This window comes from Pantherophis guttatus, chromosome 2, assembly GCF_059756535.1.
Source record: "Pantherophis guttatus breed Tessera chromosome 2, ASM5975653v1, whole genome shotgun sequence".
Classification (NCBI taxonomy): domain Eukaryota; kingdom Metazoa; phylum Chordata; class Lepidosauria; order Squamata; family Colubridae; genus Pantherophis; species Pantherophis guttatus.
This window is the reverse complement of record NC_142064.1, coordinates 120,939,149-121,196,494: the sequence shown is the minus strand read 5'-3', so window position 1 is coordinate 121,196,494 and position 257,346 is coordinate 120,939,149. Positions and strand designations below refer to the sequence as shown.

At 41.6% G+C, this 257,346-nt stretch overlaps 11 protein-coding genes, 1 long non-coding RNA gene and 1 other non-coding gene across 27 annotated transcripts; 6 read left to right on the top strand and 7 right to left on the bottom strand.

Moving 5' to 3' along the window:
- Nucleotides 1-17,731: 17,731 nt before the first annotated feature.
- TBC1D25 (TBC1 domain family member 25) lies at nucleotides 17,732-25,766 on the bottom strand. 2 transcript variants are annotated; one of them, XM_087886615.1, is made up of 7 exons: nucleotides 25,240-25,610; nucleotides 23,459-23,568; nucleotides 21,802-21,956; nucleotides 20,942-21,066; nucleotides 19,421-19,609; nucleotides 19,199-19,280; nucleotides 17,732-18,823 (listed from the first exon to the last, which is right to left on the bottom strand). In XM_087886615.1, exons 1-7 carry the CDS (start codon nucleotides 25,384-25,386, stop codon nucleotides 17,913-17,915), a joined length of 1,719 nt encoding a protein of 572 aa, XP_087742741.1. In that variant the 5' UTR covers nucleotides 25,387-25,610; the 3' UTR covers nucleotides 17,732-17,912. The 2 variants fall into 2 exon arrangements, with proteins under 2 accessions (XP_087742741.1, XP_087742740.1); XM_087886614.1 differs by having other exon boundaries at nucleotides 17,732-19,280; nucleotides 25,240-25,766.
- LOC148115292 (uncharacterized) lies at nucleotides 23,517-23,859 on the top strand. The gene is made up of 2 exons (XR_015732361.1): nucleotides 23,517-23,587; nucleotides 23,794-23,859. It is a non-coding gene; the product is annotated as an uncharacterized LOC148115292 (long non-coding RNA).
- Nucleotides 25,767-35,337: 9,571 nt separating the features above from the next.
- Nucleotides 35,338-42,106, bottom strand: LOC148115291 (3-beta-hydroxysteroid-Delta(8),Delta(7)-isomerase-like). Of its 3 annotated transcripts, XM_087886611.1 has the most exons (6): nucleotides 41,727-41,862; nucleotides 40,631-40,970; nucleotides 39,016-39,397; nucleotides 37,931-37,967; nucleotides 36,694-36,824; nucleotides 35,338-36,505 (listed from the first exon to the last, which is right to left on the bottom strand). In XM_087886611.1, the coding sequence occupies exons 3-6, from the start codon at nucleotides 39,326-39,328 to the stop codon at nucleotides 36,294-36,296; spliced, it is 693 nt and encodes a 230-aa protein (XP_087742737.1). In that variant the 5' UTR covers nucleotides 39,329-39,397; nucleotides 40,631-40,970; nucleotides 41,727-41,862; the 3' UTR covers nucleotides 35,338-36,293. The 3 variants fall into 3 exon arrangements, with proteins under 3 accessions (XP_087742737.1, XP_087742738.1, XP_087742736.1); XM_087886612.1 differs by lacking the exon at nucleotides 40,631-40,970 and having other exon boundaries at nucleotides 41,727-42,106; XM_087886610.1 differs by lacking the exon at nucleotides 41,727-41,862 and having other exon boundaries at nucleotides 40,590-40,685.
- Nucleotides 42,107-55,082: 12,976 nt separating this feature from the next.
- On the bottom strand, nucleotides 55,083-55,991 carry LOC148115290 (endogenous retrovirus group K member 9 Gag polyprotein-like; the record flags this gene model as incomplete). The annotated part of the gene is made up of 1 exon (XM_087886606.1): nucleotides 55,083-55,991. A coding segment is annotated over one exon (846 nt), but the record flags the coding sequence as incomplete, so codon positions are not given.
- A 16,515-nt stretch (nucleotides 55,992-72,506) lies between these two features.
- Nucleotides 72,507-79,459, bottom strand: LOC148115289 (3-beta-hydroxysteroid-Delta(8),Delta(7)-isomerase-like). Of its 3 annotated transcripts, none has more exons than XM_087886607.1 (5): nucleotides 79,321-79,459; nucleotides 76,749-77,125; nucleotides 75,598-75,634; nucleotides 73,857-73,987; nucleotides 72,507-73,668 (listed from the first exon to the last, which is right to left on the bottom strand). In XM_087886607.1, the coding sequence occupies exons 1-5, from the start codon at nucleotides 79,419-79,421 to the stop codon at nucleotides 73,457-73,459; spliced, it is 858 nt and encodes a 285-aa protein (XP_087742733.1). In that variant the 5' UTR covers nucleotides 79,422-79,459; the 3' UTR covers nucleotides 72,507-73,456. The 3 variants fall into 3 exon arrangements, with proteins under 3 accessions (XP_087742733.1, XP_087742734.1, XP_087742735.1); XM_087886608.1 differs by lacking the exon at nucleotides 79,321-79,459 and adding an exon at nucleotides 78,398-78,517; XM_087886609.1 differs by lacking the exon at nucleotides 79,321-79,459 and adding an exon at nucleotides 78,357-78,439.
- A 14,649-nt stretch (nucleotides 79,460-94,108) lies between these two features.
- Nucleotides 94,109-121,142, top strand: PORCN (porcupine O-acyltransferase). 4 transcript variants are annotated; one of them, XM_034434030.3, is made up of 15 exons: nucleotides 94,118-94,305; nucleotides 96,553-96,697; nucleotides 98,560-98,752; nucleotides 100,623-100,666; nucleotides 101,026-101,207; nucleotides 102,517-102,647; nucleotides 104,590-104,604; nucleotides 109,440-109,454; nucleotides 109,549-109,674; nucleotides 110,844-110,944; nucleotides 112,188-112,264; nucleotides 113,963-114,026; nucleotides 114,910-114,995; nucleotides 116,098-116,208; nucleotides 117,993-121,142. In XM_034434030.3, exons 2-15 carry the CDS (start codon nucleotides 96,562-96,564, stop codon nucleotides 118,092-118,094), a joined length of 1,383 nt encoding a protein of 460 aa, XP_034289921.2. In that variant the 5' UTR covers nucleotides 94,118-94,305; nucleotides 96,553-96,561; the 3' UTR covers nucleotides 118,095-121,142. The 4 variants fall into 4 exon arrangements, with proteins under 4 accessions (XP_087742739.1, XP_034289921.2, XP_034289922.2 ...); XM_034434028.3 differs by having other exon boundaries at nucleotides 94,285-94,412; XM_087886613.1 differs by lacking the exons at nucleotides 104,590-104,604; nucleotides 109,440-109,454 and having other exon boundaries at nucleotides 94,109-94,305.
- Nucleotides 121,143-122,389: 1,247 nt separating this feature from the next.
- LOC117675426 (organic solute transporter subunit alpha-like) lies at nucleotides 122,390-132,536 on the top strand. Its single transcript, XM_034434033.3, has 7 exons — nucleotides 122,390-122,645; nucleotides 122,977-123,128; nucleotides 124,053-124,126; nucleotides 127,721-127,876; nucleotides 127,977-128,088; nucleotides 129,220-129,472; nucleotides 131,992-132,536. The coding sequence occupies exons 1-7, from the start codon at nucleotides 122,501-122,503 to the stop codon at nucleotides 132,423-132,425; spliced, it is 1,326 nt and encodes a 441-aa protein (XP_034289924.2). The 5' UTR covers nucleotides 122,390-122,500; the 3' UTR covers nucleotides 132,426-132,536.
- Nucleotides 132,537-133,345: 809 nt separating this feature from the next.
- FTSJ1 (FtsJ RNA 2'-O-methyltransferase 1) lies at nucleotides 133,346-142,706 on the bottom strand. Its single transcript, XM_034434034.3, has 10 exons — nucleotides 142,374-142,706; nucleotides 140,622-140,691; nucleotides 140,425-140,527; nucleotides 140,208-140,286; nucleotides 140,030-140,082; nucleotides 139,741-139,794; nucleotides 138,182-138,284; nucleotides 136,109-136,192; nucleotides 135,234-135,337; nucleotides 133,346-134,838 (listed from the first exon to the last, which is right to left on the bottom strand). Exons 1-10 carry the CDS (start codon nucleotides 142,492-142,494, stop codon nucleotides 134,638-134,640), a joined length of 972 nt encoding a protein of 323 aa, XP_034289925.2. The 5' UTR covers nucleotides 142,495-142,706; the 3' UTR covers nucleotides 133,346-134,637.
- A 30-nt stretch (nucleotides 142,707-142,736) lies between these two features.
- On the top strand, nucleotides 142,737-156,956 carry GPKOW (G-patch domain and KOW motifs). Its single transcript, XM_034434035.3, has 11 exons — nucleotides 142,737-142,995; nucleotides 145,480-145,625; nucleotides 147,384-147,523; nucleotides 147,632-147,738; nucleotides 149,183-149,393; nucleotides 150,137-150,269; nucleotides 150,482-150,617; nucleotides 151,901-152,033; nucleotides 153,062-153,131; nucleotides 154,654-154,739; nucleotides 155,733-156,956. Exons 1-11 carry the CDS (start codon nucleotides 142,826-142,828, stop codon nucleotides 155,862-155,864), a joined length of 1,464 nt encoding a protein of 487 aa, XP_034289926.2. The 5' UTR covers nucleotides 142,737-142,825; the 3' UTR covers nucleotides 155,865-156,956.
- A 928-nt stretch (nucleotides 156,957-157,884) lies between these two features.
- Nucleotides 157,885-167,417, top strand: WDR45 (WD repeat domain 45). Its single transcript, XM_034434045.2, has 11 exons — nucleotides 157,885-158,156; nucleotides 158,913-159,037; nucleotides 159,767-159,841; nucleotides 159,948-160,052; nucleotides 160,242-160,347; nucleotides 161,303-161,397; nucleotides 161,548-161,627; nucleotides 163,975-164,183; nucleotides 166,094-166,195; nucleotides 166,298-166,443; nucleotides 166,702-167,417. Exons 2-11 carry the CDS (start codon nucleotides 158,989-158,991, stop codon nucleotides 166,809-166,811), a joined length of 1,077 nt encoding a protein of 358 aa, XP_034289936.1. The 5' UTR covers nucleotides 157,885-158,156; nucleotides 158,913-158,988; the 3' UTR covers nucleotides 166,812-167,417.
- Nucleotides 167,418-169,572: 2,155 nt separating this feature from the next.
- Nucleotides 169,573-180,149, top strand: PRAF2 (PRA1 domain family member 2). Its single transcript, XM_034434047.3, has 3 exons — nucleotides 169,573-169,842; nucleotides 175,005-175,222; nucleotides 176,025-180,149. The coding sequence occupies exons 1-3, from the start codon at nucleotides 169,664-169,666 to the stop codon at nucleotides 176,162-176,164; spliced, it is 537 nt and encodes a 178-aa protein (XP_034289938.2). The 5' UTR covers nucleotides 169,573-169,663; the 3' UTR covers nucleotides 176,165-180,149.
- On the bottom strand, nucleotides 175,287-223,661 carry CCDC120 (coiled-coil domain containing 120). Of its 7 annotated transcripts, none has more exons than XM_087886604.1 (11): nucleotides 223,067-223,186; nucleotides 217,509-217,598; nucleotides 190,425-190,546; nucleotides 190,189-190,322; nucleotides 189,225-189,338; nucleotides 188,527-188,749; nucleotides 187,135-187,191; nucleotides 185,636-185,834; nucleotides 184,601-184,705; nucleotides 183,024-183,722; nucleotides 175,287-175,399 (listed from the first exon to the last, which is right to left on the bottom strand). In XM_087886604.1, exons 3-11 carry the CDS (start codon nucleotides 190,471-190,473, stop codon nucleotides 175,351-175,353), a joined length of 1,629 nt encoding a protein of 542 aa, XP_087742730.1. In that variant the 5' UTR covers nucleotides 190,474-190,546; nucleotides 217,509-217,598; nucleotides 223,067-223,186; the 3' UTR covers nucleotides 175,287-175,350. The 7 variants fall into 7 exon arrangements, with proteins under 7 accessions (XP_087742730.1, XP_034289930.1, XP_087742728.1 ...); XM_034434039.3 differs by lacking the exon at nucleotides 175,287-175,399 and adding an exon at nucleotides 180,766-182,342 and having other exon boundaries at nucleotides 223,067-223,661; XM_087886602.1 differs by lacking the exon at nucleotides 175,287-175,399 and adding an exon at nucleotides 180,766-182,342 and having other exon boundaries at nucleotides 217,509-217,592; nucleotides 223,067-223,376.
- Nucleotides 223,662-229,710: 6,049 nt separating this feature from the next.
- On the bottom strand, nucleotides 229,711-229,785 carry TRNAR-CCU (transfer RNA arginine (anticodon CCU)). The gene has a single exon. It is a non-coding gene; the product is annotated as a tRNA-Arg (tRNA).
- Between the last annotated feature and the right edge of the window lie 27,561 nt (nucleotides 229,786-257,346).

Genomic DNA, 257,346 nt, shown 5'->3' with positions numbered 1-257,346 from the left:
ATAGGACTGGAATGCCTTCTTTTAATTTAATGAAGACGAAGCTTGTGGCTGAGGCTCACTGGGCCCACTTCCAACTGCCTGCAAAATGTTTATTGGAAACCAGTTAATTTCTCAGAACATTCCATATATCAGGAAACTTTTTAAAAAGGGGCTGGAGCAAGAGGGCATTGGGAGAGTCACAGCCGAGGTTAATGATCAGCACAATTTCTAAAACACTGTTACTCAACCTCAGTAATTTTAAGATGGGTGCATTTCAGTTTCCACAATTCCCTAGCCAGCAGGCCTACACATCTTAAAGTTCTTGAGAGTGAGAAACACTGGTCTAAAAAATGTGCATTAATAATGATGTGGAAGAAGAATCTCATATTGTTTATGAAGTTAATAGTATTTTCATGGCAAATCAGATTGATTATTCTCTTCCCAGGTAGGCTACTCATTATTTACAGCACAGTGGTACCTTGGTACTCATTATTTATTGGTTCTGGGAGGCATGATGAGTACCATAAAGGATGAATTTTTCCCATAAGGAATAATGTAGTGAGTCATAAGGCAGCTGAAGCTGACAAGCTCTAGCTTGTGCGTTGAGTACCAAACAAACAATGAGTACCGGGACAAAATTTTCATGTCAAAATGCGTTGAGCACCAAATTTGATGAGTTTCAAAGCAATTAAGTACCAATATACCACTGTAATTCCCACTTTCAAAACGCTACAAATTACCCCGTAGGAAACCCTACAATTTATATTGCTTCCTGAGCCAGCTCTACCATCCAGCAGCAGCAGGAAATTAGCATTACAGATAAGGAGTACTGGAAGGGAGGAGAAGCAGCATGGGCACTCTCTTTGCTGTTCCTCCTGGACTCTCCAACTATGTCTTTCTATTGGTGGACAACATTCTTCCCCACCTTTCCTAGACTTCCTCCTAGCCTCTGGTTATGCATTCCTTAGGACATGGCTCCATCCATGGCTCATGCTGGTCCAATTCCATCCATTTCTGCAGATGGCCTTGGAAGTAGAAGGATCTTGTCCTTTATTTCAGATAGCAGAAGATCTTGGGCTGATCCTGTTAGGACTAGAATTGTCAGATGTTCTGCTCAAAACAGACAATTTGGTACAATTGGTTTCTTTCTCTGCTGTTTATATTGTATGCAAAGCATGTAAACAAATTCACTACCATTGTGGCTGTATAAGGACCTGTTTATCGGCTCAGTTTTAGCCAAGTTTCGGAAGAAGCTTGCTCTTGAATTTCCATTTTCACCCAGGTACAGGCCTTTAAACCGGCTTGTGCTGACATTGGTAATAATTAGGCTGCCTTACTAATGAGGTATCAACAATTGGTTAAAACAACTTGGGATTCCAAAGGATGAAGGATTAATTCCAAAGGTACTTGAGGTGACCTCAGAAAGTTTTGGTCAGCTCTTTTCCTCCAATGCCACTTCCCCTCCAGGCTATACGGTCTTACACCCAACAGATCTGATGCCATGGAAAAGTTGTCAATTGCAGTCTCTGATTATGTGGTACAGTCAACCCTATCATGTCTTTGCAACAATGCTCAGGGAAGGATGCGCATGATAAAGCTGGGTGCTTCACGCAGTGATAGCTAGAACTATATGAATGCTATATTTCAAAATCTGTCACCAAAAACACCTGAATTTTGCAGAGGAGCGCATTATGCAATCATTGCTTCTATTGATTAACTACTTTGTATAATTTATCCTGCTTTTGACCTCATGGAAAGAACATTGTGTAATGCAAGGTAATAAAGCCTTGCCCCTCAGTAGCTGCATTGACTACATCACTACCCCACCTCCTTTTTTTTTTTTAAACTGACCTCTGAATAAACTGGCCTGGATGACTTGCTTTCAGGAAACTCTTTGCATCCCTTGTAGGAGAACTTTGTTCAAAGATTTTAATTAAAGATCTTGTTAAAAGATTTTAATTAACATGGGATTTGTATGTTGGTTTATTCAAAAGATTGAAAAACTTTCTTCAATAGCGCTCCTCTGGGGTAGCACTATTTCAGTTTTACTTTCCTCCAGTGGTGGGTTGCTCCCGGTTCTGTCTGGTTCTTTAGAACCGGTAGTAAAAGCAGCGGGAGGCTCCGCCCACCTGCCCAGACGTCATAATTGACGATCTGCGCATGCGCAGAAGCGTGTGCATGCGCGTGCTCCCGTTGCGAACTGGTAGTAAAGGTAAGTAGAACCCACCCCTGCTTTCCTCCCATATCTCTCCTACATTGCCTTTTATTACAGATAATCCTCAACTTGCAACTGTAATTGAGCCTGTAATTATGGTCATAAATCATGCCGTTTGTTAAATGAGTCACCGTGTGACCACACTCAATTTTACAGCTTTTTTCATGGCAGTCTTTAAGTGAATGTGGTGGTCGTTAAACAAACCAATTTTCTCCAATGGATTTTTTTTGTCGGAAATTGGCAAGAATCGCCAAAAACTGCAGTCATGTCAACAGCTACAAATGCAAGCCAACTGCCATCCAAAATACAAACACATGACACATAGCAAGTATGTGTTTTTGGGTCGCTGGAACTTCAAAATTTGGTTGTAAATAGCTCTGGGGAGGTCCATCTTAACTTCTAATGATCGCTAAGGGACCGGTCATTAAGCAAGGACTTCCAATATCTATCATGTCTGCTAACAGCTACCTGGGAAAGCTAGCATACAGAAGGTACGTTGCCTGATTGTCAAGAATTTTCCTACTAGTTCTCAGAGCAGCCTGACACACTCAGAAGAACCACAAACCATCTGAATAGTATTATCAGGGGCTGGCAAAATTTGTTCCCAGTTTCATGTGACCAGATTCAGTTTCAACTGAAGAAATGGCAAGAGAACTACTGAGGCACCAAAGTACCTGCAAGGGGCATTTCCCAGTCCTGACTGGTCACTTATTGATACTTCAAATAATCAAGGAGAAAAAAAAGGCTCAGGCTTAAGAGTGTTTACTCTCACATTTCCCACTTTTGTTAGGCTGCCCAACCGATCTACAGTCTTTCAGTGGTTTAGATGAACATTTGGACAAGTAGAGACCTGAGTACATTTTCAGATTTATTTCTTTGCATGTAATTCTCTCCTTCCCATTTCACTCCCTCTCAATTTCTCCCTTGGTTCTGTTGATTATAATGTATTTTGTTTGATGTTATACACTATATTTACTTTGGCACTCTTAGGGCTTTTTACGTTATACAGTAAATGCTGTCCTGCTCTTTCCGTCTTTCATTCAAGCAACACTTCTCCAATTATTGTTAACTTGATTTCTTGTTTATGTGATGCTTATTAAATTTGGCAGTCAGCTGGTAAAACTGTTAACTGTTACTAGTTTCCCTTCAAAGGGCAACCTCTTTGTCGCAGAAATAACTTCCCAACATTAATAAAACTTTTCAGACACAAGCCTATGCCCTTCCAGAAGCTACTGAACTGAACTACAATTCCCACCAGTCCTAGGAGTTGTAGCTTGGCAAATTTGGGGGAAGGCCTCAAGTTCCATCATCAATGCAAAGGATCAATATCCACAAACAATACTATGTTTTGCTTTGAGCTACCTAATGATGAATTTTATCCTGTTGGTTTCTATGGTCTATAATACTCTTGAATGCAAAAATGATTATAAGTATGTTGAACTTTGATATTGCCTGGAAATTATTATTCCCTAATCCTAGGGGTGTTGAGGGTGAGCTGTGATGATGCAAGGCATTTTCTACATGATCTGGGACACTCTGTTTATGATGCCTTTTCTATACTGAAGCCTCATTCTGTTTCTCTAGGCTCAAAACTCCTCTTTTGCCCCACCTGGCAGGCAGTTAAAATTTGGCAAACCAAGGCTCTGTTCTTGTTGCAGCTGTTGCCTACAGGGCCTTTCCCATGAAACAGAGTATGGAGATAAGAAAATCAGCCAACCACAGGCATGCTCTTATCCCGCAGGAGCTCCACTCCTACTTCCTCTCTTGCTGCTGCCACATATACAATCATTTCCTCACTTCAAATTCCAGGAGCTCCTGCCATCCACAGGAGATCTGGTCTCATTGTTCTGCTGAGGGCCTGACGGGACACAGGACCCTTTGGCTCTGCATGCATCAATGGCCTGATGCTGCTTTGTCTTTCTACACTGCCCTTACAGGAAATCCTGGTCTTGGAAGACACTATGAGGAGCTTCCTTGAACAGATTCAGTGCCCTAGGCCCAAGCGTGGTGTATGCAAGGCCATGGTCAAAATGGCATTAAACTTACTTACCAGAGGTTCCCCTTTGGCATATTGAAAGAGAAAAGAATTTCAGAATTGCTCTGAGCATAGGTAGAGTATATTTAATCCACTCGGCTAATGCAGACCACACTTACATCCTGCTCCAAAGCTTTCAGGCCAATAGAAGATCCAATACTTTTTCTTTGGCAAATGAACCACAAATTACATTCAAGATGATAATTTGAAAGAAGGAAACTGGCCAAGCACACAAATAAGACTTTGAGGTCTTCCACGCCCCCCTCCAAAATCATCCTAATTTACCAGCCACAGGTGAACTGGAAAAGTGAGGCAGTTTGCCGTACTTAACACACTTGAAAAGACCACCAGTCCTTTGAAAGGCTAACATTGATTTTAATTAGCCCAAGCTGGCTGGCCCAGCTCGCCTCACTTGCTCTCTTGGAATGATTAAACTTCCAGTTTTCTATGAATTGGAAAATTTCCAAGGAAAGCCTTTTAGAGCCAGAAGAGACACAGCAGCACGATTTCTTGACTGATCCTTTCTCAAACTTTGTTGAGTGCAGGTTCGGATCCACAAGTTTGGAGAATACAGTTCCTTATTGTGCCAATATTTGGAAAACCAAAGCTCGCTTCCCGAGCCACACAAATCCCCTGCACACCAAGCCATGATTTGTTTCATCAATATTTCTTGAATAAGTCACCATTGCTTTAGTACACTGAACATACAAAACCAACATTCTGCCCTTAGTAGATAGGTGCAAATCTATGCTTTATGAAAGCTCATAAAGCATAGGGGGTATATTCAAAAACAGTCTACAAACTGTTAGAATATCAAATCTGGGAATTCCAGGAACAACAGACCCATCTCAACACATCTGAAAATTGCCATGTTGAGGAAAACCAATATGCTTTGAGCTTTTCTTCCAAGCTCCTACAGTATGAAAGAGCAAGCCAATGTGGGAGAATCAATGCAGACACTCAGCTGCTATTGCCTGCAAGGCAGAAAAGATAGGAGGCCTCAAATAAGCAGCTCCCTTCTAAAGTGGGAAATGCTAAAGTTGACACTTGCCTCTGGAGTCCAGCCCTTCTCCTTTTTTGGGAGATGCCAGATGCTTGAGGACAAGGCCTGTGGCTGTTCATTGACGTGAGCAAAGAACTGCATATGGCACAGGCTTTGAGGCCCCCTCTTTTCCCTGGGATGACAATCATATAATCTTCTGTACAAGGATGTGGCCTAAAAGCTTTGTCTTTAAACTGAAGGGGGGGTGTGTGCTAAATTTAGGTGACGGTCTGGAGTCAGTTAAAGCTCAAAGAAAACTGAACAATGAGAGTTGGGTGCTGAAGGAGGCAGGCTTGATTTTCTATATCCCGTTCTTTAGAGAGAAATTAATAGTTTAGGAATGCTTATCCAATCCTTTCGCTGGACAAGTGCTATTTAAGGTGAGTCAGAGTTGGAGAAAACCCATTGGTTTTTTTTCCCCCAAAGAAAACTTCCTTTTTTTAAAGAGGAACTCTGAATTTATCTTTTTAAAGTCTATTATGTTTTTAAGCATAATAGACTTTGAAGGCTCCTAGTCTGAAAAAGTATCTCCCTTTGAGGAACTAGCAAACGGAGGGTTAGATATTGTAAGTTAATTTGAGGATCTTCATGCTCTGGAGAATTAAAGGAGAAATCTGAGGTTCCAGTTGTGAAAGATAAATGGGATGTCTCTGGACCTTGTTTTAATTTTATTTTAACCAGCTCATCCAGTTATCTTGAATATTAAAATGAAGAGCAACTACATGTTTATGGGCAGGAATCAGTAAGCTGCTTAGAGTCATCTTGGTTGAAACAGCATAGACATATTTTGCAAGCATTTGCAAATGAACCTGGCTATTTAGCTTGAAAACTATATATGTTTATGCTTACCTGAGAGAACATCCCATTGAACTTAATAGGGTTTCCTTTTCTTCTTAAATTGGCCTTTACTGAGAGGCAGGCAGGCAAAAGGAGAGGCCATTCTTGTACTATAATGGATTCCACTAACTTGTGATTGTACCAAATCTTCATCCCTAGAAATTACCAAAACTGAGGGCAAAGAGGGAGCTGTAAGCAGCATTCAGGTGCCCTGTCTCATGTATGTCATGAGGTTATTCAGAAAGAGCAATCATGCCAATTCAATTAAACTTACTTCCTGACCCATCCACAGTCATGTAGTTCCACTTAGAATGGTGGCTCAATGCCATTCAGCCAAGGGAAGATATCATTAGCTGAGGCATAAGGATCCTTGGATTTGGGGGCAAGGCCCTCTCTGGGCAGCTGGTTATCTTGCAAGACACAAGGCATGCAGATCTCCTGCCCCAGCTTCAGAGCTTCTTGTGTGCTCTGTGCTGCCTGAGACAGTCAAGCTCTTTGGGGCAATGCTAAAAGGGCAGGTTTACAAAACAAAAACACCACTGGCTTTGTGTCATGTGCTTTTATATTGAGCAGTACTGACAAACCTTTATTAACATTCAGGCCCAAGTGAACACTCACCTGGCAATCCTAACAACTCAACTATGTTCACAAGAAATAGATACAGCTGTAATGCAATATTGTGTGTAAATCACCCAAAGAAAGATTGGGTGGTATAGAAATGTAAGAAATAAATGCATGAATCTCCACATTTGTAACTAGTTTCCCTGAAATGTCAACACATGGTATCAGGAAAAGTTAATTGGTTGCTCTTTGGCCTATTCTACTCTTCAGGGATTTGGGGATTCTACTCTTCAGGTATCCTTGGGGATACCTATTGGCTTCCCATATACTGCTTGTCAGGGAGATACAAGCAGACACACAATTTATTTGCTTGCTGCCCTCTACACGGAATAAAACCAATTCCTGCCTTTGTACTTTCTGCTATTTGGATATGGAGGGAGTGTGCGATGACATCAAATCAGAAAATATTTGAATTAGATACAGGCAGGATCCTATTCTATCTCAAACACTAAAGTTTGTCCTCATTCTTCCAAGAATTCTTTTTAATTGCTAGGCATTCTTGACCATAACCTCTCTATACACAGCACTCAAAAAGTCAAGGATAGGGGAGATTAATTCTGCTTCTACTACTTCTTTGCAGCTTCTCTGTCCAGTGACACTTGGGATACTTTTAGCTTTGTTGAACCTCTTATACTGGTGTCTGGCAAATGTTCCATTTACCAAGTTGCAGCTGGGTCAGCTTTGTCTGCTTGAAACTTGACAACCAACAGCATGAAAACTAGAAATAAAAGGTAGGAAGGAGAACATTCATCCCGATAGCTTAAGGAATAAACAAGAAAAAAGAACCACGCAATAACCATTTGATTTATTGATGGAAAATTCAGTTCTGTAGCTTCTTGTGTTTAACTGTCCTTTGAATTCTTTGCTTGTTTGCTTTAAGTATTACAACATTAAGGTCAAAAATAGAAGAGTTCTATGCCCTCTTATATTTGGCAGTAGCGCTATTGGGATTTTTTCTCCAGTTTTAATGGTTGACTTCTGAAAAAGAGGGCACCAACCTTTCTGTTTAGAAATTTAATCTTCAATTAAAAGCCTTAATCTGTAGTATACACTCTGCTTCAAGTTACTGTATTTAGAAGTGACTTTCCACATGTTCTGTTTTCAATATGTTATATGATTAACACATGATATTCATCATGAAGTTGAACCCTGGTTCAGATTCTGACTTACTTTCTCCTTACAGTCAACATAAATAAGATTACAGAGTCAAGCTAAAAGTCAGAAATTCAAATTATTGTACAATACTTAAGACAATAGTGCCTTAATGTAAAAAGAGAAAGGAAGGTACAATTCCAAAGTCCTGTATGTAGCCTGCCTATATTTGCAATCTTAGATTATTATTTTCTTCTGAGAGTTTTGCTCCATCTTGTGTTGAGCCAGGAAACAACAAATAATCAGAGAATGAAGTGCTCTAAAATATTCCTGTTCAATCGATGGCCATTTGGAGTTGTAATGGCAATACAACTTTTGAATTTGTTTCTAATTTCTTTCAGAAAGTAAACAAAAAAAAAAAAAAATCAAACTGGAGGTAAATTAGTAAACCGTGCCAGGATCAGGGCTATATACTCTTTCTATTTGAATAATGAACCCAAACGGTGACATCAAGAGAGAGCGACTTTGGTGTAATGGATAAGTGCTGGATTAGAAATTGATGGACTGTGAATTCTAATCCTGCCTTAGATATGAAAGCCAGTGGAGAAACTTCGGGCCAGTCACTCTCTCTTAGCCCAAACAAGATTGTTTTTGTGGGGAAAATGAGAAGTGATGTCATTATCTATGCTCAGTTGAATCATGCAAAATAAAGGAGGGATGTAAATCAATAAATATCAAAATTGTATTTGGACTAATCTTGTAGAACTCTTTAAGCCTACCTTCTAACTCTAGCTATGAATTGCCACACCCAGAATTCCCAAATAATGCAATATGTCACCTGGAAGGAGACTTTGTATATGGACTTTCTGATGCTATTTGAAGTGGCCCCTTAATGGGAATGGATATTTGCTTCTAAAAGATCAGTAATAAATTGTAGTAATAACTAGTTTGTATATATAAACTCTATATTATAATAACCATAATTACATTTTTTTCCTTTGAATAACTCATAAAATCACTTCAAAATTCTGTACTAGAAGATTACAGGTATTGGATTTCCTTAGCTTTAAATTAATTTGGAGGGTTAACAATCCACCAAACCATAACAATGGAGGGGGGATTATTCCATCTTTAGTCTGCAGAACACCGATCCAGACAGTCTTTCCTTACTGTTGCAATACATTTTGCATTCAGATATACCAATAGCCTAGGGGTGGGTTGTACTTACCTTTACTACCAGTTCGCAGCGAGGCCATGCGCTAGTTCTATAGAACCGGTGTGAACTGGGGGCAACCCACCACTGCTATAGCCCCTTGATTATCTTGTGACTACAGATTTATATCCTCCTTTAAAATGAAGTTTTCCAGATCATTACTGGACTCGGAAGCATTAGTAGAAATCTTCCTGATAATTGCTGCAGCTCCAATTGCTTAACACACACTTTTATATGCTCTGACAAAAAGTCACACAGCATAAGAAGCAGTGAGAAACTGTTAATTCTGCATTATTTGTTATTGGGATACAAACTGATAATTCCTGTATCATTTAAGGATTTTGTCACTCAAAATTTGCTGTTCCACAAGAATAAAACTTGTCGGATCAGAGCAGCCTTTATGAAATTGTTGAGACAGAATCCAATGGTGCATTTATATTAACAAAAATAGTTTTCATGCATGATGTAGAAGAGGTGAATCTCTCTGCCTAGGGAACCTTTGAAAACAGACTGTTAGATTTATAGAGGGGGGAAAAATAGAGTTTTTGAAGATAGAGGTCCATAAGGCTGAATTTCACTCTTTCTCGATGTATTTTGACAAAAAGTTGAAAAATCTCAAGCAGAATATAAAACACTGTCACTTTCAAATATTCCAGTCTCAAAACAGGTCTTTTTTTTTTTTCTGTTTTGAGTTCCGTTTAAAAGAAGTTATTTTTAGTAACTTTGTTCAGAGATCAAAACACCACCTATATATGACAAAACAAATTGCATTACTTGCAATGGCTGCAAGGGAGATAGGAAAGCAGATGCTGACAGGGACAGATAGTATGGTTAATATGAGGGGGAATGAATTGAACTGAAAAATAAAACCTGGTCTTTAGTGCCACATAATGATCAGGTGGTTTGTTTTAGTTTGTAATCAGATTGCTTTCTTCCAAACTTTTTCTAGACTTAGCTACTACCAAGAAAGAATCAGAGATAAGCCTACCCTGCCAGCTTACCAGGTAAATGCTGTTTTTTAAAAATGATTTGTGAAAGTTCATGCAGATAAGGTAAATGGATTGTGTTGTGATTTTGTACACAAATAGCCAACTCTGGCTAATCCTCCCAAAACCTACATATAATCAAATCTAGTTAGTGCTTAAGTGAAAGACCATCAAGAAACTCAAGGATAGTAAGCTAGACTGGGAAGTTACAACAATATATCAACAGGAAGCAACAGCTAAATCACTTGACATCATTGCTAAGAAACTATTTTAATAGTCAAAAGTTGAGTTTTGAGTCTTTACCTTAAAGACCTGCACATGTAGGTGTAGTATTATGCTTTAAATACAAATGTTGCTAATGTGTTCAGGTAATGAAAATACATATTTGTATTTAACATTTGTAGAGATTTGATGTATATGTCTGTGTACACATATATAGTATGTTCTTTGTGCATGTACACATGCCCTTTGCATTCCTTGAGTGGAGTGGGTTTTTTTGTTGTTGTTTTTTGGAGAAGATATCCACAAATATTCTTCAGTCCTGGTGAGCTTCCAGACATCATTTTAAAATGCCCAAACTGCAAAACTGACATTGCTTTGGGATTCTTGGTAAACCAGATCTAATCTTTTTCTTCAGTGCTACAGTATGTGGAGTTTAATTTTTCATGACTGAACTCTCAGCCTCTGCAACTGTTTCCTTTGTCCTTCTGAGCTCCAGCATGTTTTGCTTCCCAACTGTGGCAATACTCTATATACAGTCCTCGACTTATGAACAGAAGTGAGGCCAAAATTTCTGTTGCTAACCAATTGTTAAGTGAGTTTTGCCTAATGTTATGACCTTTCTTGACAGTTATGTAAAGCGCTGCAATTGTTAAGTTAGTAACATGGTTGTTAAGTGAATCTGGCTTTTCCGTTGACTTTGCTTCTCAGAAGATTTAAAAAAATGATCACATGAGCCCGCTGCCCGTTGAACCAGTGCCAAGAGTCCAAACTTTGATTACATAATCATGGCGATGCTGCAACAGTTATGTGAAAACAGGTCATGTCACTTTTTTCAATGCCATTGCAACTTCAAATGGTCACTAAATGAATGGTTGTAAGTCAAGGACTACCTGTATGTTATTTCCATAGTTCTATAGTGCCATCAAGTTATATTCATTAACACCAAAATTAAAACCCAGGTTGAAGCATAAACTCATTTTTAACTTTTTGAGAACAAAAAAATGTTCAATTACTGTTCTTTCACAGATTTTTAATGTTTTTTTTTAAATCATCCACTGACAATTTTTTTTTCTGCAAGTTGTATGTCTGATATCAGTCAGCTTGATTACCATCCCATCTACCCTTCTTGTGATGATATTGTTAAATTTCTTCCAAATTGGTTTGCCATAATTTTCTCCTTGCAACTTTTTTAGTGCTAGCCTAAAATATTGTGGGCAACATTTTAAAGGTTTTGGGCACCATTTTCCTTCTTATCTATCCTGTACAGAGATATTTTCTATAGTGCTTTAAGCCAGAGTATATCATACTGCAGAACTGGGTTTGTCTTCAGTTTCTTAAAACTCCTTATGACAAATGTTCATCTGTCAACCAATCTCTTCGATTGGCAAAATCAATGAACTGGGTGCATCATAGGATTCTATTTTTAAGATTGAAGTATTCCCCATTAAAATATTAAGTATTTGTTTTGGCCATATTTTGCCTGTTAGCTACTCTTCTTTTCTCTTGAAGCCACTACATTAATGCAAGATAAGGATTCTGTGTCTCTCCTCCAGTTCTCAGCAACTTAATCAAGTCACTAAGCTGACATTAGAATCTGATAACACAGGAAATGTAAATTGCCTTAACAAAGAATAAAGCTGGGCTGGTTCACTCCTATAATTCACAAACCAAAGCAACAAGCAACAGGTTTTTTTTATTAAGTCTTTCAAACCTTTATCATATTTGTTTTAAGCAAGAGACAAAAGTGTCTTGAGGCCCAGAAGGAAAAATGGCCATCTGAATTTAATGATAATACATTAAGAGGAGATAAAATTGGAAAATAGTTACACAAGTACATGAGCCAAAAAAAAAGAGAAAAAGTTTATATGAGAAGGGTACTGTCAAGCATGCAACAGTATAAATGCCTTGTCCTGAGGAGAGGTGGAGTGAGGGCTGAAACACAAAATTAACTGTAAATATCATACAGCCTTTCTCTGGTCACTTCCTTTTTGGTTCCTTCTTCAGGCGTGCTGGTGATGACCAATCCCTGATCCACTGAATCTTAGAAACTATCCAGTGGAATGAACCTAAGTGACTAGGTTATCAAGAATATAGGTTAAAGGTTTTCATTTTCTCAGCCCATCAAAGCAACTTTAAACCTTAACATCACTAAAATCCAGAGCTATATGCAGCCAAAATATCTTGATGCCTGAGGCAGGAACTCCACATATCACCTTTCTATTCATTTATAGAGGATATTGGGAATGGTTCTGTGCAAACTTCAAACAAATGAAGTGAAGAGAAGAATTCCTTTTGTATTACCATTCATTTCACAGGTGCCTGCTTAGGGGAACTTCCCAAAACTTTAGATAGTGGGTCTCAATGGCATTGTCACAGACATGACACCTCTATCTGAGCTGGCCAGTTTATATACGGTACCTTTGGCTACACACTTTATTCGGCTCCCTTCTATCTTTTTACTGCAAATTTTAATTTTCAAAAGGGTTTTCTTCAGCTTTGAACAAGCTCACCATCTTTTTAAGACTCGGTGTGACACTACAAAGATACTAGACGAAATATGTAAGCACCAGGATTCTGGCACCACCGGTTCTTAGCTCATACAACCTTCCCTAAAGCCTTGGTGCTCTTCACAAGTCCCTGTTACAAATGTAAAGCATCACAACAAAAAAAGAAAAAAAACCTTGTATAAATAAATAGCACAAAAAAGAATACAATGGCAAGATAAAAATATATAAATATAAATATAAGACAGAATAACAAACTTTAATAAATTAGAAGACTTTCCTCAGGCATGGGAACAGAAATGGAGGAAGGAAATCTAACAGAATTTGGCCACCAGCTTTCAAGTACCGTAGGAGGCTCCAAAGATGGAGTATGCAAAATAGAGTTTATGTTATAGCATTTGTACACAGAGATTGGCTGATAAATGATATATCAGCTATAACATAGTTCTCAAAGTTATGGGGGGGGGAGAATTTGGACCCCTGTAATAAACCCCAAGCAAGACTCCCCTCTTGGTGTACATCTAGAAGCAGAAATAAGGCATACAGTAGCTTTCGTATTATCACCACTATTTCTGCTATTAAAGAATCATGGCAAAATCCTTATGCAAACCTCACAAAAACCAACGAAGAGCACAAAAGAATTTCTGTTCATTTCACTCAAACTACCAGGCTGTTTCACTGAATTTTAATAACTAGATCAGATCCATCTCCATGTGGTAGCTGCATGATAGTCAGAGTCTTTGCCTGAGAAACAAATAGGAGAATCTGAATGATAACTTTGTTGTTGGTGATAACAGTAGAGGGGGAAAAAACCCAGAGCAGCAGGCAGGGATTATAAGGCAAGGAAATTTCAGGGATATCTCAACAGTACAGAGAGGGTCTGTTAAGGTATCTTCTCCTCCTACTGATGTAACCATTTTTTTTTTTTTTGCAATATAGCATTAGTCAATTCCATTATTTGCTTCCGAGAACTAGTTTAATACACTAATGAAAGAAAGCAGCAATGAAAAATAAGCAAGTAGAATTATAGAGATTTGGAGAAGCAATACATTTTAAGCATAAACTTTGGATGGTCACTGAAGTCAAACTATTAATTAAAAGGAGCTGAAAATTATACAATTATGGCATTACTGCCAGTTGCATGGAGGTTTACTTGTTCTGTTCCTAATCTTTTATGGACATGAAGGATTTACATGCTTTTGAAATACATTAAAGATTTATTTAATCAAAATCAGTATGATGAATTCTCATTTAATAGACTCTCATTTAAAGCCTTTGGATGCAAGAGGCTACATTTCAGTTGGATATCTCTGTGAAATAAGAAACATGTCTGTTGCATCTGAAGTAATCTGAAGAAGGAACTTAAATTCAGGTTAGGTTTACTTATTTTACAGTGTTTGCCTCATAAAGAGATGAATCACAATTTAGTATGTAATTTATGATTTGATATGTCAGATAAAATGAACACCTCTACCTCCCAATCAGTCCAAATTTAAGGTTCAAAATAAGTGTACACATACAGCCTATTATTATGATTGAGTCTTACCTCTGTATTCAAACTTGGTGGCAGGTCCAAATTTAATCCTAAAGTAAGTTTTCTGAGCATAGGAAAAGGCACAGGCCGGGCCCATCCTGTCCTCATAAGGAGGGGGAAAAGGCTATCCAGATTGTATACCAGCTGTCCGGAAGTTAAACAAATAACCAAGAGAACCTGGCTGAGACACAGAGACTCCAATAGCACCATGGAGGAAGCAAATCACCAAGGGGGGTCTGTGATCCACCCTCCACAAGTCAGAATAAAATATGTTGCCTGCAATTTACTTACTGTTGAAAATCAGACTCTTAAAACTAATGCAGCCGATGTGGTTCCAATAGTAACTATTTTGTACTGACAGCCCTGTTAGAAATTTCAGCTGATTAGAAAGGGATAAGCTAAAAAGAAAAGGGGTTCCCACCTGAAAAAATGCCACAGCTTAAACCCAGCAATATTAGCCCTTTACCTACAAATCAAGAATCAAAAGGGAGGAGGTTGGCTTGGGCCAAATAAACTTAACTAAAATGCTTCAGAATTTGTGTTGATTAAAATATATGCCCAAACCGAATTAAAACAGAAAATTAACCTCACACATTGGAAGTCTATGCAATAGCTATTGTTGCTCCATGTCATCTTACTGCCTTCAGATCTTTTGAAAAAGTCCATGACTTTTGTCTACCTAAAAGTATTCTATTCAATATTCTACCCAATTCAGTATCACCAGCAGCATATGAAATGCTCACTGTTAGGGAAGCAGTAAAATGTACCCACCTTCACTAGTACTTTGAAATATGCAGATAAATATGGCTTGAGACTTCATATCTGGTCTCAAGTCAGCCTGGACCATCTAAGGACTAGCATAATGTTATCATATCACTTGACCGCTCTTATATTCTCAGATGTCATGTGAGAAGGTTAACATATGGCTTCAAATTCCAACCTCAACTAATTATAGTTTATTACATGCATGTTTTCATGTAAGCTCGTGGGTAACACAAAGGGCAAATCATGATGGAAATAGCAATTGATTCTTAGGCAGAAGTCTTTTTTAGAAGAAACAAAAATTTTCATGGAGAAGCATTGTTATAAACTAGATAGGAAGCTAGCTTAGGCAACATGGAGCACAGAAAGAATTGGGGATGGTCTTGATATTTTGGTATTCCCACAGCCTGTCTGGTTGCCCTACAACATCACTAGCTATTGTTACACGAGTTGGAATACCATCAGCATGCATCAGAATCCAGGGCAATTTACACCATGAGTTTTGAACTAGCAGCCTGAGTGGATCTGTGGTTTCAAGATAACTAAAATCACTACAAGAGAGATGTTTGGTTGAAAAAAGACATAGAACCCTACCTATAGAAAAATAGAATATAGTTTAAATGTGTAATGTGATGGTCCCAGATCAGACTATTACACAAAAGGGGAAAGTGTTGAAAAAAAAGTAGAAATGCTAATTGTAATCCATAATACCTGATTCACTTAGGACTTCCAAATGTTGTGTTCATAACTCATACTGTTCATTCAGGAAATAGCTGAGTAAATTAAGAATATGATTTCCTTAAAAGCAAGACATGCTGCTTTCTACATTGCGGGAGGATACACCTCATTAATATCAAAGATCTTAAGGCACCATTTACAGCCATGAGTTGGTAGTAGCACACTTTAACTATCAGTATGGGGAACTCAAATGCCCCTTTCTTGGCCTCTCCAAAAGGCTTGTAGTTTAAATCATTTGATTAAATATCATCATCCCTGCAATTACTCCAACTTCATAAATATCACCGATCCAAACAGGTAAAGAATACTCCACAACAGGGGTTGAAGTCTTCCAGATACTACAAAATCTCATTCACTCTAGCTAAGAAGGCTAATGAAAAGGGATTGTGAATGTGACAGGTTGCCTGTCCCTACTTTACAGACCTATTTCACCGTTGCTTCATAGGTTACCTTAAATTAAGTTCCAGCTCCTTCTAGTGGCCATTTAATTAAAATGGATTAGAAAAACCCTGCATGCCAGCTTTACCCAATCTATATACAAAGTCTGAGGCTAAGAGGAAAAAGCCAATAGCCATGTGCTTGTATATCCAATATTACTAAAGGAAGACATTTCCTTCTCCCTGTGTCTCAAAATAAAATATTAACAGATGCAGAAGATGCCTAACTTAAAAGAACTTAAAAGAAATATGGATTCAAACTGCCTGATGATGTTACAGGTAGAAAACTGACCTCAAGGAACACAGCTGGCTGATACCAAGAATTTTGCCTTTCTGCTCAACTGATTAAAGCAGAATGGGAAAAATTATTCTAGGCAGATGACTCTGAACCTAGAAAGAAAAGATGCAACCAACATAGCTCAGATTTGACCTCATTCAACACTGTCTTCAAACTTCAATCTCTTATCACCTCTCTCATTTAGTTTAACTGTAGACAACAGGCAAGAGCAAGAATCTATTTTTATTATAACCCTAAAATAGCCATTGGGGAGAGTCAAAGATTCAAAAATCTCTGGCAGGAAATCAAACTGCACATAGTATTATGTGTTCCCCCTTGGTGTCAGGTTAACAAATAATAGTAGAAATTACTTCTGTCTAGCTGCAAGATACAGAATTTCCTGCTACATATTTTAGAGCTATTATGACAATCTGACACTTTGAGCAAGCATCTGGATTTGAATAGGGCCAGCTAAATCACCTACAAATGGACCTCACCTATTCAGACATGGTTATATGTGCAGAGAATCAGTCTTGGATGATATGTTTTTGGGAAGACAACTAATCAAAAGGCACGTGCAAGTACAGCATAAAGTACTGCACACCTCAAATTTATTCTGTTAAGGGCACTTTGGCATCAGGTCTCCACTCTCTGCCCAACCTCTCGTTAAACCGTTGACTCTCCTTCAGATAATTGCCAGTTTTGAACACATCCAGTGTGTTTTGTTTTTGTTTTTACATGTTTATGGATATTAGGGTTTTTTTTTAAACAATCAAAAGCTACAAGTGGAACAGAAGCCCCAGAAAAAAATGAAGTGCTTTAAAAAAAAAAAAAACCTTGGGCCAAAAAACACTGAAATAAGCACATGAGGCATTTTTTAAAAAAGCTGAAGCATCTTTGTAGAACTTCTGATGAGCTCAAACTGCTGGAAAATAAAAAATATACCAGGATGGAACATTAAAAATGTTTTTGGCAAAGCTATGTGGAAGAAAAGATCCTGATTCTAGAAGGATCAGAAATCAATCTGGGTCTCTTAGCAACCAACATCTTAAGAAATGAAGTGGGCAGTAGACAGAGGGAGAAATATTTGGGAAGTATTGATTAGGGAGGGGAAATGGGAAGGACCTGGCTGCTCCAGGGTAAACTCTTCTTTGAAAGACTATTTAGCACTTGGAAGAGAATGGGGCACCAAAATGGATGGGATATTTGTCTAAAGAGTTCGTTAAAAACAGATACATTAGATACAGAAGGTGTATTGAGTGTGGCAATCCAATCTAGTTGCTCCAGACCATCTTCCAAGAGGATTGCTGAATGATTGAGCCTAAATTGGATTACTTCACTGACCACTCTTCCACATCGATGCTTGCACCATAATGACCGCAGGGAACCTGTCCCTACACATCAAGACGAAGGGGGAATCATGAAACCGCAGGAGATTCAGCTGCTGCCTCATCTCCCTCTTCAGAATCCCAAACTTCTGACTGTAAGTAGTTAGCAAACAGGGCCTTGGCACGGTGAAGGATCTTGTTAAGGTTGTGCCGGCGTACCAAACGATCAAAATGCATGGCTAGCTCATTATAGTCCATGTTGTTTTTGATTATATGGTCTCGATGCTCCAAAAGAATGGCAAGACATAAGAAGAGTACAAAGGGGTTGCCTTTGCCAAATTCTTGCGGAGGAGGGAGGCTGACTAGGGCAGGAGGAGTAGAAGAAGAAGTAGGTCCATGGGAGTTAGAAGAAGGGGTATTAACTACCGAGTCTCCCTTCTCTTCCTCTGATTGACTTTCCTCATTGCCATTAGTTGAGGAGGAGACAGAATCTCGAGAGGGTGGTGTCAAGGCCCGAAGAGATGGAGCAGAGAAGGATTTAGCCATGTTAGTTGTCTGAATCAATGGATCCTGCTCACTGGTGCAATCTTCCTTCTCATCCTCTGAGTGCTGAGATCTGAGTGATGGGTCATCCTCCAAATTGTCTTCATTATGAGTAATGTAATACTTGAATTCCCCAAAACTAGATTGCTTTACTAATACCTTCTCTTCAGCAACTGCCCCCTGGCACGGCCGATCCCCAGCTGCCTCAAAACTACAAGCTGGGCGTAGCATGTGTCTCCTTCGGATAGACTGGCTGCTGTCTCCGGGCCTGGCTGGAGGGCCCACTAATTCCACTTCCTTCTCTGGAGGATCAGGAGGAAAGGAACTCCATGTGATCTCCAGCATGCGCAAGGCATCCTCAAATGCAAACTCCCGTTTCAGCTCCAACAGCAGCCAACGATAGCAAAAGAAGAGGTCATCAGCACCCCGAGACAGGAGGTAGGAGTAGAAATCTGGATCTGAATGGCGGAGGAGAAGCTTGAGATGGGTAAATTTAACTGACATGACTTCACCATCTACCTGGAAGTTACCTTCCAGGCGTTTCATGATGCCACAGAAACAGATGAAGGCATGTGCTTCACTGTCCATTACAGCCAGGATGGGAGAAGCAATGTCACTCATACCCTGACAGTAGGATATCTGTGGGTGGGTCACAGCATAGGTGGTCAGCAGATCATGCAGGGCTGTCAGGTGAGGATTATCATCTGAACCAGCATAGTAGGGATGAGTGCGATCTGTTCGCAGAACATCCTTCAGCACATTACTACGGATGAAATCCAGGTCTTCAGGGTTGGTCCGTGCTTCCCATTCCCCCTTCAGTTGCTCATACTCACGTGTCTTCTGCTTCATGTAATCCATACGCTCCTGTCCAGTCAAGCCATCAGGATAGACATTTAGCAAATATCTCCAAACAACCTGCAGAGATAGGGTGGATTCAATTTTAAAAGAAACTTTCTTCATCAATAGGGACTAGCTGATGGATCAGCTACAGGAATAAATCTTTCCCCTATAACAAGGGGCGGACAACTACTACCAGCCCAAATGCCTGTTCTCACCTTGCGCAATGAAGGCTCAACTCCACCATGGAAGATTCGGAGGCGCAGTTCTGCTGGTCTTGTCAACTGGCCTTCATGATTCAAATACGTATGGAATTCTGAGTCACTCAAAGGAGGTTTGAAAGGTTTGACATCTTCCCCATAGGACCAGCTGAGTGCCTGCTGGACCTTTGACAATGTCCGTCCCACCTGACAAAAAGCAAAAAAGAAAGCTGAGGTCAACAACAACAACAGTTAATGACTTAAAACTGGAAGGAAAAAATCCCAAACCACACATCACAAATAGTTCCATATTTTACCATGCAAGATTTTAGGTTAACTATTCCTTAAAAATTGGAAGGTTGGGGGAGAGTAATTCGTGTCAGGTACAAGAAACCAGAAGCCACACAATGAGCTGATCAAAGTAGTATATTTGTTGCTCACTTCTAGACAGGAATCTTGCCAGACTAAAGCACAAACTGCATTAATTACTAGATAAATACTGCAATGTATTAGAATAAAGCTCAGTCTGATGGCTTCAGAATCAATTCTGAAAGACCCTCTGGAAAAGATAACTCCTTTACAATTCTCCAGAAGGCCACAACAGTGGGATCCATCCTCACTTTAGAGTAATGGAAAGGCTTATTCCATAGGACAAAGAATGCCACAAAGAATGCTGTTGTCAGACCTTCTCGCACTGCATCTCCTAGTAAATGGGGACCCTGGGCAGCCTTTCTCCGATCACATGAAGTGTTAATACCACTTTATAATGCCTTAGTAAGGCCACACTTGGAATACAGCATTCAGTTTTGGTCGCCACAATGTAAAAAAGATGTTGAGACTCTAGAAAAAGTGCAGAGAAGAGCAACAAAGATGATTAGGGCACTGGAGACTAAAACATATGAAGAATGATTTCAGGAACTGGGTATGTCTAGTCTTGTAAAAAGAAGGACTAGGGGAGACATAATAGCAGTGTTCCAATATCTCAAGGGCTGCCACAAAAAAGAGGGAGTCAAGCTATTCTCCAAAGCACCTGAAGGCAGGACAAGAAGCAATGGGTGAAAACTAATCAAGGAGAGAACTAAGGATAAATTTCCTGACAGTTAGAACAATTAATCAGTGAAACAACTTGCCTCCAGAAGTTGTGGGTGCTTCAACACTGGAAGTTTTTAAGACGATGTTGGATAACCATTTGTCTGAAGTGGTGTAGGGTTTGCTTCCTAAGCAGGGGGTTGGACTAGAAGACCCCCAAGGTCCCTTCCAACTCTGTTATTCTAAATTATAAATGAATGTTCAGGACAGGTTGGTAGATTTTACCAGAGAAAGGCAATCTTTTAGATATTCAGACCTCAAGCCATTAAGATCTTTAAAGAAAACAACCAGCATCTTGTGCATATAAATACTGTGCTTTCACAAGAGTATAACATAGCAATATTAAAACTGACTCATAAGAATGCAGGCCACTGCATTTGCATTATTAGATCTTGCAAATAACCGTCCAATGAAAATATAAGCTAGCAACTCCACTCCCCGAAGGCCCACCTGGGAAATGATGGACTGGGTGAAGGGCAGGGCTGCAGCCGCCAGAGACCTCTTCTCCACTAACAGCAGGTCGGTACTGATAACATCCTTAGGGCTGATAATATCCCAATCTTCTAGCAGGGGGCCTGAAAGAGTATGATATTGTGAGCACATTCCTCAAACCAGTTCTGCCAATCCTTCTCCCCACTCTGCATTTGCACTTTCATAGGGACAAAGATGTCTACCAAAAAGGATGCAAACTAGAGTGTATATATCTTGTTATTAGAAGAAAAGAATTTAAAACAAGATTAGTGCAACTACTATGATTTACTAAATCATGCATTCACGTACTTTGGTTCTTTTGAGAAAAATAATATAAGGAGAGCCTTTCAAGCTTATATTTCAGTCTAGTTGCATTCTAAGCCAGCAGAGTTTTCACCCAGAATTCTGAACTTATCTTTGGTGATTACATAATGTTCTAAGCCATATTAATTTTTGCATGCTTCAAGCTGGAAAGAGGTGCTGATAAAGTACACTGTACAAAAAGGGGCCTGGTAACAGATAGCTTTCGAGTGAGTCAAGCAACGGGTGGGATGTACCAAAACACACACGCACAGATTTACCTATTCAACCCTATTGCTGTTTCCCCATCCATGACTATGCCTAACAATGCTGTATCTGTCAACAATGCTGTGATTCATACCTTCTCTTCTACAACAGCTATCCCCACAAGAACAATATACCGTAAATAGAGAAGCTAAAGATAAGGAACTCTGTTGATGGAACATCCCCCCCTGCAGTAAAGTGTATAGAATGAGAACAAGATGTGAGGGAATAGAATCATTATTATTTGCTCTCTAGTTAATGACAAAATTACTCACTGTCTTCCAAGGGCTTGATGTCTATCTTTAGTTGTAAAAAAGGCTTAGAAGCTCCAGCAAAGGCCATCCCGAGATCCCAGTCTGACATCAATGACAAGTACATTTCTTGGTTTTGCTTATCTCGGCTTAAATAGCTGATGGTAAAATTCTTCTTCCTGATACAGGAAAAGGGTTTAGAGTTCTTTTCACTAAAGCTGAATATCTCTTTTGCAGCATGGCACATAGATATTTATGTAGAAAATAAGATGAGAAATCACACATGTACTAAACAATCTCCCATATGTGTATTGTGAAATAAGGTCTGGTGTTAAATGGGGTTTTGGGGCAAGTTCCAGCCAGACCAAATCCTCATTAGAAGATAATACAAGAGTAGACAACATTGCAAAGGTTGCAGGAGATTGTTCAAAAAAAGGAGACAGGGCTGATTTTTTCCCCAGCCAATTAAATGCAGTTTTTCTGAAGATAAATTATTGGGGAGAGGTAGCCTCTAGGACAGTGGTCCCCAACCTCTGTGGCTTGCTGGCCTGGCTAGAGGGGGGAAAGGGCCACATGAATGGCGGGGCAGCGCACATGCACACTGCTCAACTTTTGCAAGTTGAGGTACGCAATGCATTTGTGCATGTGCGTCGGCCCGCTGCTCGTGCAGGTTGAGCTGCGCATGCATGCCAGTCTGCCATTCGTACGGCCGAGTTCTGGGTAGGCCGCAGCTTGGTAATGAGCCATGGCCTGGGGGTTAGGGACTCCTGCTCTAGGAGGCAAACAATCACCATCCCATGATTAAAAATAATCAAAACCTGAAACATATTCATCACTCAGGAAGTTGACAAGAGATGCTAGTGAGTCATAAGGATGAAAATGAGTTGTTGAGAATGCCTCTCAGGATCATGAACACCACCAATAATTTTGAAAACCAAGACATTGCAATATTTGGTCAGTGTTTTGTTGAATTCCAGCTATGTCATTTGGGATCCTGGAAGCTACGATTGATTGTTGGGAGGGGTTCCATAGCTTTTGCAGGCTACCCAACTGATATAATTTTTTTTTTACAAAAAGGAACAGCACTGTTTTCCTTCACTATATTTACAATCACATGAGAAGTTAGCAATAAATTGCTGTCTAAAATAGGTATTTTTTGTTAAAATGAAACATACTGTCCCTATTTATTCAAGCATGCCAAAACATCTATCCTCTCATTTTCTTAGACCCCTCCATACAACATTAGCAGTCTCCCTCTTGGTATATGGCATTCTTTTTTAGCTTCATTGCTAATGTAACATATGATGTCACAATGAGGGAAAGGATGCAAAGTGTCTTTGCTCACAGTTCACGGTCCGAGTTCTCACTCTCCTTCCAATATCTCAAAACAAAAACCCCTAGCTTAAAGCCCCGTCAATGATGTGCTGCAAAATTTGCTTTCATTAATTGAAGCAATCACAATGGGAGCTGAAAGACAGGGCCATTTATTTCTATCCTCCCTCGGTGCACTTGCTTTCCAGAACTGACATGACATAAATGATAGAATTGTATTTGAATATTTCTATTCAATAGAAATGACAGCCATTTGTGTGAAGCAATAGAGGGTCTCCGTTTTGTGCAGGGAGTTGGACTAGAAGACCTCCAAGGTCCCTTCCAACCCTGTTATTCTATTGTAACTCACCCATTGAGGTCAAAAGCTCTGATGAGAATGTGCTGCAATACATCCAGTGAAGTGATCTGTGGGTCCACAGCAAAAGTCCGGAACTCAGGTTGCAAGAAGCCTTCACATTTCTGCAGAAATTGCACATAGGTAAGATTTAAAACACACTGCTATTAACTGGATAGTCTGCATAATCTGTACTGTACATAGTCTCAGCATTTCCTGGTAAAAACATATATTATTACTGTTTCATTATACAATGGAGATTATGACCACATTTGATTCAATCCCATATTTGTCAGGCAATCTCCATTAAGGAATATTGTTAATATTTAAATTCTTCTCTTTGCTTATAGGCATTCCTTCTGAAGAAAAAGAATCACTATGAGAAAGGAAAGGGAAAATAAATTACAAACAGCTTGGTATTGACTCTCCCTAATCAACTTTGAGTGATAAGTGAACAAAAATTTGTGTACATTTCCCAAATCAATAGATCTATGATTAACCACACCAGAGAAGAATTCTGGGAACTGACTCCAATATACTTAGAAGAAATGAAATAATGAAAGACTATTATAAATATTGAGGGTCAGGATCAATATATGTTCAAGTGTGCATAACTATTATTTAAGCTTCTGTTCTTCATATGTATTTAAAAGTGTTGCAAAAAAACAAATGAAGAACTAAACAGGACAAAATGGCTTTGGCTTGATATAACAAGAATTGCCATGTCTGAATGGAATCTAGAATATGGCTCAAATTATTATATTTACTGAAGCGTTGAATCAAAGACCTGATTCTGACATGAATCAGAACAATAGTGTCCAATTCAAAAACCAAGAGCTCAAATCCCACAAACTCAAAAGGACATATTTCTAAGGAAGGTTGTAGTTGCCAGTAAATATTTTTAAATACGTAGTTCCTTATAACATGTATGTTCCTTCTAACATGAAAGAGTCTACTGGAACGGACAGCTATATTAAATCTAATAAATCACAATAAAAAAATATCCTTATTTCTAAGTCAGAACGCCGGAATAAAAACTCTAATATTACATTAATTTATATTTAGAAAAGTTTAGGGTTGGTTAGAAAAATAGCGGATATTACTGAACTGGAAATGTAAATGTAGTCTTGATTCCAAGCTACAGTTAATACAAGCCAAAGCCTAGCACAGCATGATGTCTGAACAGTCAGTAATTTCAGCACATTTTATGAAACAATGAAAATTGGAGCCTATGGTTTCTGGAACAAAAGAGCAATGTCTCAGCCACCGGCAAGAAGATATACATTTTGCAAGGTTACCTTGGAAATAAACAGATTCCCATGCCAACTGAGGGGTGTGTGTGTGTGGCAATTTCACAGCCAACTTACTCCCTACAATTAAATCTCTCAGTGCAAGTGCTGCTGAAGAAGAATGTCGGAAACCGGCTCTGCTTTCCTCTGGTGTCCCACCCTTCAATTGTTTCTTACCCAATTTATTACCCACATTTCATCCTGCTGAAGGATTCAGCTCCAAGAATATTGTGGGTCACCCTTCCAAGCCCCAACCACCACCACCACCCCAATCCCATTTTCCAGACACCGTCCTAGTCTCAGCAACCTGGTGAGAGCCCCGTTTAGGGAAGGCTGCCCTGCCCTGTGACATCATTATGAGGCAAGATCCTTTGGCCCACTAGACCCAGCGGTCCACGGGGGAACACCTGGGACGCATCTCCCACCTGTGGCTTCTTCTCCCTTCCTCCCCAGCCAGTGAACCCCGCCGCCACACCTGGCCTCTTTCTTCGCCTCCAGGTCGCTCACCTTGACCCGCACACGAACCACTTCGTGTTCTTCATCTTCTTGGGGCTGCTGCAGCCGTGGTCCCGGTCCTGCTCCGGCCCCACCCCCTCCGGGAGTCGGCAGCGGGGATGCCTCTGCTGCTCCCCCCGGGGCCGCCACCGCTGCCATCCCGACCCCTCCACCTTCGCTCTGCCGCGGAGGCACCGCGCGCCGGGGCGCTAACGGCCCCCCCCCTCTCTCTCTCTACTCCGTCCCCGTTACGTCACCCACCCCGAGGGCGCCTCTCGTGCCGTCAGCCAGTCAGCTGGCGGGGGTTCTCGCGCAAGGGGAAGGGCGGGGGGTGGGTGGGAGAAAGCACCGCTGCCATCCCTTTGTGCCCGCCCACGACTTCCGCTTTCGCCGGCAATCCCGGCTTTTGCGCTGACTTCATCGACCCAATCTTAAAGGCGCAGAGCGGAAGCGCCGGATGGTGGGTCTATTCGTATAATTCAGAGGTCTTCAAACGTGGCAGCTTTAAGACTTGTGGACTTCAACTCCCAGAATTCTCCAGCCAGCTATGGGTGGGGGAACTATGGCCCCTTTATGACAGCATAGCTGGCTGGAGAATTCTGGGAGTTGAAGTCCACAAGTCTTAAAGCTGCCACCTTTGAAGACCTCTGATATAAATCAAAGCCTTTGGCTGCTGCTCGTGGGTTAAGCGGCAGGGCTTTGGAGGATCGAACAAGGGGCGGGGACAATGACGATCGGGATTCTTTTCAAACACACCCACAAACTTCCGACTCAGACGGAAATAAGCGGCTAAAACAACGAATAACACGCGCGCTGACAACCGCTTTAAATTCAGTGAAAATCGTTCTAAACCTGAACTGTAAAAATATGATTTCGGTAACAGAGTTGTCCAAAGTCTGGAATGCTCTGCCTGATTCGGTTGCTTCAGCTACACATTTTCAATTTCAGTCACAAATTGACTTCCGTGGAGCTTTGTTGCAATATTTTCTGGATCAGACTCAATGAAATATTTGAGAATTTATAGTTTAAATATAAATCCTTTTATTTACATAAGGCATTCTATATTCGCTGAATATTCTCAGATAGAAGCAGGGAATAGTGGAGGGCAGCCCCTTATATACACAATAGGCGGAGCTATATATACAAGTGATGAGTCATGAATATATTATAAGTCAAAGGAACAGTTAACCCCTGATGTTTCTTATATACATTATTTACACATTAGAGAATAAGGCATTTATATCTAACAAATCCCCCTCTAAATGCCGATTAGTCATACAACACCAATTACATTCAGGTTCAGGGCTATACAATACATGCAGTTTGGAAGTTAAATATTTATGTTGCTTAGAAGGTAGAGGTTTTGTCAGTATGTCAGCTATCTGTTCTGAGGTGTCACAGTGTACAGCTTTTATAAATCCATCGTGGGACAGTTGTCTCACATGTTTAAATTTTATGTCTATGTGTCTAGATCTCTGTCCAATAGCATCAGATCTAGAGATTTCAATAGCCGCTTTGTTGTCCTCATTCATAATAAAAGGTAAAGTAGGTTTCTTCCACACTTCTGAAATTAAGTCATTAAACCATACAAGGTTATTTGCAGCTTTGGATAAACAGATGTATTCTGCTTCAGTCGTTGAAGTGGCTACTAGTTCTTGTTTGCCGGTATACCAATAAATTGGACAGTCATTTAAAAAGAAGATATAGCCTGATGTACTTTTCCTGCAAGATGTGTCTCCTGCCCAATCCGCATCTGCATAACATATGAGTCTTGGTTCTTTGTTACTATTTGGTTCTAATACAAGACAAAAATCTATGGTGCCTTTTAGATATCTTAAAATTCTTTTGATAGCTTCCCAGTGATATATTGTTGGTTTACTGACATACCTGGATAACAAATTAAGTGGTAAGGCAATATCTGGCCTGGTCCAATTGGATATATAAAGAAGTGAACCTATGATTGATCTATAAAACGTGTTATCCTTGAATTCAGTGGATGGTTCATTAGTGTTTCTGAGAAAATCAGTTAGCATGGGAGTATCGCATGGTTTAGCATCCATCAAATTACATTTTTTCAAAAGTTCTAAAATCTTATCCTTTTGTGTAAGCTGAAATCCCTTTTTTGTTTTGCTAATTTGCACACCAAGATATTTGTTTACTTTACCCAATGATTTTAGTGAGAAGTGTTCATTTAACTTGTTTACAAACATTTCTCTTTTTTCTTTGTGTTTACCAATATATAAGATGTCATCTACGTAAATTAGTACAAATTCAATACAATCATTACCCCTTTTGATAAAGAAACAGTTATCAGCAGATGTGGCATTAAAATCCATAGTTTTGAGTACCTTTACTAAACAATCATACCATCTTTTACCGGATTGTTTTAATCCATATAAACTTTTGTTTAACAACCAAGTTTCATTTCTATTAGTATATTGACTGTGAGGGGCTCTTACATATATTTCCTTGTCCAATTTTGCGTGTAAGTACGCAGTCTGTATATCGTATTGAAATACATCAAGGTTGAATGCTGAGGCTACCACTAAAGCTGTTTTAACACTCTCTGTCCTTACAGTAGGGGAATAAGTGTCTGTATAATCCTCTGGATATTTTTGTGCGTAACCTTGAGCAACTAATCTAGCCTTGTATAATGAATTGCCTCCTTCTAAATTTTTAATTTTGTATATCCATCTGGTGCCTATAATAGTTTTGTCCTTAGGTGCAGTTGTGGGTGTAAATACATTTAATCCTTGCAAACTTTCCATTTCTTTTTTCATGGCAAGTTCCCATTTTTCTCTTTCTTCACGAGGAAGTTTTAATACTTCTTCGTATGTATTAGGAGTTGTTGGTTCACTATTTACATTCATTATATAATCTTTATATTTATTTGGCATTTTATTTCTGTTGTTTCTAATAATTCTTTCTGGTTTGCTATTGTTGTCATGCATATATCTTGCCTCCTTTTTAGTTAATGTATCAATCTTTATTTTGTGTTGGCTATTTGTCCATGTTTTTGTTTTGTTTTCATGTTTGTTGATATTATGTTTATTTACAATTCTTTCCTCATGGTGTTTTGTTTCTAGGTGTTTGTTTGGGAATATTTCATTAAGATGTAATTTAGACCAGTTGGCGTGTTCATGGAACACTGCTGATCTGGAAACTATAAATTTATTGTTACTATCAATGAACCTATATCCTTTTGTGCCAGTTTCATATCCCATGAATTTAAGTCTTCTGGACACATTTTCTCCCTTTCTCCTTAATTGTTTAGGTATGTGTACGTCTGCAGTGACTCCAAAAATATGCATATGTGTCAATTTTGGTTTTCTATTATACATCACTTCGTATGGTGTCTTATTTAGGATGCTGGACCAGGTCCTGTTTTGTGTATAATTTGAATAGTGTAGGGCTTCTGACCAAAAGTGTTTGCTTAAGCCAGCATCCTCTAATGTACATCTAATCATGGTTTGTAAAGTGGAATTCTTTCTTTCTGCAATTCCGTTCTGGAATGCAGAAAATGGACTGGAAGTGTAATGTAGCATTCCTCTATCTTTTAACCATTGAGAGAATTCTTTAGACATGAATTCACATCCTCTATCTGTCATGATTTGTTTTATTCTAATATTATGTTGTGTCTCTATGCGTTTATAAAATTCCTTAAATTTTTGAAAAGTCTCATCTTTATGTTTTAATGTATAAACAAAACCATAACGGCTATAATCATCCACTATAGTTAGAAAATAACGTTTTTTATATGTGATAGATGGAGTAAGTGGTCCTACTAAGTCCATGTGTACTAAATCAAAAATTTTGTTAGTTGTCCTAGCAGACCTTTTTGGTTTGGGACTAGTTTTCAGCTTTGTAGATTTACATACTGAGCATTCCAGATAGTTTTCACAATTTTTTATTTTGACACCTTCTGCGTGTTCAGTCATTTTCTGTACTACAGGAAAACTAGCATGTCCTAATTTTCTGTGTAAGACATGAGCACACTCATCATGAATAGGTTTTCCTATCTTTGGTTTCTTTATATCATATGTATCAGTATGATCATGAGTTATCCTACAATCATCATTGTCATTATTGCTGACATTTTCATCATCTGTTTCTATACATTCCTCAACATTTGAATCAATATTATGTAACCATTCTTCTTTTGTTATAAGATAAGGTAGACCTCCTTTAATCATTACAGTACCTATGTTGCACTTGTTTTTCTCTAGAATAGCTTCTCCCTTTGAGAAAGTAATATTAATGTCAGAGTCCCTACTTAGTTTTAAGGCACTTAATATGTTATGAGGTATTTCGGGTATTAACAATACCCCCTCTATTTTTCCTAAACCAGGCAAAGTCACATTTCCTTTGCCTAATACTTGAACCTTTTCTTGGTTAGCTACCTTTATTACAAATCTATCTTCTATGAAAGAAGATAATATATTTTTATTATTAGTGGTATGATTTGTGGCTCCAGAATCTATAAGCCAATTATTGTTTTCACCTTGTTGTGATTTTGTATTGTCATGTTTATTTAGTCCATTCAGTGAGCCAGATTTCCTATCTCTTGAATTTTCTCTGCCCCCTCTATTTTCTTTGTGACTTGGTGGACTTCTATATCTGTGTCTGTCTATAGAATGTTGTCTATAATTATGTCTGTTCGTGTATTCTGGTCTGTGCCTTTCTCTTGAGAATCTGGGGCAATCTCTTTTATTGTGTTCTCTGGACCCACAATTATGGCATCTATATGATTCATTATATTTTTCTTGGAAAGCTGCTTTCCTAAGGGGTCTATGCTCTGTGTGATTGCTAGAGCGACTTTTTCTTGAGTTATCCTCAGTTATCAATTTGTTGGATAGATTTTCTACTGATAAATATCCTAGGTTAATGGTATCTAAATGTAACATAAAATTGTCCCATGACGAATCAAGTGAATTGATAATGACACTTTTCATTGTTTGATCAGAAATTACTTCCCCCCTTAATTGTAGTTCAGCCCTTATTTTGTTTAAATATATTATGTGCTCACTTATAGAAACCCCTGGCTTTACTCTAGAAGAAAAGAAATCTTTAGACATCCTTGTTGTGGTGGCTACACTGTTGCTGTGAAACAAATTAAACATACATTGAATGATTTCAGAGACAGTCAGATTTGATTTGATGCTATAATACATTGCAGGAGATATGCTGGCTATTATTAGAAAAAAGGCTCTGTGGTGTAAATTATCTATTTTTAAAGCCCAAGGTCTTCTTGGGGGATTAGTAATAAAAAATAGTAAATTTTCTTTCATGAAAATAACCTGAAGCTGTTGATACCATTCTTGCAGGTTATTACCATCAACCCTTAATTTTGGGAAGTCACTGGGCAAGTTTCCTAAACTGTTTTGACCGTTACTCACAACCTGAGGCAGTCCGTGGTCTTGCAAATGCACAAAGTTGCAGAATGGTGTAGGGATGTCAGCTGCGAGTCTGTGTGGCTCTCTCAAGAATTCAAATCTTCCCGGGCTGTCTTCATGTCTTCGCGCATGCGCACTTCTCATTTCGTCTCTGACTTCATCGTAGAAGGTTCTCTCCATCGCCGTCTGCTCGCTTGGTTCTTCATCGGACGAGTCGGTTCTCGGTTCATTCTTTGGGGTCCTGGCGGTGGCGACCGTTCCCTTCCTTCTCTCTTGAACAACGTCGCTTGCTTCTGTTTTCGGTGTGGGGCGGAATCGGCAAGGCTCTCTGGGTTCGGGCGTTGCTGTTCTCGAGTTCGGAATGGTGGCAGGCTGTCCTCGAGGTGTTAGTTCGCTTGCTTGCTTCTCTGGCGATTCCTTAGATATTTTTAGTTTTGTCCCAAACGTAGCGTAGAGCGTTTTTATGGCAGATTTTACTTGTATATCGATTAAATCTTCTTCATTCTCTGTCTCTGATTCTTCGGATGTGTGTGATTTTTCTTTTTCATTTTTCACATCGTATAGAGCTTTTCGCGCCAGATATTTTGAATCTGGCTTCCTGATTGGCTCTGCTTCGTTCATCTTGGGAGTCAGTTGAAATGAAGATGGCAGCCATTCAAAATTTCGCGCGGGACCGCTGCTCTTCCTCTTCACTGTATTTTTGTCTGTAAGCTCATCACTTACTATTTTTGGATCTTTTGCCTTTTTAGTGGTGATGTGTTTTTCTTTCGCTGCTCCGTTGTTTCTTATTACATCTTGGAGTTTCACGATAAGATTTTCATCACTTTTTTGATTCTTCAAGAGCTTTAGTATTTCTGACCTGAGTTCGTTTTGTTCATCATCTTCATTTATTATTTCTTCATCTTCTGTAGTATGTTCTTCAGGTTCATTTGGGATTGCGTTTGTGGATTCATCTATTATTTCTGAATCTTCTTCCATCTCTCTGCTGTATGCTCTGGTGTTGGGTCTATCTCTTTTAGACATGTTTAAGTCCTTATTGAGTCAATCCAACCATCCTCTGCTACCAGATTGTTGCAATATTTTCTGGATCAGACTCAATGAAATATTTGAGAATTTATAGTTTAAATATAAATCCTTTTATTTACATAAGGCATTCTATATTCGCTGAATATTCTCAGATAGAAGCAGGGAATAGTGGAGGGCAGCCCCTTATATACACAATAGGCGGAGCTATATATACAAGTGATGAGTCATGAATATATTATAAGTCAAAGGAACAGTTAACCCCTGATGTTTCTTATATACATTATTTACACATTAGAGAATAAGGCATTTATATCTAACAAGCTTACATAAGAATAACAACTTTATTGTCATTGTGGCGTGCATTATTGTATTTTTATTCTTTTATTCTTGTTCTCATTTCTCTTTTGACAAATCCAAATAAATAAAAGAAAAGAAAGCCGAAGCCAGTGAAAGGGTAATCGAGTATTGCTGTCACAGAATACCCCAGCATCCCAAGAGAGAGGTCTTCCCTTTGACGTCATGGTCTTCCCCGGGTATGTTGCCATAATGTAACCCCCAGTTTGGGGTGGGGTGGGGGACGACGACACGGAAATTTGGGTCGTCCGATCTAGGTGGCAAACAATCAAATGGTCAGCCAAAAAAGTGCGGAAAACAAGATTATTTAGAGGAAATCCGGGTTTTGCAAACCAGGTCCGATACCAGCTGTATCGGGAGGGGGGGAAGAGAGGAGAGAAATGCCATTCAGACTTCTCGGAGGCATCTAATTTGCCCACTTGCTTAGGAGGCGTTAGCGATCTACGTGGACGCTAATCATGCACTGCTGTCGTTTTGTGCCGTTATCATCGCAAAATTCCGCGGCAGCGGCTGTCGACTGGATTGGACGGGGACGCGAATTGGCAGCCACGGATAAGAAAAGGCGACAATGCTGGAAGGTGTATTGTTAAGTTTGGGTTGTGACGTGTGGCGGAAGTGTAGAGCAGGGGACACCAACCTTGGCTCCTTTAAGCCTGGCTTAAAGTTGCCAAGGTTGGAGAGCATTGCACTAAACTAAAGAGAGACACTTCCTTTAAAGCAAGGATGATTCTTAAGGCAAACCAAGGGGGCGGGGGGGGGGGGAGAGAGAGTTTATGTTTTACAGGGCATCACAATCATATGATGATATTTATTAAGCTAAGCCTTTTTTTACCCCCGATGCGGTCCTCAGCCTAATTTTGGCATAGCAGCCATGGTACTGCATCCGTTTTTCCTATACAAGACTCCCTAACTCAGAGGTGGGAAACCATGGCCCCTTTAAGCCTGGAGGACTTCAACTCCCAGAATTCCTGAGCCAGCCATGCTGTCATAAAGGGGCCGTAGTTCCCCACCCCTGCCCTAACTGTCTGGTCAGATTGGATCAGAAAGAGTTTGCTTTTGAGAGGCCTTCTCCAGCCTGCTGCCCTCCAAGCCCTGGAAATCATGAATGGCTGTGAACTCTTGGAATTGAAGGGTCAACAAATCTAGATAGGGAAGAACGGTATACAGGTTGCTTACAGATAATAAACAACATGCCTGTCCTTCAAGTACAGTACATTTTATCACCCTACGCCCAAGAACATGGACCACCAAACCACAGTAGTACAAACTTGCAGAATTGTTTAAACAGTAACAAACTGTGTTTGAAGAAACGGAATGCCACATATTCAACAATCCTTCCCAACCATTTTCAATTAAGCATTTTTGCTACCACCCAAGAGTTTTGAAACTCTTTGTGGAATAGCAAAACAACACATTTTAATCATTTTAGTTGGAGGGATTTAGTAAGTCAAAATAAGATTGGCATGCGAAATCAAAAATATGAAAAAAGCATGGGCATGCACTCCAAGAACATTGACGTGTATGTACTTGTCAATCTTGGTTGCTTGGTTGTTTTTTTTTGGGGGGGGGGAAGAGGGAGGAACCTTCAGCAAGAGAATGAAATCCCTCACTTCATTGAACTCTTTTTTTAATGTTATATCAAGGGGCGGCAATTGCCAAAAGCCATTGCTAAATCAGAATTGGAGCCTGGTTCCTCCCTTTCCAGACCCTTCCAGTCTCTAGGCACTGGGTCAGCTCCAAAACAGCATCCCCTACTTAACCAGTATTGATGATACTGCATCATGTGCTGTAGAATGACCTTACCCAGCATTTTTATGTAGATGTTAAAGAGAAGAGGAAGAAATCTGAGGCATCACACTACAGTTATAAAACTTGTAAATTAGCACATGATTGGGATGGCTGATATGATTGCTGGCCAGGTGTCCCCTGGGAAGTATGCTTGTTGTATGGTATTCAGCCATACATAAAAATAAGTTTGGGCTCATTCTTTCCTTTTTCAAAAGGAGCAATTAATTTAGAAAGCATGAAACTTTTCCATAAAATACATTTTTTAATTATTATTGACCTTAGCACATTTTCAGCATTCTTTTTCAAAAGCAGAAGAAAATTATAAAAACCCAGGACTTTTACTTAAAGTTTGTTGCTTTGTACATGTATGTATGTATGTATGTATGTATGTGTGTATGTGTGTGTGTGTGTGTGTGTGTGTGTGTGTGTGTGTGTATATATATATATATATATATATATATATATATATATATATATATATTATTTTATTTTGAATTTGTATACCGCCCTTCTCCCTGAGGACTCAGGGCGGTGAACAGCCAAATAAAAACATCAAATACAAATATTAAAATACAGTTAAAAATATATATAAATTTGGCCCCATTAATTAAAACAATAAACAAAACAATTAAAAACACTTAAAAAGAATTATTAAGTGTAATATATATATTACATTTTCAGAAAGGAAATACCCTTCACCAGCTCTTGATTACTACAATAACTTCGACTCAGCCTATGTTACAGTCTCGGATTCTATAAATTGGTCTTCTAATACTTTCAGTTGCCTTCTGTTCCAACAAGCGTTAACACAAGATGACCCTGAAATATTATAGTCACTACAGCACAATGCAAACCCAAAATTTAGTAATTTAGAAAAAGACATTTCCTAATTAGTCTATTGTGCCCAATATAGCAATAGTAATAGCAATAGTGCTTATATGTACCGCTTCACAGTGCTTTACAGCAGTGGTCCCCAACCCCCGGTCCGCGGACCGGTGCCGGGCCGTGGAGTACCTGGCACCGGGCCGCCGGCCGCTGCAGCGCAAGGGCTCCTGGGCCGTGCGCAAAGGCTCCGCAAAGGCTCCTGGGCCGGCACCGGGCCGCCGGCCGCTGCAGCGCAAAGGATCCTGGGAAGAGAGCGGTCCGCGGCGATGAAAAGGTTGGTGACCGCTGCTTTACAGCCCTCTCTAAGTGGTTGACAGAGTCAGCATCTTGCCCCCAACAATCTGGGTCCTCATTTAACTGACCTTGGAAGGCTGAGTCAACCGTGAGCCAGTGAAATTCAAACTCCTGGAGTGAGCAGTAAGTTAGCCCTGCAATATTGCATTCTAACCACTGCGCCACCACAGCTCAATGCTTTTCTTCCACAAGAAAAAAAAATGAAAGTTCTTGAAGATGAAATTTTACAGTTAAAATCACCCCCTAGTATTCCAGTCTGATTACATTTTAAACAACTCAGAGGAAACAAAATATTCTACAGTATAGAATAATTTAGAGAGAAAATTTTCATCATGGTGTTCTTATTTTCTTTGAAGTCTCACGCAACCCATACAACATGGAGATTGTTTATTAAAATGTCGCATTTTAGTTTACAAATAAGAGAATTTAGAGCTGTACAGAGGGCACTCAAGGGAATGAAGCTTGGATACAGTGATAAACTTTGTTTAGAAAATAGCTGCCCTAAAGTAACAGATCTGTCTACTTATACACAAACCTTTAAGCTAGTTTTTTTTTCTAGACACAATGAATCCCAAAGCAGTTGAAAAAATAACTGGGTGATGATATCAAAGTATATTTTATTCTGCTTCCAAACTCTTAAGGACCTACTCCATCAGTTCCTTAGGAACAAAGCTCAGGTACGGAGGTCTGACAGCTTCCTCTTTGCTCTATCTCGAAGTATTTATGATTCTTGAGTGAAAGCTGTCGGGTACTATTTCCCAGTTTAAGCCATTCACTGACTATTCTACATGGGGACAACAACAACAAAAAGCTTCAAGGCAAGCAGCTGAATCACTTTATATGGACAGAAGCCAGTTGTGATCCCCTCTAATGCTACCTTATATTTGATCAGAGAATAAGAATGAATGAATGTTCCCTGCATAGCCTCTACAGTACTTCAGTTTTATGAATGCTAGATGTGGGGCTCTCCTTGCAGGCTTAAGTGATCACAGCTGCAGGTTATCAAGGGAAACAAAGCTATATGGTCTATAGCAGGGCTCAGTTCAATACTGACTAGTATTAGCTGTGTCACTTGATCCTAATGACATTTATTTAGAAATAAAACCTCCTGATCTAAAAAATACCCATCATGAAGATAAAACTGCAGTCTTAATTTTAAGGTCATAGTTTAAGAGCTATGAATCTTTAAAGAAAGGGAAGAGAATGACCATCATCAATGGTAGTGTTTGTCCATCAATTCAATATAACAAGTGAAAACAGGAGGAGTACAAAATCAACCTCTGAATGGCTGGAAGTACCGCCCAGTATGACCCCTTGTGCAAGACATCAATGTTTCTTGACCTTTGTAGCATCCATTAATCTCTGGCAAGCACTGAGGTGCTTCCAGGCATCCCAGATGAGAATAGAGGGAATAATAATCCACAGACCATTCAAGAAGACAAAGTAAAACCAGAAATAGATAGGGTGCCACATCTCACTATGGCGAAAGCCATCACGGTATGCAGTGTAGAAGTACAGAATGTCTCCATATAGTTGACCTATGGTTAGAGACAGACAACATGGCTGATTAGGAAGAAAAGATCAGAAATGGACAAGCCAAATAAGAAATGCAGCCAGGTGCATGGAACATTAATCAAGAATAAAAATATTAAATCAACTGCTTTTGAAAGATTGTACTAACATTTACATACCCTGATATACCTCCCTCCCTGCCTTGCATACCTACCTAGTGACACTACTAACTGTAGTATATATCGATGAGACTGGCGTGAAAGAAATGCGACTACAGTCCAAAGACTGAGGGGACCCCAAAAACAGGCAGTGATGGTTTCCACGCAAACTATTAAATTATCTGATCTGCAGGTACAAAATAAAATGAATGTTACCTTGAGGTCCCAAAACATCCCAATACTTTCAAACTGGAGCGGGAGAAAGAAGGATGATAGATAGATTGATTGATTGATAGATAGATAGATAGATAGATAGATAGATAGATAGATAGATAGATAGATAGATAACCATGTTTCCCTGAAAATAAGACCCCGTCCGAAATAAGTGCTTGGCCTTATTTTTGGGGAGGTCTTATTATTTTGGGCTGCATGGAGCAAGATGGGGCTCCTCTAGTCATCTTACCTGATTTCCAGGTCTGTCTCCCTAACCCTAACCAGAGGAAATGGCGGAGACCGGCTGTGCATGCATTTAAATATTTTCGGGAATAGATAGATAGATAGATAGATAGATAGATAGATAGATAGATAGATAGCCAATTTAGGAAAATACTTCATTTTATTATTTTAAACCATGAATAAAAGCCCACAAACTGTACTCTTGCTGAGCTAAACCAATTAAATGACATCCTGGTTTCTCTGATGCATGAAAATACACAAAGATAATAAACCCACTTAGGCAAAATTGCAGAATTTGATACAAGTGAGGAAGGTAAACTGCTGCAAGCTCTTTCTATTCATGCCCATTTTATTTTTCCAGGCCGAGTTACTATGGCTGAGGGGAAAAGAGAAAAAAATGAATGAAAAATAAAATGGTGAGAATGATAAAATGGCTCACCAACAACCAGATCTCCCACTGAGATGGGGGAACCCCACTGATAATACTCATCTCAAATGTTCATAAACGCGAGACTGGAAAATAAATTTCATTCCCCGATATGCTCTTTTAAGGCATGAATCAAATTCAATGTTTTTAAGGATCCTTAAAGAGAAATGCAGGAATTCTTTTACTTTTGTTGTACTTGGCCTATTAAAGAATTGCCTTGGCAACAGGAAATATATTAGAGAACTCATGCAAAAATGTTGAACATCTTGGCTGTATTTATGTGTGCATTATGTCAAGTCATCCTTTCCTTATCCCTGCACCCAAACCAGGTTCTTTGTTCAAATTGCTTAGTGCTGAATCTTTGCAGAAATATACAGACCTTTGCCTGTCATTTCAAAGTTAATACTTACGTGATATATCTGCTGTCACCTTTGGCATATTCCTTCCCTGGAAGAGATAAAATAAGGAGAAATGAATAGAAAAAGAAATAAATAGGAATGGTGGTAGGTTTATGAATTTCCCTGTATTTCTTAAATATTTCTTAAATATTAATTATAACAGGATTGTGCAGCACTATAGATACAAAGGCAAATAGATGCTTGGAACACCCAGAGGCGCAAAAATGACACCTGTCTCCAACTCCTTAAACCAAGTTTCCAATTACTTCCTATTCTAGAAGAAAGAACTTTCTAAATACATGAGGACTTTACTAGCATAAAACCATGCTTTTTGGTAATGCAAATACTTGATCTTAGGAAATACAACTATTAGGTAATGCAAATATTTGATCTTAGGCAACATATATTTTTACCTCTTGCAGTTTTGATGATACTGGCAAGAATCAAAAATTCTGTTAAATTCAAATATAGTTGTTGGATTTGAAGGAGGCGGCTTTAGCGTGGTGTTGTACATGTACCCCTTTCATTATGGCTTATTTGCAAATCATGGCAACACACATTATTGTGACTAATATAAAACATAAATTTTCGAGTCTCATTTCTGCTAGCCTTATTGTTACAATGTCAAAGCATAGTATTATAGCTGTATGCTTTTTACCTAGACTTTTATAGGGGTTAAGTGTTTTGATCCTGGGAACAGACTGGTTAAGATGCTGGCCTAAAAACCAGAAGACAGTGACTTTAGGCCTGTTAATCTTTCAGGCTGGACCACTTCACAGATGGTTCTTTTGTGGAAAAGAGAAGGATGGAGTATTTGATATGTTCATTGCCTTGTTGACACATATAGATGGAATTTTTTAAAAAAACTAATGATAATAATTGGAAATACAGCAAAGACCATCTATACAAGTGTCACTATCACACATTTGTGGTCTGAAGTCTGACTCAAGTACACAATAGAAGGATTGACCGCCTTGTGTCATTTGGCCCATTTGTGCCTCCTGCAGATCCTTCTGCTTTCCCCCATGTTAACCTTGTTGCATCAATTTTTTTTTTCCAAAATCAAGAGACAGAAACCAGATAGACACACATCTTACAGAGCTGTGAGAGAAAGGATTGATCCCCTGGAATTTCCATGTAGTGGAGACTAAACCAGCCTTCAATGACACCGTGAATAAAAACACAGATGGCAAACCAGCAAATGATCAAGGTGCGCCAAGTTCCAAAAGGGCCCCAGGTCTTGCTCCGCCAGCCTGCTACAAACCAATTCAATACCAAGAGAATTCCTGAAGTAGCAAATAGGAATGTCAAGATCTGCCATAAGGGTCGGTCATTTGGGACGTAACTTTGGAGTTCCAAATTCCGAGGCCAGTATGGGTGATGGACAATGGGTTTTGTTTCCAGAACCATAGTGGTTGAGAAAATGGGATCTGAGCCAATGAAAAAGGCAAGGGCTTCTTCTGGAAGAAAATGATCCACCTGCATTAAATACAGAGAAATAGTTAAAATACAACATATTGTGAGATTCTTTCGGCTTGACAGCCAACAAAATAGAAACAGAGTTTATCCCAAAATCTGAACATACACACAAATACACATGCATGCATACATATCTATATATCTATATCTATAGTGTCCCAAAAGTCATAGCGCTTTCTTAAGCTTTTAAAAGTATCTTTATACATTAGAAACTTGCCTGCTACTGGTTTTAAATCCATTTGCATTACACAGTACAGCTGCTCCTTTCACAGAAATCACTCCAATAGATGAGTTGATTTCAAAGGAGCAAAGATCCCTAGAAGGAGCATGATCCTTCAGGAAGCAAAAAAGGGACTCCAAGCAGAATCTTTTCTGAAGTGTAGAGTCCTACAAATGCCACAGTTCAGCTCAGAGGGAGAATTACCTACTTTCCACCTTCCAAACAACTTCAAAGCAATACCTCCCAATATTCAGGGCCATCCATTCACCCAAAGTGGATATTTTATGAGAGTCTTTGTAACTTTTTTTTTTTTTTAGCATTGAGAGCAACCTGCTTGTTAACAGACTTTCACAGGCAATTCACAGCAACATTATTCAGTCGCTGTTAGAAACCCAATAGTTTTTACTAAATAACTATATTTGTCACTTATCCTTTATCAGCTGATAATCATTTTTTTTCCAGAGTTATCTTTCAGTTCCAATTTGAGACAAGGAAAGAAAAGCCTTTTTCATGACTTTTTCTTTTAGGAAGAAAAAAGGTTACTAATTTGGCACACCCGATTTGGCAATCTTCTTATCCTGGCTTCTCCTGCAAGTTTAACATTTTTCCTCGACTAGCAAAGCAAACAAATGCTGTAATCCGTAGTAGAAGATTCTTGCCTCTGCTTTCTCCGTCCTGAGAAACTCAAACTGAAACCACCATTCTAAATGCGGGAAAGCGCCCTGAATCTGGGACTCAAACGCAAATCAGCAGGACGGTCTTAGCAGGACCTTGGGAAAAAAAATCCCTAACAAAATACGCGCTGTAATGAAGCACTTTGCAAATACACTCTATAAAAGATTTGTGCCTCTAAACACAACATTTATCCCATATAATCTTTGATCATAGGAGAAACAGTAGAAAAATCTATAAATCAGCCAGGAAATCTTAGCTGTTTTTCGAATAGCCAAAATTTCATCTGAAAAACCTTACCCAACGTATCTCGCAAAACTTCTGCACCAAACGCTTCTCACCTGTTTCCTAAATCCTCCCAATAAATCCCGCAGCACCCTTGGTATGGAAACAGAGAAGCCAGCCAATCAACGTTTGCTACGACAAAGGCGGGCTCTTATAGGAGTTTTTTGCTTTATCCGCGTAGCTAATAGGAACGTAAGTTCTGACATCATGTAGTAGCCTGCCAAACCGATTGGTGGAAGGTGGCTGAGGCGATGTGGGTTCATGCATAGTCTTCACCGCCTTCTCGCCCACCTACCCAAGGAACTCGGAGTTCGAGTAGACATGGCTTATTGAAGAACTAATATACAGTAATGTATATTGCATATTTTCTAAGCGTTTCCGATCAGCCTGTATTGCCTGCCAACAATAAGTGATGCACAGGAAAAGTCACTCCCTCTACATTATTTTAGCACATGGGGATGGGTTGGGGGGAGAGATTGCAGGCTAAGTGGGTTACAGAGGCTGGGAACAAATTCACCTTTAAAGGTGACAAATACAACCTTATAAAAAATAATTGCTTCCTCAAACACGGGGGGGGGGGGGGGGAAACAGTTTTGGAAGATATGATTCACTCTTCTCCTAGAAAAAGGAAAAGAAACTCAAAAAAATATTAAAAGAGCAGGAAAATTCTCTTAAAAGAAAATAAGCAGAAACTCAGGCAGAGTTTCAGCCTCCACCTTTGTCAATTAAGAAGCTGAAGCCACCCTATTTTCCACAACAAAGGAAGGACAAAATTACAGGGCCTGCAACTTCCAAACAGAAAAAAGCAAACACCCAAAAAGGAAAAGAAATCAAGCCAAAGTAATTAGAACTTTAAACACACGAGAAAAGGAGATATTCACTAAAACACAGTAATAGCAAACTGATTAATTATAGGAAACGAACAATACAAAGGGCTAGGAAAAACAGAGATTGGACTATAAAACAATTACTTGTTTGCCAGATCCAGGACGGAAGAACCCAATTAAAAAAAACAGGATTTAAACACCATAAAACAATCACACACAGAGATCAAAGGATTCACATGCCAAATCAAAATAATTTCAATAGACTTTAAAGGGTCACAAAGAAAATCAAAAGACTTTTTAGGATATAAAAAAGGGTTTTTCTTACAGTTCAAACAGGCTAGCCTCGGAACGCTGTGCTTGTATTTGTTTCTTGCCTGCTTTCCTATAAACAATAAACTAATTCTGCTCTCAAGCAGCTGACCTCCAATCATTTCGGAAATAATCTCCCAGCCGGGAGTTTTGAATTCAAGAAGGGAAAGCTCTGCCTTCCAACAATCCTTAAAGGGAAAGGCTTCTTTTTCTTCCAACAATAGAAAATAGATGATCAGAGTGCCTACAATGAGATCTTCTTGCTGTAGCTTCTGCAATCAATATGTTAAAGGTACACCTTACTGGCTATATGAATTGAGTTACAGAACAGCCCTGATTTTTCTCCAAGACCTCTCATAGCTCAATTCTCTTATAAACTTAATCCCAAATAATAGTGCAAGGTGTTGTACTTCCTCACTCTCACCTCGTTCCCCCCCCCCCAATCACATCAAAGAACCCAGCCATCTCTTACACAATTGTAATCCTTAGAGCCTAAGGGTTCAGGACTCAGAGAAGCAATTTAAAAAAGAAGAGAGGAAAATCTGCACCACTCAGATCTTTTTCAAGCACTTCTTCATATATGGTATTTTCAAGCAGAAATTACTTCTCTTATACTGGTTTTGTCAGTCATTTAGCAGTGTTTTTCAAATTTGGCAATTTGAAGCTGTGGGGTACAGTATTGGAGCTTCCACATCTCTAGAAAGAGCAAGAATGACAGGCAGGAGTAGACTGTGAAAATTTGGATCTAGCCCAATAACTCAAAGACAAATTCTAATCTTTTGCTCTTTATCTTTATTGTAGACCTAGGTGGATCCTAGGCCTAGTGGTACTGGAGGTCACTGACCTTGTACCTCTCTCTTTCAGGTATACATCTGGATCAACTGGAGTACCTCGTGGTTGGAGCTATTATACCCAGGAGGAGGGGCTAGGAGGTAAGGAGTGGTTACAGGAGTTATGGGATATGTGGTCAGTTAACCCCTGCAGAACCAGGTGGCCAGGGAGGTGGTACTGTTAGACATTTACCATGACAAAACCCTCTCTAAATGTCTAACTGGGCACCTGGTATAAATGATTACATACATACAGAAAATATACATGCATATGTACGGATTACATATAAACACACATTTTTGACATGAGGTACGCATGCTGTTTATGTGGTAGGGGTTTAGTGAGTATGTCTGCTGTTTGGTCCTCTATGTCACAGTGTACAGCCTTAATGAAACCTATCTCTGAGAACTGCCTGACATGTTTGCACTTGATGTCAATGTGCCTAGATCGTTGACCTACAGCATCGGCTCTTGAGATTTCTATTGCCGCTTTGTTGTCTTCGTGGATGACTATTGGGTATGAGGGTTCTGCCCAAATACTACAGAGCAGGTCATCGAACCACACCAGGTTTTTTGCGGCCTTGGATAGGCAAACGAATTCTGCTTCCGTGGTTGATGTGGCTACCAGTTTTTGTTTTCCAGTGTACCAATGGATGGGGCAATTGTTGAGTAGCAGCACATAGCCGGAGGTGCTTTTCCTGCTTTTTATGTCTCCGGCTCAATCAGCGTCAGCGTAGCAGGTTAGTTTTGGTTTCTCGGATATTTCTGGCTCAAGGCAGAGTTGGGCATCCGCGCTGAATTTTAGGTATCTAAGCAGTCTTTTGATGGCGTTCCAGTGTGATATGGTGGGTTTGCTTACGTGTCTGGACAGCAGGTTAACGGCTAAGGCGATGTCGGGCCTGGTCCAGTTGGATATATACAGCAGTGACCCTATTGTTGACCTGTACAATTTATTGTCAGTGAAGGGTTCAGATTCTTCATACATACATTCTCTTTGGGAATGGCTTTAACCCTGATCTTTGAACACTTACAGATTGAACACTCCCGATAGTTTTCGCAGTTCTTTACTTTGAGACCTTCGGTACATTCTGTCATCCTTTTTACAATGGGGAAACTTATGTGCCCCAGCCTCCTGTGAAGGAGGTGGGCGCAGTTATCATGCAATGGTTTCCCGATAGATACAGATTTATTGGCATTTTGTTTGCAATTCTCTGCCTCTTGCTGTACCCCCTCTGTTTCCGGACACTCATCTATCTCGTGGTTCATGTTGGTGTTAATGCTCCCTTCCTCCCTTGCGTTGGGTGTGAAGTAAGGTAGCCACTCATGCATGGTTACCTTTCCTATCTCTTTCCCTTGCTTGATCAAGTAAGCCTTCCCATTCTTAAACTTTATTTCTATGTTTGTGTCCTGTGTCAGTTTGGTGATGGCTAATACGTTGTGAGGTATCTCTGGTACGTACAGTACCCCCTCTAAATTTCCTATCTGTATAATGTGTGTGTTTCCCTTCCCTACTACTTTGACTTTGTTTTGGTTTGCTACCTTTATTTCTGAGTCTATTTCTGTGAGTGAGTCTAGTAGTTTTGGGTTGCAAGTTGTGTGGTTTGTGGCTCCTGAGTCCAGAAGCCACGTGTCCCTTTCTATCTTATGTTTACTGGCTGGGTCATCGTGTCTGATCCCGTACATAGAACCCAGGTTACTGTCCCTAGAGTTGTCCCTGCGTTCGTGGTGCTTCCTGGGGTTGGGGGACCACCCTCGCCCCCTTTCCTTTGGGTACCTGCGTTCAGGTGACCGCCCCCCTCTGCTATCGTTGTGTCTCCTATCCCTGTGGTTTCTAGGGCAGTCTCTCCTTAAGTGGTTCCTCGATCCACAAGAGTAACATTCTGGGGTGTCTCTGGCCCTATCCTGAAAATCAACCTTTTTTGTTGGCCTGGGATCCCTCCTGGACAGCTGGCGGTCCCTCCTCAGATTGTCCTCTGCAATAAGCTTATTGGTTAGTGTGCCTAGCGATAGGTATTGCAAGCTGAGGCTATCCAGTTGGGTTATGAAGTTGTCCCAACTGCTATCGAGAGTTTACAATTATGCTTATCATGCTCTCTTCAGTGATAATTTCCCCCCTCTGCATGAGCTCTGCCCTTGTTGCATTCAGTTTCAGTATGTGCTCACTCATGGGGACCCCTGTCTTGTGTTTAGTGGAATGAAACTCCCTAGATATTCTAGTGGTTGTGGCTCTGCTCTGGCTGTAAAACAGGCTACATAATTTTTGTACAACATCATATACAGTCAGGTTATCTTCAATAGATGGATATATGGCAGATGGAATAGAAGTTAACATGATACAAAATGCCCTGTGTTGAATGCAGTCAATTTCCAGTGACCAGGGCTTTTGGGGAGGTCTGTTGGCTAGGAACAGTGCATTCTCTCTCATGAGAGCAATTCTTAATTGCTCACTCCATTCTATAATATTACCCCCATCTAATTGTAATTTTGGCAAATTGGCATAATTTGCCCCAGAATTGTTAGGAAAGTTACTTACTGGGGGGAGCTGTCCATGGTCCATTGTGTGATTGAACTCACAATAAGGCTTTGGGATGTCTGTGGCCAGTCTGTACTTGCTTGGATCTATGTAACTTGCTTCTCTTGTTGCAGGCAGGCACTGGGCATGCGCGAGGCTCATTCCGCACCGGAGTCTGCCGGGTGAGGTTCCTGCTGCTGGAGCTCCCAGGCCTAGGCCTAGGCCTGTCGGTGGGAGGCTGGACTCACCCCCGGTGAGTCGGTAGGTTCCTCTGGAGGGCGGACACCACTGTGGAATGGCTGGATCCCCGGCGAAGAAGGGAAAAAGGTGAGTAGGCGACGCGGTCGTGAGTCGAGGACTTCTACCGGTCGGCGGCGCGGCAGCAGCGGAGGTCGTAGGTTGAGGATTCCCTGCGCCCAGCGGCTCAGCAGCGGCGGTGGTGGCGGGTCCTTCCTCGTGGTCATCGGTCCCCAGACGTGTGGGCTGGTCTGGCTGAGGTCGTGGCGCGGGTGAGTAGCCGGTTCTTCCTTTTGCTCTTAGGTTTCGCGCAGTCGGCGTCACGGGTGGCGAGTTCGAATCCTGCGGTCGAGCCTTCCTGCAGATGGTTGGTTTTTGGTGCCGGTTGTCGGTATGCGCGGTCACTCTGGGTGGCTGTGACTCGGTCGCTTGGTCGCTGTTGGTTGTCCTGGCCTTCTTGTGGCTTCCAGGATTTTTTCTTCGTTTTTTGAGTGCTGCGGGAGGCTCAAAGGCGGAGCCGAGGGCAGCGGTGATGGTCTCGATTGCCTTCTGCACTTCGAGATCGCTAGGCGATTTTTTCTTGGTGGTTGTAGTTTCTTGGTGGTTGCTTTCAGATCTAGATTCTTCGTGGTCGCTTTCTGTGTCCCCCTCGTCTGTTTCGGGGTTCGGGCATTTTCGCGCCAAGGGATTCAAATCCTGGCTTCCCATTGGCTGGTGCTCATCCCAAGATGGCCGCTGGGAAGAGGGCGCGAAAATGGGTTTGGCCAGCTCGAGGTCATCAGGCTGGGACGGCCTACCCTTTTCTGCTTGCTTTTCTTCCTCGATTGTCTTTGGGGCCTCGATCGCTGCTTCTTGCTGCTCCAAGAGGCTTTGAAGGACCGCGATGAGGTTTTCTTTGTCGCTGCTTGCCTCCATCAGTTTCAGGATGGAAAGTTTAAATTTATTCATTTTCTGTGTTTTTTCTTCTTCCAGGGTGGTGGTCCTTTTGGATGGCCCCTCTTCGTCTGATTGTGAGTCCAGGCTGGAGTCCTGCTCGCTCCCAGCTTCTGTCTCCTCCATGGTGGTGCCCTTGGATGCAAGCATCTCAGCCATCTTCTTGGTGAGTGCTCTGGTCTGTACTCTGTTTGCTTCTTCAGGGTAGATGCTGGGTTCAGTCATCATTTGGAGTTATAGGCAACCATCCTCTGCTACCATATTGTGAAAATTTGGATCTAGCCCAATAACTCAAAGACAAATTCTAATCTTTTGCTCTTTATCTTTATTGTAGACCTAGGTGGATCCTAGGCCTAGTGGTATTGGAGGTCACTGACCTTGTACCTCTCTCTTTCAGGTATACATCTGGATCAACTGGAGTACCTCGTATGATACAGCAGATTTAATCAGGTGCCTAATTTTTTTATTGTTTACTTTGCATGTGTAGGAAGAAATATCCTTCTGGGTTCAGTACCAAGTGGGGGAAAAAACACTGGAAACATGGAGATTGCTTGGAAGGATGGTTTAATGGTGGACAGGATCACATGGTTTGAGTTCCTGAACAGAAAAGGGGCGAGACGAGTGAGTCCCCGGGTTTTATGCTCTCTCTGGCTTTGAACTTCCTGGGACCCAGAAAGAGTATCCTGATTGGTTGTCAGACTACCAGGGGGTCGGGGTCTTAGCTAGCCTTGCTGGCTGATATAATCTTCCCAGGTGCCAAGTGGTGAGTTTCTGTTGCTAAATGGCTCCCATTGGGTTGCAGATGATGGTCCATTGACAAAGATTGAATTTCTGCCTCTGGCCCATTAACAAAAGGGTGGGGCAGGAAGGTAGGAGCTGCTTTCTCTTTAAAACATGCTTCTCCATTTCTCATCCAGAGAAACATAATATTCTGCCTTTTTAATATTTCCTAAAATATTTCATTCTTCTAAGAAAGGGGTGGGTGCTAACTTTCTACACATGTATACTTTAAGAGTAGAGACTTAGGAGAAAAAATACAATAACATGATAGTGTGTGGCAAATCAAGTTTATAACAGTGTTTCATGGCAACAATAAAAAATTGGTTTGTCACTTTGTTCTGAGTTGTTTGCTCAACTTCCCAGTTGCCTTAGCACTCTCTGAGAACCCTAATTTTAAATAAACACCATCATCATTAATATGACTGCACTATATCCTACAACATCCTGAATCTCCAAAGACCTATGCAAGGGTCCTCTTTGTAGACTTCAGCTCAGCATTCAGTACCATCATTCCAGATATTCTTCTAACTAAACTAAATCATCTAGCTGTACCTGACCACACTTGTAAAGGGATCATAAGCTTCCTAACAGACAGGAAGCAGCAGGTGAAGATAGGCAAAATCACATCAGATACCTGTACAATTAGCACAGGAGCCCCCCAGGGCTGTGTGCTCTCTCCACTTCTCTCTATACACCAAAAGTACTGTATGTCAAAAAAGTACTGAAGTTTGCAGATGATACAACAATGATTGGTCCCATTCGAAACAGCAATGAATCTGCATACAGACTGGAGGTTGAACAATTTAGCTTTGTGGTGCAACCAGAACAATCTTGAATTAAATACACTCAAAACTGTAGAAATGGTGGTAGATTTTAGGAGAAACCCTCCTATACTACCACCTCTTACAATACTAGACAACACAGTATCAACAGAATCCTTCATGTTTCTAGGTTCTATCATATCTCAAGACTTAAAATGGACACCTAACATCAAAAACATCATCAAAAAAGCACAACAAAGAATGTTCTTTCTGCGCCAACTCCAAAAGCTCAAACTGCCCAAAGAGCTGCTGATTCAGTTCTACAGAGGAATTATTGAGTCTGTCATCTGCACCTCTAACTGTCTGGTTTGGCTCTGCAACCTAACAAGACAGACACAGACTTCAGAGGATAATTAGAACTGCAGAGAAAACAATTGCTACCAACCTGCCTTCCATTGAGGACCTGTATACTGCATGAGCCAAAAAGAGGGCTGTGAAAGTATCTACAGACCCCTCACATCCTGGACATAAATTGTTTCAACTCCTACCCTCAAAATGACGCTATAGAGCACTGCACACCAGAACAACAAGACACAAGGACAGTTTTTTCCTGAATGCCATCACTCTGCTAATCAACAATTTTCTTTGTCTACACTGAGAGCATATGCACCAAAGAAAAATTCCTTGTGTGTCCAATCACACTTGGCCAATAAAGAATTCTATTCTATTCTATTCTATCATTATGAAGTCAGAATAGAACGTGAGATGTTTTAGACATATTTATTTATTAAATTTATTTTCTTCTTTCCTGCCATCTGGCATAGCAACTAAAACATATAAACCCACACATTAAAAAATTACAAGACAATCAAAATAATGAAAAATTTAAAAATTTAAAATCAATAGTATTAAAACCTACAGACAATTTAACTAACGATCTGTGAAAACAATGGGTTTTGTGATTTTCTAAAATACTGGAAAAATTGGAGCACAATGCCCCTCCCTGGAGTTTATTTCCTGCCAGTTGTAACAACCGGTTTGCCCAGAACCAAATATGTGAGCATGTGAGCCTTCCGTGCGTGCGTTCGGCATCGAACAACCGGTGATTATATAGGGCGTGACAGCGTTAGGGTGGGTGGGCGGCGCCAGCCCTGGTCGAAACTACTGGTTAGTGTTGCAATTCATCCTGGTGGGCTCCTCATGAATGGTCCAGATTAGAGAAGACACAAACGCAGGTGTTTCTCAGGATGATGGAGCAAAGAACAAAAGGCTGCCATCTCTTTTATTAGTTATCAAAATACAGCGTCATCAGAAGGCGTTATTATGGCTACACATCTCATATTACATACAAGAAATAGAAAAACATCCATATATTCTCCATATAAGTTTCACATTCTACCAATTACAGTAAATCACGTGAATTCTAGGAAAGCGATACTTAAGGTGAAAAACAAAACTTAACTCTGCTAATGTTATCATATTTGCTGCCAGTTGCTGCCAGCCGAGGGGCCCATCTTCTTCCCGTTATCAGATTACTTCAACCCTCAGGAATGTTCTACAAGGAGATGTCTCTACTATGCAGGCACAGCTTATGTTATGAACAATGTTATGAACAAAGAGTATGAATAGGGCCCTTCAGAGAGTATCCAGTTGAACCCGCATTCCCACATTTCCTCTGTTTTTGTTTTTTGCAACAGGACTCAGCTGTGTTGTTATTATGATGTTTTTGTTAACACTTGGCAAATATGTTTGTCATCATAGCAAATGAAGCATGAATACATTGGATACATACAAAAATAAGCAAAGCAATAATAAAGGTATACAAATGATTATACATGTTATATATGATTGTAGTTAGTTTCTTAAGTCATAGGGAGATTCTCTCCATTATTCCCCTGGTCCCATTACCACATATGACTCTGACTCAGAATCTGTAAGTTCTTCCATAGAGCGGGGACCAAGTTGATTAAGAAGATGTTCTGTCAAAGCTAGTTCCTTCTCAACTTGAATCTCTTTTACAGCTCTAATAGATAATTGTCTAAGGATTGGTATCACACATGGGATGAATGTTAAACCAGCTATTGCGCATATGAACAAAAATATCATTTGCTTAATCCAACCGGATCCAGGCACCCAAGAAAACCACATGTCAGAACTTTGTAACCTCTGACTTATCTTGGAAGCCCTATCCTGTAATTCCTGAGCACCTTCTCTGACCACACCTGACTTGTTCATGTAGAAACAACAATCTTCACCTAAAAATATACATGTTCCTCCCTTTTCTGCTGTCAGGAGGTCTAAGGCACGTCGGTTTTGTAACACCACAGCAGCCAAGGAGTCTATTTGATTTTGGACCTCAATCAAAGTGCCAGCTATTTGATTCAAACTTCCCTGCAACTCCTCTGATATCTGTTTAAATTGGATTACAGAGTGCGTGATGCCGGCTACTCCTGTTCCAACAGCTGTTCCCATCCCTAGAAGCACTAATAATGGGATGAGAATGGGGACCCTCTTCTGAACATGTCCCAAAAGGGGAACAGGGATAGAGTGCTCAGCACTGACAACACCCACTTTAGGAAAAAGGTGGGCTAATGTACACACTCCTGTCCAGTTTGCTGGCAAACACAGATATGCATTTGTTCCACACAAGAAAAACACTCCTTTTTCTTCCACACATATTCCGATGTGCATGGAGAAGGCATGGAGTTTACAGTTGTTTTCATTAGTCCAGACTCCCAAAGTGCCTGCTACAAACATTCCCGCTAAAGGTTGTAATGGGATTTCTAGTGATAGGTCCTTCTGTTTATCTCTGAGAATTGGTCCTTCAAAAATATATCGAGAAGTAGTATTTCCCGGTGGAAAAAGGATACACATACCTGCCTTGGACTTTAAATTGAACCAAATGGGAAATCCTGGAGGGTGAAATGGTCTTCGACAGCTTTCAAAGGACAGATTCCATCCACCCCACCTTTCTTTTCTAAAGTGTAGTTCTGGTGGAGCTAAGAAAGTAACCTTTTGTTGAAATTTGCGGTAAGCAGAGGGAAAAACTCCCTTAGTTAATTTTATGTCCACCAAATTTATTTTTGGGCCTAAATATATTGCTGAGTGACATTGTTCGTCTGTCAGGGATCCTACAGGCCTACCAAGTTTCTGATGTCTCTTTACACACAAAGAAGGTGTTCCTATGAGGTCTACACCTGTAGCAATTGGGCCTGTGATAGGAAGACGACTTTTTCCCAATCGTTTGAATGCTTCATAAAAATCTCCTTGTATTGGTGAGACGGGTTTTTTATCTCTACTATCCCTTTCAAGGAGAATTGTTGCCTTTGTTTTTACCCAGAGTTGTGATTTTACAGGAATAGCATGATAAGATGCAGGGTCAGCAGATAGGCATAGCCAGCATTTCTCACCTAAGGTAGGGTTGTACTGATTAACAAGATCTTGACTTAATTCCAGAATCCGTGAGATATAATCTCCTTTATGTAATTGTTGCAGAGGCCCATTGTCCTTATTCATTGCCCCCTCAATTGGAAACATCAATATGGGAACCTTAGGTGGTGAAGTAGACTTAGGTAGAAAGTAAGGACCTCGTGCATAGACAATGCGTTCTTGGCGGGAGCATACTTGACATGAAGTGTATGTATGTGGGGATTTGATGTTCCTTACATGGTCACTTGAGAGTCCCAAAGCCAACAATGTCCAAAGCCATAAACAAATCATAATCAATTATGGTGTAAAGGTCACTACGTCAGGGAGAGGGTCAGTGGTGCGTGTGGGTTGGGATATATCAGTAGCAAGAAAAATCCTAGGTCTACCACAAAAACGCTCCTTATATGCGTAAAACAAAATTACTAGCAAAATTAAAAAAACAAGTGTCCACAAGACCCATTCCCAAACTTCTACTAACATTAGTATGTGTAAGAAAGTGTTATATTAAAGCTAATAAAATGTATATGTACAATGTGAAGGTAGTTTCCTCCTGATGAATCTTCCGCTGTGCACAGGGGACTAGCTTCCGGTGTAGTCCTGCAAAGCTGATGGTCACCACCATGCGTTAAGAGTCTGTTGCCGTCTCAGCACCAGGGGTTTCTCCTTCTTTTTGTTGTAAATGAAATGGTCTTACGTGTCTTCCGGGGATCCAAATGATGTGATTGTTATGCTGGACAGCAGCGTATCCACGGCCCCAGGTAATAAGGTCAACGGGCCCTCTCCATGCAGGATCAGGTAGTTGGCGGAAATAAACCTTCGGTTTTGGGGTAGCTGATGGAGAAGCAGAAAAATGACGGGTTGCAGCCGACGTGGGAGGCTGTCCAGTCAGGTTAAGAAAGTTCAAAGTATATAAACAAAGATTGAGCTTGTTTTGCATGGATGGGAGGCCGAGGCATTTTTCCTCTTTTAATTTATCCAGGGCGTTTTTGAGGGTCTGATTAGATCTTTCTGCAATTGCCTGGCCTTGAGAATTGTAGGGCAAGCCAAATTTGTGTTTGATGGACCATTTGTTACAAAAGTCTGCAAAGGCAGTACTGGTGTATGCAGATCCATTGTCAGTTTTGAGTTCAATTGGGCGTCCCATCGATGCAAAGGTCCGAATACAATGATTTATTACATGTTTGGTTGCTTCTCCCCTTTGTGGAGATGCCATGATAAATCCTGAATAAGTGTCCACGGAAACATGCAAATATTTCCATGGGGCAAAGGATGGATACTGAGTTACATCCATTTGCCAAATTTCACAAGCTTTGAGTCCTCTAGGGTTTACACCCATAGGGATAGAATGAGCTTGTTGACTACAGGTAGGACATTGTTGTATGATGGCAGTCGCTTCGGCTGCCGTGAGACGAAATTGCTTCACTAATGCTTTTTTATTTTGATGAAAATAAGCATGGCTGTCCCATGGTGTGAGAGCAGAAACAGTAAAAGAAGAATGGAGAAGAAGTGTGCCAGAGGTGGCAGAGGACGCCGCAGCGTCAGCAGCATCATTCCCTTCCTGGAGGGGCCCAGGGAAGGGCTGATGGCTCCTTATGTGAGCCACATAGAAAGGGTGTCTTCGTGAATGTATTAATTATTATAAAGTGAGGAACAACGAGAGCAACGGCGGGTCGAGAGAGGGGGAAAGATAGGAGGCATAGATAGTTTTAACAATTTGAGTGACATAGAGGCTATCTAGGATAAGGTTGAAAGGAGAGTTTGAAAATGTGTGGAAGGCAAGAATAGAGGCAGCTAGTTCAGCGCGTTGTGCTGATGTTTGAGGGAGAGTAATCTTTTTTTGCCATTTTCCATTATGTTGCCATAGACAAGCTCCATATGTCTTACTGCCATCCGCAAACACAGTGGCAGCATTCAGTATGGGGCCAGATGCCAACGGGGAGTTCCAAACAAAAGGAATGGTTTTTAAAAGTGACAATCTGGGATTTGGGGGCGGGTGGCATGACATTTCTCCTGGCCAATCAGCGAGTGCAAATTGCAATTGATCACATGTAGAAAGCAGGGCTTCCCAGGTAGCAAGTGAGCAAGGGACATAAAGTGTTGAAGGCTCCACTCCGGCTAGGGCCTTGGTTCTAGCTCGGCATTTTTGAATTAAAATAGCGTATTGAGTTGGTTTTGCTGTAATGGTCGCTCGTGGAGTGTGAGCGAGGTGAACCCATTCAGCAATGATCAATTTGGATGTATTTTGAATGATTGCTGCCGTAGGGAGCTGGAGTGTATTGAAAAGAAGAAGAGCCAGGGGAACATTTGGTACCACCCTATCCACCCAGCGTTCTCGCAATGTATCATTAACCAATTGTACCGTCAATTGTTGTTCCTGGTTGAGAGATATTAGATCGGCCGGATGTTTTCCTTGCGTTAGTGCATTAAACAGAGGAGTCAGCTGCGCAGTGGTGAGGGCCAAGAACGGGCGTGCCCAGTTGATGGTCCTCAGGTACTGCTGCAGCTGTACCAGGGTTGGGGTTAGGGGTAAAGAAAGAAGCGGAAGTACAGGAGCAGCGCAAGAAGAAAGTAATTTATGACCTAGGTAAAGGAAAGGGGGAACAGTCTGAACTTTGTCGGGAGCTATTTGAAGCCCCCCTTTTTTTACTATGGATTCAAGCAGAGGCAAGGTGGTCTGGACGGTACCTGGAGGCCCCGGTGCGGCCACCAGGATATCATCCATATAGTGATAGATGGAAAAATGAGGAAGAGAGGAGCGATAGGGTTGCAAAACAACATCCACATAATGTTGACACATAGTAGGGCTATTAAGCATGCCCTGCGGAAGTACTTTCCATTGATAGCGGGCTGTAGGCTGAGCGTTGTTGAATTCCGGGACTGTGAAAGCAAATATTTGCCTATCTTGGGGATGTAATGGTATTGAAAAGAAGCAATCTTTTAAATCCACGATCATTAAATCCCAATCTTTTGGTATCAAATTTGGGTTTGGGAGGCCGCATTGGAGCGCCCCCATAGGTCAAAATATTTTATTTATGGCCCTAAGATCGTTTAGGAAGCGCCATTTGCCCGATTTCTTTTTGATCACAAAGACCGGTGTATTATAGGGGCTAAAAGAGGGCTCAATATGGTCCTTTTGCAGCTGTTCGTGAACCAAAAGTTGCAGCGCAGCGAGTTTTTCCTGCGTGAGTGGCCATTGGTCCACCCACACGGGAGTAGCAGAAGTAAGAGCAAGGCGGAGGGGAGCAGGTTCTTGAGACATTAGTGAAGGATAAGTTTAGCTTGAAACTGAGACATAAGATCCCTGCCCCAAAGGTTAACATGCAAAGCAAGAATTACAGGTTTTATGTAAGCAATGATAGAAGAATCGGGGAACTTTACTGGCAGCCACTCCTTACTAATCAGTGCAGATTGGACACCACCCACTCCTCGTACTGCAGGTGAGGATTCAATGGGCCAGTCTGAAGGCCATTCCTCGGCACGAATGACTGTGACGTCGGCCCCGGTATCTAAAATACCAGAAAAGGATTTATGGCGGATTGTAAAATCAGTGGACGGACGGGCTTGTTGTAAATCTTTTTCAATGGCCAGAATAGAGGATTGTGCTTCTGACACTGCTGGTATGGGAATCATAGTGGCTGCTAATTGTCCCTCAGGAATGTGCAGCGGAACATTTACAGAAAAGACCAAAGCGGAAGAAGAAAGGTCAGTGGAATCCCGAAGAAAAGGTGAAGCAAGTACGCCCTGAGAAATCAGATCCCTGTGAGGAAAGATGATGACAGGGGTTTGGGGCGGGATGTGTACCCGCCCTACGGGGCGTAAAGGCAGAAAATAAGCAGTAGCGGGGGATGGGGCGTCGATGGACTCACTGGCCACGAGATCCATTGAAGCAGGAAAAGCGGGAGGAAATGGGCTACTTTCAGCCTTTTGAGTGGGGCTGGCTGAATGCCCCGATTCTAGTTTCCCTGTCGGAGCGGATTTGAATGGCACTGATTTGCCCAATGAAATCCCTTTTTGCAACGAGGGCATACTGTTTTTGGTTTTGCATTCTGATTGCCAATTTTACTCTGCCGACCCCCTGGGGCTCGGCATTGTGCCCTAACATGACCAGGTTTACCACAATTGAAACAATTACCGGTTTGTTGAAGTGCTGCTGCTAAAGCATCCATTTGATAGGTCTGTGTCCCTACCACCCTGCATGCCTTTAAGAAGTCAGCAATAGTAACACCTGGTCGGTTTGCTATAGGTTGCAAAATATGGTGGCAGTCGGAATTTGCATTTTCAAAAGCCAATTTCATTAACAATTCAGCTTGTGCCTCAGGGTTGTCAATCTGACGGCTAATAGCCTTTTGCAAATCATCAATAAAGTCACTGTAAGCCTGATTCGGTCCTTGAATCACCTTGGAGAATGATTTTTTGGGACCCTCCATGGTGTCATCAACCTTTTTTATGGCCATCATTGCAGCCTGCGATATAATCTCACTGGCTTCCCTGGCTGTTTGAGCGTATTGTTGAGGTCCCTGGCCAGGTCCCCCCAACAAATGCCCGTTTACGACACCTTGCGGTAAACCCCTTCGGATTGATTTTTCAATTTCCTTTTCATATTCAGAATACCACACCGTGTATTGCGAAGGAGTAAGAATCATACCAAATAACAATTTCCAGTCTTCTAAGACCATTTGGTAGGTATTTGCCGTGGTTGCGAACAGTCCTTGGGTGTATGGTGAAGTAACACCATAAAGACTAGCCGCTTGTTTCAGGTCTTTTACAACTTTGGCATTGGGGTATGAACAAGAATCTGAGGTTCGTTAGGATTGGCTGGGTCAGGACCTAAGGCGACGGGATAACAATGAGCGGCTTCCTCTATTTCCAATTCGCCTCTCAATTGTGCCTCTCGTAATGCAGAGGCAACCGTGCCTATGTTTCTTTGACTTGGAATTGGAGGGTCAGATTGTATGAGGTTTTCAGGCGCTGTGGCAGCCGTATAAACCTCTGTTGAATTTGCCGTTTTGGCTGGTGGGGTCAATTTTTCGCCAGATTCATAAGGCGGCGGAGGATTTGGTCCTCCTTTCATGGCTTGTTCGTGAATTTGCAGACATTCCATGACTATCCGCCATGAGGATAATATCTTCGCAGGAGCCCGTGGCGTCTCATGAAGATATTTCCCCAGTTTTTTCAATGTGGAAGTTTTGATGGATCCCTTCTCTGGATAAGTGGGACAATTTTGGTAAATATATTTAAGAAGGGAGGTTAGGTCTGATTTTGAGGGAAGGAGAAGACTCTTCCCATTATTTTATAAACCAATAATTGAGGACTTGGCCAATTCCCTAAGTTCGTGGAGGTGTTTAACCTGGGGCTTAGAGAATTCTGCCCCCATACTCACGATTTATGGGAGGGTGCTTCGTTCGCAGACGACCGGCCCTGGTTTGCAGAGGCTTCTTTCTTCCAGCCGAATGAGTATGAGGGTGCCAAGAGACGTGCTCGATCAGCGAATCACGTCGGGGTCACCATATGTTGCATTCATCCTGGTGGGCTTCTCATGAGTAGTCCAGATTAGAGAAAGCACAAGGACAGGTGTTTCTCGTGATGAGAGAGCAAAGAACAAAAGGCTGCCATCTCTTTTATTAGTTATCAAAATACAGCGTCATCAGAAGGCGTTATTATGGCTACACATCTCATATTACATACAAGAAATAGAAAAACATCCATATATTCTCCATATAAGTTTCACATTCTACCAATTACAGTAAATCACGTGAATTCTAGGAAAGTGATACTTAAGGTGAAAAACAAAACTTAACTCTGCTAATGTTATCATATTTGCTGCCAGTTGCTGCCAGCCGAGGGGCCCATCTTCTTCCCATTATCAGATTACTTCAACCCTCAGGAATGTTCTACAAGGAGATGTCTCTACTATGCAGGCACAGCTTATGTTATGAACAATGTTATTGATCTGTCCCCGTCCCCACACACACACCACACAGCCAGCCGAGGGTTAAGGAAACACTTTGGAACGCACTCAGTTCTTATCTTCCTCTTGGCAGCGATAGACACACCGTCTGCCAAGGGACTTTATTTTCACAAACAGACAGATAAGATACGAACGTTCAAGAAAGTCCAAACAGGAAATAATATTCCTCCCAGCAGTTCCGGATGAGGCTTCAGTGACTATTCAAGGTTTACTTTTGTTCGTCACAAAAGATTCTTGACCACAACCCTCTATTATATAGTCTCTGGGGTGTGGTCTCTGGGGTGTGGTCCAGTGACTCAGTTCTAATCCCTAGCACGCCTCCCCAGCTGCTGCAAACGTTTATCACGTCTTCGGAGGCGTGCGTCCAGGAATGAGGTGTCATTATCACTCTGATTTGAAGCAGCTGTTTCTTCTCCCTCGGCCGGCACTTGAAACAATGCCAGAGGGGAGGGGCCTGGAGAGGGAGGCCTGGCTGACTCCTCTTCCTCATGCTCGGAGCTTTCTTCCTCCGATGGGACAGGCTCAGAGGGCGGGGCCACAACACTATCCCCCACCGCAGGGCCCTTCCCCCGGGTCTGACGGTCGGGATGGGGTCGGGACGGGAACTGTTCGTGGAAAGCCCGCACCAGGTCAGGGGCCTGAACGGCAGACGCATCCACCCAGGTGAAATCCTCGGGCCCGTACCCCTTCCAGGCAATGAGGTATTGGAAGCGCCCCTTCAGCCAACGGGAGTCCCGGATACTGTCCACCTCGTACGTCGAGGCATCGTCCTCGTCGGCTGCGGCTGGGGGGGCAGGCGTCGGCGGGCGGCGGAGATGGCTCGCGGGGGCCTCAGGGACCAGGAGGGACCGATGAAAAACAGGGTGGAGCCGCATGGAGCGGGGTAGAGTCAACCGGTAGGCCACCGGATTGATGACAGCCTCGATAGGGAAGGGACCGATAAAGCGTTGGGCCAGTTTCCTCACCGGCCGGTCCGTGGGGAGGTGTTTTGTGGACAACCACACCCGATCTCCTACTTCCAGCGGTGGCGTCGCCCGGCGGGCGCGATCGGCGAATCGTTTATAATCCTCTTTCGCCCGGATCAGCTGCCGCCGCACCAGTTGCTGCACCGCCTGCAGCTCCGAGAGGAAGTCCCGGGTCTCGGGAACAGGGGAGTCCATGATGGTCAACGGGAAAAGCCGTGGATGGTATCCGACGTTGGCATGGAACGGGGTCATCTGGGTGGAGGTGTGTTGGGAGTTATTAAAAGCGAACTCCGCTAGGGGAAGGTACTCGGCCCAGTTGTCCTGCTGCTGGTTGACAAAACAGCGGAGGTACTGCTCCAGTATGCCGATGACCTTCTCCGTGCCCCCGTCAGTCTCCGGATGGTGCGACGACGACAGGCACACCTGCACCTCCAGCGCGGCCATCAGGCTTTTCCAGAAGCGGGCCGTGAACTGGGCCCCGCGGTCCGAAACCACCCGGTCCGGCAGGCCGTGGAGGCGGAAGATCTGTTGCAAGAACAGGCGAGCCGTGGTGCGGGCCGAGGGCAGGCCGCGGCATGGGATGAAATGTGCCATCTTCGTGAGCGCATCCACCACCACGAGGACGGTCGTGTACGTAGCGGACAGGGGCAGGTCTGTCAGGAAGTCCATGGAGATGGCTCCCCACGGTCTCTCCGGTGTCGGCAGCGGCTGGAGGAGTCCGGGAGGGGGGCCGGACACGGCTTTGGCCTGTCGGCACGTCACACAGGACGTCACGTAGGCGTGCACGTCGTGCCGTACCCGAGGCCACCAAAAAGTCCGCGTCACCAAGTTCAAAGTCTTAAAGAAGCCGAAGTGCCCCGCCGCGGGGTTGTCATGGCACTGGTTCATGACGAGGGCTCGGAGCGGACTCGTGGGCACGTACAACCGACCCCGGTGTCTGAGCAAGCCCTCCTCCACGGTCCATGGGGACGCGGGGCCGACGTCCGCTCTCCGCTGCTGCGACCAATCGTCCCGTCGCTGCGCTTCCAGCACCTGAGCCCGCAGGTCCACCGGTTCCTGGACCGCGGCCAAGGAGTCCGCTGGCAGCACCGTCCGGGGGGGAAGGGAATCCTTGGGGCAAAAGTATTCCGGCTTACGGGATAGCGCATCCGCCCTCTGGTTGAGGTTGCTCGGAATGTATGTGACGTGGAAGTTGAACCGGGCGAAAAACAACGACCACCGGATCTGCCGCTGGTTCAACTTCCGTGCCGTGGTGAGGTACTCCAGGTTCCGATGGTCCGTCCGCACCTCCACCTGGTGTCGGGCCCCCTCGAGGTGATGTCGCCAAGCCTCGAACGCGGCCTTGATGGCCAGCAACTCCTTTTCCCAGATGGTGTAGTTGCGCTCGGAAGGGTTGAGTTTCCGGGAGTAGTATGCGCAGGGAAAAAGAGTGCCGCCATCCACCGGAGCCTGTAGCAGCACCGCCCCAATTGCCACGTTGGACGCGTCCATCTCCACCACGAACGGACGGTGTGGATTGGGGTGCCTCAGGACTGGCTCTGTGAGGAAGGCCTGCTTGAGGACCTCGAAGGCCTGCTGCTGCGGGGGCCCCCACTGGAACGGGACCTTCTTCCGAAGGAGCTGGGTCAACGGCAAGGTCAGGGTGGCGAAGCCCGGGATGAAGGTCCGATAGTAGTTGGCAAATCCCAACAGACGCTGGACGTCCTTCACCCGACGCGGGGGTTCCCAACTGCGCAAGGCCTCCACCTTGCGCGGGTCCATTGCGATGCCCTCGGGGGTGATGATGTGCCCGAGGAACTCTATGGAAGTCTGGAAGAAGTAGCATTTCTCCAACTTCGCATAGAGCTGGTGCTCCCGCAGGCGCTGCAGGACCTGGCGGACATGCTGGAGGTGACTTTCCGGGGTCCGGGAATAGATCAAAATGTCATCCAAGTAGATCACCACGAACCGATCCAGCATGTCCCGGAACACATCGTTCATCAAATGCTGGAAGACCGCGGGGGCGTTGGTCAACCCGAACGGCATGACGGTATACTCGAAGTGTCCATACCGAGTGCCGAACGCTGTCTTCCACTCGTCCCCCTCTCTCACGCGCACCAGGTTGTAGGCCCCTCGGAGATCAAGCTTAGTGAAGATCGAGGCCTCCCGCAACCTCTCCATCAGCTCCGGGATCAGCGGCAGGGGGTAGCGATTTCGCACTGTGATGGCATTCAAGCGCCGGTAGTCGCAACACAGGCGCAAGTCCCCCGTCTTCTTTTTAACGAAGAGGACCGGGGCCGAGAGCGGGGAGGTCGAAGGCCGGATGAACCCACGGGCCAGGTTCTTTTCCAGAAAGTCCCGTAAGGCGGCCAGCTCGGGCTCCGACATGGAGTACAGGCGTCCCGAGGGCAGGGGCGCGTTGGGCATTAGGTCCACCGCACAGTCGTAGGGTCGGTGCGGGGGCAAGCGGTCCGCCTCCTTCTCGCTGAACACGTCAGCGAAGGGCGTCAGCTCCGGAGGCAAGGAGACGTTTGGGGCAGAGACGTCCTGGCCGGCGCAGGTGTGGCGAAGGTGGTCGACACACTGCAGGCTCGGGAACGAGATGGCGTTTCTTGACCACGCCACCTGAGGGTCGTGCGCCCGAAGCCAGGCCATCCCCAGGACCAAGGGAAAGTGCAGATCCGCCGTTACGTAAAACTGGATCGCCTCCTCGTGGTTCCCGATGGCGAGGCGCAAGGGCTGGGTAGCGGTTTTGATGGGCCCCGCCACGAGTTCCCGCCCATCTATAGTTTCGACCCTCAACGGAGGGTCCACTGGAACCAAGGGGACTTTGTAATGGGCCACAAAGGCCTGGTCCATAAAGTTCGTGGTGGCCCCCGAGTCCACCAGCGCGTGCGCCTGGAGCCCTTCCGACCGGTTAGCCAACAACACCCGGGTGTTCAAAATCAGGTGCCGAGGGGGCTCACAGTCCACAGCCGCCGACTCCGGCGGGGCATGGTCACGTGCCTGACCCAGAGTTTCCCCTAGGCCAGGCCTGGCCCGTTTCCCGGCTGGTCACGCCGAGACTCCGGAACAGGCTTGAGCGGTCCACTCCGCTTCCGGGGACACGAGGCGGCAAAATGTCCCGCCTCGCCGCAATAGAGGCACAACCCCCCTTGACGTCTCCGCATCCGCTCCTGGGCCGTCAGTTGAGGTCTGGCTGCTCCAAGCTCCATGGGCTCCTCAGCCGTCGCCACAAAACGCTGTGCGGTCCGGAGCGCTGTCGGTGCGAAACGCGGGGGTGCCGACTCTGTCGATGGTTCCGGAAGAGCCCGACGGGGCCGTCGCCGTTGCAGGCGGGCGTCGATGCGCAGGCATTGGGTCACCAGCGCGTCGAGGGTCGGTGGCGCCTCCACACGAACCAGCTCGTCCTGCAACTCGTCGGAAAGGCCGTCCTGGAAGGCGTCCATCAGCGCCACCTCATTCCAAGCCGAATCCTGGCCTAGCAGTCGGAACTCTGCAATATAGTCCTGCAGGGGGCGCTTGCCTTGGCGGAGGTCCTTGATGCGCCTCGCTGCCGTCTGCACCCGGAGGGGGTCCTCAAACATGGTGCGCAGGTGTTGTAAAAAGCCCTGAAAGTCCAGGAGCAAGGGGCTATCTTGCAACAACAGAGGCGTGGCCCATCGGGCGGCAGTGCCAGAGAGGGAGCTGATAACAAATGCCACCCGAGCCCGGTCATCCGGAAAATCCTCCGGCCTCATCGCCATAAACAGTTGGCATTGTCCCAAGAAGGCCGGAAACATCTCCTGCTGCCCAGAAAACCTATCTGGCACGTTCACTGGGCATCTCGGACGGGGAGGGGGAGGAGGTGGAGCTGCAGGAGCATTTCCCAAAGCAAGTTGGGCAGTTAGCTGTGCTACTTGCTGTTGCAGAAGCTGATTGGCCTCCAGCATCTGCTGTATCTGCTGCTGCAGCTGTTGGTCCATCGTGGGTTAACGATGGAGTATGGGGGTGACGAACAAGATGATCTGTCCCCGTCCCCACACACACACCACACAGCCAGCCGAGGGTTAAGGAAACACTTTGGAACGCACTCAGTTCTTATCTTCCTCTTGGCAGCGATAGACACACCGTCTGCCAAGGGACTTTATTTTCACAAACAGACAGATAAGATACGAACGTTCAAGAAAGTCCAAACAGGAAATAATATTCCTCCCAGCAGTTCCAGATGAGGCTTCAGTGACTATTCAAGGTTTACTTTTGTTCGTCACAAAAGATTCTTGACCACAACCCTCTATTATATAGTCTCTGGGGTGTGGTCTCTGGGGTGTGGTCCAGTGACTCAGTTCTAATCCCTAGCACGCCTCCCCAGCTGCTGCAAACGTTTATCACGTCTTCGGAGGCGTGCGTCCAGGAATGAGGTGTCATTATCACTCTGATTTGAAGCAGCTGTTTCTTCTCCCTCGGCCGGCACTTGAAACAATGCCAGAGGGGAGGGGCCTGGAGAGGGAGGCCTGGCTGACTCCTCTTCCTCATGCTCGGAGCTTTCTTCCTCCGATGGGACAGGCTCAGAGGGCGGGGCCACAACAGTTATGAACAAAGAGAGAATGAATAAGGCCCTTCAGAGAGTATCCAGTTGAACCCGCATTCCACATTTCCTCTATTTTTGTTTTTTGCAACAGGACTCAGCTGTGTTGTTATTATTATGTTTTTGTTAACACTTGGCAAATATGTTTGTCATCATAGCAAATGAAGCATGAATACATTGGATACATACAAAAATAAGCAAAGCAATAATAAAGGTATACAAATGATTATACATGTTATATATGATTGTAGTTAGTTTCTTAAGTCATAGGGAGATTCTCTCCATTATTCCCCTGGTCCCATTACCACATATGACTCTGACTCAGAATCTGTAAGTTCTTCCATAGAGCGGGGACCAAGTTGATTAAGAAGATGTTCTGTCAAAGCTAGTTCCTTCTCAACTTGAATCTCTTTTACAGCTCTAATAGATAATTGTCTAAGGATTGGTATCACACATGGGATGAATGTTAAACCAGCTATTGCGCATATGAACAAAAATATCATTTGCTTAATCCAACCGGATCCAGGCACCCAAGAAAACCACATGTCAGAACTTTGTAACCTCTGACTTATCTTGGAAGCCCTATCCTGTAATTCCTGAGCACCTTCTCTGACCACACCTGACTTGTTCATGTAGAAACAACAATCTTCACCTAAAAATATACATGTTCCTCCCTTTTCTGCTGTCAGGAGGTCTAAGGCACGTCGGTTTTGTAACACCACAGCAGCCAAGGAGTCTATTTGATTTTGGACCTCAATCAAAGTGCCAGCTATTTGATTCAAACTTCCCTGCAACTCCTCTGATATCTGTTTAAATTGGATTACAGAGTGCGTGATGCCGGCTACTCCTGTTCCAACAGCTGTTCCCATCCCTAGAAGCACTAATAATGGGATGAGAATGGGGACCCTCTTCTGAACATGTCCCAAAAGGGGAACAGGGATAGAGTGCTCAGCACTGACAACACCCACTTTAGGAAAAAGGTGGCATTCCCACAGTTAGCCTGAACCACTCCGAACCTGCAGCTGTCCACCACTGGCTTTAACCATGTTGCTTGTATCTTTACAATTTATATTGTTTTTATTGTTTCCTAGTATGATTTGCTTATTAATATCCTATGACTATCACTAAGTGTTGTATCTTATGATTCTTGATGAATATATTTTATTTTTTCTTTACACTGAGAGCATATGCACCAAAAACAAATTCCTTGTGTGTCCAATCACACTTGACCAATAAAGAATTCTATTCTATTCTATCATTATGAAGTCAGAATAGAATGTGAGCTGTTTTAGACATCGCTGCCATCCCTTTGTGCCCGCCCACGACTTCCACTTTTGCCGGCAGTCCCGGCTTCTGTGCTGACTTAAAGACCCCGATCTTAAAGGCGCAGAGCAGAAGCGCCAGATGGTGGATCTATTAGTATAAATAAAAGGTCTTCAAACGTGGCAGCTTTAAAACTTGTGGACTTCAACTCCCAGAATTTTTCAGCCAGCATAGCTAGAGAATAGAGAATTCTGGGAGTTGAAGTCCATAAGTCTTGAAGCTGCCAAGTTTGAAGACCTCTGAAATAAATCAAAGCCTTTGGCTGCTGCTCGTGGGTTAAGCAGCAGGGCTTTGGAGGATAGAACAAGGGGCGGGGACAATGACGATCGAGATTCTTTTCAAACACACCCACAAACTTTGGACTCAGACGGAAATAAGCGGCTAGAACAAGGAAAGCGGCTAAAACAACGAATAATATGCGCGCTAACAATCACTTTAAACTCAATGTAAATCGTTCTAAACCTGAACTGTAAAAATATGATTTCTGTAACAGAATTGTCCCAAGTCTGGAATGCTCTGCCTGATTCAGTTGTTTCAGCTACAAATTTTCAATTTCCGTCACAAATTGACTTCCGTGGAGCTTACATAATAATAACAACTTTATTGTCATGGTACGTGTATACACAATATACCCATACCTCATACTTAAGTGGTCAATAGAGAGGGGCGTGCCTCATTGCATTTTTATTCTTTTATTCTTGTTCTCATTTTTGTTTTGACAAATCCAAATAAATAAAATAAAATAAAGCCGAAGCCAGTGAAAGGGTAATCGAGTATTGCTGTCACAGAATATCCCAGCAACCCAACAGAGAGGTCTTCCCTTTGACGTCATGGTCTTCCTCGGTTATGTTGCCATAATGTAACCCCCAGTTGGGGGGGGGCGACACGGAAATTTGGGTCATCTGATCTAGGTGGCAAACAATCAAATGGTCAGCCAAAAAAGTGTGGAAAACAGATTATTTAGAGGAAATCCGGGTTTTGCAAACCAGGTGTCGAGTCCTACCGGAGCTCGCCATCGATGGGGGGTGTGGGAGACGGAGGAGCGGAGAGAAGCAGCCGCAGCAAACACACAAACAGTTCCTGGATAGCAGCATTCCTGCATAGCAGCATTCAGGGCGATGATTGATGACGTTGCCGGGCCTCTCCGATTCTGCTGTCCTCACTGCTCTGGTGCTCGCAGCTGTTACTGTTAAGGGAGTGGGGGGTGCTTGATTGATAATCACCGGATGTATGTTTAAGGGGTTGAGTTTTTGTTAAATAGCGCTGTGGTGTGGTTACACCCAGCGCTGACTTTGAACCAAAACACTGACTTGTACTTTACTTTTGACTGCAAGCTTATCATTGCCAAAGTAAACCCTGATTCTCTGTGCGTTACTGGTGATTATTTCCTATCGCAGTTCTGAACGAACGACAAGCCGAGTCCAGGTCCGATACCAGCTGTATTGGGAGGGGGGGAAGAGAGGAGAGAAATGCCATTCAGACTTCTCGGAGGCATCTAATTTGCCCACTTGCTTAGGAGGCGTTAGCGATCTATGTGGACGCTAATCATGCACTGCTGTCGTTTTATGCAGTTATCATCGCAAAATTCCGTGGCAGCGGCTGTCGACTGGATTGGACAGGGACGCAAATTGGCAGCCATGGACAAGAAAAGGCGACAATGCTGGAAAGTGTATTGTTAAGTTTGGGTTATGACGTATGGCGAAAATATAGAGCAGGGGTCTCCAACGTTGGCCACTTTAAGCCTGGAGGATTTCAACTCCCAGAATTCCTGAGCCAGCCATGCTGTCATAAAGGGGCTGTAGTTCCCCACCCATGCCCTAACAGTCTGGTCAGATTGGATCAGAAAGAGTTTGCTTTTGAGAGGCCTTCTCCAGCCTGGTGCCCTCCAAGCCCTTGAAATCATGAATGGCTGTGAACTCTTGGAACTGAAGGGTCAACAAATCTAGATGGGGAAGAATGGTATACAGGTTGCTTACAGATAATAAACAACATGCCTGTCCTACAACTACAGTACATTTTATCACCCTATGCCCAAGAACATGGACCACCAAACCACAGTAATACAAACTTGCAGAATTGTTTAAACAGTAACGAAGTGTGTTTGAAGAAACGGAATGCCACACATTCATCAATCCTTCTAAAGTAGGACGTAAAGTGAGATTTGGACATAAGAGTGACATGATACGGGATTGGATTGGATGACTTCTAAAGGTCCCTTCACCTAGATATTGTAAGAGACATTTTCTGAGTTTAAACTGTCAAACCACAGAGAGAGCTAGCTTTCTCACTTCTGTGTCAAAGTGCAGAAGCTAAAACTACATCAGTCAATATGAAACTAGTATTTCCTGCATGATACCTGTGTCTCAGACGCAAGATATAATCAGCTTTTCTGTTCAGCAATAAGGGGGCTAGCCAATAGGAATGATCTAACATATTTCTGTGTTTTTGCTGCTTCGTTTTTGCTCGAAGTCTGGGTCCTTTGATTTTCTGCAACATTTATGGCGACCGCGGCAGGACTTGGAGCGATATTTCGCTGAGGACGGCACTGACCGACCGGTGCCCAATCGAGGCCGTCTAGCCCAACCTTCAGGCGCCACTGAAAGTTTTCTCTGGGAGGAGGTAGACGACCCCTCTAGGGTACTTGATGGCCTCCAACCGATCCAAGAACTGCACGAGATCAAGACACGCCAATAAATAACGCCCGTTGAGAAAAGAAGATGCCTGCAGGAAAGTATTGTGGGAATTGTAGGCCCACTCCTTGAGAGTGGATGAGGGGGCCTGATCACCTCCCTGGGCCCGGGAACGTCCCTTCCTAACGGAATCGGCGTGTCCTAATGAGACTCTAGAACTGTGTGGGTGGTTAAGCCATTGCAGTTCCTGTTGGTGACTGTTGGAACGTCCGGCACAGCAGGTCAGTGGCAGTGTCTTAGAATATGAGTGGCGGAGGAAGTATTCCCCGAACACCTCTTCAATGTATGTTGAAGAATTTTAAGAAAGGTTTCAGTGGGGATTATGGAGACCCCAAGGCCAATCCAGGTGACCTAAAGAAATTCTGTGAAAATGAGTGACAATTAGTAGTGAAACAGGACCCTGACTGGCTTTGCAAATGCCGAGTAGAAGTCATGTGAGTCTGCGTGGCTCGAATGAGAGGAAATTCCAAATGTCAGGTCAGAAAGAGTCACCCTGAAAAGAAACCTATCTTAAAGACTGCACCCTATGAAGAGGAGAGCCCCCCTCCATATGCCCACCTTTATTAACCAGGACAACAGCCAAATGTTGACGATGACAATAGCTAAGTCCAAGAGGCAGTAGGGCATGAGGGACAGAGGGAGACACCTAAGTTGGAAGGGGCTTCTTGTAGATTCCCTCCTCTGTTGCCCTAGTGGACTTCTCCCATTGCTGCCCGAACCAGAAGCCAATTCTTGGCCCACTCCCTCAAGTAGATCAAAGAATCATAGATGGTCAGGGCCAGACAGAGATTCAGCCTCTGTTCCAGTACGTCCCGTTTACTACAACAGACCTATTCAACTGGAAACAACATTATGAACCACTGTCAGCTAAACCTCAAGAGGTTGTGGACCTGCTTAAAGTCATTATCAAGAACCACAATCCTACCTGGCAGGACTTAGAACAGTTGATGACCACTCTCCTTAATGTTAAAGAGAGGGAGAGATTAAGTAGTGCCATTGGTAAAATTCTAAAAGCCACGGAAGGGGGAAACCTCCAGGCTGTATTAGACCAACGGTTTCCAAGACCGGACCCACAGTGCGACCCCTATAATGACATGGTCTTCCTCCAAAATTATCAGGCATTGTTCCTTCAAGGTTTAGAACAGGCTGCTAAACCTCCAGTGAACATGTCCAAGCCTTCCCTGGAAATACAAGAGACAAAGTGGAGGAAAAGAAGAGGGGTCTGAAAACCAGTGGCGGAGAATTCCCTAACAAGAAGAAGTACGCGTACGCCGTAAGGGAACCAGCATCCTCTCCAGGCCTTTTTCCTGAAAACTGATGTTGTGTAGCCCGGCTGAACCAAAGTGTGAAACCCCACATCGGAAGGGGAAACATGAGAAGTTTCAGCTCGAGGGTGGTAGATACCCCTTTAGGAAACTTGTTTGAAGCATGGGATGAGAGGCAGATGCCTGTCCTGGCCAGTATGAAGAAGAGAGAGAAAAACATATGTAGGAAATGGGCTTTGCTGAGGGATGACACAGGAAAACCAATTTGGCTAAATAAAGGTACTTAAAAGAAAAGGGAAAATGTTGGAGGTTTTGTTTGTTTGTTTGTCTCTTTCTCAACTTTTCTTTTTTCTCTGTGCTTTTAAGAAAAGCCCAAGTTTATGAGGAAATGTTTTAAATTCACTTTTTTTTAAAAAAAAAAAATTGATTTATATGCCGCCCTTCTCCGGAGACTCAGGGTGGCTTACAGTGTGTTAAGCAATAGCCTTCATACTTGATTGCAATACTGATGTGTTGTAGTTTTTTCAAACTCTGCCTGCAAGTTATCTATCCCCACCCCATTCTAATCCTGCAATGCCTTTCCTCACCCAGAAAGGGGGGAGGGGACCTCGTTCTCATGTCTTTTAGCTCTGCATAGTTGACTCAAATCTGTGGAAGCAGAGCACATGATTCCAGATGCTTCCTTCAGCGGAGACCTCCCATCCATTTGAGCCAGAGAATTGGGTTTGGATCCAGTCACAAAAAAAAAGGGTCATCACAGCAACCAGAATGGAGCAGACCTTCCCAAGCCTGACTGACCAGCCTTACCACCGAGCAGACATGAAAGAAAGGATAGTTAGAAATTATTTGCTTTTGAATGGGAAGACCCAGTAACAGGTCGAAAGAGGCAGTATGCTTGGACCAGGCTTCCCCAGGGATTTAAAAATTCACCTACCCTTTTTGGCGAAGCCTTAGCCTCAGACCTAGAAGATTTCCAGCCTTGCGAAGATGAAGATGTACTACTCCAACATGTAGATGATGTATTAGTAACTGGGCAAACAAAGGAAATGTGTTGGGACAATACCAACCAACTGCTTCATCTGTTAATGGACAAGGGATATCGTGCCTCAAGGCAGAAAGCCCAGTTGGTGAATACCTAGGTTACACTATAAGTCAAGGACAGAGAGCGATAGGACATGAGAGGAAGGAAACTGTCTGTCGGATTGTAGAACCAACTAACAGGAAAGAATTGTGGGGATTTTTGGGAGCAGCAGGCTATTGTAGAATATGGATCCCGAATTTTGCCAAACCACTCTATGAATCTAGATAGGGGAGAGAAAAAGAACTCTTTGTTTGGGGCCTGGAACAAAAACGGGCGTTCGAAACCTTAAAGTCAAAATTACCTCAGGCTCCTGTCATGGGACTTCCCAACCTAGAGAAGACTTTTAATTTATATGTTGATTCAAAGAATAATACAGCACTTGGGGTACTGACTCAAGAAAAGGGAAGCTGGCAACAGCCTGTGGCTTACCTGTCAAAGCAACTTGACAGAGTAGCGAAGGGCTGGCCACATTGCTTTAAAATCCTGGCCACAACTGCTCTTTTGATGGAGAAAGCGCCCCCTATAATTGTCCTACTGGCAATGGGCAGGCTACATACGGGGCAGAAGAGGCCTTACTGGCGTCACAATGGAAGCTGACCCTCCACGTACGGCCGAAAATTTGGAGGAGGAAGACCTTTTGATAGATGTAAAATGTATTCGAAAACCTGACTACCTGTCAGGGAATGGAAAGTCGATCATATGTAGCCATAAGTGCAGTGGGTCTGGCCTTAGTGAGTTTGATCGTCCTGATTGTGATTTGCTGTGTAGGACACTTATTCTTCTGGAATCGCCCCCAGCCTAGATAGATAGGTGCTGAGCCTAAAATCACTGACTGTGACAGAGAGCAGTACGAAACTCCTGAAGATACTTATGCTTGAGGAAACCTGGGAGTGGGCTCTCTGTGGTACTGTATTAGTTCTAGGACTGTGGACATTGTATTTAACAAATAAGGGTTGGTTCTGTGGGATAGCTAAGAGTGATATTGCCTTTTCCCAAGTCACATATAACCCTAACCTTCTTCCTGACGTGGTGATTTTGTAGATTAAAGGAATTGTGATTGGATAGGTTCTGTGTAGGGGACAATTATGAGCTTTTTGTGGCTTTGGCTGTTATTGGCAAAGGGCCTACTGAGTGATAACATCCTGAACAGCAGTTCCCAATGTTGTGAGAAGGCCCAAGTGACCCCCCCCTTGCCCTTGAGGGAGGATGGAATATGTCTCGGGAAAAGTGCCGGAGGCCATTTCAGACACCCCGATTCCCAATCTGGCTCTCCCTTAGGTCCAGCACAGGCTTATGTGTCCTATTTCCCCCTGGAAATGCAAGCTCCCGTTATCTTTTTGAAGGTCTAATCCTCAGAGATAAGCAAAAGGACCCTACACTAGAAGTCCCATTGCAGAATTGGAGCCTGGTTCCTCCCTTTCCAGACCCTTCCAGACTCTAGGCACTGGGTCAGCTCCAAAATAGCATCCCCTACTTAACCAGTATTGATGATATTGCATCATGTGCTGTAGAATGACCTTACCCAGCATTTTTATGTAGATGTTAAAGAGAAGAGGAAGAAATCTGAGGCATCACACAACAGTTATAAAACTTGTAAATTAGCACATGATTGGGAGGGCTGACATGATTGCTGGCCAGGTGTCTCCTGGGAAGTATGCTTGTTGTACCTAGGTATTCAGCCATACATAAAAATAAGTTTGGGCTCATTTTTTCCTTTTTCAAAAGGAGCAATTAATTTAGAAAGCATGAAACTTTTCCATAAAATACATTTTTTAATTATTATTGACCTTAGCACATTTTCAGCATTCTTTTTCAGAAGCAGAAGAAAATTATAAAAACCCAGGACTTTTACTTAAAGTTTGTTGTTTTGTACATGTATGTATGTATGTATGTATGTATGTATGTATGTATGTATATATTCAGGGGTAAATGCTCCCGGTTCGGACCGGCTCGGGCGAGTAGGCAGCGATGGCGGCGGGCAGTTTGGAGAACCAGTAGCAAAAATCCCTCCCCCCCCCCAGCTTGCTTACCTTAGCTGCTAGTCGCAACGCTTGCCTTGCTTGCTGTAATCCCTGCAATCCATTGCATCAGCAAGCAACTGAATCTCCCTGTCTGAAATTAAGCTCATCAGTGAGCAGCTTTATCTGCCTGCCTGCCTTCCTGCCTGCCTTGTACCTTCTATTGCAGGGGTCTCCAACCTTGGCAACTTTAAGACTTGTGGACTTCAACTCCCAGAATTCCTCAGCCAGCTTTGCTTTGCTGGCTGAGCTCTTTGGGAGCTTTAAAAAAAAATAGTTAATTGGGGCTTTTTTAGTTGTTCTTTTTTTAGACCTAGCCATTTAAAGTTTAGGAAGTTTTAAATTTAGCTGCTTTTATATAAAAATAAAAATAAAATAAAATAAAATTTGTGCAGCTTTCTGAGATTTAGTGTGTTTCTGTAGTGTTTCACTCTAACTACACAAACACACAAAATCTCACAAAGCTGTATGTGGAATTTTGTGTGTGTAAAGTGTGAAAGTTGGTTTTTTGGACTTTTTGTGCCTGTGTGAAGTTCCTGCTTGTTGCAGGGGCCATTTTGGGTCTAGCACAGCTACTTTTACATTGTGGGTGAGCAAGTTGTGTTGTGTTGTGTTGTGTTTTGTAGGTTAAAAAAGGGGAAAGAAGTGACATTGACTTGGCCACGCCCACCTGACCACCAAGCTACGCCCACCCAGTCACCTTACCACCAAGCCCCACCCACTAATTAAGCCACACCCACAGAACCGGCAGGAAAAAATTTTAAATTTCACCCCTGTATATATTACATTTTCAGAAAGGAAATACCCTTCACCAGCTCTTGATTACTACAATAACCTCTACTCAGCCTATGTTACAGTCTCAGATTCTATAAATTGGTCTCCTAATACTTTCAGTTGCCTTCTGTTCTAACAAGCCAGTGCCAACAAGCGTTAACACAAGATGACCCTGAAATATTATAGTCACTACAGCGCAATGCAAACCCAAAATTTAGTAATTTAGAAAAAGACATTTCCTAATTAGTCTATTGTGCCCAATATAGCAATAGTAATAGCAATAGTGCTTATATGTACCGCTTCACACTGCTTTACAGCCCTCTCTAAGTGGTTGACAGAGTCAGCATCTTGCCCCCAACAATCTGGGTCCTCATTTAACTGACCTTGGAAGGCTGAGTCAACCGTGAGCCAGTGAAATTCAAACTCCTGGAGTGAGCAGTAAGTTAGCCCTGCAATATTGCATTCTAACCACTGCGCCACCACAGCTCAATGCTTTTCTTCCACAAGAAAAAAAAAATGAAAGTTCTTGAAGATGAAATTTTACAGTTAAAATCACCCCCTAGTATTCGTCTGATTACATTTTAAACAACTCAGAGGAAACAAAATATTCTATTGTGTAGAATAATTTAGAGAGAAAATTTTCATCACGGTGTTCTTATTTTCTTTGAAGTCTCACGCAACCCATACAACATGGAGATTGTTTATTAAAATGTCGCATTTTAGTTTACAAATAAGAGAATTTAGAGCTGTACAGAGGGCACTCAAGGGAATGAAGCTTGGATACAGTGATAAACTTTGTTTAGAAAATAGCTGCCCTAAAGTAACAGATCTGTCTACTTATACACAAACCTTTAAGCTAGTTTTTTTTTCTAGACACAATGAATCCCAAAGCAGTTGAAAAAATAACTGGGTGATGATATCAAAGTATATTTTATTCTGCTTCCAAACTCTTAAGGACCTACTCCATCAGTTCCTTAGGAACAAAGCTCAGGTACGGAGGTCTGACAGCTTCCTCTATGCTCTATCTCGAAGTATTTATGATTCTTGAGTGAAAGCTGTCGGGTACTATTTCCCAGTTTAAGCCATTCACTGACTATTCTACATGGGGACAACAACAACAAAAAGCTTCAAGGCAAGCAGCTGAATCACTTTATATGGACAGAAGCCAGTTGTGATCCCCTCTAATGCTACCTTATATTTGATCAGAGAATAAGAATGAATGAATGTTCCCTGCATAGCCTCTACAGTACTTCAGTTTTATGAATGCTAGATGTGGGGCTCTCCTTGCAGGCTTAAGTGATCACAGCTGCAGGTTATCAAGGGAAACAAAGCTATATGGTCTATAGCAGGGCTCAGTTCAATACTGACTAGTATTAGCTGCGTCACTTGATCCTAATGACATTTATTTAGAAATAAAACCTCCTGATCTAAAAAATACCTGTCATGAAGATAATACTGCAGTCTTAATTTTAAGCTCATAGTTTAAGAGCTATGAATCTTTAAAGAAAGGGAAGAGAATGACCACCATCAATGGTGATGTTTGTTCATCAATTCAATATAACGGAAAACAGGAGTACAAAATCAACCTCTGAATGGCTGGAAGTACTGCCCAGTATGACCCCTTGTGCAAGACATCAATGTTTCTTGACCTTGTTAGCATCCATTAACCTCTGGCAAGCACTGAGGTGCTTCCAGGCATCCCAGATGAGAATAGAGGGAATAATAATCCACAGACCATTCATGAAGACAAAGTAAAACCAGAAATAGATAGGGTGCCACATCTCACCATGGCGAAAGCCATCACGGTATGCAGTGTAGAAGTACAGAATGTCTCCATATAGTTGACCTATGGTTAGAGACAGACAACATGGCTGATTAGGAAGAAAAGATCAGAAACGGACAAGCCAAATGAGAAATGCAGCCAGGTGCATGGAACATTAATCAAGAATAAAAATATTAAATCAACTGCTTTTGAAAGATTGTACTAACATTTACATACCCTGATATACCTCCCTCCCTGCCTTGCATACCTACCTAGTGACACTACTAACTGTAGTATATATCGATGGGACTGGCGTGAAAGAAATGCAACTACAGCCCAAAGACTGAGGGGACCCAAAAAACAGGCAGTGATGGTTTCCATGCAAACTATGAAATTATCTGATCTGCAGGTACAAAAATGAAATGAATGTTACCTTGAGGTCCCAAAACATCCCAACTCCCTTACAGTTCAATACTTTCAAACTGGAGGGGGAGAAAGAAGAACGATGATAGATTGATAGTTAGTTCGTTAGTTAGATAGATAGATGATAGATAGATAGATAGATAGATAGATAGATAGATAGATAGATAGATAACCGGGTTTCCCCGAAAATAAGACCCTGAATGTGCTATACAAACGGAAAGGAAGTTTTAGGAACTTGAAGTCTTCAATTCTTCCAGAAATCTCTTTGATAAGGTACTGGTGCCGATTCATCCAATCTCCCAAGTGCAAAGTCCACAAATGGTTGCCAAGTGTTCCAAAAAACATTTTCTTTATATATACCACTTCTAATTTTAATATCACAAGTCAATTTATCATTTAATGCAAATTTCCATGTTTCATTGTACCATTCTTCTAATTTTAAGTCAACATTTAATTTTCAATATCTAGCAATTATAAAAAAAAATTTCTTTCCTTACTATTGATTTTTTGTATTGATTTTTTTCCCTTTTTGTTATTCTTTAACAATAAAAATATAATAAAAAATTAAAAAAAAAGAAAAGAAAATAAGACCCTGTCTTATATTTTTTGAACTCCGAAATAAGTGCTTGGCCTTATTTTTGGGGAGGTCTTATTATTTTGGGGCGCATGGAGCAAGATGGGGCTCCTCTTGCCATCTTACTTGATTTCCAGGTCTGTCTCCCTAACCCTAACCAGAGGAAATAGCGGGGACCAGCTGTGCATACGTTTAAATATTTTCAGGGATAGATAGATAGATAGATAGATAGATAGATAGATAGATAGATAGATAGATAGATAGATGATAGATAGATAGATAGATAGATAGATAGATAGCCAATTTAGGAAACTACTTAATTTTATTATTTTAAACCATGAATAAAAGCCCACAAACTGTACTCTTTCTGAGCCAAACCAATTAAATGACATCCTGGTTTCTCTGATGCATGAAAATACACAAAGATAATAAATCCATCTTAGGCAAAATTGCAGAATTTGATACAAGTGAGGAAGGTAAACTGCCGCAAGCTCTTTCTATTCATGCCCATTTTATTTTTCCAGGCCGAGTTACTATGGCTGAGGGGAAAAGAGAAAAAAAATGAATGAAAAATAAAATGGCGAGAATGATAAAATGGCTCACCAACAACCAGATCTTCCATTGAGATGGGGGAACCCCACTGATAATACTCATCTCAAATGTTCATAAACGCGAGACTGAAAATAAATTTCATTCCCCGATATGCTCTTTTAAGGCATGAATAAAATTTAATGTTTTTTTCTAAAATAATTTCGAAATCTAAAAGGTTAGTATCCTTAAAGAGAAATCCAGGAATTCTTTTACTTTAGTTGTACTCGGCCTATTAAAGAATTGCCTTGGCAACAGGAAATACATCAGAGAACTCATGCAAACATTTTGAACATCTCGGCTGTATTTATGTGTGCATCCTTTCCCTAGCCCTGCACTCAAACCAGGTTCTTTGTTCAAATTGCTTAGTGTTGGATCTTTGCAGAAATATACAGACCTTTGCCTATCATTTCAAAGTTAATACTTACGTGAGATATCTGCTGTCACCTTTGGCATATTCCTTCCCTGGAAAATATAAAATAAGGAGAAATGAAAAGAAAAAGAAATCAATAGGAATGGGGTAGCTTTATGAATTTCCCTGTATTTTTCTTAAATATTAATTATAACAGGATTGTGCAGCACTATAGATACAAAGGCAAATAGATGCTTGGAACACCCAGAGGCGCAAAAATGACACCTGTCTCCAACTCCTTAAACGAAGTTTCCAAGTACTTTCTATTCCAGAAGACAGAACTTTCTAAATACATGAGGACTTTACTAGCCTAAAACCATGCTTTTTGGTAATGCAAATACTTGATCTTAGGAAATACAAATATTAGGTGATACAAATATTTGATCTTAGGAAATACAAATATTAGTTGATGCAAATACTTGATCTTAGGAAATACAAATATTAGGTGATGCAAATATTTGATTTTAGGGAACATATATTTTTACCTCTTGCAGTTTTGATGATACTAGCAAGAATCAAACATTCTGTTAAATTCAAATATAGTTGTTGGATTTGAAGGTGGTTTTAGCGTGGTGTTGTACATGTACCCCATTCATTATGGCTTATTTGCAAATCATGGCAACACACATTATTGTGACTAATATAAAACATAAATTTTCGAGTCTGATTTCTGCTAGCCTTATTGTTACAATGTCAAAGCATAGTATTATAGCTGTATGCTTTTTACCTAGACTTTTATAGGGGTTAAGTGTTTTGATCCTGGGAACAGACTGGTTAAGATGCTGGCCTAAAAACCAGAAGACAGTGACTTTAGGCCTGTTAATCTTTCAGGCTGGACCACTTCACAGATGGTTCTTTTGTGGAAAAGAGAAGGATGGAGTATTTGATATGTTCATTGCCTTGTTGACACATATAGATGGAATTTTTTAAAAAAACTAATGATAATAATTGGAAATACAGCAAAGACCATCTATACAAGTGTCACTATCACACATTTGTGGTCTGAAGTCTGACTCAAGTACACAATAGAAGGATTGACCGCCTTGTGTCATTTGGCTCATTTGTGCCTCCTGCAGATCCTTCTGCTTTCCCCCATGTTAACTTCGTTGCATCCATTTTTTTTTTCCCAAAATCAAGAAACAGAAACCAGATAGACACACATCTTACAGAGCTGTGAGAGAAAGGATTGATCCCCTGGAATTTCCATGTAGTGGAGACTAAACCAGCCTTCGATGACACCATGAATAAAAACACAGATGGTAAACCAGCAAATGATTAAGGTGCGCCAAGTTCCAAAAGGGCCCCAGGTCTTGCTCCGCCAGCCTGCTACAAACCAAGTCAATACCAAGAGAATTCCTGAAGTACCAAATAAGAATGTCAAGATCTGCCATAAGGGTCGGTCATTTGGGACGTAACTTTGGAGTTCCAAATTCCGAGGCCAGTATGGGTGATGGACAACGGGTTTTGTTTCCAGAACCATAGTGGTTGAGAAAATGGGATCTGAGCCAGTGAAAAAGGGCTTCTTCTGGAAGAAAATGATCCACCTGCATTAAATACAGAGAAATAGTTAAAATACAACATATTGTGAGATTCTTTCGGCTTGACAGCCAACAAAATAGAAACAGAACTTATCCGAAAATCTGAACATACACACAAATACACATACATGTATGTATGCATGTGTATATACATATGTAATATATATATCAATATGTATATCTATATCTATATATATAGTGTCCCAAAAGTCATAGCGCTTTCTTAAACTTTTAAAAGTGTCTTTATACAATAGAAACTTGCCTGCCACTGGTTTTAAATCCATTTGCATTACACAGTACAGCTGCTCCTTTCACAGAAATCACTCCAATAGATGAGTTGATTTCAAAGGAGCAAAGATCCCTAGAAGGAGCATGATCCTTCAGAAAGCAAAAAAGGGACTCCAAGCAGAGTCTCTTCTGAAGTGTAGAATCCTACAAATGCCACAGTTCAGCTCAGAGGGAGAATTACCTACTTTCCACCTTCCAAACAACTTCAAAGCAATACCTCCCAATATTCAGGGCCATCCATTCACCCAAAGAGGATATTTTATGAGAGTCTTCGTAACTTCTTTTTTTTTTTTAGCACTGAGAGCAACCTGCTTGTTAACAGACTTTCACAGGCAATTCACAGCAACATTATTCAGTCGTTGTTAGAAACCCAATAGTTATTACTTAATAACTATATTTGTTACTTATCCTTTATCAGCTGATAATCATTTTTTTTCCAGAGTTATCTTTCAGTTCCAATTTGAGACAAGGAAAGAAAAGCCTTTTTCATGACTTTTTCTTTTAGGAAGAAAGAAGGTTACTAATTTGGCACACCCGATTTGGCAATCTTCTTGTCCTGGCTTCTCCTGCAAGTTTAACATTTTTCCTCGACTAGCAAAGCAAACAAAGCTGTAATCCATAGTAGAAGATTCTTGCCTCTGCTTTCTCCGTCCTGAGAAACTCAAACTGAAACCACCATTCTAAATGCAGGAAAGCGCCCTGAATCTGGGACTCAAACGCAAATCAGCAGGACGGTCTTAGCAGGACCTTGGGCAAAAAAATCCCTAACAAAATACGCGCTGTAATGAAGCACTTTGCAAATACACTCTATAAAAGATTTGTGCCCCTAAACACAACATTTATCCCATATAATCTTTGATCATAGGAGAAACAGTAGAAAAATCTATAAATCAGCCATGAAATCTTAGTTGTTTTTTGGATAGCCAAAATTTCATCTCAAAAACCTTACCCAACGTATCTCGCAAAACTTCTGCACCAAACACTTCTCACCTGTTTCCTAAATCCTCCCAATATATCCTGTAGCACCCTCGGTATGTAAACAGACAAGGCAGCCAATCAACGTTTCCCACGACAAAGGCGGGCTCTTATAGGAGTTTTTTGTTTTATCCGCGCAACTAATAGGAGTTCTGACATCATGCAGTATTCTGCCAAATCGATTGGTGGAAGAGTGATACATAGAGAGGGGTGAGAGAGGGAGAGATACAGAGGGAGAGAGACATGGGGGAGAGAGGGGGAGAGAGGAAGAGTGGGAGAGAGACAGACAGAAAGGTTTTGTGGCTGGGTAGGCGTGTTTTTTTTCTGTGGGAAACGGGTCCAAGTGGCTCTTTGAGTGTTTAAGTTTGCTGCCCCCTGTCCTAAAAAAAGGAAAAGAAACTCAAAAAAAAAAAAATTAAAAGAGCAGGAAAATTCCCCTAAAAGAAAATAAGCAGAAACTCAGGCAGAGTTTCAGCCTCCACTTTTGTCAATGGGCCATTAAGAAGCTGAAGCCACCCTATTTTCTACAACAAAGGAAGGACAAAATTACAGGGGCCTGCAACATCCAAACAGGTATGGGACACAGAAAAAAACAAACACCCAAAAAGGAAAAGAAATCAAGCCAAAGTAATTAGAATTTTAAACACATGAGAAAAGGAGATATTCACTAAAACACAGTAATAGCAAACTGATTAATTATAGGGAACAAACAACTACGGAAAAACAGAGATTGGAGTATAAAACAATTACTTATTTGCCAGATCCAGGACGGAAGAACCCAATAAAAAAAAAAAAAAGCAGGATTTAAACGCCATAAAACAATTACACACACAAATTAAAGGATTCACATGCCAAATCAAAAGAATTTCAATAGACTTTAAAGGGTCACATAGAAAATCAAAAGATGTTTTAGGATATAAAAAAAGGGTTTTTCTTACAAACAGGCTGGCCTCGGAACTTTGTGCTTGTATTTATTTCTTGCCTGCTTTCCTATAAACAATAAACTAATTCTGCTCTCAAGCAGCTGACCTCCAATCATTTCGAAGTAATCTCCCAGCCCGGAGTTTTGAATTCAAGAAGGGAAAGCTCTGCCTTCCAACAATCCTTAAAGGGAAAGGCTTCTTTTTCTTCCAACAACAGAAAATAGATGATCAGAGTGCCTACAATGAGATGATCTTGCTGTAGCTTCTGCAATCAATATGTTACAGGTACACCTTACTGGCTATATGAATTGAGCTACAGAACAGCCCTGATTTCTCCAAGACCTCTCATAGCTCAATTCTGTTATAAACTTAATCCCAAGTAATAGTGCAAAGTGTTGTACTTCCTCACTCTCACCTTTTTCCCTCCCCACCCACAATCACACCAAAGAACACAGCCATCTTTTACACAATTGTAATCCTTAGAGCCTAAGGGTTCAGGACTCAGATAAGCAATTTAAAAAAGAAGAGAGGAAAATCTGCACCACTCAGCTCTTTTTCAAACACTTCTTCATATATGGTATTTTCAAGCAGAAATTACTTCTCTTGTCATACTGGTTTTGTCAGTCATTTAGCAGTGTTTTTCAAATTTGAAGCTGTGGGGATAGAGTATTGGAGCTTCCACATCTCTAGAAAGAGCAAGAATGACAGACAGAAGTAGACTATGATACAGCAGATTTAATCAGGTGCCTAATTTTTTTATTGTTTACTTTGCATGTATACTTTAAGAATAGAGACTTAGGAGAAAAAATACAATAAAATTGTATTTTGTGTGTGTGTGGCAAATCAAGTTTATTTATAACAGTGTTTCATGGCAACAATAAAAAATTGGTTTGTCATGAAGGAAAACAATAAGGATATAATCAATAATATTAGAATATGATATACTGGTATATTAGATTCTGTAACCATTAGGTTCCTGTAATATATATATATGCCTTTGTATTTGTATCACATATATTATGCCTTTCTATTTGTATCTCCTGTAACAAACATATTCTGTTATTAGGCCTCTGTAATGTATCTGGTATTTGTCAAACATATGTTCCTGCCATTTGATCTGAACCCATATCAATCTTCTTCCTGTTTTTCTTGTGCCATCTAAGAGCATGGTAAGTATTTCAGTTGGAACTGCAGACATCATCGGAGGGATAATTTACACTTCAGCTCTAACTTACACCTTTGATTTGTATAAGCTCCTTCCTTGCAAAACCAGGGGGCCAATGAGCAATTGGGAGAACAAAGGAATGCTCAAGGAAAAGATAACGCTAATTGGGAGGCTTCTATTCCTTTGCAGGGCAACAAGGAATACTCAAACCTAAACTAGGAGGCCAGAATTGGATACTAAGCTGATGTCTTTGAGGGTATAAAAAGACGCCATACCTTCCCCAAGGTGTGGCTATCTCCTCGCATGCATTGTATCTGTTATAGTCACACGCAGTATTTTGTTTTAGGCCATAAATAAAATCTGCTTTTTTTTGCAAGCCTCGTCTTGAGTCTCTCTCTTTGGCATTCTGGTGACTCAAGTATATTTTGGGACCTTACAGTCACTTTGTTCTGAATTGTTTGCTCAACTTCCCAGTTGCCTTAGCACTCTCTGAGAACCCTAATTTTAGTAGTAAACTAGCTCAACATTCCTTAGCTTTCTCTGTTATCAGCTAAGTTTGACAAAGTGCTATCAAATTTGCACGAACATTAAAACAATGAAGATTTGAAGAACCCATAATCACAATAACTAGCTATCATTCACATAGTGGCCTGGTGGTTCATACTTTCTAGTAAGGATGTGGTTTTTAGCTTTTCATACCTTAACAGTCTATCAAATAACTCAAGCCTCACTATGAAAGAAACAATGAAAGTCATTTATAATTCTGGCTATTTCTGCTGTAAATGAAATGTTTTCATTTACAGCAGGTTTTAAATGCTTCAGATTTCTGGTTTTACCTTAGGGCAATCTAACCTACTTCTGAATTCCACCTGAAAGACATGTCCCAGAAATTGAGAATATTTTCTAAACCACAATTTGTATTGGCTGGATTCACCCTTTACAGAAGCTGAAACCAATAAACTCCATCATCATCAATATGACTCTGCACTACATCCTACAACATCTTGAATCTCCAAAGACTTATGCAAGGGTCCTCTTCGTAGACTTCTCACTAGCTCAGCATTTAGTACCATCATTCCAGATATTCTTCTAACTAAACTAAATCATCTAGCTGTACCTTACCACACTTGTAAAGGGATCATAAGTTTCCTAACAGACAGGAAGCAGCAGGTGAAGATAGGCAAAATCACATCAGATACCTGTACAATTAGCACAGGAGCCCCCCAGGGTTGTGTGCTCTCTCCACTTCTCTCTATACACCAAAAGTACTGTATCTCAAAAAAGTACTGAAGTTTGCAGATGATACAACAATGATTGGTCCCATTCGAGACAACAATGAATCTGCCAACAGACTGGAGGTTGAACAACTTAGCTTTGTGGTGCAACCAGAACAATCTTGAATTAAATACACTCAAAACTGTAGAAATGGTGGTAGATTTTAGGAGAAACCCTCCTATACTACCACCTCTTACAATACTAGACAACACAATATCAACAGAATCCTTCATGTTTCTAGGTTCTATCATATCTCAAGACTTAAAATGGATACCTAACATCAAAAACATCATCAAAAAAGCACAACAAAGAATGTTCTTTCTGCGCCAACTCCAAAAGCTCAAACTGCCCAAAGAGCTGCTGATTCAGTTCTACAGAGGAATTATTGAGTCTGTCATCTGCACCTCTAACTGTCTGGTTTGGCTCTGCAACCTAACAAGACAGACACAGACTTCAGAGGATAATTAGAACTGCAGAGAAAACAATTGCTACCAACCTGCCTTCCATTGAGGACCTGTATACTGCATGAGCCAAAAAGAGGGCTGTGAAAGTATCTACAGACCCCTCCCATCCTGGACATAAATTGTTTCAACTCCTACCCTCAAAATGACGCTATAGAGCACTGCACACCAGAACAACAAGACACAAGGACAGTTTTTTCCTGAATGCCATCACTCTGCTAAACAACAATTTTCTTTATCTACACTGAGAGCATATGCACCAAAGAAAAATTCCTTGTGTGTCCAATCACACTTGGCCAATAAAGAATTCTATTCTATTCTATCATTATGAAGTCAGAATAGAACGTGAGATGTTTTAGACATATTTATTTATTAAATTTATTTTCTTCTTTCCTGCCATCTGGCATAGCAACTAAAACATATAAACCCACACATTAAAAAATTCCAAGACAATCAAAATAATGAAAAATTTAAAAATTTAAAATCAATAGTATTAAAACCTACAGACAATTTAACTAACGATCTGTGAAAACAATGGGTTTTGTGATTTTCTAAAATACTGGAAAAATTGGAGCACAATGCCCCTCCCTGGAGTTTATTTCCTGGCATGAGAGTTTAGGGAAAGGCAATAAATATTTGGGTATCATGTGCATACTGATACCAAACCCCATGCCAATGGATAACCTCCTCTATTGGTGTTATGTAGATGTTAAAAAGAAGCAGCAAGAGCTTGAGCCTTGAAGCACCCTAATTACAAGGTCCAGGGGTTTGACTCAGGTGAAATCCAGCAGGTTCGGACAGGTTCTGGAAAACTGGTAGCGGAAATTTTGAGCAGTTCGGAGAACCGGTAGTGGAAATTTTGAGTAGTTCAGAGAACCAGCAAATACCACCTCTGGCTGGCCCCAGAGTTGGGTATGAATGAAGATTTTGCAATATCCTTCCCCCAGGAGTGGAGAGCGAATGGGGATTTTTCAGTATCCTTCCCCTGGAATGGGGTGGGAATGGAGATTTTTCAGTATCCTTCCCCTGGAGTGGGGTGGGAATGGAGATTTTTCAGTATCCTTCCCCTGGAGTTGGGTGGAAATGGAGATTTTGCAGTATCCTTCCCCTGCCATGCCCTCCAAGCCATGCCCAACAAGCACAGCATGCCCAACAAGCCAGAAGGGGTAGTAAAAAAAATTGGATTTCACCACTGGTTTGACTGCTCTTCTCCTACCAACATCAACTGGAACCAGACATGGAAGAAGGAGAAGCACCATTACACAGTGCCTCCCACTCCCAGCCCCCAAAGCCAGTCCAGAAGGATTTTATGGCTGGTGGTTATTGAAATCTCCTGAGACAACTAGGAGACTCAAAATGGTTGCACTACCTCCATCCCAAGCCCTTCAAAGGTCATTGACAAGGGTGACCAATGCCATTTCAGTGCTGTGCCCCGGCCTGATTACTGAAAAAACCAGGATCAGAGAAACAACTTCTATAATTTGAACAGAGAGAAAAAAGATAGTTTCAAGGAATGTACTCTAAATAGTAAGATGTAGCTAAGCATATACAAGGCAGAGAAAATACAGGGCAATTTTGATTGACATTTTTAAAAAACCCTAAAGTAGAAAAGAGGGCTAAGCAAGGAGGAAAGGATTTGGAATGAAATTAAAGTAAGGGGATGCTGACAATGATAGTTTGGGGATTTGTATAGGAATTACAGTGATGTGTGAAAGAGGAGAACTTATAAATGTGACCAAGAAAAAAAAAATACGAAAAGGAAGTCAAAGATCCTGTTGAAAATGTCTAAAAAAATGGCAAGGCTGAAGGCTCAATGTGATTAGAGAACTGTTAAAAATAGAATGCTTATGGAATGGGGTAACTTGTTTGATGTCCATACATTTGTACCTGATGATTAGGGGAAAGGAAGCATCAGTGAATGCAGAAAAAAACAGAGGAATTAGTTTTTTGATCTAAAAATAAATAGAAAGAGGGATCAAATTCTGAATGGGTAAAAGACATGATGCCAAGCAAAATAAATTGGAAGCATATATTGTAATGCCACTTTATCCCAGGGGTGGGGGAAACTAGGTGTTTTTTTTAATTTTTCAGGAGGCCATTGAGAAATAAGTGAATGTGAAACAACCTGCTGTAGGTTTGTTCAGAAGAACTGTATGATAAAATGACTAGGCTTCAATTATGAAAGGCTTTGCATAAATATGGAGATTAATTGCTGAATGCAGTAATGCATGATGAAAGCAAAACATGTATGAGAATGTTTTGTGAATGTTTCAATGTTTCAAGCAAGTAGCAGACAAGCAATGTCTGTTTCTTTGGTTGTTAACATATTTTTGATATATGTATAAGAAATATTTGTGTGGTATCAGTGGTTTGCTGGCTGGCAATGCATATTTTTTTAATACACAGAACCTGAATGATTTATTACAAGTGATACCTTTATTATATGAAGCATCAATGAGCCTGGGTCTAGAAATTAACGTATCAAGGACTAAGATAGTTGTATCAGTTAGGAGAAATTGGGCAAGTAATTGTGTTAAACATAAATAACAAAAAGTAGAGCAAATAGATAAATGCATGTATACTTATCATTGAACAGAGATGGAAAAAGAGCTAGAGAAATTTTAAGACATGCAAACGTTGAACCCGTAAGTACTGAATAATATATGATCTGTTGTGAAGAACGAAAATTAAAGAACCAAAGGTGTCTGTGTATCAGTATGCAATTGTAAGGTCCCAAAATATACTTGAGTCACCAGAATGCCAAAGAGAGAGACTCAAGACGAGGCTTGCAAAAAAAAGCAGATTTTATTTATGGCCAAAAACAAAATACTGGGTGGAACTATATCCAGAACATACAGATACAATGCATGCGAGGAGATAGCCACACCTTGGGGAAGGTATGGCGTCCTTTTATACCCTCAGAGACGTCAGCTTAGTACCCAATTCTGGCCTCCTAATTTAGGTTTGTGTATTCCTTGTTGCCCTGCAAGGGGGAATAGAAACTTCCCAATTAGTCATCCTTGAGCATTCCTTTGTTTACCATTTGGCCCCCTGGCTTTACAAGACAGGAGTTTATCCAGATCAAACATGAATTAGGGCTGAGGTGTAAATTATCCCTTTGTTGATGGCTGTAGTTCCAACTAGACCATGCTTTTAGATAGCACAGAAAAAGATTGATATGAGTTCAGGTCAAATGGCAAGGATGTACGTTTGACAAATACCAGATACATTACAGAGGCCTAATAACAAATGTTTGTAACAGGAGATACAAATAGAAAGGAATAATATGTGTGATACAAATACAAAGGCATATATGTATTACAGGAACTTAATGGTTACAGTATCTAGTATACCAGTATATTAATGTGACCAGATGTCCCGCTTTTGGCGGGACAGTCCTGATTTTTAACAATTTGTCCTGCGTCCTGTGGCGTTTTAAAAAAGTTCCGATTTTTGGAAAAAATGCACGACAAGCTAGGGAACGGCGGGAGAACAGAAAGGGAATATACGGTTTTCACTCACCCTCACCCTCTGCCTCTGTTGGATCGCTGGTCCCTGTTCGCTTATCCCGCCCACTCCCAATCTATTGCTGAGTCCCAGCTGATGGCTAGAGAGAAAAAAACTGTTTAAATTCTTGCTGCGGGGCTTCAAAGGGCCGCCCTACAGCTGATCAGTGTTAAAAGAAAACAAATGAGTAGACTGGTGCCTGCAAAAATAGAAAAAACAGCCCCTTTCAGCTTCAGCATAGGTTAATTACCATAAGTTGATTTGATCAGCCTCCCGACTCTCAGGTGATTTGCTCTCAGCTGTTTTGCGGAGGGCTCTGTTGCTAGCTAGCTGCAAAGAGGTAAATTGCTGGAGCAAATGTTTTTTCCCCCTAGCTATGCTGAAAAAGCGAAACTGAAAGTAAAGCAGGGTCTTTGCTGCAACGTGACAAAATGAGGCAGAGAGAGATTTCTTTTTCTTTTTCCTCACCAAAAATGGTAGGTGCAAAACTGCAAACAATGGGAAATTAAAGACAAAAGAGGAGGTTCAAGATTTTAAAACACAAAAGGAAAAAAGCTCTATTTAACTAGGGAATTGTAATAATTGAGATACTATTAATTGTATATTGTGTTGAAAGCAGAAATGGTTAAGTTGTGGTTTGGAGGAATATATGGGGGAAATTATTTGGTTTATTATTATTGGTAAATATAATTAATTAATTTGTAAGAAATTGGATTGCATGGAAATAATTGGAATATTCATGTTCATATTGATTAATATACAAAAAAGATAGTTATATAACTAATTGATTTATATTAAAATGTTGAATTTGTATTAAACAACTGTATTATGTAATTATTACATAATTAACCAATGTGAGGATGGATATAAAAATAGATGACAATGGGAAGGGGTATAATATAGAATAGAAGGGAAAAATTGAATTTGATTAAGATTAGAGATGAGGATGAAGGGTAATATTGGTTTTTTTAAAAAATAGATGAGGAATAAATATGGCAAAAAGGAAATATAGAAATTGTAAATTTAATTGAAATGACTAAACAGTGTTTAAATTTGTGAACCGGCCAAATACTCTGTTCAAAGAAAATACATTGTATGTTTGTATGTGTGTTTCTAATTATTGCTATTTATTCATATTTGTTCTCTTTTATTCTTTAAAGTTTAACAATTCATTCTTTATCTTAATATCTTTATATTTGTTTGGGGTTGGTTTTCTTCCCTTTCATCTTTTTTATTGTACAGCAATCTTTCTCCTCAAACCTACCACCTCTCTCTTTTCTTTCCTTCTTACTTTCTCTTCCTTCCCCTCTTCTTCTCCTCCCTACTTCCTCTTCTGTTCTCCTTCTCCTCCTCTCTTCCTCCCTCTCTTACCCTCCCTCCTACTCTAATTTCCCTTCCCTTCCTTCATCCCTCTCTATTGCTGTATCCTTTTATGCATATGGACTACTCAGAGGGCTGAAAAAGTTATTTCTGACTGGTCCTCGCACTTTTGACCAGTCCTCGAACTTACGACTGTCCTCACATTTTACGTTTTTGCCCTATCTTGTCACCATGGTGAAGAGAAGCAGTTGTGAAATGAGTGACACGGTTGTTACGAATGCTACAATGGGCATAAATGATGACCAGTCATAAGTGCGAAGACCGGTCAAAAGTGCGAGGACCTGTCAAATCACTTTTTTCAGCCCTCTGGGTAGTCCTTTTGTGCACATGGACTACTCAGAGGGCTGAAAAAGTTATTTTTGACTAGCGCCCCCCTCCCACCCTGGTCAATGGTGTCCCGCTTTACCAATGTTAAAATCTGGTCACCTTACAGTATATCATATTCTAGTATTATTTATTATATCCTTATTATTGTTTCCCTTTCACAATAAAATTGTCACAAGTAAATGCCTTATTCTCCATTATGTAAATAGTACATGTACAGTATACCAAGGGTTAATTTATTTTCACTGCCTGATGTATATATATTTAACCACTCCCATATCTAGCTCCACCCCTTGTATATATAAGGAGCTGTATACCTTTTCCCTGTGCTTCTATCTGTGATTATTCAGTGAATATAGAATGCCTTCTGTGAATAAGCAGAACTCTATTTGAATATATAATTCTTATTTCATTTATTGAGTCTGATCCTGAAAATATTGCAACAATCTGGTAGCAGAGGATGGTTAATTGACTCAATAAAAGATTCAACAATGTCTGAGAGAAAAAAATCGAGAAGCAAAAAAAGTAAGACCCAACACCAGGGCATATAGTAAAGAAATGGAAGCAGATCAAGAAATAATTGATGAATACGCAACTGAAATATCGAGAGAATCTGAAGACTGCACTACAGACAACAAAGAAATAATAGATGAGAATGATGATCAAAAAGAAAACGAAATAGAAAATAATGAACTCAGGTCAGAAATACTAAAACTTTTAAAAAGCCAAAAGAACGATGAGAACCTCATCGCGAACCTCCAAGACTTATTGAAAAACAACGGAGCAGCGAGAGAAAAGCACATCGTTACAGATGAAAATAAAGACTCAAAAACGGTGAGCAATTTGCCTGCAGACAAAAATGCAACGAAGGAGAAGAACAACGGTCCCGCGCAAAATTTTGAATGGCAGCCATCTTGGTTTCAACAGACCCCTAAAGTGAGCGAAGAAGAGCCAATCAGAGGGCAGGATTCAAAATATCTGGCACGAAAATACTTACTCGATGCAAAAAATAAAAGAGAAAAAATCTACACATCAGAAGAATCAGACACAGAAATTGAAGAAGACTCAATAGAAACTCAAGTAGAGTCTGCAATGAAAATGCTTTTTGCGACATTTGGATCAAAATTAAGAATCACTAAAGAATCAACGAAAGACTGCAGTAAAAAAATAAAGAAAAAAATAACAAGCAAACTAACTTCCCAAAATTCACCCGCTTCTATTCAAACGGCGAAAACATCAGTGCCTGAACCTAGAGAGCCCTGCAGATACCAACCCACACCGCAAACAATCCCAGAGACCAGCGTTCTCAATAAAAGAAAAAAAGCACCCATCGTCACCAGGACTCCCAAGACTGAACCAGAGACCGAGTCATCCGAAGAAGAGCGATGCGAGGGAGCTGCAGCGATGAGAACCTCTCACTACGACTCCAGGAGTGAAATGAACAATGCGCATGTGCAAAGCTACACAGACAGCTTCGGAGCCCAAGAAAGACAGAGACTGCCATTTAAAGTCGTCGCTTGCATCCCCATGCCATTCTGCGGTTATCAGCACTTAGAAGACCACGGACTTCCTTCAGTTGTAAGTAATGGGACTAATAATATTGGGAATTTACCCAATGATTTCCCAAAACTGAGAGTAGATGGTGTTAATTTACAAGAGTGGTGCCAACAGCTCCAGGTTGTCTTTATGAAAGAAAATTTGTTATTTTTTATTACTAACCCTCCAAAAAGACCTTGGACTTTAAGATTGGACTGCCTACATCATAGAGCATTTTTCTTACTAATCTCCAGTATATCTCCTGCCATGTATCATAGTATTAAGTCAAATTTAACTGTATCAGAAATTGTTCAATGCATGTTTAAATTGTTTCATAGTGAGAGTGTAGCCACCACAACTAGAATGTCTAAGGATTTCTTCTCAGCCAGGTTAAAATCAGGGGTTACCATAAGTGAACATTTAATATATTTAAACAAAGTCAGAGCAGAATTACAATTAAGAGGAGAGATAATTTCAGACCAAACAATGAAGAGTGTTATCATTAATTCATTAGACTCATCTTGGGATAACTACATATCTCATTTAGATACAATCAATTTGGGATATTTATCCATAGAAAATCTATCTAATAGACTGATATCTGAGGATAATTCGAGGAGAAGTCGATATAACAATCACATGGAGCATAAGCAATATAAGAAAGTAGCATTTCAAGAGAGATATTATGAACCAATTAAATGTCACAATTGTGGATCCAAGGAACATAATAGAAGAGATTGTCCTAAATTCATCAGAGATAAGCAAAGGACAGATCACAGAGATAAATATCATAACAGACAGTCATCCATTGACAGACATAGATATAGGAGTCCACCCATCTATAGGGAACATAGAGGGGGCAGGGATAATTCAAAAGATAGAAAATCTGGCTCATTGAATGGACTGAACAAACACAATAACACCAACATACATAGATCAGAGGATAACGATTGGCTCATCGATTCTGGAGCAACAAATCACACTACACATAATAAAAATATATTATCTTCATTTATAGAAGATAAATTTGTAATTAAAGTAGCTAATCAAGGAAAGGTTCAAGTCATAGGTAGAGGAAATATAACCTTACCTGGTCTAGGAAAAATAGAGGGGGTATTGTTAATACCTGAAATACCACACAACATACTTAGTGCTATAAAACTAAGCAGAGATTCTGGCATAAACATTGTCTTTTCAAAAGCGAATGCAACATTAATGAAAAATGAAACAAACATAGGTACTGTCATTATCAAAGGAGGCTTGCCTTACTTAATAACAAAAGAAAGATGTTTACACAACATTGATTCCAACATAAAAGATAACAATGACATAAATAATGAAGAAGATAGCAATAGTGATAATGAGGAACATGAGGTAATTCAAAACAATAAAAACCCATCCAAAGATAAAAAAACTAATATAGGTAAACCTATTCATGATGAGTGTGCTCATGTCTTACATAGGAAATTGGGACATGCCAGTTTTCCTGTAGTACAGAAAATGATTGAACATGCTGAAGGAGTTAAAATAAAAAATTGTAAAAACTATTTAGAATGCTCAGTGTGTAAATCCACAAAACTCAAAACTAGCCCCAGGCCAAGAAAATCAACTAGATCAACCAAACAAATTTTTGAATTGGTACACATGGACCTGGTTGGTCCACTGACACCTTCAATCACGTATAGAAAACGCTATTTTCTAACCATTGTGGATGACTACAGTCGTTATGGGTTTGTCTACACACTAAAACACAAGGATGAAACCTTTCAGAAATTCAAAGAATTCTACAAACGCATAGAGACACAACACAACATTAGAATAAAACAAATTATGACAGATAGAGGATGTGAGTTCATGTCAAAGGAATTCTCCCATTGGCTAAAAGACAAAGGGATGTTGCACTACACATCTAGTCCTTTCTCTGCATTTCAGAACGGGGTGGCAGAGAGAAAGAACTCGACACTACAAACCATGATTAGATCTACACTAGAAGATGCTGGTTTAGGTAAACAATTCTGGTCAGAAGCTTTACAATACTCCAATTACACCCAAAATAGGACTTGGTCCAGCATTGTGAACAAAACACCATATGAAGTGATGTATGGTAGGAAACCTAAGATAGCCCACATGCACATATTTGGAGTCACAGCAGACGTACATATACCTAAGCAATTAAGGCGTAAAGGTGAAAATGTATCCAGAAGACTCAAGTTCATGGGATACGAGACAGGTACAAAAGGATACAGGTTTATTGATAACAATAACAAATTTATAGTTTCAAGGACAGCAGTATTTCATGAACAGGCCAATTGGTCCAAAATACATCTTAATGAAATATTCCCAAACACCAATTCAGACACCGAACATCAAGATAAAAATATTGGAGAAGAAAGCAATCACAGCACACACAAAAACAAAATTAGAACATGGACAAACAGTCAACATAAAATAAAAACTGATTCAGTAACAAAAAAAGAAGCAAGATATTTACATGACAATGATAGTATACCTGTGAGAACGATCAGAAGTAACAGAAATCAGGTGCCAAATAAATACAAAGATTATGTGATGTGTATGGATGGGGAAATAGTAACACCAAACACATATGAGGAGGTACTGAGACTTCCCACCAAAGAAAGAGAAAAGTGGGAGTCGGCAATGACCAAGGAGATGAATAGTTTAGAAGAATTGAATGTATTCACACCCACACAAGCACCAAAGGATAAGACCATTATTGGTACCAGATGGATATATAAAGTCAAAAATTTAGAAGGAGGCAATATTTTATATAAGGCTAGACTAGTCGCACAAGGTTATGCTCAAAAATATCCTGAGGATTATACAGACACATACTCTCCCACAGTAAGAACTGAGAGTGTTAAAACAGCTCTAGTTATAGCATCAGCACTTAATCTCGAGGTATTCCAATATGATATACAGACTGCATATTTACATGCAAAGTTAGATAAAGATATATATGTAAGAGCCCCTCATAGTCAATATACAAACAAAAATGATATATGGTTGCTAAACAAAAGTTTATACGGATTGAAACAATCTGGCAAGCGATGGTATGAATGTTTAGTCAAAGTACTTAAAACTATGAATTTTGATGCCACTTCTGCTGACAATTGTTTCTTTGTAAAAAAGGAAGGTGATTCCTTAGAATTTGTATTAATTTATGTGGATGATATTTTGTATATAGGCAAAGATACAAAAAGGAGAGAAACTTTTGTAACAAAACTAAATGAACATTTTTCTTTAAAGTCATTAGGAAAGGTAAACAAGTATCTTGGAGTTCAAATTAGCAAAACAAGAAAGGGATTCAAACTCTCACAGAGATAAAATTATAGAGCTTTTGAACAAATGTAACTTAAACGATGCCAAACCATGTGATACCCCTATGCAAACTGATTTTTTAAGAAACACTGATGAATCATCCCCAGAGTTCAAAGATAATACACTGTATAGATCTGTTATCGGTTCCCTCCTCTATATTTCCAACTGGACTAGACCTGATATTGCTTTGCCCCTCAATTTATTATCCAGATATGTCAGCAAACCATTATTATATCATTGGGAAGCTGTCAAGAGGATATTAAGGTATTTAAAAAATAGTTTAGATTTTTGTTTGTTATTAGAACCTAACAATGTAAAAGAACCCATTCTCACATGTTATGCCGATGCGGACTGGGCTGGTGATGTCACTTGCAGAAAAAGCACATCTGGTTATGTATTTTTCCTTAACGATTGTCCAGTTTACTGGTACACTGGTAAGCAAGATTTGGTAGCTACATCAACTACTGAGGCAGAATATGTTTGTCTATCTAAAGCTTCAAATAACCTCGTATGGTTCAATGACTTACTGTCAAATATTTGGAAAAAACCTTCATTGCCATATATCATACACGAAGACAACAAAGCTGCCATTGAAATATCTAGATCTGATGCTATTGGACAAAGATCCAGACATATAGATATAAAATTCAAACATGTGAGGCAATTATCACAGGACGGATTTATTAAAGTTATCCATTGCGAGACATCAGAGCAAATAGCTGATATTTTAACAAAACCTTTGCCCTCTAAACAACACAAATACTTAACTTCCAAGTTACAAGTTTTATATTGTTCTGAATCTGAGTGCAATTATTGTTATATGTCGAATCGGCATTTAGAGGGGGATTTGTCACAAGTAAATGCCTTATTCTCCATTATGTAAATAGTACATCTACAGTATACCAAGGGTTAATTTATTTTCACTGCCTGATGTATATATATTTAACCACTCCCATATCTAGCTCCACCCCTTGTATATATAAGGAGCTGTATACCTTTTCCCTGTGCTTCTATCTGTGATTATTCAGTGAATATAGAATGCCTTCTGTGAATAAACAGAACTCTATTTGAATATATAATTCTTATTTCATTTATTGAGTCTGATCCTGAAAATATTGCAACAAAAATTGTAACGCGAAAGTGAGGGCTGGGTATGTCAGGAGAAATAGGAAAACAAATGCACGCCACAAAAACCAGATAAGCGTGCACACCAAGTAAAACAGGAAGAGGCAGGATTAGGAATGAAGCGGAAGAAACGTTCCAAAAGTGGCTGGCCAGGATGCTCTTGTTAAAGCACTTAGGCATCAGACACTCTGCCAATCTAAAGTATTACAAACGCTCTGCCAACAACGCAGACCTACTCTGTGTGCAACCCGATCGAAAGAACGGACTCCATTTTCCCCACTCAATCTCCGCTAAGCAACCCTCCCACGCTACTTGGTCCATATTTCGGGTGGTTAAAGGCTACCCTTGATGCTTTCCCCAGAGGATGCTACATGGCAGTTTCCTCCAACGCTCACCCTCCTAATGTTTTCAGAACTAAAGCCTGTAAATAGTAGCTCTTTTTGCTAAGCCGCTCCCGCGGTTCCCTTTCCACGGATGTTTGCGCATCGCGACCTTTAATAAAATGAAGCTTTTCCTGGCAGGCAAACGTGGCTGCACTCCTCAAGAGGGGGGGGGGGGGGGATTCGGATTCATTTCTTTCTTCTCTCGCCCCGCCCTTTCTCATTGGCTGCCCTTTTGCGTCTTTACCCCCGTCTTTTCCATCCGATTGGCCGTTCAGCGGTTTTAACTATTCCTCTCCAGCCTCCTCATTGGTATTTTCAAGCGACCCACCCCCAACTTTAAACAGGAGCGTTGCACCCCTTCCCCACCGCCTACCTCTCCTTCCTTTTTCAGTTTTCCAGCTGTTGTGAGTGGGGGTGGGGGGTGGGAAGAGAGAGGGGAAGACTGGTACCCACCGCAGCTCCGGAGAGCTGGGGAAAAGAGGGCGGTGCGAATAAAGACGCATCGGTGAGTTAGCCCTTAATGCCGTGCCTGCCTCTTTAAGGCATGCCGCTGGAACAGCTGGCCTAAAAGGAGCTAGAGGGCCGGTGCTGGGATGGATGAGAGGCATTAAGGCAAGTTCGGTGAGAGAGAGGGAGAAGCAGAGCCATGCCCAATAAGGGGGCGCCGAGCTCTCGCCTCTCCCGCAATGCAGAGTAGTGGGAAGGGAAAAGGCACCCTAGATCTATGTCTCCGAATGCAGGGATTTCCCCTTTTCTTTCTCTGAAATGACGCGATGACCGCCGTTTCCATGGGATTCCCATCATTGGCTCTTTCCCTTTTAGGAATAACGCTCTTAGCAAAGCGGCCGAGTATCCCATCCCGGGTGTGTGCGTCCAGTGAGAAAGAAAAAGCAGCTTTCGTGGGGGTTGGGGAAAAAATTATGCTAAGAAAGGAAACAAGAAGCCAAAGGGTTACTTGGAGTTGCAAGGACGGGGCTCGTTTGATTTTCCTTTCGGATCCTTTTGTCTAAAAAGCCACGTTCTCCTCCTCCATTCTGTGCTCCAGCATTTCCTTCCTGTCTACCTACCTACCTACCTGCGAACGCCACTGACCAGTAAATCCGCAGGGTTCCTATTTCATGTTAAACCATAACATGTTTTTTTATTAGTCTTGGCTTCCTGTATCGTGAGACTCTGAATTATGACGGGATACCAAATCGTGATGAAATCATGGTTTGATGCAAATGTGCCATTCCAGCCATGTCTTCCTCCCTATTGCAATGCTTCAGCAGTTCATCAGCTGTGTATTACTCCCCACCACCCATTTTTCTTCCCCCCCCCCCCCCCATGTTGCTAGGGTTAGTGTTAAGTCAACCTTGGAAAATTGAAGTAGAATCAGACCTTATGCTATTATTGTGCGACTTGGTAACTGGCCTTCAGTTACCCCCAGGAGCTCTTTTGGAATATGTTTTTATTCCTAAACTGGGTCTATAAATAGTCAATAAGAATTAGATCAAAATAACAAGATAGAGAAAGAGTTTGCATCAATGTAGAAGCTTTAGTTTGCTTAGCTGTACAGCAGAAATAGTCAAATTATGTGGGGTTTAACAGAATTTACTTCCATAAGGGAATGTTTGTGGATTTATTTAGTTGATTTATACCTTTGTCTCTTCCTCTATAGAACTTGGAGCAGCAAGGATGGACTGTATCACTACAATACCATAGACTTACAAATAATATTTTAGTTAATTGTATTCTGTGATTTCAGCTTGCATACTGTGTTTCCCCAAAAATAAGACCCTGACTCATATTTTTTTGAATCCCGAAATAAGCGATTGGCCTTATTTTTTGGGGGGGTCTTATTATTTTGTGGCGCATGGAGCAAGATGGTGTTCCTCTTGCTGTCTTACCTGATTTCCAGCTTTGTGTTTAAATATTTTCGGGGAGGACTTATTTTCGGGGAGAGGCTTATTTTAGCGCACGCGCTCAAAAGCCCAATTGGGTTTATTATCAGGGGATGTCTTATTTTTGGGGAAACAGGGTAGTTAATGGTTCAGCATATGTTATGTACAAAATGAGACCGATTGAACAAGCCATAGTTAGGTTAATCATGAGAAACACAATCTTGCTGCTGTAGTTATATGTTTTCCAGACTCATCTCTGCTTAGCTACATTTAGTGGTGTCAGACTAAGATAATACTTAGACTAGATTTCCATGCTGCTCTTTCAAATCTATGGTTCTAAAACAAAAGGGAAACAATAGTTACAGAAGGGAACATTGGGTTATATTGTGCCATTGAAATGGCAGATGTGTCTGAGATGATGAATATGGTTACATGGGTTTCATGTCAAGCAGTACTAGGCCTGTTGACTGGCTGGCTTTGGCATGCCTAACTGTAACTGGGCTCACACCATGCACTGAACCACAAATGGCCCACCCATACTGTAGGTTGTAGGGTAGTTTGTGTGGTTGATTGATGTATAGTTCACTGTGTTGTATGAGCCCCAGAGAGTGGGCTTTAAGGAAATTATGTTTAAATAGAACACAAATAAGCATTCTATAACCACACCTTTTATCTCTGTGTAAGCATGTCCTGAAACTTCAATCATTCTCCCAATAGAGGGAGGTTCTTTCAAATACAATAATCCCAGTTTAAGAACAGGACTTGGTGTAGACTATTTATTCTTTGGGTTTATATACATTTCAGAATAATCTTGATTTGCCTCCCGAGCTAACTTTATGGGTTTGCTCTGCCTCTCTTTCCCTTTTCAGGTTGGGGCCATGGCCACCTTTACACGGGAAGAGTTTTACCAGCAGCTGTTGAGCAGTTGTATGCTGCCAACTGCTCAGCAGGGTTTTGAACAGGTTTGGATTCTGCTGCTCTTGTGTCTAGCTTGCCGTCTCCTATGGAGGTTATGTAAGTAGAGGCTGAGTTTGCATACATGTGAGATAAAATTGAATTAGCTAATTTCCAGCTCAATGTTGTTTGCTTGCAAACATTTCATTACCCAACCGGGTAACATCATCCATGTGAGTGAGTGTGGGGATTGCAGCCTGTTTATATATAATAACTTGTCCTACAAACTAGTGGTTTCTTGATTTTATTGTTTGTCTAATTTTGATCCCTGTTTATCTGAATGTTGGTTGCTAGAGCAGATATAAATTTATAAATAAATAAATAAATATGTTCTAGTCTTTTTGTTTCCTCCTTAGGTTTTTTTATTGTCCTTTTTGAATGGTATGTAAATATGATTTATATTGATGTGTTTATTGATGGTTAATTTACCCGAATGCCAAGCTTCCAAGAATTCCCTAACATTTTTTTGGATTTGACTTGTTCAAAAAAGCTAATAGATTTTTAGCAGTTTTGGTCAACTTTTCTGACTACTAGTTAGTATTTGGGGAGGCACCCTACTAGTTTCTGCCTGTCTATCTTGCATAGTAGCTGTTTCAGTCCTTGTATTGTATGTTGTAGATGATATGAAGGAAACAATCCAAACAAAAACTACCATTTGCAACGCTTCAGAAATGCCTCCAGAGAATTGAGACAGTTGTCAAGTTCCAATTTATTCCTGGTGCTCTTGTTCCCTCAGCTTGCCTTGCCTTCTGCTGTAAAGTTATGGTTGCTTTCCAACAATCCAGTGAGGCTGAAGAGGTTCTTGATAAGGTTAACATGAGAGTAAGACAGTGAGTAGGGAAGGAAAGGCTATGACCTCATTTGCTTGGCGTAAAGTCCACGATCTCTGGAAGGTCTGTATGTTACAATAAATGGTGGTTTATTAAGGGAGTTATAATTGGTTGGTTTCACATAACACATTCATAAATGTGGGGTGGACAGCTTGATTTCCCCACCGAAATCCCTGTCATATTGATTGATTTCCCACTACTATTTTTCTGGGGGGGCCCTTCCCAAAAGGAGTAGGAATGACTGGAGGCCTCAAGGAGACTAAATACTTCCATTTCTACTTTTAATTCCCCTGGTAATTTGAAATTTCAGCACCATAATCAGGGAATGTTTTTTTAAGATCTGGGGGATTATTTAAGGGTGGAACTATAAGATGCTTGCCTTTCAAATAGGGTGGATTTGATTTAAATCGAGTTGATTTAAATCACAATTTAAATCATTTAAATCACTAGTAAAAAGGCTTGATTTAAATCAACTCGATTTAAATCATAATTTTTAAAGAGCAACTGTCATCTCTGCTACTCCTTTGACCCACTGTTGACTCACCGATAGTCCCAGTGTTGCAGAATATACAGCCTCATGCTACGTAACTAAGCTCCATTTCATGCTGAATAAAATAAATTATTTATGTATCTTAAATAGAAAACTATCTTACAATAGATTTTTACCCCAAAAGTTTTTTATTAAAATAAATTCGATAAAAATCAAAAAATCCGATTTAAATAAAAAAATCTGATTTTTTTTATTTTTTTAAAAAAATCATTGATTTTTATCCACCCTGCAGTTTCAAAGACCACCACCTCCTCTTTCCACCCTTCCCGAAACAGCATAAAAAGAGATGAATGGATCTTTCCAGTGACAGCATTTTATTACTATCAGAAAACCTTCTGCAGTGTCCAGGTGGTTGAGGAAGCCTCCAATGCTGGAGAAGTTGCCCTTCCCTGCAATAAGCTTTGGTTCACAAACATCAATGACTGAGATCATATCATAACACACACAGAGAGACTCCATAGTATGGCTAGGTATGTTGGCTAAAGCCATCCATGGTAAGCTTCTCTTTCTCTCATCCAAGCTTCCCGCCTCTTCTTTTCCAGCTCTGCCATCCTATGTTAAGCACCTGAGCACCGTTGCTAGTGGCTTCTATGCCCTCTACCACTTTTTTCAGCTGCAGATGGTGTGGGTTGTGCTCCTCAGCCTCTTGTGCTACTTGGTTTTATTCCTGTGTCGCCACTCAACCCAGCGTGGAGTTCTGCTCTCCATCACCATCCTCATCTATTTGCTTATGGGGTAAGTGAGGAATGTGGGAGGGGTAATTAAAAAGCTGATATGGCCAAGAGCAATTCATGGGGAAAGGGTTAGCTAATAGCATGTTGGACCAACAGAAAGTCAATAAGGGGAACACCTTTCATGAGGGAGCACAAGGTAAACAGGTGTCCTTAAGTGTTGTCTGACATTTACCTACTTCATGAGTGGAGGCCACCAAACTGCCTACACTTGTCCAAATAAAAATAAGTTGAATAATCCTTATGACTTAATAACACATTTTATTTTTTGTATTAAAAAGGAGATCACTTTTCCAAATTTAGCCCACCCAAACCACAAGATGCTCTCAAATCAGTCCCCGGGATACCGGTAGTAATCGCAAAGGTGGGGCAGAGTTTACTATGTTGCTGATACTTAGGTTTATATTTTTTTTGATGGCCAGATTGATGAGAATAGTAGGTTAAATTGTCTGTCCCCATGCCAGCTAGTGTCCTCCAGATGTATTAAATGTATCATTAGTTATGCTGTCTGGGAATTATGGAATTATAATTCAAAATATTTGGAGATTGCCAGAGAAAAGCTAGGCTTATCTAAATAAAACTTTAAACAAGTCAGCTAAAATACAATAAGCTAATAATCTTTCTTAGTAGTCATACATTAAACTACATTTAAACTACCATTTTAGCTCCTTCCAAATTTGCAAGCTGCATTTTTACAAAGATTTGTATTCCATTTCTTTCCAAACCTGAAAGGCCCAACATTTAAGATATCTTGAAACCAATATTCATACTAATAAGCATTCTTGTTGGTTGAATGTCCTAATTTCTGACTCTTTGGGGTTTGGAAGGCACAATAAGTAGTCACGTTTGGTGAAAATGCATGCAGTTGATGGAGAGGGGCTAAAGTGTTAAATATATGTGTAGTTGATGGAGAGGGGCTAAAGTGTTAAATATATGTGTATTTGTATCCTTCTTGATGGTTTTTAGTGTGTATTGTCGAAATTTAGTTAGAGAAAGGTCAAACCAATGGACCAAGAAAGCTGACCAATTGTTTTGGTAAGCCAATGGGAAATGCAGGAAGGGGTGCATCTGTGTCAACAGGTATGGACAAGAATGAATTAAAATAGAATATTCTTTATTGGCCAAGTGTGATTGGACATTGGACAAGGAATTTGTCTCTGGTGCATAAGTTCTCAATGTACATACAAAAAAACAAAGCGATAAGTCATAGAATAGATCATAAATCATAAGGTACAATAATAAGCCATCGATCATAAGGTACAAACAAGTCATAAATCATAAGATACCAATAGGAGAAGGTAGGAAAGATGAGAAAGACAAGAAGGATAACGATAATAGCAATACAGCTCTACTACATGGATAAATATTTTAAGGCATTAGACAGTGCTGTGGAAGTTAGGTGTTTAGCAGAGTGATGGCATGGGGAATCTGTCTTTGTGTCTAGTTGTTTTGGCATGCAATGCCCTACAGCAGCGTCCCAAGGGGGGGGGGGGGAGTTGAAACAGTTTATGTTCAGGATGTGAAGGGTCTGTAGGTATTTTCTTAGCGGTCTTTCTGGTTCGTGAAGTATTGGATTACTATTGCTGTAACATCATAGCAATTACTAGAAGATTCCATAAATTTTGTAGTGGAAAAGCCAGAGATCAAGGAAAGCAAACTAACAAGTTATAGTAGCATAATTCCTGGAATCATGTGCATTTCTAGTCACCCAGCCCTTTGACCTGAATATATTCCTTTTTATTGGAAAGTTCAGCAAGAAGAGGATTTTGAAACTTATCTGGATCTTAGGAAAGGAAAGATAGCAAACAAAGGACTGATACCCAAAGATAATGGTTATTTCTTTTTGTTTCCTGCTTTTCCTTCCTCCTCTATAGAGAGATGCATATGGTAGACACTGTGAGTTGGCATAAGATGAGAGGTAAGTGACAGATCTCCTTCTGCACATATCTTCTGGTTTGTGACAAGGTGAATCAGAAAATCTATGTATTGAAAGAAAGTGCTGCCTTTCCAAAAGCATAAAGTATTGTTCAACATGTGTAACATTCATAGCTTTATAGCTAGACAATTCTATCAAGGCTTATAAAGTGAGCTGTTATTAGAAAGAATGATACTTTTGTTATATATGAGCTTCCATTCATAAATCCCATTGGATCTGAACATCTTTCCTGGACTAAAGGAAAATAATTTGTGCTAGTAACTCTACTCTATGGCAACAAATTATTTAAGCTACTTGTTAAGAATGTCAGCACTGACTCTCTCTCTCATTTCTACCACTAGGTGCCCAGATGATTGTGGCAATGAAGGCTGTGTCATTGGGCTTTGATCTGGACCGGGGCGAGGTACCAACCATTCCATCCCCAGTTGAGTTCATGGGGTATATATACTTTGTCGGAACCGTTATTTTTGGACCCTGGTTCCGCTTTCGCACCTATCTGCAGGCAGTAGAGAGCAGGAAAATAGTGAGTGTACTCTAATGTCTTTTATTGACTGTGGTGGGCAAGATCTGGTTGGTGGGGAAAGGGTGGGCCACATTTCAACTTTGAAGATTTATTCAGCTTGAGCATTTTTCTCCAGACTTCCTGTAGGTGCAAATGATCAAGGCATGACAGAGTTCTTTAATTTTACTATTTAGACTCATAGTTGGAAAAGTTTGGGCCATGGAGAATGAAGGACCTCTATTTTTTATAGAAACCATGCTACAATTATGTTTATGAAATTATTATTTGAACTAGCTGATTATTTGTTTTCTTTCATTGGCCAAAATAGAAGAGCCATATTTTTACTGCATAGCTGGATAGCATTCTACCTACATACTTCAGTCTTTCTTATGTAGAGGAGAAACAGTAAAGTGGAATGTTGAACACAATTCCAAACCTTCAAAGATACGTTCATGAAGTATTTCTCCAAAGAGCAACCCTTCCTCTAGAGCTCACCCTCTCCCAGCTTAATGTGGCTCGTTCCATTAAGAGAGGATTGTACCACCTTTGGGGGGGGGAGCGGGGAGGGATGCGCTCAGTCTTTGAGTGACTTGCTAAGGGCCCCATTGCAAAACTCAGGTGGGCGGAAACTAAGAAGTAGGAAGTAAAGAAGTTCACAATTAAATGGAGGTGAACTTATTTAAAATATAATTAAATCTTATTTACACATTTATTTATATGCCAAATCCACCATTAGAGTATCTCTAGACAATTATCAGCCACCCAAGTAGAGCAGATGGGAAACACACAAGATGAGCCAACACTACGTTATTGTAAGGTTTCTTTAACAGAATCTTGCAAGTCTGAAGGTACAGATCTTCCACTGTCTTTCTTTACCACCTGATAAATTAGGGCAGATCCTTTCTAAGTTCCTTTCTCTGCCTGTTTGTCAGCTGTGGACTCCCTCTCTCTTTTATCTGATCATTAAACAACATTTCTATCTCTCATCTCCCAAAGTCATTCCCACAGACCATGATAGCAGCACTCAATTTTAATTTAATTTATATTATTAGTTTATATGATTTTGCAATTGCACTGAAATTTAATTTAAAAGCAATTAATATGGTCTTCCCATGTCTTCAGTAATTTCCTCCTTCTATTGGAGCTTAATTTTGGAAGGGATGCTGTGAATCAGATCAAGGTTTTTGCATCTATGCATGGGATTGTACATAAAATGGTGGGGACTGCTTTGTAGCTGATGGAGATGCATGTGAATGAAAAACTACCGTGACTGGAATCCAGACAGAGGATGCTCATTACATAATGATTGGTTTTGGTTCTTTCCACATAGACTTTCTCCTGGTTTCAGAAGGTCTTCCTGAGCTTCTTCCTCTGCCTTGTGTGCCTCATCATGTCCACCTGCGTGGCTCCCTATCTCTTCTCATACTTTATACCCCTCTACAGCTACAGACAACTCAGGAAGTAAGTGCCTTGCTTTGAATTGATGTTCTAAGACTCAGTTTCCCATATGTTCCCACAGCTGGAAATGAGTTTGTTAAGGAAGCTTGTCAGCAGAGCTAAAGGAGCTTTCAAACACCAAATCTGAATTAAAAATCAAGTAAAACTTTAGGGGGAAAAAAACCCCTGAGAAATATAAAAATGAAAGTTTTGCAGTTTTTTACCTGTTAATAGCTCCATCAATCCTCTTCCAGCAATACCTCTGGATTTTTAGCTGTGGCAAGAAACATTTTGGGTTTAATATTTTTAAAAGGACTTTTAGTTTTCCCTTGATTTATTTTGGGGTTGGCTTTATGATACTATCAGCACTGGATGAAAGGAAATGGAGTAGAATCAACTTGCAGCTATGCCCTTGAAATGTCAGCTCATTTTTATGCAGATCACTAGCTCTACATGGATAATTTGGAAGCAGCAGCCCATTTTAATTTCTCCAGACTTTCATTCTAAAAAATACTGTTTAAAGACTGTTGTGGTATGCCAGTATGGTATGCCAGTATGTTCTGAAAGGCCTCTGACTGTCAGAATGTTCTTAATAGGGTGTCATCATACACTTGAAGATGATTGTGATATCTGTTATTAGACAGATTGGGATAGTGCCTCAGGCACCTGATCTTGGATCTGATGAAAAAAGAAAACAGCAGATGGTTAATTTAGCATTTCTCTTTACCATCAAGTAGAGATTCTTGCCGGATATTGTGTCTCAGAAGTGAAAAATGACTTGAGGGAAGCACCATTTACCATTGTGCTTTCTCAGGCAAAAAAAATACATTAAGTTCATTAGGGCAGAGAAAATCTTTCTCTCCAGCTGAGGGTTCTTAATGGCTTATATCAGTGATAGCTAACCTTTTTGCCATCGCGTACCAAAAGCATGTGGAGCATGGGGGGGTGCACGTGCCCACACCCCTAATTCAATGCCCCCCCCCGTGCCCCGCTCCCCTGCATGCACGCTCCCCCCAGTGCTCCCCTTTTGGCACGCAACAGCAAAAATGTTACCAGTGGGCCCGCTTTCTTGGAGCCTGGGGAGGGCGAAAACTGCCTTCCCCACCCCCACCCCCGGAGACACGGCCCGTTTCCCGACTTCCGGTGGACCCGGAAGGCCCAAAATATCAGCTGGCCGGCGTGAGCATGTGCTCTGGAGCTGAGCTAGGGCAATGCTTGTGTGCCCACAGATATGGCTCCGTGTGACATCTGTGGCACGCGTGCCACAGGTTCGCCATCATGGGCTTATATTGTTCTTTCATCATCAGATTAAATATAGTTCTGTGGTACGGAGCTGAGCATTTATCTATGTGAATACTCAGACTACAGCAAATCCACTTGGAATTTCTTACAATTAAATTGTAGGACTTAGATTTTATCTATGCTGATCATGTATTTCTAAACCACATCTTGTTTATCTTATCGTGGAGGAAAAAGGATAAGAACCACACTGAAGCTTGTAGTTCTGATATTTGTATGTTGTGTAATCCTGCCCTGCATGAAACAGAAAATCCAAGGAAGATTGAGACATTTTAATGCAGGAGTAAGGAATTGTGGTTGTCCAGGAGTGGCTGAACTCCAACTCCCATGAGTGCCAGTCAGCAACAGGGAGAGATCCTGGAAGTTGTAGCTCATCCACCTCAGTAGGCCTCTGGTTTGCTGATCCACATTTTGGATTTAACAGTTGAGAGGTCAAGAGAAGCTCAGCAATTGTGGCATCTTTCAACAGCATGGGGAAAAGTTGTGCATGTCATACTTTTCCCGCATGTAAACTTTCTCAGGAGGTGCTTTTTCAGAAAAACATAATTCAGAATGTACAGTGACTTAATGAACTTCTTTTTTCTCTCTTTCTACCAACTTTAACTTTGTTTAACCCTTCTCTCTCCTCCCTTGCTTTCTCTCATTGGGATCACATCCCTCGTGACAGGAAGCGCAGAAGCAGGTAATACGACTTAGATGATAGCAGTTGGGTTCTTCCCTGGTCAGACATCTCATTTACAATTCTTGACATCTACATGACTGTTGTCTACATCTCACCACCAGACCATTTGTTCTGTCACTATATTGGGAACATTGTGATACGAGATTTCTTTCAAGCTTATGTCAGAGATGTTTGTGACCCAGCAATTGTGGTCTTGTAGCATATTGGCATCAGGTCCTTAGGGCTCATCATGTGACACAATTTGTCTTAAGAAGTCTCTAATCTTGCCTGCGGCCTGTAGGCATAGATTGCTGCATTAGTAACTCCTATGGTAGCTTTGGTCTATCAGCATGTATAGGCCTGCCTTATTACCTTGAAGCCATTCAGGGGCTCTATTCCTCCATTGCAGAGGTGTTATATACAGTATCTTACATACAGCCAATTTTGACAATTTGTCATGTTGGATAGTGTGGTGGCAAAAATCTGAGCACAATCAGTGGACACAGACAAACAATACTATTTTTATTCTTAGCATGCTATCACAGTTCCTTAGAACATTAGTAAAATTTGAAAGGCATTTTTACTGAGAAGATGGCTGAAAAACCCTTTAGTAGAATAAAACTGCTGAGAAGTTGTTAGACAATATTTTGGAACTCTGCTGGTTGTTGCAGAAGATATGAAAATCCAACACATCGCAGCTCCAAATAGCCTACCCAGGTGAATTTATGCTTCATCCACTTAATACTATGGTCAGCCCTAAACTAAAGAAATAGGCACATTCTTGGCGCAGCAGCTATTATTGAAAAGCAGAAAAGCAGGCGATCAGTCTATCCACGAGACTTTCTCTCTAGAGATCAGATTGCTCAGCTGGAAGCATACACTCCAGAATGGACTTTTTCTAGATCCAAGTGGAACTTCATTGGTTTCTTGAGAAGGAAATGCCACCTCATGGGTGCTGAAGTAAGACATTGGAACCTAACTTGGCATAAGATATCAGTTGGAATATATTTCAAAAGTCAGTGCTTTAACAGCAACTATTTTGCCTGTAAAGTGTATAACAAATTTAAAATCCAGGTGACTTTCCATGCCGCTGGGAAGCCTGCTTTCTCCAAACGCTAGTTAAGAGAAAGAGTCCATGACAGGAATTAGCATGTAGTGTTAGTCCATCTCTGCTCATATTCATAGGCTATTTTCTAGCTGGAAAAAATCTGCAATCTGACTTATTTACTTGCAAGGAAACAGCCAGAGTGAAGAACTTTGTATTTACAGACAGCTTTCGACTTATGATCATCTGTTTAGCAACCATTCGAAGTTATGAGGAAAAAAGTGACGACTGGTCCTCACAGCGATCGTGATTCGGGCGCTTGGCAACCATCATACTTTAAGACGGTTGCAGTGTCCCATGGTCACGTGATTGCCATTTGCCACCTTGACAGCTAGCTTCTGACAAGCAAAATCATTGGGAAGCCGGCAGATGAGGTCATAAGTTGCGACTCACTTAATGACCACGATGATGTGTTTAACGACTGTGGCAAAAAAAAAGGTCATACAATTGGCTACCGTCACCCGATGCCTCAATTAACAATCGTACTGCTTATTGACAGATTTTCTTATCCTATAGTGATCGTAAATCAAGGATTACCTGTATGGTGAAAAAGGCTATATGGTATATATATATAAAAAAGCAGATTCCTCAGGTATGTATCTTCAGGTACAGTTGGCTGCAATTGCCATTATGCCCAATTCTGGCTGAAAAACTATTAGAGGTGCAGTGGAAAGCCTTAAACAGGCCTTTTTGATTTTCTTCCAGGCAAGAATGAATTCTTCTAAAATCACCATAGAACCCACACCCCTGATCCATCAGGCTTAGTCTAGTCCAGAGAAGGAAATGCCTCTTATGTAGTGTTTACTACAGAATTTAATCAATGGGTAGCTTGCCAGGAGGGAGAAAAAGCAGTTTCTTTTTGCTGAGCATGGGACAGAAAGGCAACAGTAATTAGAATGAGAGCAAAAAAATAGAAGCTGAGTCAAACAGGAGAGATCTTGTCACACAATCGCCAGAAAAATCTTCTTAAAATTATCTAGTTTTACATGGGAGCAGGAGGTGTTTGGGAGACTTGCGGTAGATCAGGAGATGAGTCTTGGATCTAAACAATCCTAGAAAAATGTAATAGAAATTGAGATAAGGAAATTTCTAGCATATCTCAGATTATATAATTTGAATTGCTAGGGCTGTGATGGCGAACCTATGGCACACGTGCCACAGGTGGCACACGTAGCTATATCAGTGGGCACGCCAGCTCAGCTCTGGCGTGCCGGCCAGCTGATTTTCGGGCCTTCTGGGGCCATCAGAAGTAGTGAAACAGGCTGTTTCCTGCCTCTGGAGGGCCTGGGATGGGGTGGGGAAGGCCCATTTTTCTTTCTTACCTGACTCCAGATCTTCTCTATGCATCTGCGGAGGGCGAAAACAGCCTTTCCCACTCCCTCGGAGGCCCTTCGGAGGCCTGAAAGGGCCCATTTCCCAACTCCCGGTGGGACAGGAAGTGACTTTTTTGCTGTCCCCAGCCTTCAGAAGACTCCTAGAGGGGGGTTGCGTGTGCATGCGCGGGGGCGGGGGGGAAGCAAAACAAAGCAAGGCACAGAGTTCACAACCAAGGAACCTGTTGCTAAAATTCACCTCTAGGAACAGCTGATTGGGGGTATTCCGGGAGGCCGATCCACCTGCCAATCAGCTTTTTTCTTATTTTCCTCCCCAAAAATTAAGATGCATCTTATACTCCGATGCGTCTTATACTCCGAAAAATACGGTATTTGAGAGGAGTTAAAATTCATAGCCCTGGTTGGCTTGCATGAGCTCTTCTGGATCAAGTCAGTTTCAGGTCTCACCAGATACTCTTCTTTAAGTGCCTTGAACCTCTTTTCCAGCAACTGAATTTCATCCTCTCTCTACAACAGCAATAAGGGCAGTGTGGTGGGTCAGAGGTTAAGATGCTGGGTTTTGTTGGCTGGAAAGCTGGCAGCCCAAGTTTGAGATCCGAATGCCACTTGATGGGGTGACCTCCAGTCCTCACCCCACCTCCTGCCAACCTAGCAGTTTGAAAGCATGCAAATGTGAGTAGATAAATAGGTACCACTTTGATGGGAAGGTAACTGTGCGCCGTGATGTCATGCTGGCTACATGACGATGGAAATGTCTTCAGACAGCGTTAGCTCAATGGCCTTGAAACAGAGATGAGCACCACCTCCTATACTTAGCAGAGTAAAATCCGCAAGAATTCCTTTACCTACCTACAACAGCAGTACTTCATCATGTAGCAATCTGGCATTATGAATGAAGTTTATAAAGGCAGAGCTGCCAGAAATGAATATGTACGTGCCATTAAACATTTATACGTGGATAGATTCTGTGGGGAAGATCTCAAACACGAAATGAATGAAAGCAGATCTAGGAATATTTCTCAGCTAGAAGAGTTCTGCAAATAAGATTGGGGGAAATTCCAGAGGCAAGAATGGAAAGATTCCCAACTGGCTATAGGAAATGTTTGTAAGCTATTATTTCAGCCAAAGGAGTATTACAAATTCTGAATGCAACTTTTGCACCTATTATATTTGCTATTTTCTTTCTACATGTAAAGTAATGCCATATGCCGTATTTTTCACATAAGAAGCTCTGGACCATAAGACACATCTAGCTTTTGGGGAGGAAAACAAGAAAAAAAAAATCAGCCTCTGCCTCCCAGCAATTTGCCTCCTTGTAGCAATCAGCAAACAGCCTGGTCAGCTTCAGCACAGCCTGATTTAGCACAAGCAGCTGATTGGTGGAATAGCCAATCAGTTATTCCAGGCTGCGAGGATCGCTGCCATCCCATCGCTGCCACCTATCACCACCTCTGCATGCCTCATTTTCAGCCTCTGCATGTCCCGTTTTCAGCCCGTTCCAGGTGGCGGGGATTGCCGCTTTCGCCTATTGCCTCCGATCCCTGCCGCCTGGAATGGGCCAAAAATGGAGCATGTGAAGGCAGAAAACATGCACGGAGGCCAAAAATGGGGTGCACGGAGGCAATGATGGGTGGTGGCAATCCCCGCAGCCTGGAACAGCTGATCGGCGGTATTCCAGGAGGCCGATCCAACCACCAATCAGCTGCTTATGCTATATCAGGCTGTGCTGAAGCTGACCAGGCTGTTTGCTGCAAGGAGGCAAATTGCTGGGAGGCAGAGGCCAGCAGATGGGGGCCGGCGGATGGGCGGGGCTTTGGCAGCATTCGCTCCATAAGATGCACAGACATTTCCACCCACTTTTGGGGGGAGGAAAAGTGCGTCTTATAAACTGTAAAATACGATAAATAGTAAGTTTGCACTCAAATTTGCAGAAGACTGTTACATTTCATTTTGTTCCATGTACAATTTCCATTCACTTAGAGATTTATTGAAACATACAATTTGACCAGAGGTAGCTGAACATTTGCATGAATTTCTGCTTATTGAAGAATTGGCCTGTTTAGAGTATAGGGCTATAATTTAGAGGCCTGTGTGACATACGACAAATGAGTATCAGCATGCACATTTCTTTTAATCTTTCGTGGTACATGGCATACGAAGGGAAAATCTCGGGCCATTAAACCCATCTGTTTCTCCTCATCATCTATTTTCGCAACTATCATTTCAAAATATTTTGTGGGGTGTGTGTGTGTCAGTGTGTTGCAAATAGAACCTTGCTTTTTTTCCTTTCTAAATTCACGTAGGCACTTTAGCAAACACTCAGTACATACAATAGTCTCTAACCAGTGTATTGATTTATTTCTTACTTGTTTTCTGTTTGACTTCTCTTCTTTTCTTTCCTTTCTTGTGCATGCCAGGAGTACTTTAATGAGGTAAGTCTCCATATAGGGCCTTAAACTTCTCTTGGAAAATTGGGTGTGCAAATATTTCACGAGTTTCTAAATTCTCATCTCTTCTTATGTGCAGGTGGCTCAGGGCTTACGAGAGTGCCAGTTCCTTCCATTTCAGCAATTACTTTGTGGGCTTTCTGTCTGAGACTACAGCCACCCTGGCAGGATCAGGTTTTACAGAGGAAAAGGAGAATTTGAAATGGTAAGAGGGGGTAGAAGATGGCGCCTGGGATCCTTTGCTTATAAGGTTCAAATTCTCAAAGCACAATTGGGAACAAAGAAGGCAAATCAGAAACGTATTAAAATATATATGAAAAGCCTAGTCTGGCAAAGCATCTAATATGATATCTTTTAGGAACGAAGTAAAAGAACATTTTCTTTTAGATTTTGGTAATCCTCTTACATTTGTTACTGTTTTTATTCCTAGTCTTCTTTTGATCTTTCTCTCAGTTTTTCTCCAATGAGCTTAAAGTGATGTGCACGACTCCTGGATGTCAAAAAAACCCAAAAACCCAACATTTTTTTTTTTTTAATTATGTAGTCTTTGCTCCAAGATGTTCTTTCCCCACAGTGGTTTTCTAAAATCATTACTCTTCAGGTTATGAAAGCTACAGAAAAAAATCTGCCATCTTAATTGGGAAAGTCATCCAAGGCAATCAAGGACGGACAGAATAATATTGCCTGCTTAATTGTAAACATAGTTTTGCTGCTTAATGCATATTTAATTATTAATAATACAGTATTTGAAAATTTGTAAATCAATTCATTATAAGGCTAACTGCAATGTTGTGGGAGAAACAGAACTGAATTGACCTTGGTGCACTTGTGAACCAGTAATAACAGTGGTGGGAAGCTCCACCCATCCGCCCGGACGTCATCACAGACGATCTGCACATGCGCAGAAGTTTCTGTGCATGCACAGAAGCGCCGTGTGCACGCTTCCATTGCGAACCAGTAGTGAAGGTAAGTGGAACCCACCCCTGAATCATTGCTCCTCAGTGGTTTCAGAAGACTGATGGTAGTCCATAAGTTGAAAAAGACTGTCCACCTGTTTCTTTTACTTGTTCTTGAGATGTTTGGGGGTGATTTCCATGGGAACCACAAAACTGAGTTCTTTCATTCCTATTTTTAAAACAAATACGTTGTTTGCTCCAGATTCAGTAGCCTGTTATTTTTTATATTCAAGTCACTTTCCTGGAACAGCCATCATCAGACAATTTCTAAAGTTCCTGCTAAGATAGGAAAGACCCCAGGAGCTTCACATCTTTTTAAATATGCCAGTTGGACAATTCAAGCTCAATAGATCCTTGATATCAGAGATCCTCCCTGCATTCTGCCTCAAGTAATTGTTGATTCATTTCTCCTTTTTAGGGACCTGACAGTGTCTCATCCTCTGAGGGTGGAGTTACCACGTTCTATGGTGGAGGTGGTAACCAGCTGGAACCTGCCTATGTCACGATGGCTAAACTCCTGTGAGAATGCTTATATCTGTCTTGTCTTTAGGACACTTCGTGTGTTCTGAGTGGAGCTCTTAGCTTTAAGTGCCTGTGCCTAAAATCCTGTCAATGACTCCACCAGATGGAGGAGGTCATATTTCTGGCTCTTCTTTGTTTGTATTCCTGTTCTTATTACTAAATAAGACCTAAAAGATTTCAATAATGGTTATATTGGCTGTGGGTGATGGGAATACATCTAAGAAAACAGGATGAAGATGCTTCCTATTTTTATGCATCTTTCAGTAAGTGCAGAGATAGACTAGAGATGGTTTTAACTTGAAGTTTTCAGACATTTCTAAATGAATTGCAGTAAAATGGTTGATTCAGTCATGGTTTGGTCAGGATCATATATACACTTTCTGCTCTCACTGTGGTTTATAAATAGCTGAGTTCATACGTTAAGCCAAAACTAAACAAAGGATATTATACATTACACTTTGAGTGATAACAATTTTGGAGTTGTGAATTAAGGAATGGATAAAACAACTTGATTGGTATGACAGAAGATGGAAGGTGGGCTGTGCTTGCTAGCCTTATCTCTACTGATGCATTATGTTCATTGGATTTTGCCCCTCTCTTACGTGATCTGAAGCTATGGGGCTGCCTTCCTAGATGTCACATGTGATTTTAGAATCACTTCTGGGAAGCCTGCTTCCGTAGGACTGTAGCATGTGAGGAACGGTGAAATTGCATGATAGAAGCAAACCCCACCACCACACCCCGCACACTTACATTGCAGGTGATGGGATTCTAATCACATAGCTGTAAAAAAATATACAGCTAAAATTATTTTTTGACAAATCCCAAATAATTGTCTATTTTGTTAATTTGTGTCAAGAGATGCAGGGCCTCCTGTGAAGTCTGATCTTGATCAGCAACAGGCTCAAGCCAGAAATAGGGAATAATCAGGCATAATTAACCTTCAGGATTCGTTACCAGAAACATGATGGCCATCAGCATACTTGCTTTTAAGCAGCTTAAATAAGGTCACAAAAGCCATGGCTACAAGAACCTATTAGATGGAATAAAACTCTATTCAGAGGCAATGTTTTTATGAAAGCCGATGGTTTGAGAGATACCAGTAGCTTCCAAAAGGATGCTAATAGTTCAGTCTCATAGAGGAGCTGGACATATAATTCCTTAATGATTGGAATGATGGCTTGGGGTTTTTGGGGAGGGCAAGAGAAATGCCTCAGCTGACCAATTCCATCTATTTCAGATGTTTTTAAGAACTCCCTGAAACTGGGGACCTTCTCGGCCATCATTGTAACCTATGCAGCTAGTGCCCTCTTACATGTGAGTATCCCTTTCTAAACTTTATAAACCATATTCCATTTCTGCATCTCTTGCAGCATGAACAAATCTTTAATAGTCTGAGGGCCAATCCTTAAATGTTGTCAAATTAGTGTACTGTGAGGAGATCTCAGTGCATCGTTATATAATGATCTACAAATTCCATCATCTAGTTACTTGTCCCATCTCCCCATACATGCAGTACTAAGTAAGTCAGGTGATATTTAGGAGAGATTGAGCAAGATAGAATGGCTGGAAATACGCAGATAAATAAATAAATACATACATCCCTTTTGGGAGTAAAGGGTGGTATTTTTCCTTCTTGTATTCTCTCTAGAATTTTTGACCAGATTCTTCCATAAAGGCAAATTGTTTCCTTCTAACTAGCCTTCACCCATTTGTACATGCCTGTCAGAGTTTGTTGCAGCACACACAAACGGATACAATTAAATGAACTTCAGCAGGATTCAAATTACATAAGAAACTTCTTTATATACAATACCATACAGGAGAATTCAGCATACAAAATCCGGAACACAGAAGCAATATTCATAGAAGCAACTCATTACAGAGTAGAGAGATACAGAGGCTAATATATTGTACAGAGATTCTCATTAGAGGTCAAACCAACTTTTATATACACTTCAGCAAGTCTAAGCCACGCCCACACTTCAAACTGTCTCTTATGGTCCCATACAACAAATACTATGTTTCAGTTACCAAACAGCCCTCATTGGCTGACCTGGTGCTATGCCCTATTCCAGTTCAGGAATATACTTTGACAATGCCAACTATGTGAAGGTTGGATTTGTGAGAGTTTCAGGGTACAGCAGATTTATTTCCTCAGACGATCAATGGTGTAAGTCTACTAAAATTTCCTCCCTACCTCACAATTACCAGGGGAGTTTTCTTTCTCTCTTTCTTTTCTTTCTTTTTCCTCAGTGCTTTGACCTGGCTCACTATCCGTCCCATCTCTCCCACCCACCTTTGCTCCCTGCCTCCCCCTCCCCTCACTGGCCCGTGGAGGAGAATTACAATGCTGATCCGGCCCGCGAATAAATCCAGTTTGACATTCCTGGTTTATATAGTCCGGCTGACCTTAACATTGTCAGAGCTGCCATTATATGCTAAAGCTTCGCATTCACTAGCTGTCAGTCTGCCATAAACTTTGGGGGGAGGGAGCCGGTGGGGAGGAGGGAAGTACTATTCATCGTATTTTCCAGCGACATCGTCTCAAGTCCTGGGAATGGAATGTAACGGCTCACCAAACAGCCCTTGTTGAAGAGACAATTACCAAAACAATTTATTCAAATATAATTGGACAATAAGGGACTAACAAGGGGGAGGAACTGAACAGGGAAAGTTTGGCGCGCAAACATCAGTTCTGGCTTTGCTATACTATAATCCACTTGGCTTTTAGTAAAAGTACCTTTCACTACAAATGGGGTCGAGGGTCTTTCTTAATTAAAGGACAAAATTGGGGCATGTCTGACAAAGTTGTTCTCCTTTCCCCTGTGTTTCCTGGCTATTTCCTCCTAGGGGGGAGATCTGTTCATATGAGAAGAATTGCTGTCCACTTTTTATCCGGCGCCTTGGGATATCAGTCGCCTTGGCGGCTGTTCTGTGCATCTACCTTTAAAGATGACCTGGTGCAAAGAGGATTTGATGTAATCATTCTAACTGCAATCTCATTTCTTTTAGGGGCTGAGCTTCCATTTGGCTGCTGTGTTGTTGTCACTCGGCTTCATCACTTACATTGAACACGGTGAGTCATTCATTGCTGTTTTTCTCCTGCTGAGATGTTCTGCTTTTTTTCCCCCTTCTCTATTGTCAGATTTCTGTGCCAAAGCCAAGTCAGATAAAATACTATTTTATATATTTATTGTTGCTTTTATTGTAAATAACAGCCACATCCGATGAAACATATTCCTTAAAAAGATGGGGAAAAGCATTCTTCTAATATTCATACTAGGAAGATTTCGATCAGCAAGTAAATTTTCAACTGGCACTTAAAAGATATGTTATTAATGCTCACTCCTCCACTTCCTTGCAGTTTTAATGTGGGCACCATCATCACAAAAACCTGCCTGTTAGGAAATTGCCAGGTGGCATGTAGCAACTTTCAATGTCTTTAGCAGAACCTTCTTTGATAATTATTATTAGATTTTAATCTAATTTTTCATCTCTATCTCAAGGCAGCAAACACACTCATGCTTCCCATTTCCCCACAACAATCACTCTATCAGGTGGTTGGGCTGTGGCAGGACTGGCCAAAGTCACTCAGCCAGCTTTTATGCATAAAGCAGAACTAGAACTCACCATTTCCTGGTTTCTAGGCCCGCACCTTCGCCACTATATCACACTGGCTCACAAGCCAAACAGATCTATAATTAATTATCCTGAAATGATCTAAAGACAGATGTCATTTTGCAAATCTGTGGTGAACTTTTTGAGTTTTTGCATTTTTCTCTCCTCCATTTGGGAGGGAAAGGATATTCAAAGCTCCTGTAACGAATTAGAATACTGCATTGAATCCCAATATAGGAAATTTGTTTGGAGCAAACATTCCTTAGTTAAGCAAATCAAGGCTTAAGAGCTAAATCGTGGACAGTTTTGAGCACAACTTTGCTTGCCTGGTTTCCATTTAGTTCTCAGAAAGAGGTTGTCTGTCATCTTTGATGCATGTATACTCTCCAAGAAGTGTCAACCAGGATGCTCACATCGCCACAGCATGGTAAGTATGTGCTGAAATCTCAAGGAATCAGAGCCCATTCCCTTTTACACTTCATGCTAGAGTAATATTCTAGCATGAGGTGTGCAGCTTTGATGCTGTGGGACTGCATACGGCCCGTGGCTTCTACAACACATCTGCAAGAGATGGGCTCACACCTCTATTGCTCATTGTCTCTCTTTCCAGTACATGAGAGAGGAAAAGCAGAATGCCAGTGAAAGAATAAATAGCCCTCCCCTCTTCTGACTCTGGCCTTGTCCACTCCTTGCTTCAACCCTATCCCTTACAGCTGCGATGGCAAACCTATGGCACGTGTGCCACAGGTGGCACATGGAGCCATATCTGCGGGCATGGCAGCCATTGCTCTAGCTCAGCTCCAGTATGCATGCGCACGCCAGCCACCTGATTTTTGGCTAGCCCCGCCCACGCTGCCCCCCCCTCCCAGGAGTTTCCACGTGGCCCGTTTCAGATACCAAGTAAGCACAAGGCTCGCGTGGAGGCTCTGGGAGGGCATTTTCTGCCTCCAGAGGGCCTCCTGGGGGGGCAGGGTAGGCCGTTTTCACCCTCCCCAGGCTCCAAGAACGCCTCAAGCCTGGGGAGGGTGAAAAACGGGCATACCGGGCCCACTGAAAGTCGGGAAATGAGCCGTTTCCGGCCTCCGGAGGCTTCAGGGACGCCTGCTAGGCCCAAAACGGGGTGCAGGGGGTGTCATGAGCGCATCTGTGGGGGAGCGTGGGGGAGGTCACGCGTGGTGCGGGGGGGCATTGAATTATGGGTGTGGGCACACATGCGCGCGACACCCCCCCCCCCCCCGCTTTTGGCATGTGACGGCAAAAAGGTTAACCATCACTGCCCTACAGCATCAACTGATTGTGCCAAAGATTGTACCTTGGGTCTAGCAGGGTCAGGCCTTCCTGATCCTGAAATCTCTTTCAGCTTTTGGGTCTGAAGTTCATTGAAGCCTAATATAACAAGGAAACATGTTGCTTCTTATACAGTATGAAGCCTCTTGACTAGGCTGTTTATGTTGGTTGGGGGAGTGGCGGGGTGAATCCTGCTTGTTTACAGTTGGGTTGAACCTCTGATGCTTCTTCTGCTGCTACAGAATCTCTGGGTTCGTCTCTTCAACCTGCTTTTTGGGGCTCTCGCTGTCTTCCACTTGGCCTACCTAGGCTCATTATTTGATATGGATGCCGATGACTCGATGGAAGAACAGGTGAGATATCCAGAATAGCGGGGAGCGGCAGGATAGAAGTTTTATGGGATACCTGTGCTGGACGTATTTTTGGGAGCAGTCCTAAGAAAAAGTGTACAGGTAAATGTACTAATGAAAAATCAACTTTGTGACCAGTCTTCGCATTTATGACCTTTGCTGGTCTGTAAAGCAAAAGAAAACTGAAGTAAGATTATAAACACAGTTATAATTTCACTTAGTAACTACTTCGCTTAACAACCATTCCTAGTCCCAATTGTCATGAAACAAAGACTGCCTATATTATCTGAGAGACCCCCCCACCCCTTTATTTTAGCCTAATTGATCTAATAATGTGCAGATGTGCTTCACAACAGCTAATCTCATCTCCTATCTGCCTGAAGATGGCAGGAGGTTTAGGGACCGTCCACCGGGACTTCATGAACTTTCCCTGAAAATTCAGAGGGACACAGAATCGTCTCTGATATGCCTTTCTTGTGATGTCTGAAGCCAGAACAGAGGGAAGGCAATTGTCAGGGTTCCAACGGATGTCCTAATTAAATCATGAGCATAGAGCCAAGCTTCAAAAGAAATCCAGTTATTTATTAGGAGCTCCATGTCAGCACATACCCAAATGAAGCCAACTTTGACCCCACGTAATTTACGGCCCTAATCATGACCCTGTTTCTGCTCCCTCCCCCCAGGATGTGTCATCAATCACATCGCCAATGGAGCAATTTCGGGGTTGTAGAGACCACTCCCCTCCAGCCGCTGTCAGTAACCCTGGGAGACAGCCTTGAAAAAAAATGTCTGGAATGTGCTCCTCTCTGTGGCTGCCATGTTGCTTTGTCAGTTTTCCATCTCCTCTTACCTATGGCAACTCGAGAGCAGGCCAGGGATGCTTTGCAAGTTGACAGCAATATGCCATTGCCACACTGTAGTAGAGCAGGCAAAGATGGCATTGGGAAATGGTGGGGATCATCACCATCATCCAGACCGCAGACAGATAACAGGTAGACCTCACTTAACCAATGGTAACTGAACTGTCACTAAGTGACACAGTTGTAAAGTGGAATGTCAATCAAGCTTTGCTGGCTGAGGAATTCTGGGAGTTGAAGTCCACAAGTCTTAAAGTTGCTAAGGTTGGAGACCCTTGGTTTAGAGCATTGTTTGCGAATATTGGAGCACAGATTATGGCTACTTGGACTGAATGCTGCTCCCTTTCTGTAGTGGTTCATGCATAAAATCATCTCCAATGTCTCATCTTGGAGGCTATTCTTCACCCCACCCCCACACCCCATGGCCAACTTTGTTTTCATGGAAGGCCGGAATAAGGTAACACTCTTATTTGGCCTAATTTGGCTTATGGCAATCAGCTCCATAGCTGAATGGAAACAAGCATTTATTAAGAATGCAGATCTTCGTTTATTACTTGCTTAAGACTGCACTAGGTATTACTGTTTATCTATTGAAATGTATCTTAAATATCCTGAGGGATCAAAACTTAAAAAACGTAGCAGTGACAGAAAAAGGAAATCCCTCAGTGCAATCATGGAATAGGGGGGGAAATCCCACTAAGAAAGTCTCAGCCTTTCTGAACTTCAGTGGCCATCATCTCCAGTTAGTCTGGAAACTACCAAGTCAGCTAACAATTTAGGGGAACTTGCCTGTGACAAAAGACTAGGCCCTGCGTATTTATTTGAAAAGAGATGGTCTAAACTCTTCCCTGTCTGAATGGCAGCCTCTCCACTATCAAGAGTTGTCTGTGCCAGAATCTGACTTGGATAATGTGCTGCTTTTCCCTCTAGGGATACGGCATGTCTTATACCATCAACAAATGGTCTGAGTTGAGCTGGGCCAGTCACTGGGTGACCTTCGGGTGCTGGGTCTTCTATCGTCTCATCAGCTGAAGCAGGACCTTCATGTGAACTCGAGGAGATGGAGCAGGGGATGGGTGGAGAGGCAGAATTGATAGACTCCTCACCTTCAAGAACATTGGATGCCCACCATCGACTTGAGTGCCATGGATATTGACTGATTCATTCTTTCTCTGGGATGCTGATGGAGGGAAGCCCCTCCCCCCTCCCCCAGCAGTTCAGTTGCGTGCCCTAAAGAGGGGAGGAACATGCATCCTATGTAGAAAAGGCTGGTTGAGTACGAAGGTATTCTCCTGAATACCTATTTTTAAAAAGCCTTTTCTTCCTTTTCCAACATGGTCTGGACTACAGTATCTATAATATTCTTCCATTGGCTTCCTGGGCCTTGTTGGAGTTGTTATTCAGAGGGTACCAGATTGCCAGTTCAGATATTGTACCTCTTTGAAAAAAAACTGGCTCCTGCCAGGTCCTTGATGACACTCCCTCTAGTGGCAATTGAAGAAACTGCACCAGCTTTCCCTCCCCTCTGAATTATTTTTACTGCATGTTTTGCCATTTTTGCTCTCTTGCGGCTGCAGGTGGGAGCTGCACCCGCTGCTTCCGAGGTACCCCTTATTACTCCTTATGAAATTCTGTCTTTAGTGTAAAGTCTGATGATTAGCCAATGGGAATCATGATGCTTTAAACTGCATTGAAGATGCTGTTGATTACCTTTAAAAGTAGGACAGTTTGTGTAGATGTAGTAGCTTTCTTTGTTTTGCTTCTAAAGCCCTTGGATTTTTCGGACAATCATGGCAGAAGCATTGTTGAGGCCATAGAGAAGACGGCTGGAAAGTCATGGGAAAGAGCACAAGAAATTCTAACTGGAGATAATCCTCAAGGAGAACTGAACCTTTTGAAATTTTCACTATCTGAATCTATGGAATTCCTGTTCATTTCAATTTTTATCCACTGTGATATGGTGGCAGAAACTGGCGTCATTTTTTTTAATCAGAGTGAAGCTGCTCAGATATTTAATTCGGTGCCAAATTCTGCACAGAAGCTTAAACTGCATTAGTAATAGCATACAATGGATTGGATTAATTAATCTGGAATAACGCTTGCTCCATAGTTTAATAAATATATTGTGGATAAAGTGCCCACTAAGGGTTAAAAAGAAAAAGGAGGACTGGGAGAGGAGAACCATTGTGCCTTCTTGACTTATGTTACCCTCCCATCTTTATAAATAGATCAAAAGCTTATTCCAATCAGTTGGAGGAAGTATCCCCCAATTTCTGTTACTGACCTAGACTTCCTGATACAGTAAAAGCACACAATGAGTCCCAAAAACCCTCTTTTTATTTCAACGACTGAATTCTGGTCATTCAGAGCCTGTTCATTCTCAATCTGTTCATTCACAGATGAGTCCTAAGTAGTTGCAAAGAGTCAGACAGAAGTCTGCCACAGTTCTTCTGATAAGGCTGATAAACACCCACCTTTTATCTCCCTTGGCATGCTGCCAAGACCTAATTGGCAATTAACTTTGCAAGGCCACACGGAACACAGTCTTGAAACAGGACGAACAACAGTTGCTTCCTGCAAAGGCCCATGTGCCTTTGCTCCTTCTTTATGTCTTATGGGAGGGGCCAATCATCTCTAAGCCCTACTCCCGAGTCGTCCCTTTGGTTTTAACTTCTTGCCTTCTGGCAGCTCTGCGCATGTGCGCACTGGGAACAGGCTCCCCCTGTTCCTCTGCCTCGCTGATGTCTGACTCTGGAGGCTCCGGAGTCTGCACATAACTCCCAGATGGCCCTGGCCCCATCTCTGCCTCCAATGCAGAGCCCTCGTCCGAGCTTTCCCCAGACTCCAGGATTGGCCCATGTTCCTCCCCAGCCTCCTCACTGTCCGACTATTCTGCCAGCTCCGCAGGTCGCCAGCGGACCACAAGAAGTTATGCAGTATTTATAAACTAAGGATTGCATTGTTTCCTTTGTCACCAACACACCAATAATCCCATGGCAGGATCTCCTGAAATGCATACAAGCTGTTTCGGTAGTATACTTCCTGTTAGAAGTACCACCCTGTCATTGCAGCAAAGAATGAACCTTTAACTTGTTTTGTCAAGGGGGAGGCAAGATCCCGACTGGGAACAATAGAATCAGAACATTCAACATGAACAATGCCTAATCATGGAAAGGTGGAACATTGAGCACTTCTCTAACTCTCTTCTCCTATAAAGGGAAGCTAAATGCAGACAAGCCTTTTACACGGGGAGTTTAGAAAAGCTTAGAGAGCCAATGTACTGGAGGTCTCGTAGAGTCACTACCTGAATCAGTTCAGGTAGGACAAGTGAGACACATTTATGGTATCGGACTCATTGGGCAACAATATAAGTTCCTGGCACATTGAAAGTAAATGGTTTTGTGAGAAGCTATCAACCTTTCCCTAACATGCTAGTTTATTATGTGCATTGCCATTTTTAAAAGTGCATGTGTGAAAAAGTGACACACACACACCACACACCACACACACAAACTACAAATGGAAGTATTCATTTTTCCCTCAATCCAGATGTCCTCCAGAGTGTTGGACTTAAGGTGTCTTCCCACAATTTTTATTTGCCAGCCCAAATACAACAGTAAAAAAGGTTGCATTGTGATCTGAGTTTTGATCAACTTGCTACTTCTCCTTGCCTCTTTCTTTCTGTAAGAGCATAGCAGAATAAGTGTGCAACCGGATGCAAAAAATAAGATCAAAGAGAATATTTCAGCAGATAATGCTTGTTTTTGTGTGATACTGGTGCATGTTGAGCCTCTTTCTTCCATCCAGCTGTTTAAAGCCATGGATCCTGATTCCTTTTAGCATTTCTTTATTTACTAATTCTTTGGTTTTGAAGGAATCAAGACCTTGCTGGAATACAGTCTAGTTCCATTCCAAGTCTTTTTGTGGACTACAGTGTTAAAATCCCAGGTTATGTCTTCTGGCCCTTGCCTAGGTGAGGTAGAAGATGCTATGGACCATAGGTAAACTATTAAAAAATGACTGGCTATTCTTTTTTAAAATACCTTTGATTTGTTTATAAAATAAATATTCAGTGGAAACTCATGGGCAATTTTCTGGTGTTTTACATGTTTTTATATGTAGATTGTTGAAGTTTTCCTTTTTATATATATATAAATTTTTATTGAAAATTATTTAAAAAATACAAAAGAAAAATATAGCAATATGGATAGAATTGCAGAGAGTAACATAATACATATAGTTTTTTGAACATCAGCATTCACCTGATAATAGCACAAACCTCCATTAAGACAAAATCATCAAAATAGAAGGCATATCCAGGAGAGAGAATTCTCATCTACCATACAGTATTCCTATAAATATTTACCCACAATCGTATTGAGATTATTATTTTACATTCTTCTTAAGATTTCTTTCTTGCAGCCAAGCATACCACTGGTCCCAACTCATATACATCCTCAATTCTTGTCTATCTCATAAGAGACCGGTCTGCCTCTGCACAGCCCATGATCTTTGCGATTAACATAGCCTCCGATGGTATATTTTTGGATTTCCATTCTTGAGCGAACACGATCCTGGCTGCAATGATGATGTGGAGAGCAAGATAGCCAGGAAATATAGTTCTTTAGGGCATATCTTTCCTGTTCCTGGCAATGAATAATAGGACATTATTGGTTAAGAAGAGTTATTTGAAATCAGGATATGCAAACACAGTTTCCCTGCATTTAATGAAATCACAAAACATCACTGCAACCTGAGCTACCTCAGAAGGCTATCATAGCAAAACAACTCATTCCTTACCAGTGTGGTGGATTAGTTTATTTGCAGATGAAGAGAAGGGGGCAACTAATCCAAGATTTAGATCACATAAGTATTATTTTAAAATTAGTCTGTGAGATTCAATTATTGTAGTTGATATTCACAAAAAAGACATTCTATGTGTTGGGAAAAATGCATCTCCCAAAATCCTCTCAGCTGAGCTGACCCTAGGATTCTGTTTGTGGAATAGGATCTTCAAGATTGTGAATAGCTTAATACTGTAATACTTGCATAATACTTAATACGCTACAGATAAGAGTTGTTTACCCTCTAGAGCAGTGGTTCTAAACTTATGGTCCACGGACCCCTGGGAAGGGGCGTTGTTGATGTCACGGGATCCATGAAGGCTTGAAGATTGTTATGATTTAAATCTTGAGTTAAGTCTTGGTGGTCCATGGCCAAAAGGTTTTTAAAAGATCCGTGATGAAGAAAAGGTTGAGAACCACTGTTCTAGAGGAAACTCCAAGCCAGATAGCAGTGTATTTTACTACAGATTCATACTGCTAAAATATTAGGACTGTAACATTTTTTTAATCTATCGGATGCATTCAGGAACTCATGGCAGGTGAGGAAAGCTGGACTTGGCCCTGTTGCCAAGACACCCATCTTAGCCTGTGTCAATGATTAATTCAGTGACTAATGATGAGAAAGGAGGAAGTCATTGGCTGGGGAGTGGTACCTGTCCCAGTGAGAAGAAAATGGCGCGTGACCCAAACTGCTCTCATATCAGCGATCAATTGCCTCTCTCATCTGAGATCTTCCAAGGTGAGGATGGGGAATTTGTGGAAAGCTGCAGCTCGGACAAGTTGAGGTTCTGGTAATGAAGGGTGAAAGATGGAGAGAAGGCAGAATAAAGGCATCATCCAAAGTTCCCCAGAGTTTAGCCTCATAAATACAGTTTTGCTGACGATAGCCAAGTAATAACGGGAGCATTCTGCTCAATGCAAAGTCTTTCCGTTATGAGAGCAAGCCTGCTCTACAACATTTTGAATTAAAAGGGAGGGAATTCAGTAAAATATGACTCCCAACAGGAATTAGGAACGGAGATTAGAATTGGCTCTCATCTCTCCAAACCACATTTGCCTGTTTCCTACAGTTATCAAGGCTCAGATCTGGATTTTCTTAATCCCAGTATTCCTGGGTCTTGTGCAAGTTGGCCTATTTCTGGAACAAACAGGCTTCTTCTTACGGCACGGCAAGAGTTCCCATCGCACCAGTGTTTTGCTTTGGATCCTGGGAGTTTATCCGGTAAGAATGGAGCAAAGGAACTCCCACCACTAAACATCTTACAAAGGAAGGCTTACAAAGCTCAGTCAACTCCTCCATAGAATAGTTGGTTTAGCAAATCTGTGGCAGCTGCCACAAGCAAGCTCCTTTTTAAGTAGGACTGCAGCAAAGCATAGCTCAAGATCACTCGTCATAATTTCTTCAAGGAAAAATGTGGTTATGACATGTACCCTTCCTTACATACAGGCCATGATTCAGGTCGTCTTGTGATAGATCATTCATGGACAGCCACTTCTTTACAAACCCACACCCACAGTTGCTGTTGGAAGATAGAAGGGTGGCCTTTGCTTAGCCTTATAGCAACAAAAATCATCACGAAAGGCTCTTCTTTCAGGGGCTGCCAGATCTGAGCGCTAAATGTAACAATCCTTCACTTTTTTTTTTTTTTTAATTTGATTTATTTGCCGCCCTTCTCCGGAGACTCAGGGCGGTTTACAATGCGTTAAGCAATAGCCTTCATCCTTTTGTATATTTATACAAAGTCAGCTTATTGCCCCCACAAACTGGGTCCTCATTTCACCTACCTTAGAAAGGATGGAAGGCTGAGTCAACCTTGAGCCTTGGAGAGATTCGAACCAGCAGTAAATTGCAGGCAGCTGTGTTAATAACAGGGTGCGTAGACCACTGTACTATCAAGGCTCAAGACTTGGGACAATATACATCTCAGAATACCAGTGGCTCAACTGGACAGTGAAAATATCACACTATAAAATGTATAAATTCTGCCTAGATGTTCGTTCATCTCTTGTGGGTGGCGCGGCAAAAAAGAAGAGGAGTAGTAATCTTGGAAATGGTAGAGTGCATAGGAACACTTGTAGGGTGTCTTACTAGCAACGGACAAATTACAATTTAAAAGGTACAAATTTATATATTCTTCTCAAACAGGTATTCAGCCTCACCTCCCTCATCTGTTTGTACATCCCTCGAGCTTCCTTTGTCTGTAACTTTGTGGCTTCCATGTAAGTTTCTCTGCATGGGGACAGTGAAGGGGGGGGGGGGAGGAATGCAGCAAACTCCAACTGTACCACAATTTCTGCTCCAGCTCATCAAAGGACTTGCTGCACTAGCAGCTTTCACCCTTGAAAACAGTTGCAAAGAGTTTCAGCATTCTAACTGCAGGCATTGAATTATGCTGTGTTGTTTATCTGAGCTAGGCCTTGCAGTGGTGTGCTCCACTCTTGATCCTTTACAGCAAAAGCAGGAAACTGAATCCAAACAGACCTTAGATTCTCAATCATTTCTCCTGCACCCTTTGTATACTGGAAAATGTGGAGGGAAATATCTCTTCCTCCCTCTGAAGCACGGGTGGGTTCTACTTACCTTTACTACCGGTTTGCAATGGGGCCGTGCGATCATGCGCGCTCCGCTCGCTCGCGCATGCACTCTTCTGCGCAAGCACAGAAGCGTTTTGATGACATCAGGATCAGTGGGCGGAGCCTCCCGCCGGTTTTACTACCGGTTCCATAGAACTGATGCGAACTGGGGGCAACCCACCACTGCTCTGAAGCCCTATCTGTTGTCCACTGCATGGAAGTTGCCATCTGCATAAGAAAAGCTCTGTCTCTGACAGTCAAACTAGCTTCCTAGATTGTAACTGAAGGGACTCTGGAAGACTTCTAGTCCAACTCCCTGCTCTGGCAGGAAACCCTATACCAGGGGTGTCAAACTTGCGGCCTGTGGGCCAGATGCATCATGCGCTGGCCACACCCATGCCCCGTTTAGCGAAGGGGGAAAAGTCACAATACGTCACGTGACGCCGCCATGATGACGCGAGTTTGACATCCCTGCCCTATACCATTTCAGATAAATGGTTGTCCAATCTCTTCTTAAAAACCTCCAATGTTGCAGCATCCACAACTTCTGGAGGCAATTCCTTCCACTGATTAATGAGTCTCATGCCTTCTTAATCAATCAATCAGAATAGGATTGGAAGGGACTTTGGAGGTCTTCTAGTCCAACCCCCTGCTCAAGCAGGAGACCCTATACAATTTGAGACAAATGGCTGTCCACTCTCTTCTTAAAACCTCCAGTGAAAACCTTTAGCCAAGTTCATGGGCGCCCTTAAAAAAGTCTGTGAACCACAGTTTGACAAACCCTAGCCTAAAGTATTAGGGCCCATAAGAACTTCTTTCTGGGAAAGGAAGAAAAAGGGGTGTCCAATCTTTAAGACTTGTGGACTTCAACTCCCAGAAATCTCCAGCCAGGATAGTGATTGGGTAATTCTGGGAGTTGAAGTTCACAAGTTTTAAAGTTGCCAAGTTTGGACATCCTTGGTTTATATGCAAAGGGAAGGAAAGCCTGAAAAAGCAGTCCCACATCCAATGTTCTCTCTTCCTCACTATGTTTTGGTTAGTTTTGCTTTTTGCATGAAGCTTTCTCAAGCTCCTGGCAGCAAAGGGATGGACCCTGAAACCAAAGGAGAGTTTGATGCACAGAAACGCTCCCATAATAAGAAATTAAACACAAGAGAAGGAAAGGTGAAAGGAAGCACTGTTCTACATGAACAGTCGAAACCCAGAAATATCCACAGCCATAATCACCGAAGACCAAACTCTCCTGACATTACTTTGGGATCAATTATAACTCATCTGAACTGAAGCATAACCAACACTTGTTGGTGTTCTGAGGTCACCCTTCCCTATCTTGGGTACCCTTCTTGAAGTATGTTTTCCCCCCAGCAGAAGCTACTGTGAGAATTCTGGATGGCACCCAGTTAAGAAAAGGCTGGCCTCAGTGCATTGCTTGCAAGTATTGCCTCCAGCCATTCTTGCCTTTCTTTGGGCCATGGAGTGGAAGCAGCGAACTTCTGCAAGAGGAAACTTGCTTGGTTGGTTACCTGGCCAACCTAGAGGCCAAATTAGTCTTGGAAAGTAATGGTTCTCCAGTCTTAGTCAGGGGTAGCCTTTTCTAAACTTACCTCTTCCTAACAGCTCCCATCACATTTAACTATATCACTCCTGGTTGTAATTGCCCATCACACCTGGAGAGTGCCATGTTTAGCTATTAGTCTGCAACTGGGTGAGGGGTTGTAACCCACCATAATATTACTAATCTGGGCTAAGCCTTGAATGGGTTTCTATCACAGAATAGAACATCTCTGTATGCATGCTTGCATTAAAGGTGGTTTTGCCTCTGAGAAGGCTGAAAGCTTCTGTTCTCAAAAACTAGCTGCTTCATGACAAGGGCAACTATTTGTCCACAATCCAAATTTTGCATCTTTTAACTAATGGGGGCTCTTTGGGCTCTCCAAAAAAACAGTTGGTTTATTGATGTTACAGCTGCACCCCATGCAAGTTCATATTTGAAACTCAGTAAATGTAGAATTTTCTGAGAGAGTCCTGTACCTATTGAAGAGACTCTGATCACTAAGTCTTGGGATCAGAGGCCTTCAAAGAACTTGCAACTGCTACATTTCCAAGCGAAGAAGGGATATGGGGGTAATTTTCTTTTCCTAGCAAACTCAGTTGTGTTAAAACCTGGATGGGGAAGGTGGCTATGTGTGCAAATTTATGCATTAATATCTGTGCAGTCATCTAACTTGCGTGCAGTGTAAATATGAGCCCTGATGTCAGGGTTCCCATGGATGCCCTAATTAAATCATGAGCCTCGAGCCAAGCTTCAAAGGAAATCCAGTTATTTATTAGGAGCTTCATTTCTGCACGTTCCCAAGTGAAGCCAGCTCTGACCCCACGTAATTTACAGCCCCAATCATGCCCCTGTTTTCCCCCTCCCCCTAGGGTGTATCATCAATCACATTCCCAACGGGGCAATTTCCTGGGTTGTAGAGATCACTCCCCTTCAGCCGTTGTAAGTAACCCTGGGATACAGCCTTGAGAGAGATAAGTCTGGAGTGTGCATCTGTCTTTGGCTGTCCCCCCTTTCCTATGGCAACTCAAGAGCAGGCCAGGGATGCTTTGTGAGTTGACACCTGATTTCTCAGTGCCTATAGCCCATTGGGGTCAAAACAGGTTGTTTACTGCTGTTTTTGCTGAAGATGTTTGAGACTTGCTACATGGAAAGCATCTGCTCTCTAACTGAACAACAATCCTTTTGATTTTTGTTTAAGCTACATACAATAAAATGTATGGCTGGGCCATTTAGATGATGGGGTCTCATTCCTTTGCCATATGAATGTCTTTCTTACCCTATGCATACAGATGCAAAAGCTGTATGCGGATCAGTTCACTTGATATTAGTAATTGGGTCTCAAATTGACATATCAACCAGCCGTCATCCCAGTATTTTAATCTTCGTTGGAGACCGTGTATTATAGATCTCTCTTAGCCTTAAAAATAGCCATAGGAGTAGAAGTTGGTTGCACCCAACTCTCAGTTTGCCTTATCAATCTACCTGATAATGATTGCTTGTGGATTGCATTTTCTATTTTTCAAATGGGCAGCCTTGTCTCTGACAGTTGAAATAAGTGCTGAAAATAAACATTCCATATTTCAGTTTGGTATCCCAGGGAAGTCAAACAGGCCACTCAGATCTCTTCTTCTCCACCTCCTAGCTGGTGTACCTTTTATGCAATGTTCCTATTCTTATTGCTGCAGCTACCACTCCATCACCCTTTGGAAGTTCCTTGCACTGATCCGGGACTTCTTTGGTGGCTCAGAACGCATGGTCCAGAAACTGGCAGGGCAGCGGGTTTCTCCGAACCCTTTCCCGTGCTGCTGCTGCTGCTGCCTTCCTGAGATTGCTGCCAATCGGTAAGAGCCATTTTGAACCTTCCTTACTTTCCCTCCTCTTTATAACATAGCAAATTGCTCTTTGTCCTTCTTCTCTCCGTCCCCTCACTCATCCCGGCAGAGCAAACTTGCGATGTATGACTGTGGCAGTGTATCAGCTCTCCCTCATCCGGACCATCCTCTTCTTCATCACCCTTATCCTCTGGACGGACGATGAATACGACTATGGTGCTGTGAGTAATTTGGGCCCTGAAATTCATAGACAGTGAGCAAAAGAGATAACTCCTGTAAACTAGAGAATGGTCTAGAGTCTCTAGAGGCTTTTTCCATGGATATTTTCTTGGGTGGGTGGAAATAGTTTATCTTACATGTTTGGTTGATAGACATTTCCATTGGATTGAGGTAACTGGAATGAACACGGCATTACGTCTTGTGGAGCAATGAAGCTTGTCTTGGTTATCACCGAGATTTGGCTAAAGTAAACAATTCAACCTGAGATCAGTTATACTTCTATATAATGGAAATATATTGATGTTACGGGTAATGGCTGTCTCATTTTGAAAGTCATGTATATAACTGACAGCTGTGGAATGCAACAAATCGTCATACTATAGTGTGGAAGGCTCCTGTTCAAGTTTCCCCCTAACATCCCTTCCTGTATTATTAGTAAATCTGCATCCCAAGGTCATTAAATATGCTCATTCCTCATTGAACTTTTTCTCCTACTCCCTGGCAAGTAATCCAAAGAGAATGAAGATGGAAGGACCCCTGCAGACCCAAGTGGCCAATTTTGTAATTGATCAAACAGTAAAAACCTAAAGGAAACGAAATAAATGGATGGATGTTCTGCTTAGATATATTATACAGTTTTGGAAGAAACCAATACTTTTAATAGTGTTAGCATGTTGAAAAGCAGAAGTCTTTTCTTATAGAATCACTGTGCACTATGTCCTAGTGTTGTTCTAGAGCAGGGGTCGGCAACCCACGGCTCTGGAGCTGCATGTGGCTCTTTTATCCCTCTGTTGTGGCTCCCTGTTGCCGGTCAGCTCCACAATTGATAGGGCTTTAGGTTAGGACAGGTAGAGGAAAAAGGATGCTGCGCTAGGAGAAGACTCTATGGTGGGGGAACCGGACTTCCGGTTGGGTCCAGAATTGAATGGGGGGCTTCCGGTTAGGACCTTTGTGGCTCTTTGAGTGTTTAAGGTTGCCGACCCCTGACCTAGAGAGATAATGTTCAGGAACCTTCTTAAGATGAAAGATTTTTGACATGACTTTCAAATTCAGGACAATTAAAATCAACTTCTGCATGTCTGTGGGTCATAACTGAGAAGACTCATAGTGTGTCATGGCTTTTTCTCTTCCAGGTGGGCTACACCAATCCCAATTCCTACATCAATGTCATTATAGCCATCTCCACCTTCCTCTCCTTCTATGGCTATTTGCTCTTTTACAAGGCCACTAAGCCAGCCCTTGATGGCTACAACCTGCGCTACAAGTTTGTCTGCATCATTTTGGTTCTTGTCCTTTGCGGGCTGCAGAGTGGAATCGTGGAAACGATGGGAGCCGTGGGTGCCATTCCTTGCAGCCCATCTCTCCCACCTGTTACCCGCTCTCAAAGTAAGTCATCTCCATGAGGCACGGGGTTTATAAGAGGAGCAGGTGGGCTTAGAGATGTCTTTCTGACGATATAGCAGCAAACAACCAGCGAAGACTTTGGCAAGTGGCCGGTGAAGACTTTTAGCAAGAGTGTTTTTTCTGTGCCTTCTCTAGTTGGTTTTTTTCTTAGTAGTCGAAAAAAGAGGAACCTAAACATACATACATACCAGGGGTGAAATCCACCAGGTTCTGACAGGTTCTGGAGAACCGGTAGTGGAAATTTTGAGCAGTTCGGAGAACTGGCTAATACCACCTCTGACTGGCCCCAGAATGGGGTGGGAATGGGGATTTTGCAGTATCCTTGCCCTGGAGTGGGATGGGAATGGCGATTTTGCAGTATCCTTCCCCTGCCATGCCCACCAAGACACGCCCACCAAGCTACACCATGCCCACCAAGCCACACCCACAGAACCGGTAGTAAAAAAAATTGGATTTCACCACTGATACATACATACATGTATTAAATTTATATGCCACCCATTTCACTATCAAGCGACTATGGGCAGTTTACAACATCATATAACAAACATTAGGTAAACTAGGAACCATTACATGATGAGGATGGAGCTGGGATCTTCCTAGTCCACTAACCACCTCCAGCATGGAACATCCCCATCAGCATCCCAAGTCCATTGGCACAGCCAGATTTTGAGGCCCTTTTGGAAGGCCTCAGAGACCAGTTCTGTGGAGAGAGGTTTTTCCGCAGACTGAGGTTGGGGGGATTAGTTTTGCACATTACTTGCATTCTGTGTGAATGGATGGGGTTTCACTCACTTCCGTGGCCTGGTTTCTGGCAGGCCATGGACTGGCGCTGGTCTGCAGCCCAGTGGTTAAGGAACCCTGGCCTAGAGGGTAAGAGCAGATCTCCAGAGACACGATGTTCCTGAAGGTGGGAACCAGTGGTGGGATTCAGCCAGTTCGCACCACTTCGGGAGAACCGGTTGTTAACTTTCTGAGCAGTTTGGTGAACTGGTTGTTGGAAGAAATCATTAGGGCAGAGAACCGGTTGTTAAATTATTTGAATCCCACCACTGGTGGGAACCATGGCAGAAAAGGCTCCTTTCTTAGAACCTGCCAGCTGAAGTTCCTTGACTGACGGGATCCACCGCAGGCCCCTTCTGCAAGTGGAGCAGGCCCATCCCATTGAGGTGAGATGGTTCCACAGGTAGGCAGGTCCCATGCCATTAAGGGCTTTAAAGGTAATAACCAAAACCTTTAATTACACCCAGAAGCAAACTGGCAACTACTCAGCTTACACAACAATGGTGTTTCATGGGTCAACCTAGGAACCCCTGGGACTGTCCATGCAATTTTAGCTTTCAAATACTCTTCAAGTGTGGCCCCATGTAGAGCCCATTACAGTAGTCCAGTAGACATGAATAAGAAAAAAAGCTTGGGAACAGTAGTTGATGAATCTGGCTTTGAAGCACAGGCATGGTGAAGCATGACTTCCTTGCCTGAATGTAGGTGCACCTTCCCAACGGCTTTGCTTTTTAGTGGCAGAGATAGCAGCTATGTGCCAGCTTCTGTGCTAGCTTCCCTTGTACCCTGGAGCTGCAGAAAAGGAGCCTGAAGGTTTAATTCTGCTCCTTTCCAAAGATTAGGCAGCGCCTGCCCCCCTAATGAATAGTTCAAGAGTGCAACTGAAGGTCCCGATTATATATTTTGTATATAATGCCTTTTTTTTTTTGCAGATTTTTTTGTAGCTTTATTTGTCCTATAAATAGAGACATTCTGCAAGCCGATAAAGCCCCAGCTTGATCCTTTCCATTTTCCTTAGGCATTGCTCACACATTTTCAAAAATACTTTTGTGGCTACTTTTACAAAAAGGAAGCCGACTTGCACACATTGCCCCGTTTTCAGGATTTTGCAAAATCAAAACACGTAGACTGTTATTTCCTCAACCTGATTTCTTCCAATCATATGATTATGCTCCTAGGCAGGGGCGGAATTCAAATAATTTAACAACTGGTTCTCTGCCCTAATAATTTCTTCCAACAACCAGTTCACCAAACTGCTGAAAAAGTTAACAACCGGTTCTCCCGAAGTGGTGAGAACTGGGTGAATCCCACCACTGCTCCTAGGGCAGGGTGTCCAACCCCTGGTCCTGTGTACTGGTACCGGGCCGCTGCATGACAAAAATTGGGCCGCGAAACAAGCAACGTCCCATCTATGGAACGAAGGCAGTATGTGAAACCATGCCCCCTCTGGTCTGCGGAAAAAGCACTCTCCATGGAACCGATCCCTGATACCAAAAAGGTTGGGGGCTGCCGTCCTAGGCCAGGGGTGGGCAATTGTGGCTCTTTTACAACCTGTGGACTTCAAGTCCCAGAATTCCTGAGACAGCTCTGGGAGTTGAAGTCCACAGGTTGTAAAAGAGCCACAATTGCCTACCCCTGTCCTAGGCAATTGGGAGATGAGCAAATAACATCCTTTCTGTAGGCTACCCGATCTTCATACTTCTCTTTTATCTTTCCAGTGATCTACTATTACGCTTTGGCCATTGAGATGTTCTTTATTGGCATATTTGCTCATTATTCTTTCCGAAGAATTGAACCCTCCATGGAAGCTGAGCAGGTCATCCACCATCAAGCCTCCCAGACCCAGGAAGGCCCATCTGGTCGTTGTAGCCCCGCTGATGGTGTATCTATGGAGGGAACAAACCCTGGCTACCTCTGTGATGAGGCTTTTTGTACAATTGAACATTCTCCCCTGGATCGCTTTGATTTCATTGTCAGGGAGCCTGTGAACAGACAGCAGCCAAGCTGGGGACTTGGCTGCCAGAGAGGGGGAGCCCTGAAGACAGAGGGACTTAAGTTAAGCCTACAACAACCTGGAACCGAAGCGTCAGGTGAAATCCAAATCCAATCCCACGTTAACAAAATGGAAGCAAATGGAGTCTCTGCTGTATAGCCACCTTCTTTAAAGGACAGAGACCCAGTGACAGCTGAATCCAGAAGAATGCATAATGTGGAGGGATACTGAACTCCAGGTATGACCAGGCAAGAATAAGCACCTGTGTGCAGATATGCCCAGAAATATAATTTTGTGGGAAATTTCAATGCTTCCGTATTAGGTGGAAAACCTTTGTTCTAACCATTGCTAAACTGCCTCGGTAGATTGTGAAGACCTGTTGGGAAAACAGAACCATTGTTCTTTTCCTCTGTAACAGGGCTGTCAAACTCCCGGCCCACGGACCGGATGCTTCATGCGCTGGCCATGCCCACGGCCGATTTAGCGAACGGGGGGAAAAAAAGTCATGTGATGCCGTGACATGTTTGACACCTCTGCTCTATAACAACCCTTCTTTATACTTCTTTTACTCTTACTCTTTCCAGAAGCCTAACTTATTTTCTTGTGAAGGACTTTTCCGGTGGTGTACGAAATTAGAGTGAAGGCCTCCCTTGTTCAACATTACAACTCTTGTTTGCAGTACTCACTAAACTAAAATATGGTTTGCTACTGTATGGCGTCATGAATCATACAAACCCAGACGCTATAATTAGGTAAGGATTCAGCACACTTAGAAAACTTAGGAATTTGAATTTAATCTGAAGACTATACTTTTATGTGTGCTTTGTTTAAGAGAAAAAACTGGCAAACAGTCCACTGTCAGTGTAATAAAGCCAGAAACACTTAAAACAGGCTCAACAGAGAAATTGGGAACAATTCATAAAGAATGTTGCTGATTAAAGGTCTCTGTCATAGGCCACTCTGAATATCTTCCTGGAACCTATTGTTACTTAGTCTAAGAAAGTCCTGTTTAAAGCTATACAAGAATTTCAGGAGGGGGATGGGGAAAGGAGAAATTTAGGCAGTTCTGTACTGAAGCAAGCATTGAAGAAATTATAAAATTTTATTAAAATGTTGCAGTATAAGCACAGAGGAATTTCCTAGGCTTTTTGAGCAATAAAATAGGAAAAGGTGTAAAAGGAATGAAGTTACCATATTTTTCGGAGTATAAGACACTCCGGATTATAAAACGCACCTATCTTTTTTTTGGTGAGGAAAACAAGAAAAAGAAATCTGCCTCTGCCTTCCAGCAATTTTGCCTCGTTGCAGCAAAAAGTCTGCTTTACTTTCATTTTCGTTTTCAGCATAGCTTGATTAGCACAAGGAAAAAAAATCTGCAATTTACCTCCTTGCAGCAAGCAGCAGAGGCCCGCGCAGCAAGAGGCAATGGCAATCCCTGCAGCCTGAAACAGCTGAGAGTTGAGAGGCCGATCCAATGGACAATCAACTTGTGCTAATTAGGCTGGGCTGAAGCTGAAATGGTCTGTTTCTTCTTGCTGCTTGCTGCAAGGAGGTAAATTGCTGGGAGGCAGAGGCCAAAGGGTGGGGGCAGAGTGGGTGGGCGGGGCTACATTCGGTGTATAAGACACACCCAAATTTTCACCCTCTTATACTCCGAAAAATATGGTAAATATCTTTTAAACTAACAAGAGCAAGTTCATGTGCAATTTTTCTCCTAGAACTGATATATGAGCATTCAAGTTATCCATTATCTCACTTTAGAACAGAGCTGACAAAGTTCTGAGGCTCTGTTTATACAGCACACTTTAAATGTTAACCCACCAAGGTTTCAATTACCTCAATCGGCCTATTACTGCCTGGAGTGAAACTACACTCCCTTCCTTCACTTTCAGTATCATTGAGATGAAGAGCCCTGCGAAAACACTCCATTTCTGTGGTTGCTTTGATTGCTACTCTCTTGCAGATCTATGGGTAGGAGTGGAGCGAACTGAAAAAGGGACGAAGAAGAAGTAACCGTGGTTTCGACCATTACAAGTTCTCCCCTTTGGAAAGGTGGGGGGAGAGGCAGGAAGTGAGGAGGAAAGAGACAGCCCCTCAAGCTGCTCTCTAACAGCCAGGTTGACTAATACAACAGCCCTGCACGATAGCCCTGGCCAATCTGTTACAGGCAGTCTGCTTCTGAAGTCTGCTGCTGGATATCCAGGTTGTCTATGTGGGGGGCGGAGTTCTTTTGCATTTCAATGTGATTCCCTCAAAGTTCCAACTCTGGAGACAAGCTCATCCTTCCCGCCTTTGCTCCTACAGAAGATAAAATGTAGTCTTTCAACCTGGCACAGGGTCACATTTTTCTTTCCTTAGTCCTGTGATTACGTTAGATTGACAGTTCCTCCAGGGCATCTATGACTTCAGTCTCTAGAGGAACATTTGAAGCCCCTTGCTCTGGCAGCTGAGAGTGGGGGCCTTGTTCCTTGGTAAGGAGGTTGTGTTTCTTTAAGAAGCAGGCTTCTTCGTAGGCAGGCCGGATGGGCGGCTGGGTCGGGGGCATGTAGGTATACTCCTTCTCAGGATCCAGCTGACCCAATGGGAGAAAGAGAAAGGCTCACATTAGCTTATTTAGGAACCTGCCCCTGGTTGGAACACCAGATCCCCAACATTTCTTCTTTTTCAACTTTCTCTCCACCTGCTGTCAGGCTTCCTTGCCAACAGTTCTGGATTCAAAGACTTTGCATCAATTGTAGCCTCCTTGCTGGAGGAAAGAGTTGCAAATACTACTCCGGAGGCTGGCCAAAGAATGGGATCTGCATCTATCCATTCAAACAACAGAGCAAACCTGCTGCTTAGTTGCTGGGTTTGAATTTTTCCCAATTAAAAGCTCAACAAGTCTGGTTCATGTGAAAATTATTTTGGCTGAGCCATCTCTGTTTATTTCCTGATCACCTGCTACAACAGCAGGACACCGAGTCTTACCTGTAGCGGGTAAGTCCGATCAGAATCGTAAGCACTCAGATCGCCACAGGCCAGGAAAGGGACAATGACCCGATTGGGACCCTCCAGCTGATTAAAATCCACATCTATAGTGGAGAGATGTCATAAAAGCAAGATGACAATTATTACCTGCAACAAGACCTCCTTCTAAGTATTGTCGTCTCGTAAATATTCTTAGATTTGTTCTACTTGTGCTTCTCTTCCACAATTGAGGAAGTTTCTTGCAACCCAGAATTTTTCTTAGAAAGTTTCATTTTTAGGGCAGAGGTAGTTTTTGTGGCTATTTGTGTTCTGATATTTGTTTAAAAAAAAACAATAAACAAATTTCCCTCCTCCTTCTCAATTCTACCATCTATATACTCCCAAAGTCTCATATTTGTCTGTATATATCCTTTAACTAGGCAAAATGTGCATCACTGGGCAACAAATTTTGAACCAAGATGCCTCAAATGGGCTAGTTTACAAAATATGTTCGAAGTCCAGAACCCATGACTCCTATAGAATTAAAACTTGGCAAATTTTTATAAAACATTTAATGACTTAAAAGTGATCATAAAACATTTTTACAACATTAATATAAAATGTCATGAAACATTTCCTGTTGCCAACTCCTGATGTTTGACTGTGCTATAAGAATTCAACATGGGTTACTTTCAAGGCAGAAAATCTTTGAATATCTCTCTAAAGTTTTAAGAACTTTTAAGAAAGACAACAGCATTGATCACTCCCAGAATCCCATCACTTACAATGTGCCTCCAAATAATTTGAACCATTCACCCACTTCTTTTAGCATCCTTCTCCCACATTTCCCAGCATATCATCATCAACAATATCCCCTTTCCTTCAAGGTTTCTTACCATAGCAATGATCCAATAAGGGATTGGACATGTTTGGCACATAACCTTCAGGGGGACTGTAGTTTCGGCAAACAGCAAAGGCTTCTGAAAATGGAAAGGAAGTTAAAGCTTTGGATACCTTTTCGTCAGACCCCTGTAGTTCCCTCAATTAAGTCACGGAAGAGGGCAAACAACCTACTACTATCTGCCTCAAATAAGGTTACACTCTGCACTGGTCACGAACATTTCTGACCATGACCAAATAGGGTTTTTTTGTAAGTGGCAAATTTCCTGTTGTTTGTTTACAAACAACAGTGACCCACCTGTGGCTGTTGCATTAATTTTGCATTCATTTCGGGTCACGACCAAATCGGGTTGTGACCAAAGTTATGGAATGAATGGTCATGACCAGAGGTTCTACTGTATATATACTGTACATTCATAGACCGAACTCGCCCTGGATAGTATAATAGCCAAGAAAAGAGTACAGGGAAAATTGGGCTTTGCTGGAAATGGTTGTCATGGGATTTTTCAGAGCAGAATATGCTGACTTGAGGATGGGCAAGAAAGGGAACCTTGCTGTTCTTACAATGCATAAGAGACTCTCTAATGGGAGCCCATACATTGGCAACCCCCTTATTTCTATGGGTTATCCTCCTAACTCAGATTCTTTGACACTTAGGAATTAGGCGTAAAGCTACAGAAGTCAGATGTGATGGTAACACTAAATGGTAACTCTATAATTATACGTAAAAGTAAATGAAAAATTACACATCTCAGAAATATAATGGAACATTTCACAGGTAAAATTTTGTGGGAGTTTTTTGTATTAAAGCAAACAAGACTTCACCGAAGTCACTGAATTAAATCCAGAAAAACATTTAAATATGTTTATGAGATATAAGTAAAATGTATTTGGGGGGGGGGGGGAAGAGAAGAAAAGAAAGAGAGGAAGATATGGTGAAAAACGATGTATTTGTGATAAAGAATTTTATAAAAGGCATGAATATGGAAAAAGCGATGTATGTGACTCGCTCAACACTCCGTTCATAAAATATGTATAATGAAAGAAAAATTTTAATAAAACTTGTTTTTAAAAAAGAAGAATTATATTCTGAATGTTCCATTCAGAACTGAATGCCAATATAATTTGTTTGCATTTAAGATTTCAGTTTATGTATGTTTTATTCTATACCCACAAAATACTATTTTTTATTTTAGAAGAAGAGGAAGAAAAAATGTCCAGTTCATGGGTAATATAAATATGTGATTAGGAGAAATTCATAGATTATTTATAGCATAAAGCTGACATCCTCCTCCTAGAGCTGCTCAGTCTTTCAACTATTTGCCTGGAAAGAGATGGGTGTTTATTTTGAGATGAAAACTTGGATTTTATTAAAAGTTTTCAAAAGAGCGAAAAAAATAATAGAGTTAAAGAAAAAAAAGGACAAAAGTGCAGGAAAGTAAGAAAAGCAAAATAAATGGCCTCTCCCCCTCATGACCTCCCATCCTCTACAATTTTTTTCACCTCCTCTTAGGCCATTTCTTTTTACAAAACACAAGCTCCAATATACCATGTTTTTTTCCATTACAAATACCAATACTTCAAAAAAAGCCCACCTCAAGTAGCATCCTATTGAAATAAGCATTCCACATCTCAACCATAATCTATAACCAAATCAACATTTATATTTATGAATCCCAGTATCCCAATATTTAAAAAACCCTGAAATTTAGCATAATAAAGAAAAATAGTTTCTCTTTTAAAAAAAGTTCACCAAACTTTTTTAATTTGGTAAGAATTATCAATAAAAAAGATGGTTAAATGCAAAGCCAGTTTAAGTGCTATAAAGTTGATACATAAAGTAACTATAGTGAAAAAAACTTTAACCTTATTAAATGTAAAGCAAGTCCAATATATCACATTTTTCCAGTTATGATATCAATGAATACAAAAAGAGCCACCCAAAGTAACAACATATCCATGTTCCATTAAAGTTTTCCAATTCTGTCAGATTTGATGCACGATTCCCCATGAACCAAAAATGGACAATATGCATGCAAGAAGCAGCCGTGTAAGAAACTGCTACTCACCAATGCTAGAGTTGCGACTACTTCGGGGTTTGGCACATGTCACATCAGGGAAAAATATTTTCAACTGGGAATAGAGAAGAGTGACATCTTTCCCCCGGAATATCTGAAATGGGAGAATAAAATGCTATTTGATGTCTGGATTAGCTGCATTGTTACACTGTCACAGAAACTACAAAAACTGAATGAGAAGCAAGGAGTTCACAGGGGTATAATGAATTTATTTATTTATTTATTAGTCAAATTTATATGCCGCCCTTCTCCGTAGACTCAGGACGGCTTACAATGCATTATAGCAATAGCCTGCATACTTCTATGTATATACCTGCTTATTAGGGCTTTCGGCCCCCCCAAGTGGTGTTGTTCTATACAAAGCTGGCTTATTGCCCCCACAATCCAGGTCCTCAATTTACCTACCTCGAAAGGATGGAAGGCTGAGTCAACCTTGAGCCTGGTGAGATTTGAACTCGCAATAATTGCAGGCAGCTGCAGCTAAGTGCTAGCACTTAACAGCACTTAGTCCACTGCACCACCGAGGCTCTGTAATCCAGGAACATCAGAGGCACAGAGAGAAATCCAGGGCACCTCCAGAAGAAATCCAACCTCTCAGCTAGGTGCAGTAATTTAGTACTTCTAGCAGTAATCCCAATCTGAAATTCCGTGATTCCAAGATCCCCAACCCATCAATTATGATGGAAATGACAAAATACAGTACTGAAACTTTCAGAGGTCTTCAATTTTAAATTTTAAATTGATTTTAAATTGGGGTTGTTTTAATTTACGGCCAAAATTTAATTATTTTAAACTGCTTTTAAATTTTGTATGTATTGTTTTTTACTTTGGCTGTTCACCGCCCTGAGTCCTATTTTGGAGAAGGGCGGTATAGAAATTTAAACAAACAAATAAATAAATAAATAAATCCAACAATTGAAATCACACAGTTGCAACTCTTTGGATATTGATGACCAACAGCTCTCAACAGCTCAAGGCAGCATGGGCAAATAATGATCTGAAATCCTATCAAAATTATTTTGCTAGCCAAGGTTTGGAAGTACCTGCTATTCCACAGATTATTGCTGAAATGCAAGCTTGAATAAATGATACCTAGAAGTGCTTTGCTATATCCAATAGCAAATAGTTGGTAAAATCAGGACCCAGATTGTTGGGGGCAATATGCTGACTCTGTAAACTGCTTAGAGAGGGCTGTAAAAGCATTGTGAAGCAGTATATAAGTCTAAGTGCTCTGTCTGTCTGTCTGTCTGTCTGTCTATCTATCTACCTACCTACCTACCTAATCAAGAGCCGTGGTGGCAGAGTGGTTAGAATGCAGTATTGCAAGCTCTGCCGACTGCCACCAGTTCAATCCTGAACAGCTCAAGGTTGACTCAGCCTTCCGTCCTTCTGAGGTGGGTAAAATGAGGCCCCGGATTGTTGGAGGCAATATGCTGACTCTGTAAACCGTTTAGAGAGGGCTGTAAAGCCCTGTGAAGCAGTATGTAAGTCTAAGTACTATTGCTATTATCTTTGAATTTTCCATGGTGTCGGGAAGAAATGTGGCTTACCTTAGCTACAAATGTCCCCCCTTTCTTTAGGACATGCGTAGTGATGTTCAAGGCCTGGATAAAAGAAGGGAGGGAAAAACGTCAGTGGGATAGCTAATTCAGATGAAGTATTTTTAAATATAGTTCTAGGATCTGCTGGTGTTTCTGTGGCAACAAAACTACCACTATCTCATAGTACTTTGGAAAAGAAGAGGAAGAAATTTAGAAAAAACAAAACAAAACTCCCACAGCATCTCATGTGGTTTGCTTTGGTCATCAGACATGGGAATAAAAGTAGAATTATACGTACAGCAAGCAACAACTGGGCTTGAATGTACTCATCTATATCATGGAGTCCAGTCACTGAAAGAACGAAGGAAACATTCATTAAGGCTAGCAAATGCAGCTTCTCCCCTCCCCGTCCACAAGAAAACAGATGTCAGCCTGCCAAAGTTGGCAGTCCCTGATAAGACTGGATTGAGACCTACCATCAGGGGCTCCATCACATACAACCAGATCGGCTGGTTGCCCCTCAAAATGATGAATGATTTCCTGAGCTGTTGAAACCTAGAAAGAGAAGAGGAGAAGAGGAACCATGGGAGGTTGTTTTATTTTAAAAAAAATAGGGCTCATATTCTGCCCTGGGCTAGGATGGGAGCAGAACATAGGGTTATTTCCTATATGGCTTTATTAGACATCATGTACCTTGGTGATGTCCCCTTGGATTTGAATGACTCCTGGCAATGGAGCCATGGCTTGCAAATCTACAGCCACTATTTTGATATCTGCATTTTTAGGATCTTCTCCTCTGGAGAAAAGGAAAGAGGAGAAAGTAGGATGATGTTGCTCTCTCCCTGAGGGGCATAACCCTCAGCCACACAGAAGGCAAATTGTTTCCTTACTTGAGCTTTCGGCTCAGAACTTGACTCCAGCTACCAGGTGCTGCACAAAGATCCACAGCCCGGGAGACACCTGGAAAGGGCAAAAGAAGAAATCATTGCATTATTGCAATAGAATTGCCAGGAAGAAAATGACAAAACATAGCTTCTGCTTTGTCTTCTTGACATAAAGTATGCTTTGTAAAAATTTTGGAAATATTTGCAAAAAAATAATAATAATAATAATTACAAAACAATTTGTAAAATTTTATTTTAAAAAATTGTAAAAATTCCAGAAGTCTTATCTCTGCCTCCCAAATAGTATTATTTTTTCTGCAAACAAGTGGCATTCTGCACATGTTCAGTAGTAATATTTCTTTCTTGGATAGCTTGCTTATTGCGCTCCATGGCATAGGACCTAGTTACCTTCGAGACCGCCTGCTGCTACCGACAACCTCCCATCGACCCGTGCACTCCCACAGAGAGAGCCTCTTCGGGGTGCCATCAGCCAAACAATGTAGGCTGGTGACCCCCAGGGGGAGGGCCTTCTCTGTGGGGGCACCTACCCTATGGAACCAGCTGCCCCCAGAGATAAGGAGAATCCAAGACCTCGGTGCCTTCCGCCGTGCCCTTAAAACTTTCTTTTTTCAGCAACCCAGGCTGGCTTAACATATTTTTAAATATTTTTAATTGGTTTGTCACTTTAAATTGGGACCAAATTAATATATATTCTTTTAATTGTTTTTAATGTTTGTACTGTATGTTTTTATCTGGCTGTACACTGCCCTGAGTCCCTCGGGAGAAGGCGCGGTATATAAATTTGAAATAAAATAAAAATAAATAAATATTACAAGGTAATCATCACAATTAATATATGAGGTTGGAGGCACAAGCTCATAAATCTTGAAACATAAGGACTGTTTGATAACCTATATATATATTCTGTCTTCTGTAGCAATCTTAACTCCATGAAATTTAGGATCAAAAGCACATGTACCTTATAATTCTTGACGAATATCTTTTCTTTTATGTACACTGAGAGCGTAGGCACCAAGACAAATTCCTTGTGTGTCCAATCACATTTGGCCAATAAAGAACTCAATTCTATTCTATTCTATTCTATTCTATTCTATTCTATTCTATTCTGAAAGCCATTTTTCTTTTAATGGAAAGATACTAAAGTTTATAGAGTTACAGTTAAAAAGGTGGAGATCCAAGTTCAAATCCCTACTTGACCATTCCTGGATGACTTTGGGCCAGTTACTATCTCTCAGTCCAGTTTACTTCCAGGACTATTGTGAAGATAATATGGAGAAGATCATGTATGATCCTTATGTTCTTGAAAGACAGACAATAGTTAGAAGTATTAAACAAATCTCTTTTATAGCTTCATGGGATAAGCCAGGGATCTAAAATGTGTCTTTTTAGATGTACTCATATACATATCTTCCAATGCAGCCCCTTCAAAGTGCTGGTGGTGGTTGGAATTATGCTATATATATATTTATTTATTTAATTAAATTTTTATACCGCCTTTCTCCTGGAGGCAGCCAGAGATAAAACCCACAACAATATAAAAGTTAAAAGACGAATTAAAAATATTAAATAATTTGGCCGAAAAAAGCTAAAATAAAGACAACCCATTAAAATAGCATTAGGCCAGCCCTGCTTGGTGAAACAATAGCGTTTTGATACACCTGGGAAACAGCTACTTTCAATACATGTGTCAATCATATAACTCATGATGTAATCTGCAAGCATATTCCCCCCCCCCACCTTGAAATAAGTGATATTCCTCATCCAGCTGCAGAAGTTTGAATGCGCTGCGAGCTCGCCATCCTTCTTCCTTGGCCAGACGGTAGTAAATATCGCGTTTGTCTTTGGAGGAGCGTCCCATCTTGCCTGAGGTGTAGTAGAGGGTGACTGCGGTCGCTGTTAAAATACCTTCGGATTGCGACTGTAATTTACACACAACCGAAAACACTCCCCCCTCCCCCACCCCACCCGCGCGCTCTTGCCGCAAAGTTCCGCGACAGTCGCAACAGTTACCTGGTTAAAGGAGTTATTGTATCGCGCTGCATTCTGGGAGTTTTTTTTTTTTTTTTTACTGTAACTCTCTCGGTTTCCAGCGCTTCGTGAGAAGATGACGTCCTACAGGACTTCGTTTCCCAGGGTGCCTCGGAGCCACGTGGTGGGAAGCGGGGCGGGGCCTAGGCATCGAATGGAAGATGGCGGAGGAAAGGGAGAAGGCCGCCGGTGTGCCAGCAGTTCCGGTGTCGTTCACTTTTTCTCGAACCAGCGGACGGAAGCGGTTTCTCCACGTAACCGGGCAGATTGGCGGCGAAGCGAAACAGGAGCCCGATTTCCTCTCCGCTGTTGAAGGGAAAGAATTGCAAAGGTGGGGGGTCGGCAGGGGCATTTGGTGTTTTTTTGGAGGGGGGGGTGTCTGTGCGGCTGGGATTAAGCAGACAGATGTGGCGGACTGTGGGTCATGATCCTTTTGCAAGCTTCTGCGTATGAATTCTCCCCCCTCCCCTCCCCTCCCTGTACCGAAACCATTGACTTTCCTTGGCTGAAGATCGCAAAAGGGGATCACATGACCCCGGGACACAGCAACGGTCGTAAGAAGGAACCAATTGGCGGGCATCTGAATTTTGATCACACGATCATGGAGATGCTACAAAGGTGGTCGCTGTGAAAAACGGGCACAAGTCACTTTTTCCAGTGGTGTAACTTTTGAATGGTCACTAAATGAACTGTTGCAAGTTTAGGTTAGGTTTAGGTTTATTAAATTTGTATACCGCCCTTTTCCCGAAGGACTCAGGGTGGTGGAACAGCCAAGATTAAAATACATACAATATAAAAATTAAGATGAATTAAAACAGAATTAAATCAAATTGGCTTCCCAAAATTTAAAACCCTTTGCCCATAAAATAACCCATTAAAATTTTAAGCCAGCCCTGCTTGCTGAAATAGGAAGGTCTTCAAAGCTCGACGGAAAGTACGGAGGTACGGGATCAGTCGTATTCCTGGGGGTAGCTCGTTCCAGAGGGCGGGTGACCCCACAGAGAAGGCTCTCCCCCTGGGGGTCGTCAGTCGACATTGCTTGGCCGACGGCACCCTGAGGAGACCCTCTCTGTGGGAGCGGATTGGCCGGTGGGAGGTTATCGGTGGCAGAAGGTGGTCTTGTAAATACCTGGGCCCTAAGCCATGGAGCGCTTGTTGAGGACTACCTGTACAGTACTCAGTCGTGTGAGCTGTTGTTGGAAGAAGGTAAGCTAGATACAGTGTCAGTACTCTAGTGAAGATCAGTTAGTGCTGCCTAAGTGATCCTGTAAGTTTTAATCCTGTAATGTTTTAATCCTGTAATGTTTTAATCCTGTAAGCGCGGCCGCAGTCAAAAAAAACCTAATACAAATACAATCCTTGGTTATATAAACAAAGGCAAAGAATCAAAATCACGTGAAGTATTAGTATCGCTTTATAAATCCTTAGTTAAAACCACATCTGGAACATTTCATCCAGTTTTGGTCATCACATTACAAAAAAGATGCTGAGAGTTTGGAAAAAGTGCAGAGAAAAGAAGAACTAGGGTGATTAAAGAGGAGACAAAAATGGTTGCAGGAATTGGGTTGGGCTAGTCTTGAGAAAAGAAGGATTAGGGGTGACATGACAGCAGTATTCCAGTATTTGAGGGGATGCCACAAAGAAGAGGGGGTCAACTTATTTTCCAAAGCACCAGAAGGCAAGAAACAATGGATGGAAACTAATCAAGGAGAGAAGCAACCTGGAATTAAGGAGAAACTTCCTAACAGTGAAGGCAATTAACCAATGGAAGAATTTGCCTTCAGAAGTTATAGGTGCTTCATCACTGGAGGTTTTTAAGAAGAGACTGGACAGCCATCTGTCTGAAATGGTATAGGGTCTCCTTGAGCAGGGGGTTGGACTAGAAGACCTCCAAAATCCCTTCCAGCTCTATTCTGATTGATTGATTGATCAATTGCATCCCGTTATATAGCCTGCCAAGTTCCTGCCAACGGAGCACCCAAAAATCTATTATTCCCTGTTACTCCAGTCTATCCTTTAGTAATGTGCAGGACAGAGAAAGGAGTGAAGGAATCATAATACAAACAAAAGATATATTTTGTCTTTTGTGAAATAAGGACATTACTGTAAATGCAGTGGTGTTAATTGCTGATCATATCAACAAACCCAGTATAAGTGGTTCTTGTTTCTTTTTTCCTACAAAAAAGTGTGTGTCTGCCAGTGAATTTCACACGCAAATCAAATGCATCTACTTATTTTGGCCACCTTGTGCTCTTTTTCATGCCAAACAGTTAGGGTTATCAATGCTTGATAGTCACCTCTGCAAATTGATCTACTCGTGACATATCACAATAAGGATTAGTTATGTCTGTAGCCAGGTAAAATCTTTGTGGACATGAGATTTTAAGTGTAGTGATGGGCAAAAAAGCAACAGGAGTTGTAGAGGTTCCCTCTATCACTCTAATTCTTTCAATAATTCATTCTTATACATAAAGTAATCATTACAGTACTTTCTTTCTGAGCCTGTTGCCTAAGTCTTTTTGCAATGTGAAGCAATGAAAAAGAGTGCAATTTGTAACGTTTTTGCTGTATGCTCAAAATGACTACAGTTTAAATACTTAATATGGACATATTAAGTATTACTTGGGAATTTTGGTCTCCATATTGATGTAATTTCTTTAAGACCTGATTTTCCCCCCGCTAGCATACAGTAAGGGCCATAGTTTTGTGAGAGGATAGTGCTTGACTAGTTTAGCCTCTTGAAACTTCTCCACAATGTATGTGAATAGAAAAACCCCAATCACAATTTTTATTGACACTCTTTCTTTCCCTGCAGTGTTCGACCAGCTCCTCAGCCAAAAGAGCTTGTCATTCCCTTGATCCGAAAGAATCAGTGGAAGAAGCCTGAGGTCTCTGCAACCCATCAGGAGCAGGATGGGCTAAATGGTGTTGATGCACAAGCAGTCAAAGAACTCATTGAAGGTGAATACATGACAGAATTGCAACTTTGTCCACTAGCAAAAAACAGAATATGAGATTTTTTCCCCCAGTTTATAATTACAGGAACCTGGTATAGCAACTTCTAATAGACTAATTTAGGACTCTGGAGGAATCAATAGATTGTTTGTCAGTGATGTTGCTGGAAAATAATTCTGTTAGAACATAGTATCTCAAGGTTTTAGCCTGAACCTCCCTTCCATGAACATATACAGCATCCCAATCGACTAGAAACATGAATTAGCATAATTGGGAGGAAGTGGGGAGGGAGGGAGAGAGAATCTGTTTCAGTCGCCTATTGAATGGTGATTCATGAATGCAGGTGATTAATTTCTAGGACAGTGCGTCCCACTCATGCTGACAGAGGAAGTGTGCTGTGGATCCCGTTGGTCAAGGAATTCTGGCTGGCAGGATCCAGGAGAAGAGCGTTCTCTGCCATAGCCCCTGCCCTCTGGAATATCCTGCCCCTGGGGTGAAGTCTCTCCCCACTCTCTTGTCCTTCTGTAAGAGCCTGAAGACCTGGCTGCCAGTTGGCCTGGGGACCCAATGGGGAGGATCATACTGGAAGTGATTGTTAGATTAATAGCACAATCCCACCTAACACTCCCCCCCCCCCGCATCCTTCTCTCTCCCCGCACATCTTTTAATTTAATTAATATGCAATTATATGTAGTTTTATTAATGTTACATTTACATTTTCTTTTATAATTTTACCTTTTTATTGTAAGGCGCTCAGAATAGTCCCGCGACAAGATGGGCAGGTGGCAAATAAATTTAATAAATAATAATATACTATTTGGGTATAGTGGCGTCTATACACTGTTGACTAGAGATTATTAACACTCTAGATAAACATTAAGCTTCAGAAGAGTTAACTGGCTGGCTCAGGAATTCTGGGAGTTGAAGTCCACAAGTCATAAAAGGGCCATAGTTCCCCATCTAGAGATATTCTTTGTAAGTACACCATTGAACTATAGCACTGTATACCTTGTGCTTGCATTTCATACTAAATTTCTTTTAGTTGCTGATGATGCATTTAAATTACCGTATTTTTCGGAGTATAAGGCACCTACCTTTTTTGGTGAGGAAAACAAGAAAAAGAAATCTGCCTCTGCCTCCCAGCAATTTTGCCTCGTTGCAGCAAACAGCCTGCTTTACTTTCATTTTCGTTTTCAGCATAGCTTGATTAGCACAAGGAAAAAAATCTGCTCCAGCAATTTACCTCCTTGCAGCAAGCAACAGAGGCCCCCACAAAACAGCTGAGAGCAAAATAGCTGAGAGTCGGGAGGCTGATCCAATCAACTTGTGCTACTTAGGCTGTGCTGAAGCTGAAAGGAGCTGTTTCTTCTTGCTGCTTGCTGCAAGGAGGTAACTGCTGGGAGGCAGAGGCCAAAGCGTGGGGGCCAGTGGATGGGCGGGGCTACATTTGGTGTATAAGACACACCTAAATTTTCACCCCCTTTTAGGGGGGAAAAGGGTGCATCTTATACTTCGAAAAATATGGCAATACCAATGCTTCTAAACCACAAACAGAAAATCTGGTTGTTGCAGGAGCTGTGAAGTATACAACCTGATAAAACCGATAACTTTACTGCTACTTTCCTGGTAAATCTATTATAATGAACATCCAGATCACCTTGGATTTGAGTAGCTCTTAATTTTCCCCCACTGGACCTAGGAAACAAATATTTGACTCTTGAGTTTTCTTGACTTAACTCTTATGCCTTGTTCACTGCTATTTAGAATCCAAGAAATCACAGGAGCAATGGGAAAGTGGAAGCAAGGTAGATTCCAACTTTGCAATTCCTCTCCTCATGGTAAACCGTATGCCTGATGGCTTTGAAGATGGGGACAAAGTGGATGTCAGCCTCCGCCCAGAATCGGTAAGAATAAAACTGCATTATTCTGGACAATTCTTAGAATTCCTACTTCAGTTGGTTTAATTCCTGTTCTTTTTCTTTCTTTCTCTCTATATATTTTAATTTTGGCAGTCAACTGAATCGGATTATGAAGAGGTACCAGTGGAAGCTTATGGTCTTGCTATGCTGAAGGGCATGGGCTGGAAGGCAGGAGAAGGCATTGGGCGCACATTTAAACAGTAAGGGTTCTTTACATATATGCTCATTATTATTATATTATTAATGTGTAATGTTATTTTTTTAAAGTAATCTAAATGAAATGCTTTAAAAATTCAGTCAAAAACTAATTTAAGAATATTAGGTGTTCCCAAGCTGTTGGAAGCAATATTATCAGATTAATTTAATTAATTCAATTTAATTTAATTAATTCAATTCAATTTAATTAATTCAATTTAATTTAATTAATTCAATTTATATGCCACCACTCTCCGAAGACTCAGGGCGCCTCACAATACAAATTAATTGTAGCAATAATATTAGCCACCACGTACATAAAAGGAAACTTGTCAAAATGAAAAAGAGGAATCCTGAGGGTCAGGTAAAGTATCAGAGGACTGGAGAAGAGCAGATATGTTCCTGTTTTCAGGAAGAGGGAAAGAGTACTTGGATAATTACGGATCAGTCAGTCTGGTTTATGTGTCAGGCAGTTGGTTTGAGAACATGTACAAAAGAATGCATTCTTTGGCAGAAGTCACCATGGATCTGTTAATACAGGTCGTCCTTATTTAATGATTGATTGGGACCATAGCATCACATGAGGATGTTGCCTTATGATGGCCATCCTTCCAGCACTTCCTCTTGCGGTTGTAAAGCAATTCTTCCATAGTTGTTAAGTGCAACATCCTGTAGTCGCCATTTCCTATCTCCTACCAGCTTTCCCATTGACTTTTCTTGTGGGAAGGCCTGCAGAACAGTGTAACAACTGTAACTACTAGAATAGATTGTAAGTCCCCCCTTGTTCAGCACCACCGTAACTTCGAACAGTCACTGAATGAATAGTCATTAAGTGAGGACTATCTGTAATGAATCTTGCCATACCGTTCTATTCTTGTTTCATAGAGTGAGCAGCCACTTTATTTAACCACAGGAAAATGGTAGCCATATTGTACCTTGATTTCATTAAATAATTCCTCAGGATCTTCCATGAGACTATAATAGAAGCAAGGGAAAGCAATGTGTATGCCTTTGGAAAGGAATTAAAACTTTTCATTGTAGAAAAGTTATTTGACAGAATGGGAAAGCTTTGGGCATGGGAACAAAGGGATTGGGTCGCGTTCCTGGATGCCTGCATGGATTCTTTCCTTTCTACCTCACATGTAATTGCACAGCAATATAGGTTTTATTGCCATCAATTTCAAACCTTCACAATTACATTATTTCATATAAGTTTTAATTGCTTAAAAGCTGTTAACATTGAAAGAGGAGATGCTCAATTATTATCAACCCCATATTTCCTCTATAAGAACTTCATTGTAAGGTTTCAGGTCTGTGCTAAGCTTTGAACCAGGTGCTTTCATGTCTTATGCTATTTCTGATAGATAACATGAGTTTGCATTTTTGCAGGTATAGTGACCTCAGCTTCTTCCCTTTTATCCCATTGTTCTGCTTTGTTGCCTACCTTAGGGATGTGAAGCCAGCAGAAAACCGTCTTCGGCCCAAGGGCTTGGGCCTTGGAGCAGATCGCTCAGCAGCTAAGGACTTGAAACCTTCAGGATCCCAGCGACCCCCAAAGCCAGGCGAGGAACCTTCAAAAAGCAAAGATGAGCCTTTGGGGTTGGTTCCAGGAGGTGCTGTTTTCATTGAAAGTGGGCCTCATAAGGAGTTGTATGGAAAGGTAAACTGACACTTTTCTTCAGCTAGTTGCTTTTTTGAACTGATATGAATGGAAGCCCACCCCCCTTATCCCCAAAAATGATTTGGGAAGTGAGCACAAGTTGAGAAATAAATCCCTTTGTTCTTCTTTTGGAATGGGGGGTGTCCAGTTTTCTCTGCAATCTCTCCCCCTTTGTCTTAGATAGACAGCCTCTGCCTGTGTCCTAGTGATGAGTTTTGCTGTGGCAGTACTGGAGAAATATTTTTATTTCCCAAATGTGTATAATGCTAATTTTACGACAATTCATTTGCTTGTGAAATTGCTATGCACACATAGGCTGTTCCTAATCTTGGCGTTGCAAGCTACCGAGAATTTTTTTTTTTTTAATGAGGAAACTCTGATAAAACAGGGCTTTGAATCAGTTTGCAGTGCAGGCATAGCCTTTATCTGTCATATCAGCCATCCACATCTCATAGCATTTCTTTTTATTCATGTTTTATTGTATTTACTTTTCTGTTAAGAGTTCATAGTAGTTCTTAGGGAGCTTACTGTTTTATCCTCCCAACGGTGACCTTGCGAAATAGACTGAATTGGGAAAGAAATTATACAGTACCCCAAATTTGCCCAATAGACCCAGTGGGGTCCACTGGGGATTCGAATCTAAGGCTTCCTAGTCTCAATCTAAGGCTTCCTAGTCTCACTCCTAGAAGGATTATGCCACCATGCTCACTTAATGACTGGGCCCTGACTTGTGTCTTTTGTAGATTGAAGGTGTTGATGGAGATAATGCTCGTGTCATGGTGAAACTGGCAATTGGCAACAAAGTGGTCACTGTGAGTCAACATGGAGTACAGCCTGTTACCCAGAAAGAATACGATAAGCTGGCTAAAGACTTAAGTAAGTTAAAGTAGATTTCCCCATTGTTCCCACATAGACATCTGCTCTTTGGGGATGCTAAGTACTAATACTAGCTGTCCTCTCACAGCAGCCCTCCTTGTCAATATAAAAACCAAGTCATCTTGATTGCAGAACTTGGGGTAAAAATATGTTGTAAATGTCTGTTCCCCTCATGGGTTATTCTCTCAACTATTTGCTTTTCCCCAGTACAGGTCGCCTCAGCAAGGCTCATAAAGAGAAGGAGGAGGAAGAAAGAAATGGGGCCAAGGACAGCTCTGATAACAGGGCCTCCAAAGGAAAAAACGAGAGCAGGGACAAAAAAAGGAAGCACCCAGCAGATTCAGACAGGTAAATGTGTCCTGCTCTTGCAAGTGCTGAGTGCTATTTTAAAGTCTATTAGCTACATTATATGGTTGCTGGTGGTTTGATCAAGCATTTGCCTGAGTACAGGTTCCAATGGTAGTGAAGGGAGAAATGAGAAAAGACCTCACTTGGCTTATTATACAATTATTTAGAATATAATGTATATTAGTGCAAGAGTGCCTGTTCTTTGGAGATTACAGTGATGATTCCAAAACATATGTTTTTAATCATTTTAATCAAATCCCATTTGGTGTCTTCTCATCTCACTATTTCTGTTTTCCATTCAGTGTAAGTTGCCATACTTAAGAGATCTTGCGAGTGAGCAAATAGAGAATTATCAAGAAACCAGTTCAATTGGGAAGCCTTAAGGCTAGAGTTTTGGCTTGGTTAACTTGAGAGCATAAAAAGGGAACAAAAAAACAAAACAATAGCTTTTCAACAGGTGGTGCCCTAAGAAGCAAATGAGAGAGTAAATAGACAAAAATCTGCAATTGTGAGCTGTAGTACTTAGGGCATGCTAACCTTCCTATCTCATAGCAAAAAAAGCCAAATGGTCCCACTTCAGCTAATGAGAAGATAGTAGGATTTATCATTTCCTACTAGACTAATGGACACAGGAAGCAGTGATCCCTAAGGAAGATAGTTAAATGGAGAAAAAGTCCAGGGAATGACATGGATGATAATTTGTATCATTGGAGCTCAAGCCCTATGGATGAAACAGCCACTGAGTATTTATTTTAAGGGAAGGGAAGGTCAGATCAGGTCAGTTCTGGACATCACACTTTAAAAAGGATCCAGAAAAACTGGAACAGTTTCAGAAAAGGAATAACATGGATGATTGGGGAGCAGAAACTGTATGAAGCTGTATGAAGAGTGAGAAAGATTTGGGTTTCTTTAGACTTGAAGAAAAAATGACAAGGGAAATAAGGTAGCCCTCTGGAAGGGCATTACTCAGAAGGTGGCCAAGACCTATTTTCTCTCTCTCTCTAGACAGGAAATAATGGATGTAAATTATAAGAAGGCAGTTTTTGAGTGAACTTTAGAAAAACATCCTGACAAGTGCAGAGAGTTTGACAGTAGACCCTTTGGTCCAAATGCGGGCTGGTCTTCCCTTCATAGGATGTACACAAGCAAGGGCCAGGTAGCCATCTTATTGTGTACATTCAGCTTGCTTTAATCTGAATTATTGCACCAGGTAGGGATTAGGTGATTGCCTAAGAGACCATTGCCAACTAATAATTCTTCAATAATTTCTCTTATGCCCACAGGGAGAACCATACTGGGAAGCAGAGTAAGTCTGGTGACAGTTCCTCTTCCAGAGCTGCTCACTGGTTGCGCCAAGATCTGCGAGTCCGTTTTATAGATAAGCTCTACAAAGGGGGCAAATATTATAATACCAAGGTACATGCAGAAACCTGCTTCTCATCGTTATTAATACAGTATTACTGCCTGAACCTAGAGTGTACAGATTATACATCTAATTTTATAGTGTTGTAATAATTTTTTACAGTGTGGGTGAAGAAAAGGGTAAATTGCTGTGTCAACAAACCAAATGTCCCAATTGGCATCTTCCAGATATGCTGGGTTCCTAGAATTTCCATCCGGCATGGTTGCTTGCTAGGAACTTTGGGTGTTGCATCTGGAGAACACCAAACTGGTGAAGGCAAATCTAAAACTGGTGGGAGAAGCTAATGAAGGACTACATGACAGTTCTTTGAACTTTGCCATTCAAAACTTTTTGAGACTATATCGTAAATGCCTTCTTAAAAAATAATATGCTTCTCTTCATTATTGAGAAGAGGTGAAATTATTATGTGGACAATTGATAGAGCTGGGAGGTCAAGTCAGTTCAGCTTAATTCTCATTAGGCAGCAGCAGAAATGGGGGATAGCTTTTCATCTTTGCCAGAATAGCAGTATTCAGTTTGGCTCATGGCATCATTATATCCTGAATAACAATCTCTGCAGAATTTACTTGCAGTGGTTTCAAAAGTGCCACGTCCTGCAGTGGTAAAGATCCTTCTCAAGGTTGTACTTTTGCAATATTTTGCGTGGGGAGTTGAATGCAGTAGAAATGGGGGAGCTCACCAAAGCTTTTCCCCTCAGAGAAGGAGCCATTTTTGAAAAGCTGTGGGTTTTTTTTCTCTTGGAGCTTAGTTGTATTGAAGTGATGGGTAGAGATAGAGATACCAAGCTTCAATATTGCCCAAAGAAGGAAGGTAGGATTTTGTTGAATAACTATTTGATAAAGTAACTAACAACTCTCCCTATGAGAAGCCGAAGGCCTGATTTTGTCAGAGAGAAGCCTGTGTCCTTTCAAGGTATGAGTGTTTGCAGCTGAGGGCAAGTTCCAGGCAAAGACTGCTATAACCCACTGACCCGACTGTTAGGACACAGAAGTTATGAAATCCTGTGGTGTTTTGTCTCCAGATGGTAATTGAAGATGTCCTCAAGCCAGACACTTGTGTTTGCCGAATAGCCGAGGGACAAATTCTGGATGGTGAGTGTATTAGTGCTGCTGCTTAAGTCTGAGACTCAAGACTTTGATATTTTCTGAACAGCATCTTTAGCTTGTTGATTATGAAGAAAGGTGTCCAACTTTGGTGCAGAAGTTCTAGTGCTTCTAAGGAGGACATTTGTGATTTGGGAACCCAAGTTTCTGAAGGAAGGTTTGCACTCGTGTCAGCCTGCCTAAATGCTAAGCTTGTCTATTCTTTTCTGAACTTCTTTTTTCTGAGATGATTGATAGTGATTTTGTCTTTTACTTTTGCTACCCTGTCTATGATCTCAAGTTCTTGTCCTGCTTTTAACAGTTTGTTTTGATATTTTTATAGATAAACATTACTTTTCGATTTTAAAATCTTATAATAAAGAACACTGTATATATCAGCATATGGAGATACAGGTATTCATATTTAAAGAGACCTTCAATGCATAATACTTTTAACAAGATTTTTTTATTTAATAGGACTATCAACTGATAGATTATCTTCAATATGCCAAATTAAGCAAATTAATTTGTGAAATATACAGAATTTCAGTATATCTGCTTTTTTGAGATACTGATAGAAATAAGAGCATTTGCAATGTTTTTATTTCTATAATGCTTGCTACTCTTGGTAACAGAATTACTTTACTCTCTAGTTTTTTTGGTTCCAGCTGTGGTAATGAATCTGAGCCATTATTTTATAGTCTCCCCTGATTAACAGTTTCTGCTAAAATACTAAAATATCCTCCCACCCAAATTTCAGTTGATCTGTCAGATTAGGTACTGCAATACCTAACCCTGAAAACTTTTTAAAAAACATAGTAGGTGAAGGCAGAACATATATAATCAGTTGTGTCCAACTCTTGATGGCTTTATAGGCAACTACTCTTCATGCAATCCTGTCAAGCACATTTCTTTCAATTGTCCATCTTTATATCAGTTCTGATGGCATCAAAGCAGAGAGTTCTTTGCTTGCCCTTTCTTGACCCACTAACCATTCCTATCATCATTGACTTCTCCAATGAATTTGCACGTATGACATGGCCAAAGTAAATCAGACATAGTCTTGTAATTTTGGCTTCTAGTGATGTTTTTGGTTTTATTTATAAATAAATAAATGTTTCTGGTTTACCTCTCTGTTGGTTGCTCTGGCTGGCTATGATATAAGTCATAATTTATGCCACCACAGTTCAAAGGCATCCCTACATTCAGCTTTTAGCACAAAAGGCTTTACATTACCACTGAAAATCTGGCTCTAGTTTGGAGCATCTATCGAAAACTGCCCCAAAACTTTCAATCTATCTATGATAATTGGGAAGAAAATGGTGTGAGATGCAAAGTGCTGCTTAAGGGCCATTTAAAGTAGGATAAGAAGATACCCATGTGATAGTCAGGTTCCTAGTTTCACTTGAAATTAGAGAAACTATGTTTGAGAAATTCTCTTTTACACGATTTTTCAGGTAGATAATGAAAGAGTGATATTTCAGATAGCAGTATTAATGACTTCAGGTTCTTGCTTTGACCTCTTTTACAGGTATCCATGAGTCTATGCTGGAGACTGTAATTCCTCGGAATGATTCCGATTGGGTTATGGTGGTACTAGGGGAGCATGTTGGAAGGGTAAGTCACTAATCCAGTGAAATGGAACCTGGCTAATTTCTCTTAAGGCCCTCAAATTTCATGCTATAGAGACATGGAATTGTTTGTTTGTTTGTTTATATTTATTATTAAACATGTATACCACTAACACAATGGTACATTTCAGGGACGATAACAAATCGTTACTTCAGATGCAGGTGATCAAGGTGCAGTCTCACTCTTGTGGTCAACATTCTGGATTACCTCTTATATTATCCTATAATATTTATCATGCAGATTTAGGCAGATAGTAGTTATAGAATAGTGAAGCTTAGCATTGCAATGGCTACAGGCACTTTATTGTTCAACTATTATAAGAAGCTTCACTTCCTTTCACTAGATGGGTAGCCCTCAACTTATGACCAGTTTCTTAGCCATCATTCTAAGTTACAACAAGCCTCCCCGAGGGTACTTGTGACCTGATTTTGATGGCTCCCCACCACCACCAACAGTCAAACAACTGCATTTTGGGTGTGTGACAACCAGTCTGCCATTTGTAGCATCCCATAGTCACCTAACCACATTTTATAATATTTTTGTCAAAAAGTGGCAGTTAGTTTCAGCAAAACTAACCCATAGCGAGCTGTTGATTTCCGTTAGGACCACAGCACTTGCATAATAACCTATATAAAAACCTTGTAAAATTGGGTGGATCATACAGGTAATCCACTTTATGACTCTCATGACTTACAATCGTGAGGGGCACTCGTAAGTCAAGGACTACCTATATGTATTTTTTGAAACAATTAAAAAGTAAACTAAAATGAGGCAAATCGTATGTGAGAACAAAGATTTAATAAGGTTTGGGGCATCTTTTTTTTGGCACTGCTATATTACATGAAATCGAGTTATGCTTACTACTTGGCATTCCACAATATTTGGAGTTCCACAGCTTGCTCACACCTGGTATTCTCAGGTGCATGCTTTTCTTCAGTAAAAGAAACACTAATCTCATTCATGCTTTTTCACTTTTAGATGGGCCGCATTCTGCGTCGAGATAAGGGACAGAATCGTGCAGTGGTGCAACTACAACAGGATGAAGAAAAGCTTCTGACCCTGGATTACGATGCTATCTGTCACTATGTTGGTGGCTTCGAGGATGATTGAGATCCACAGCTCCTCCAAAAAAGAGACCATCTACAGATCAGAGGAATTTCTCTTCTGAGGCTCAAGATAAAGAGCCCAGTTCATAATGTGGCATCTCAATGGAGTGGTGTTGGAAGTATTAAGCATGACAGACCACACCATGGGCAGCCTTCATATGCACAGCAATCCATGATTCATATTCAGTTATTTGGCTGGGTTTTTTTTTTCTAATGAAGATTTTAGATGTGCTGTTACTTTTGGCTAGTGACATGTACAGATCTCTGAATCAATGATGCTCCAGAACTGCCAAAGACAAGAGTGATCTAGTAAAGGCACTATGTGGCATAATCAAACAGTTGCTGGTCAACTCTGGATCTAGAGGACTGAAAATTAAGCCACCCTTAGCACAAAGATTTCTGATTTAGAAACTAGTGGTTCATGGACTTCCATTTTAAATTATTTCGGATGTGGAGTTTTAATCTCTTAAATTTTTTTCTAAAGAATAGCTACTGCAATTTGTGCCATCTGCTGAAAATTTGGGATGAAGGCTGGTAAAATGTATGTAAGAAATAACTTGCTCTTCAACTAAAATTTTAGGATGGAAACTGGAACCAATGTATTTTCCTGATTTTTTTCAGGATGGTCATTTTTTATTGAACTTATATTCACAAAATCCTGAAGCAATTAGTTGTCAGAAAAGAATTGCTACACTGTAGAAGTTTGCAAAAGTTATTTTATTGGAAGAAACTGACAAGATTACAAGGCATTTCTGAAAGAAGGAATAATACTTACATTATCCTGGAGCATCTATTTTCATCATAGACCTAAACATAAATAAGCATCAGAAATGAACGTAGATGAACCATCTCTTGGCAGGTGTCCCATTTTGCTAAAATGAATAAATTTGTGTGTAAATTTCCCTCTCAAAATGTCATGTAAAGTTACTGTCCGTTTTTCCTGCCACCTGTGTAAAAATGAATACAGACCCAACTACTATGTGTAAAATAACTTTCTTAGACTTCGCTGATAGTTTACTCTTTTTGGCTATAATATAAGTAAAGTCTTATTTTGCCTATTCTTTGTATGATTGTTACTAAAACTGTGATCAGTAAACTGCACTGTCTAGGGTGGTCTTTAATTTCCAAAGCAAAAACAATTAATCAAATACCTGACATATTGCAACACTGTTGAACAACCTAGCGCTCTTAGGTTTTACAGTTTTCTACTACCTTATCTCAACACTTATAAAAAAAATTGCAAATAATGAAAGAATAGGATGAAAGCATTGAGGAACAAAAGGATCTCTAATAGAAATAAAAAATGTTTCTCTCTCCTTGCCTACCTCTCCAAAGGATTGTTTGTTCTTTGCTATTAAATAAGCCTAAAGAGAATTTATGTTGATTTGGGCCATTTACTAAGGGGACTTTATGTTGATTTGGGATTCTCCTACCTTTAAGAATTGAGCAGTTCAAGACTGTTAAAGATCACAGAGTCCAAAGTGCATCTAACCTATGTGTTAAGCTAACTGCAAATGCCAGCTGTTCTAGGACAGAAGGATGCAGTTTGGCTTGTTCCCTTGTTCAGAGAACATTTTGCTGGAGATAAATCTGGCCCTTTCCATTATTCTGTGAAGCAAAAGGTGCTTCTCTCTCCTCTCTATCCATACCTTTCTTTTTTATGTTGTGCTTCTGAGGATGTTAACTGCTGTTAACTGCGTTTTAACTACTCTACATTATTTAAGCTCTTCATAAACACATTTTCTCTTTCGTCCCGGCCATTTTTTTTTTATTTGATTTATATGCCGCCCTTCTCCGGAGACTCAGGGTGGCTTACAATGCGTTAAGCAATAGCCTTCATACTTTTGTATATTTATACAAAGTCAGCTTATTGCACCCACAAACTGGGTCCACATTTCACCTACCTTAGAAAGGATGGAAGGCTGAGTCAACCTTGAGCCTGGCAAGATTCGAACCTGCAGTAATTGCAGACAGCTGGAGTTAAATTACAATGCATTAATCTGCTGAGCTACCCAAGCTCCCGCAACGGGACAGCTGAACGACTTGCTTTGCCAGTCTCAAAAATGGCCGCCTTGAAAACAGATCCGGCCGCTTCCCCTGGGGAAAAAAAACCCCGTATGTTCACAGCTCGGGGCTCCCTGCCAGTTTCCAACATGGCCGCCGAGACTTTAGTACTTCCTTGCTTACGTGAGCGCTCTGTGCCTTGTCTCTGTGGTCTAACGGAAGTAAGCTTTGGGCTGCCTGCTGTTGTTTACCGCACGGATAGCTGGTGTCGATGTCAATAAAGTGGGGAAAGGTAAGGGATCCTCCAGGTGAAGTGGAGGGAGGAAATGGGGGGGGGGGACTTCAGGCGGGCTTCTTCAGATTTTTAGGAAAGAAACCGAAGTGGCAGGTTCCTGTATCTCCTCTATTAGGACAGACCGAGTTGAACAATTTTGGGAGGGGTAGCTCTGTAACCTTGCCGAAGTGGGAAGTAAGTCTGTGTTGTCCGACCTACCTTGCAGGAGTGTTGGATACTATGAACACTTGCATGGGAAGAAAGAGGAGGTGGTGACTGTGGGGATCTGATAAGATCGGGTCCCTATTAGGAGAGAGAATCGTTTCATTGCTGGTGGGGCTGTAAAAGAGATCCTGACAACAAACCCTGGGGTCAGCCCAAGAAGAAAGAATGGCAAAGGGGCTGGTAACTGAAGGGACTGGGAATTCTTAAATGGAGACAGATATGAGTGGCAAAGGTATCTTTTGGACAACCTGGTGCCCTTATGGCAGAGTTCTTCAAACTTAGCAGCTTTAAGACTTGTGGACTTCAACTCCCAGAATTCTCCAGCCAGCTATGCTGGCTGGAGAATTCTGGGAGTTGAAGTCCACAAGTCTTAAAGCTGCTAAGTTTGAAGACCTCTGCCTTATGGTGTGGTCTCTTCAGCTGAGATGACAACATAAGTAGGGAAGCTCCTACGTTCTTAGGACCTGCCGAAAAATGTCATCGGGGCTCTTTGCCCTTCCGCTGGCATCATATTTCTGTGTTGATTTTTGTCTTTCTGCACGGTGACAGGTACCTTATTGTGTAACGGAAAAGAACCAAGAATATTGTGTGCCTGCCTCAACTGAGGCTGCCCCATCAAGCTCTTATGGCTCAGCAACGTGGGGTCAATAGCCTGCGCTTCAATCAAGATCAGAGTAAGTTATTGAATTCTACCGAATGTGTTCCCCAGGAGGTCTGGCACTTTTTTATTAGGGGGTTGTAACTTGAGAGTCATAGGCCCTTCAAAATAAGAGTTTTGAAACGTTTTCAGCTCATAAGGTGATCTCTAATCCCTGCATTTGAGAATAGCCATGTTAGAATAGAATAGAATAACAGAGTTGGAAGGGACCTTGGAGGTCTTCTAGTCCAACCCCCTGCTTAGGCAGAAAACCCTACACCACTTCAGTCAAATGGTTATCCAACATGTTAAAAACTTCCAGTGTTGGAGCATTCACAACTTCTGGAGGCAAGTTGTTCCACTGAGTAATTGTTCTAACTGTCAGGAAATTTCTCCTTAGTTCTAGGTTGTTTCTCTCCTTGATTAGTTTCCACTCATTGCTTCTTGTTCTGCCCTCAGGTGCTTTGGAGAATAGCTTGACTCCCTCTTCTTTGTGGCAGCCCCTGAGATATTGGAACACTGCTATCATGTCTCCCTTAGTCCTTCTTTTTGTTAAACTAGATATACCCAGTTCCTGCAACCTGCAACAGTTCCTGCAATGTTGATGGAAATATACTTTTTTTTGGCTAGGAAATATATTTTTTATTTCAGGGATTCTTGGGCTGATAGTCTAATGTCACTAGTAGATTACGGTCTTCATTTTGGCTCCAGTGAATCATGATGTTCCCAATATACCACACAGTTGATCTATGCTCTCTCATAATAGGCTGTTTCTGCTGTGCTATGGAGACGGGTGTTCGGATCTATAATGTGGAACCTCTTATGGAGAAGGGCCACCTTGGTAAGGAGGAAAGAAGGCTAAAATGTAAGACTGTGGGATATCTCTACTCTTGTGCAAAGAGTCCTACAATAGTACCTCTTGTTTTGTTTTGTTTTGTTTTCACCAGATCACGAACAGGTGGGCAGCGTAGGACTGGTTGAAATGCTACACCGATCTAATCTTCTTGCTATTGTAGGAGGAGGTGGCAACCCTAAATTCTCTGAGATCTCAGGTAGGTATTCTCAAGGGAAGAAGTGAAACCAAAGCAAAGGAATCATGAGTTGTAAATTTCAGCTATAACAGTGACACACAGAAAAGCAAATACGATCTTTAATTATCCCCTAACGGGGACATATCTTCTCCCTGTTTCTCTATGTCCTTGTTGATCTATGTCTTCTGTGTCCTCGTGCTTCCATTGTAGTCTTGATCTGGGATGATTCTCGTGAAGGGAAGGAAGGCAAAGACAAATTAGTTTTGGAGTTCACCTTCACCAAACCAGCATTGGCTGTTCGCATGAGACATGACAAGTATGTTTGGAGTTCATTTACTTTTTACTGAGTCCAGAACACGGGTAGGATGCTATATCCTTCTGCTTATCTGAATTTGATTGCCACAATGCATACCTCTTGTTACAATATTATATTTAAAGTCCAATTATATCCATGCAATTTGTTTACAATAAAGTCTGTACTGGCATCATTGATTGAAGCAGAAAAAAAGTAATTAGAACATTTGAATGTGTATCAATTTATATTCTTGTATCAAAGATTGTCATATTGACCCACTAGTTGGAAACAAATATAAATTTGTAAAGATATACAATTCTAATTTAATATTTTATCTTGTTTTCACTCTGTTGTAAGCTGCCTAAAGCCTCTAGGCAAGATGGGTGGCATATAGATGTAATAAATAAATAAAAATGCTTCTGCAGCAATATTCCCTAATACATATGTATAATACTAGAATGGTGATGTAGAAGAAGTAGTAGCAGACCTTGGGACAGAGTCAAAAGAGGAATCAGCCTAGAACAGGGGTCAGCAACCCGCGGCTCTGGAGCCGCATGTGGCTCTTTCATTCCTCTGCTGTGGCTCTCTGTCACTTAAAATATGCATCACAACCGCCAATGTGTGACACCCGCTGGCACACAATTTATTGAACTTTTCAACCCCCGGTAGGCCAACCATGGATAAATCCAAGAAAAGATTTACCCCATACACCCTGACTCATACATATCCTGTGTTGGGCATTCCATGGCCTCACCCACCATTCTGAGGTACCCCGTGCTCCTTACCTGGGACTTCATCTGTTCAGTGATCCATGAGATTAATAACCACAGGGAAGTGCCTTGATTGCAGTTTTGTGACATCTCGCTTAACAACTGGTTCACTCAATGACCAAGATTCCAGTCCCAATTGTAGTTGTAGGTCAAGAGCTACTTGTATTCCTGTATTATAATTGCATACCCCTGTATTATCTTTGCAGAATAATAATTGTGCTGCGGAATCGAATCTATGTGTATTCCTTCCCCGACAACCCCACTAAGCTCTTTGAGTTTGACACCAGGGACAACCCCAAAGGTAAAATGAACCTCACTCACTCAGTGATTCCCTCATTTCACTCCTGTTTTCCTTTACTTGAAAAACTGAAGGACCTGCTGCTCCTTCATATTGCATCAATGTCCAACTCTGACAGATGCTTCTCCATTTTTTGTCTATCTCTCACCTCAGGGCTTTGTGATCTCTGTCCCAGTTTGGAAAAGCAGCTCCTGGTTTTCCCTGGGCATAAATGTGGCAGTTTACAGCTTGTGGTGAGTGTTTTGTGGTAGGGTGAGGGAGACAACAGGATAGACATGAGAAAAAATCAATAAATTTTACCATGGCCAATACCAAAGGGAGACAATTTAATCTCATGTAAACTAGTGAAAATGACAATATTTCTTCATAGGCAGATAATAACCATATCTGATATTAAAATACTTCAGAATCTTGTGCTATTTCTCATACAAAGTAACCTGTACAGGTAGCACTCGATTTAAAACCACAATTGGGACTGGAATTGTGGTCCCTAAGCGATGTGGTTGGTAAGTGAGTTATCACATGACCAGATCAAATTTTACGATCATTTTAACATGGTCGTCAAGTGACTCATGTACTATTCAATGAATCCCATAGTCGTTAAGCAAATCCGGCCTCCCCCAGGGGTGAAATGCTCCCGGTTCAGACCGGATCGCCCAATCCGGTAGCGATGGCGGCAGATGGTTCGGAGAACCGGTAGCAAAAATCCCTGCCCCCCACCCCCCATGCTCAGCTGAGTCACACAATCATCAGAGGCTTTTTTTTTTCTTTTAAAAGCATTTTTTCTACAACCTCTTCTGACAAAAAAAATGCTTTTAAAAGTTAAAAAAAAAAGCCTCTGATGATCGCGCGGCTCAGCTGGGATCCTCAGAGGCTTTTCAAAGCATTTTTTTCTGCAACCTCTTGGCCGAAGAGAGGGTAAAAAAAATGCTTTGAAAAGTCTCTGACAATCCCAGCTGTGTTGCCTGATCGCCAGAGGCTTTTCAAAGCATTAGAAAAAGTGCTTTGAAAAGTTTTTTTTAAAAAGTTGGCCACCCCCACCCAGTCACATTACCCCCCACCCACCCACCAACCAAGCCACGCCCACAGAACCGGTAGTAACACATTTTACATTTCACCCCTGGCCTCCCCGGATTGACTTTGTTGGAAATGGGAAGGTAACAAATCATGATCACATGACCAAAAGGCATTGCAACTGTTGTAAAAGCAAACTGGTTGTCAAGCATCCAAATTGTGATCATGTGACTGCTCAGGTGGTGGAGTGGTCATAATTTCAAGGATAGTTTATAAGTTGGTTTTTCTGAAGCCGTTGTAACTTTGAACTATTGTTAAATAGACAGCCACAAGATGAGGAGTATCTTATATAGAAATCAAATGAGTCACCTGTGTTAGTTGATTGTGTAAAATGGGGCAAAGAGCAATGCCGAGGATTGATTTTTTTAAACTTAAGTCATGTTAGCTTAGCTTAGAATGGTTTTGTCATGTTTACTCCAGACCCAGGATTGCAGTACACACACTCAGACAGTGCAGCCTCTCTAAGCCCCTCCTTCATTATTAGGCCTGTTCTTCTGTTGAGGCTTTCACTAAAAACAAAAAGAGGCGAGAGTCTCCTAGGACAGGGGTCTCCAACCTTGGCAACTTTAAGACTTGTGGACTTCAACTCCCAGAGTTCCTCAGCCAGCAAAGCTCCTCAGCCAGCAAAGCAAAGCTGGCTGAGGAATTCTGGGAGTTGAAGTCCACAAGTCTTAAAGTTGCCAAGGTTGGAGACCCCTGTCCTAGGTTGCCTTTCCAGACATTTCATAGCCAGTTTCAACTTGATTGTCAGACGGGCTCTTTTGCTTTCATTCGGCATGAGAAAGATTAGAAGTCGCCAAAGATTTGGATCATACTTTGTTTTCTTCTCATTGCCAGGTGTAAGACTTGATTGTTCTTCCAGGCTTTTGAAATGTTTGTTACCAGAGGCTTGGTGGGGTTTTTTTTTTTGTATGTTGGTGATATTAGTTCTGATTTTATTTGGGGAAGGGGGCTTTGGGTATAGATTGAATTCCCATACTAGCAAGAAAGAAACACAGACATGCTTATGAACCAAAGTTTAAGGATTCTTTACCCTTGACTTCCTTCCATATTTGCTTGTATTTTACCAGCTTTGTACCATCATTTCTAATTTTTGATGTTGTTTGTACTGTTGTGCTCTTAGATTCTGATATGATATTATTTTTCTAAATATATAATTTATTTCATTGTAGAGCGTGAAACAAACATACAGTTGCAAATAATGAGCAAAGTCTGATTCAGGTGTTTTAAGCAGTCTCTGATTTGCATGGTCCTCTTCATCTCTTCATGGAGTTTGACTTTATTTTCCCAAATTGATAAGATGTGTTTTGTGCAAACCAGAATCCGACTCACCTTCAGAATTTGCTTTTCTATTTTTGGTTTGCACATGAGCTATGGCTAGTGAGGGGTGGTAATCGGCTGCATTGGACTGAAGGGAATATGTGGTATGTTTTTGCAAACCATTCTGTTGAGATCAAAATCAACTCTGGTTTATTTGTTCTTAATGATGATTTGTCCTCACCTTAGGATCTTTCAAGCACCAAGCCTGGCACTTCGTCCGCCCCATTCACCATCAATGCTCATCAGAGCGAGATTGCCTGTATCTCCCTCAACCAGCAGGGCACTGTTGTGGCCTCTGCCTCAAAGAAAGGGACCCTCATCCGCCTCTTTGACACACAGACCAAGGAGAAGCTAGTAGAGCTCAGGAGAGGGACTGATCCAGCAACTTTGTACTGGTGAGAATTCCCTCTGTCCTCCTGTCACACAGGTTCTCCCTCGCAAACTCTGCCGAGTTCTGCCTTTTCCCGGGCTAGGCTACTTAGGAAGGCTGCATTGCATCTCAGATTCCATTCCTCCATTGAGCTCTTGCTTCAATCTCTACCCATCCACCCCAGAGGACAGGCATGCAAAACAAGAGGGTCACATGGATAAGTTAATCCACCTCAGAGAGCAGGTCTGCAAAACTTTATCAAAAGGGCCACATGGATAAATTAAAAATCCTTGTGGGTTGCAAAAAAAATACCTGGAGTACTGCTGCTAGTGGAAGTGCTGGAGCTGACAGTGGTGAGGCTTGGAAGTATTCAGCGGCATGTTTTTTTGGGAGGGCAGTGGCAGAGGCTGTAAATTTACTACTTAAAAAAATAACAACACTGGCAGAAATTAGTGCAGGCCTGCTGTGGAGAAATAAATATTCTGTTAATCGCAACTGCTGGAGACAAGTGAAAGGATAAATGGGAATGAGCTGCATTGCTGAATTATTTACAAGTTTTGGGGTGAGAAACTGATAGTCTTGTTAATGATGCTTCTTGGGAAAAGCCAGGCCCTGTATCATGGAGTAATACAGTGAGACTTCTGAGGCAAATACCTCACAGGGGGATTGCAACAGAGGCAGATAATGGCACCAAGGAATTAGGATGAATATTAGTAACTTTTGAGGGTAGTTTTGAATTGAGAAGGTAAGATCAGATCAAGCCACATTATTATAGAGATCGCTATTCTGGATGGTTTTATTCTGTGCGTGGAAAAATAAACAAAAGGCTTTTAGCTCAAGTTACAAACTTTCCTGCTTCTTAAGTTTCAAAAATTGTCTTTTGCCCGAGTACTGGCCAGGAAGATAGGTGAGCCTATTTTTAGAGGGTAATTGTTGCAGATATTTGTGCTGCACCAAGGAAGTGCACTGTTTTTATCATTGTTGTAAGCTTGTTATTTACGACAGAGAGTGATTTGTCAAGTGGAAGGCCCATGCAGATCAAATCAATCGATCCATCAATCAATGCACTATTACTGGAAGTGCAAATACTGCAGGTCACAAGGCCTTTGTTAGAGAGACTGGTTTGCTCTGCAGTACATCTCCAGTAGTTTGCACGCAAGTAAGGGAACCTGCCATACTATTATGTAACAAGTGAAGCAAGCTAAGTAAGTGAAACATTGTCTAAGCATGGCAACATCCAAGCTGCTTGGTCCAAGTTTAAGAACAATATGAACAGGTGCCACTCCTATTCCTTGTTAATTGTATCTCAGAGGTTTAATCTCAGATACTAGTAAAATTGGCAACCTCTTGGCCCATTCCAATAGACCCTTCCTTAGGGGTTCTGGGTTTAAGTGAGATGATCATATCCAAGGTTTGGTTGTGCTTTCAGAGGCCCCCATGGTGTGGATGTGTAATAATCTAACAGTTTTAGGAACTGCTAAACTCCTAATACAGATCAATCTTGCTCAACCAGAATCGGGTTGAGGACATTCTGGAAGATGTTGAAGACAGAGTTCTTGACAAGACCATTTTGACCTGCTTGGGACCATATTTTGTTTTGTTATTTTGTTCTTATTGCACTGTTACATAGTTGCTTTGTGAATGTTTTTTTTCCTACTATTTAAATCACCAAGGCTTTAATCAATTGTGATGGGGCATCTCCATAATGATGTCCATAGCTCCTACTCCCTACCCAGGAAGGCTAGGCATGATGGGAATTGCATTCCCAATATTTCTGGAAAGGAGGTGGCTCAGTCAAGGGATATTTTACCAGGCTCCTCTTCAGGAGTAATATACAGATTACCAAAAACAAGGCATTTGCTATTATAGACACACTATCATAGGAAGAAACCTTGAATTGTGAGATGAGGCTCTTCTTTTTTTTCTTCCCCACAGCATTAACTTCAGCCACGACTCTTCATTTCTCTGCGCGTCCAGTGACAAAGGGACTGTCCATATCTTTGCCTTGAAAGACACCCGATTAAACCGCCGCTCAGCGTAGGTAGCGGGGTGGGGGCAGGGAGGATGGTGCTATAAATGGGTATGAATGATGATCATAAGTAGTACCTTAATCCCATTCTTTCTCCTGCTCTCTTGCAGATTGGCCCGTGTGGGAAAGGTTGGGCCCATGATAGGTCAGTATGTGGATTCTCAGTGGAGCTTGGCCAGCTTCACTGTGCCAGCGGAGTCTGCCTGCATCTGCGCTTTTGGGAGGAACACCTCCAAGAACGTCAATTCAGTCATTGGTGAGTGGCATTGATGAGAGGCAGTAGATGTAATGGGCCTCTTGAAGTATGTCACATATAACCTTGACCCAAGGCCAAACCTGCCATTGAGTATTTAGGTAAAAGACCCTCTCCCTCCCTCTCCTGTTTTGGTTTCCTTACATTTATTAATGGCATCATTGTAGATTCCCTGCTATGTGATCTCTTCATTCATCAAGTTCTCCTGAATCCTATTCTTAATCTCTCGCCCACATTCAGTTCTGTTTCCTACTCTTACAGCTATCTGTGTGGATGGTACTTTCCATAAGTATGTCTTCACTCCTGATGGAAATTGCAACCGTGAGGCCTTTGATGTCTACTTGGATATATGCGACGATGATGACTTTTGAGTGTAGCTTTATTCCCGTTGTTCAGGCAAAAGCATGTGAGGCTGAAGCATTGAAATCCAGTGTTACAGAAGCGGCAATGGGGGTTTCCTTTCCTCTCCACCTTTGGCCCCCATATGTTCCAGAAGGTTCTTTAATATTCCATAACAAATTTGGAAGTGTGGGGGGAAGCTGCAGGGAATGGGAATTCTGCTGGCAGAAGACCATCATTAGATGTAATGCAAAGGTTTTCAGACTGCTGAGATGGGAAATGCTGAAAGCATCTTGCTATAAGATGGAGTGAATTCTGGAGAACAGCTGCATTTTTTCTTTCTTGATGCCACCTTTCCAGAAGTCTGTTCTTATTGCTGCTTTAGCTCAGCTGCCGTATTCATTTGGAACTGAGAAATACAGAGAGCTGAGTTTGGGAAGCAAGAACCTGTCAGATCACTGTACTTCCTATACCCTGGAACCTTAAGAGGTACGTATCTGGATGCGCCCAACAATGATGGGCATTTGGGGAGGGGAAAAAAGGCATAGTTAACATTAAGAATCAAGAACAGATGTGTATGTTATTTAATTGACATTCTGTGATCAATAAAGGATGAAGGACATTTTGAAGAACTGAAATTCTGATGTGAAATCTTACTCATTGTCTATATGTATGTGGAAAATAGTATCGTTCTTTATATAATCCTTCATTGGAGAAGGCCAGATAGCAACCCATCCTCATAGAGGAAAAAGGCTAGCGTGGACTAGATGCCTTCTTATTACGTCTATAAGAGCAGAAAATCAATCACAGATACTTTTGTTCTTCCTCTTTTGTCTAATTTAAACTGATAACATCCATATATCATATGAATTGTGTGGCTTTAAATTATTTCTTTTCTACTAATTATTTTCAGTGCTGCCTTCTTTCTGATCTCTCTCTATAACAATAGTATTGTATTTAGTTATATAAATACAGTACAGTACTCATAACTACCATTGTGAATGCCTCCCCCTGTCATTCTAACTAATAAGCACTGGCCAGAATTTTTTGAAGTCACAAAATCTCCCTAACTCTCTGTTGTCTTACAAAAAAATTTATAAGATTAAGAAACAATAAGATTTGTTGAGATTTTGGACTTTTAATTTTTTTTCAAAAAAGCTTCTAGCATTTTATTTGTATATTTATTAAATTCAATTCTGTCATATTGCTAGAAATTTTACAGCATTGTTTGCTGTCTGAAAAATTTGCTGACTATTTTCTTACGGTAGCACTTGAGGGATATTCAACTTTGGATGCATTTGCACATCATACTACATTAAAACTTCCCTATGGTTTGATGTCATACATGTAGGAGAATCGTTAAGACACCCCCCCCCCCCAAGAATTTCTATGAGCAACAATGGGAGCTGAGAGTGATTAGTGACATGATCAGGCTCCAACTTACAGTAAGCAAAATGTGAGCATCTTACAAATGGAATGTTGCAGTATCAAGATCAAGACAGTATCAAGATTCAGGAGAGTCTCCAAAAGCTAAAACATTGGGTGGGAATCAGTAAAGTGAATTTCAAAAATCAGAGGTAGAAGATGGAGAACCATACTGGGTAGCAGCACAGGCAAAAAAAAAGGATTTGGGGAATCTTTGTGGATCATGAGTTGAGCCAGAGATAGATGTGGTGCAGCTGAAAATAAAAAAGCAAAGCCAGTCCTAAGCTTCATCAACCAAAGAACACTTACCAGGATCAAGAAAAACAAGCTATCCTCCTTTCTATTGTGCATTACTTAGCACACACTAGAATGTTATGTCTAGTTCCAGACATTGCATTTTAAAAAGAAGGTTGACAAACTGAAGCATTTTCAGAGGAGAGCAATCGAGATGATAAAGGGCCTGTGAGGAAAAACACATTGGAGGCACTTAGCTGGAGAAGAGAAAGCAATGGAGAGATGCAATGCTTGTCTCCATTTTTCTGAAGAGCTGCCATATAGAAAAGGAAAGATTTTTTAGACTTATTCCAAAAACAGGACAAAAGAACAACATGTTCACATATCAAAGAAGTAGGCTTTGGCAGTGGTGAAATCCAATTTCTGTGGGTGTGGCTTAGTAGGTGTGGTGTGGCTTGGTGGGTGTGGCTTGGTGGGCGTGGCTGGGGAAGGATACTGCAAAATCTCCATTCCCACCCCACTCCAGGGGAAGGATACTGCAAAATCTCCATTCCCACCCCACTCTAGGGCCAGCAAGAGGTGGTATTTGTCGGTTCTCCGAACTACTCAAAATAACTGTTCAAAATTTTCACTACCGGTTTTCCAGAACCTGCTGGGTTTCACCCTTGGGCTTTGGTTTAAAATTAGAAAAATCTTAGTGGTACCCAATAGTGGAATTGTGGTGGACTTTGTTTTACTGAAGGCATTGAAATAGAAGCCAGATGGCCATCTCTGGGAGATGCTGTAATAAAGGATTTTGCATCTGGCAAGGTATTGGGAGTCATCGATCCATCAGTCCATTTAATCTTTAAGATAATAGAAGAAGCAACAAAAAGGATCTCATTTTCTTTCATTTATTTGGCCCATCCCAATTCTTTTCAAAAACCACGCCGGAGTTTTCAGGTAGCTTATTGTATCAATAAAGCAGTTTCTGTAGTTGCCTGCAGGTCTTTGTAGAAGTCCCCAATGTTTCCTTGGAGGAGCCGTATCTAACTTATTGCTATATGAGGTAATTAAAAGGTTACTGAAGCCAAGGAAAAGAAAGCAATTCCAGCGGCCGCTAAAGGTGACGCCCTGCTCCGCCTCCTCCGCGGCATTCCTGTTTCCATGTCTTCGTGCTGGCAAGGCATTGTGCAATGCATTGCATTGTGGGGATGGTAGTTCCTCCCGCCCCAAGCGAGCGAAGATGTCCGAGGTGCGGTTGCCCCCAATTCGGGTGCTGGATGATTTCCTTCTGGGCTCCGCTCGCTTGGCTGCCCCCGATTTGCGGGACCTGCAGCGCTGGCACAATCGCGTGATTAACAACCTCCTGTACTACCAGAGCAATTATCTGCTGCTGCTGGGCGCGGGGCTGCTGCTGGGCGGGTGAGTGCCACGGCGGCGGGCGGAGCAGGGCCGGGAGGAGAGTCCCATCGTGCGAAGTCCCACGAGGGGCGAGGATCCTGCAGGGGAGACTCGGATAACGAACAATAGGCAGGCTTGGTTAGTGGAGGCGGAAGGCAGAACCAAGATGGGGAAGGGTGTTTTTCCCCCCCGTTACTATTACAAGTAGTCCTCGACTTACAACGCTTCATTTAGTGACCGTTCATAGTTACAGTGGCACTGAAGAAAGTGACTTAGGACCATTTTTCAGACTTACGACAATTTCAACATACCCATGGTCCCATAGTTAAAATTTGGATGCTTGGCACCTGACTCATATTTATGACCGTTGCAGTATCCTGGGATCATGTCATCAACATTTATGACCTTCTTATCTGCAACGTCAATGGGGAAGCTAGATTCACTTAACAGCAGTGTTATTAATTTAACAACCGCAGGGATTCACTTAACAACTGTTTCACTTAGCAACTGAAATTTGGGGGTCAATTGTGGCCGTAAGCCAAGGACTACCTGTATTGAAATCCAAGCTCCTCAAGAGAAGACATTTCATCTTCTGAAGGTGGGATACGGAAGCTAAGAACAATCTCCGTTTCAATCCTGGGAAGGGAAAAATTGATGTAAGTGGAAAAATTGCCCCTTTAAAAAAAAAATTGCTCCTGTAATTTTGAAGAGCAATTTGATGGGCCAATGCAAAAGAGGTTTCTGTGTCTTTAGTGATCCTGGGATGGGGCAACTGCCGGTGATAGAACCGGCATGGCCAACAAATGGAAAACCGAAGTTGTAATCATAACACATCTGCAAGATGGCAAATTGGAGCTTTGTCCTAAGTTTTGGTACTCAAATTTAAAACTACAATGCGAGAAAGTCTATAGTGTAACTGTAACAGCAAGATAAACCTCACGTGTTCCCAGGCAGCAGAATCTTCAAGCGTCTACAAATTCCGTTCTGAAAAACTGTGTTTTCATAGCTCTTCAAAAATGGAATTGTGTGGATTCTTATAAGTCAAAGTTTAGGCTCTGGCATTATTATTATTATTATTATTATTATTATTATTATTATTATTATTATTATTATTATTTAATCTTTGGTGAGATTCACAGCCTTTGAGGCTGGTTAATAGCTCAGCAGCTCGAGTCCCAACCAAGAACCTAGGAACTGTTAAGGTATCGTCGGAGGATGTAAGCTGTTCCAAGTAAGGTGGTTTTTTGTAGAGTCAAAATGTTCAAGTCCGGCAAATTTAGAATTTCTAAATAGCGGGGTAGCCCTTTGGGTACCGCCCTTCTCCCGAAGGACTCAGGGCAGAGAACAGAATAAGATTTCATATACCTATAATAATATATATATATTTTTATAAACAGTAAATAATAAATTGAGTCAACTTAGTGTATCTGCTAAGACCTTGGCATAGAATTTAGATGTTTATGCTAGCCCTGCTTGTTGAATGAATGCATGTGACTGAAGCAGCTTTAGTCACTGTCCCTTATACAGGGGCTGGTGTATCTGTCATGGCCCTTTTCTCAGTGGACTTTGAGATCTTCTGGATCATCATCGGTGGATTGGAGCCATTTTATGGTATTTTTGCTCTCTAGTGGACAATTGTTTTGCCAAGTGATCAGGTACCCAGGCAATTGGTTCTTTTGGAACCAGAGACAATGAACCCCAGTAAATAAAGGGATTTTAAACTAATTTAGCTAATAATAGCTGAAGCAAACAGATTAAAAAACATAACATAACAAGCATACCTACCAAGCAGGATAATATTAAAATCTCTTATAAGCTCCTAGGAGCTCCTTAATAGCAGAGATGTGCCAAGAGTGGCCAGTTTCCATAGTACCCAGTGCTGTTTTTTGTTTTTTTAAATTTGATTTATATGCCGCCCTTCTCCGGAGACTCAGGGCGGCTTACAATGCGCTAAGCAATAGCCTTCATACTTTTGTATATTTTTACAAAGTCAGCTTATTGCCCCCACAAACTGGGTCCTCAATTTACCTACCTTAGAAAGGATGGAAGGCTGAGTCAACCTTGAGCCTGGCAAGTTTCGAACCTGCAGTAATTGCAGGCAGCTGGTCTTAATAACCAGCTTAATAACAGGATGCCTTAGACCACTGTGCTACCAAGGCTCTGTGTTCTCTGAGTTCCATGCAGAAGCTCCAGGCAAACAACAGCAACCCTGAGGTTTTTATCAAAACTGTCACCATGACTTCAAGGCCCTGTTACGGTCAGAAGACTGCAAGGCCTGCCCTTGAGTGGGTGACACAAGACTCTGGGATGGGAATCAAAAGTCTGAGACTTTCACAGCGAGAACAGCTTTGAAGCTATATGGAGATTTCTCCCCCTCCTTTATTCAGTTAAAAAAAAAAAAAAAAAACAAGCAGGGAACGAGCTCTAACCTTCTAGACTTTTCTTAATGTGAAGAAAATCTGTCCTGATTTTATGGTTGGTTTTAAAATTTGATACGGATTTTTAAATTGATAAGTTTTAAATTACGGGCCAAATTTATTTAATTATTTTAAATCTATTTTTAACTTTATGTATAAATGTTTCTTATTTTGGCTGTTCACCGCCCTGAGTCCGAAAGGAGAAGGGCGGTATAGAAGTTCGAAAAATAAATAAATAAATAAGAAGAAATCAAAATATGTCCCTAAGCCGCTTGAAATAACAATGGTCTACTTCAAGTAGTGGTGGGGACGAAGAGCTTGCGTGGGAGTGATTGAGGTGTAGGCAGGTCTCAATGTAGGGCCATAGTTTCTGTCGCTAAGCGAGGTGGACGTAAAGCACAACGTCATGGGATTGTGTGCTTAGTGATGCCAGTCCCTGCACCTCCCATTGCTGTTATTAAGTGAAGTCCACCAATCAAATGGGGCCGAGCCGAGCCGAGCCATTCTGGCCTTTGTCCCTCCAAGCCTTTGACAAAGGACTGCTTCTAAATCCTCCCCCCATCTTCCTATCTCCCCATCTCTTTTGTCCCCCTTGCATCCTGCCTTACAGGGCGGCAAACAGCCCCTGAACTGTGGGGCTGTGGGGCTTCTTGCCGCGCCCCCAAGAAGGCCCAAGTGCTCCAGTCCCAGCTGCAGTTGCCGTCCCCACCTCGCGCTCTGCTGTCCCAGGTTACCTTCACTTTCATCTTCTTGCTGCTGGCAAGGTGTGCCTGGCCTGGCTGTAGGGCCAACCTGAGCTTTTTGCAGCCCCAGAGCTTCAGTGTGTGTTGTACTCCTTTGTGCTCCATTCCTGGGCTGGCCTGGGGCTAGGCTTTGCATTCCTTTTTGTGGCCCTAGAGTCAGAATGCACCAAGGAACCCCTTTATGTGTTGCTCTTGGTCTGGGCTGCAGCTGAGCTTTCGTGCTGTGCTGTGGTTTGGGGATTGCAAAAAGCAGTGTGAAGCCCAACCCCAACCCACCGTGTGGTGCTAGGGGAATTCCGGGTGTATTGTAGTTCTTGAACTGCACTGCAGCATGAAGCCCACTCCTGCCTTGACCCAAAAAGCACAGTGCAAAGCTACAGCTGACCCATCTTCACCACTCTGCCCTCCAAGGCCCCTGCCACCTTGTGCTCAACCATCTCAGCTGATCTTCATTGTCTTCTTGCTCCCGCTGCTGAGGCATGCCCAGCCTGGCTCTTTGTGAAGCAGCTGTCGGCTGCCCAAGGCCATCTTCTCCAGGAAACTGCTGTCTATGACCCGGGGAAGAAAACCTCACATGACCAGCAGTTGCCTTGCAAAGGGACAGGCTGGGGCACCTTGTTAGCAGTAGCAGCAGCAAGAAGACAATGAAGGCCAGCTGGAGAAGCAAAGCACAGGGCAGCCGGGTGACAAAAAGGCACGGATGAGGGGGAGACAGGCAGGTGGGGATAAGTTGAAATGGCCCTGCAACAGGGGTGAAATCTACTTACCTTCCCAACCGGTTTGGAAGTGCGTATCACGTGCGCGCGCGGACCCTCTGTGCATGCGCAAACCCTTCTGCACATGCGCAGAGGGTAAAAAACAGGTTACTTCCTGGTTAAAACCAAGAAGTAATGACAACTGGGCAGGTGGGCGGAGCCTCGTGCCGCCATCGCTACTGTTTCTCCGAACCACCCACCGTCATCGCTACCGGTTCGGGCGAACCTGTCTAAACCGGGATCATTTCACCCCTGCCCTGCAATCATAAGTATGGACAGGCTGCCCCACGCCCAAATTTTGTTCATGTGACTACAGGGGCTCAGCAACAACTGTAACTTAAACCACCCTTCGTAGGTCCCTTTGTTCAGAGCAATTGTAACTTCAAATGGTCACTGAGTGAATAGTCATAAGGCGAGGACTACAGATAGTCCTCGACTTACGGTCACCATTGAGCCCAAATTTTCCGTTGCTAAGAAAGGCGTTAAGTGAGTTTTGCTCCATTTTACAACCTTTCTTGCCACAGTTGTTAAGTGAATCAGTTCAGTCATTAAGTTAATAATATGGTTGTTAAGTGAATCTGACTTCCCCATTGACTTCCCTTATCAGAAGGTTGCAAAAGGGGATCACGTGACCCCGGGACACTGCAACCGTCATAAATACACGCTGGTTGCCAAGCATCCAAATTTTGATCATGTGACCACAGGGATGCTGCAACGGTCGTTAGTATGAAAAACGGTCATAAGTCATTTTTTCAGATAAGGAAAGAGGGGAAGGAAGAAGAAATTAGAATGAAGAGGGAAGGAAAAAGGAAAGGGAAGGAAGGAAGGAAGGAAGGAAGGAAGGAAGGAAGGAAGGAGAGTATAATGAGAGTGAGAGAGAGTGTGAGGGAAGTCCTGCCTTAGCACTTGGCCACCACAGGTGCCCCCCCCCGAGTCCCATGTCACACCCATCATGGCCACGCCTACCCCAACCACGCCCACCCCCGGCCTTCCGAGATCAAACACAACCCTGATGCGGCCCTCAATGTAATCCAGTTTGGCACCCCTGGACTAGAGGGATCCTCAGCTCAGAGATATCCAGGCCCTAACCATGTTCCTCACCCGTCTCCCCTCACTCCAGGCGTTTAGGAGACCTCAAACCCTCAGCAACTATAGAAGGGCCTCAGAGTGAGTGGGCCACCCACTGAACGCACATCAGGATTGCATATGGTACTCCCATATGGGCTGAAGTGAAGGCTGATTTTGGGGGGGGGGGTCTCATTCTGCAGGTACTTCCAACCCATGCTGATTCTGCTAAGCTGCCTACTCATATGTCTGCTGTTTGGAGGTTTTGTCTGGGCAGCCGAGAACAAGCCCCCCGTGCGACGCTTCCGGCGGAATTATCCCGGCACGTGTTTCTTTGCCGTCCTTGGCGCTGCGTATTTCCTGGTGTCCCTTTTCGAAGGCTCTGCCACCTTCTTGATTTTCATCGCTCTGCCCATAATGTGTGAGTTCCCAGCTGGGGGGGTCTACTGTATGTGGGAAGGCTGTGCACCATCGGTGCAGCCAGTATGCCTGCTGTTCCTTGCGTCTGTTGGGTCTCTTCCCAATCTGTGCAGAACGCAGGCTTTATTCTCAGACTATGGCGGGGACGGAATTTTTCAAGGGTGGATTTTGTTGAGACCTGCAAAAGGAAGAGAATTGGATTTCATTTAGCAGGAGAGAACAGGTTTCTCTTTTCCTGCGGTAAGGATCAATATGAAAACACAGAAGCAGCTGCTGCCAAACACTCCTGCAGCCAGGAGCAGCTCTGGTTTCCCCATCTTATGCTGCAACCCATATGCTGTACCCGGCTTCGTGTAGAGAGAAGATGGGGAAGAGATTTTTTGTTCAGGCTTGCATGATCTACCAGAGTGAAGAAACTGTGGCACTTCAGGTGTCACTGCTTTTAATCCCCCTTATTATATGCCATGCTCTGAGCAGGAAAACAAAGAGAAGGGTTTTGTTTTGTTTTGTTTCATAAACAGGGAGCTGAAAGCTGACAGCTTGGCGTGCAGGTTTGTTTGGGCTTGCAGACTCTGGTTGGCTTCTCTTCCCCCCTAGCTCCCTTTTATAAAACTGAAACTGATGCGAAGGGTCAGGGATTCCCAATCCGGCATCTTCTCCAGTCATGCAGACTGACTCTCCATTCGAGAGGATAGCTCTGTTGCCCCCAGGGGAGTAGGGAGCGTGAGGTTCTGGTGCGAAGTGGGAGGAGGTTGGTTCTGCTTATTCCTGTGTTACCAATGAGCACCCCTGTTCCCTTGCAGTGAGCCTCATCCATGCCTCCCTGCGTCTGCGGAGCCTTAAAAACAAAATCGAGAACAAAATCGAGAACATTGGACTCAAGCGCACACCGATGGGGCTGCTCCTGGAAGCTGTGGGCCAAGAACAAGAGGCTGGATCCTAGACCATCGGTGTTGGTTTCCCTTTCCTCTGGAACTGCTCTCTTTCCTTCCAACAGACACTTGTGTGCTTATTGTTCTGCTTGCCTCAATCTAGCAAACTGGCTGCGAGTTCCTGTGGAAGATACAGTAGCCTCTAGCTTACATCAAACTCAGCAGAACTCCTGACCTGCAGCTGGGTAACAGCCAAGGGTGGAAATGGACTGAAATCAGCCTAACATTCCAGTTTAATGTTAAGTATTCCCCATTGGAATCCATATTGTTTTGCTTTGGAAAGGAAGGAATCACAAAGAAAGAAAACTATAATTTTAAAAAAAAAATAAAGCTCCCTAGTAAATTGTTAGTTTAGAATACATAGTTGCTGTTTGAGAGAAGGACCAAATGAAATCATTGTTGTTCTAATTCAGTTTTCTCCCACAAGGTATGGTCCAGATATGTCGAGACAACAACAGTTTCCAAATACTCCAGTTAGCTGGAAATTTCCTGAATTGCAGGAGATGGCTGGATTATTATTGGCGGGCTTTCAATGTATTATTATTTGCATAATGGCACTGCTCTAAGGGCTTCAGAAACAGTATTAGGACTACTTTGTGTAGGAACCCCATTACTTAGGCCAGTATCATTTACCCCTATATTCAGTGGTGGTATTCAGCCAGTTATATCCGGCTCAGGAGAACCGGTAGCAGTGGCTGCAAGAGGCTCCGCCCACCCGCCCGTCATCGCATCCCATTTTTGACGCTCTGCGCATGCGCTCACATTTGTGAACTGGTAGCGAAGGTAAGTGAATACCACTCCTGCCTATATTGCACATAGGGGGCTAAGATTTTGTAGAGCAGAATGCTTCAGCCCACCTCCACCCACATATGTTCATAGCAGAGCTGAGATTGAAATGGGGAGTTTGGATGGGTATTTATCTTGCTTACTCTTGGACTGCACCCCTCTTCTGAAGAGGTTTTGGGCTCTTGGTGTTCAGATGGAGGCAGCAAATAAAGCAACTTGGATGAGTAGAATGGAGCAAGCCAATTTGGAGAAGTTATAGCTAAACTTTTGAATCAATGATGGAGGCCAATCATTTACAAATCTTAAGAGGATTCTTTTATGAATGCTTTTGAGCAAAAGAGAAGGCTAACTCTCAAGTGCTGGTAAAGGAGATTATGATGATATGCAACCCCCCCCCCCCCACACACAAAATGGCATCAAATGGAACTACGTTTATTTTAATCCCTTTGTTAGCATCTGGAGATTGTTTATATTTGGTAACTTTAATAAGATATCGCAGACTATACATTCCACTTCAAAAGTGTGGAGCTGCCCCCACTTTTGAGTATATTTAACAAGCAAAAGAACTTTTGTCTCTTTCCAAGACCAAATTAGGAAACTTCAAAACCGTTGTCCTGGCTCACGAATGGCAATAAAGTGCAATTCAATTTGTTTACTTTTAGATTAGATTAATATGCACAGTATAATAGGATAGGATGTGTTAAGCATAATCACAAATCATAAGCCGACAATCTGGCTTTGCATTATGTGCGAATGCCAAATATTTTAACTCACAACAATCCTCTCTATTCAAATCATGTGGAATTCAGATGGTTCTTGTACAAAATTTAAGAGAATAGACCAAACCTGGAATTCTGCACAGTTCTAAGTAGAGTACAATACAGACAAGTGAGGTGTTCCAATACTGATCATATTCTTTTGATCATGCTGTTTTGAAAATGATGAGAAGAAGCAATAATTAAACACATAATTTTGCTTAAAAAGGACTTTCCATCTAAGCTTTTATGATCATTTAGTAAGAAAGGGGTGCTTCTTCCTGGGGGGTTTTTGGGCCTCTAGAAGGAAAGGCATAGTCCTTGTTTTCTATTAGCAGGATATAACAATCATTAACTCCACTTCTGATAGAACTTTGACTACTTGGGCTGTTTCCTTCAAGTCTTTTCAGTCTTAAGTAATCAGCGGGGCTGGCTGGATATTTGGGGAGTTGCATCTGGAACTGCATGTGGGCAGTTTCAATTGCCTTTGTACTTGGTAGAATGTGCAATACGCCAGATGTAATTTTTGTGTGTCATGACATCTGCTAGCTAGTTGTGTGTTTTACTTTTCCCAAGCCAGGGTCCTTAAATAGCTCACTTCAGCTATCCAATCTCATTAGGCTACTGTCTTTTCATGTATTTAGAACAATTCCCAAGTCGCTTGGGTGAAGCTGAAGGGAAAGCACACTTCAAAATCTGTAAGGTATGGATCATAAACTGACCTATACAAGCGTACAGCAAAAAGTCTTTCTGAATTTTCAGAACACCTTTGTACCATAAACTAACCACTTCAGCTGTATTCATACAACTCATTGTGATAAAAATGCAGTTGATTAGTGGGTGAAGCCAGTGGATACTTCTCTTGAAGTGAGTTGCAGACTTTGCTCAGCCTTTCGGTTCCCACTTTAATATGGAGGGAAATTTAAGAGTCGTTAAATCAGGTAGACATTACTTTGCTCAAACTGGGGCAGCTGGAATTGGAATTCTCATGATACGGTCATTATTTAGGCAGTATGGAATATAATCAAACCCAACTGGAGGCACCACATTGGCTATCCTAGCAGAGGACTTCCTGGTATATGATTTGCAATTATTGATATAGCCATTAAGTTACAGATGTTCTGTTTAAGACATAAGTATCTATACTGGTCTTCCTGCCTACATAGTTTTGCAGTAGATAAGAAACTATATGGCACCATTTTCTACCAAGCTGTCGTGAGGTATCATTTAAAAGGGCTTTTTTTCCTCTTAAATCATACCTGAATGAATCAATTAAGATCTGAGGCAAGCCTCTTGCAACCTTACTAGAGGATGCAAAGCATGTATGCCACCGTTTGTAGGTCTGCATAATATACTGGATGATTATGGAGGAGGGGAAAGAAATGGACAGATGCTTTATTCTAAGTGGGAAATTGCAGTTTGTGTTTTTTCTGAAAGATGCTCTTATCACTCACAATCCAGTAGAATTGTGTAACAAGTATTGATACATAATCACAATGGTAGCTTATGAATGTTCCCTCATTCTTTAGAGCAGGGCTGTCAAACTCCCTGCCCGCAGGCCGGATGCGTCACATGCTGGCCACGCCCATGCCCGATTTAACAAAGGGGAGAAAAGTCCCAATATGTTGCGTGACGCTGCCGTGACGTGCGTTTGACACCACTGCTTTAGAGGCTGCATTCCTCACACATAGAACATGAAGGTACAAACCCAACCCCCTAATTGGAAGTTGAAGGAACTAAAATGTGTACAGCTGCAGTTTGAAAAGATCGGTGCTTTTCATTTTGGGATTTCTTCCTGGGTTACTGAAAGAGATCCAGGCTTAAAAGGGAAACATCTGATAATGGAAAGTGGCTTTCTCTCCGTTTGCTCAGCTCTCGGAAGTGGTCTGAGAGGTTTGCCAGGAAGAAATCAGGGAATCTGGAGGTGAAGAGTGTCCCTCCATCAAAGAGTCTATTGAAGGATGGGGAATGCTGGTTTTACCAAATGTCTCTAGGGCTTTAAGCTTGTTGATTAGAGAGGTCAACTGCTGTTTTTATACGTGCCAAAATCACTAGGACATTTTTCCAACTAGCAATAGAATTGGAGAAAGGTTTTCAATTGTTTGTAATCACGATAGTTTAGATTAAGGTTTAAAGTGTTACTTTAGCTTTTCGTAGTGTTGTGGTCTGTATGTAAATGCAATTTTACTGCAGAAGAGTCAACTTCGAAGATTGCTCCTCATGCGGAAATCCTCAAATTTGATTAAAGGGTTTTTCAGAAATGTACACAGGTCTTTTTTTGAATCATTGCCCCAATGTGTACAGTGAACATTCAGATCCAGGTGAACATGAGAGAGACAAGGGAACAGCACGGAGTTACATTTTTCTCAGAAACCAAACAAATAGTATTGTACAATTTAAGTGTACCAGTTTAAACTCTCTGCATATGGGAAATAAAGTCTTGTGATTTTCATGATAGCGTTTCACATGTAGCCTCATGTTTCTTGTCTTTTTGCTCTACAATCACTTTTGCAAGTACAGCACTTTTCCTGAAACAGATAGTTGGAAGCAGCTTTCAAAGCAGCTGCACAAGATGTAGGCAACTTTAATGATTCAAAAAAGATACTTCATACACAGTCCTGCATGTTCTCAACTACAGGGCAAAGGATTTGCAAAGGCCTGACATTTAGCTAAGAGGATTACACAACTGCTGTCCGTCCAATTCTCTGTGAGCTGGAAACTTTTAAAAACACCTTCTTCTTTCGGATGTGTTCATTACTGAATTCTTCTATTATAATCGAAGTGGGTTCCTCCTTGTCAATGTTACCCCTTGATGATCCTAACCAAATTAAATGGGCATAGATTCTTTTAGCCATTTTTCCTCCGAGGAAAACTTTGAGGCATTTGTGGCACATTTCTGTCTGCTTTATTTTCATATCAATTCCTCAAGGCAAGTCACACTGAAATAGCCACAAAGTGTTCCAGTTACTAAGTGAAATTCTAAGCTCACAGATCAGATGCTGTCTAGTCACTATCCCATGCTGTTTACACCATGATCCTGATGGCGACACGAAGCTTTCACACATCACGGCCTCGTTTACAATCTTTATTATAGAAACCTTCTCTCCCTTATGCACAGTGCTCAGTTTTACATTTAGATCCCCATATATAATCTATACATCAGTGTATATTAAAAGGACACACAAGACAGTGACTCCAATATGGCCCTTGTTCCTTCAGCCAGGAACGGGAGGGGGAGAAAACCGGAGCCTCCCTTGGGTTCTCTCAACCTCCCTCCTTCCCTCTGCTCCAGAATGACCTGGATTCCATTGGCACAGAGTTTAAACAAAGTGACTTTTCCTTTTATGTGCAATTGTTGAGAGCAGGGGAAAACCATCACACATTTTACAATTATTATGAGGATGATAATGGTTATTATTACAGCGAAAGGAGAAAAGGCAAGATGTTCCTTCCAGTTTTGAAATAATTGGGGGAGAAGGCAGGAAGCACGTCAAATGAAGGATACAGGAGAAAATAACCAGTCCAGCTTAGCGGGCAGAAAAGGGTGTGCGCAGCCGTATTTTTCTGAAAAATGAAGGGTTGCATTGCCTGTTACAGTTGGTGCAACCTATTCCCAGTGAGAAGGGTTTTGATACATGCACGTACGCCCACAGCAGTTTTGGGAAAGGCCATGTGGAACCAACCGACCTTTCCCATAGCCCACCCAATGGATCAGACTGTGTTATGCCTTCAGGTGGGATCTCCTGCCCCCTCCCCCTGTGAGAGGTAATAACTGAACTGAATGGGTGGAGTCAATCACTGCATTCCTATATCCAGCACTATGGTGGAGTTCCCCTGCTAGGAGAAAGGTCAGGGCCATGAAATAGGTTCATCCAAGAAATCCTGCAAACATTTCCCAAACCCCTACGCATTTTATCCTCACTCAGGGCTTTGCAAGAGCGAGATACGAGTAGGAAGGGACAATACATTGAAGGGTAAACTAAGTTTTTCACAGTGGGGGCAACAGGAGTGGTATAGATCTCTCTTTTTCTCTACTTTTTACAGGACTGATGTTCATTAGCAAGATGACAGGTCTGTGCTATATAACATTTCACAAGAAACACACATTGCACAAACCTCTCCATTTATACATTCCAGGGTCCAGGGTTTATAAATGCTACAGCCCAACACGGAGCACCATGGCAGTAACAGTGCACTGTTCTCCAGTGAACACAAGAGGGCGCCACCCACAGCAGAAAAACCCTTTTATGGAGAAGTAGTACAGTAAACACAGATTCCCCGCCCACCCCACAAAGTCTGAAATGGGGGAGGTTAACAATTGTAGGAAGAACTATGGACACACTCCTCCCTCCCCCCCCATCCTGTGTCCAGTGTAACATGCAACAACCCACCCTCACACATGTGGAAACCTACCCTGCCAGCAGGGAGTCCCCCATTCCCACAATGGTGCATCAGACGCAAAAAGAGAGGCACCAGCGCAGGAAAAACAGGAAAACAAAAAGAATCAGCACTCCAGATTAGAGATCCCCTTGGGGAAAAAGGGGAAGGGAGGGGGGATCAAACCAACGTCCCTGGGGTTGGATGCTCTGTGGAATCCAAGCTGTAAGGGCCAGAAGAATCTTCCAGATAAAGCAGGTCCGCAAAAGGTCTGAGCAGAGTAGTAAAGCAGAGGAAGAAAGGAGAGAGAGAGAGAGAGAGAGAGAGAAAGAAAGAATTAGACAAAGGGGCAGAAAGGAATCATGCAACAAGTGAAAGTGTTTCATCTCCACTTCTACTTTGTCTCCTGTTTTGGGTCCAGTTTACCCTACAGTAATCACAACCCCCGTCTCCTTCGCTTCATGAAATGGGTCTTTTCCAGCCTTGACGAAGAATCAACCTTGCAACTGCTTGCCTTCTGGAGGCTTTCAAGCAGGGGTCTCCAACCTTGGCAACTTAAAGCCTGCCGGACTTCAACTCCCAGAATTCCCCAGCCAGCAAAGCTGGGAATTCTGGGAGTTGAACTCCGCCAAGCTTAAAGTTGCCAAGGTTGGAGACCCCTGCTTTAAATGTTAACTCCCATTGTCCCCAGCCAGCAAAGGGGTGGTGAGTTAAGGAAAGCTGCTTTATAAGGATACCTGTCTCTTTCATTTTCCTTCTCTTCCTCACCTGGGTCTTTCAAACAGTTCAGAATGCCAGAGAAGCACCAGTTGTTTTGAAAAAGGGGGAGTGAAGCCAAAGAAAGAGGGGGTGAGCAGAGAGAAGAGGCACAGGGTTGGCCTTAGGCAATCAAGGGGAGGGGGAAGGGCCCCGCTGAGCTTGTCAGGGCAAAGGAAGAAACCGGGTTGCATACCTGCCATAGAGTGGCTGCCCCGCATAGCTCACAGAGTGAGGCAGTCCACCTCCTGGCCCCCCATAATATCCCACATCGGGGTTGGAGGGTCCCGGATCACAGTAGCCACGCAGGTGTTGATGGACAGACTGAGATGGGCCTCGTCTCTCGGGTGCCCCTCGTTGGGTAACTCCAGCGTTGCGTAAGTACCAGTCCCGGAGCCCTTCCAGAGCAAGCGCTTTGTGGAAGTTGCGATGAGGAGGTAAGGGGGGTCCATAACCAACCTCGCGGGACTGTGGGGGCAGCAGCGGCCCGCAGGATTTAGTGCGGGCAGCGGGTCGGGCTCGGCGTTGAAGCGGGCTTTCAGAAAAGGCTCCCCACTCTAGCTGGGGAGGCCCATCCCTGCGAGACAAATGCTCACCACCCCCACAGCTCCGGCGTTCTAGGTAATAGTCCAACAGGAGATCGTTGTAAGGTGGGCGAGGGGTCCGGCCAGAGATGCAAGGGGTCAGGGCCTCGGCACTCTTAAACGGAGGGGCAGTGGGAAGGAGGGGGTCTTCTGAAGGGGCCCGTTCAATCAAGGCCTCGGAGCTGTTGCTTCGACGGGTCCGAGCAGCAAAGAGGGAAGCTCTGTCGGCACTGGTGTCCCGGCTAGGGGGGCCAAGCTGGGAATCGTGGCTGCCTGACCACTGGCGGGAGTGGAGAGATGGGGCCTCTGACCTAAGAGGAAGCAAGAGGTGAAATGATTGCTTTTAATTTTATGCTGGATAGCTGTGAAATAAGAATTGCAATTATATGCATAATTGAGGGGGGGGCCAGTAAGAATCTCTTGCATATTCTAAATATCCATCTATAGAGAAGTTGTTTTGCCTGTTGCATCTCAGCGTGCAAATTAGCTTTGTTTCCTTTTCAGTCCACTTGTTTTGATCAGAGGGTGGACTGGGTTAGATAACTCTGTTGTTAGTCTGTATCCAACACGATGGGGGAAATTCAAGATTCCTCACCCTCTGAAGAAGAGTATGGTAGGCTCTCAATTCTCTGCATGAATTACTATCACAGTATTACTACTAAAGCTATATCAAGTCTTCTCCTTCCAAATCTGAGGCATGCCCAGAGTGGGAAGTTCAAGCAGAAATATTCCACTTTGGGGGAGTAATATGAAAGTGTTCCTCCCATGTATGCGCCTTATAAAAATTACAAAGATAACAAAAGTTTGCAAGATTCTGGATGAGACTAAACTAAAACAGTAGAGGCACTAGACTAGACTAAACTAAACTAAAACGAGACTAAAACAGTAGAGGCACTGCTGTCTTCATGATTAGTTTGCAGGATCTTTGAAAACTGATCTTGTCCTTTTCTTGCTACCCGCAGCCAATTCCCTCAAATATCCCTTTGGATTCCTCGTCCAACCCACCCCTGAATTTAAAGCCTCAGTTAAGTGCAGTTTGACACAAAGTATAGCAACAATTTACTGTGCTTCAAATTGCTAGTTACTGCATAGAAAAAATAGTAAAACAAACACTGCCAGTGCGCCTGCCGTCTACGAGCAACCCTACAAATCAGGAGAAAAGGAAAGAAGAACAGGGGGTTTATGCTACCTTAATTGGTGAGTTCCACTGCATGCATTTCTTGCTAACACTGGAGTAGCTGGGACGCTCCGGCCCTCAAAGCTGGACATACTTCTGGGGAGGGTGCGGTTGGGGCTGTATAAACAGACAAGGATCCTTTTTTAAATGAGTGGGTTCAGCTCTTCGTGTTTCAAGAGCCACGTTGCATGCTCACACATGGACAAAAACTTAAACCAAGAGGATGATTTCCAGTTTCCAAAAAAATGTGCTCCGAGAGGTTGAGTCACACAAAGGCAAGCAGCTCAGCTTGGTTGGCAGAAGAAGCTTAAAAGCTGCCCCTTCTAAAGCTGCCTTTTCCCCCTCTTTGTTTTTTTCCTGGGAAGGAAGGGTTCGATCCCATTTATCTTCACAAAACAAGCTCTAGGGAGAGATGGAGAGGTATCAGCGGAATGGGATTTTCTACTCTTTCCCTTATTGTCTGTAGTTACCCATTTCCACACTAGTTCCTAACCATAAGTGAAATCTTGACTAGGGGCATCCAACCTTGGCCACTTTAAGCCTTGTGGACTTCAACTCCCAGAATTCCGTAGCCAGCTGGCTGGGAAATTCTGGGAGTTGAAGTCCGCAAGGCTTAAAGTGGCCAAGGTTTGGCGCTCCTAATCTAGACACAATGAGCCAAGTTTAGACAGCCAACTGAGCAACGCAGAAAACTCCCAGGACAGTATTATTTTAACGATCCTTCCACGTAGCAGATTTCCAAATTCTTTTGTATGGTTAAAGAAAAAAAAAAAGAAAAAAAATTTCATCCTATCAAAATAAACCACAGGCCCTCAGAATCTAGTCTATTTCTTTTCTCCACCACTTGCAAAGCTGGGCAGGAATCATTTTGTATACAAAATATTAAAAATAATTACATCCCACAATTCCATCAGCTCATTTTGTTGTATATGTAAATCAGGCTTTTAAAGCCCACACAAAACTCTTTATCAATGCTGGCAGGTCAGCCCTGGTTGCTTCCCCCCCCCCCCATTTGCTCAGACCAGCTTCCCGGCATCTTTGGCTAACCTGGTTGGGCTGGCAACAGAGTTCCTGCGGTCCTTGCCCTCACTGTACAGATCTGGCTGCAAAATTCGCCAGCCTGGTCGGCGGTCAGGACTGCTGGAGATGGCACGTAGGTGATCTCGGGCCTTGGGAGGTGAGGATCTGTCTGGGAAAGCTCCCTGGTGGTTGGAGACCTTGGAGGGATGGAAGCTGCGAGGGTCGTCTGAGGACAGAAGACAGTACATAAGATAGAAGCATCGGCACATCCACATCTTGACCAAATTAGAACCACCCCCACAATAAAAAAAAAACTCAATAGTCTCAAAACTCTAGATTTTTTTCTAAACAAACAGCTATCAACCTGGTAAAACTGCTCTTAGATATAAACATGTCTATAGAACACACATATACAAAACTAAATTATGGGAGAAACTCCTAGGGTGCTAATTAAAATTATCAGCACCGTCTGTACAGGAAGTACAATAAGTAGCTGTGGTGTCCAAGTTACATATATGAGTTTCTAAATTATTTTTGTTCTTCTAAAAACTCAGGGTCTTTCATATCCTGTGCTTTGAAGATGGTGTTGGATGATTCTTGTCTTCTATGCATAAGCCATCATGAAACTCAAGAATCCTGGCTCCAAATGATGGTTAAATTAACGGCCAAATTCTGTTTCGAATACTTATTGCAATATTTATACCCCACTGACCTCACACCTCTGTCCAAATACTAACGGTCTGCAGAATATTCATATAAAACAATTAACACCATAAAAAATAATCCTTCCTTTGCATCCAAAATTCCAGAAACATTATAGATTAAAAGCTCTGTGAAATAACTGTTTTCACACTTCTCTTTTAACAGAACCCTCTTGATCTCCAGGGAGTCAAGAAAAGGCTCAAAAATATTGTCTCCTGCCATCCACAATTTCATGTTTTAACACGGAAAACCAGACTTTTTATCATTTAAAACCAGTCCCTTGAACTACGGACAGAAGGCCATTAGCAACACTGTGCCTGCAATAATGCTACTGTATAGGATTACAGAACTTCTCAGCTGTCAGCGGGAAGGTTGCTGCACTTTGTACTAATAATAGCATCCAGGTAGTCTTCAAAGATAGCCCCATATGCAACACATTGCAGTAATCCATCCTAAGAGTTCTAAGAAGGCATGAGTAACTCTCTCCAAATTCCCCCCTCCAGGTGGAGACATAACTATAAGGCAAAATCCCAACCTTATATTCTCTCAAAACATGCATTAAATGAGACAACCCCATACACACATGAACAGCCTATATGGTTTTGTATCAGTCCATTGTTTGGTAAAGAATCATTTTCTGCACCTATGGTATATAGGGCATCTTTGTCTCATCATTCAGTATCCCTCAAGAATTAGATGACAAGAATATCTAGGAAATGTTGACTCTTCAGACCATTTTATTTGTCAGAAATGTTTGTATCTGCTCATCCCAGACCATCAAGCACTCTTCTTTGACCCAAGAATGACAACTAGGCCATGCTTACCATTTTCATGGCTGGCTGATTCAGAGAGGGAGCTGCTCTCCGAGTGAAATGCCTCTTCTTAAAAAAGAGAGAACAAAGAAGAAATGGATGAGAAAGTGGGAAGATAAAATAGTGTTACTCAACTTTGGCAACTTTTAAGATATGTGGACTTCACTCCTCCATCTGGCTGGGGAATTCTGGAAGGTGAAGTCCACACATCTTAAAGCTGTCAAAGTTGAGACCCATTGACGTAATATATCAGCTAAACGGTGGTGGATCCTGTGCCACTCATTCAACGTGATTCACATATCATTTATGCTGCTGTGCTGCCGATGGTACTTTTTCCAACACAAGAGGAATCATCACTGCTTAGGCAAGTATCTTTACATTTCAAAAAGGAAGAGCACATCACACTATGATGCTTCCACAGAACACTCAATGCCTTTCCAAATTGTTCTCTGTGGCAACTAGATTTTTAAAAGACTTTCAATTTGTTGAATGTGTTAAGTTTTTTTCAATCAACTCATGCCATCTTTCAGTCAGGAGTTCAAGATGGCATCCATAGTACTTCCTCCTCTTATTTTTTCCTAAACAACACTCCTTTGAGATAGGCTGCACAGCAAGAGAGCGAATGGCTTAATATCACCCGGTGAGATTCTGGGCCTAAGGAGGAACTAAATACCAGATCACCGTACTCCCATTCAACTCCTTCACCACTAAAATAATGTGTTTATCTTCAAAGTCTTCCAAAAAAAACCCCCAATCCCTAAAAGTTTTGGAACAGTACCCCATGTTGGGTGTCAAACTGAAGGAATTCCAAGATGGAGCAGTCACATATTCCTCTAGCTCCATCACTGCTGTCATGAAGCTTCCCTCAAGCTCCTCTTTGGAGCATGTACCCCTCCCCCACTTTTCCCAGAGAATTTGAGTCCCTCTGCAGCAACCTGTACCTGTTGGGCTAAATAATGGCCAGCCTTTCTAATGAAGTATCTAGGGGGAGGATAAGAATATTTGGAGTGTTTGGAGAATTAGAAATGAAGGACCAAAGAAGGGATTAAAAGGTCCCATAATTAAAACAATGTCGTTTTACGTGGCCTGAGAGACAGGCCTTCTCGGGGGCTGCCTCTGTCCTGGGGAACAGCATCCCCATCAAATCCTCTCAGACCCAAACCCGCTGCACTTTAAAAAAAGCCACAAGAACTGTTTCTTTCAGCAGGATGGATAGGAGCCTGCTTTTGAGACTGACCAGTCCTTTTTTTCGGTTCTTGTAGCTTGTTATCATCCTTACAGATTCCTTTTTCCTCTCTGCTTGTGTTTTTAAATCATGTCTATTACACACTCCAGTATGTTGCCTAGCATTTCTGTGGCCAATGAAGCAGCTGAGAAATATGCTAAGCAATCGGCATAACTCACCGGGGGCAGCCCTCTGGAGGGGTCCTTTGCTCAGCCACACCCGGCATTCTGCTACTTGCACCTCCAGCTCCCGCAGGCGCTGGGCAGCATCTGCCTGGACCTGCCGCCGCCGGCGGCGCTGATCAACTGTTAAGTCGGGAGCAACCGCTAGCCGTCGGGCAGCCTCAGCCACTTGCTGCTGCAGGGCCAGGTCCTGGCTCAGCTCCTCCAGCGAAGGGTTTTCCTAAAGTATAACATTTATATGGTTATATATAGCATGCATATAATATGTATAAGATTTTACAATAACATATATTATGTTAACATATAAACTATTAACATATAAGATGTTATGCTAACACATAATAGATTATTGTAACACATATTTATAAGTTTATGTTTTTAGGTTTTAACTGAACACCACCCAGAGCGAGTGAGATGGTCAGTCCCCAAATTTGATACAGCAATAGCACTTAGATTTATATACTGCTTCATAGTGCTTTTACAGCCCTCTCTTAAGTGGGTTACACAGTCAGCCTATTGCTCCCAACAATTTGGGTCCTCATTTTACCCACCTCAGAAGGATGGAAGGCTGAGTCAACCTTATATATAAATAAACAAAAGATAGGGATGTGGAATCAGGACCATCCCCCAAATCCAACATGTAATAGCGATGCCTGGGCTCCCTCATTCTCTTATGCATAAGATTGATTGCTCACCTCATTCTTCAAGGCAGGGGCAATTCGGGATGCCACTATTGTCCTCCTCCGCACTGGCCACAGCCTTTCTCCGGGTTCCAGAGGATATTCCGGGGGTAATTTCCCGGTCAATTCCTGACATTGAGAAGAGAAGCAAGCAACATGAAATAGGTATGAGATCCAGAGGTGAAACAAGGGAACTCATTGGAACTTGATATTAGATTTTGCCCAAGGAGATAAACTTCATACCATTTATACAAAACTCTTCAACTTTGCAGATAACAGCTTGGCCTGAGAAGTCATTTTGGGTTCATTAGAAGACCAATGGCTCATACACATTTGCCTTCCTGACCCTGATGGCTTTAAGTCATGCTGATCCATGCTTAACATCCAGCCAACCTCACCAGTGAGGATCAGCACTGGCCAAACAGGCTTTGTGGTCCATGATATCTAGAAAGCACCAGGTGGGCTATTGTATTCCAAGTTATTTGGAGAGCAGAAAGCGGGAGAAAGCCACATGGGCTGGCTTTACACCTTTCTGAGGTGGCATCTCCTTAGGTTATTACATCTTGAAGAAACTCAAGCCAACTTTTTCCCTTCTTATGTTTCTGCATAAGAGTGACTTCCAAGCCCTCAATAGCTTAGACTTTCAAATGCCCATTCCTTGTTTCATTTTGGGGACATTTTCTCACAACCTACCTGATTAAAACTAAAACTCTCAAAGAGTTTGAACCTTGACACAGAGCAGAAAACGTTTAAATTCAGGGTTGGTTGCATACCTCCGCCTAACCCCACCTAGTGCTTTCCAGATGTCCTGGACTACAAAGCCTGTTTGCTGGCCAGCACTCAGTGCTAGTGGTGGGAATGATGGTCTAAGAAACACAATAAACCCCAGGTTGGGAAAGTCTAGCTTCTCAAAGCAGCAGATCCACCGCCTCAGTCCCTCCCATTGGCTTCCTGACCTCCTCCTGTCATGGTTACGCACCGCTTCCTGCAGGCAAACCCGTCGCAGCTCCTTCAGGCGCAGGCTGAGCACCTGCTGGAGAGACTTCTGCTTTTCCAGGAGTTCTTGCACCCGCTCTAGCCGAATCCGAGGACAGAGCTCTCGCTGCAAGGCTTCTGCAGAAAGCAAAGGCAGAGCAGAGAACAAGGGATGAGGCTTGAGATTCACTGTATGCCACCGAAATGATGCTGAGCAGGTGGTGGAGGGAAAGGTGTTACCTGAAGAGCTGTAGCTGGATGAGTTTATCAGCTGCCCTTTCACTTCCATGTCTTCTGGGGAAGTTCACCTTTTCTCTTGCCTCCAAGGGAAATCACTTGGCTCCGAGACCCATCAGGAATTCCTAGATGGAGGACCGCAGATGGTTATTGTCAAAGAGAGAGAAAGGAGGAATAAAAAGGGGATATGCTTCTGCTGGCCCAGGCAAGGTGAGTCATCAGCAGAGGGCAGGATACTGTCAAAGGAAAATCTGCCAGACTGTGGCAGAGGGCATACATAACCACACACAGACAGGCAGGGACTGGAGTGGTATTTTGTGCTCAGAAGAGCTCACTTTTGAGGAAGGAGGAACCTGATCAATAAAAACAATGCCATGGAAGAAGCCTGCTTCTTTGGAGAGGTTTTCTTAAGAGTACTTGATATCATCCAGACATGTTGGACTTTACCTCCCATAGCCAACATGGAGAACTGGAGGATGTGAGGCTAGGGAAGAATCACTAACCGAAGATGACTTGCAGTTTCTACTGTTTGACCCAGGAGCATTGACTGCTGAGTGAATGGTGGAAAACTGCAACACCAAACCTGCTCTCTCGGGGCCTACCGAATTCTCCAAGGCACAGCATCAACACTGGAATCATAACGTTCTAATTTGGGGGTAACATGCCCCTCAGCAACAAAATCTGGCAAACTGAGATTCCCGTCAAGGGTAGTATCCAACTACTTGGAACAGGTCACCCAAAACTCTTGCGCTCAAGAGCTTGGAGAAGGACACAACCATTGACACCCAACCTTTGTGGTCTGTGCGGCAACTACACCCAGGAGAAGATTCTGTGGAAGCTTTACCCAACCTAGGAATTCTGGGAGTTGTAGGCCTAAGGCATCTGGAGAATGTTTATTATGAGAAAGACTGCACTGTAGGCAGCATTTTAACTAGCTTTAATTGGCACTTGTGTTATGCCTATAATTGTAGAGGGAGGGAGGAGGAATGCATCTTGTCCATCTTTTTCAATTTGGCTCCTTTCCAGAGATATTGACTATTGTTCCCAACAGTCTCACACAGAAAAAAACAACAACACCCAAGCATGATGGGACTGTACAAAAAGTTTGAAATCACCCAAATGTTAAGCATCATAGAGGTAACCCTCGACTTACAATCATTCGTTTGGCAAGCGTTGAAAGGTACAATGGCATTGAAAAAAATTACTCTCAACCAGTCCTCCTCACACTTACAATGGTCACAGCATCCCCACAGCATTTTGATGATATCAAAATTCAGGCACTGGACAACTACTATGAATTCATGATGGCTGCAGCAGCCGGGGTCATGTGATTACCATTTGCAACCTTCCTTTGTTTGGCCTCTGACCAGGAAGCTGGATTTGTTGCCTATGATTCGTTTAATAACTGCAGTGATTTGCTTAACAGCCATGGCAAAAAAAAAAAAAAGGCCATAAAATTGGTCACAATTCACTTAACAATCATCTTGCTTACCAACGGAAATTCTGGGTCCCCTTTTGGTTATAAGTCACGGAATACATGTGAGTTACCCCAGAAATCATAGATGCAGGAAACAAGGAATTGCTGTTTTTTTAGATACAGTATGGTATTGTGAAAATATTAATGCTTTTTCCGGCAAGAAGAGCATGAGAGGTTTCCTGCTTCAAATGCCAACAGACCAAAACCGGTTTTATACTTGAAGAAAGCAAGAAGCAAAGGAAAAAAGGTGTCCACGGATCTCATGCTCTCCTACCTGCCCCAATCCTCCAGCATCCAGAGTTCACAGACATTGTGCTTCACATTATCCATCTTTTAATTTTCCCTCCCCCTCAGCCAGGGATACTCTCAAAAGAAAGATTTGCCAATCTCGTACCCTCCTGGCACTGTGCTCTCAATTTAAATAGACATTTTGCATGTATTATATTCTTTTTTTTTTAATTTATTATATTTTTATTGTTAAAAAAATAACAAAAAGAAAAAAAATCAATACAAAAATCAATAGTAAGAAAAGAAAAAAAAATTTTTTTTCCCCCAACGTGCTATACAAACGGAAAGGAAGTTTTAGGAAATTGAAGTCCTCAATTCTTCCAGAAATCTCTTTGATAAGGTACTGGTGCCAATTCATCCAATCTCCCAAGTGCAAAGTCCACAAATGGTTGCCAAGTGTTCCAAAAAACATTTTCTTTATATATACCACTTCTAATTTTAATATCACAAGTCAATTTATCATTTAATGCAAATTTCCATGTTTCATTGTACCATTCTTCTAATTTTAAGTCAACATTTAATTTCCAATATCTAGCAATTATAATTCTCCCCATTATAACCAAAATCCTCACCAATTCTCTTTCTCCAGTTGTTAATGTTGTTTCATTCAATATTAATAATATGGTTTCCAATTTCAATTTGACCCTCTTCTTAATCATTTCAAATATTTCATTTTCTATCCTAGACCAAAAAAGTTCAACCCCATTACATTTACACCACATATGAGCATATGTCCCGAATTCCACTTTACATCTCCAACACATTTTATCCACTTTATTATCCATTTGAAAAAGTCTTATTGGGGTCAAATACCACTTCCAAATAACTTTATAGTTATGTTCTTTAATCCTTATTGATAATGTCCTCATTATTCTACTAACCCAGTTCATATTCCAATTTTGATCAGAAATTTCAATACCCAGTTCTTTTACCCAATTCTCTTTCATTACTCTTTGTGAATTATTATCAAAGTTAATAATTTTATAAATTTTACAACTAATCCCTTTGGCCCAATTTCATCTTTTATTATTCGAGATGTCAAGTTTTCAAATTCCGTTTCCTTTCTACTCTCATCATTCCTTTCTTTGCATTTCCTATTCCATTTATTCATATGTATTATATTCTGAGAGCTGCAGTCTTACCCCTTTTTCCCAGTCCAGGACAGCCCCCAATTGGAGAAAAAAGCAAGAAAGCCTCCTGCTGCTTTCCTCCTCCTTCACTACCAACTCAACTGACAACAAGCCCAATGGGAAGTCTGGGGGCAGTGAGACAGCTGGTCCCTGCCTTACACAATCTCTGTGCTGGGACCAAAGGCTGCAGCTGCTTTTCGGTGAGACCCGATCCCGGCCAAGCCACTGGGAGTCCAGGGCAACAGCAGGGCCAGGAAACCACCCAAGTTACATAACTAATTCGAGGCACAGCTGAGGCCAAGAACAGCTGTTGCCATAAAGCACATCAAGAACAGCATCCAGATCAGGTAGGCTTGCTTGGGAAGCGTCTGTCCAGCCTGGCCCCGCCTCTGACATCTTTTTTTTTATTTTAAACTATGGGTAAAAGATAATTCTAACATAAATACAAATTTATGAAAATATGAAGAACAGGTGAAGAATCAAATATAAGCAGTGAAATATGGGTGGATCGCCAACGAATCTGAAATAACCACATTCTAATACATTATTACAGCATATAATATTGGTAATATAAGCCATTTCATATCCATTTTCCAATCAAAACATGTCTCAATAAACTTTAAACTAAAGGTATTTGGCCAACGCTATTCAAGTCACTGTAGAAAAAGAGAGAGAAACTGTATGCGATCAACAATTGGATCAAGGTTGACTCAGCCTTCCATCTTTTCTAAGGTAGGTAAATTGAGGACCCACTTGTGGGGGCAATAAGCTGACTTTGTATAAATATACAAAAGGATGAAGGCTATTGCTGAGCACATTGTAAGCCGCCCTGAGTCTCCGGAGAAGGGCGGCATATAAATCAAATTAAAAAAAAAAAAACAAAACAAAACTAAGCAAAATTGTAAAGTGTGATGTTACCTGACTATGCTGCTTAGCAATGACAATTCTAGCAGTCCCAGTTACGATTGTTAAATGAGGACCGTGTGGGTTGTTAAACAAGGACTTCATATCATTACTGACTTCCTGCTGGCTTCCCCATTGCGTTTGCTTGTGGGACGATGGTAGCGCAAAGTAGAAATCACAATCACATGACCAGAGTTTGCTGCAATGTTGTAACTGCAGGAATGTGATAGCTGGATCAATGAGAACCCATCAGAAGTACCATTTGTTGAGCACCATCATAACTTTGAACAGTCGCTGATTGAATGGCCATGAACCAAGGACTATCTGTAGATCAGTGGTGGGCTGCCCCCGGTTTGGACCGGTTCTATAGAACTGGTAGTAAAACCAGCGGGAGGCTCCGCCCACTGACCCTGACATCATCAGAACGCTTCTGCACATGCGCAGAAGAGCGTATGCGCACGAGCGAAGCAAGCGCGCACGGCCCCGTTGCGAACCAGTAGTAAAGGTAGGTAGAACCCACCCCTGCTGTAGATGATATGTCAAATTAAAATATAAGTTTGAAAACTTTAATTCTGAATGTGGCACAATTCTATGTACAACATCATAGTTAGAAATGGTTTTCAAATAGAATTTAATTCTACATCAGATTTAGTTTTTAAATATGAACTTATTTTAGACATTGAAGCATATTCCCATAATTTGGCTAACCATTCTTCCAAAGAGGGGAATCAAACATCTTTTCTAATAAAAAGCATGTAGAACACATTAACATATACAATGCCAATTCAGAATATTTTGAAGAAATATAGGGCTGAATGAAATTAAATTAAAAAAAACTATCTCAGAATGCAATGGGATTACAACTTTCAGGATTTGTTCCATTTTATATTAAATAATTTTCCAGTATGGGTGAGCTTTGCAACATTGCCACCACACAAGGAAAAATGACCATGACATTTCCATCACTTTTCCAGAAAAGAAATAACTCATTTTAGCAATTAAGACTGGAACGATGTATCAGCAGTAAAACATTTTGTACCAGTTCTCCCTGTATATAATACGCAAGGTAAATTTAATGTTCTTTTTCCATTACACTTCCCGCTGTTGTATATCTACAATTGTGTTCTAATTCTGTAGCATTTAACCGTACAGTCACTGATATCTTTGGGTTCTGAGTTCACAAGAAAGTTATAAATTGAGCCTAACAAATGTTCGATATGATGCATTGTAACTTTTTCAAATTCAATCAACTTTCTCAGTGCTCCTTTTCCTTTCTATAATTCTTTTATTGTTGTGCTGCTTATTTGAAAATACTGAAACCAATTAAAAGTAGAATGTGCCATCTTTCAGGCTAAGTTTTTGCCCTTATATCTCATCATTAAAGTTCCAGCACTCTCCATTCCATATTGCTCACGTATGATCCACCATAATTTCCATTATCAAACTCAACCTACAATTGCTATGGAATGTGGGAGCTATAATTCAGAGCTCCTCATGGTGCCAAGCTTGAAAAAGTTACCTGTAAATCCTCTAGCATTTAAAAACAAGGTGTAGCAAATACAAATCCATGCAGCCATAATTCCTCCTCCGTTGCAGATATGCATAAATATACATTTGCTATTTCTACATGTTAGTGAACAGATCGTCCTGCCATACTTCCACAAAACAATATGGGGACCAAAAGAGAAGGGGGAAGCAGCCTTGCTATGACATTTTCTCCCTTCCAAGGCTCTTTAGATTAGCACAGCCAATTCCTTTTCCATGACTCTTTAATGTCAACACCTTCTTTCTTACCCCTCCCAGTGATTGTTCTCAGGGAGTGGATAAGGAAGATGACTATTGGGAGCCAAGACAGAAGTTAGTGCTGCTCTATTAAATATTGCTCCATTTCTGTTAAGAAAGAAATAAATGGAAGTAAGTGAAACCTAGAAAAATCAAACAGACATCTGCTAACCATGAGCAGGAGCTAACTGGGTATATGGAGCTTAAAGATCAGATCTCATGGCTGAGTTCCAGGGGTGAAATCCAGCAGGTTCTGACAGGTTCTGGTGAACCAGTAGCAGAAATTTTGAGTAGTTCGGAGAACTGGCAAATACCATCTCTGGCTGGCCCCAAAGTGGGGTGGGAATGGGGATTTTGCAATATCCTTCCCCCAGGAGTGAGGAGGGAATGGGGATTTTGCAGTATCCTTCCCCTGGAGTGGGGTGGGAATTGAGATTTTGCAGTATCCCTCCCCTGCCACGCCCACCAAGCCATTCCCACCAAGCCACACCACGCCCACCAAGCTACGCCCACAGAACCGGTAGTAAAAAAAATTGGATTTCACCACTGCTGAGTTTATATATTGCTCTGCATTACAGGTTGCTTTGCTTTGGCTTAATAAATAACCCTTGACTGTCTGGGTTTGGATCTCCTAATCCAAAATCAAGTAAACCATATCATGGCTTAACGTGATGCCTGAATTCAGCTTATTTTGTATGATCTAGGCATGTGGAATTTAGTCAGGCAAGACATAGGTTACCACTCCCTGCCAGCAGTTTCAATTCTGGCCAGCTCAAGGTTGACTCAGCCATCCATCCATCCTTCCAAGGTCAGTAAAAAATGAGAGCCCAGAGATTGTTGGGGGAAATATGCGGACTCTGTAAACCACTTAGAGAGGGCTGTAAAGCACTGTGAAACGGTATGTAAGTCTAAGCGCTGTTGCTATTCTTCCCATTTTGCATACAGAGCAGGGGTGGGGAGAAGGAAGATAAGCAATGTGGAATCCGAATACAGCCCTGCATTAAGCCACAGTTATGTATCTGCATGCTGCATGGAACCAGTTTACTGAACTGCAGCCTACTGAATAAACTGGTCGACTGGGTTCTCAGAAAGCAACAAAAGGACATTATAGTTTAATGTGTGAGGTGTGAGACCCAGGCAGAGTGAAAGAATTTCCTGCATGGTGACTACAGTGCTGGTGTAGAGTTCAGTAGGTGGAGCCCTTCCCCGGAAATCCTTACAACACCTGGTCACGTCATCTTGGCTGCAGCAAAGGTTCACCTAATCCCCAGACAAGAGTCAAGCAGAGCAGGCAGGAACACATCCTCCTAGAGTCAGCAAGATAGCAATTTCCTCAAACCCCCACCTCCACCCCCTGCTCTGCTTCTGGAACTATTGATTTCCAAGAGTGCTAGACAAAATTCAGAGACACCCCTGTTTCCCATCAGGTCTTCATTTTTAGCCCCCGATACTTTTTTCAAGACTTCTATTCATCCCTGAATGCGAAAAGGGAAACAGTCCTCTGTTGACTTACAATAATGGCACACTCTTTACTGCCATCCAGTGGTTGCTGTGCAGATTGCATCCAGTTGCGGAGGCAACACCTATGCCCCAAGAGTCAGATTCTGTGCATTACATGCAGAAGGAAATTGAAAAGATAACGAGGAAGAGAGAGCTAAGCAGGCTTAAACCCCAGTAGAGGTTGTCCTCTACTTACAACAGTTCATTTAGTGACCGTTCAAAGTTACAACGGCACTTTAAAAAGTGACTTATGACCACTTTTCAGATTTATGAACTTTGCAGTATCCCCATAATCACGTGATTAAAACTTCAGACACATGGCAACTGTTTCATATTTATGATGGCTGCAGTATCTTGAGGATCACATGGTCACCTTTTGCGACCTTTTCACAAAGTCAATGGGGAAGTCAGATTTACTTAACAACCGGGTTACTATCTTAACAACTGCAGTGATTCACTTAACAATTGAGGCAAGAAAGGTCGTAAAATGGGGCAAACCTCACTTAACAAATGTCTCACTTAACAACAGAAATTTTGGGCTCAATTACAGTAGTAAATCGTGGCCTACCTGTCATACACTCAAAATTAAGCTCCCTAGGATTGATTCTCTTGAAGGCTGTAGATCAAATACAGGTATCCCAATTCTCTGACTAACTCAAAAGGACTCTTTCGACCTTGGCTTGAAGCAAATGTTATAGAACTAAAGTTTCCAAAAGTATTTTCATTTCCTTCCCATCAGGAGCCTGGTCACCTCTTGATTTTTGATGTTCTCATCTTTGCTTATCCTGCAAGGAGCTCAGAATTTTTTCCTCACAGCACTTATCTTCATCTCAGCCCTGAAAGGTGGGGGAGCCCAAGAGATTACACTCAGCCAAAGATGCCCCTATGTAGTTAATGACTAAGGGGAATTGCAGCCCACTTTTCTTTCACCTGCTGCCACTTCATGCTGGTTTTCATACTGCACAAAGGACAAATTATAGGTCTGTCGTGAACTTTGCCAGCCCAGTGCAGTTTGATAAAATCTGTGCTTTATGCTTCTTTTTAGCAACTAATTTGGTTGGTGGGTTCACACAACCCACTTAATTCAGATGAAAAACACAAAGGCTGCATAGACAGATATGTTTCATTTGTTTGGACTTTTATGGAGTATGTGATTTAGTGGGTTGGGTAACCCCAGGCTGGTGGTTTCAATGTATTGTGTACACAACCCCTGAGTTAAACAAGCAACGTGAATCCAGCTGTCCGTCTTCTCTGTCTGGAAGAATGGACTCTTTCTTGTCTTCAGTTTACCTCCCCTGCTAAAATAGGAAGACTTGAGTCTCCTTTCAAGGAACTTTGGGGAGAATTGGAAGGAGGGAGGGAGAGATGCACAAAAGAATGCATTTCTCACATCAGTAGTTATATCCGACATGTGGATTGCACTAAATCAAACTAGAACTTCATTGATTTTGACAGTGTATTGGATGAATCCAACTCCAATGACCTGCAAAACAGGGTTTCATTGCTTAATGTGTTCAATTACACAAGTAATTATGGCTTATACAACCCACTACTTAACTATATTTAGCCAAAGACCATGTTTCTGCATGATCAGTATAATTGTGTCTTCATGAGTGGACTCTAGGACACCAATGGCCAAGAGTGACTGGAGTTGTAGTATAGCAACATTTGAAGTTGTTACCTTTGCTTTAGAATAACCATGTTAGGTAGGTTTAATTACACTTCAGATGAGATAAAGGGGCCAAAGCCGAGGAAGCACTGCTTAAAGCCAGCAAACATGATTAAATTCAAATGGGGAGTCTGATTCATAGTTTAATGTCACGGGTGAAGTAGACTTTATATAAAATAGATCCAATTAATTTGTACCAATCAGGCATTTGCTTCTAGTCGGTGTTAGTAACAGCAAATAAACATTAATACCTTTGCCATAAAAGGGTTAAAACATTTATCGAAGTAGTATGCATATCTCACCAAAGTCAATACTTAGGGACTCCCTTTCCCCCCAATTTCCCTGCAATATTCCCTAAGACTGGGCCAAACCATAATTAAAGCAAAGCATGGACTCTCCCCCCCCCCTTTCTTCTAGATAACAAATCTTTAAAGGAAATCAAATACAATTTTCCTGCCTAGAGAATCTTTCATCACTATAACACCCCCCCACCCCACTTCCCCAGTTGCACCCAAACCAGGGCAAAAACATTTCTACAGCGCTCCTGTGACCTTGCCTTCATCGTGTCCCAGCCCTGAGAAAGGCTTAAGCCGTTGTTAGCTGTATCGGTTTTAAAACAGGATTCCTGACTGATTGTTGTAACACCGTCCAAGGACAGCCTCAAAGTGCATGAGATCTCTTAAGGTTTGGTCATTCACAAGCCCCAAAGAGAGATCAGGCGATGCCGTGACTTGAGACCAGAAGCAATAGCTATGGGGGGCGGGGGGGGGGGGGGCAAATTTCACGCTGCATGCAGGCTGAGAGATGGGCCACCAGCCGCCTATCTGGATGCACTTCGCGTTAGCTTCAACCGCCTCGGAGGGAGTAACAGCTCCCCCATCCCTCCCACTCAAAAGTTTGCAAGCGCGCCCACTTAATCATCCTGGCCTTCCTGGTTCTAGGAGGGAGCGACTCCGGATCGAAACCTCCCGAGCGCATTGGGACTCAAGCTTCCTCTCCCACCCACCTGCCTCCCTGACACGCAGACTCGCCTCCACCAGGAAACGGCGAGGGGAGCTGCCGATTCTTCCACCCGGGAGCTTTCCGCCATCGGGAGGGGGGGGGGGAAACTCCGGGAACTAAGACGCTTTATTCCTTTCCCACCCCCCCGCGAACTGGATCGGACCGCGCTTTTGCCGGCCCCACCAAACCACTTGGGCTAAAAGTTTAGCCAAACTCCTGCAAAAAGAGAAATCGCGATCTCCCCGAGCGGACACCTTGGGCAGCTAAAGCTTCGACTTACCTCCGCCGCTCGTAACTGGAGAAAGGGGTCAAGCTCCCCCGAAACTGCCCAGCTCCAACGCTGGGCAAAACCGAAGTGACTGCGGAGGAGGAGGAGGAGGTGGCGAATCAACCTCCAGAGCAACAAGCGAGGGGGGAGGGGCCGCTCCTTTTAACCCTTGCCTTGCCACGAGCTGCCCTGAGGCGCCCGCCCGCAGAGGCCGAGTTCCCAAAAGGCCAGGAGAGCTACTCCTGTTACGCCCTTTGGCGTGGAAACCTTCCTTCCTTACTTCCAGAGTAAGGCAGCGCTTCTTGCCATTGACTCTTTTCCCTGGCTAGAATTTCAATCATTTAAAAAAAAAAAAAATGCTGGGGTGCCTAGGAAGCGAATGAAGCAACCCAAAGGGAAGGGACACCCCCACCCCATCCTTTTAATAGATAATTGGGAAGGGATGAGGGGGGAAAAAACTGTGAAATCCTTCTGCAAGACAGTAAAACACAAAGTTTTTTCTGTATTAATACATGCAAATAAGCCACATGCTAAAAGCAGTACAGGTTTCAAACCAACAAGTGTGATGGTTCCTTAAGTGCTAGCATATTTATTAGGGCAGAAACTTGATCAGATATCACCTTTGTTCCCAGGCACACAAATCCGGATTCGGGAACACACTTATAAAACCTCTGCAATACTGAAAGACCAAGACAACTCCCTGCCCCTCCCAGTGATTTCAGCTACATTTCCTAACCTGGTGCCCTCCAGCTGTGTCCAACACAGAGATTGGGTGAGAGCAGAGTAAGATTAAAAAAGAAATACTAGTATATTATTACATTCAGGACTATTGTTGCAACCATGAGCTTGAAAAGAGTTTCCAACAAGAATTGACACATTTAAACTCCAGCCCAGAGTTCACATGCTGCACTCAAGTTTTACCAAAGATAAAACTTTTAAGATTCCTGGGCTCAGGATTGCTCTGGGACACTAGCCCTGAGACAGATGCCTAGTGGCTATTCTTCAACACCAGGCAGAAGTCTATTTTTCTAGGCTCGATTTGTCTGTGTGCTGCAATTAGGACCCAGATTGTTAGGGGGCAATATGCTATTTAGTATACTGTCTTTGGTGTAAGCCGCCCAGAGTCCTGGGAGAGTAGACGGCATAGAAATATGACAAATAAATAAATAAATAAATAAATAAATAAATAAATAAATAATAAGCAAGCTCACAAGCAATCTTATTTGGGCTGTCCGAGGGCTATTTTCATCATTTTAATTGCTTCTCCAACTTGTTGCTTTATGATGATGGGTGCTTTTAGGGTGTGGGTGGGTGTGGGTGTTTAGATGCCTGTTTTAAAGCATCTGAAAATTCCTACAAGGAGAAAAACAAAAACAATGGTTTTGAGGAGCTGGCTCCATCTCCTATCGTATGATTATGTATGTATGAATATGGAATATGGAACCTTGGAGGTAGGAGCTTGCATATTCTTAGGAATGGGTTGATTATTTCTCACTGAAGCGCAATCCCTTCTCTCCAGCTGTCCAATCAGATTTGGCAGAGTTGGTATGCTCTAGGTTCCATTAACAAATCAATGCATCCTGTGGAAGCCCAGAGACATTTTCTTGGTGATCCTGTCTTTTGAATGAGCTTCTGCTGAAATCTGTATGGCCCCAATTATGCAATTCCAGAAGACCTATCTTTTTCCACAAACCCTGGAGCAGAGCAATTTGTGACTCCATTGGCCTATATTGTTTTCTGGATGTTTTTTATTTGCTTACTGTTGGCTACATTTAGCCTGTTTTTCAAAATCTTATTTTACCTTATCTACCTTACTTAAAGTTGCTTCACTGAGGTTGCTAATAGGCTGAATGGAGAGTCAATTTGTAGTAGTGGGGAAGGCATCGGGCTGGAGACCAGGAGACCTGGAGTTCTGCCTTTGATTGGATGACTTGTCAGCCCCAGGAAGGAGACAATAGCAAACTACCTCCAAAATCTTGCCAATAAAACTGCAGGGATTAGTCCAGGCAGTTGCCAGAAATCAAGACTGGTGCATTTACAGAAAAACTTGATTACATAATGTAGTTAATATTCTTGCACCTAATTAAGCTATCTATCAGAGAAGACTTGGCTGCTATAAGAATTTGTTATAGGCCATGGGTCTGATTTTTAGGGTTTTTAATATGCATCTATATGACAGCCTAAAATGTTATAATCCAGGATTCTGCCAGTTTATTCTGTGTAACTTGGGCTAAGCCACAGATGCAACTGATTGAAATGGCAGACTTCTAAAGCCAAAGAATTAATGTCAAGTTATAAACGTGCCTGTTTGAATGATGCCATTAAAAAAAACATCCTGAAAAAATAAGCATCAGTTCCAGCCTAGCTTCTTCTTGTTTATTGATGTGACTTGTAAGATTACGTTTGTTAGCTTTGCACATTCCTGGTATGGCACGATGTATTCAACCATTTTGGGATGCTACCATTTGTTTCTGCTGGAGATGTGGTGCATACATCAAGCCATCAAGCAGCGCTCAGCCTCAAACTAACAGAAAGGTCCCTTTCGAGGCCCACCCCTCAGAGCTAAAGGCATCAAATAGCAGAGGCAGAAAGCCACCAAGTCCTTTGATGCAGTTCAGCAGGCGAAAGACCTTGTCGCTCTCGGACAAGATGTTTTGTAGAAGGGGGAGGGGAAAGAGAAGGTAAATTCATCTCAGAAGGCCTTCAGAAATTGGTGGAACTCTGAGGACACCAAGGACATGGATATTTCCCCTTGAATCTGTTAACCTCTCCCTGCCCACTGATATTTCTTTCAAATTCCAGTACAGAACAAGCATATTGCTAGGAAATGTGTAAAAGGTAACCATAAACTACTTAACTAGTAAAACATTTCCTAGTAAATTTGTGGGAAAACAGAGCAATGGAGCTTTCTTGTACATCTTGTCATTTCAATATAACTGGGAAGAGGGATCCTTGCAGAGAATAACACAAATAAAAAAAAAAATTTTCCACCCCGAAACCAAAATCAAGGCAAAGAGTGTGAACAAGTCTTTCGAATATCTCTTGTTGCTCCATTCAAAGCTGTAACTTTCAAGGTAAGGATGTAATTTCCTTGTGAATTCAACTATATACCCCTCCTATAAAAACTCCCAAGTGGCTTAATCCACTCCACTTCTAGCAGTGCCCTATGTCATCCCCCCTGCATTGTAAGCAAATGGTATGACCCAGCACAAGGTATTGCTATGCTGGGTGTTTGCCTTAGCCTAGGATGAGATCAGATTCCTTGCATTCTTGGCTTTCTGCCCTGCAGGTAAAAAAAAAATATAAATTCAAGAGCGACAGTGAAAAGAGCCCATGTTGGAAACATGGCCCTGGAGTGTCTCCACAGCAGCCATCCTGTTCCTTTAAGCCTCAGGCTCCATTTAATGGCATCCTAGCAGAAAGAAGAACAGGAAAGACAGAATTTCTTACAGACAATGCCATGGAGCTTTCTTTCCCTTTCCAAATACGGTGGAGTACAACTCCTAGAATTTTCAAACTCAGGTTTGGATTTTGATGTAGAAACGTGGGCCTTGTATTTGCTAATAAATTGAACATGCAGTAGCATACCCATCTCCTGAGGTTCAAACATATAGGTAAAGTGTCAATGTATGTATCATACAACCTGGAATCCTATTCACACAAGATCCTCTTTGCAGTTGATTGCCCTTTAACAGGGGTGTCAAACTCACAGCCCATGGGCCAGATGCGTCACATGCTGGCAACGCCCACCCTGTTTTAGCGAAGGGGGAATAACTCACGATACATCACGTGACAAAAACATGATGCCGTGAGTTTGACATCCCTGCCCTATAACATATAAAGTTGGACCATAAGAAAGGCTGAGCGCCAAAGAATTGAGGCCTTTGAACTATGGTGCTGGAGAAGACTCCTGCGAGTCCCTTGGACTGCAAAGTGATCAAACCGGTCAGTCCTAGAGGAGATCAACCCTGACTGCTCTTTAGAAGGCCAGATCCTGAAGATGAAACTCAAATACTTTAGCCACCTAATGAGAAGGAAAGACTCACTGGAGAAGAGCCTAATGCTGGGAAAGATTGAGGGCAAAAGAAGAAGGGGATGGCAGAGAACGAGGTGGCTGGATGGAGTCACTGAAGCAGTTGGCGTGAGCTTAAATGGACTCCAGAGGATGGTAGAGCACAGTAAGGCCTGGAGGAACCTTGTCCATGGGGTCGCAATGAGTCAGACACAACTTCGCAACTAACAACAACAACAACAAAATCCCCTCTGCCTCTGCTCTCTATTCACAAGTTCAATTCTTGTGGGGTTCAGAGGGCTGAAGTATTACCCAATGAACACAAAATTGTATCATGGGAATGGAAGGGGTCTATCCTCCAATCTTTCACTTGAAAATGAAATTTGCCATAACACCTGAGCCAGTCCCCCTTTCCCTTTGTCTAATCTGCCAGCCAGATGAGAATGAAATGCAAGATAGGAAAGCTATGAATCACCTTCCAAGGACGTTAGACCAAGTAATGTAATATATAGAAATATTACATCTCGTGCAGTCTCTGGTTTTTCCTCTAACCACATTTTAGTTTTGCGTGTTGTCCAAACCAGCTCCTCTAGATACTTAGATCAGTTTGTTGTGTGAATATAAAGTATTGAGTAAACCACGGGCAAATTAGATGATGCAGAAACAGACATATGCAGTCAGCTTTCAAAGCACTGGCAAAAAAAGTGGCTTGGCCTTGAATGTGTTTAAAACTGATAAAAAGTTCTGTTAGGAACTAGCAATTAGTGATGTGAATGTACTCACAGATCAAATAATTTAGAAATCCCACACATTTTTGTAGGTAAGGCAAAATGGAATTTAGTCTTCTAATCTGAGTTTGGTGTAAAGATTCGTTCCTCAGTTTTAGATTACCTATAGTATGCCAACCGCTTCTTAGTCAACAGGACTTCCTGCAATATTTTAGAACATATTGTTATTCTAGAGTATAACTCCCAGCAGCCTCAAACAGGATTGTCAAATTTTAAGGCCAATGGGAGGTGAAGGTATGTGGAGGCCACAGAGGTGGGAAAGATACACCGAGTGGTTTGGGTCAGGTAAATTCCTAATGACTAAGTCACTTAACTCTCTCATGGTGAGCCTTAGGAGAACAAATATGAGAGCCACCAGTCAGGTAGCCCTGGACTTACAACTAGTTTAGGATTAGCCATTCAGCAGCCATTTAAAGTTACAATAGACCCCCTATGCTACTTATGACCCATTTTTAAGCCACAATACTGCCCACCTTGGTCATGTGACTGCATTGTGGTACTCAGCAACCAGCCTGCCTTTACTGCCGTTTGTGGTATTCTGTGGCAATTTGACTGTGATTTATGAGAGTTTTGCCAGAAAGCAGCATTTACTTGCAGTTTCTGGCAAAAACTGCCCCACAGCAAACAAGGGGTTCGCTTAACCACAACAAAAAAGGTTGTAAAATCAGGCCTGGTCACTGTGGTGATCAGTTTTATGACCAACACCACTTATATCTTTAATTTCCAGGGTCAATTCTGGTCATAACTCAAAGACCACTGTAGAAGCCTCTTCTAGAGAAAATGCTAGGCTTGAAATGAGAATAGGGGAAGATGAGTGGAGTGTTAAAACATGAAATGATCCAAAGGAACGATGGCAAGAAAAGAAGGTTGGATGAAGACTAGAAGCAAAAACTAGAGGAGAAAATGTCCCAATCACAACCAGTCAGGGCCGTCAATCATCATATACTGAATTGCAATGAGAAGGCAAATGTTTGTCTACACAGCCTCTTCCTCTGTATGTTATCCCATCTTCTCTCATCTGCTTAGAGCTCAAATACATCCTGTCTTAATTATTGCCTTCATCACTAAACTACCAAATTAATTCCTCCTCCTCTTTTCCTCACCCTTGTTGGTTACAATGGAGCTTCTAGGATGACTAAGGACTTAGCAAAACTGTGCAATAAAAACCAGCCAGGGGCCAAACTTCCGAAGGAAAGGTGCTGCTACTGTGCTACTCGGCAGAAAGAATGGGATGAGCAGACACAAATGAGCAAATTGTTTGTGGTTTTTATGAAATTCATTTCCTGGAATGTGCTTCTTTCCCCTTCTCCTTCAAAATAATGCCTCCTCGGAGTGGTTCTTGATATGAAGCACTGGGGAGAGGTTAAATAGAAAACATCTGTGATTCTTGCTGCATTGCACATTTCACATACCAATACATTTCCTGGGTTGTAGCAGGGTAGCACCAGAATCCAAGTACTCCCACAAGATACTCCTTTGTTTGGAGAATGTATTGTCTAGCATGGCCTTGAGGTCATTGACAACAAAGAAGGCCACAAGATGGGCAGTTTGGTTAAACTTGATCTCCAGAAATGGGAGATTGTAGGATCCTTCACTTGCATGGCTGCAAAGCAGCACTCTGGTTAGGAAGAAGGTTGTCCAATGCCTCAAACCCAGCTTTTGAATCACCGAAAACTCTTTTTCATCCTGTGTTGCAAAAGAGATTCTTCTCGTATTCTAATTATGCTAAAAGGAGGGAGAAGATGCACGCTCCTGCTAGATCGGTGGAAAGGCAAATAAATAAACAGAAAAGCCTCAAACCAGTAAAAACAGCAACTATACCTCAGCATGCCTACCAATTAAAGATCGGAAGAAACGGAAGACAGGAGATAAGTGGCCCCACCCACAAATCTGCCCACTTGAAGAGATTCCATCTCTAGGGTATCTGGGGTATTTCCTTGGTGAATCTATTATTATGGCAGGAAATGAGATATTTGTTCTGCTCCTGTCATGGAGCTTATGCTGAATCTTACAGGTCCCTCAGCCAACAAATTTCAATTATTCTACAAAAGCCCTTCTAGATTTGTTTCTGGGACAAGAAATGGCTTCAATTTACAATGAAGCCTGTTCTGTGGCATTGCTTCTTGGGAGGTCAATGCTCTGTTTGGTGCAGAAGATCATGAGTTAATCCTGGGCTGCGTCCATCTTTTTCTGGGCTCAGACCTGAGGGAGGGGCATGTTCTAAAAATGGTTAAGACAGGGATTAAAAGGATTCTTAATGGAATGCAAATGTGATGCAAACTAATTACATGCAATTAATTATTCCTCATTAATTATTTCTAATCTCTGTCACATTAAGAATTAAGATACAGCAGTTAGGCTATCAGATCTGGGCTTTTGAATATCAGGGTTGCTAGACAGCACCAAAGCTGTTACGTTTTCTGTGTCTCTTTGCTGCCATCAAATGAGTGTCTGTAATTTAGGATGCTCTAAACACAGCAATTTTTTTGGGGGGGGGGGCTTCAGGAACCCCATTTCCAAGTATCCAGAATACAAATTATAATCCTTGGGTTTAAGTTAATGTATTTGAAATGGGGAAGTGAATAATCTTATTGGAATATGTGATTCACAGTTTCTAATCCACAGGTGAAATCTAAAATTTGTTACTACTGGTTCTGTGGACGTGGCTTGGTGGTGGTGGGGGTAATGTGACTGGGTGGGCGTGGCCAACTTTTTAAAAAAAATTTTAAAAGCATTTTTTCTACAACCTTAAGAGGTTGCAGAAAAAAATGCTTTTAGAAGCCTCTGACAATCAGACAACTCAGCTGGGATCGCCAGAGGCTTTTAAAGGCATTTTTTTTCCTACAACCTCTTCGGCTGAAGAGGTTGTAGAAAAAATGCTTTTAAAAGCCTCTGACGATCCCAGCTGAGCCACGCAATCATCAGAGGCTTTTTTTTTCTTTTAAAAACATTTTTTGGCTGAAGAGGTTGTAGAAAAAATGCTTTTAAAAGCCTCTGACGATCCCAGCTGAGCCACGCAATCATCAGAGGCTTTTTTTTTCTTTTAAAAACATTTTTTGGCTGAAGAGGTTGTAGAAAAAATGCTTTTAAAAGCCTCTGACGATCCCAGCTGAGCCACGCGATCATCAGAGGCTTTTTTTTTCTTTTAAAAGCATTTTTTGGCTGAAGAGGTTGTAGAAAAAATGCTTTTAAAAGTAAAAAACCCAGCCTCTGATCTTGCTGCTCAGCTGGGCATGGGGGGGAGAGGCAGGGATTTTTGCTACTGGTTCTCCGAACCACCCGCCGCCATCGCTACCGGATCGGATGATCCAGTCCGAACCGGGAGCATTTCACCCCTGTTCTAATCTACCAGTATAGATGAGGCCCTGTTTTCTTTACAGCTGCAGTTTGTCTGCAGAAGAAAGTAACTCTAAAATATACAGAATTCCTACCTACCCGGACATACAGTACTTACCAAACTCAGTTTCTAGAAAAGGGAGACAGGCTCAGATGTTGGAAAATGGGAGTAGCACTTGCAGCACAGTGCCCCCTAGTGATTAATGTATTTCTTGCAGGAAGAAAACCCATCTGAAACATTGGGTGCTTATAAAATCAAGCCCATCTTCACCTGCAATAGTTGCCATGTCTAGCAAAACACAACCCTGCAGTCCCTAGCATGGCCATAAAGCAGCAAACCTGCATGCTAACCCTTCACACGAACAGTCTGCTGCTAACAGCACTAGTCAAGTGTTCCTGCGTGGATCTGCTTACATTCCTTCCTCTTAATTCCTCTCTTCCTCATCCTCCCCCAATTTCCCCCGTTGCCTCTTCCACGTCCAAACTTTAGATATAAACTCCTTTGGGAAGGAAACTAAATTTCTGTTTCCGAAAGCTCAACAGTACATAATGCCACTGTATGACTGTCTGTATGACAATTTGGACGCCCAAGTTGTCTCGCAACTTGGGCGTCCTCCTGGACAGCCTCCTGGCTGTCTTTAGAAGAGCACTTGACGGCCATGACCGGGAGGATTTTTCATCAGATTCGCCTGATCCGCCAGTTGCATCCCTTTCTAAATCGGGACTCTCTACACACAGTCACTCATGCCCTCGTCACCTCTCGTCTGGACTATTGTAACGCTCTCTACATGGGGCTCCCCTTGAGGTGCACTCGGAGGCTCCAACTGGTGCAGAATGTGGCCGCGCGGGTTATGGGAGCGATGTGGAGTTCCCATGTAACACCTCTCCTGCGCAAGCTGCACTGGCTCCCGGTGGTCTTCCAAGTGCGCTTCAAGGTTTTGGTTATCACCTTTAAAGCGCTCCATGGCTTAGGATCTGGTTATCTACGGGACCGCCTGCTACCACCAATAGCCTCCCACCGGCCAGTACGCTCCCATAGAGAGGGGCTCCTCCGGGTGCCGTCGGCCAAACAATGTCGACTGGCGGCCCCTAGGGGGAGAGCCTTCTCTGTGGGGGCACCTACGATCTCCCCCCGGAGATACGGAGGATCCTGGATCTGTGCACCTTTCGTCACGCGCCTAAGACTTTTCTATTTCATCAAGCTGGCCTGGCCTAAATCTTCTTCCCTTTTTAAATGTAAATTTTAATTTGTTTTAAATTATGGGGTATTTTAAATTTGTTCAGCCAAATTATTTAATTCGTTTTTATTCTATTTTAAATTTTTGTATTTATGTGTTTTATCCTGTGGCTGTTCACCGCCCTGAGTCCTTCGGGAGTAGGGCAGTATAGAAATTTAATAATAATAATTAAAAAAAAAGGCATCAAAGGTACTTACAATCAAGGTGCCCAACCCATCTGCAGTTCCTTTATTCAAAATGTTTGTTGCAACAAAGTGATCGGTCCACCTACTACCTACTCCATCTACTAATACACTGGGGGGGGGGGGGGGGGCTGGGGTTGGGACTAGGAACCCTGTCATATTTTGTAACTTGAATCTGAGTTGGAATTCAAAATAAATAAAGGCTATTTTCCACAATATTGCCTCTTTTTTTTTTTTTTTGCCCATGCATATCACTACAATACGCCTTAGGAACATGGTGTGCATGATATGCTGTTGTTAGAAATCCTGCCTGCTGCAAGATCAGAAATAGTGGGTTTCCGTGTCACATTTGGCCACGCTTGCTTTGTCTAGTCATAAGTTGAGTGCATTACATGAACATAGCCACCGTGGGTCTGTAAAACAGGGTTTGTGATATGGTGGGGTTGCACAAATCCTCCCTACTGTGCTTTATTCAGTAAATCGTGATTAAAGAAACCATGGATTAGCCCCAGGTGTAAATCAAATTAAAGAAACCCCATCTTAGCATCAAATCAATATATTTCAGTCTTTGTAAGTCAAATCAATATGTTCAATCTCTGACTTTACAACACTAGATCAACGCGGAGTCACAGCCACAGTGGCTGCAAGCAGATGAACCAACAAAAATGCCTGCCAGTTGGAAGACGTAGCACTTTGCAGCTATTGTCAAGGGGAAGACAGCGAAGACTGGCTGCTTAATCATCCCAGCCATACAGGCCACACAGCACAGAAATTAAAAATTCATGCACAATCATTCTGGGTGTGGGTTACAAAAAAGATTAAAGTTTGCTAGATTGAATTCAGAAGCCTTTATACCAGTCTTGCCCAACTGGCATTCTGCAGATGGGCTGGAACTACGAGTCCTAGAGATCCTAGTATAAAATGTACCAGGACGGAGAAGAAAGCCTTATACGTTTGAAAAAAGAGTAGTCTATTTGACATCCGAAGGGTCCGAGTAAAAATATTGGAAACAGCCCTATTTCTGGTAACATTTATCTAGGGTGCTCTATTTGGAGGCATAACCACATTGTGATCTCAGATGCACTTTACTGCTGCCCATTACAGTTGTGGTTTTTGAAACAGAACAATGACAAGCAAAAAGAAAGCAAAGTGATAGCTCAAATTTGTAAGGAGCCTATGTGAATACCACACACAGGTATTAACAGGGACAGAAAATAAAGACATGAATAATAGATTTGGAATTTCACCCTTTTGCTTGGCAGATTTGAAAAGAGATGGGGGAGACTGTTATCACACTGTTCACTGTTGCTGGGCCTTATATTCAAAGCACATACATAATCATAGCCCTGTAATGGTCCAGCACCAAAACCTGTTGCCTTATAGTTTCACTAAACTCCAAAGGCCACTTTTGTGACTGAGATGGACTGAAGTTTGCAAACTTCCAAGCGGCACACAATTCTCACAGCACAACACTAAGAGCTCTGAGTAAATCATAAGGATATGGTGTGCACTGATTTAAGAAAAACTATATTGATATGGAATTCTGTGTCTGACACGGAATCCCAGAGAATCCTAGTGCAGAAGCAAAACTAATGTCAGACGAATGAGAAAGTCACATCTGAACCTCTTTCAACTCTAGAACAAAAAGAAAATAAAAAGCTGGAGAAGAATTGATGTGAAATAAATCTTTCCTGGCTAAGTTTCTTTATACAATACTGCAGTGCAGTGCCTGGGGTTTCCTGCTACAGGAAACTTGCTTCATCGTCTGCAGGCAAAGAAACAAAGCTGTTCTGAATCCTCCCATACAACCTTCTTCCTTCATGGTCAATAATGGAGTGGGCCTCTTTTGCCACTGCTCCCTTGTTCTCCTCCAACTTGAAGAGTTGGTGCAGCAGCAGCCGCAGTTGAGAGATCACAGTTATAAATAGCAATCTCCTGCAAGCAGAGGTGGCCACTTGGAGTATAAACAAGTTTCAGAAGCAGCCATTTCTCCCCTTTGAAGAACACATTCCTCTTGTCTATTGCATAGTACATGAAGTGCCCTTCTCCTGTCAGAATGGAGGTGTTAAGGATTGCCCTCCAAAACATCTGGAGAGACATTAAACTGGGAGAGCTGAAACAGATCAGGGGTACATCACCTTTTCAGGTTCTGGATACCATCACATGATGGCCTGAGCATCTCCTCCCAATACTATATTCTTTTGAAATCAAAAGTAGCCACAATCTCAGGAGATCTACCAGATTCCCGGAGAGCTCATACAAGAAAGTCCAGATCATGTAGACTTCATGCATGAATGCTGAATTTTTCACAGGCTTTGTAATTATGTGAGATGGCAGCCATTTTTATTCAGGGGAGGGCAAGGAGTTTGAATGCCCTTTTGGGATTCAACGGGTTCTCTGACACCCAAAGCAGTCGAGATGCCAGTTGCTAAGTCATATTGCTGGATCTGATACAGGAGATCCAACTACAAATGCCTTAATCATAAATTTCACAGTGACAGCGAAGCAGTGAGTCTTTCTCTCTAGAGAAAGAAAGATCATCAATGCTACCTTGATCTCACCGAAGAGACAAAAACAAAACAAAACACAATATTACAAATCCCTCTGGTCTAGAATCATTTTGTCTAGGAGAGGAATAATAATACTATCAACTTTGTCTACCCATCTCAGAAACAGCTGCAGCTTAACAATGCTTCCATACATTCGCTGCTTCATAATTTCAGACATATGGTCACAGCACACTTACACATCCTGGGTACAAAGACAAGCATTGTGTAAAGTAAAAGACAAGGAGCTTGCAGGTCACCAATGCAAGACAACTATACTACAGTTGCTGACTCAGTAGCTATCAAAAGGGAGCAAAAGGCAATGTGGTTTCAGGATCTTTTCCTCATAAGCCAGGAAATTTTCTGCCAAGGGCTAAAACCCCACAGGGAGTACTTCTTATGGAATGGACTGATGCAGCGAGTCCAAGTAATGGGGACAAATATTCTGTTTTTTATTGCAATACACTCCTCTTTTTCTTCTTCCACTTTTTAAAAAGAACCTCTTACTTCTTTTGTAGGAAACAGGTGACGGGGAAGGAATAGATACACTAAAAACACATCTACATTAATCGCCTGCAAAGAATTTTCAAAATAGACAGGGCCTAAAGCAGGGGTGTAAAACTCGATTTCATTGAGGGTTGCATCAGGGTTGTGTTTGACCTTGGGAGGTCAGGGGGCGTGGCCAGGGGTGTGTGACCAGCTCAATGTCATTCATTGAGGCTCCGTTTTTAGCCGCGATGGCCTCCTGCAGACCTCTGCCAGCAAAAACTGAGCACGTGGCCTGCCTGGGCTCTGTTTTCGGCCACAATGGCCTCCTGCAGCCCTCTGCCAGTGAAAATGGAAATCCCCGAGCTCCATTTTTGCTGGCATAGGGCTGCAAGAGGCTGTCGTGGCCGAAAATGGAGCCCGGGAGGGCCGCGTGTGGCCCTCCCAAGCTCCGTTTTTACTGGCAGAGGCACCACAGGCCAGTCCTTCACTGTTTCCAGGGTGACCCTGCGGGCCAGATCTAAGCACCCCACAGGCCAGATCCACCCCACAAGCCTTGAGTTTGACACCTCTGGCCTAAAACTTTGGTATACTTACCCCACCTATAAAGCTGCACATTCTGGATCGTGATCTTTCAAACTGAACCCAAGCTAATGTCCAATTACCTCATCTGATGCCTACCACTCTAAAGTTTACAATACAAGTGGCCCTTGGGCTACAACCATTCATTCAGCAACTGTTCAATACTGATGAACGAGTAGTATTTATGACTGGTCCTTGAAGATCCGGCTGTTCCAGCACGCCACCCCCCCACCATCACGTGCATGCAGTTTGGACACTTGGCAAACCAGCTCACAATTATGATGGTTTCAGTATCCTGCAGTCACATGATCTCCATTTGTGACCTTCCCTGCTGGCTTTCCATAAGCAAAAACTATGGGGAAGCTGGCAGGGAAGTTTGCTCCTGCTGCTTTTTTCCCCCTGAGGAATCCTACAACAGCGTTAGGGATTCCAGGGATATTGTACTCCATAACATCCATCCTGCACTCTGTACAGCTAGTCCTCGATTTACGACCACAATTGAGCCGAACATTTCTATTGCTAAGTGAAACATTTGTTGAGTGAGTTTTGCCCCTTTTTTTAATGACCTTCCTTGCCACAGTTGTTAAGTGAATCGCTGCAGTTCTTACGTTAGTAACACGGGGGTTAAGTGGATCTAGCTTTCCCATTTGACTCTGCTTGTCAGGAGGTCGCAAAAGGTGATCACATGACCCAGAGACACTGCAACCGTCATAAATATGAGTCAGCTGGCAAGCCTCCGAATTTTGTCCACGTGGCCATGGGGACACTGCAATGGTTGTAAGTGTGAAAAATGGCCATAAGTCACTGCTTTCAGTGCTATTGTAACTTAAAACAATCACTAAATGAACTGTTGTAAGTCGAGGACTACCTGTACTACCTGTAGTGCCCAGCAGCTACTCACCACCTTGTCTACTTGCACTCTGTAGCATATATCTTCCCTCAGGACCACCCACTCAATCACAGTTCCAGCTGGCTCACTGACAGCCCCTGCAGAGCCACCTGTAGGCATTGCTGACCTGCCTGAGCTCCATAGCACCTACTCACAGTAAAAAAAAACAACCATCAAGTAGGAGGTTTTGCTAATTAAGGCTCTGCATTTTATCTGTATTCAAAGACATATATGCCCACCACAAAAAAAGGAATTAGCTACACAGGAGAGTGTTAAATTTATATTTACTGACACAAAATAGTTTGTCGTGAAAGCGACTGCCTGCGAAGGCTCCTGGATTGGGGCTGAAAGGCGAAAGGGAAACAGTATGCTCCTCCCCTTATTTGGGTAGACCAGGTTGCAAAAACACATCTACACAGAAGAGGTAACTATGGATATAATTGACCCTTCTAACCTTATCTCATTACATTTTATTTCATGTTAAAGTCACTGTATTATTTTATAAAAATCTTCTCAGCAAGTTTAAAAAAACAGGCTTAATTTGGTGAACATACCTAATTCAATACTTCCCACACAAGGCAGACTATGGCCCGACTATACTTCAACATTTGTACCATTCCGAGTTCTGAAATTCTCCCATAAAATAATATTTACAAAAATGCCTGTGAGAGGGAAAAGCATACAGTTGCAAGAAAAAGTATGTGAATCCCTTGGGATTACGTGGAGTTTTGCATAAATTGGTCATGAAATGTGTTCTGAACTTCATCTAAGTCACAACAATAGAACAACACAGTCTGCTTAAAATAATACTACACAAACATTAGATGTTGCCATGGTTTAATTGAACATAACATGTAAACATTCACAGCGCAGGGAGGAAAAAGTATGTGAGCCCCTAGCCTAATGACTTCTCCAAGAGCTAATTGGAGCCAGGAGTGACCCAACCTTGACTCCAATCAGTGTGATGATATTGGATGTGTTGCTGACAGCTGTCCTACCCTTTAAAAATACACACCTGTTTTGGGTTTACTGGTTTCAAGAAGCACTGTCTGATGTGAACCATGCCTCGCAGAAAAGAGCTCTCAGAAGACCTACGATCAAGAATTGTTGACTTGCATGAAGCTGGAAAGGGTTACAAAAGTATCTCCAAAAGCCTTGATGTTCATGTGTCCACGGTAAAACAGTCTACAAATGGAGAAAGTTTAGCACTGTTGCTAATCTCCCTAGGTGTGGTTGTCCTGTAAAAATGACTGCAAGAGCACAGCGCAGAATGCTTCATGAGGTAAAGAAGAATCCTAGTGTCAGCTAAAGACCTACAGAAATCTCTGGCACATGCTAACATTTTTGTTGACACATCTACAATAAGGAAAACATTAAACAAGAATGGAGTACATGGGAGGACACCACGGAGGAAGCCATTGCTGTCCAAAAAAAATATTGCAGCACGTTTGAAGTTTGCAAAAGAGCACCTGGATGTTCCACAGCACTACTGGCAAAATATACTGTGGACAGATGAAACCAAAATTGAGTTGTTTGGGAAGAACACACAACACTATGTGTGGAGAAAAAAAGGCACAGCACACCAACATCAAAATTTCATCCCCACTGTAAAACATGGCGGAGGGAGCATCATGGTTTGGGGCTGCTTTGCTGCCTCAAGGCCTGGACGGATTGTTGTCATTGATCGGAAAATGATTTCCAGAGTTTATCAAGACATTTTGCAGGAAAACATATGACCATCTGTCCTCCAACTGAAGCTCCACAGAGGATGGGTGATGCAACAGGACAATGACCCAAAGCATACAAGTAATTCAACAAAAAATGGCTTCAACAGCACAGAATACGCCTTCTGGAGTGGCCCAGTCAGAGTCCTGACCTCAACCTGATTGAAATGCTGTGGCAATTCACACCAGACATCCCAAGAATGTTGCTACACTGAAACAGTTTTGTGAAGAGGAGTGGTCCAAAATTACTCCAGATCGTTGTGCAGGTCTGATCTGCAACTACAGGAAACGTTTGGTTGAGGTTATTGCTGCCAAAGGAGGGTCAACCAGTTATTAAGTCCAAAGGTTCACATACTTTTTCCTCCCTGCACTGTGAATGTTTACATGTTACGTTCAATTAAACCATGGCAACATCTAATGTTTGTGTAGTATTATTTTAAGCAGACTGTGTTTTTCTATTGTTGTGACTTAGATGAAGTTCAGAGCACATTTTATGACCAATTCATGCAAAACTCCACGTAATCCCAAGGGGTTCACATACTTTTTCTTGCAACTGTATATCGTGGCAGCAATCATGGGGAAAAGGCATTCTAGGGAAATTGCATGTAAAAATACATTATCAGACAAGATTGCATGCAGAAATCCGTACATTAGAAGAGTTACATGTTTAAATTTGAGTAGTGGCTTTTTAAAAAAAAATGAAACTCAGTGCGGAAGCAGGATCAAACAAATATAAGGGGTGAGAAATGAATGAACCCAAAACTGATCATTTTCCCTATCCTGAGTAACAGACCTGGTAGTATACCAATACAGGCAATCCTCAACTTACAATTCATTTAGTGACCGTTCGAAGTTACGACACTAAAAAATGTGACCTATGACCATTTTTCAGAGTAATGACCATTGCAGCATCTCCATGATTGTGTGATCAAAATTCAGACGCTGACAACTGACTCATATTTATGACGGTTGCGGTATTCTGGGGTCCTGTGATCACCTTTTGCGACCTTCTGACAAGCAAAGTCAATGGGGAAGCCAGATTCACTTAACAACCATGTCACTAGCTTAACAACTACAACGGTCCACTTAACCTCTATGGCAAGAAAGATTGTAAAATGAAGCAAAACTCACAACAAATGGTTCACTTAGCAACAGAAAATTGGGGTTCAATTGTGATTGTAAATTGAGGACTACCCGTATTGATAAGTCTCTAGCTGTGCACTGATTTGTATGCAATAATCTGAGATTATTAGTTAAAATTTGCTGTTCAAAGCAAAATACGTACCAAAGAAATGTCTGTGCTTTGGTAAATTTCTTGCAGTTGGACGATGCTCTTAGCTGTTTCCAGGAGCCACAGGATGCCTCATTTCTGGCCCTCAGAAAATAAGTGAATTAATGATAACAGGAATGGAAAGGAGCAGGAATGTTTCAGGAGGTTTAAAACAGCAAAATGATTGCCTTTTATATTCTTCCCAGAAGTAGTAGTAGAAAAATGGGCTTTTTCAAAATATTCAATGAAGCTTGTATAATTTAACTTGAAAACAGCCCCATTTTTCAAGGGGTTGTTTTAAAGAATGAAGCAAGTCACTTAAGTCTTGCTAGACATGTACAGGTAGTCTTCAACTTATAACAGTTCATTTAGTGACCATTCAAAATTACAACAGCAGTGAAAAAAGTGAGCTACCACAGTTTTTTACACTTATGACCGTTGGAGCATCCCCATGGTCGCACAATCAAAATTCAGATGCTTGGCAACTGATTCATATTTATGACGTTGCAATGTCCCGGGGTCATGTGATCCCCTTTTGTGATCTGCTGACAAGCAAAGTAAATGGAGGAAGCCAGATTCACTTAACAACAATAAAGGTAAAGATTCCCCTCATACATATGTGCTAGTCGTTCCCAACTCCAGGGGGCGGTGCTCATCTCCATTTCAAAGCCGAAGAGCCAACGCTGTCCCAAGATGTCTCCATGGTCATGTGGCCGGCATGACTAAATGCCAAAGGCGCACGGAACACTGTTACCTTCCCACCAAAGGTGGTCCCTATTTTTCTACTTGCATTTTTTACGTGCTTTTGAACTGCTACATTGGCAGAAGCTGGGACAAGTAAGGGGAACTCACCCCGTTACACAGCACTAGGAATTTGAACTGCTGAACTGCCAACCTTTCGATTCACAAGCTCAACGTCTTACCCACTGAGCCACCACGTCCCTTCAACAACAGTATTACTAACTTACAGTAGCTATAGCAATTCACTTAACAAATGTGGCCACAAAAATAGTAAAGTGGGGCAAAACTCAGTTAACGAATGTTTCGCTTAGCATCAGAAATGTTGGGTTCAATTGTGGTTGTAAGTTGAGAACTAACTGTATACAAATTCAATTTTGTCCCTCACCCAGTCCACATTTTCCCAGAGAGTCAAAAATGTTGATTGCTCTACTCCCAAAGCACTTAATTACAGTAATAAACTTAGCCATATAGGTAGGACCCAAGGAAAGTAAAATACTTGTGATATTTTAAAAGAAATTAACGTTACCCCTACAAGACAGGAGGAAAAATAGCTTGCCAAATCTGCCACCATTTTAACCCAATCACCGGTTTACCTTTCTGGTACACTTCTAGCATAATAAACAGCATACAACAGAGGTGGGCAACTGTGGCCCTTTTACAACCTGTGGACTTCAACTCCCAGAATTCCTGAGACAGCCAAGCTGGCTCAGGAATTCTGGGAGTTGAAGTCCACAGATGGCTCAGGAATTCTGGGAGTTGAAGTCCACAGGTTGTAAAAGGGCCACAGTTGCCCACCCCTGCGCATATAAGATACACTCTGTGTAAAAAATAAAGAAATCCCACCCCCACACTCTCGTGGTAGTTATGTAAACCCTTAGACATGGGGGCATGACATAACATCTATATAACTTAAGAAAAGGTGGACTACATTAACCAATATAACAATAAACCAGAAATCAAGTTGTCTCAGCCAATCTCATTGTACACGTGTTGTGCTTTGACAATAAAGGTTCAATTGAATTGAATTGAAGTATGCAGAACTATAGATTCCCCCCACCCCCCACCCCCAGCTCCCACTCCAGCTATATTTTTCATCCATCAATTTTGGTGAAATGTCAGTCTTCCCTTCCCCCACCTCTTTGGGATGCCCAGACGTGATTTAATTATTTGCAACTATGCAGGAGAGTAAGGAGTAGTGCCAAGAGAGAGAGAGGGGGGACGACCATCTCTGCCCACACTTGTAGGTCTGAGGATTTTTTTCAGCAGAACATTTGGGCTGTTAGATTTCTGCTTTCTCTGTTACCGGAGGAGAGAACAGATTAAGCGGTTGAAAGCTTCTCCATCTCCTAGTCCTGGGCCTGCTTCCCATTCATTCCCTTCTCTCCACAGAAGGTGGGGATTAGAAAGCTGGCAAGAGAAAGAAGAGCACCTGACCCTTCTGGGATAATTTGCCTTGGGCCCTCCCAGGAGCTTGACTGAGCTGGGCTAAGCTCCCTGCTGATAGAGTTGGAGGGCTTAACTCTTGAAATCCTTTCTCACAGCAAGGCAAAAGTCCAGCTTCTAATCTTCTCAACAGCCAGGTCTCCTTTCTCTTTCAGGATTCCTGGCTCTCAGCCCCATCCAACCCTCTTGTAACTCAGGAGACTTTGGAAAGGGAAAAGAAGGGAAGGGTGGATGAAGGAATGTGGATCTGGAGTCTGGAAAGCTCCACTTTGCACAAAAAATACAATGGGTCACACAATACTGTCACAGAGATCAGCGTGTGAAAACCGAGAGAATGTCAGATCCTAAGACATACTTCCCCTCTTGAAAGAAACAAAAATCATCAATGTGATTGTATGCATATTCTCTGTTCAATTCATCTTGTTCTTTTTGGTACATTTTTAAATTTCCCTGTTAATACTTCCAGCCAGTAAGTTCAAGGTGCCAATGGCAGGTTGACTGCAGCATCCTTTGATTTGGACCCTATCCCAAACTCACAGCATTCTCCCCAAAGCATATAAATATCAAATAGTTACTAAACTGTTGCAAATTACTTCCTCCTTCCCTGACTTCTTTAGAGGAACAGAAAGCAGTACTGTAAGGAATTGGCTATTGTGTCAAAAAACGGGTCACCTATTTTTTTTTTTTCAATTTGGACCTCCTGTTTTGAAGTCCCTTCCAGTGGGACAGTTAATAATTTTATGAAGGAAATCATAGATAGATTATATAAATCTATAGACCTTATATTGGAATGCAGTGGTTCAGTGGCTAAGACGCTGAGCTTGTCGATCGAAAGGTTGGCAGTTCAGTGGTTCGAATCCCTAGTGCCATGTAACGGGATTAGCTCCTGTTACTTGTCCCAACCTAGCAGTTTGAAAGCATGTAAAAAATGCAAGTAGAAAAACAGGGACCACCTTTGGTGGGAAGTAACAGCGTTCCGTGCGCCTTTGGCATTTAGTCATGCCGGCCACATGACCACAGAGACATCTTCGGACAGCGCTGGCTTTTCGGCTTTGAAACAGAGATGAGCACCGCCCTCTAGAGTCAGGAACGACTAGCTCATATGTGCGAGGGGAACCTTTACCTTTACCTATAGACCTTATAGATTTCCCCCCCCCCATTTTTAATACAGTGGTATGTCTTGCTTCCAAGAGATCTGCTGAGGCCTCAGGTATTATACGGAGCAGAACCTATACTTCTACTGAAAGTCTTACACTGACAACATCACTGCTTCCAATCCCCTTTTGGACCTTGGAGAACCTGTTTTGGGTTGCAGATGCTTCTCAGCTGAGGGCTCAAGTTATGCTATGATATATTGGTCCTTCTGCAAAGGCTCAAGATTCTTGGTTTGATTTGATGTAATAGAGTGGAGCAATTGCTCTAATGTTTCCTTCCCAGTTCTCACAGCTTCTTCTGGTTAAGCCACTTGGGGGGTACAAGGAAGGGTGGGGGGGATACACCAAACTAGGTCAGTCTAGCAAGAATTTTATTCCTTGTTTGCCTGCACTGGGCCAGCTATTGCTTTGCGATTAGAAAGAGATCTCAGAAGTTTGAATTTCCAGCAGTGACTGCATTAATCCTGCTAGTCATCGAACTAACAGGAAGCAAAGGCAAGGAATACTCCTTTTCAACCAGGCTTTTCACCCTTCTGATATGTAAGCTTTGGACCCACAGTGTCCCATTGTTTTGCCCCTGATCAGGCTGGAATGCCTCTCCTACCGTTTTCTGTTTTGTTTCACTCATTCAGTGTTTAATTGGTTCCTGTTTATCCTGCGATAAGAGATGGGTTTTGTCTGCCTGCGTATGTGTATGTCACAAATTTGGCATCAGGGTCAGTGGCATTTCCTTTGGGACAGATGTTCAAGGGCCTTTACGGCAAAATGGATGGAACAGTCTCCCAAATATAACACATGGATCATTTATTTTGAAATAAAGTTAATACACCTGTAATAATCAAAAGAGCTTCCTCCTAAGATAATTTGAAGTATAACAACACACACAATTGGTATCTTGCATAAGGCATTCAGAGTCACTGCCTCCAGTGAACAAACTGCACTGCTCATTAAAGTTTGTTCCTAAAGAGATTTTTCTCTCCCAAATAGCACCAAAAGACTTCCAGAAAGGTAAACACATCTCAGGTAAGGAGATATGTGAACATTTATTGGTGGGATTTCCTTCCCCACTCGGTTGTTTCCAAGTGTGACAGTGAAAAGCTATTTATGGCATGCTTTTTCACTCAAGCTCTGGGGTTCAAGGTAGCTCATGCCAGAGAGCTATTAGTCCAAACCAAGCCACAGCCACCACTTCTTGGCTGTGGACTGGAGGAGGCAGGGAAAGAGGTTACCTACAGAATCTACTTAGAGCAGGGGTCTCCAACCTTGGCAACTTTAAGACTTGTAGGCTTCAATTTTCAGAATTCTGGGAGTTGAAGTCCACAGGTCTTAAAGTTGCCAAGATTGGAGACCCCTGACAGAGAACCCTCAAAGTCACCCAAAATGTCACCTGTCTCTCTAATGAAGTCTCTGCCCTCTGTTGATTCCAGGGGGTAAATCCTCTGTTCTTTGGAGGTCCTTCCCTGTGGGAAAGCACAGCCAACTTGCCCTTATATTATATCCATTCAGAAGCTCACAAAATTGTCTACACACAGGCCATTGTGAAATGTGATCCAGAGAGACCTGCTGGCCTGCCCTGCAAAAGACCGGAATGGTGCTGGAGCACAATTTGAAAGGGCTGGCCTGCAGAGGAAGGAAAAGTTAAATACTTCCCCCAGCTGAGTTTGTATCCTGCCCCTTTCCCACCCTCTGGACATTCCCTCAGGCATTGAGATAGGCCTTTCTGGGCCACAATCTTGCTATGGATCCCAGAAGTGCCCAGCAAATTCCTGTCTTTCTTTGTCAAGGTCTCATCTGTAAAATGGGAACATCAGGGGCAAAAAAAAAAGGTACTTTACAGAAATACACCATGCATTACCTGCTTTAAAATGAAGGACAGGCTCTTAATCCAAGCCCTTTCCTGATCCCTGACCCTACCCTCACCCCACCAACTCCTTCAAAGCTTGACTCAAAGCTAGCAAATTCCCATGGAGGCCAAAGGTCCCCCTGGCCCAATTCTGTCCCCTTTGTGTAGTTTCAATCTCCTCCCCCTCTCCCCAGGCCCCAAGAGCATGGATGTAGTTGTAACACACACCACCTCCCTCCCCGGGGATCAATGGATGATCTGTAGTTTTCGCTCCCCCACCCCTTGCAAACTTTTTAAGGTGGGAGGGATGGAAACTACAATAGGAGCAGCCACCCTCCCGCCTCCCAAGACTCCCCGTTGTCTCTGCCCAAATCCTGGGCAGGATTCCTTACCATTTGTTTCTCCTTGAGACGGCGCCGATTTATTTATTTATTTATTGTTGTTGTCCCCCTCTGGATAAGCGAGTTGACTTTGATTTTTCGGCCATCCAGAGCTCGGCTGAGCAGGAGAAAAGAAGAGGTGTGTGTTTGTGTGTGTGTGTGTGTGTATAGCAGCCGGCGGGCGGCCGAGGATCTTCACTCCCAGCACCGACCCCATCTCCCATTGGGGAAGGGAGGTTTCTTCGACCTCATCTTGAGGGCGCTGGGTGGGCTCCGGCCGAGGAAAATCCACCCTTCCTCGGGGTTTCGATCAGGCAAACGAAACGAGGCGGGGGATCGGGGAGGCGACCATAGAAGGCGGCGGGAGAGAGGGTGTGTGTGTGTGTGTGTGTGTGTGTGTGTGTGTGTGTGTGTGTGTTGTGGGGGGGGAGTGCGGTTATTGTTTGTTTACCTCCTCGCGTCCTGTCCCTGACGGCTCCTCATTCCCCGCTCGCCGCGGTGCCTGTCTGTCTGTGTTATGTCTCCCGCTTTCGCGCACACACATAACGCGCAGAGGCCGGCTGTAGCGTAGCGTGGCTGTCGGCTGCACACCTCCAGCTTATGGTGTGGTGTGGTGTCTCGGTGTGTGTGTGTGAGCGCGCGTTATTCTCCCCGACGTCTGCCTTAACCCTTCGGCGGCTGGAAGGAGATCCGCATACAGCCGTGCTGTACCGGGTGTACTTGGCGGACGGGGAGGCGGGGAGGGGGCTTCCCTTCCTTCAAAGGAAGCGATCGCTGAAAGGGAAAGAAGAGCGGAGGGTCGAGACTCAGCGGGGCGGGGGCTTAACGCGCCCCTCCTCTTTCGCACCTCTTTCGTCTTTTATCTCCCACGAGTGCGGGTGGGAAGGAAGAGGGCAGGCGGGGGTTTGTTACCCGGGGCGGAGGAGAAAAAGGGGGCCTGCTGCATATGCTCAGAGGCTCTCTCTTCCTTTAAGTTTTGACCACCTGGGAATTGCCGTCGTTGGATTGTGTGTGTGTGTGTGTGTGTGTTTTAAAGGGGCACAAGCCTGTTGTGAATTTAATAAGACAAACACAACTTTTAGATTAATCAGAGACAGATTTTATATATATTGCGCAATAGGTTCAAGGCTCTGTACATGAAGCGTTGAACAAAGACAGGAATTAGGTACAGTGGTTTTATACCCTTCTAGACAAAGGATTCTTTTGAAGTCAGCAGTACATATGGTCCTATACATTTATCAATTTCAATTGACATTACAGAGTTTCTTTGCAAAACAGTCATAATTCTTTTTGTAGATTACTGAAGCATCTCTTTTATCTTTTGACGATGGACAACTTTTAACTCATGTGGATCCCCTTGACCTAACCAACCTTTAAGCTGTATGTCATTAGAATGTTCCTTTCTTCTGACAACTTAGAGGCCTCCTAGAGGAACCAAAAGGATTTTGGCTGAGTTTGTACTTTTTCCAACCGGATGCATTGCTTTTTAGAATAGAGTGAATAGAAAGTTATCCAGTGGTCATCCATCAGAGCCCGCTTCATTACATTATTCCCCCCTCTGAAAGTTTTTCAATGCAGAAACTTTCACTATTCTCATATAAGTTTAACTTCTGAGTATACAAGATTCCAATAAACAAATCTACCATATATAGGGTCTAACAAAAGATAATTAATAAAAGTAAAGGATAGGTAGTTCTTGATTGTTTTTCTACTCTCTTGATTCTTGGGAAGATTCTCTACCCTTTTCTACAGGTTCCATTTCCTCATATGGGTCTGCCTCAGAATCTTTATGTTCTTCCACAGGATATGGACCAAGTTGATTAAGAAAACGTTCTATCAAAGCTAGTTCCTTTTCAACTTGAATCTCCTTTACTGTTCTTATTTATAGATGTTTCAGCATAGGGATTGCACAAGGAATAAAAGCTAGGCCTGTCACAGCCATATTAATTCACCCGGATCCAGGCAACCAAGAAAACCACATGTCAGTTGTTTATAACCTCTGACCTATCTTGGAAGCCCTATCCTGCAATTCCTTGGCAATTTCTCTGACCACACCTGATTTGTTACATGTTCCTGTCCAGTTTGTTGGTAAACACAAATATGCATCCTTTCCACATAAGAAGATTTATGGAAAAGGCATGCACTCAGTAGTTCCTTGCATTAGTCCAGACCCCTAAGTCCCTGCCACAAACATTCCTGCCAGTGGTTGCAATGGGACTTCCAGTGAGGGGTCCTTCTGTTTATCTCTGAGAATTGGTCCTTCAAAAAACATATCGAGAGGTAGTATTTCCAGGTGGAAAAAGGATACACAAATCTAATTTGGACTTTAAGTTGAACCAGAGCGGAAATTCTGAAGGTTGAAATGGTCTTGAACAGATTCCATCCACCCCACTTTCCCTTCTTAAAGTTTATTTCTGGTAGCCTTTGTTCTAACCCAGAGTTATGGTTTGACAGGAACAGCATGATAAGATGTAGGGCTAGCAGATAAACATAAGCAGCATTTCTGACCTAGGGTAGGGTCATACTGTTTAACAAGATCTTGACTTTATTCCAAAATCCGTGATATATAGTCTCCTCTATGCAATTGTTGTAGAGGCCCATTTTCCTTATCTATTCCCCCCTCAGCTGGGAATGTCAATAGTGCAACCTTAGGTGGTGGAGTTGACTTAGGTCTAAAGTAAGAACCCCGTGCATAGACAATGCGTTTTTGGCGGTAGCGAACTTGACCTAAAGTGTCTCCACTTGGGGAATCAATGTTCATCTTATGTTCACCTGAGAGTCCTAGTGCGAATAATGTCCAAAGCCATAAACAAATCATAATCAACTATGGTGTGAAGCTCACTACGTCAGGGAGAGGGTTAGTGGTGCATGTGATTTGGGAAACAGGAGTAGCAATAAAAATCCTAGGCCTACCACAAAAACGTTCCTGATATATGTAAAACAAAATTACTAGTAAGATTAGAAAAACAAATACCCACAAAATGTACTCCCAAACTTCTAATAACATTAGCATGTGTAAGAAAGTGTTATACTAAGGCTAATAATATGTATATGTACAATGTGAAGGCAGTTGTCCTCTTTACAAATCTTCCGCCGTGCGTAGAGAATCAGCTTCCGGAGTGATTCAGCAAGGCTGGCGGTCACCTGGTATCAGTCTCATCCAGTGGATCCAGGATCATCCTCCTAAGATCTTAAAAACACAATTACAAAACCAATACATCTGGGCGAGTGCGCAAAGGAATCTGAGCAGTTGTAGTCTTTTTCAGTGGGGAAACAGCATAGGCAACCACTGAATCCTAAGAAAGAAAAAATATAAAAATAGTCCAGATGATGAAGAATGCTATTCCCACTGGTGGCTGGATCCTTTGGATCATCAACTTCACTGGATTTCCTTGATGAGATTGGGCCTGTTCACTTGGGGTCTAACTTCCGTCCAGTTTGGATTAACATCCAATCATCGTGGTGAAATTTGTGGACTGGAAACTTCAAAGGTGATGTTTGGGCTAATAGTCCTTGTTTCCTAAAAACTTTAAAATATCTGGACAAGTTATACACATATTGTTTCAATACTTTGTCACTGGTTTCCAAGGAAGTAATGCATATGCTTCCTGTAGTGAAAACTACTTCAAACAACAGTTCATATGATGATAATCTGTCTAGGTTGTCTTGACACCACTGTTGCTGTAGCATTACTGCAGATAAAAGCTGCAACCCACCCTGTGAGGTGGTTCACTATGACTAATAAATATTTTACACTCCCCACTTTTGGTAATTCTGTAAAATCCACATGAATACATTGAAATAGTCTTAAAGCTGGTGATACATCTTACCCATATGTTGTTTTCTGACAGCATGTTCATTCACCTTTTTACAAACCAAACATTTGTTTATAAGTGATGTTACTAAAGGATATATCCCAATACAATCATAGCTTAGTATAAAAGTTCATGTACGATAGCTTGAAGTCCCCAATGACTCCACCCATATTTTGCCAAATGATGTCCAGAGACTAAGGGTTACAATGCATTAAGCAATAGCCATCATAAAGTCAGCTTATTGCCCCCCACAAACTGGGTCCTCAATTCACCCACCTTAGAAAGGATGGAAGGCTGAGTCAACCTTGAGCCTAGTGAGATTCGAATTTACAGTAATTGCAGACAACTGGTGTTAAATTACAATGCATTTATCCACTGAGCTATCCAGGCTCCCTGTCCTTAGAGCTTAATTTAATGAATACAATTCAAAGGTTTGAGCAGACCAATTTCGAGGCAATTTGTCTCCATGGGGTGTCCCTCCAAATCTGGTCTTGTTTTTGTATGGAGACCAATTATTTCAACACCATAAAGTTCTCATCCAAGGTGATCCATTGATCTGGTGTTGGTTAAGAACTGTGCTTGATTCAAATTGAAATCTGCAGGTAAAATCAAATCTGTGTTGCATTAAAATTGTTTCATTTTTGTTTAGAATTTTGAATCAGACAACCACCACTGAAGGATAGTTCTGACTTGATGTGGGGTGCTTACAATGAGGGCTCCCTCAAAGGTCAATTTCCTACTTTCTGAGCCAACACCCCTCGTGCAATTCAATTTGTGTGTGTGTGTGTGTGTGTGTGTGTGTGTGTCTCTCTACAAAGAGACCGAATGGCCTTTCCAAATTTAGCAAACCCAATACAGGAGCCCTGGTTAAAGCCTGTTTCAAATTTCAAGGCTTCTTCTTCCATGTCCCTCCCATTTCAAACTCCAAGATCCAGATTCAATTAATTTTGCATAGAATTGTCTTAATTCTTGCTTGTTTATAGATGGAGGCGGAGACGCTACCCCTCCTTTCTATCAGGAGTGATTTTTTCTTTCCTTTTTTTTTTTTTTCTGTGGGGGGGGAGTCTCTCCCTTTAAAGATTGCTGAAAGGCAGAGCTTTCCCTTCAAAACTCCTGGAATCAGTTTTATTGTTCCTAGTAAGGCAAGCAAGAAACAAACACATCTTTTATTCTTCCTTTTGTTGTGGAAATTAAGGCGGCATCTCAGTTTCTTAATGGCCCATTGGTAAAGGTGGGGGCTGAACTCTGCCGGAGTTTCTACCTATTTTCTTTAGGGGAATTTTCTTGTGCTTTTAATATTGAGCTTCTCAATTCTTCCAACACTCTCTTCACTGATTAAGTGTATTCAAATGCTTTGTTCACTTAATCTGATCTCTGTCAACGAAAAACACCACTTCTCTTCTACTTCTTACCACTTCCACATTTCTTTCTTCCAACCTTCATAACTTTCCAAAAACACATCACATACCTTCTCCTTTCCATCAATTCTACTTTCTCTAACTCCTTCTTATTATAACATTCAATTCCTCCTACCACTGCCATCCTGATTTCCAAGCCAGCACAAGTCTGTATAGACAAACTTAAAGGCAACTTTCTGACTTCCCTTAAACTTCCTCTCTTCCTTCAACTACCGTATATCCCTCTATAAACAATTAGCTCCTCAGCACCAATTATCTAATCTCCCCGCAAAGTGAAGTGAACAAAAACAAGCATACTCTCGAGGCAGAATCCAACATTTTAGACAAAAATGCCACTGAATCTCTCCCACCACATATCACAATTTCCAACTCATCTCTGTGACAATTCCCAAAAAAGGGCAGTAACTTGTGCTACTGACAAACAAACATATAAACAACAAACAAACATACAAACGAACAAACGTGCCATCTGTTAAGGATGCAGAATGCACGCAGACATAAAAAACATTAAGAACAAACAATTAAATGGATCCGTCTCAATTTAAAACCTCAGAAATTTAAAACATCCGATTTAAAATTATGTTGCTAACCCAGCCTGGCAAAACAACAGGATTCTGAGTACAGGTTTAATGAAGCATTTTTAAACCTCCAAAAATTTCCAGAAAAAATAAAATCAAAATTGTATTCAGAGCAGAAAAGTTTTCATATGCAAATTAAAGAGACCTAGCAGCAACAGCATTAGCTGACCACACACTTCCCTCCTTTCTCTGCTCAGCAGAGAGACATGCTGTCCGCAGCCCACCCTTTTCCTGCTCCTTTCTTCCAAAGGAAGGGGGGGGAAATACAGGGAAATTTTTTTTTAAAGTACATAGAATTCTCATCTTCCTTTCGCCTCTCCTTTCAACAACACAACCCTCTGCATTTCTTTCTAATTTCTCACATTCTCAACACACCTGCATTCACATTTGCACTGCAATCAACTTCTTGTTTAAACCAATTTCACATACAAAAAATCCCACTTCATGCAAACCAACCATTACAATAATCTCAAATATCTCTCACAGCCTCAAGCACAAATCATCTCACTTTGCTGGCAGCCACACATATCACAATCAATTAAATTCCATTCAAATTTACACACTATCATTATATATATACATATATTTAACAGAAATCACACCAAATTGATCAAATCATATCTGTTTTCCCATTTAGACAGGCTTCACCTTTTTAACTGCCTGCTAAACCCCGGGAGGGAAGAACAGTAAACAACAGTTCTCTGGCTGTTTAAGAATGTCAGTTTATCAGAAAATTTATAACACTGCAATTAGTTCTTCTCTTACCACACATAAGATTACACATAATACTTAGTACTTAATTTCAACACTTAAATACTTAATTCCAGAGACTTCAGCTCGCCAACTGGTCTCCAGGTGGGACTCGAACCCACAATCCCTGGCTTAGGAGGCCAGTGCCTTATCCATTAGGCCACTGGGTCTCCAGGTAGGGGGTGATCAGGCCCCTCTGCCACCCCTTTAATGGGTGGGGTACCTCTAAACAGAGAGACTTTAACTCTCTGATTTATACTTACCTGTTTTCTTTTCCTCTTTCTTTCTTTCTTTCTTTCTTTCTTTTTGTTGAGTCTGTGTCTGATCAATCTTCAAGGATTCTTGACTAGCCTGTCTTCGTCAGCGGGTTTACGGCACCTCCTCACTGAATCTCCATGGACTTCAAAGGAGTCCTAATGGCCGGCTAGTGGATTTTCCTTGGAGAGGTGTCGATTCCCACCGAGGCAGGCTGTCTGGTAGAACAAAAGTTCTCTGCCTTGTAGTCCCATCTGCAGGGTGCCATAAATGTTGTGAATTTAATAAGACAAACACAACTTTTAGATTAATCAGAGACAGATTTTATATATATTGCGCAATAGGTTCAAGGCTCTGTACATGAAGCGTTGAACAAAGACAGGAATTAGGTACAGTGGTTTTATACCCTTCTAGACAAAGGATTCTTTTGAAGTCAGCAGTACATATGGTCCTATACATTTATCAATTTCAATTGACATTACAGAGTTTCTTTGCAAAACAGTCATAATTCTTTTTGTAGATTACTGAAGCATCTCTTTTATCTTTTGACGATGGACAACTTTTAACTCATGTGGATCCCCTTGACCTAACCAACCTTTAAGCTGTATGTCATTAGAATGTTCCTTTCTTCTGACAACTTAGAGGCCTCCTAGAGGAACCAAAAGGATTTTGGCTGAGTTTGTACTTTTTCCAACCGGATGCATTGCTTTTTAGAATAGAGTGAATAGAAAGTTATCCAGTGGTCATCCATCAGAGCCCGCTTCATTACATTAAGCCAACCATTATTAAATATTTGCAGAAATCTGCAAATATTTTATCTGGGAAGTCCGGGGCGCTTTCCTCAAACACTTTCCAGTTTCTTGTAAAAGCCATTTATTCACGGTAGTGCCGTCCTGGTCCCCAGCCCTAACATTTAAGCTTTTCTCTCCCCCCACCTCCCACCCATCTTCCCGAAGACGATTTTTCCTCCTTAAGCCAAGAGAGTCCTGCCACAAAGAGAAGATGAGGAGAGGTCAGGTGACCCGTTGGGTGTGACCAGAATTTTATCTTGGGTAACCGGGAAAGTGTGGTCAACCTGGTTATAGGCCAGTCTTTGGCCTAAAGGTATTGCCAACCAACTCTTTATAACCTTTTTGGTTAGTAAGAAGCTGTGATCACAAGAAGGAGGGTACAACCTAAACAACCTGATCTCTGACAATGAGGGAATGAGACTCCATTCACTGTGTATCTTATTCATGGGTTTGAGCAGAGGTGGGTTTCAGCAGGTTCTGACCAGTTCTGGAGAACCAGCAGCAGAAATTTTGAGTAGTTTGGAGAGCCTGTAGTAAAAATTCGGACTGGCCCCACCCCCATCTATTCTCTGCCTCCTAAATCCCAGCTGATCAGGAGGAAATGGGAATTTTGCAGTAAATTTCCCCTGGAGTGGGATGGGAATGGAGATTTTACAGTATCCTTCCTCTGCCACGCCCACCAAGCCACGCCACACCCACCAAGCCACACCCACAGAACCAGTAATAAAAAATTTTGAAATCCACCACTGGGTTTGAGATATGATGTGTCTTTGAAATTTCTTTCACTGGATGGATAAGCCATTGGTCCTTCTGTTCACAGATGTGCGCTAAGCCAAAGTGGGATTCATTTATTTTACCTTGATTGGTAAGTGAATGTTAACTATTATTAGTTATCTATCTAATCAACTCTAGGCAGCAAACATACTGCACCTAAAATGCTTTCTATTTTCCCTACAACAACCCTGTGAGGTGGGTTGAAAGAGACAGACTGGCCCAAAGCTACCCAGCTGGCTTTCACTGGACTAGGACTCCGTCTCCTTTGCCATTACACAAAACTGGCTCTCAGTTATGGTATGTTATGTTTGAATCAGATCATGATGGCTTATTTAGCACATCATAGCTTAAAAAACCTGGTTTTTGTTCCACATGAGAGCAGCATCTGACATTTCTCTTTCTGCAGAAGAGGGTTATAGTTTGTAAGTCTAGGAATCCAGTCATTCTCCAAGAATGTTCCATGTGAGTCAAGCCATCATTTTCATTTATTTTAGAACAATATTTTAAGTGAGTCCAGTACTTATGATCTGTTAATCTGGATTTCAGCTTTCATGTATGGTGTGAATTCAATCTAGCATGTCTGAACTGACTCCCCAGGGGTTTTTAAGAAGTTTTAACAAGTTCTGGCATGTAGATGGTCTATTTGCAGGAACCACAAATAAATAGCCATTGCTGTTTAGTCCAAGTATGTAGAATAATGGGGAACATAAAAGCACTTTTCCAATATTTGAGGGTCTATTACAGGGAACAAGGTGTGGATTTATTCTCCATAGCACCTAAGGGTAGAAAGGTAGGAAAATGGGTAGAAGCTTTAGGAGGGAAATTTTTACTCAAAATGAGGAATTTTCTGACTGAGAATTATTGTGTCAAGCAATGGAACCACCTCTCTCCTGAAGCCCTGGGATTCAGTCACTGGAGGTTTTCAAGCAAAGATTGGACAGCCATTGGAGATGACAAATAGGCAGGGCTAGATTAGCAGATCTCCCCTCCAACTGTGTAATTCTATTATCTTTTGAAAATGAAGTAATTGGCATATATGGATAAGTCAAGAGCAAATTGCATTCAAAAACAGGAAAAACGAACGGTACGTATGCCTATATGAGTCAGTGCACAGACTTCTAAAAACGTGTGGCACAAAGATGTTTTAATAAAAACACATGCACACAGTATATAGCTCCAGTAACTAGACTAGCTGAAATGTTTTAGTTTATAATCTGACAAATGACTGACATATCAGACATAATGCCCCCAAGGTATCATTGATTACATAGTGTCCCCAAGGCATCATTAGAAGTGGCATAAATGTGCTCTGTAAGATTTTTCCAAGAAGGTATCTTCTCTGTTGGCTATAAATGATGTGAGTTGTAACTCAGCATATCTGGAGGGTCTATAGTTGGGTGGGTGTGCTGTATAAAACTACATAGGTAGCTGACTATACTCAGTACAATCATGGGCTGAGAGAGTTTTCATGTGCATTCTTATTTTAATACATTAGGTAAAGTTCAATATGTACGCGAATAAATTTGCAATCCAGCTAGGCACACACAAATACACAAGAATAATATAATTGTCAGGCAATTAATCTCCAATGTATAAGGAAAAGTTCCAAGGAAGAGTTCAGTAAATTATTCGTACAATCAATCAAAGTATAATCAATAAATGAATAAAAAAACACAGGCAAAAGCAAAACACACTGTTAAGTTGTAACCATAGGTAGGTAACAGCCTTCCCTACCTTGCTGCCCTTCAGATGTGTTGGACTTTGACTCCCATAATTCCCATCCAGTATCATCAAGTTGTGCCCAAAATGTCTGAAGGAGAGTTCCATGTTTTTTTTTAGATAGGGAAAAGCTACTTTATATCTTTGTGATATATGTGTATATGGTTTAAAAAAAGGTTTATTGAGGAATTTTCACCATTTTAATTTTCTGGAAAAAATGTTCCCAGAAAACTCAGAACTCCCACTTTCTCTAAATGTATAACAACAAATGCTATTTTTTGAAAATATTAACCTATCTTTGACAGGCCAGCAACCAAACTGGTAACATGGTTTGTTTACTGTAACGCTTCCTCTGTTGATTTCTGTTGTACTTTCTCCCATGAAAGAGGAGATTACAATAGGATTTCCCCAGTGTATGCTGGATAACTGAAAGTGTTTACAGAAGGGTTCTGCTGGATAATGGGCAGACTAAACATATTTTAAATAAAACAAATATGGATACAAATGAGTAAATTGGAATTATATTGAAGAAGCTAGTTTACGAGACCATGTTATTTGCGGGACTGCCTATCTCAAATCATTTTTGCCCATCCAATAAGATCTGACAAGGTCAGAGCGCTCCAGATCCCATCTCTTAAGCAATGTCATCTTGCAGGAGTCAGGAGACATGACTTTTCTGTCATTTTGTCTGTCTACAAAAAAATCATTCCCCTCAAGATCTAAGCAGCTTCAATCTTGCCTGCCTTTCTGAAGGTCTTAAAGGCATGGCTTTGGGCCAGGGGAATTTGGGTTTCCATCTGATAATATTCTTTTGATTGTCGAATGACTTCGGCAGAATTTGTTCTATATATATATATATACATACATACATATACACACACACACATATATATATGATGGTTTACTTTTAGCTGTTTATTTAATTGTAAACCTATGCAGCTCACGGAGCAGAAGGGTAATGTGCTGTTTTAGAAGCAGACATAATTGCCTGTACCACTGTATTTTGCACCAGCTGAAGCTTCCAGATACTTTTCAAGGACAACCCCAGATACAACATATCACAGCCATCCAATTGGGTGGTGACTATGGCTATGAGTAACTGTGACACCCCCACCCCCCAATTCGGGAATGGTGTAACTAGTACATAATATGAAGCCGCACAAAAGCCTTCTCAGTGGAGATCACCTCTTGCTCTTCAAGCAGGAGTTGGGAGTCCAGGAGTACCAAGCCATCTCAAATCCTATTCCTAGAGAAGGCAGATTGAAATCCCCCAAGAGTGTAAGTCAGGCTGGTACAATTGCAACATTCCCAACTAATCCTTAGAGCCCAACTTCATAAACAGGGTCTCACATCCGGTGACCTGTGGGGCAGCACACCTAAAAGCCATAAGGGATTCCTAGATGACAGTCACCAAACCTTAATCCCTGTTTTGGCTGATGACATATCTGGAATCCAACTAGGTATATCTCTTAAAGGACCACCCCTCCTTTCTGGGCCCAGCCAGGTCTCAGTAATACATGCCAGGTTGGCCCTCTCATTGATGATTAGATAGCAGATGGGGGGCAGGCTTATTACAAACCATTTAAAAGCAGCAGCTGGAAACTATTTGATCTGGAATTGACAGACTCTTCTTTAACCCATTGTACTCCCAGTAACTATTTCCAGTATGGGAGTTGAGAGCAAGAGGGAATTGCATCTTCACATTATCAGAAAGTAATCAACTATTTTAGTGGCTTTTTCTTAGTACCAATAAAGATTCTTATTGCTGAGAATTCAGAAAATTATGCTGAGCTCTTGCCTACAAGCCCAAGATCCAAGACATAATTCAAATAAATCTATCCTTTTTGTCAATTTTTTCTCAATGTCAAAACTTTCACAGCTATCCAGTCAATCACTTCATTAGAAATACCAATGGTTTAGTATTCCGATTTTTGTTGTAATAGAAATATACCTACACTTCATTTTGTTGTGTAAGTTGGAAATTTCCTTCCTTACTTCTCTTATTCACTTTTCTGTCACATTGTCCATTTATATCTATTTGAGCCGCCCCCTCCCCCAAAAAACCAAAACTGTGCTATCTTTGTTTTTCATTGATCAGAGTTCACAAAGCATAGTGGTTGACATTTTATTTGTTGTCTCAATATTAAAAGGGTTTTCATTTTTATTTATTATTGTATTTAATCATATATTAATTTCATCTTATTAGTTTTGTAATGAGCTCCACCAGAACTTTTTTTTACTTTAGTTAACAGTGCTGTTATTTGCAAATGACAAAATGTTCAATTGCAAATTCATTTCCTACAATAGCTTCCTGTTCATTATAAAGGATCCTCAGAATTACCAGCTGTTCTGATATGCTTATTGTACATAAAAGGTAAAGGTTCCCCCCCCCCACATATGTGCTAGTCGTTCCGGACTTGGTGCTCATCTCCGTTTCAAAGCTGAAGAGCCAGCGCTGTCCGAAGACCTCTCTGTGGTCATGTGGCCGGCATGACTAAACGCCAAAGGCCCACGGAACGCTGTTACCTTCCCACCAAAGGTGGTCCCTATTTTTCTACTTGCATTTTTTACATGCTTTTGAACTGCTAGTTTGGCAGAAGCTGGGGCAAATAATGGGAGCTCATTCCATTATGCGGCACTAGGGATTCGAACCGCTGAACTGCTGATCTTTTGATTGAGAAGCTCAGCGTCTTAGCCACTGAGCCACCGCATCCCTCACTGAGGGACTTATTGTACATATGTGCTATCAAATTGGTATCAACTCTCAGCAATCACATAGGACAACCTGTCTCCAATTTACCCCTTCATGTTTCTAATGATACATTCATTGCCACCATAATCAAGCCGTATCACCTTGCTGATGATTGTCCTTTCCTTTCACCTTTCCCAACATTATGAGCTTCTCATAGTGTTTTAGCAACCCATGGTATTCTCAGGAGCCTATTCCAACACCAAAGTTCAAAGATGACAAGAGTTTTTCTATCAGTTTTTCTATCATCTTCTTCAAAGTCCAACTTTCATTTCATTTCCACAGACTTACTTTTCTCCACAGGGAAAGCCATTGCTTGCAAGTCAGATCTTTGTAGATAAAGGCGCATAATAACATCTCAAAATCTTTTTTCCAGGCCTTCATAGCAACCCTACCAAGTGCCAGTTGGAACAATATTTCTTGACTGCTAGTTCCTTTACTCCCCTTCATGGATTACTGCCTTGTTGTGGTGAAGGGGCTTGCATAGCTCAATGAAGCTATGAGCTATGCCATGCAGGGACACCCAAGATGGACAGGTCATAGCAGAGAGTTCTGACAAAACTTGATCCACTGGAGAAGGAAATGGCAACCCACTCCAGTATCTTTGCCATGAAAACCCCATGGACAGTACCAAAAGGAAAAAAGATATGACACCGGAAGATGAGCCCCTCAGGTCGGAAGGTGTCCAATATGCTACTGGGAAAGAGCAGAGGACTAGTATTAGTAGCACCAGAAAGAGTGAAGCGACTGGGCCAAAGCCGAAAGGACACTCAGCTGTGGATGCATCTGATGGTGAAAGGAAAGTCCAATGCTGTCAAGATTTTTTCTCCATAGGAACCTGGAATGTAAGATCCATGAATCAAGGCAAGCTGGACGTGATCAAACAAGAGATGACAAGACTGAATATCGACATCTTAGGAATCAGCAAACCAAAATGGACAGGAATGGGTGAATTTAATTCAGATGACCATCAGGTATACTATTGTGGGCAAGAATCCCTCAGAAGAAATGGAGTAGCCTTAATAATCAATAAAAGAGTAGGAAAAGCAATACTGGGATACAATCCCCAAAATGACAGAATGATCTCAGTTCGAATCCAAGGCAAACCATTCAATATCACAGTAATCCAAGTCTATGCCCCAACCACTGGTGCTGAAGAGGATGAAATTGACTGTTCTATGAAGCCCTACAGCACCTTATAGAATTAACACCAAAAAATGATGTCCCTATCATCAGGGGGGATTGGAATGCTAAAGTAGGAAGCCAAAAGATAACCGAATAACAGGCAAGTTTGGCCTTGGAGTACAAAATGAGGCAGGGCACAGGCTGATAGAATTCTGTCAAGATAATATGATGGTCATAGCAAACTCTCTTTTCCAACAACCCAAGAAACGACTCTACACATGAACATCACCAGACGGTCAACACAAAAATCAGATTGACTATGTGCTCTGCAGCCAAAGATGGAGAAGCTCTATACAGTCAGTAAAAACAAGACCAGGAGCTGACTGTGGCTCAGATCATGAGCTTCTCATTGCAAAATTTAGTCTTAAATTGAAGAAAGTAGGGAAAAGCACTAGGCCACTCTGGTATGAACTAAATCGTATCCCTGATGAATATACAGAAGAGGTGACAAATAGATTTAAGGAATTAGATCTGATAGACAGAGTGCCTGAAGAACTATGGACGGAGGTTCGCAACATTGTACAAGAGGTTGCAACTAAAACCATCCCAAAGAAAAAGAAATGCAAGAAAGCAAAATGGCTGTCTGAGAAAGCTTTACAAATAGCTGAGGAAAGAACGGAAGCGAAGGGCAAGGGAGAAAGAGAAAGATACACCCAATTGAATGCAAAATTCCAGAGAATAGCTAGAAGAGATAAGAATGCATTATTAAATGAACAGCGCAAAGAAATAGAAGAAAACAATAGAATAGGGAGGACCAGAGATCTCTTCAAGAAAATTGGAAATATGAAGGGAACATTTCATGCAAAAGATGGGCATGATAAAGGACCAAAATGGCAGGGACCTAACAGATTAAGAAGAGGTGACAACATTACACGGAAGAACTATACAAGAACGAGCTTAACATCCCTGATAACCACAATGGGGTGGTCACTGACTTCGAGCCAGACATCCTAGAATGTGAAGTAAAATGGGCCTTAGGAAATCTGAGCAACAACAAAACTAGTGCAGGTTACAGTATTCCAGGTGACCTATTCAAAATCTTAAAAGACGATGCAGTAAAAGTGCTACACTCAATTTGCCAGCAAATTTGGAAAACTCAACAGTGGCCACAGGATTGGAAAAGGTCAGTTTACATTCCAATTCCAAAGAAAGGCAATGCCAAAGAATGTTCAAACTATCGCACCATTGCACTCATATCACATGCTAGTAAAGTTATGCTTAAAGATAGGCTCCAGCAGTATGTGGATCGAGAACTACCAGAAGTACAGGCAGGATTTCAAAGAGGCAGAGGAACTAGAGATCAAATTGTCAACATACGCTGGATCATGGAGAAAGTTAGGGAGTTCCAGAAAAACATCTACTTCTGCTTCACTGACTATGATAAAGCCTTTGATTGTGTGGATCACAACAAATTGTGGCAAGTTCTTAAAGAGATGGGAGTACAAGACCATCTTATTTGTCTCTTGAGAAACCTAAATGTGGCTCAAGAAGCAACAGTGAGAACTGGACACGGAACCACTGATTGGTTCAAAATTGGGAAAGGAGTCTGGCAAGGCTGTATACTGTTGCCCTGCCTATTTAACCTACATGCAGAGCACATCATGAGAAAGGCAGGGCTAGATGAATCAAAAGTTGGAATTAAGATTACCGGGAGAAATATCAACAACCTCAGATATGCAGATGATACCATTCTAATGGCAGAAAGTGAAGAGGAACAAGAGCCTCTTGATGCGGTTGAAGGAGAGTGCAAAAGTTGGCTTCAAACTCAACATTAAGAAAACTAAGATCATGGCATACGGCCCTCTCAATTCCTGGCAAATGGGGAAGAAATGGAGGTAGTAACAGATTTTATTTTCCTGGGCTCCAAGATCACCGCAGATGGGGACTGCAGCCAAGAAATTAAAAGACTGGGGAGGAAAGCTATGGCAAAGGGGAAAAAAAACCTCTCAAACTTCTTGAATGGGGAAGAGAACCTTGATGGTTTAGATCAGTGGTGGGTTTCAAAATTTTATACTATCGGTTTTGTGGGTGTGGCTTGGTAGGCGTGGCATGGCTTGGTGGGCGTGGCAGGATGATACTGCAAAATCTCCATTCCCACCCCACTCCAGGGGAAGGACACTGCAAAATCTCCATTTCCTCCCGATCATCTAGGACTCGGGAGGCAGAGAATAGATGGGGGTGGAGCCAGTCAGAATTTTTTCTCCGAACTACTCAAAATTTCCGCTACCGGTTCTCCAGACCTGGTCAGAACCTGCTGAAACTCACCTCTGTCGTTTGTCCACCTGGAGTCAGCCTGTTTCTATATGTGCTGTTGGTACTGTGTTTCCTGTCCAGTATACAGTACATCATGTATCGTAAGAGGGCAATGAAATGTTCTGAGGTTCTTGTTTTGTTAAGGATATGCCACAGTTTGATCATAGTTGATACAAAGGCCTTTCTATAATTAATGAAGCACATATTGACTTTTTTTTGGTATTACTTATTTTTCTTAATTATACAACATGCAACAGCAGCAACGTCTCTTGTTCCTTGGTCTTTTCAAAAATCAGTTTGAACATCTGGCATTTCCCTTTAAGTGCAGGCCACTAATCTTATTGGATAATCCTAAACATTTTCCTAGCATGTGAAATTAATAGCTTTCACACTTTGTTAAAGTCCCTTTTCTTTGGTATTGGTTTGTAGGCTCTCTCTATATATATACATATGCCTTTATTCTTTTTCTGTTTTTGTAAAATCAAGTCAGACATTGCTTGTGAGAGGAAATAGCATAGTGGCTTGATAATTTGTAAATGCTCTTACATCTTCTTTCTTCACCATACATATACCTATCTTTTCCATTCTCCAGCCACAAAGTCTTGCTCCATTGTTGTTAACTTTGGGTTGTTTGCATTTTAATTTTCTCTTCTTATGCAGGTTTAAAAAGTTCAATGGGTATTTCATCTATGCTTGCTACTTGCATATTTGACAAATGCTCTATTCTTGAATGTTACATTTCCTTTCTAATGGAGTTAATTCTTGAATATATTTCCTGTAAATGTTTCTGTTACTCTGTAAAACTGTTTATAAAAGGTGTCGTCTTTCATCTTATTTATCTTTTTTGCTTCCAGTAGCCTTTTTTGTGATTACACTTGAGAATTCTGCCTTAATGGTAAACTTTTCTATGATTTCTCTGGTTCTCTTTTTTAAATCTATTTTTTTTTGTTTATGCTCTCCATTTGTTGGCATTCCTGATTACTTGCACAATATTGGAAATCTGCATTTAGTCATTGTACATTTTTCTTCTTGTTTGGTTATCATAAGAGTTTGTTCTAACACCAACCCTAACCCTAACAGCAATTTGGATCTTTTCCACTTTGAAATTTTGGGAATATTTTTTCAACTTCAATTTTTACAACATCTCTTCTCTCTTCCTCTAGCTCTTTAGCTTCTGTTCCATACAGACTAATGATCGCAGATTATTTGACATCAATAGTTTATGATTTGTTCCACACACTTTCATCTGAAAGTGTCCCCATTTGCATTTTATTATTGTTTGGTTTCTATTAGGCATTTGATCTGATTACAATGTTATGGATCTGGTGATGTATAGGCTGGGTTATGTTGCCTGAAGCAGGTATTGGTAATAAAGAATCCACATTGCAAAACTGGAGTAACTTAGCCTACTTTATTGTATTTATTCAGTCCTAATCTTTCTACTAATCTAGCTCCCTCCATTTCTCCAATTTTTGCATTCCAACACTAGCCCATCTACAGGCTTACCTGTTGGGCAAACCCATTCGGTGTTATTACATTATTCTTTAGTGGGCCAAGTAAACAAGACATTAACATATATAACAAGAGAATAGATTATACTCTTTTAACAATTCTCCTGTGATGTGACCGAGAAAGCAAGTGTTCCAAGGTTAATTTTACAACTGAATGAAGAAATTTGAAGCCCGCTTTTCTATCTATGCATTGGGGATGCAAAATGAGAATATAGTAGCATAGGATTAGATCTCAGAAACTAAGCAGGATTAGCCCAAGTTAATATTTGGCAGGAAAAGGTCAAAGCAGGAAGAGAGGAGAGGAGAAGATCCCTTGAAGCAGGGATAAACCATTTCTGTATGCTGTCAAGAAAACTGATCCATGAATCTATCACCAGGAATCAAGCTTTGTTCAAAGGAAGTTTTACCTTTCAGGATCAGATGACTGAAGGGAGGGAACTCTGGAAAGGATTAACACTGATATGGCATAACACTGATATGGCATTTACAGCAATCTTTCACAACTCTATGCCTTCCCAAAAATACTGGGACCCTAGGGTGGAGCTGTGGGTGGGAATTCTGGGTAGTGTAGTCCCAAGGCGTCCAGAGGGCTTCAAGCTGGAAAAAGCCTTCTAGAGACCTTAGTACCTCTGAAACACCCGCAGACGGCAGATGTTCCTTCCCCTGGGAAGCCGCTCCTTCCAGCCTGCAGGGAGGGTAACAGACCCAGCCCAAGATCCCCGGAACAGCAACTGCTGATCTTGGGAGCGCTGCCTTCTGCCTGCCCGCGACTGCCCGTGTTGCCAAGCGGGCCCTTATTGCGAATCACCAATCGGTGAGCTGCAAACAAAGCTCCGGTATCTGCAACGCGTCCCGTCTTCTTTTTCTCGCTTGGCGGGTACAGAGGCTGTCGGAGAGAGTGGGCGTTTGCAGAGCAGCTTCAGTGCGACAGCGGCCCCTTCTGAGCCACCTGGGAACTGCAGATGCATTTACACGCTTTCTAAGAGCAGAGAAAGGCAGGAAGCGGAAATTTTGAGTAGTTTGGAGAACCCGGCAAATACCAGCTTTGGCTGGCCCCAGAGTGGGGTGGGAATGGAGATTTTGCAATATCCTTCCTCCAGGAATGGGGAAGGAATGAAGATTTTGCAGTATCCTTCCAATGCCACGGCCACCAAGCCACGCCCACAGAACCAGTAGTAAAAAAAATTGGATTTCACCACTGCTTCCACCCCCCACTCCCCCCATAACTGATGAAGCTTCTTGGATGAGAAGTGAAAGGTTTTGTTCTTATTCCTTGGGGGGGGGGAATCACAGTCCAATTGCCCTTTGAAGAAGCACCTCTGAGACAATTATGCGCCGGATGCCTGAGAATCTCCACAGACATACAGCCAGTGGTGGGTTTCAGCCAGTTCGCACCACTTCGGGAGAACCGGTTGTTAACTTCCTGAGCAGTTTAGTGAACTGGTTGTTGAAAAAAATCATTAGGGCAGAGAACCGATTGTTAAATTATTTGAATCCCAGCAGAGGAATATCTTCTATCAAAATTCAGAGGGGCAATAATGGTAGATAGTGACACACTGGGAAATTGGGTAAGAGAGAACAGAGAGCCCATTTGCTTTCCTTTTCATTTTTTTATTGCTATGTAGCCGCCCTGAGTCTTCAGAGAGGGGCGGCATATAAATTGAATTAATTGAATTAATTACATTAAATGTTATAGCTATCATATATAATTTTCTTCTTGGCCATCCTTATTATTATTTATTAGTTTGTCAAACATGTACAAGATAGCAGGTACAAATATAAACATGGATATGAACAAAAGAAATGAATACAAATAAATGGGGACAGTAGGACAGGGACGGTAGGCACGCTGGTGCGCTTATGCATGCCCCCTTTACGGACCTCTTAGGAATGGGGTGAGGTCTACGGTAGACAGTTTAAGGTTGAAGCTGTGAGGGTTAGAGAGGATGTAACAACAGACTCAGGTAGAGTGTTCCAGGCGTTGACCACTCTGTTGCTGAAGTCGTATTTTCTGCAATCGAGTTTGGAGCGGTTTACCTTGAGTTTGTACCGACTGTTTGCCTGTGTATTATTGAGGTTGAAGCTGAAGAAGTCGTTGACAGATAAGATGTGGTAGCAGATAATTTTGTGTACTGTGCTTAGATCATACCGCAGGCGGCGCAGTTCCAGATTGTCCAAGCCCAAAATTTCAAGTCTAGTGGTATAGGAATTCTACTGTGAGCAGAGGAGTGGAATACTCTTCTTGTGAAGTACCTCTGGACTTTCAATCGTATTAATGTCCAATATACAATGTGGATTCCAGGCAGATGAGCTGTATTCGAGAATTGGTCTGGCAAATTATTATTATTCAGCATGGTGGGGGCTCCATTTCATCAGCCTTTTCCCCATCTTTAATTCAATTTATATGCCGCCCTGAGTCTTCGGAGAGGGGCGGCATATAAATTGAATTAATTGAATTAAATTAAATTAAATTAATTAAATCTTAATGTCTTTGATGAAATCCTGGGCTTGGAAGGGGGAGTTTAGGCTGGCCTCTCCTTGAACCCATCCAGCCAAAAGGAGCCTATGAGTTCTCTGGGATTACAGTTCCCTGAATTCCTGGCCAGCAGGCCCTTTTGAGAGCTATTGTATATATCAATGATGACTGAGGCAAAAGTCACAACAGTCAATAAGCCAAAGGCCTCTCTTTCACAATCTCTGCATGTACACCCACTGGCGTGTGTAGTACAGAAAGGCAATAAGCTGTTCCTTAAAAGAGGAAACTCTCTTCCTCTGTAAGGAGGATGTCACTTCTGAAGCTGTTTTCTTCCTGTAACTGAGAAGTGCAACGGAGGAGATAAGAACTAGTCTCTCCATACTCAGCCAATTGGGAACCAACTGGGCATGAGAGAAAATAGAACAGTTTTGCAGGGAGGGGATATAGGTAGGAATGGAAAGACATGGTAGCCCAGGTCCATCAATAGGCCAGGCATTTTCAGCCTCTGCTGTAGAACAAGATAGGAAACTTCTCCAGATGTTTCTGAATTACAGTTCCCAACATTCCTCACTGTTGGACAGGAAAGTTGGGATCATTACTGGAAGTGTAACTTTGTAGCATCTAGACAGCTACAGCGTAGAAGATAGGTGTTCTCATAGGCATTACACCAGTGTTTCTCAACCTTGGAAGCTTGAAGATGGGTGGACTTCAACTTCCAGAAGCGCTGCTGGCTGGGGGATTCTGGGAGTTGAAGTCTACCCATCTTCAAGCTACCAAGGTTGAGAAACACTGCATTACACTGTTTCCTTTCAGAGTAAACTGTACATTGCAAAACACAGAAAAGGAATTCAAAATACAGGTAGTCCTTGACTTATGATCACAATGGAGCTCCAAATTTATGTTGCTAAATGAAACGTTTGTTAAGCGAATTTTGCTCCATTTTAAGACTTCTCTTGCTACAGTTGTTAAGTGAATCACTGCAGTTGTTAGGAACACGGTTGTTAAGTGAATCTGGCTTCCCCCCCCCCCCCAATTGACTTTGCTTGTCAGAAGGTCACAAAAGGTGATACATGACCCTGGGTGCACAGCAAACTTTATAAATATAAATCAGTTGCCAAACATCTGAATTTTGATCACAGGATCATGGGGATTCTGCAATGGTCGTATGTGTGAAAAACAGTCATAAGTCACTTTTTCCAGTGCTGTTGTAACTTCGAACAGTCACTAAATGAGCTGTTGTAAGTCAAGGACTACCTCTAGTACATCAAAGAAATTAAAGGCATGAGTTAAGAGAAAAGAGACATGGCTGGTTTATATCATTCCATAACTCCTCTTTTTGCAAAACCATCTTGCAAAACCACATCCACACACCATTTCGTACACTGCTGTTTGACCTTTAAATCTGTTGCCCATTTCTTCCTAAGGATCTCATTGGTTCCAACCAACCATGACTTTTTTTTAATGTTTTCTTTCCTCTTGACCCACTGACTTTTCCTTTCTATGTTCCTTTTGCAATTTGATCCTCATTTAAACACTGTATGCGACCATTGTCCTAATGACCTCAAAGTCCTTATTTTGTACTGGCCCCACACTTTTGTATCTAATGTATATTCATCCATCACCCTTTCCTTCCTGGCTTTGACTCTTCTTGTTTTACCACACACACTTTTTAAGTAACCCATTCCTACTGCACTCAAATGATTTTCTTTTCCTGAGATACCAACTATATATATATTTGCAATTGTTTATTTATTAAACACATTTATATGGCCACCTAACTCACACACAATGACTTGTTTGCTCTAATTTTCCCTGCCAAGGCAAGCCTTTTATACTATTTTTAAATATTTTTTTAAAAAATCTCATTTTCATTGTTTTCTTATAAATAATTCAAGATGGGGAACATAAACCCAATACTCCTTCCTTCTATTTTCCCAACAACAATCATCCTGTAAGGTAGGTGGCAGAGAGAGAAAGAGAAAGGCTCAAAGTCAATAGTGCTTCCATGACTGAGGACCTGTGCCAGAAGAGTCATTACAGGTAGTCCTTGACTTACAACAGTTAATTTAGTGACCGTTCAAAGTTACAACGGCACTGAAAATGTGACTTATGACGATTTTTCACAGTTACGACCATTGCAGCATTCCCATGATCATGTGATCAAAATTCAGATGCTTGGCAATTGGCTCATATTTATGATGGTTGCAATGTCCCCTGATTACGTGACCACTTTGTGCGACCTTTTGACAAGCAAAGTCAATGGGGAACCAGATATACTTAACAACTGGGTTACTAGCTTATCAACTGCAATGATTCACACAACTGTGGCAAAAAAAAGGTCACAAAATGGGACAAAACTCACTTAATAAATGTTTCACTTAAGGACAGAAATTTTGGGCCCAATTGTGGTTGAAAGTCAAGGGCTACCTGTATTGAGATCTACATGATGGATAGCCGCATTGGTGAGAAACTGCACAGATCCATACAACGTGAATCAAGCATGTTGAAAATGCAATGAAAATACCGTATTTTTCAGAGTATAAGACACTCCGGACTATAAGATGCACCTACTTTTTTAGGTGAGGAAAACAAGAAAAAGAAATCTGCCTCTGCCTCTCCCACCCAGCAATTTTGTCTCGTTGCAGCAAACAGCCAATAGCCTGCTTTACTTTCATTTAAGTTTTCAGCAGAGCTTGATTAGCACAAGAAAAAAAAAATCTGCTCCCAGCAATTTATCTCCTTGCAGCAAGCAACAGAGGCCCGTGCAAAACAGCTGAGAGTCGGGAGGCCGATCCAATCAACTTGTGCTAATTAGGCTGTGCTGAAGCTGAAACAAGCTATTTCTTCTTGCTGCAAGGAGGTAAACTGCTGGGAGGCAGAGGCCAAAGAGTGGGGGCCAGTGGGTGGGCGGGGCTACATTTGGTATATAAGATGCACCTAAATTTTCACCCCCTTTTAGAGGGGAAAAAGGTGTGTCTTATACTCCGAAAAATACGGTACCCAGCATGGATATTTGGATAAATGAAGAAACCGTATGAAAACAATCAAAGAAGGTCAAAAACTGCAGTATTGCTGAACCACATGAACTTCATAGTTCAGAAGGGAGCCAGCTTGGAGGCATCCACAAATTTAAGTCTGCAAGAGAAAGATGCTCAAAGTAAAGTGATATTCCTTACCTACTTTCAGCCTGGTTGAGCTCCTGTGAGTTAAAGGTCTTCTTGTTCCATTTTGTGATTGCATCCTACGGAAGTCCCGAGGACAGTGTGTACCCTTAGGACATTGTGGCTTGATCATGGCTGAGAGAGAAAATGAAATGGGAGTTGCCAAAGTTGAATCAAATCAAGGAGAAGACTTTGGCCAAAAAGAGTGAGGAAGCTGCCAAAATTATTCCAACTGAAACATTGACTCAAAGAAATCAGTTGATGTATGCCATGGCCTATGCAACTATTGAAGAATTCAGACTTAAAATACAGAGGATTAAAATACAGACTTAAAATAGAGAAGATACAAAATACAGAGCCATTAAGAAGGAAAAACCTAAAGGGGAAATTTGCTTCCAATTGAAGATAAAGAAAATTTGCATGGATTTGAGCAATTTGAAGAATCTGAAGCAAAGAAATTTGAAGAATAATCAAAACCAACATATGCATGAAGTATAAGCTGGGGAATAATGGAATTACAGAGATTGTAGAACAATTAAAACAGAGAGTTGTGGCAATTGCAGAGAGGTTCAAGCAATATGACAATTGGATAACCCAATTCTAGAGAATTCGCAGTCTAGAGAAAATCAGCATCAATTCTACAAAATCCTTGAAAATGGGAAAGAATCTACCAAGAATAATAAAAAGCCTGACCAAAAAAAGTACCTGAAATTTTGAACAAGCTTATGGGAAAGCAACAGGAGTCACAATAGGAAAGCAACACATTAGATAACTGAAGAAATTGGATGACAGCAATCAAAGAAGGTCAAAATTGGAATGTCGCTGAATCAAATTAACTTCATAGATTTTGGCTGAAATTATTGACAAGTGTACCCTCGAGACTGGCTAATAAGATGAACAGAGTTTTGGAAGCACCAGAAAATGAAGAATAATTGACAATTAGAAGGATACTCCTCTAATTCAGAAAGAAAAAGGGAAGGGAAAAAGGGAAGGGAAACTACAGATCTGTAACCTGCTTGTCAACAGTATACAAACTACTTATCAGCATAATGGCAATTAAAATTTATGAATATCTGAAAAGGAATGATTGATTCCAGTGGTGAAATCCAAATGTTTTTTACTACCGGTTCTGTGGTTGTGGCTTGGTAGGTGTGGTGTGGCTTGGTGGGCGTGGCAGGGGAAGGATACTGCAAAATCTCCATTCCCACACCACTAGACAGAGGTGGTGTTTGCTGGTTCTCCAAACTGCTCATAATTTCTGCTACCGGTTCTCCAGAACCTGTCAGAACCTGCTGGATTTCACCCGATTGATTCCCTACAGAACAAAAAGGACACTGCCAAAATTTGAGGGGAACAAAGGATAAACAAATTTATGGATTGACAAGTTGATCTTGAAGAATTCAACAACAACAAAAAATTTGTTTATGGTTTGGATAGTCTAAAAAACATCTGATTCTGTTACACATAGCTGGTTTGAGAAAGGTCCTAAACATTTTTGAATGAGCAGAAACATTTGACAGTTCATGGATTCTTTAATGAAGCTTTGGCAAATAACGTTAATGTCCAATGGGGAAAGGTTAGGAGAAGTTGAAATTAGACATGAAATTTTTCAAAATGATTCATTACCATTTTTATTCTTTGTACTATAAGTGCATTGTAAGCCGCCCTGAGTCTTCGGAGAAGGGCGGCATATAAATTGAACTAATAAAATAATAAATAAATTGTTAGATGTAAATGCCTTATTCTCTAATGTGTAAATAGTGTATATAAGAACATCAAGAGTTAATTCATTCTATGGTCTCTAATGTATTCATGACTCATAACCCATCTTCATGACTCCACCCCCTATGTATATAAGGAGCTCCTTTCCACAAGCTCCCTGCTTCTATCTATGAATATTCAGCGAATATAGAATGCCTTTGTGTAAATAAAAGGAGTTATATTTGAACTCTTAATTCTTTAATAATTTATTGAGTCTGATCCAGAAAATATCGCAACAATCTGGTAGCAGAGGATGGTTGGATTGACTCAATAAGAACTTAAACATGTCTAAAAAAGATAGGCCCAACACCAGGGCATACAGCAAAGAAATGGAAGAAGATCAAGAAATAATAGATGAACAAAAAGAAAAGGAATTGAAAAGCAGTCCTCTCGGGTCTGAGATATTAAAACTGCTAAGACTCAAAGCAAAAATCAAAAACGTCATAAAAAGCGAAGGAATGACAAAAGGAAAAGAAATTCACACAAATGAAAATAAGGACTCAAAAACGGTGAGCGATTTACCTACAAATAAAATTACAACGAAAGAGAGAAACACTGATCCCGCGCAAAATTTTGAATGGCAGCCATCTTGTTCTCAACAAACTTCCAAGATGAGCGAAACTGAACCAATCAAAGGACAAAATTCAAAATCTCTGGCGCGAAAAGATCCTCTCGATGCTGAAAACGAAAAGGAAAGACTTTATAACTCAGAAAAACCAGACACGGAAATTGAAGAAACACCAACAGAGATACAAATAGAATCAGCAATAAAAACACTCTTTACTATATTTGGGCCAAAATTAAAAATCACCAGGGAATCGCCGAAGAAGCAAGCGAACAAATCGATGCCTCGAGACCTGCACGCCTCCACCCCAACTTCAAGAGCGACGACGCCAGAGCCCAGGGAACCTTGCCGATTCCTTCCTACTCCAAAAACAGAAGCAAGCGACATATCCAGAAAGAGAAAGAAAAGGACGATCGCAGTTACCAGGACACCAAAAACCGAGCCAGAGACCGACTCATCGGGAGAGGAGCCGAACGAGCAAGCGGCAATGGAGAGAACCTTCCACGACGGAGTCAAGGGCAGAATGAGCAGTGCGCATGCGCGAAGTCAGGAAAACAATCCGGGAAGATTTGAATTCGTAAAGGAACCACACAGACTCGTTGCTGACATCCCTACACCATTCTGCGAATTTCTACACTTGCAAGACCACGAACTGCCTCAGATTGTAAGTAATGGTCAAAATAACACAGGAAACTTGCCTAGTGACTTCCCAAAGTTAAGAATTGATGGTATTAATCTACAAGAATGGTACCAGCAGCTTCAAGTTATTTTCATGAAAGAGAACTTATTATTTTTTATCACTAATCCTCCAAGAAGACCTTGGACTTTAAAAATAGATAGATTACACCATAGAGCCTTTTTTCTAATAATAGCCAGCATATCTCCTGCAATGTATTATAGCATCAAATCTAATCTGACTGTTTCAGAAATTGTTCAATATATGTTTAATTTATTCCACAGTGACAGTGTAGCCACTACAACAAGGATGTCCAAGGAATTCTTTTCATCTAGAGTAAAACCAGGGGTTTCTATAAGTGAGCATTTAATATGTTTAAACAAAATAAGGGCTGAACTGCATTTAAGGGGAGAAGTTATTTCAGACCAAACAATGAAAAGTGTTATTATTAACTCTCTTGACCCATCATGGGATAATTTCATGTCACATCTTGATACCATTAACTTAGGATATTTGTCAATAGAAAGTTTATCCAACAAATTGATAGCTGAAGACAATTCGAGAAAAAATCGATCTAACAATCACTCAGAACTTAGACCTGTTAGGAAAGTAGCTTTCCAAGAAAAATATAATGAAACACATAGATGCCATAATTGTGGGTCCAAAGAACATAACAGAAGAGATTGTCCCAGATTCTCAAAAGAAAGGCACAGACCAGAATACATGAACAAACACAATCATAGACAGTCTTCTATAGAAAGGCATAGATATAGAAGCCCACCAAATTATAGAGAAAATAGAGGGGGCAGAGAAAACTTAAGAGATAAAAAATCTGGTTCACTAAATGGATTAAATAAACATGACAATACAAAATCCCAACAAAATGAAAATAATAATTGGCTCATCGATTCTGGGGCTACAAATCATACCACTAACAATAAAGATATACTGTCTTCTTTTACAGAAGATAAATTTGTAATAAAAGTAGCCAATCAAGAAAAGGTTCAAGTACTAGGCAGAGGAAATGTGATTTTATCTGGTTTAGGAAAAATAGAGGGGGTATTGTTAATACCCGAAATACCTCATAACATATTGAGTGCCATAAAACTAAGTAAAGACTCTGATATCAATATAACTTTCTCAAAGGGAGAAGCATTCCTAGAGAAAAATAAAAATAAAATAGGCACTGTGATAATTAAAGGGGGCTTGCCCTACCTCATAACAAAAGAAGAATGGTTACATAATATTGATTCAAATGTTAAAGAATGTATGGAAATAGATGATGAAAATGTTAGCAATAGTGACAATGATGATTGTATGATACCACATGATCAGAATGACGTACCCAACATAAAGAAACCAAAGATAGGTAAACCAATCCATGATGAGTGTGCTCACATCTTACATAGGAAGTTAGGCCATGCCAGTTTTCCTGTAGTACAAAAAATGACTGAACACGCAGAAGGTGTCAAAATAAAAAATTGTGAAAATTATTTGGAATGCTCAGTATGTAAGTCTACAAAACTAAAAACTAGCCCTAGACCAAAAAAATCTGCCAGATCAACTAACAAAATTTTTGATTTAGTACACATGGACCTAGTAGGACCACTTACTCCATCAATCACATATAGGAAACGTTATTTTCTAACAATAGTGGATGATTATAGTCGTTATGGTTTTGTTTACACATTGAAACATAAAGATGAGACTTTTCAAAAATTTAAGGAATTTTATAAGCGCATAGAAACACAGCATAATATTAGAATAAAGCAAATTATGACAGATAGAGGATGTGAATTTATGTCTAGAGAATTCTCTCAATGGCTAAAGGATAGAGGAATGCTACATTACACTTCCAGTCCATTTTCTGCATTCCAGAACGGAATTGCAGAGAGGAAAAATTCCACACTACAAACTATGATTAGATGTACATTAGAGGATGCTGGCTTAAGTAAACAATTTTGGTCAGAGGCATTACACTATTCAAATTATACACAAAATAGAACCTGGTCCAGTATTATAAATAAAACACCATACGAAGTAATGTATAATAGAAAACCAAAATTAGCACATATGCATATTTTTGGGGTCACTGCAGACGTACACATACCCAAACAATTGAGAAGAAAGGGAGAAAATGTATCCAGGAGACTTAGATTCATGGGATACGAAACTGGTACAAAAGGATATAGATTCATTGATGGCAATAATAAATTTATAGTTTCCAGAACAGCCGTGTTCCATGAACAGGCCAACTGGTCTAAATTACATTTAAATGAAATATTTCCTAATCAACACATAGAAACAAAATATCACAAGGAAGGAACTGTAGATAAACAAAGTACAAATAAACATGAAAATAAGACCAAAACCTGGACAAATAGCCAATACAAAATAAAAACTGATACACTAACAAAAAAGGAAGCAAGATACATGCATGACAACAATAGTAAACCAGAAAGAACAATTAGGAACAACAGGAACAAAATGCCAGACAAATATAAAGATTACGTAATGAATGTAAATAATGAACCAATAACACCCAATACATACGAAGAAGTACTAAAACTTCCTCGTGAAGAAAAAGAGAAATGGGAACTAGCCATGAAAAAGGAAATGGAAAGTTTAAAAGGATTAAATGTATTCACTCCCACAATCGCACCTAAAGACAAAACTGTTATTGGTACTAGGTGGATATATAAAATTAAAAATTTGGAAGGAGGCAATAATCTGTACAAAGCTAGACTAGTTGCCCAAGGCTACGCACAAAAATACCCAGAGGACTATACAGACACATATTCTCCTACTGTGAGGACAGAGAGTGTCAAAACAGCTTTGGTGGTAGCATCAGCACTTAACCTTGATGTATTTCAATATGATATACAAACTGCATACCTACATGCAGAGTTAGATAAAGAAATCTATGTAAGGGCCCCTCACAGCCAATACACAAATAAAAATGAAACTTGGTTGTTAAACAAAAGCTTATATGGATTGAAACAATCCGGTAAAAGATGGTATGATTGTTTGGTAAAGGTGCTCAAGACTATGGGTTTTAGCGCCACATCTGCTGATAATTGTTTTTTTGTCAAAAGGGATAATGACTGTATAGAATTTGTATTAATTTATGTAGACGATATTTTATATATTGGAAAACACAAAGAAAGTAGAGAAATCTTTGTGAACAAGTTGAATGAACACTTTTCCCTAAAGACATTGGGTAAGGTAAATAAATATCTTGGTGTACAGATCAACAAAACAAAAAAGGGTTTCCAACTTACTCAAAAAGATAAAATTGTAGAACTTCTAAACAAATGTAATTTAAATAATGCTAAGACATGTGATACTCCCATGCAGACTGACTTCCTCAGAAATACTGATGAATCATCTCCTGAATTTAAGGACAACACATTTTATAGATCAATCATAGGTTCACTTCTTTACATATCTAATTGGACTAGGCCAGATATAGCTTTACCACTTAATTTACTGTCCAGATATGTCAGTAAACCAACAATGTATCATTGGGAAGCTGTCAAAAGGATTTTGAGATACCTGAAGGGCACTTTAGATTTTTGTCTTATGTTAGAACCAAATGATAACAAGGAACCAAAACTCATATGTTATGCAGATGCGGATTGGGCAGGAGACACATCTTGCAGAAAAAGTACATCAGGTTATATTTTCTTTTTAAATGATTGTCCAATTTATTGGTATACCGGCAAACAAGAACTGGTATCTACTTCAACTACAGAAGCAGAATATGTCTGTTTATCCAAATCTGCTAATAACCTCGTGTGGTTTAATGACTTAATTTCAGAAGTTTGGAAGAAACCTATTTTACCTTTTATCATAAATGAGGATAACAAAGCAGCTATTGAAATCTCCAGATCTGATGCTATTGGACAAAGGTCCAGACATATAGATATTAAGTTTAAACATGTAAGACAATTATCCCAAGACGGTTTTATAAAAGCTGTGCATTGTGATACTTCTGAACAGATAGCTGATATTTTAACAAAGCCTTTACCATCCAAACAACATAAATATTTAACTTCTAAATTGTATGTATTGTATTGTCCTGAATCTGAATGTAATTGATATTGTATAAATAATCGGCATTTAGAGGGGGATTTGTTAGATGTAAATGCCTTATTCTCTAATGTGTAAATAGTGTATATAAGAACATCAAGAGTTAATTCATTCTATGGTCTCTAATGTATTCATGACTCATAACCCATCTTCATGACTCCACCCCCTATGTATATAAGGAGCTCCTTTCCACAAGCTCCCTGCTTCTATCTATGAATATTCAGCGAATATAGAATGCCTTTGTGTAAATAAAAGGAGTTATATTTGAACTCTTAATTCTTTAATAATTTATTGAGTCTGATCCAGAAAATATCGCAACATAAATAAATACTATTGGTAGTGTCACTGACAACAATTTTGAACAAGACAAATTGTGCATGGGTACTGGATAAAAAAGTAGTAAAAAAATCAGAGTTGCCCTAAATGGATGATCTAAAATTATTTCTAAAATGAGTGCTGAACTGGATTCCTTGCTAAAAAGCACAAAATAATTCAGCAAAGATACTGGAATGCAATTTAGCACTGACAAATGTGCAGCTATACCCATAAAGGCAGGCAAAATAGTTGAAGATTATGGAATAGCTTAATAATAAACATTTGATAAAGGCAATAGCACAAGAGAAAAATACAAACATTTAGGAATTTTGGAAACTTCTGATTCCAAAAGAAAGTATACTGCTCAAAAAAATAAAGGGAACACAAGCAGAAGACATCCAAGATCTAAATGAATGAAATAGCCTTATTAAATACTTTATTCTTTACATACAGTAGTTTATACACTGCTCAAACAACTAAAGGGAACACAAAACTACTGTATGTAACGAACAAAGTATTTAATAAGGCTATTTCATTCATTCAGATCTCGGATGTCTTTTGTGTTCCCTTTATTTTTTTGAGCAGTGCACTTCTGCCAAATATATCAAACAACTTTAAATTTTGAATTTTGAAATCAAAGCTAAAGGCTGGAAAGATCATCAAAGCAATCAAAGCAGTCCCCATTATACCATATACGGCAGGAATAGTTGTCTGGATCCAGATGAGATCTGATAATTTGGATCAGAAAACAAGAAAACTAAAGACAATCTACTATACTCTACACCCAAAAAGTGATGATTTGGAATGGAAGAAGAATGGAAGGACCAGAGGATTCCTACAGGTGAAACAAATTGTGGAGGAAACAAACTACATGGCTTGCATATTAAGAAAAGTGAGGAATCTTTGTTGAAGGAAGTCAATCAGAGAAAGCTTCTGAAAATGAGTATAGAAAAGAAACGATCAAAAACCAATTTGTTAATTGGAAGAACACGCCAATGCATGTTCAATACTTGAAGGGTATTGAAGGAAAAGCTGATTAAAAACTCCACTTGGAGTTGAGATCAAGACTGTTAGAGAGAGAAATCAAAGGCTTTCTTTTAGCAGCTCAAGAATAACTTTGCTGATTATTGCATGAAAGCAAAAATTCATCATGTAACAAACAACAGTAAATGTCATCTTTGTAGTGAAAAGGATAAAACAATCGACCATTTGATCAGTGGCTGCAGCAAAATTTCACAAACTGACTTTTAGCAGTGTCATGATTGTGCTGCTAACTTTATTCATTGGAAAGTTTGTGTGCATGTGTGTGTGTATATATATAATTTATTTATTTATTTATTTGTAGCTCAGGATTGAAATGAAGGGTCCTTGCTGCTCTCTGAGCTTGGTTGTTTTCTTGGACAAGCCACTACTAGAATATAAACTGAGAGCAAACCCCATTCCTTACTTGCACTAATGATCTTACCTAGTTTGGCAAATGAAACATCTTCAAGAAAACAACCAAGCTCAGAGAGCACCAAGGACCCCTCACTTTGCCAAAAGTTTGGATTTGAATGTAGCATACTTGAGATACTTGAGCAGTGGTGTAATTCAAATTTTTTTACAAAAGTTCTGTGGGTGTGGCTTGATGGGCATTGTGTGGCTTGGTGAGCATGGCTTGGTAGGCGTGGCAGGGGAAGCATACTGCAAAATCTCCATTCCCACCCCACTCCAGGGAAAGGATACTGCAAAATCCCCATTCCCTCCCCACTCCTGGGGCCAGCCAGAGGTGGTATTTGCCGGTTCTCCGAACTACTCAAAATTTCTGCTACCGGTTCTCCAGAACCTGTCAGAACCTGCTGAATTTCACCCCTGTATTTGAGCTTGCTTTGAATAAAAATGTTGATGAGGATTTACAGCACTCAGCAATTGCTGAGGATTGAGCAAATGTCACAGAAGAAAAGGTTGAACATAGATGGAGTAGTTAAATGAAAATATCTGTGATCTTGATACATGAGATTTTTTTAAGCATAAGTAGACATGATTCAATGTATGAATCAATGTATACCGTCAGCGGCGGCACCAGTGCGATGTCCATGTGGCATCCAACTGTGAGCATTCATGAGCGGCTGCAGAAGAAGTCAGGCAGCAGCGTGACAGGTGTGGGGGCATGGGAGGCCTGGCTGCAGTGGTCCTAAGGTAAGCGGGCAAGACATCCCCCGAAAATAAGACCTGGTGCTTATTTTGGGGCCCAAAAGAAAATAAGACCGGTCTTATTTTCAGCTAAACACGGTAACATCAGACATGTACAAAAGACGTCGGACTACAAAAACATGGGAAAAATTTTCTCCTTCCCCATATAAAGATGAACCCTCTAAGTTGCAAGAACAGATTTAAACATTAAAGAAGGAACCTTAGGCATAAAAGCTGGCTGGGTGATCTTGAGCCTGTCATTTTCTCTCAGCCCAACTCGCCTCACCTCACAGGGTTGTTGCTGTGGGGAAAATAGGAGGAGGAAGGAGTATTATATATGATTGCTGTTCCTTGAGTTATTTATAAAAATAATAAGACAGTATATAAATAAATAAATAACCGAACCGAACCCGGCATGGCAGTGTTCTGCAATAAACTGGGATAAAACCTGCTTGGATAGTCTGTGGCTCACAGACTGCGATCGCAAGGTGGGGCTACTTTATGGCTCAGTGTACTGTCTGAATCTAGGTTGATTGGGTTAATCCAGCCATCCATTTTCTTTTCTTTTCATTATACATTTTCCTTTATTATACAACACATTTCCAGTTTTGCAACGACAGTGTACTACTGGCTGTATCAAGTCCTTTTTAAGTATAGATAGCATTATACACCCTGAGTATAACCATTATTCTTGTAGTCATACAATATAGTCTCTTTTAAATACATAATGTTGTGCGTCATAGTTATAACCATTATTTTCATAGTTGTACCATAACGCTCTATACATTTATCACTCTATATGTTTTATAGTATATATTCTATAAAACAGTATAGAATTCTTATAGAACAGTATATATTCTTATAGAACAGTATATATTCTTATATATATATATATATATAACATATATATATATATATATATATGTTATATATATAACAGTATATATAACTATTTCTATTTTGTTGATCCTCTTTAGTTATTAAGTTACTAATCTCTGCACCTGTTATTTAACCAGTTGTACAATGTCCCATGTTAAGTAATACTCTGATTCCTCTTTATCTTTTAAGTTCCATCCTTAACCTGTCCAATTTGGCACATTCTAATATTTCCTTTATTACCTTTTCGTCTGTAGGCATACTTTCGTTTTTTTCCAATTTTGTGCATATGTGATTCTGGCTGCTGTTATTGCATGTTAACAGTAAGTATAATGTGATTCTTTTATTGTATTTCCCCGGTAGTATACCTAGGCTAGTAAGAATAGTTCTGCTTTTAGAT

What these genes read in the sequence shown, in the direction of transcription:
- LOC148115289 (XM_087886607.1), bottom strand. Translation starts at nt 79,421, where the DNA reads ATGATTGGAGGTCAGCTGCTTGAGAGCAGAATTAGTTTATTGTTTATA. An exon ending in ATCCTTTCTCTCACAGCTCT is followed by an intron (nt 75,635 to 76,748) that starts GTAAGATGTGTG and finishes TATATTTTCCAG; the next exon opens with GGAAGGAATATGCCAAAGGT. An exon ending in ACAGTTAGTAGTGTCACTAG is followed by an intron (nt 73,669 to 73,856) that starts GTAGGTATGCAA and finishes CTCTAACCATAG; the next exon opens with GTCAACTATATGGAGACATT.
- LOC148115291 (XM_087886612.1), bottom strand. Translation starts at nt 39,328, where the DNA reads ATGGTTCTGGAAACAAAACCCATTGTCCATCACCCATACTGGCCTCGG. An exon ending in ATCCTTTCTCTCACAGCTCT is followed by an intron (nt 37,968 to 39,015) that starts GTAAGATGTGTG and finishes TATCTCTTCCAG; the next exon opens with GGAAGGAATATGCCAAAGGT. An exon ending in ACAGTTAGTAGTGTCACTAG is followed by an intron (nt 36,506 to 36,693) that starts GTAGGTATGCAA and finishes CTCTAACCATAG; the next exon opens with GTCAACTATATGGAGACATT.
- WDR45 (XM_034434045.2), top strand. Translation starts at nt 158,989, where the DNA reads ATGGCTCAGCAACGTGGGGTCAATAGCCTGCGCTTCAATCAAGATCAG. An exon ending in GTGGCAGTTTACAGCTTGTG is followed by an intron (nt 161,628 to 163,974) that starts GTGAGTGTTTTG and finishes TCCTCACCTTAG; the next exon opens with GATCTTTCAAGCACCAAGCC. An exon ending in GATCCAGCAACTTTGTACTG is followed by an intron (nt 164,184 to 166,093) that starts GTGAGAATTCCC and finishes TCTTCCCCACAG; the next exon opens with CATTAACTTCAGCCACGACT.
- PRAF2 (XM_034434047.3), top strand. Translation starts at nt 169,664, where the DNA reads ATGTCCGAGGTGCGGTTGCCCCCAATTCGGGTGCTGGATGATTTCCTT. An exon ending in GCGGGGCTGCTGCTGGGCGG is followed by an intron (nt 169,843 to 175,004) that starts GTGAGTGCCACG and finishes CTCATTCTGCAG; the next exon opens with GTACTTCCAACCCATGCTGA. An exon ending in CATCGCTCTGCCCATAATGT is followed by an intron (nt 175,223 to 176,024) that starts GTGAGTTCCCAG and finishes GTTCCCTTGCAG; the next exon opens with TGAGCCTCATCCATGCCTCC.
- CCDC120 (XM_034434039.3), bottom strand. Translation starts at nt 190,473, where the DNA reads ATGGAAGTGAAAGGGCAGCTGATAAACTCATCCAGCTACAGCTCTTCA. An exon ending in AGTGGAACTCACCAATTAAG is followed by an intron (nt 183,723 to 184,600) that starts GTAGCATAAACC and finishes GCTTCCTCTTAG; the next exon opens with GTCAGAGGCCCCATCTCTCC. An exon ending in GGGCAGCCACTCTATGGCAG is followed by an intron (nt 182,343 to 183,023) that starts GTATGCAACCCG and finishes TACTCTGCTCAG; the next exon opens with ACCTTTTGCGGACCTGCTTT.
- PORCN (XM_034434028.3), top strand. An exon ending in CCGTCTCCTATGGAGGTTAT is followed by an intron (nt 96,698 to 98,559) that starts GTAAGTAGAGGC and finishes CTTCTTTTCCAG; the next exon opens with CTCTGCCATCCTATGTTAAG. An exon ending in ATGACTCGATGGAAGAACAG is followed by an intron (nt 116,209 to 117,992) that starts GTGAGATATCCA and finishes TTTTCCCTCTAG; the next exon opens with GGATACGGCATGTCTTATAC.
- GPKOW (XM_034434035.3), top strand. Translation starts at nt 142,826, where the DNA reads ATGGCGGAGGAAAGGGAGAAGGCCGCCGGTGTGCCAGCAGTTCCGGTG. An exon ending in GAAGGGAAAGAATTGCAAAG is followed by an intron (nt 142,996 to 145,479) that starts GTGGGGGGTCGG and finishes CTTTCCCTGCAG; the next exon opens with TGTTCGACCAGCTCCTCAGC. An exon ending in TCAGCCTCCGCCCAGAATCG is followed by an intron (nt 147,524 to 147,631) that starts GTAAGAATAAAA and finishes TAATTTTGGCAG; the next exon opens with TCAACTGAATCGGATTATGA.
- FTSJ1 (XM_034434034.3), bottom strand. Translation starts at nt 142,494, where the DNA reads ATGGGACGCTCCTCCAAAGACAAACGCGATATTTACTACCGTCTGGCC. An exon ending in ATGTGATGGAGCCCCTGATG is followed by an intron (nt 140,083 to 140,207) that starts GTAGGTCTCAAT and finishes TCGTTCTTTCAG; the next exon opens with TGACTGGACTCCATGATATA. An exon ending in GGGGGACATTTGTAGCTAAG is followed by an intron (nt 138,285 to 139,740) that starts GTAAGCCACATT and finishes CTCCCATTTCAG; the next exon opens with ATATTCCGGGGGAAAGATGT.
- LOC117675426 (XM_034434033.3), top strand. Translation starts at nt 122,501, where the DNA reads ATGATTAATTCAGTGACTAATGATGAGAAAGGAGGAAGTCATTGGCTG. An exon ending in CCTGAGATTGCTGCCAATCG is followed by an intron (nt 127,877 to 127,976) that starts GTAAGAGCCATT and finishes TCATCCCGGCAG; the next exon opens with AGCAAACTTGCGATGTATGA. An exon ending in ACCTGTTACCCGCTCTCAAA is followed by an intron (nt 129,473 to 131,991) that starts GTAAGTCATCTC and finishes TTATCTTTCCAG; the next exon opens with TGATCTACTATTACGCTTTG.
- TBC1D25 (XM_087886614.1), bottom strand. Translation starts at nt 25,386, where the DNA reads ATGGCAGCGGTGGCGGCCCCGGGGGGAGCAGCAGAGGCATCCCCGCTG. An exon ending in TGGTTCGTGTGCGGGTCAAG is followed by an intron (nt 23,569 to 25,239) that starts GTGAGCGACCTG and finishes CAATTTCTGCAG; the next exon opens with AAATGTGAAGGCTTCTTGCA. An exon ending in TTGAGCCTTCATTGCGCAAG is followed by an intron (nt 19,281 to 19,420) that starts GTGAGAACAGGC and finishes CTATCTCTGCAG; the next exon opens with GTTGTTTGGAGATATTTGCT.